This window comes from Acomys minous, assembly GCF_964271855.1.
Source record: "Acomys minous genome assembly, chromosome: 12".
NCBI lineage: Eukaryota > Metazoa > Chordata > Mammalia > Rodentia > Muridae > Acomys > Acomys minous.
In genome coordinates this window covers 106,916,020-107,191,019 of record NC_140493.1, presented here as the reverse complement: position 1 = coordinate 107,191,019, position 275,000 = coordinate 106,916,020, and the positions used below count along the sequence as shown (strand labels likewise).

At 52.3% G+C, this 275,000-nt stretch overlaps 14 protein-coding genes across 36 annotated transcripts in view; 7 read left to right on the top strand and 7 right to left on the bottom strand.

Moving 5' to 3' along the window:
- Window positions 1-566: 566 nt before the first annotated feature.
- On the bottom strand, window positions 567-7,668 carry MRPL58 (mitochondrial ribosomal protein L58). Of its 3 annotated transcripts, none has more exons than XM_084750581.1 (6): window positions 7,519-7,666; window positions 4,363-4,399; window positions 1,950-2,009; window positions 1,328-1,410; window positions 1,071-1,240; window positions 567-845 (listed from the first exon to the last, which is right to left on the bottom strand). In XM_084750581.1, exons 1-6 carry the CDS (start codon window positions 7,615-7,617, stop codon window positions 761-763), a joined length of 534 nt encoding a protein of 177 aa, XP_084606707.1. In that variant the 5' UTR covers window positions 7,618-7,666; the 3' UTR covers window positions 567-760. The 3 variants fall into 3 exon arrangements, with proteins under 3 accessions (XP_084606707.1, XP_084606705.1, XP_084606706.1); XM_084750579.1 differs by having other exon boundaries at window positions 7,432-7,665; XM_084750580.1 differs by having other exon boundaries at window positions 773-905; window positions 7,432-7,668.
- Window positions 7,669-14,877: 7,209 nt separating this feature from the next.
- Window positions 14,878-30,188, bottom strand: CDR2L (cerebellar degeneration related protein 2 like). Of its 2 annotated transcripts, none has more exons than XM_084751653.1 (5): window positions 29,683-30,188; window positions 22,177-22,289; window positions 21,763-21,911; window positions 18,853-19,017; window positions 14,878-17,949 (listed from the first exon to the last, which is right to left on the bottom strand). In XM_084751653.1, the coding sequence occupies exons 1-5, from the start codon at window positions 29,759-29,761 to the stop codon at window positions 17,055-17,057; spliced, it is 1,401 nt and encodes a 466-aa protein (XP_084607779.1). In that variant the 5' UTR covers window positions 29,762-30,188; the 3' UTR covers window positions 14,878-17,054. The 2 variants fall into 2 exon arrangements, with proteins under 2 accessions (XP_084607779.1, XP_084607780.1); XM_084751654.1 differs by having other exon boundaries at window positions 14,878-17,946.
- A 15,368-nt stretch (window positions 30,189-45,556) lies between these two features.
- Window positions 45,557-67,675, top strand: HID1 (HID1 domain containing). Of its 2 annotated transcripts, none has more exons than XM_084750578.1 (19): window positions 45,557-45,763; window positions 52,398-52,547; window positions 54,385-54,555; window positions 55,112-55,225; window positions 55,825-55,931; window positions 56,132-56,248; window positions 58,040-58,262; window positions 58,442-58,498; window positions 59,412-59,552; window positions 59,744-59,834; window positions 60,238-60,389; window positions 60,498-60,576; window positions 62,488-62,652; window positions 64,586-64,813; window positions 65,101-65,207; window positions 65,665-65,745; window positions 66,225-66,316; window positions 66,434-66,592; window positions 66,845-67,675. In XM_084750578.1, exons 1-19 carry the CDS (start codon window positions 45,698-45,700, stop codon window positions 66,906-66,908), a joined length of 2,364 nt encoding a protein of 787 aa, XP_084606704.1. In that variant the 5' UTR covers window positions 45,557-45,697; the 3' UTR covers window positions 66,909-67,675. The 2 variants fall into 2 exon arrangements, with proteins under 2 accessions (XP_084606704.1, XP_084606703.1); XM_084750577.1 differs by having other exon boundaries at window positions 55,109-55,225.
- A 778-nt stretch (window positions 67,676-68,453) lies between these two features.
- Window positions 68,454-80,694, bottom strand: OTOP3 (otopetrin 3). Its single transcript, XM_084750806.1, has 7 exons — window positions 80,304-80,694; window positions 75,280-75,693; window positions 75,045-75,181; window positions 74,221-74,279; window positions 73,848-73,966; window positions 70,149-70,966; window positions 68,454-69,105 (listed from the first exon to the last, which is right to left on the bottom strand). Exons 1-7 carry the CDS (start codon window positions 80,329-80,331, stop codon window positions 68,935-68,937), a joined length of 1,746 nt encoding a protein of 581 aa, XP_084606932.1. The 5' UTR covers window positions 80,332-80,694; the 3' UTR covers window positions 68,454-68,934.
- A 2,227-nt stretch (window positions 80,695-82,921) lies between these two features.
- Window positions 82,922-107,489, bottom strand: OTOP2 (otopetrin 2). 7 transcript variants are annotated; one of them, XM_084750808.1, is made up of 9 exons: window positions 107,195-107,489; window positions 93,052-93,503; window positions 92,566-92,742; window positions 91,934-92,279; window positions 90,907-91,043; window positions 89,247-89,305; window positions 88,701-88,834; window positions 85,579-86,456; window positions 82,922-83,418 (listed from the first exon to the last, which is right to left on the bottom strand). In XM_084750808.1, the coding sequence occupies exons 4-9, from the start codon at window positions 92,244-92,246 to the stop codon at window positions 83,248-83,250; spliced, it is 1,692 nt and encodes a 563-aa protein (XP_084606934.1). In that variant the 5' UTR covers window positions 92,247-92,279; window positions 92,566-92,742; window positions 93,052-93,503; window positions 107,195-107,489; the 3' UTR covers window positions 82,922-83,247. The 7 variants fall into 7 exon arrangements, with proteins under 7 accessions (XP_084606934.1, XP_084606933.1, XP_084606939.1 ...); XM_084750807.1 differs by lacking the exon at window positions 107,195-107,489 and adding an exon at window positions 93,732-93,869; XM_084750813.1 differs by lacking the exon at window positions 107,195-107,489 and adding an exon at window positions 93,732-93,869 and having other exon boundaries at window positions 85,579-86,453.
- USH1G (USH1 protein network component sans) lies at window positions 93,800-99,339 on the top strand (the record flags this gene model as incomplete). 3 transcript variants are annotated; one of them, XM_084750814.1, is made up of 3 exons in its annotated part: window positions 93,800-93,969; window positions 96,304-97,521; window positions 98,541-99,339. In XM_084750814.1, 3 exons carry the CDS (start codon window positions 93,800-93,802, stop codon window positions 98,542-98,544), a joined length of 1,392 nt encoding a protein of 463 aa, XP_084606940.1. The 3 variants fall into 3 exon arrangements, with proteins under 3 accessions (XP_084606940.1, XP_084606941.1, XP_084606942.1); XM_084750816.1 differs by lacking the exon at window positions 93,800-93,969 and adding an exon at window positions 95,363-95,493; XM_084750815.1 differs by lacking the exon at window positions 98,541-99,339 and having other exon boundaries at window positions 96,304-97,525.
- Window positions 107,490-109,048: 1,559 nt separating the features above from the next.
- Window positions 109,049-122,870, top strand: FADS6 (fatty acid desaturase 6). Its single transcript, XM_084750091.1, has 6 exons — window positions 109,049-110,821; window positions 111,354-111,520; window positions 119,132-119,312; window positions 120,101-120,288; window positions 121,409-121,588; window positions 121,911-122,870. Exons 1-6 carry the CDS (start codon window positions 110,659-110,661, stop codon window positions 122,058-122,060), a joined length of 1,029 nt encoding a protein of 342 aa, XP_084606217.1. The 5' UTR covers window positions 109,049-110,658; the 3' UTR covers window positions 122,061-122,870.
- Window positions 122,871-130,063: 7,193 nt separating this feature from the next.
- FDXR (ferredoxin reductase) lies at window positions 130,064-138,966 on the top strand. 2 transcript variants are annotated; one of them, XM_084749574.1, is made up of 12 exons: window positions 130,065-130,291; window positions 130,937-131,040; window positions 134,903-134,998; window positions 135,206-135,328; window positions 135,457-135,570; window positions 135,856-135,957; window positions 136,622-136,729; window positions 136,910-136,994; window positions 137,115-137,314; window positions 137,394-137,565; window positions 138,338-138,508; window positions 138,626-138,966. In XM_084749574.1, exons 1-12 carry the CDS (start codon window positions 130,219-130,221, stop codon window positions 138,754-138,756), a joined length of 1,479 nt encoding a protein of 492 aa, XP_084605700.1. In that variant the 5' UTR covers window positions 130,065-130,218; the 3' UTR covers window positions 138,757-138,966. The 2 variants fall into 2 exon arrangements, with proteins under 2 accessions (XP_084605701.1, XP_084605700.1); XM_084749575.1 differs by lacking the exon at window positions 135,457-135,570 and having other exon boundaries at window positions 130,064-130,291.
- Window positions 138,967-139,766: 800 nt separating this feature from the next.
- On the top strand, window positions 139,767-157,884 carry GRIN2C (glutamate ionotropic receptor NMDA type subunit 2C). 3 transcript variants are annotated; one of them, XM_084749403.1, is made up of 13 exons: window positions 139,767-140,024; window positions 146,115-146,528; window positions 148,499-149,097; window positions 149,396-149,510; window positions 150,556-150,767; window positions 150,951-151,116; window positions 151,342-151,495; window positions 152,650-152,775; window positions 152,906-153,135; window positions 153,450-153,610; window positions 153,987-154,234; window positions 155,630-155,862; window positions 156,343-157,884. In XM_084749403.1, exons 2-13 carry the CDS (start codon window positions 146,130-146,132, stop codon window positions 157,474-157,476), a joined length of 3,777 nt encoding a protein of 1,258 aa, XP_084605529.1. In that variant the 5' UTR covers window positions 139,767-140,024; window positions 146,115-146,129; the 3' UTR covers window positions 157,477-157,884. The 3 variants fall into 3 exon arrangements, with proteins under 3 accessions (XP_084605529.1, XP_084605530.1, XP_084605528.1); XM_084749404.1 differs by having other exon boundaries at window positions 154,047-154,234; window positions 156,343-157,880; XM_084749402.1 differs by lacking the exon at window positions 139,767-140,024 and adding an exon at window positions 141,802-142,537.
- A 2,007-nt stretch (window positions 157,885-159,891) lies between these two features.
- Window positions 159,892-219,845, bottom strand: TMEM104 (transmembrane protein 104). 2 transcript variants are annotated; one of them, XM_084751651.1, is made up of 10 exons: window positions 219,719-219,845; window positions 219,015-219,127; window positions 211,585-211,706; window positions 207,649-207,730; window positions 207,148-207,244; window positions 206,325-206,405; window positions 203,334-203,433; window positions 202,846-202,954; window positions 179,223-179,316; window positions 159,892-163,407 (listed from the first exon to the last, which is right to left on the bottom strand). In XM_084751651.1, the coding sequence occupies exons 2-10, from the start codon at window positions 219,057-219,059 to the stop codon at window positions 162,647-162,649; spliced, it is 1,491 nt and encodes a 496-aa protein (XP_084607777.1). In that variant the 5' UTR covers window positions 219,060-219,127; window positions 219,719-219,845; the 3' UTR covers window positions 159,892-162,646. The 2 variants fall into 2 exon arrangements, with proteins under 2 accessions (XP_084607777.1, XP_084607778.1); XM_084751652.1 differs by having other exon boundaries at window positions 202,846-202,951.
- Window positions 219,846-219,906: 61 nt separating this feature from the next.
- Window positions 219,907-224,460, top strand: NAT9 (N-acetyltransferase 9). 2 transcript variants are annotated; one of them, XM_084750575.1, is made up of 7 exons: window positions 219,907-220,037; window positions 220,542-220,627; window positions 222,122-222,231; window positions 222,689-222,832; window positions 223,626-223,685; window positions 223,840-223,934; window positions 224,017-224,460. In XM_084750575.1, exons 1-7 carry the CDS (start codon window positions 219,963-219,965, stop codon window positions 224,254-224,256), a joined length of 810 nt encoding a protein of 269 aa, XP_084606701.1. In that variant the 5' UTR covers window positions 219,907-219,962; the 3' UTR covers window positions 224,257-224,460. The 2 variants fall into 2 exon arrangements, with proteins under 2 accessions (XP_084606701.1, XP_084606702.1); XM_084750576.1 differs by having other exon boundaries at window positions 219,989-220,127.
- Window positions 224,461-226,067: 1,607 nt separating this feature from the next.
- On the bottom strand, window positions 226,068-243,480 carry NHERF1 (NHERF family PDZ scaffold protein 1). The gene is made up of 6 exons (XM_084750574.1): window positions 242,842-243,480; window positions 230,753-230,914; window positions 229,786-229,939; window positions 228,156-228,196; window positions 227,151-227,240; window positions 226,068-226,939 (listed from the first exon to the last, which is right to left on the bottom strand). The coding sequence occupies exons 1-6, from the start codon at window positions 243,271-243,273 to the stop codon at window positions 226,748-226,750; spliced, it is 1,071 nt and encodes a 356-aa protein (XP_084606700.1). The 5' UTR covers window positions 243,274-243,480; the 3' UTR covers window positions 226,068-226,747.
- A 1,064-nt stretch (window positions 243,481-244,544) lies between these two features.
- Window positions 244,545-275,000, bottom strand: part of RAB37 (RAB37, member RAS oncogene family) — a 63,345-nt gene continuing 32,889 nt past the window's right edge. The window contains exons 2-10 of one of the 5 annotated variants that reach the window (XM_084750236.1): window positions 261,178-261,288; window positions 249,973-250,083; window positions 248,996-249,037; window positions 248,397-248,463; window positions 248,260-248,312; window positions 247,050-247,115; window positions 246,437-246,493; window positions 246,283-246,359; window positions 244,545-246,162 (exon numbers count right to left, since the gene is read on the bottom strand). In XM_084750236.1, coding sequence (XP_084606362.1) covers window positions 246,057-246,162; window positions 246,283-246,359; window positions 246,437-246,493; window positions 247,050-247,115; window positions 248,260-248,312; window positions 248,397-248,463; window positions 248,996-249,037; window positions 249,973-250,083; window positions 261,178-261,288 — 690 coding nt within the window. In that variant the 3' untranslated portion in view covers window positions 244,545-246,056. Of the gene's footprint in view, window positions 246,163-246,282; window positions 246,360-246,436; window positions 246,494-247,049; window positions 247,116-248,259; window positions 248,313-248,396; window positions 248,464-248,995; window positions 249,038-249,972; window positions 250,084-252,818; window positions 252,971-261,177; window positions 261,289-275,000 lie in introns of those variants that run through there. The other 4 variants (XM_084750237.1, XM_084750239.1, XM_084750238.1 and 1 more) reach the window with 4 other exon arrangements.
- CD300LF (CD300 molecule like family member f) overlaps window positions 250,097-275,000 on the top strand; it is a 38,172-nt gene continuing 13,268 nt past the window's right edge. For both annotated transcript variants that reach the window (XM_084750235.1, XM_084750234.1), the window contains exons 1-2: window positions 250,097-251,928; window positions 271,788-271,942. In XM_084750235.1, the coding sequence (XP_084606361.1) occupies window positions 271,900-271,942 (43 nt within the window). In that variant the 5' untranslated portion in view covers window positions 250,097-251,928; window positions 271,788-271,899. The remainder of the gene's footprint in view (window positions 251,929-271,787; window positions 271,943-275,000) is intronic.

Sequence of the window (275,000 nt, the reverse complement as noted above, 5' to 3'; positions counted from 1 at the left end):
GACTGTCCTCTGACTATCAGACATGTACTGTTCTTCAGGCACGCCTCTCCCGATAATTAATACAATCAGGGCCAGTTAGATGGCTCCTAAAGTAAAGCTCTTCACCCTTGAGCCTGAGACTTGAGTTCCATCCGTACGGTGGAAGTGAGGTGACTGCAACCTGCTGTCTAAGCTCTGCATGTGCCTGGGGCACAAATGCGCACCCACAGCATAGGTAAGGAGCCCCTAAGCTTCTGGGCCTAGGGCTGGACCTCGATGGACTTTGAGGCGCTTCCATGTCCTACCTCCCAGGAACATCTCTCAAAAGCCTCGTGTACAATCTGTCGTTTGCTATTCCTGCTTCCCTGTTACCTCCTGCCACGCAGCTTCCTTCCTGCCCACTTAGTGCTGTTTGTCTTTTTGAGGGTCCAGCTCAAATGCCTGGTCACCTATCTCTGCCCTCCTCGCTGTGGGCTCCTTGTAGATTGACCCATAATCCTCTGCTGCTCTATGTGCGTAACTGTGAGGTGGATTTAGGCTGAAAGGTAGGAATCCTGTTGCAAAGCTTTAACTGAAAAGCCAGGCTCTTATTATTAGAAGTTTATTGCAGCCAGTAATACATGAGGTGGACACCAGAGAGGACAGCCCTGGGTGACCCATAGCCTTCCCTCCAAGGGAACGTTCTGGCAAGGCTCCAATTAATCAAGAAAGGTCTCCTGGTGTGGCAGCTCTCTGCAGAGCTGCACGGACACCCTGGTCGTTGGCAGCAGTTGTGGTGCCCTTAGTCCACGGTCACCCTCCTGCTCGTCTTTATGGAAGAGTTTATTCTTTTCTGTCGTAGTCTTTCCCGATTCATGTTCTCTACCCTGAAAACAAGGACAGCAATGAGGCGCAGATGTGCACTCGGTGCTCTTCAAAGCTGGAAGCTGAGGGGGAGCAGAGCAGCCAGTCAGCGGGAGCCAGACGCGCACTGGGGCCTGGGTCAGCACCTTGCTCCTCTCAGCAGCTTCCCCACTGGCCCTTGCTGGAAGCTTCTGGACTCCCAGCCCTCTCACTCAAAAACCCTCTTGCTGCCAAGGCTGTTTCTGTACCTGAGTCTCTGAAGCTGAGCATCCTCTTTGGATGGCTCCTTGGGCACCTGGCTGGCTGCGGCAATCATGTCTCGAATTTTCTGTAGGCATTCTGCCAGATTCCGGAACTGGTAGCGGCTGCTCTCCGAGGTAAGAACCAGTTCTCCTGCCTTGTTGATCTTATTTTTATGCTACCAAGGAGAAAAATGAGGAACACCACAAGCCCCACAGGCTTATCCCCACCCCAGGGGTCCACAGGGACTGAAAGCGGTGGGTACCATGAGCGCAATCTTCTGGCGCACAGGCTCGGCGATCCAGTCTGCGCTGGCCAAGTGGAATCTGACTTCAGCCTTGGAATTCACTGTGGATGGAGGAAGGAGCAGCGACAGGTGCTGAGACTCAGGAAGCCACAGTGCCCAGGTGGTCAGGGACAGTCCTGAAGCCAACGGCAGCCAACCCCCTAACCAGGAACGTCCTAGCCTATGCTGAGTCTGGCCATGCAACAGCCTGCAGGGCTAAGGAGGCTCTCTGGTTTACAACTAGACTTCTGGTGTCCAAATTTCCAGGGTCTCTCATAACAGTTTTCCTGGACTCTGAAAAGAGCAAGGAGGGTTGGGTTTCATGAGAGCAAAGGAAACCTGTTCTCTGTGGATCCAAGCAGGCTGCCCACTCATGCTGTTTCTTTGTTTATCCTCAAAAGCGAACCCTAGTCCTAGCAACCCACAGCTGAGAAGCAGACAATCAGCCACATTCAGGAGAATAGAAAGGATTATTATAAGCTGGAGGTGTGTGAGCTGAGCAGAAAAACCCCTTTATTCCACAGGAATGTGGCTGCAGAGCTGCAGAGCTCCCTCTCACACCCCCCAGCTGAGACTTAAGGGAGCACCACGGAGCCTGTACCTTTGTTAACGTTCTGCCCCCCAGGACCACTGCTCCGACAGTAGGATATGCTCAACCGATCTGTGAAGTGAAGAGCACACACAAGGATTCCCCCTTAGCCGAACACAGAGGCTGCTCATGTAGTCAACGTGACTATCACACATACACACTTGTTACTCTCCTCCTGCACGCACGCATGCACGCACATACCATACAGATCAGTAAAGCTGGACACCATTCACAGACGTCAAAGCTAAAATCAGGACAACTGACTGTCCCAAGGCCTCCCAGAGTGGAGGAAGAAAATCATGACCTAAGTTTAGCACATTCTACCACACCCTTCTGCTCTGGGTTTCTTGTTGTTTTCAAGTGAAGGTTCTTTCAGAGGCGTAAGCTAAGGGACAGGCTTAGCTTCACACAATTCAAAGTGTGGTGGATATGGACTCCTGATGGGCCAGAAGTTGTCCCATCAGGAGGGCAAGACAAGGCGGGTGGGAGGGCAAACTCCTTGTAGTGCTAGCACTTGGGAGCCTGAGGCCTCCAGCTTACACTACACAGTGAGTCAGACAGGGAGTAGAGAGTACTGTTTCTGGCTGTGTGTTCTCCGGGCCCAGTGCATGGTCGGGGTTGAAATTATTGGCTGGATGGATGAGAACTTGACCTTCAGTTGGGGAGCTCTCACCCTGAAAGGCAGTGTGGCCACTAGCTATATATGATCCTGGCAAAGGCCCACGGCTTCTCCAACAAAGCCTTGTCTGTTTGTGTTTTCGAGACAGGGTTTCTCTGTGTAGCCCTAGCTGTCCTCGAACTCACAGAGTGCTGGGACTAAAGTTGTACACCACCAACGTCCACCTCATTAAAAAAAAAAACTTTTTTGAGGCCGGGCGTGGTGGCGCACGCCTTTAATCCCAGCACTTGGGAGGCAGAGGCAGGTGGATCGCTGTGAGTTCGAGGCCAGCCTGGTCTACAAAGTGAGTCCAGGACAGCAAGGCTACACAGAGAGACTCTGTCTCGAAAAACCAAAACAAACAAACAAACAAAAAAAACAAAAAAACTTTTTTTAATTTAAAAAAAAATGTATTTAGCTTATGTGCATTGGTGTGAGGCGGTCAGGTCCCCTGGAACTGGAGTTACAGCTGTGAGCTGCCATGTGGGTGCTGAGAACTGATCCTGGGTCTTTTGGGAGAGCAATGTCCTTAACCACTGAGCCATCTCTCCAGCCCTCTATCTCTTTTATTTTTAAACTGGAAGATGAGGTTCCTCCTCCTCCCATTTCTTTTCTATAATTTTGAGATGGTCTGGGCTCTATCATGAATTCCAAGCTAGCCTGGGTTACATAGTGAGGACGTGTCTCAAAAGCAAAACAAAACAAAAAACCTAGGGTGTTGGGGATCAATGCTTCTTTCTAGGCTACACGAGGTCCTATGTCTGGCAGGTACAGAATTTATTGTTTGTCCTGAGATAGGGTCTCTTACAGCTTAAGCTGTTCTTGAACTGCTATGGAGCCAAAGCTGTCCTTGAACCCCTAATTCTCCTGCCATCATCATATAATTATTTTTTTTTTTAATTTTAATTTTCATTTTTCAAGACAGGGTTTCTCTGTGTAGCCTTGGATGACCTGTACTAGCTCTGTGGACCAGGTTGGCCTCGAACTCACAGCAATCTGCCTGCCTCTGCCTCCCGAGTGCTGGGATTAAAGGCGTGTGCCATCATGCCCAGCTCCCGGTTTCCTTTTCTTCTCATTTTTTCTTTTTAGGTAGGATCTCAAACCAAAGTGAAGTTGGCATGGAACTCACCATACAGCATGGCCTCAAACTTATGGCTCTCCCCCTGGCCCAGTCTCCTGGTTGTGGGGGTTGTCGACATGTGCCAACCACACGCACCCAAGCATGTCTCTCCTTTTGTTCCCTGCAGCAGTCACTCTATCAAAGTTCTGCCATGCGTTTAGATTTCACTGCTCAGCCATCCTCAGCCTTATATATAGGTTTTGTAGGCTTATTTGGATACATATATAGATATTGACAGGAACATGGAAATACAGATATAGATTTGGGTGTATGTGAAACACACAGCGTGGCTTGTCCACTCTCCTGCACCTTCCTTCTTCCTACATCACTCAGTCACTGTATCATGAAGGCGGCTCCAGTCACAAGCACAGCAAGAACTCCTCACACGTGTGCACGTGAGTGGCTGCATGTCGTTATTCACTGTTGTAAGCTATGCTGCAAAGACTCTCCTTTCACACCCACTGTGGGCCTCTACTGTCTTTCACTGGTCTGGAGAGATCTAGAAGGAACACGTGAGAGATCTGGCAAATGGCTTTGTGTGTGTGGTGCTTGGGACTGACCCTGGGGCCTAGCTCATGCGAGGCAAGTATACTACTTCTGAGTTAGACCCCTAGCCCGAAATGTCTGATTTTCAATAGAGTACTTACCGAGAGGGATGTCACTGCCGACTTCTTTTGCATCCTCCTGTAACATGATATACACAGTGTCAAAGAGAGAAGTCACCTGCCAGGTTCCACCTAACTGGCCCAAGACAGCAAAAATTAGTAATAATAATAGTAATAGCAATATACAGCTACAAGTCAAATGTTATATATTTGGGCTGAAGGGAAGGCTCAGTAGGTAAAAGCACTTCCTAAAAGCTGAGCCCGACAGCCTCAGTTCACCTGTGGGTTCCTTGGGACCCACATGAAAGAAGGGTAAACCAACTCCTGTGTTGTCTCCTGTCCCGCACGTGTACACACACACACACACACACACACACACACACACACACACAGTTAATGAAATAAACACTTTAAAAAAGTTATGCATTTGCAGGGAGGTGGTGGCGCATGCATTTGGGAGGCAGAGGCAGGTGGATATTTGTGAGTTCAAGGCCAGCCTGGTATACAGAGTGAGTTCCAGGCCAGCCAAGGCTATGCAGAGAAACCCTGCCTGAAAAATTCTAAAAAAAAAAAAAAAAAAAAAAAAGTTATGCATTACTCTTTTCAGGCTTCTAGCTATCAGACCACACGCCACTCAGGCCTTACCTCTGAAGATGGAACTCCCGCCTCCAGCTGTCCCTGCCCTGACTTAAGCTATTTCTGGGTGCTATTAGCGGCCTGGTTCATGGGGAAACGGATGGGGTGGGTGACACAAGCCAAAAAACCATACACGAGGAACACTAAATGCCCTCTGGCAACCTGGTACGACAACCCTGGTGGCCACCCTGCTCCTTCTGGTGCCCACAGGAAGCTGGTGCCCGAGGCAGTCTGCCTTGAACAGTTGCTGGTCCACCTGCCTGGAGGCCTCGTGCCAGACTGAGCTACTCCTACCAAACCTTGTCCTCACCCAAGCTCTTCATCCAGCAGCAATGCCCTCTAGTCTTACATCCTCAGGACCACAAAGTCCAGCCGATACCGACCCCAGGGGTTGGTCTGGCCTCCAAGCCCAAAGTGTCCTCATCTGCACGCCCTTCGATGCCTCCTTCATCTTCTCTCTTTCTGAAGACTACACGCCTCTTTGCTAAGACACCCTCCTCAGGTTTTCCTCTTGCCTCTTTATGCCTCTTCCTAAGAGGCTTTTCCCAGTGTTCTGTGATGGCAAAATTCTGATGTGCCACTGAAATCCTCCTCCTCCCTGAAACATTTCATCCTTCTAAGCTGATGAAAATGCCGTCTATGTTGGTGACTCCCAACTCTTAGGCTCAGGTAAACCACTCTGCTCAAACAGTCCCACATACCCAGCTTGCTCTCACTTTTCTTATCCAATCTAGTAGTGAATCCTGTAGGCTTTCCTCAAAATATGCGCAGGATCTGACATATGCAGGACTCCTAACCCGCCTTCTAGCTCTTGCCATTCTCCAGGCTGCCTTCTGTAACACTCAACCCTGTAAAACTACGTTGTATCATCCCATTCCTGGCTTCTACCCACAACTGTCCTCTTTAGCTTCCCTTTATCAGACAGGCCTGCTTAGGCCCACTCGCCTCGCACGTTACTACCCTGAGGTGGTTGGACCTGCTGTCCACTCTGCTTAGGACCCTCGCCTCCCCAGTATTCTCATGTTTGCCTTGTCTATGACAAGGTCACATATAACCGAGGCTGGCCCTGAACTTCTGAGGTTCCTGACTCTGCTGCAAGTGCTGGGAATACAGATATAGCGCACAGTGCCCCACCTCTTCCAGGCTTTCCCAGACCACTTTACTTAAAACTGCAACTCTCAGCTGGGTTTGGTGGTTGTATGCCTGTGATCTCTGCTCTCTAGAGGCAGGAAGATAACTGCAAAGTGGAGATCACCTTAGAGCTTTTTTCCCCCTTACACAGAGTTTCTCTGTGTAGCCTTGACTGTCCTGGACTTGCTTTGTAGACCAGGCTGGCCTCGAACTCACAGAGATGCACCTGCCTCTGCCTCCCGAGTGCTGGAATTGCAGGTGTGCGCCACCGTGCCCAGCTCAGTCAGGGCATTTATTTATTTATTTATTTTTGGTTTTTTGAGACAGGGTATCTCTGTGTAACCTTGACTGTCCTGGACTCACTTTTGTAGACCTCCGCCTGCCTCTGCCTCCCAAGGGCTGGGATTAAAGGCGTGCGCCACCACCGCCCGGCTCAGTCAGGGTTTTTAAAGAGCCTTTCTCACAACGAACACATAGGCCAGTCTAGTGACAAATGCCAGTAATCTTTACAAGTGGGAGATGAAGGTGGAAGGAGCAGCTCAAAGCCACCCTTTGCTATTTAGCAAGTTCGAGGCTAGCCTAAGTTATGTGAGCTCCTTTGTCAAAACAAACAAACCTGCAACTGTATCTTTGGCTTCACCTCTTCCTTCTGGGTCTTATTTTTTCTAATGGGTCAAATTCAGTGTTATTGTCATTTTTTTGTCTGTTGCCCTCCAGGATACAATAAACTCCACAGTCATAGGATTTATTTTACTACTACTCTCTGCCTCAAATTAGCACTGTGCTCACAGCATGCTCTCAAGAGAGATCCGCTGACTGTAGTGTGGGTGAACGAATGAAAATACTTGATGCTCTTTCAATTCTACAGGTGCAGCTAAATAGGTTCCCTTTCTCCTGCTCTGGCCCGAGGCTGCGTGTCTTCCCAGGGCAGGCTAAACACGGATGCTGAAGGAACAAACAAGCCTCGTCTCGGGCTTCCTGACGTTTCTAGGGCAAAAGACCGAGTAACGTTCCAACTTGCGGACCTCTGCTGTTATTGCGCACTTTGATGGTCCACAATGCAGATTTTCCCATAGACCGTGGGCCTGAGGACCGGGAAGCAAATGTGGGAAAGCTGGTGATCTTCAAACACGCGGATGTGCCGGGTTGTCTCCCAGGACCTGTACTACTCCAGCCGTGAGGGCTGCTATCACACCCTACAGTCCCGCCCCCTCCCCGCGCCCCGGTTGCTAGGACGACAAGTTTTCTCCCGAGGCAACCCAAAGGTTGTACGCCTCCCGGCTTCCTCGCATCACTTAGCAGCGAGAAGAACCGCCCTTTCCGTTCCCGCCTTCCTCGGCTCACCGGGACCTTCCAGGCCGTATCCACGCCCTTGGACTCGGGGTACAGCTTATCCAGGCTGTAGATGCTCTGGAATTCGGTGCCGTCTACCTGTCTGTACAGAGCCCGGCGAGCACAGCGCGCGGGCGGCGGGAGCAACAAGGTTCCAGCTCGGCTCAGGCCCCAGCGTAGGCCCCAGGCGGCCGCCATGTTCACTTCTCAGGACCGCTTCCGGTGTGCACTCTCCCCTACGGTCCGCAGGCTGGCGTATGCTCGCGACTTGAGTTCCGCCTGGTTTCTCGAGCTCCTGTCAGGCCACCTTGGTGATGATTGTGGTGGTGGGCACCCAGCTGGCATCCGCAGACAGAGACCACCTACGGGAGATTCTTCTTAAAAAGACTTATGTATCTGGCTGGCTGGGTGGTGCTCACCTGCAGTCCCAGCACTGCGCTCGAGGCTAAAGCTAAGCCTAACCAAGTTACATAGTCAGCCCGCGTCATAAAAATAATAAATACGTAAAGGAACTAAAAAAGACTGGATCCCACATCCCCAGAAACACTTTTCTCTTTCTGAGTCCATTCTCCTCACTGGGACCCCTCAACAATCTAACCAAACACAGCAAGAAGATTTTACCTGCTTAGCTTGGATTATCTCTGCCCTCTCCTAACTCTGAGTGTGTGAGCCACGTTCCTAGCCTCTTTTAGATAGATGAGTGGATAGACAGACAGACAAATAGATAATCAGCCAATCTTTGTGTATGTGGTTTTGAGCTTAAGGCTTGCTTTTGTGATATTTATTTATTTAGGCAGGGTCTCAATTATGTAGCCTGCCTTTCTCTCTAGCGCATCGGCTTACCCACCCAGGTCTGGCTTTTGTTTGTGTTTTGAGACAGAAATTTCCTATGCAACCCAGGCTGCCCTTGAATGCCTGATCCACCTGCCTCCACCTCCCAAATGCTCAGATTAGTAATGTAATTACTAATTAGATTACAACCCTGCAAGGACCCAGCCTTGTGTTCTAATGTAATTGCCTGTCTCCTAGCTAGAATTTAAGCTCCCTGCTGTATCCCAAATATACAGTGTGTAGCACAGCACAGGCACACCACACATGTGGACCAAGTAAATCCATTGGCAGTTCACTTTTTTCTTGTTTGTTTGTTTGTTTTCTGCTGAAGACAGGGTTTCTCTGTGTAGCCCTGGCTGTCCTGGAACTTGCTCTGTAGACCAGGCTGGCCTCAAACTCACAGAGATCTTTCTAAGTCTGTCTTCTTAGTGCTGGGGTCAAGGGCATGTACCACCACAATTCTTTTTTAAAAGTTGAGTTTCAATCAAGTTGAATTGTAGGAGTTCAGGTTTTGGGTTTTGTTTTTTTGTTTTTGTTTTTGTTTTTGTTTCCCCACAAACCAGGCTATAAGCCACCCCCACCTGTGTGAGAATGATAATGGGATGACTTTGCTTATATCCAGCCAGGGGCGGGAGGCAGATCACTGGAAGGAAATGGTTCTAAACCCAGGCCCTTTTTCCTCCCTCAAGCTTTACAGAGCAGCATAGGAGGTTCCTTCTAGCCACTTAAGAGAAGCTGCAGAAGGCGGCACAGAATTCAGATGGCTGCAGGCTAAGCAGGGCCATTTCATAGTGATGTTAAGGTGAGAAATCCAGAACATGGGGAAGTCCTAATGCTAAGGCTCCAAGTGAAACGAGCAATGTTTGAAGGTGACTAATCCTTGGCATAGTTACTTAGTTGAGGGTTTTGTGTAGGTGAAAATAGACGTCAAGCCGGGCATGGTGGCGCAGGCCTTTAATCCCAGCACTCGGGAGGCAGAGGCAGGTGGATCTCTGAGGGTTAGAAGCCAGCTAAGGTTCCAGGACAGCCAAGGCTACACAGAGAAACCCTGTCTTGAAAAACCCAAAGAGAAAAAAAAAAGTAAAGAAAAAAAAAAGGTCAATAAATGTTAGTAATTGATAGTAATGCTTGTGGTTAACTTGTAATAAAGGGTTTGATTTTTTTTTTTTAGGAGAAAGTGTCATTACCTAGAAAAATATCCGCGAGGGCCCCCCCTCCTCCCCCGATAATTTAAATGTTCCCCAGGGACACTGGCTGATTGAAACAGGAGACTGTCATTGAAGCAAGCCTCTATTGTCTCAGCTTTACTTGGGAGATAAACCAGCCCCTCGGCACTCTGTAAACTGAAGGATTGGCAACTGACGCATTCCTTTGGGGCTCTGGGTTGGAAGAAGTCTCCTGGGTCCCTCCCTGTCTGACTTAGTCTCAGAACCTCTGAGGGAGCAGAGATGTTTCCATAGCGACTAGAATAAGCTACTCAGGGGAGCAACCTCAGACATCCACTTGGGTTACAGATTTTGAATAATACAATCAAAGTAGTTCCACAGCGTCTTTGCTCCGAGGTGCGGCTCCCACCTGCGCCTGACCCACAGTCTCTGGAAAAGGAAGCGGCACATTTTCCATAGCTCCAAATAAACACAGCCTGTTTAGGCCATCTGGTGGCCTGGATTCTGGAAGGGATGGGAGCAGAGCTGAGAATGAGACAAGTTGCCCTAGGGTGGGGAGAAGAGCAGCTGGCACCTTCTCACTGGCTGCTGCCAGGGACCATTCAGTAAGGGGGGCAGGGAGGGCGGTGCTGGGAGGAGAAGCAGGCCAGAGAGGTGACAGCTGTTCCCCTGGATCGGCGAGTACTAAGTGGGGTGTGGTGGAGCATGCTTGTAAGGGGAGGCTGAGGCAGGAGGACGACTGTGAGTTTCATGCCAGGCTAGGTTGCATACGAAGGCCTCGTGTTAGACAGTAACAATAGAAAGGCTGGCACTGAAGGTGGAAAACACTTTTCCTCTTCCCCTCATTGGTCCTCCAAAGGTTGGATGGGCTGAGATGGTATTTCAGGAAGGGACCATTCACTCAAAATAAAGAAAGAAGAAAGGATTAAGAAGCAACAAGCCTGAGCCAGGCATGGTGGCGCACGCCTTTAATCCCAGCACCTGGGAGGCAGAGGCAGGCGGATCGCTGTGAGTTCAAAGCCAGCCTGGTTTACAAAGAGAGTCCAGGGCAGCCAAGGCTACACAGAGAAACCTTATCTGCGGCGGGGTGGGGGGAGGGGATGGGGGTGGGAGTGGGGTGGGATGGGGGCGGGGCAGGGCAGTGAGAAAAGAATCACTAAGGAGGAAGTTGTAGACACAGCCCTGCTCTACAGCTTGTGAGTTGACACATGGCTACCATATGAGGAGATCCACAGGATTTCCCTTCTGAGTTCCCTAAGTCAGATGATCCCTTAAAACTCCCCATATTGTGGCCATAGGGAATGCTCAGTGAGGTACTGGCAGCAGCATTGGGGTTCAGTTAAAATGCTAATATACGTGCGGTGGTGGCGCACGCCTTTAATCCCAGCACTTGGGAGGCAGAGGCAGGCAGATCGCTGTGAGTTCAAGGCCAGCCTGGTCTACAAAGTGAGTCCAGGACAGCCAAGGATACACAGAGAGACCCTCAGAAAACAAGACAAAACAAAAACAAAAACAAAAACAAAAACAAAAAACCCCAAAAATGCTAATATGCTGTGTGTGCATGTTGCTGTGATGGACCATGGGAGCTTGCACATGTTAGTGAAACACTCTGCCATCATCTTCAACCCCCAGCCTGAGATGGAATAGTTGTGGGTGACCTTGAATGACTCACTTAACCTCTAAGCCTCAGAACCCTCTTCCACAAATGAGAGCTTTTGTATTTCTCTCACGAAGTTCCTGGTGGTGGTGGGGAGATATTAAACCGACTGGAACCACTCACCACAGAGCCAGCAAGTCAACACACACAGAAGCCAGGCACTGCTCAGAGAGATGCTGTGCACGTAGGCCCCTTGAAGAAGATGATAGATTTTCTCTGCAGCCCTAGGGTAGGAAATCCACTCTGACAAGCTCGCTAGACTCTTTTTCCTCTCCGGAGGGATGAGCAACGCAGCACGTGCTCTGTGGCTTGTGTCCTGCTTGGTCTCCTGGAAACAGCCTCCCTCCACCCCACCCCACCCCGTGTGTGTGTGTGTGTGTGTGTGTGTGTGTGTGTGTATGTGTGTGTGTGTATGTGTGTGTATATGTGTATGTGTGTGTGTGTGTGTGTGTGTGTGTGTGTGTATGTGTATGTGTGTGTGTGTGTATGTGTGTGTGTATGTGTGTGTGTGTGTGTGTGTGTATGTATGTGTGTGTGTGTATGTGTGTGTGTGTATGTGTGTGTGTATGTGTGTGTGTGTATGTGTGTGTGTATGTGTGTGTGTGTGTGTGTGTGTGTGTGTGTATGTGTGTGTGTATGTGTGTGTGTATGTGTGTGTGTGTATGTGTGTGTGTGTATGTGTGTGTGTATGTGTGTGTGTGTATGTGTGTGTATATGTGTATGTGTGTGTGTGTGTATGTGTGTGTGTGTGTGTGTGTTCCTTTCTCTGCCTTTCTCATGCTTGCTTTACATGATACCACCAGGCTGTTAGTTGTTGTAACCAGCAGCTCTGTGCTCTGCACCCTGCACCAGAGTCCCATGGAGGCCAGGTGGAGCCTTGCTGATGACAGGCCTCCCAGATGACAAGCTCACAGTGGTGTGCACTGTCCTCTCCACACCGTTGGGAGGAGACAGGTCTCTGGAAACAGATGGGAGCTGTGAGAATTGTGCAGATGGAATGTAAGTTGAAGAAAACACCGGGAGAGAAATGACCCTCTTGCTTTTCCTATAACTGGCTTCTGGTCTCAATGGGCACCTTCCCAGGGTCTGGTCGGACTTCTCACTTCCTTCGTGGTCCTCAAGGTATCAGTCTCTTTCCCTCCGCCTATTGCTCACCCCACCTTGATGTCGCAAGCCAGGAAAACCTTTTCAAAATCAATCCAGCATCAGAAAGATGGCTCAGCAAGGAAAGGCGCTTTCCGCTAAAGCCAGGGGACCTCAGCTTGGTTCCTGGAACCCACGTGGTGGAAAGACAGAACCAACTCCTGAAGGTTACCCTATGGCCTCCACACTCAAGCCATGGTATGCGGGACTCCTCACGCACTAAGAATAAAAAAATAGCAGGTGGGGCTGGAGAGCTGGCATAGCAGTTAGGAGCATTGGCTGCTCTTCCGGAAGAGCTGGGCTCCACTCCCAGCATCTACTTGGGGGCTTAAAACTGTCCATAACTCCAGCCCCCATGGATCTGATGCATTCTTCTGGCCTTCTCGGGCACTAAGCTTCCACACGGTGCACAGACATATGTAAAGAAACAGTTCCCATATATGTTTAAAAAAAAAAAGAGGCCCCAGGACCTTGTCTCCATCATAGGACCAAAGGAAGGAAGAACCCACCCCTTGTCCCAGCCTCCTGAGCTAAAGACAAAAGAAAGGGCTTTGAACTCTTAGAATTTCATGCGGAATGGCCACCACAGCCCAGTCATCCTGGGAAGAGGGTCCTCTGGTGAAACCAGCTTGATCCCTGACCATCATCAGCTTTCCTGGCTAAGGAGTCAGCCATGAAAGACTGAGGTATGTTGATAGTCATTATGGAAGCCGGGGCTAAGTGCCAAGCTGAACAGAACTTGGAAGAAACTGTGTGTGGTTGATGTAATCAAGGTTACATCCTCTGCCTGGATGGAGACAGGGCACATGTTTAACTGGCTCATCACCATGCCTTGGATGCTACCAGCAAAACTGGGATGATCCAAACTGAGTCCTGCTGGCTAGTTCTAAATTCATATTATTTTCACCATTAAAAAAAAATCCTAAGTAAAGCTGGGCGTGGTGGCGCATGCCTTTAATCTCAGAACTTGGGAGGCAGAGGCAGGCGGATCACTGTGAGTTTGAGGACAGCCTGGTCTACAAAATGAGTCCAGGACAGCCAAAGTTACACAGAGAAACCCTGTCACGAAAACCAAACCAAGCCAATGTATATAGGTGAAAAATACAGGTGAAATAAACAGGTTTGATGTTGAAAAAAAAATAATGAAAAAGAAAGGCAGAGCCAAGTGTGGTACAGTGCATCTACAATCTCTGCACTCTGGAGGCCTAGGAATTCCAACTTCAAGGCTAGCCTGGGGTAAATACCAGGTTCCTGTACACTTAGTTACAAAAGCGCCTAAAGTGGTCATGGGCGCCTCCCGTCCAGTAGATGATGCTGCCACCCAAGACTGGGAAGAGTAATGAGACTTTAGGAAATGTCAGGGCCAGGGATGAGGGTGGAGACCAAGGGTTCCAGGCCCCTGACGACCTCAGAAAGGTTTGGCTACCCTAGATGCAGTAAGAAGTGAAGGCCTGGTGTGGCAGGGCATGTGCCTGTAAGCCACACACACATGTGGGGGCCAGAGGACAGCTTTGTGGAGTGGGGTCTCTCCTTCCAACTTTACATGGATTCTTGGGGATCAAACTCATGTTGTCAGAGCTGTGGCAAGTGCCCTACCTGTTGAGCCATCTTACAGCAGGCCCCTATGACTAAGTTTTGAAAACTTATCTCCTCATATATTGTATCTAAGATCTACACATATTAAGATTAAAAAAAGGGGGCAGAGCAGACTGGTGCATGCCTTTTATCTCAGCACTTGGCAGGCAGAGGCAGGCGACTCTCTGAGTTCCAGAAAGGGTACCCTGTTTGTTTAAATGTGTATTACTTTTTGCCTACACACACACACACACACACATATATGCTATCTGTGTGCTTGGTGCCTGCAGAAGCCAGAAGGCTTTAAGAAAAAAAGATAAGCTGGGCATGGTGACACACACCTTCAATACCAGCACGTGGGAGGCAGAGGCAGGCAGACTGCTGTGAGTTCGAGGCCAGCCTGGTCTACAAAGCGAGTCTAGGAGACCCAAGGGTACACAGAGAAACCCTGTGTCAAAGAACTAAAAATAAATAAATAAATGCAAAGGAAAAAAAAAAAGATAAGTGGGAAAGGCTGGGGCCGTGGCCCAGTGACCACATTTAACACACAGGAAGCTCTGGGTTCAGGCCCTAGCACCAAATAAACCGCATGTAGTGGCCAACGCCTGTAATCCCAGCACTTGGGAAGACAGAAGAACCAGCAGTCCCCACACACTGCTGGTGATGAATGCCCTGTGTGAGCCTGGGCCACCTTTCTGACCCCAGTTAGATCACCCTGCTTTTATTTTTAGCTGCTTTGGGGGATCTTCCCAAGCCAGAGTGTACATGCCAGGGCAATATAAACTTTTGTGTTTTGCTTGACAACATGCTTGGCACAGCCGGCTCTGTACACAGCTCTCTCCAAGAGCTGATCCTGGGCTGTCTTAAGCATGAGAAAGTAATCAAGAAAAAGCTGAGACTTCAGGGGGGCAGAGTGACCTCAAAGAAAAACAGAGAGCTAAGGGGTACAGAGCTCAGACACACCCTCACCCACAGTGGTGCAAGACAGGAGGCAAGCCCGTGAGACACAAGGACGAAACTGTGGCCCCAGGGCCACCCCTGCTTTTAGAATACTGGTGCATTTTTTTCTTTTATTAAAGACGAGAATAAAGCATTTGTAAATATATTTCTCTCATGTATACTTCGAAGGTGATGCTGGTCAGCCGCTACAGAACCGGGGAAGTGATCGGGCCTGAGTTCCTTCTCTATCCCCAGGTGACAGAGAGACACAGAGGGCCTGGAGGTGACCAGCCCCAAAGGACAAAAGGGTCCAAGTTGCATGAACTGAAGGATCCAGCTGCCAGCTGACATCACAGTGCCACCCGGAGCAACGTAGCCTCTCCAGGGATGTCAGACATGCTCGGTAAGAAAGCCTCTTCACCCATTAGAAAGAGGTAAGGCATGACGGTTCCTACTGGGCTCCTGGCACTGAGGCCAGAGTCACCCCCTCCCACTAGATTGTATGGCTCCTTTGATTTCTAAGGTCTTGGGAAGGGTGGCAGAAGGAACCAGAAGCCCCAAAAAACTGCTGTGGGCGAGCTGGGGACCTGGGCATCTCTCAGATGAAGCTTGACTTTCTGAAGTCTTAGGCTTAAAATATTGAACCCTTGACCCAGGTCTCGGACTGCCCCCTAAAGGTGGGCGGTGAAAAGCAGGTGTTCTGTAGGAAGGTGGGACGGGAGGGATTTCTTCAATTTCAGAATACTCAACTTGGGGGCTGGGCAGTGGTGGCAGCACACGCCTTTATTCAGGAGGCAGAGGCAGGTGGATCTCTGTGAGCCTGGTCTACAAAGCTGTCTAGGGCAGCCAGGGCTGTTACACAGAGACCCCCATCTCGAGAAAAACTAAAAAAAGAATACTTAACATGAGGGCTGGGCAGTGTGGTGGTGCACGCTTTTAATCCTAGCACTTGGGAGGCAGAGGCAAGTGGATCTCTATGAATTCAAGGCCAGCCTGGCCTACAGAGTGAGTTCTGAGACTGCCAGGGCTACACAGAGAAACTCTGCCTAAAAAAAAACCACCAAACCAAACCAACAGAAAAAACAAAACAAAAAAACAAAAACCAACAGGTGCGGTGGTACAGGCCTATAATACCAGCACTCAGGGAAGCAGAGGCAGGCGGATCTCTGTGGGTTCAAGGCCAGCCTGGTCTACAAAGGGAATCCAGAGCAGCCAAGGCTACACAGAGAAACCCTGTCTCTAAAAAAAGTAAAAAGAAAGGAAAGAAAGAAAATGAAAACAAACAACAAAACAAAACTGAACACGGAATAAGGATCCTACAGTCCCTGGTGAGGGTAGGGATGGACACCAGGACCTGGGTTGGTGACACTCACGTGGGACATTCTGAAGGCTGCAGATGTGAACTGTAGCAGGGCTGGCCTGAGGAAGTGAGGAGTGGATGAGACGTCATGGTCCCTGAGATGGGGCAGGTACAGAGAAAGGAAGGGACGCAGAGGTGGCACAGGCTTGGGGCCCTCCCCACCATCTGAGCCCCTGCAAAGCTTCATGCCCACAAGGTGTTTCCAGGAACGGGAACTTGAGGAGGTTGGCCCTGAGAGGAAAGGGACGCTACCCCATGCATGGCTGTGGAGGGGTCCCCTCTTCCTCTATTCGGATTGGCTACAGATCTGTGGTGAGCTGAGGGTATTCGCCAGGGCTGGAGCGGGTACACTCCTGACTAAAGCTTCCTGTTCTGCAAGATGGGAGCTAGCTGTGCCCTGCTCGGAACTCTGGGAGAGCTGCAGCTGGCGCTAAGGGAAGGACAGTCATAGCTGGCAAGAAGCAGTGGATGGTCTTCGAGACCCCAGACACCAGCAACAGCTGGCTCTGAGATTCCCTTTCAAGTGTTTCCAGTTGTGGCAAGGTTCAAGGAGACCTTGCATTGCAAATCTCTCAGAAAAACAACTTTGGAAGGGTTAAAAAAAAAATCGCCAGTTAAGCCAGAAAGGCTTGCAGAAGACTGGCGACAATCTGAGAGTGAGGCCTGGGGTTCAGAAACAGAGGGTTGAGGAGGCTGAAGAGCCCCCCAGGGACAGTAGTTGGGTGGAGAAGTGGGGGGTGGGTGTTTGGCTTTTAAACTAAGCTGTGCCTTCAAGCTGAAGCGAAGTGGCCAAGGGAGGCAGGACAGGTGAGCCGAGCCACCAGCAGGAAATATGCTGTGTCTGCAGATCAGAAAGGCCTCCCTGCTTAAGGGCTTTCTCACTTGCCAAGAGGCTGCCATCAAGGCATGAGGGGCCCCTCTGGCCAGGAGGAAGAGGGAGGCTGCAGGCCTAGCTAGAGAGGGGTCACTTGCTGCTGTGTGTCTTGACTTTGGTGGCGTTGATGTCGGCCTTGGTCTTCTGGATCCTGGCGAAGATCTCTTTGAAGAGTGCTTTGTACTCCGGCTGGCTCTGCTCCAGCCGCTTATCCACCGCCTCCACGTGCTGGCTTAGGCTTTTCTCACCAGCCTTGCCCTCTCCCTGGCCATCCTCGCCTCCCAGCAGGTCCCTCCATGAGCTGTCCCGGGAGATGGGCCGGGAGGTCTGCACGCCCGCGTGCCGCACCCCGGCACCATGCTGCCGGCACTTGCTCAGCAGCTCCTCGTATTTCTCCAGCAGCGCGTGGTACTGCTCATCCACCTCCCTCAGGATAGACATACCGCGCCTGCGCACACTGTTGGCATGCAAGGTGAGGTTGCCAGCATGTCGGCTGGCTGGGTCCTTGGCCACTATGGCATTGAGTGCTGTGTCACTGCAGCTCTTGCGCACGGCGTGGCTCGGGGAGGCTGCCGGTGAGGAGATACCATCCTGGGCATTGGAGTCGGCTCCATTGCCTGGTTGGGGGTCGTCAGCCTCGGGGGCCTGAGTGAGAGGTGCCAGCAAAGCCTCTGCCAGGTGCTCATCCCGGGCCAGCAGGTAGGTCTTTGCCTGCTTCATCTGCTGCAGCTCCAGCAGCTCGGCCTCCAGCTCCTGCACACGCAGGCGGCAGCCTTCCATCTCACACAGCTGTCTCTCCAGCTCCGTGTACTCCTGGAGCACCACGGTGTACTCGCGCTCCGCCCGCTCCTTGCGCTGTCGCTCCTGGCTCACCTGGGAACGCAGCACCCCCACCAAGGTCTGCAGCCGTTCGTTTTCCTGCTCCAGGGGCCGAGGGCCCAGCTCCAGTGAGGAACTGTGTAGGCGGAAGCCATCCTCACACCTGCTTGGGGGGGGGGGGCAAGCAGAGTTAGTTGGTCATGGCCAAGGCCCCGGATGGAAGTGTCACACACGGGGCTCTAACCCTTCCTTCTCCACCCTTCTAACGTTCTCTCCTGGCTGTGTGTCTGAGGCCCATGACCTGTCGAGGCTCACCCAGGATTCTTCAGCACTGGGAGGGACAGGGAAGGTCCAAGGCAGGCACAAAGGGAGATCTCCAGGTGTGTCCTGCGCTAATTGGTGCTGGCCAGACACTCTCCATACTTTCTAGGGCGTGGTGATCTCCCTTCCTTTAGACCCTGAGGCTTAGAGATGACAGTGACCCTATTCTGTTGCAGCCTGGACCTAGTTTCCAATCACACTCCTGATTTTCCAACTTATTAAAACAAAACAAAACAAAAAAAAACAGGGTCTTTTTTTGGGGGGGGGTCAGGGGGAAGGTTCGAGACAGGGTTTCTTTGTGTTATCTTGGCTGTCCAGGGCTCACTTTGTAGACCAGGCTAGCCTCGAACTCACAGCGATCGGCCTGCCTCTGCCTCCAGAGTGCTGGGATTAAAGGCATGTGCCAAGGCTACACAGAGAAACCCTGTCTCGAAAACAAACAAACGTAAGATTTAATGGGAATCAAACAGTACAGTACTCAGCTCTTCCTAGGTTAGAAGCCCGACTGTGCTGAGTGCTAACTACACGACCTTGGATGAGCCATGTAACTGCCAAGCTTAGGCCTTTCTCATCTGACTAGTGGGCAAAAACGGCTGTGATGGCTTATTTTAGCACAGTAACACCTAGGGCATCCCAATGGCTTGGACCAGACACAGGCCTCCTTCCCGGCTGCTGTGCACTGTGCACCTTTATCCTTCAGTCAGAGCTCTTGGGATTGACTCTAAACCACACCAGGGCCTTTGCCTACCGAGCACTCGTACACAGCTCCTTCAGACAGGGAAAGGTGTGAATAGTTCGCCTGCGTTCCCGCTTCTCCCGGCAAACCCGAAGCTGCTCCAGGCCTCGCAGTTGCTCCACCTGGGCCTGTAGCTCCTCGACTTGAGACTGCAGGCGCTCAATGGTCTCTGTCAGCCTGGAATAGGATGACAGGATGGGGACATGCATGAGGGATATATATATTTTTTTTCTTTTTCTTTTTCTTTTTTTTTTTTTTTTTTTGGGTAAATATTGTTAGGGCTGGAGAGCTGTGTCTCAGCCATTAGAATCTAGGCTCATAATCAAAATGTTAAAATTGGTGTGTGTGTGTGCAGGTGCCTTGGGTCCCCTGGAACTGGATGATTTCAAGCCACTTGCTGTGGCGCTGTGGGTGCTGGGAACTAAACTCTGGTCCAAGAGCAGTAAGCACTCTTTTTTTTTTTTTTTTGAGGTGAGGTCGGGGCGAGACTTAGAGTTAGGGTTTCTCTGTGTAGCCTTGGCTGTCCTGGACTTGCTGTATAGACCAGGCTGGTCTCGAACTCACAGAGATTTGTCTGTCTCTGCCTCTAGAGTGCTAAGAGTATAGGCATGCACCACCTCGCCTGGTGCAATCTTAACTTCTTTCTTTTTCTTTTCTTTCTTTTTTTCTTTTTGTTTTTTCGAGACAGGGTTTCTCTGTGGAGCCTTGGCTGTCCTGGACTCACTTTGTAGACCAGGCTGGCCTTGAACTCACAGAGACCCGCCTGCCTCTGCCTCCCAAGTGCTGGGATTAAAGATGTGCGCCACCTTTCCTGGCACACTTTACTTCTTAGCCATCTCTCAAGTCCTGCCTTGGGGAAGTCTTCAGGAGACTGGGACAGCCTCCTTTTGGCAGCCCAGGATCCTTGGGCATGGAGTTAGGTGGAGAACATGGTGTTAAGGACAAACAATCTTCAGCATGCTGTCTGGTGTTAAAGTCAGAGAAGGCTGCCATACCCGAGGACCTGCCCATTGCCTGTGTGCCCCAGTCTGAGCCAGGCATTCCTCCTCCTCAGCCACGTCTGATCCTTCTGTATCTGTGTACACGTGTGTGTGTGTGTGTGTGTGTCTACCGACGGAGGCCAAAAGATGACCTTGGGCATCACGCCTCAACAAGCTTGTGTTCTTGAGATAGGCTTCCACTAGAACCCAGGGACTGCTGATTCAGCTAGGGTGGGGTCCACCCGTCACCCCCTCCTTGGTTTGGAATTAACACACGCACGCTATTGCGCCCTGCATTTTACATAGAGCCTTGAACTCAGGCTCTCAAGCCCATGCAGCAAGCATTTTAGCAAACAGGCCATTTACCCAACCCAACCCCAGGTTCTTGCACACCCCTCTGTCACTACCACTGTGCACTGCAGTGACTCTGGGGTCGGTCTGGGGCTACGCATTCTAATTCTAAATACTGACCCCCCCCCAAGATCTGGTGGCTATCCAGCACGTTCTCATGTGCGCCAGGTGTTGTTTGTAAACCTTGCCCCCCAATTTCAAGTCGATTGGTTAATAATAGTAGCTGACAGCCTATATAGCTGGGCTAAATGGAAGTAGGCGGAGCTTAGGTTCCTGGGCTTGGGGTCAGAAGGGGACCATGAGGAGAGAGAAGAAGAGAGCAGCAGCAGGAGGAGAGGAAGCCAGAGAGGAGGAGGTGGCCATGGGGCAGTAAGGACCATGAGCATGTGGCCGTGAGGCTGGCCTGAAGGAACGGAAGCAGCCCAGGCAGGAACAGTTATGGCAAGAGTGTGTGTGTGTGTGTGTGTGTGTGTGTGTGTGTGTGTGTGTGTGTGTGTGTATGTGTGTGTAGCTGGGAAATAGCAAAATAGCTTAGAGGATTGATATCTGCTCAGTTACGGTGCCTAAAAGCCTTTGTAATTCTAAAAGGTCTCTGTCTCAATTATTTGGGAACTAGCTGGGGTAGAGAAGCCCTCTAGCGTCTAGGGTCAACTCACAACACAGAGACACATTTACATGCCTGCCTTCCTTCCCATCTGGGAGGTCCCAGAGGGCAGGTCATGGTCACTGAGTCTCTAGTACCTCAAACTAAGCCTGGTGCGCAATCATAGGTGGGAGGTTGTTTCCTGGAATATGGGTGACTTTTCATCCATCGGTTGTGGGGGGCAGGAGAGATAGCTCAGTGGGTAAGACACTGGTTGCTCTAGCAGAGGACCTGGGTTTGTTTTCCAGCGTCCCCATGGTGGCTCAAACCGTCCCCATGGTGGCTCAAACCATCTGTAACTCTAGCTCCAGAAGTTCCCACGCCCTCTCCTGGCCTCAGAGGGCACGGCACCCACATGCTACACAGACATACATGCAGGCTAAACACCCACACACATAGAATAAAAGTAAATCTTAGAAAGAAAAGGTCAGGTGGTGATGACGGCGGTGGTGCACGCCTTTAATCCTGGCACTTTGGGTGGCAGAGGCAGGCAGATCTCTGTGAGTTCGAGGCCAGCCTGGTCTACAGAGTGAGTTCCAGGATAGCCAAGACTACACAGAGAAACCCTGTTTTGAAAAAAAACCCAGAAGACGGGCTGGAGAGATGGCTCAGAGGTTAAGAGCACCGGCTGCTCTTCCAAAGGTCCTGAGTTCAATTCCCAGCAACTGCATGGTGGCTCATAACCATCTGTAATGAGATCTGGTGTCATCTTCTGGCCTGCAGGTGTACATGCAGGCAGAACACTGTATACATAATAATAAATAAATCTTTAAAAAAAAAAGAAAAGAAAGAAAAGGAAAGGGAAGAAAGGAAGGAGGGGGGGTGGACACACGGCTGACAGGGATGGCCTCGCTCCAGTCCCAGGCTCTTTAGAAGGGTGTGGGTCTCCCGACTAGTCCACATGCCCGTGTGTACCGCCCTGGGCCTCCTCACCATCCCGGCCCTCACCCGTGGATCTTTTGCTGGGCAGTCTTACTCTCCAGCACTAGCCTCTGGTTGGTCAGCTCCAGGTCTCTGGCCGTCAGGTCCAGCTGCTCGTACACTTTGGCATGCTGCTCGTTCACGAGGCGCAGCGTGTCCAGCTGCTTGGTCAAGTACTAGGGGAGGAGGAGGTAAGGGTGGAACAAACCTTTACAATGACGGGGCAGGAACCCTCCTACCACTCCTAGGATGTCTGCGTTCTACTGAGCAGGGGGTGAAGACCACGCTGCAGTGGGCTGCCTGCGATTGGTGGGCAGGTAGGCGGTGAACCGTGAGGGAGAGGCTGGGGATGCCTTTTGCGAGTGGTACAAAGGCACACACAAGCCTCGGCGGAAGGTCCTGAGAGGTGGGAGGAGCAGTGCAGAGCCTGAGGCGCCTCACCTCGATCTCCTGCACCTGCTCCTCGTTGGTGGCGTACATCTGCTGCAGGGACCCCTCCAGCTCCTTGTTCCGCTCCAGCAGGGTCTTGCCGAGCTCCGCAGCCAGGTGCAAGTCTGCAGGCAGCGGCAGAGCAAAGGACACAGTGAGGAAGGCATCACGCCTCAGCATTCATCAGTGATGGGCTCTTAGTGACTGCAGCCTCGCCCTGACACAGGCCACTTAGAAGCCACAGCCTGGCAAGAGATGGAAGCCAGGGTTGAGCCTGCGCACTGGCGTCCTTTCCATTTGAAATGCCTTTCCCTACAAGCTCCAGGCTTACTCCCTTCTCTTCCTTCAAGTCTCTGGTTTGGTTTGGCTTGGTTTGGTCAGGATCTTACTGTGGAGCCCAGGCTAGCCTGGAACTCACCATCCTTCTGCCTCAGCTTCCTGAGAGCTGGGACTGTAGACTTGTGCTGCCAACCAGCTTGGTATTTCTTTATGCTTGGTATCTAAAAAATCCCAAACATATAGGGCAGAAAGGTAAAAAGCCAAACGATAGAAAAATCGAGCTGGGCCGGGCATGGTGGCACACACCTTTAATCCTAGCACTCGGGAGGCAGAGGCAGGAGGATCACTGTGAGTTTGAGGCCAGCCTGGTCTACAAAGGGAGTCCAGGACAGCCAAGGCTACACAGAGAGACCCTGTCTTGAAAAAACAAACAAACAAAAAAACAAAAATTGAGCTGGGCGTGTCGGTGCATGCCTTTAATCCCAGCAGTTGGTGGCAAAGGCGGGTAGACTGCCTCTGTGAGACTGAAGTCAGGCAGGGCTACACAATGAAACTCTATCTCAAAAAAAAAAAAAAAAAAAAAAAAAAAGGAAAAAAACAATAATAACAAGGATGTGGCGAGGTGGCTCAGCAGGCAAGAGCTCTTTGGTGCTCTTGCAGAGAGCCTGAGTTTGATTCCCAGCAGTCTGTAACTCTGGTTTCAGGCACTCAGACATCCTCCTCTAGCTTTCATGAGGAACCTGTGCAAACATGACACCCACACACACATGCACATGCACATGCACGAACACATGACACACACACATGCACACGCACACACATATACATACATATATATCACACAAAATGCAACACAAACACACTGTGCAAACAGCTGTATTTTGTCTGTGCCTGCTTTTCTCCTACAACAATATGTCACAGTAGCTATGCACACTATTGGTGGATGCAGAAAATGCTATTGTATACAGGCTTTGAACACCTTTGTGTTGATAATCCTTATTGTTGGGTGTTTAGAGTGTTTTTGAGCATTTTTTTTTTCTATTAAAAGTGAAACTATGGACCAAGGGGGTTTGCAAATCTGTAACCCTAGAACTCAGGAAACTGAGGCAGGAGAACCAGGAGTTTAAGGTCAGCCTAGGCTACATGAGATTTTGTCTCAAAAGAAAAACAAAAACAGACGGGCGTGGTGGCACACGCCTTTAATCCCAGCACTCGGGAGGCAGAGGCAGGTGGATTGCTATCGAGGCCAGCTTGGTCTACAAATCGAGTCCAGGACAGCCAAGGCTGCACAGAGAAACCCTGTCTCAAAAAACCAAAAAAAGAAAAGAAAACAAAAACAAAAACAAAAAAACCATCCACCCAAACAAACAAATCTAACCAACCAAACAACAACAAAAAAACCCCCAACCAACCCCAAACCAAACCAAAGCCAGGCAGAGGAGAGAAGCTCAGGGGGCAGAGTGCTTGGTCGCATGCGCAAAGCCCTGGACTCAGCGTCCAGCTCTGCATACATTGTGTGGAACTGGACACGTGCAGTCCAGCACTGAGGATCAGGAGTTCAAGGTCATCCTTTGATGTACACGGTTGCTCCAAGGTCAGTCTGAATTACCCGGGACCTTGATAAAAACAACAACAACGAAAGACAAACAAACAAAACTGTGTGACTAGGCCATGGGCCCAAGATCCCAGCTACTCAGGAGGCCAAGGCAAGAGGACCACAAGTTCAAGGCCAGCTCAGGCAGCTCAGAGGCACTGTCCCAAAATGAAAAGTTAAAAGGTGGGTAAGGTTTGGGCATGGTAGCTCATATCTGTAATCTCAGCACTTGGGAGGCAGAGACAGGGGGGTTGATTGCATCAACTTCCATGCCAGTCAGGATTACAGGGGGAGGAGACCCTGTATTAAACACCACTGTGCTGGTCAAGAGCTCTTGCTGCCCTTGCAGAGGACCTGAGTCCAGTTCCCAGAACCGGCTCAGCAGCTCACGACTGTTGGTGACCCTGGTCCCAGGGGATCCATCGCTCTCTTCTTGCTCCTCTGGGGACTAGGCACTCAGATGGCACATACACATACATACATGTGGGCAGAGCACTTATACAGAAAATTTGCTAAAAGCCACTAACAGTGAAAGAAGGCTGGGGACGTAGCTCAGTGACAGAAGCAGCTGTGAGATTGCCTAGGGTGTGTGGGGATCTGGGCTCAGTGTCTAGTACTGAAGAATGCAAGCCAAACTAGGATTAACTTCATTGTATTAAAACCCTTTTGCAAGCCAGGCAGTGGTGGCGGGCGCACCCTTCAATCCCAGTACCTATCCCAGCACTTGGGAGGCAGAGGCAGGCGGGTCTCTGAGTTCGAGGCCAGCCTGGTCTACAGAGAGAGTTCTAGGACAGCCAAGGAAAACTAAAACCAAACCAGAATAACCGTCCCCCCCAAAAAAATGTTACTGCAAGTCACCACCTTTTGTAAGAACACCTTCCCAGAAGAGAGTTAGTGGGGCAATCACTGGCCTATGTGATCTGCTCGGCCCAAGCAGGAAAGCTCTGATTGATTTCTCCTATTTAATACCACGAGCCCATTTGTTACACTAGCCTTCATTCTAGGCCGGTGGTGGAAATCTGGACCAAGATTTGTAAAAGCGACTCTTCTGGGGCCAATAAGACGTGGCGCTATTTTTACACACAATGATAGTTCTGCTTTCCCTTGAAGACAGATGAGATTTCTGCCCCGTTTCCCCCAACCCCCAGAACATTTTAGATATGCTGTTGTTTCGGCTACACCCTTTACTGTGCAGCAGACAGGCCCAGGAAAGGCCTTCCTCTTGGAGCCTTATGGAGCAGGGATCCTGCACAGGTAGAGGGCAGAGCATCCTCTGTTCTTTCAGCTAAGCTGAGGACAGGCCTGGGGTTTCCTTGTGAGAACCAGAGCAGCCCCATCAGCCACTGGACCTAGGCAACAGGCTAGTCTTATCAGGAACAAGCCTAAAATTGCTCCCAAGGTTGAGGGTAAAGTTTTCCTCTTTTCTTTCTTTTTGTTTTTGTTTTGTTTTGTTTTGTTTGTTTTTGTTTCGAGACAGGGTTTTCTCTGTGCAGCCTTGGCTGTCCCGGACTTGCTTTGTAGACCAGGCTGGCCTTGAACTCCCAGAGACCCGCTTGCCTCTGCCCCCTGAGTGCTGGGATTACGCCTGGCTCTTCTTTCTTTCTTAAAGACAGAGTATCTTGTGGCTTAGGCTGGCCTCAAACTCAAAACGTGGCTGAGGGTAACCTTGAACTCTCATCCTTCTGCCTGTACCTCCTAAGTAGGGATGTGCCGCAGCATCTGGTTTTCTGCAGTGTTGGGGAATCAAACCCAGGGCTTCCTGCATGCTAGGCAGGCATTTGAGGTAAGGTCTCACGTAGTCCAGGTTTTCCTTGACATGTAGCCAAGGACGGCTTTAAACTCCTGATCACATCACCTGTATCTCCCAAGCTCAGAGGTGAGGTTCCGAAATAGCCAGAACGGGGCCCTCTAGAGCTAAATTAATCAGAGAGGAAGGCTTTGTGTCCCGAGTGGACCACAGCAGCTCCCCTCCAGCTAGACTGCAACGACACAGCCCGGAACAAAAACAGTTCTCCTGAAGGAAACAAAACTAAATCAGATACAAACTCCATAGCCTGGGGCAAGTAGCCTGCCTAACGAAGATGCCAAAAGGCCCAGGCACCTGATACAAGCCTATATTCAACAAATATCAATTTGTTGTGATACGTCATGTGCTTGGGATGACAGGGGTCAGGGTAGGGCTGGGGTGGTTGGCCCTAAGGAGACCCCACGGTCTTCCTAGCGTATAACAGGATGGCAAGGTTCAGCTCATCCCTTCCTAAATGTTCAGGCCGTGGAACTGTTAGGTGGTCTAGGGAGCGGCCGTTGCTATAGCAGACACCTGGGTGGCCAACGACAAGGCCCTGCAGCTTACCCAGAATTCAAAGCCAGAAGAATGAGGAAAGGCCAAGGCAATTTCAATGCCACGCGCCTCCCTTCCAGGCAAGCCGGGAGCTGGGATCCTAGTGGTGGTGGTGGTGGTGGTGGGGTAGGCCACACTATGAACAGAGAGACACTGAAGGTCGCCTTGTAAAAGCAGAGAATGTGACTTGGCCGCCTGGTGATCCAGGGACGGCGAAGGAGACAGGAAGGAAGCGGCTGGGGTGGAGCTGGTGGGGGGAATGGCAGGGAAACTGGATCACAGTGCAAGCTAAGCTGGTCAGAGCCGCCTGGAGGGGCCGTGGGAGGAGTCTAGAAGCTGTAGAGCAGGGGGCTGAGAGGAACCGAGTACCAGAGGGGGCGGCTGGCTTGCGGAAGTATAGTGGCAGTTCTGGACTCGGGGAAAGGGTGGCCTGGATGCTGAGGCACTGGAAGCTGGCAGGCATGGAAAGACAAGCAGCCTCTTAAGGTCGGGCTAACAGGCAGCTCTGAACCAAATCAAGGAAGGCACTGAGTCTGGGCTGCCACCTCCCCTGCCTGGCCCTAGGGGCTCTCTGTGGCTTCCTTCAGGAGATGTTACTGGTTATGTATAAGGCAATGCCCTGGGGGAAAACCAAAAGAAAGCCTGGAACCCATCGCAGAACAGACTCTTGACAGAGAGGCAGGAAAGGGACGAGGGACAGGCCAAGTCGGACAAAGGGCGATTGAGGTAGAAGGCTACAGCTGGTGGATCTGGGGGGGGGGAGGGGGTCTTACCACACAGGACACAAGAGTCGGGAACTCAGAAAGGCCTCTGGGGGTAACGAGGGTGGAGGGAGGACATCCCTATCGTCTGAGCACTCCCTGGGGGAGGAGGGGGGATGACTCAAGGTCAGGCTGGGCAGGAAGGGAGGTCAGGTCTCAAAATCTGTGACTCAGCAGTGCCATGTCCCTCAGCCTGGACAGAGGTGGCCACAGGTAGAGGAGGGAGAAGGCAAAGAAAGAGCCAATGCCTAATCATTAATTCATGACTTTTTCTATTTTTACGGGTGCTCATGGCGGCGGGTGGAAGGAACGTAGCAAAATCCAAGACCCTACCTGTCCTGCCCACCTTCCTCCTACCTCTGGGACAGAGCCACACCAAAGCCAGTCTCTATGGGACTTAAGTTGGGGCTTGGTCCGGGGTAAGGGAAAATAGGCGGGAAGGATACGGCATGTGTGGAGCATGCCAAGGCAACCACAGAGGAGACGGGACGAAAAGAATTTGGGGACCCAAGTACAGAGAAGAGGAACACACACACGGGACCTCTGACACGACTGTCTTTTAGCAGACACTCTACCCCATCACCCAGCTCTCCTGGCCTGGCCTGCAGAGCCAAGAGGCTAGGACTTCCTTTGTCCCCTGCTTCCCCTGTCCTTCACTCAGTCCGAGCCTTGGTACAAACACCCCCTCTGTCCGCATGCCTTTTACTTCCTTCCTCTGTTCTCCAGCTCAGAGCTCTTTGCTGAGGGGGCCATACCATCACTCTGACCTCCCACTTCCGCCTCCTCTGCTGGAATTCAGGATCTGGAGGGCAGAGACTCCAGCCCTAGACTCAGCACAGCCCCTGGCAGGAAGGACCACTTTCTTCATAGAGTGTCTCACTACTGAGTATCCCCCTGAGTTCCTGGGCTCTCTCTACGACTGGAGCTGTAGGCCAGACCCAGCAGGACCCAAGACGTGTGGGGGTGGGGTGTATGGAGCTCTTCAGTCCCTCACCAGAAGCCACACATCTCCCACCCCACTCGCCGGCTTCTTCCTCTCACATCTGGGCTGGGCATGGTGCCAGGCCTTCATTAGGGGTGCGGGAACTAAATGAGACTGCCATGGTATTAGCATCCTCCTCCCCTGGAGGCGATCTTCCCCAGAACTCAGCTTTATCATCTTTTCTTATGAGCTAGCCTCTCCCAGGAAGCCATCCCATAATCACTTAGAACTGACAAGTGTCCTCCTGCTCCCGTCCACCCCACCCCCCCATCCTCCCACCCCGCTCTTGGGTACCCAGGATGATGTCTGGCACTCAAATGGAGCCAATAGGTGTTTATGGAATGTAAAAGTTTAGTAGCCAGGACAGAGGAGAGGTACCACAAGCACATGGGGGCAGCTCACTGCACAGCAATCACCGTCAAGCCCAGCACCCTGCCTGCTACATAGGTATCCCAAGGTTCTGGCTCGGGCTGACAGTACAGGGGCAGCCCCTTCATCTGCAGGTAGGTGAAGCTCCGCGGTGTGGGGAAGTGGGTCAGGAGACAAAGGATCCAGGATCCAAGCAAATGCTTCCCAGCCTGGCAAAACCGGGGCTCTGGGCCTCCTCCTCCTCCACAGCACACACTGTGTTTTAATACCTCAGGGCTTTCGGGTGACTGTGGGAAGGTCCTTTCTCCCTAGATGTTTCCTCACCCTCAGGGTATCAGCCAAACAAGCACCTTGGCAGAGAAGAGGATGAGACCAACCCTACTACTTCTGTAGGCCTTGGCCTTGACCCTCTCAGGCCTCCTCGCTCTCGTCAAGATGGCTCCACCTCTCCTCTCAGTGATGTCACTTTAGCCACCTCATCACCAGCTTCTAAACCCCCTTTCAGTCATTCTCTGGGCCCTCAGATGAAAAGCACGGAAGTGGCTCCCTCTTTCCCCGGGGCTTTCATTTGGCAGAAAGTCAGATTTCTAAAGGATCCCTCCACATCCTGAGCCACTTGAGTAGAAGCCCAGTCAGTGCATGGAAAGGACCAGGGGACACCTCGCTCAGGGAGGCATACAGGAGACTTTTGGCTTCTTCGCCTGCATGCTCCCCTGCACCACCTCCTCTCTGGGAAGAGGGAAGGGAGTTGGGGAAACTTCTGGAAGTCTTAGAGCTCAGGAATTCTAGCTGGGACAAGTGCTGCTTACTGATCTGGAGAGATGACTTATCTCAACATACAGTGCGCTCTTAGCAAAAGTACCAGGAATCCCCAAGATTTTATTGCACCTAGTACCAGGGCCCCCTAACAATACCTTACCAGGGACACCCGAGTAGTTGCTGCTACTAAGATGAGGAGGGCGATGGATGCCCTGTCAACTAGACACTTTTGCATCTCCCTCTGCCGCGTCCGAATCTTCCAGGGCAGCGCCCCTCTTGGTCCACGTCCCCTTTCTCAAGACACATCATGCCCTCTCTGCTGGGCGCACCAGGGTCCAGCCCAGCCCTTTTCTAGGTGATACCGCCCAACAATGGAGTAGCGGCCAGGGGGTCTCAGGGCACACACGGTGCTTTCCCTCCCAGAAGCGCTCACCCTGCTCCAGGTCCTGATGGTCGTACCAGGACTCCTCCTCCTCTGCGGAGTAGTCCTCCATCCCCGCGGCTCTCCGCATGGCCCCGCGGGTGGCGGTGGGCGGGCGCTGCGGCAGCTCAGGGCCTGGGCTCGCAGCCCGGGACAATGCGGCGGAGGCGGCCCGGGCTTCCAACGTCGCGGGCTCGGGCTGCAGAGCCCCTGCGCCCGCCGCGCGCGCTCGCCATCCGCTACCGGCCGTGAGCCCAGAGGGGCCTCTCGCTCCCGCGCGCCCCGGGTTCCGCCGAGCTAGGGACGCCCGGTGGCGGCGGCACAAAGGGCGGAGGGGTGGGGACTGCAAAGCGGGACAACGGCTGGGGTGACCCGGGATCGCCTGCAGGGCTGGGGCGTCAGGAGAGTGCGGGTGCTGCGGCGGGTACCCCCTGCCCGTATCCGGCCCGCACACCGCCCGGCCCGCGCCACGACACCCGGAGCCGCCGCTGCATCTCCGCCCGGCCCGCTTGCTGCTTCCCAGGCCGCCAGCTCTGCGGGGTGGGGCCTGCCGCCGGAAGCCAATCATAAGACGTATGCAAATAAGGGGGCGGATCCAAGGGCCAGGCCCTTCCTGGTGTCCTGGTCCCGGAATTGCTGGACCAACCCTCTGTCCTGCTTTTCCTCCACGTCCGACTTTTGTTTACGTCCATCTGGAATTATTTTGCTCGTTTGTTGTCTGTCCTTCTGGCTTTCCTGAGAGCAAGGGTCTATCTGTTGTCCACAGTGGTCCTCATCGTGCTGACCCGTTGATATAGTCTATGAGCGTTCTTTAAAATGGTATTAATTTACAAATATCTTTAAGAACCTGGAATGCGGGTTTGGCTGCTGGAGGAGGGTTAAGAGTTCGTGCTAAGGATTTGTGTTCTGTTCCTTACACCCACGTCAAGCGGTTCACAACAGCCTGTAACCCTAGCTTGAGGGACAATCTGACACCTCTGATCTTTGCATCTTCCTTCAATCATAAACTCTCCACATATACAACACAGACACACATGATCAGGAGAGTGCAGGCACAATGGCTTTCTCCTCTAAAAACAGGACTTGGGAAACTGAAGCAGGATTGTCTTGCATTCCAGGCCAGACGACTGAAGGGCAGTGTGGGAGTCTTCCTGTAAATTAAATTAAGCAAAGCTAAACATTACCTTAAAGGGGCTGAGGAGGTGGCTCAGTACATTTAAAGTGCTTACCAAGTTAAAAAAAAAAAGCTAGCTCTTGTAATTGCAGCTCTGGAGACTGGGGAGTCACCCTACTTGGTTAGTTTCAGGCCAGTCAAAGGCCCTGTTTCAAAAACAAGGTGGACAGTTCCTGAGAAACAACACTTGGGGGTTGTCCTTTGTCCTCTGCACACACATGAACACACACACACACACACACACACACACACACACACACACACACAAAAGATACCTTTAAAAACCTGAGTCTCGGGCTGCAGGTGGCTCAATGGTGTAGAGTGCTTGTTCTTGCGGAGGACCTGGAAAGCCATTCCTAGGATCCATACTGTGGTTCAGAAACATCTGTAACTCTGGTTCCAGGAGATCCAGTCTCCTTTTCTGCCCTCCTTGGGTACCAGGCATGCACATGATGTAGATACATACATACAGGCAGACATGCATACACATACACATAGAATAAATATTTATTCTACATCTGTTATTCTACAAATGTTATTCAACAAAACTTGAAATATTACAAATTTTTAAAAAGAGCCTGAATGGCCGGGCGTGGTGGCGCACGCCTTTAATCCCAGCACTCGGGAGGCAGAGGCAGGCGGATTGCTGTGAGTTCCAGGCCAGCCTAGTCTACAAAGCGAGTCCAGGACAGCCAGGGCTGTTACACAGAGAAACCCTGTCTCGAAAAACCAAAGGGGGAAAAAAAGAGCCTGAATGTTTGAAAACATGCTGGAAGTAATGGTATTTGATGACACGTTACTTGTATTCTGGCCTTTCTCTTTAAGGTTCCATTTCGTATTGCTTGAGACCCAAATCTTATATCCAGTTACATGGTTTAATCCATTCAAACATTTTTTTCCTTAAAGCAGTTTTCACATTGAAGCATTTATGCAACTTGTTTTTCCTGAGACCCACTGGCACCATGGGCTGGTGACCAAGCCTTTGTCACAAGTGTCTTTGTGACACCTAGGTGTGTGCTTACTGACAGAAAGCCAACTAACGTGCACTGCTCAGCAGAATGGCTGTAACATTTTTTGTTTTAAATTTAAAAGACAGGGGCTGGAGAGATGGCTCAGATGTTAAGAGCACTGTCTGTCCTGAGTTCAATTCCCAGCAACCACATGGTGGCTCACAGCCATCTATAGTGAGATCTGGTGTCCTCTTCTGGCATGCAGACACACATGTGGGTCAGAATACTGTAAACATAATAAGTTTAAAAGACAGAGAGTAAATGGCATTGTTAATATTGACCATCTGGTGCTGGGCACTGTGGCACACACCTTTAATCCCAGCACTGGGGAGGCAGAGGTGGGCAGATTTCTGTGAGTTCAAGGCCAGCCTGGTCTACAAGTCCAGGACGGCAGTGCTGTTACACAGAGAAGTCCTGTCTCAAAAAACGAACAATCAAACCAACAAAAAGAATACTGACCATCTATAATGTTCTCTACCCCTGGAGGGAATGACACTGGGGCAAACCACCTTGAAAACCGCTTGATGGGGTTGGCAAGATGGCTCAGTAAGAGAAAGGTGCTTGCTGCCAAGCCTGGTGACCTGACCTAACAGCTGCTGTTTTGTTGTTTTGTCTTTGTTGGTTGTGCTTGTTGTTTGAGATGGGCTCTCTGTGTAAACCTGTCTGTGGTAGAACGTGCTGAGTAAACCAGGCTGGCCTTGAACTTACAGAGATCCTCTTGTATCTGCCTCCGAAGTTCTGGGGTTAAAGGTGTGTGTTACCGGGCTGGAGAGTTGGCTCAGTGGTTAAGAGCACTGTCCTGGGTTCAATTCCCAGCACCCACATGGCAGCTCACAACTGTCTGTAACTCCAAGATCTGACACCCTCACACCAATGCACATGAATGAAAATTAAATAAAAATATTAAAAAAGAAAAAGCTGTGTGTTACCACACCCAGCCTGATGACCTGAATTCTTTCCCTGGGACGTACATAGTGGAAGGGAAGAACTAATTATTGCAAATTGTCCTCTGACCCCCATACAAGTCCTATGACACACACCCACACAAACACACATACAAAAACAAACAATTAGGGGCTGGAAACCTGGCTCAACAGTTAGGTAAGCACACACTGCTCTGGCAGAAGACGTGAGTTCAGTTCCCAGCACCAATGGGACAGCTTATAACAACCCATAACTCCAGCTCCAGAGGATCTGACGCCCTCTTCTGGCCTGTGTGAACACTTGTCCTCAGCTGCACCCTCCCATCACAAAACACATAATTAATATCAAATATTAATAAAAAGTACAATGTGGTATATTTATCTAATAAAGTGTACATATAATATAGTACAAATTAAACTCTGGGTAAAAGATGCCAGACACAAAAACCTAAATATCTGTATCCATTCTCTCTGTAATAAACTGTCTCAAATAAACTGGTTTGAACACATATATTGTTTTGTTTTGTTTTTCGGTTTTTCAAGACAGAGTTTCTCTGTGTCACCCTGGCTGTCCTGGACTGGCTTTGTAGACCAGACTGGCCTCCAACTCACTGAGATCTGCCTGCCTCTGCCTCCCAAGTGCTGGGATTAAAGCTGTACACTCCCACGCTCAGCTGAATGCATATAATTGTGGTTTGTAAGTTTCATGGGGATTGTGATGCCTCAAGATGTTGGCAGAACTATGCCCCTTAATTTGTTTCCTTACTTTTTCTAGTTCCTAAAGGCCACCCACACTCCTAAGCTTGTGGCTCCTTCCTCAAAGACAGGAACAAAGGGGCTATGTTTTTGTCACATTGTATTGCTCCAACCTCTTCTGCCATCAGTGTCCTATTTGGAACTTTGCTTTTAAAAACCAAAAAATTGTTTTATTAATATTATTTTGTGTGCACATGATGTGTATGTTTGGGCATGTGTGCTATGGTGCATCTGTGGAGCTCTGAAGACAGCTTTGTAGAATTGGTTCTCACCTTCCATCTTTATGTGTCTTCTAGAAATTGAACTCAGGTCTCCAGATTTGTTTGTTTGTTTGTTTTTTGAGACAGGGTTTCTCTGTGTAGCCTTGGCTGTCCTGGACTCACTTTGTAGACCAGGCTGTCTTCGAACTCACAGTGATCCACCTGCCTGCTGGGATTTAAAGCATGTACCACCACCATGCCTGGCCATTTTTTGTTGTTGTTTTTGGGTTTTTTTTGTTTGTTTGTTTTAGGTATCCAGATTTGTGACACAACCTCCTTTACAGGCCAATCCACCTTGCTGGCCCTTGTTTAAACCTTTGTAATGGCATTTGGCTCACCTTCCAATCCAGTAACCTTCCTGTCTTGAGGTCTTTCACTTAATTACATCAGCAAAATCTCTTCTGCTGTGCAAGGCAAAACACTCAAAGAATCTGGGGGTTGCACTGTCAACATCTTTGTGGGCCATGGTTTTGCCTGTCACAATACTGTATTAGTCTAGTTATCCAACGTTCAAAACTGAGGCTGGAGAGACGACCCAGTGGTTAAGAGCGCTGGCTGCTCTTCAAGAAGACCCACATTTGATCCTTAGCACATACAAAATGTCTCTATAACTGCAGTCCCAGAGATTCCTACATTCTTCTGGCCTCTGCAGGCACTGCTCATGGCGCACAGACATAGGTGCAGTCAAAACACCCATGCACATAAAATAAAAGTTGAAGATAAAAACAGAATAGGATATGGTAGCCCATATCTGAAATTGCCGTACTCATGAGGTTGAGGCACGTGGACTGCCAGAAATTTGAGGCCAGCATGGTCTATGTAGTGAGTTGAAGGCAAGCCAGGGCGGCATGGCAAGACCCTGGAAGCAAACTTTGAGGTCATTCTGAGTGATAGACATGAAAGAAAGAAAGAAAGAAAGAAAGAAAGAAAGATAGAAAAGAAGAAGAAGAAGAAGAAGAAGAAGAAGAAGAAGAAGAAGAAGAAAAATGACAGAAAAAAAATCCAACTTCTGCTCTAGTTCTGCTCTAGTGTAGCTATAAACTATAGTGTGTTAAGAAGGAGGTATGGTGTGTTGAGAGTTTGGGAGATCCAGACTCCAGGGGTGCCTCCCCCAGAAGGTCATGTCTAAGCAGATACTTCAAGGATAAAGTGGCAGCTCTGCGACACTCCTCAGGAGACTGCTCCAGGGGTAGGAGACAGCAAGGTCGAACGCTCCTAGGACGGAAGAGCTTGGCTTGCAGTAGGATCCGTGGGAAACGCATCAGGGCTGGAGTGGAGCGAGCAGAGGGGTGAGTCGCAACTGTCGAAACCAACCCCCAAACGAGCCACCAAGAGTCCTTTTACTTTTCACTTGTGAAATATCAGCTTGATAATTTGGAAACACGGGATTGTAGAGAGGCAAGACAAGCGTGGGGACGTTTGCCATTGCCTAGGGTGGTGGTAACTGTGCCGGGTGAGGCTGTGGGGAGGGAGGTAGAGAGAGACAATGATGGTGGGGGTGATGCAGAACTGATTGGACAGGCACGGGCACTGACTGTCGCATCAGAGCGACGCTCACACAGCTCACACACTAGCGTTGGTAGTAACCGGGCAGTGGTGATGTCGCTCAGAGGTGAGTCTGAGGGACACACGGATTGAGGGATGGAACTCTAAAGGGATCTGGTCAGGTCCCCAAACCCACTGAGTGTTCACAGATTCAGTCTGCCCCCACCCATCATGCCTTCTTCTTGCAGCTCTGGGGGAAAGTACTCGTGAGCCACAGCTGCCCCTGGGAGCTCTGGAGGACCCCAGAGGCAAGCAAGTACTGAGGATCAGGTCTGAGGATGGCTGCCTCAGTTTCCCCAGCCGGGGCAATAAGGATGCTATAGGGCATTCCCCCTTACTAGCGAAAAGAAAAAAAAAAAAGAGAGAGAGATGTTTTATTTTATTTATTTTTCCTCTTCCTCCAGATTTATTTTATTTATGTATATTACTGGGAACGGGGGTCCACAGAGGCCAGAAGTGGGTATCAGATGCTCTGGAGCTGGAATTAAAAGCAGTTGGGAGCTGCCTGACATGGGTGCACGGGATCAAATTCCAGACCTCTAAAAGAGAGGCAAACGGGCTGGAGAGATGGCTCAGAGGTTAAGCGCACCATCTGTTCTTTCAAAGGTCCTGAGTTCAATTCCCAGCAACCACGTCATGGCTCACAACCATCTATAATGAGATCTGGTGCCTTCTTCTGGTGTGCAGGCACACATGCAGGCAGAATACTGTATAAATAATAAATATATAAAAGTATTAAAAAAAAAGAGGGGGGTCAAACACTTAGCATTGAGCCCTATCTCCAGCCCCTTGCTCAGGCACTTGAAGGCAGACCCCAGACTCCATCCCTTGGCACTAAGGCTGCTTCCCAGTGGTGACTTAAATGTCCTTGGTGCTTGAGAGCCACCTGGCCTCTCCCATGTTGACCAAACCCTCAGCATGGCTCGCAGAGACATGTTGTGTGTCAGTCTATGGAGACGTGGTGCATGCGGGGTGGGTCGTGCAGGTATCTATTTTTTGTTTTTTACCCCCCTCCCCAAACATGCTGGTAAAAGAAAGTTGTAATCTCAATGTACATCCCAGGTGGCTGGCATGAGGGTAAGGCATGGGATGGGACACGATGATGTGCGACAGGGGACAGACATACAAATCAGTTTCCTGACCTTTGGATTATAAAACCCATGCCTGGGGGCATCAAAGGGCAGAACCCATGGTCAGAGCCTTTGGTAGACTCTGTGCCTTCCCAAATCTTGGGCAATAGAATTTCTTAGGGGTCGGTGCTGACTCCTAATAGCAAGATGTACTTCTCTGTCTCCAGTCTGGATGCCCGGAAACCTGAAGACGCAAGCTCAGATCCCGAAGATGCTGTGAGACCAGGTAGGTCCTGGGGATGCGATTCCAGATTCCGACTGCGGAATGGGCCACCAAGCCCAACCGAGTCTGACCTTGGAGCCGGTAAGAGTGGAACCCCCTGGCTGTCAGCCCAGCTACCACTGGGGTGAGGCTTTGAAAGCCTATCTGACAGCTTGGAGTCACACAGTCGCCGCTGCCCAGCCCTTAGCCTCTGTCCTCCACCTCCGCATCCAGTACAGCACAGCACAGCTGGCCGGAAATGACGGCTCTCACGCTGGCAGCGCTGACGTTGGCGGTCCTGCCGCTTCCCAGCCTCCTTGGGAAAAGGATGAGGGCGTGTCACTGGAATCTCCGGGCCTCCTATGTCAGCAGACACGCTGTATCTTGGACTGAAGTGAAAGAGGGCGACACTAGGGATCTTTCTTTTGGGTCCTCACCTCTCTTGCAGGCGGGGCTCCCTCTGTGTTCCCATTCCCTGTCATTCTGATATAAGGGACAAATGCCACCCAAGGATCTCTATCTGTCCTTTCTACCAGTATGAGGTCAGTGCCTGGCAGTGTAAAGAACTCAGTACATCTGAATGGGTGAGGTCATCTGGTGTCCTTCCTCCCTCCCCCATACTCCATCTGAGTTTGTCCTAGACAACTGAAAGGAGAATTTTAGATTCCCACAGTCTTTCTGGGAGGGTGGGTGGGAGGGTGGGGGTGTAGGGGGGTAGGGGGACGGGGGTGGGGGCCTGCGCTTCCACGGGTCTGCCTCAGATCCTTACAGCGCAAACCCTCCGGGCTTCTCATGGATGGAGTGACTTTTAGGGTGCTAGTGCAGATAGTCTCCATCCTTACTTAGAGGTTAATGGAGGACTTAAAGACTTAATATGAAGCCAAGTGTTCAGAACCACGGCAGAGTCATGGGACAGTTGGAGCTATGTATTTGATATGAGCATCTTACACTTATATCCAGCGTCTGCATCAATCACCCACCTATATTTTGTTTTGTTTTGAGTGAGGGTCTCGTATATAGCCCTGGCTGACCTGACACTTTGCTGGGAGCAAACATGTGGGCCACCTTGCCTAGCACACTACTTATCTTCTTTGGAGACAGGTTCTTGTGTAGCCCAGACCTTCTTGATCCTTGAGCCTCTATTTCACAAGCGCTGAGATTACAGGCATTCGTCATTACGCCTGGTGTACGCTGGGGACTGAACCCTGAGGCTTTGTGAATGGGACACCACCAGCTGAGCTGTACCCCAGCCCTTTGCGTGTGTGGTTTTGTTGTTTTGTTGCCCAGGCTATCTTCCAACTCACTGTGTAGTTGTGGCTGACCTTGAATTCCTAATCCTTCATTCATTTACCTCCCAAGGGCTACAATGACAGGTTTGAGCCACTGTGCTCACTTAATTGATGTACTTTTAAAGCTGTTCCTGGCCTCTCTTCCCGCTCTCTCCACCCCCTTTCTGGTAGGACTCCCGAGGCATCTGGCTGGGGAAGCCTTCCCAGAATCCTTGCTTCCTGCGTCGGGGTGTGTGGAATACAGTGCCGGGCTTTAAGCTTCTAAGGGAGACCTGTGGAGAAGCCCTGGGGCACAGTGGCTCACTCTGGCTGTTCTGATGCCCGCTGTGTGTCTCAGGTCACGTGACGGCGTGTTGTGCCATTGCCTGAGATGCCTGTGAACTCCTCGAGGGCAGAGCCTCTGGTGGCACATGACAGGTACCCAGGCAGCACAAGCATTTTAAAAATAGTGGCAGAATCAAATTCCTTGGCTTTCTTCCCCCTTCCCCCCTGTGATCCCCTAACTCTACATTTTACAGTGCCCCTTATTGTTTCACCCCAGAGCACCCAAAAAAAAAAAAAACTCCAAAGAGGATGAGAGATGATTTTGAAATGACTGGTCAATATACACAATTCCCACGGCCTTAAGTGGAATGCAGATTACCCAAGAATTTGTAAAGTCAGGTGTGACCCTCCTCTACCTGGTTAAACACTCTGTGGGCTGAGAGCGGGAGATGCAGGGGGCGAGATGAATTATAGACAGATGTAGGGCTGGAAAGATGGCTCAGAGGTTAAGAGCACTGTCTGTTCTTCCAAAGGTCCTGAGTTCAATTCCCAGCAACCACATGGTGGCTCACAACCATCTATAATGAGATCTGGTGCCTTCTTCTGGCATACAGGCACACATTGGGGGCAGAATACTGTATAAATAATAAATAAATAATTTTTATAGACAGATGTAGAAAAGGAGAGACAGACACAAAACAAAAATGCAAAATATATTGAAAGTGCTGATGCATGCCTGTGTGCCTTAGAGTTAACACACTCTGCTCTTACAGAGGACCTGAGCTCTGTTTCCAGACCTGAGTTGGGTTTCTAGAGACCGTCAGTTCACAACAGCCTGTGGCTCCAGCTCCTAGGAATCCTACGCCCTCTTCTGGACTCTGCAGGCATTGTTGCTTGCCTATGCACACACCATCACGCAGGCGTACACATCTACACGGAGCTAAAACGAAAACAAACGCGGGTGTGGTGCGTGCTTTTAATTCCAGCACTTGGGAGACAGAAGCAGGTGGGTCTCTGTGAGTTTGAGGCCAGCCTGGTTGAGAGAGAGAGAGAGAGAGAGAGAGAGAGAGAGAGAGAGAGAGAGAGAGAGTGTTCCAGGACAGTCAGGGCTACATGGAGAGACTCTGTATTGAAAAATAAAACAGCAAATAAATAAATAAGTAAATCTTTATTTAAAAGATGTATGTATGTATGTATGTATGTATGTATGTATGTATGTATGTATGTATTTATTTATTTATTAATGTATACAGTGTTCTGCCTGGACGTACACTTCCAGGCCAGAAGAGGGCATCAGATTTCATTGTAGATGGTTGTGAGCCACCATGTGGTTGTTGGGAATTGAACTCAGGACCTTTGGAAGAGCAGCCAGTGCTCTTAACCTCTGAGCCATCTCGCTGGCCCCTAAATAAGTAAATCTTAGACAAAACAAAACAGCATTCAAAATGTATATTCTCAATCTATAACCAGGGACCAGAGTGCATATCTCTAAGTAACTGGGAGACTAAGGCAGGAGAACTAGGAGTTCAAGTCCAGCCATGTTTACACAGTGAGTTTGAGGTCAGCCCAGACTACAGGAGACCTGCTTCTTTTCTTTTCTTTTTTTTTTCAAGACAGGATCTCTCTGTGTTAACCTTGACTGTCCTGGACTCACTTTGTAGACCAGGCTGGCCTCGAACTCACAGCGATCCACCTACCTCTGCCTCCCGAGTGCTGGGATTAAAGGCATGTGCCGTGACCAACCGGTGAGACCGGTTTCAAAAACAGTAAACAAATAAAAATAGGGAACAAGGGTTGAGAGCTGCCTCAGTGGTTTAGAGTTCTGACTACTCTCCCAGAAGGCCCAGGTTTGAGTCTCAGTACTCACGTGGCTACAGTATCTACTGCCCTCCTCTGGCCCCCCCAGGCAGCAGCATGCAGACATACATATAGACAAAACACTCATATATGTAATTTTTTAAAAAGCAAAATAAAATAAAAATAGTGGATAATATGCTAGGGACTGAGATTGTAGTGGGGCCTTGACGAACAAGAAGAAAGTACGTTCTCTCTCTCTCTCTCTCTCTCTCTCTCTCTCTCTCTCTTTCTCTCTCTCTCTCTCTCTCTCTCTCTCTCTCTCTCTCTCTCTCTGTGTGTGTGTGTGTGTGTGTGTGTGTGTGTGTGTGTATTTAAAGACAGAGTCTCACTACATAGCCCTGGTTGGCCTCAATGTGCTATGTAGACAGGCTGACTCTGCATTCACAGAGATCCACCTACCTCTGACTTCCGAGTGATGGAATTAAAGGTGTTACACTGGCAACAACGTGGTACTTTTAAATGTGGCACCAGAGTTGGAGCATGGTGGCTAGCACGGTGGCGCACGCCTGTAATCCTAGCACTTGGAAGATGGAGACAGGAATTAGGAGTTCAAGGTCACCCCCAACTTGGATTTTGTTTTGTTTTGTTTTTCCTTCTTGGAAGACAGATGACTGGACTGGCTTCTGAATACATTGCCTGTGACTATTGGTCTATTGGTACAGTAATTTTATATGTTATTTTCCAAACTTAGTATTAATGGGCCTTGTAGCTTCCTCTAGCTCTTTGTGAACACCCTTTGATGGTTGTTGGGATGTCCCTTCGCAGCTCAGTGTCCTTTGCTGCAGGGGCCCAAGACACACAGCAAGGCCACATGTCAGTATATTTCAATAGATTATTTTATTTATGTGTGTCTGTGTGGGAGTGTACACTGAGTATGTAGGCTGGAAGAGGGTCTTGGATCTCCTGGAGCTGGAGTTACAGGTTGTGTGCGTGTGCTTAGAACACGGGTGCTCAGAACTGAACTCAGGCCCTCTGACGAACAGCAAGCACCCTTAGCCACCGAGCCAGCTCTCCAGCCCCATGTGTCAGTGTTTTGTTTTCGGCCCCAGCTGAGGCCAGTCTCTGGGCTTCTCTCAGCCCAGGGCTGGGTTATGTGAATGGCAAAGCTCCCAGGTGGTTCCATCCCCAGCTGTTCAGAGCTAACCCCTGCACCAGCCACTTCAGTCTTTCCAGCTGAGACCCAGGCATTCCGGAGCAGAGACTAGCCGGCTCAGCTGCAGCCCAGGTGAATCACTCACCCAGGGAATCAAGGAGACAGTAAACTGGCTATTGTTTTATGCCATTTGGTGGGGAAGTTATTTTGTGGAAATACATGATAAAACACCCATCTGATGACCAAATTCCAGGATTCCAATGCTTGCTTGCTTTTCTTCTTCTTCTTCTTCTTCTTCTTCTTCTTCTTCTTCTTCTTCTTCTTCTTCTTCTTCTTCTCTTCCTCCTCCTTCTCCTTCTCCTTCTCCTCCTTCTTCTTCTTCTTGATTTTATTTATTGTATATGAGTGCTCCATTTGTATGTACCCCTGTATGCCAGAAAAGGGCGTCAGATCACATTACATACTACATTACATATTGTTGTGAGCCACCCTGTGGTTCCTGGGAATTGAACTCAGGACCTCTGGAAGAGCAGCCAGTGCTCTTAACTGCGGAGCCACCTCTCCAGCCCCCAAATGCTTTCTTTACCTCTATCCCTCCTGCCACTACCTTGGTTTCAGTCCTTATAAGCTCACTTCCCCACTTACTATTCCCCGCATTCAGGCCACTTCGTCTCTCCCGCTTCAGTCAAAACAATTAGCTAAGACTTAACGTCATCCATTGACATAATTTCTCCACTTCAAAGGCTTTTTATTGGTCATGCAATAAAATTAAAGCTTTTCAGGTTGTATGTAGATCTCTATAGTCAGCTCCTGGAATTTCTCAAATGTTATCTCTGGTCACAGCCTACGTTTCCCCTCCAACCAGGTCTCTGGCTGTGAGGCTCTCTATGCTCCAAGACTTTTTTTTTCTTTCTTTTTTTTTTTTGTCCCTTGCTCTCCCTAACAGCTGGAAGCTGAAAATTTTCCACTTGTCTGTGTAGATTTCCTTCCGTCTCTTTCACTCTGTTCCATATCCGGATGGCTGAGCTTTCCTGGGCCCTACAGGTGGCTTTTCTCATCCTTCTGCTTTTTTTCGTGGGTTCACCTGGTTGTCAGGAAGTTGGAGGCAAAAGAGTGAAGTGGAGTGTCCATTCTCTCTCTTTCCTTCAGGGAGAATACAGGGTCTGTGGTAATTCTCCTGCGCTGTGCTTCCTGTCTCTAGGGGCTGGCAGCTAGTCTTTTCCTTGCTCCTTATGGGTCTCAGTAACCCATCCTGACCCCAGCATGCTTCCCTGTGCATAGCCTCTTGAGGACCCTTTGACTTCTCTGTCTTCTATCTGTTTGCAGCTGATCTTACTAATAATCTCAGTCACCCTCCAAGCTTCATCCTAGACTCCCGTACCATGTCACCTTTTCTGAAACCTGTTTCTCCGAGGCCATGAACAGACACCCACTTTCAGTGTCCTAGTTCTCAATGCCTTGCTTTCTTGGCAGTAGAAACATGCATAGCTCAGGCCCTAGCCCCCTTCAGTGGTACCCGACACTCACTAGGCTCTAAGTCAGTGGTTGCTGGAGGGATGGAGGTTGAGAACGGACTCCAGCCAGGGCCGCAGGAGCCACAGAACACTGAGTCTTTTATTCTGACCACAAAACAAGGACACACCATTGCTTTCTCACAGCCAAGGACCTTCAAGAAGATTGTCACATTGATAAGAAAAGAATAATTTCTGTAAGTGTCCAAAAGTGCTGTTTTATTCACCGATGGTATGTTTACATACAGATTGTTCCCTTACAATGTTTACTGTAAGCTTTTTTTTTTTACATGTCTACAGTAGTAGAGAGATTAGTGTGTTGAGTTAATTTCTTTGCTGCAACACCTTTTAATTTTCTTTTATTTTTGCAGGGCTGGGGATGGAACCCAGGAGCTCCTGCATGCTCAGCAGGCGGTCTGCTAACTAAGCTACCGCCCATGTTCCTTGTTCTTCATTTTTTAAAGTCTAGTTTATTGAGGTGCAGTTTACATGCCGCAAAGCTCACTCTCCTGAGGCACAGAGCTATGAGAACGATCAAACAAAAAACGTTTCATTGCCCCACAAAGTTCCCTCGTTATCTTTCTTAGTCCGCCCATCCCACCTCTAGCTCACGGCAACTGCTGGTTTGTTTTCTTCTCCCACGGCCCCACCGTTCCCAGAATGCCTATAAATGATAACATGGCATATTATAGCCAGGAAGGGTAGCACACATTGTAATCCCAACACTTAGGAAGTGGAAGCAGGAGGATCAGAAGTTCAAGCCCAGTTTCAGGTACATCAGGAGCTCCAGGCCAGCCTGAGCTACATGAGACTCTCTCTCCAAATAAGCAAACAGAGAAACAAAAATAACTTGCCTTCAGTTAACCGGTTAATGGCTGATCCCACTAACCAATTAAGCCCCAGAGGCAGACAAGTTTCCTATTATCTTAGGGCCAGCTGGAAAGTTGGGGGTTTGGTAGCTTGATTGGGAGTCTCTGGAGAAGTTCACAGGCCAGTGGCATTGGTGCTGAGTGCTCTGCTCCACAGAACATCTTGTCGAAGATGCCCATGTGTTGTTGTTGTTTGTTTGTTTGTTTGAGACACAGTCTCACTATGCAGCCCTGACTGGCCTGGAACCAACTATGTAGAATAGGTTGGTTTTAGACTCAAAGAGATCCACCTGCCTCTGCCTCTCATGTGCTAGTATTAAAGGCCTATCCTACTATCCCTGGCTAGGTGGTGTGGGTTTTCTTTTAACCTAATAAAGAAACCATTTGTTATCTCAGAGTGGTAAGAAAAGGCCCGGGGTATGCCCAGGATCTTGTCCAGGGCAGGGACAACATACCTTTGGAGAAGAGCTAGAGTTACCGAACGCTGTGGTCTGTTCTGGGAAATAGTGACATCGTGCCCCCCACCTACCTCTGCACCTGCTCCAGCTGCCTCGATGGAGAATGCGCCTTATTTTCCAACTCCGGGATTCCCCGTTTAACCGAAAGCCACCTTGTTTTGAAGTATCCAAGATTCCCAGAATCTTTTAGACACAGTAAGATGATGGTGTGGGGGAAAAATATCACCCCCTCTTCCATGCCCCTGGCTGTCTTGACTTGCTATGTGGATCAAGCACCACTTTTTTTCTTTGTTTCTTTGTTTCTTTGTTTCTTTCTTTTTTTAATCTGGACTTGATTTGATGTTTGCCAGTGTCACCCTTAGACTCACTATTTACCAAGGACGACTGACAGGGGCGTCTGTTCCGCCTGCCTTCACTTCCTGGATTCTGACGTTCCAGATGTATGCCAGCTATTTCTGTTATGTAGTCAGCTATTATTCTAATTAGAGTGCTTGCCTAGCGCACAAGAAGCCCCTGGGTTCAGCCTGCAGCACTCATAATACAAGGATGGCTGTGTTAACCCTAACCCTGGCACTTGGGAGACGGATTAAAAGTTCATAATCTTATATTTTTGGTTGTGAGCCTAGCCTTTTTCTTTCTTTCTTTCTTTTTTCTTTTCTTTTCTTTTTCTTTCTTTCTTTTTTTTTTGAGACAAGGTTTCTCTGTGTAGCCTTGGCTGTCCTGTCCTCACTTTGTAGACCAGGCTGGCCTCGAACTCACAGTGATCCACTTGCCTCTGCCTCCCGAGTGCTGGGATTAAAGGCGTGAGCGACTACACCCAGCGTGAGTCTAGCCTTTAACAGAAAAATTTTTTTTTTCAAAAGTTCATAACAGGGAGTTTGAGGCCAGGCTAAGATAAACTCCTCGGAAAACAAAGTGTACTGGCTTATAACTTGGGTAACTCCTCTCTTCTCCTAAAAGCAGGTTCTGTGATGTGTATACCAGCTCCTTGGTGCTTCAAAGAGTTCTCACAGAAGCCAGGGGACCAGACAAGGGTCTAAGACCTGAGAGAATCTTTCACTGCCAGCCAGGTGCTGAGCTGCCTTCCTTGAATAGGGACACTGTGTCAGCTCCTCCTTTCACAGCAGCAAGGGCTAACCCTGTTATTATGGTTGGGTTGGACACATGATTTTAACAGGTCATAAAGAGAAAAATAAAAAATAAAAAAGAAAGAAAGAAAGAAAAGAAAAAAGAAAAGAAAAAGCTCAGCTAATAACAATAGGGAAACGTGAGAGTCAGGTAGAGATGGCTGGAGGAGAAACTGTGGGGACCCTGCAGGAATGAAGAACGAAGGTGGAGGCAGAGATTGATGTGCCAGCAGAGTTTCAGACTTAGGGACTGAGTGGCAGGAGGGGAAGATGGAGCGAGGACAGCCAAAGGAAGGACCAGAAGTTGGCTTCCACGGAGAACTCTGGGTCTCTTTTCTGGAGGCCTGAACGGCAGGTGCAGAGGCGGGACCTCGTGGGGGCGGGCTTAAGGGCGGGGCCACAAGGGGGCGGGGCCGACGCTGGCGGCGGGCGGGGTTCGCAGCTCCGCTTCTCCGAGCGGAGCCGCCGCGGCGGAGCTGGAGCTACTGGAGCTGGAGCCAGAGCCGGAGCCCGCGGCAGAGTCGGAACCCGGGGCCCGGCCGGAGCGGGCTCCATCGACATGGGGTCCGCAGACTCCAAGCTCAACTTCCGGAAGGCGGTCATCCAGCTGACCACCAAGACTCAGGTGTGCCCAGGGGCCCCAGTCTCTCCATCCACCTGCCAGGCTGGGGGGCAGGGCAGGGCCGGGGGCTGGATGGACTTGGCTCAGCCGAGGATGGGGTGACCGGCTAGTCCAGAGGGCATTGCTGGGACCAGCACCGGAAAGGTACCTTTCCTCTATACCTCAGGGCTCCATCCCTACCTCTGGGAGCCCACCCTAAGCCTACTCTCCCCTGGGAACACTCTCCCGGGCACTGCTGCTGCCACCTTAGGCTGACGTGTGCCTACTCCCGGAGCCTGCGGCGACAACGCTATTCTCCCCTTGTCCCGCCCCCCAGTGCCCACAGCCTCGCATAGCCAGCCTCTTCCTGCTCCCACCTACCCATCCATCGTCCCACTCTCCTCCCGGCCCCTCAGTGCTCACGGGTCCCGGACGCACAGCCCCGGCTGACTCAACGCAAACAAAGCCGGGCTGGCGCCTGCCTAGGTTAGAAAAAACAGCTGGTGTGCGGTGGCAGCGGCGGCCTCTGTGGGCCTTGGTTGATGCCTAAGGGCAGGGAAGGCCCAGGTCTTCTTGGGAGCTCCGCAGAGTAGCAGGCGGCGGCAGCCGGGTAAGAGAACCTGTCCTCAGGCCTAGGGAACCCAGCCTTCCAGCTAAAGATGCTCCAGGGGATTCTCCAGGCCCGGTGGAGCTGATTGGCTGTGCTTTCTGGTACCTGGAATCCCCCGTTCGGGGATGGGGAGATTATCTTTGGTCTGTTGAAGAGGGAGACATGAGTAAAGTCCAGCCCTGCCGATGCTCCCACATTTCCCCCTGAGTCCACAAGTGTCATGGAAGACTCCGATATCTGGCAAAAACCTCTTGACCCAGCAAGGTTCCTTCACTCAATTCTTATTGCTGGACCCAGGCTACTGTGGCCATGGAGGTGCCCAGCCATGCCTCGCCAGGGCCCTGACTGTCAAAGGGCTCTGGACCTGCTGCCATCTGGATCCCCACCCCCCTCCTCCCCTCCGCTTGGCCAGTCTGAGTGGGATCAGGAGAGCCGTCTTCCTACAGGCAGCCAGTCACAGACTCAGAGGGCAGGCCTCTACTCCTACGCTCTGCTACCCACCTTGGAAAGGTCAGAAGCCAAGAACAGAAAACCCAGGGCCTCTAGAGAGCCCGTTGCCAGCTGAGAGGCACTTGACGAAAACCAGAACTGCTTCTCTTTGCTCCCCATGGCTTGTTCCAGAACCTTAGAGATGAGACTCTAGGCCTATGGGTAGCAGAAGAGGGTGGTGTGTGGTATCTACATGTGAACACACAGGGAGGGAGGGGAGGAGTCTCCCATGTTTACCTGCCTGGGGAGGAGCTGCCTTGGCTGGAAGAGGGCGTGCTAGCACAGCAGCTCCCTTGGGAGCAGGATGAACCCAACTAGATCTAGAAATGTGGACAGTGAACTGCTTAGGCACCCTCCCAGAACGCGGCATCCGTCTGTCTGTCCCTGGCTGACATGGTCTGTTCTCCTCAGCTGAAGGCAGTCAGTTGCTTGGACTAGGGCCTAGAGTAGGCTGGAGACCCAGTCTGGGCTACCTCCCTCTTCCCTTCCTTCTCCCCCTCTTCCTCGCCCTCCCCCCCTTCTTTCTGTCATCTTCCTCCTCCTCTTTCTCCTTTTCTCCTCCTCCTTTCCCATCTGTCTCCTCCTTCTGTGTGTGTGTGTGTGTGTGTGTGTGTGTGTGTGTGTGTGTGTGTACACGGGCACTATGGTATGTGTGGGGGTCATAGAATAACTTGTAGGAGTCAGTTCTGTCTTGCCATGTGTGTCCTAGGGATGGAGGAACTTCCGTCATCAGGCTTGGCAGCAAGTGTAAAGTGCATTTACCAGGCATTTTTATCAAGTGCCTTTACTGCTGAGCCATCTCACCAGCCCGTGGGCCTTCTTGTAAGCATAGGACTCTCTCACAGGTGGGAGGGGCCCAAAGCCTTGGACTCTTTGTAGTCATCAGCTTTGGGCAGCTGGGTCTCAAGAACCCAGTCTGAGATGGTCTTCTTGGGTCTTAGCACTCAAGGTCCCTAAGGCTCTGCAGGCATGTCTACCGCAGGACGACCCCACTTCTAGGCCCTCAGAGGCTGTGCTTTGCGCAGTAGACAAGTGGACCCTTTCCTGTAGCCTGGGCCTGAGCTCCTGTAGGTCAGCCTTCTCTGCCTTCCTGCCCTGCATCCTGTTTTCTTCCTGCCATGTTGGCCCTCCCTGGGCAGGGCTTAACCCTAACCCTGAGGCCAGCAACACTGGCCTCATGTCTTGACTCTTTCCTCACTTGGCTGGGGGCTCCAGAGTGGGGAATTACAGGGTCAGAGACTCTCTCCCCCCAGATCCTGCCTATCTGAGGATGCTCTGCTGCAGGCCAGGGTCAGACCTGATAGATGTGTGCTCACATGCATGCACGTGTGTGTGTGTGTGTGTGTGTGTGTGTGTGTGTGTGTGTGTGTGTGTGTATAGAGTACTTTGATCATGTGTCAGGATATATCAAAGTTATTGGGCTAGACCACTGCTGGTTTTGCCCCTTGCCTTCCCCACCTCCAGTCCCCCCCATCACCCACCCCCCACCCCCACCTCAGAAGGAGACTGTAAGAAACCACAGCTGGGTGCTGGAGAGGTGGCTTAGTGGTTAGGAGGGGGCTCCCTCTTCTTTCAGAGTTTTCAGAGAACAGAGTTTGGTTTGCAGCGCCCACATTTGGTGGCTCACAGCCGCCTATGACTCCAGCTCTGGGAGATCCAACACCCTTCTTCTGGCCTCTGCGGGCACTGTCGTGCATGTGAACACACAGAGAGAAACACACATACACACAGATAAAAAATAAAATAAATGTTTTTAAACTCCAGCTGGTCCCTTGCCAATATAACCGCTTAAGGCACTGTAGGATCAGGGGAGGAAGTGAGCGAACGCAGAGAGACTAGCAACCCTGTGGATGTGTGTTCAGTATCCATTAGGAGAGAGACTCGGGGGAGTGTGAAGATGTGAATGTTTGATTTCCACAGCCAGGTACGGTGTAATCCCAGGGCTTGGGAGATCGAGACTGCAGGGTTATGGTTGTAAGGCCAGCCTGGTCTACACAGAGAATTCCAGGCTAGCCCTGGCTACATGAAAAAAAAAAGGCGGGAGTGGGCGGAAAGATATGCACTTGTTTCTGATTTGGATTTCAGTCCCTAGGTGATGCTTGCCTGATGAACTAGGTCAGAGATCAGGTCCATTTGTGCTCAGCGTGGGGGTAGGGGTGGGGAGAGGGGGCCTTCTGTCCCTTTAAGGGGTGGTGACTACCTGGGAGGTGGGCCAAGTATTAGAGGTGGCAGATTTCCAAAGGTATTAACAATGAGGGGAGCTCCACAGGCCTTTCCTCTGAGATGTCTTTTCCCACCCCACTCTGGCTCCAGGCCACTAGGAATGGGGTCTCCTGCTGCTGCCCAACCACTCACCCCCAGTGAGTATCAGATAGCTGGTGAGACTGAGGTCCAGCAAACCCCAGCTCCAGGGCCTCTCCTTTGGTCTTTGTTTACCTCCGGCTAACTTGCTCTACCAGTTCTGGGACTGAGGGTGCAGCCACAAGTTACCCTGGGGCTCCCCAGAGTGGACTGTGGCCGGGGGTGGGGGTGGGGTTGGGGGACACTTTGGTGAAGCATGTGGCTCAAACCTTGGGTTTCTTGGCTGTCCCCTGGCACTCAGCCTTGTCAGGATTCGTGACAGCTTCAGCACCTGTCATCAGCCTTAACTGCAAGAGCAGGGACAGTGCTGGGCTGCTGGCATCTGGACCTGAGTTCAAGAATGCGATGCATAGAGGTTGGGGCTGGAGGGTCCCAGGTGGGGGCATGCCTATACACAGCAATGAAACGCCGTAACCAGGGCAAGTTGGGGAGGAAAGAGTTTAATCTGTTTACACTTCCACACCATAGTCCATCACTGAGGGAAGGTAAGGCAGGAACTCATGCAGGGCAGGAACCTGGAGGCAGGAGCTGATGCAGAGGCCATGGAGGGGTGCTGCTTACCAGCTTGCTCCCATGGCTTGCTCAACCTGTTTTCTTATGGAACCCAGGACTCCCACAATGGGCTGGGCCCTCCCCCATCAATCACTAAGCAAGAAAATGCCCTAAAGGTTTGCCAGCAACGTGCTTTTTGTTGCTGTTGTTTTGTTTTGTTTGTTTTGTTTTTTCCCAAAACAGGTTTCTCTATTTATCATGGCTGTCCTGGACTCTCTCTGTAGACCAGGCTGGCCTTGAACTCACATCCATCCACATGCCTCTGCCTCTGGAGTGTTGGGATTAAAGGTGTGCGCCACCACGCCCGGCTCAGCAACCTGATCTTATGGAGGCCCCTTTTTCCCCCTTTCATTTCCTTTCCTTCTGAGAAAGGGTTTCTCTGTGTAGCCCTGGCTGTCCTGGAACTCGCTATGTAGACCAGGTTGGCCTCAAACTCAGAGATCCACCTGCCTCTGCCTCCCAAGTGCTGGGATTAAAGGCGTGCGCCACTAGTGCCTGGCTGGAGGCAATTTCTTTCCTCCTCTTCCTTCTGCTCCTCTTTTAATTTTTTGAGACAGGCTTTCTCTGCGTAGCCCTGGCTGTCCTGGAATCACTCTGTAGAGCAGGCTGGGCTCGAACTCACAGAGATCCGCCTGCTTCTGCCTCTTGAGTACTGGGATTAAAGGTGTGTGCCACCTCGCTAGGAGGAAATTTCTTAATTGAGGTTCCCTCCTCTCAGATGACCCCAGCTTGCATCAAATTGACATAAAACGATCCAGCACAGAGGGAATTCTAGAAATGAAATTCATCAAAAAAACAAAAAAACAAAAAAAACCAAAAAACAACAGGTGCCTTGGTCATTTGCCTGTGTGATTGTCTATGATTCAAAGCCATAGATTATGTATATTAAAATTTCATTTTTGTTTAAGTGTATCTCTTTGTGTATCTGCCACAAGTGTTCAGAGGCCAGAAGAGGGCGTCAGATCCCCGGAGCTGGAGTTATAGGGAACCAAACTTGAATTCACTGAAAGCAGCACATACTTAACCTCCGAGCTGTCTCTCCAGCCCCCATGAGCATAAGTATTTGTTTTAAGGCTTGTCACAATAGGACTTCTGGGACTTTATTACCTTTGTTTGTTTTGATGTAAACTCTCACTATGTAGCCCCGGCTCTCCTGGAGCTCACTATGTAGACCAGGCTGTCCTCGAACTCACAGAGATCCGCCTGTGTCTGCTTTCCAAGTGCTGGAATTAAAGGTGTGCGCCACTACACCCAGCCTGTTAAAATTAAACAGACAAACAACACCTTTGTGTGCACGTGCTTCTGTGTATACGAGGAAGGTTTTCTCTGGTTCAAAGTCACATGTGTGGCGCTCAAAGGACAACTCATAGGAGTTGTTTCACCCTTCCTTTAAGTAGATCCTGAGTTCAGTACTCAGGTCATCAGGCTTGGCGACAAGCCCCGTTATCAGTTGAGCCATGCCTCAAGCCCAAGACCTGCTGGACTTTGTAATTATTGTTGAAATGAAAAGAGTATACTGGGAAATGGGCACAGCCTGAGCAAAACGGAATTTGCTGCGGTCGTGTCTAGGGGTGGTAAATATAGGTGTGTGTGTGTGTGTGTGTGTGTGTGTGTGTGTGTGTGTGTGTGTGTGTGGTGTTTTGAGACTTGTGTATTGAATCCTAGGCTGTCCTTGAATTCACTCACTACATAGTTGCGGATGACCTTGCACTTGAGATCTTCCGAAGGGCTGGGATTGCAGGCCCTTACCACCACCAACCCTAATGTATGCAGCGCTGGAAATCCCCTTTAGGGCTTTGTGTTTAAGTTCTTTGTGTTGAGCTGATGTTTAGACTTGATCCAGCAGGCAGTGGGGAGCCCCAGAAGGGCTGCTGTAACTTGGACCTTTTGCTTTGGTGCATGGGGGGGGGGGTGTGCGTCTATGAATAGCGCTAAAGGCGGCAGGTAGGATTTGGAGGCTGGGGTTCCCAGAAAGTGACTGGACCTACAGCCTGGACCAGCACTGGGGGCTGAGAGGAGCATGTGGGCGGGGGGGGGGGGCACGGCGTTGTCAGTGGGTTTGGCACTTGGTGGATGGCGGAGAAAGGATTGAGAAGGAGACAACAGCGTTGGTGCCTCTGACTGGAGTGCTTGTGTCCTTCCGTGAAAGCCTTGGTCTAGGTCCTAGACACTTGACCTACTGGTGTAGCCTTGGGATGTGGCCCAGAGAGGATATCAGCTTCTCTTTCAGAGGCGGGTGGGGAGTTAGCCAGGGATACACAAATCCCCGGGGACTCACACCTTTAATTCCAGCACTCGGGAGACAGAGGCAGGCAGATCTTGGGGAGTTTGAGGCCAGCCTGGTCTATATAGTGAGTTCTAGGACAGCCAGGACTATGTAGAGAGACCCTCAACAAAACAAAACAACAACTTGTTGTCCTTGCAGAGGACACCCTTGCTTTAGTACTAGCTGCCCCTTGACCATGCGCACATCTCTAGCTGCTGACCCCATCTCGTGGCAGCTCATCCAGACCGGCAACCTCTTCGATGCTGCCTGAGATGGAGGGCGTGGCTACGGAGGGCGTGGCTATGGCCTCCCTGCCGGGGTTCCTCTGTGACTCTCTTGGGAAGGATTGCATAACTCTTGGACACTGGATTCCCCCGTAGCCCGTGGAAGCCACTGATGATGCCTTTTGGGACCAGTTCTGGGCAGACACAGCTACCTCTGTGCAGGATGTCTTTGCCCTGGTGCCAGCAGCAGAGATCCGAGCTGTGCGAGAGGAGTCACCCTCTAACCTGGCCACCCTGTGCTACAAGGTAAGTGTTGCCTGGCCCCTCACTGCTGCTCCCACCCTCCCCGGGTGGCCGAATGGCAGTTGTCTGCAGAGGACAGGGCACTCATTTGCAACACCCCATCGGCAGGTGCTGGAGGGAGGGTCTGTCTCTTTGCCTGAGGTTCTCCTTAGTGGAGTGAGGGGAAGTAGTCAAGGCAGCTGCCAGGTAGGAGAGCTTTTTCCTGTCTTATTCAGCACTGTCCACACACAAGCTCACTTTGCTTTCCCTGTGAGGTGCTGCTCTTAATTTCCCTACAAATGAGCTCTTAAAAAAAAAAAATTAAGCCAGGTGCGGTGGTGCATGCTTATAATCTCAGCACTCAGGGAGGCAGAGACAGGTGGATCTTGAGTTCAAGGCCAGGCTGGCCTACAAAGCTCCAGGACAGCCGAGGTTGCACAAAAAAACCCCTGTCTTAATTTAATTTATTATTAATATTATTATTGTTGTTATTGTTATTGTTATTATTATTATTATTATTATTATTATTATTATTATTATTATTATTACTACTTTGAGACAGGGTTTCTCTGTGTAGCCTTGGCTGTCCTGGACTTGCTTTATAGACCAGGCTGGCCTCGAACTCACAGAGATCCACCTGCCTCTGCCTCCTGAGTGCTGGGATTAAAGGCGTGCGCCACCACTCCCGGCTTTATTTTATTTGTATGAGTGTTTTTCCTGCATGTATGTGTATGTTCCATGTGCATGCCTGATGCCTGTGGAGATCAAAAGAAGTCCCTGGATGCCTCGAAGTGGAGTAATGGATGGTTGTGAGCCACCGTGTAGGTGCTGGGAACTGAATCCTGAGCCTCTGCAAGGCTAATACATTAAAAAAAAAATTGTTGCTGTTGTTCCTTTTGTTTTGTTGAGAGTCTTTCTACATAGCCCTGGCCATCTTAGAACTCACCACAGAGACCATGCCACCCTTGAACTCATAGAGATCCACCTGCCTGAGTGCTGGAATTAAAGGTGTGGACAACCATGTCCCGTTAAACAACGCATATTCTTTTTTTTTTTCTTTTTTTTCTTTTTTCGAGACAGGGTCTCTCTGTGTTAGCCTTGGCTGTCCTGGACTCACTTTGTAGACCAGGCTGGCCTCGAACTCACAGCGATCCGCCCGCCTCTGCCTCCCGAAACACATATTCTTAACGCAGAGACATCTCTCCAGCCCGGCTCTTTATTTATTTGGTGGTGGTGGCGCACGCCTTTAATCCCAGCACTCGGGAGGCAGAAGCAGGTGGATCGCTGTGAGTTCGAGGCCAGCATAGTCTACAAAGTGAGTCCAGGTCAGCCAAGGCTACACAGAGAAACCCTGTCTCGAAAAACTAAAAAAAAAAAAAAAAAAGAAAAAGGATATTTTTTCTTTTTCTTTCTTTTCTTTTTTCTTTTTGGTTTTTTGAGACAGGGTTTCTCTGTGTAGTCTTGGATGTCCTGGAACTAGCTCTGTGAACCAGACTGGCCTTGAACTCATAGAGATCCACTTGCCTCTGCCTCCCTGAGTGCTGGGATTAAAGGTGTGCGCCACCACTGCCGGCTGTAAAAAGGATATTTTTAAGATAGGGTTAAACAAAGGATTAGGAGAAAAAGAGGCTCTCAGAAGAAAGTAAGATGTACCCAGGTGTGGGTACACATTCCTTAAGGGAGGGGTACCACAGATGAGGAGGTTTTGGCCATCCAGTGGACTAGACTCTGCTCTCCTGATGCTCTGGGCTGTTTTTCCCCCACATGTCAACCCCCCTGAGCTAGCTGGCCCCTGAAGCCTGGGTGGCCTGAACCCAAAGGGCCACTTCACAGGCCCCTTCCTTGCTGTCTGTCCCCACAGGCTGTGGAGAAGCTAGTGCAAGGGGCAGAGAGTGGCTGCCACTCGGAGAAGGAGAGACAGGTGGTCCTGAACTGCAGCCGGCTCCTCACCCGAGTGCTACCTTACATCTTTGAGGACCCCGACTGGAGAGGCTTCTTTTGGTCCACTGTGCCCGGGGCAGGGCGTGGAGCGGTCTGTGGGCCTGGCCAGGGGGGTGGGAGGACCCTTGGTAGGGCCACCTGCTATGTAGGAACTGTGGGGGATGGGGACCAGGGGTAGGGTGCCAGTACCACCTTTTCAGGCCCTCAGCTTCACTCCCAAGGGGCCCCTGCCTCCTACAGCCTGGAGCAGGGGCGCAAGGATAGGGCCCAGCAACTATGCCTTTAGAAGGTCCAGGGGGACCATATTATCTTCTGGACCCCCATCTGCTCTGGGCTTATTTAGGCAAGTGCCAAGGCTTGAGGCTTCCTGATTCCCTAGAGGCCTGAGACCCTTGAGCTTGGTACCCGGCACCCCTGGTGAGGGGACTTTTCCTCACTACTCCCGGGTTTTTGTCTCTGCCCTGCCCTCTTCTGGCTAAGGGAGGTTAGCAGGAATTCATTTTCTCTTTCCTATCCCTCCTCTTCCTCTCTGTCCTTGTCTACACCAGCCTACCGAGACCCACCCACTCCCTGTCCTTTACACTCCCAAGCCCTTGGGGCCACCTGTCCTTGGCCAGCCTCCACTGAGCAGCCTGCATCTTTAGCAGGGTGAGGAAGAGGATGAGAACGCTCGACCCTTGGCTGAGTCCTTGCTCCTGGCCATTGCTGACTTGCTCTTCTGCCCAGACTTCACTGTGCAGAACCACCGGAGGAGCAATGTGGTGAGGACACCCCCAGGCCGGGCTCTGACCCTATTAGTTAAGGGTCCCCAGGGTGCAGGCTGCAGGAGCAGGGATGGCTCTGAGAGCAGGTCTCTTAGGTACACATGTCCTGGGTGGGGTAGGGGCTCTACTTTTGGAGAGGAGCCAGCCAGTATCCAGCCTGTCCCTGTCTCCCAGGCAGCCATGAACAAGCACCTTGTTGTCTTCTCTGCCTGAGGTAGGAGGGGCACAGGACTACAACCAGAAAGCCGCCTTTTCACTCAGGGACTCCTTGAAGAATCCTTTCTCCCTTCAGTTTCCCACACCCCATCGCCCCAACCTTCCCTCCCCCCTCTCCCTGCCTGAGACTGGAACCAGCAGGCGAAATAATCAATCTAAGACCGAAGAAAAATGACTTTAAAAGAAATCTAACAGCCGTTGTTGTTTCTGTCCTTGTACCTTAGGACTTAGGGCATGGGGGAGGGGGCCAGTGACTTTAGGAGAATGTTGGGGTATGCTACTGTAACCAGGGACAGAGGGCAGCTTGGGTAGTCAGGGCCTCACACTGCTGTTTGTTTTGTGACACCGCCCCCCCCCCCAAACCCACCCCCTGTTCCCAGGACTCAGCAGAAGATGTCCATTCCCTGGACAGCTGTGAATACATCTGGGAGGCTGGCGTGGGCTTTGCTCACTCCCCGCAGCCCAACTACATCCATGACATGAACCGGTGAGCTGGACCAGGCTGGCCTTTGCATAGCTCAGAGACCCAGAGGGTCTTCCAAGAAGACCCAGCCCGCTTACCATGCAACCTCGGCCTCACAGGGAGGAACAGGCCTCACTTTTTTCCATGGGCAGTGGGCCGGTTTGGCGGCACCTCCTAGAGGGAGACTGGGGTCCTAACGTAAGCCTTTCCCGTCCTTCCTGCAGAATGGAGCTACTGAAGCTGCTGTTGACATGCTTCTCAGAGGCCATGTACCTGCCCCCATCTTCAGACAGTGGCAGCACCAACCCTTGGGTTCAGTTCTTTTGTTCCACAGAGAACAGGTGAGAGTTTTGTTCTAGACTTCCGGTGCTAGCCCTGTTGGCTTTACTTGAGATGTACTGCCCCCTAGTGGCATGATACTATACCTTAGTCACACCTTTAAGCCATCAAGGCTTCAAACTTCCTGGGGGCCCCTGAGGGGCCCAGGTCCAGGTCTTCATCAGTAGAAATGTAACGTGAGGGGCTTGATGTCAGCTTTGTGTGTAGAGCTCTTGCCTAGTACGCATGGAGTCCTGGATGAACTGGGTGTGGTGGCGCACAACTGTAAGCCCAGCACTCTGGAGGCGGAAGAATCAAGAAGCTCAGGGTCATCCTTGGCTCCTAGTGAGTTCTAGGGTAGACTTGGGGTTCATAAGACCCTGTCTCAAAACCAAAAAGAAGGCTGGGTGTGGTGGTACACACCTTTAATCCCAGCACTTGGGAGGCAGAGGCAGAGGCAGAGGCAGAGGCAGAGGCAGAGGCAGAGGCAGGGGAAATCTCTGTGAGTCTACAAAGTGAGTCCAGGACAGAGAAACCCTGTCTTGGGGGGTGGGGGGAAGCAAAAAGAAAGAAAATTTATATATTTTATTTAGCAGTATGTTAAGAAAAAAAGGTGAGTATTACATTGTTTTTTGTTTTGGTTTTTTTTGAGACAGGCTTTCTCTGTGTAGCCTTGGCTATCCTGGATTTGCTTTGTAGACCAAGCTGGCCTCGAACTCACAGCGATCTGCCTGCTTCTGCCTCCCGAATGCTGGGATTAAAGGCGTGCGCCCCCACGCCTGGCTGAGCATTACGTTTATAATGAGTATACAGAACTATCCAGATCATTTGCATTTCCTTCTTTCACCCTTCTTTCCCGAGAGCCAGCGTGTAGCTTATACTCCAGCTTGTTTTCAACTGGACCAACCACTCAATAGTACCCAGTAGCCAGCCACATGTGGCTGTGATTGCCCTTTGGGACAGTGGGTGGAGAAGAGGGTTTGAGGAGCACCCTGATAGATAGAGGAGTCTGCACCATGTTGGGTGGCTGCTCAAGGAATATGGGGGGACTTATGAGTACGTGTGGGGCGTCACACGGTCATCAGTGCACACCCAGTTGTGCAGCTGTGCAGCCGACACCGGTGTGAGCATTCTAACCTTCCTGGCTCTGGAATCTGACCCCTGCACGGCGCAGGGGCTTCCTTCCTCTGGACTTTGCTGCTGTCCCTGCTGGACTTCTTTGTATTAAAAGAGAAGGGCTCCCAAGGGACCCCTCCACACCGGCCACAATCAGAGCCTGGCCAGAGTTTCTTGTCATTATTGCGTCAGGCAGCCTGCCACCTTCTTGTCGCTCACCTAACCTCTCAGATCTCAGTCCCCTCACGTGTAAGATGAGGAGCTTGGGCTTTGACTTCTTCTAGCCCTGATTCAAGTCATCCTGTGGCCTGGGAGCTGGGGGGTGGGGGGTGGGGGTGGGGGTGGAGGATGGAGAGGGTAAGGGTAGGGGTGGGGGGAGATGGAGGTGGGCTCGGCTCCCCAAGGGGAAGCCACCTTGCGCTGCCCACTCTTCTAACCTTTTGTCTGAAGCCCCCAATGGAGGGTGTGCGCCCCCAAGAACTGAAAGGGATGTGAGTACGTTCTCCACAGGGAGTCTCTGACCTGTGAAACAGAGCCCTCTGTTCTTGGTTCAGCTTGGCCTTGGTCAGAGCCAGTCACAGGCATGGAGAAGGGAGAGCCTTTTCTACTCAGGAAGGGACAAGCCTGATAGCTCAGCGGGCCCCTCCCCTGGGGCTGGAGGGAGCAGCTCGGCAGCCTTGCTCTGCTGTCCCCTGCAGACATGCACTGCCCCTCTTCACGTCGCTCCTCAACACCGTGTGTGCCTATGACCCTGTGGGCTACGGGATCCCCTACAACCACCTGCTCTTCTCGGACTACCGGGAGCCCCTGGTGGAGGAGGCTGCTCAGGTGCTCATTGTCACCTTGGACCATGACAATGCCACCAGCACCAGCCCCACTGTGGACGGCACCACCACGGGCACTGCCATGGATGATGCTGACGTAAGGACCGGAGGGAGAGAGGGCTGTGGGCAGAAGAGGCCCTGGGCAAGAGGCACACCACGGGAGATGCCTCGTGGTGTGCGTGGGGCTGTCCAACTTCGGAGAGCTCACTGCTGCTACCCGGGCAGACCAGAGTGAGGGACCTGCTCACCCTAGCTTCCCCCCTGCCCCCTTGGCAGCCTCCAGGGCCTGAGAACCTGTTTGTGAATTACCTGTCCCGCATTCATCGTGAGGAGGTGAGTTGGGCGTGGCTGGGAGGCTTCTAATTGCCCATCTTCCATAATGGCTGTGGCTTTGGGGAGCTAGAGGACTCCTGCATGCACCCCTGCAAAAAGGAGCGTAGCCACCTCAAGCAAAATAAGGATGGCGCTACTCGCGAGGGTTTGATACATTGAAAGGACTGATGGAGTTGGCAGAGCACCTGCCTAGCGAGCGCAAAGCGCTCATTCATCTCCAGCATTAAACAACCAGGACACGGTGGTATCTGACTGTAAAGCCAGCATCCGTGGAGTGGAGGCAGGCGGGTTAGAAGTTTAGAGTCGCTCTTGGTTAGTGTGGACTACAGGAGACCCCATCCTTAAAAGTAAATAAGTAAAAGCAAGCAGGAAAGAAAACAAAGGATTCATAGCCTCAGCTACAACCAAGAGGGGCTTCCTGAAGGAGGGGTGTGTGTTGCTGTGATGTTGGGGTTCAAAGGTGGGAGGATGCGGGGGGAACTGCAACCTTAACATCCAGGCAGACTCAAGTTGGGGGGTGTTTGGCTCCTGGGATGCACAGCGAGGGACTGAGCGTGCCCCCACCCCATGAAAATCCAAGTCACACACAGCCCGGCTTGCGGTGTGTGCTCAGTAAGTGACAGCTCTGTGAGACCGTGGAGTACTTCTCCTGTGTAGGGGTGAGGCAGAAGGACAGCACCTGTCAACATGGAGTCTAGGTCGTCAGGGAGCCTACATCACGGGTCCATCTGGGGGTTGCAGGAGCTGGGGATCCTCTGACCCGCTGGAGGTGGGGCAGTAATATCCAAACCTAGGCTCCCACACCCAGGGTCTGGGATTGACAAGGCTATTGGGAGAATGGGGAGGCATTTATAGGGGGGTACCCAGAGCTGGGGGGAGCTGGATTGGCAGGGCCCCTGCTCTGCCCTCCCAGGACTTCCAGTTCATCCTCAAGGGAGTAGCTCGGCTGCTGTCCAATCCCCTGCTCCAGACCTACCTTCCCAACTCCACAAAGAAAATCCAGTTCCACCAAGAGTTGCTCGTTCTCTTCTGGAAACTCTGTGACTTCAACAAGGTGAGTGGGCTCCTGCCCTGCCTGCGGGTAACAGACGCGAGGGGACATAGCGGATGGCTTGGTGGGGTCCACAGAGTCCAAGGACTGGGATAGCATCTGGGATTCCTCAGCCTAGGAGGGAGAAGGTGCGGGGGGCGGCAGAGCTGGTCCTGTCTCTAACCTAGCCCTCCTGTCCCCTCTCTCATTTCCAGAAATTCCTCTTCTTTGTGCTGAAGAGCAGCGACGTGCTGGATATCCTGGTTCCTGTCCTCTATTTTCTCAATGACGCCCGGGCAGATCAGTGTATGACAGTGGTGGGCCTGTGATGCTGCCAGATTTGGGGTCTTGAATTTGGGTGGGGTACAGCCAGGCGGTCGGTCCTGCCTCTCAGGACCTGCTTCAAGCCTGGTGCCCTAACCTCCCACATCGGGTTCTCTTGAGCCCCTAACCTCCCATGTGGGGTTTCTTGAGCCCCTAACCTATTAATATGGGGCTCCCTTGGACCCCCTAACCTCTCATGTGGGGTTCTCTTGAGCCCCTTACATCTCACAGGGATCCCTTGAACCCCCTAACCTCCCATGTGGGGTTCCCTTGAGCCCCTAACCTCTCACACGGGCTTCCCTTGGGCTCCTGAAGATGGGTTCTCACTCTCAGTTTTCTGCACCCCTCCCTGCTCCGTGTGATGCCTCCTGTGTTTGTACCCCAGCTCGTGTGGGCCTGATGCACATCGGGGTGTTCATCCTGCTGCTTCTGAGTGGGGAGAGGAACTTTGGGGTACGGCTGAACAAGCCCTACTCAGTGCGTGTGCCCATGGACATCCCTGTCTTCACAGGCACACATGCAGATTTGCTCATTGTGGTAAGGGGGTGTGCATGTTCAGCTCTGGGGGTTTGCGGTGACAACCTCTTCTTGGCTGAGTCTGGAAGAGGTGGGTAACTCACGCCACCCTTTTTCCTCCCTGGACAGGTATTCCACAAAATCATCACGAGTGGTCACCAGCGGCTGCAACCCCTCTTTGACTGCCTGCTCACCATTGTGGTCAACGGTAGGGGCCCAGAGCCTAACTTACCCATGATCACCAGCAGGTGGTGCCAGGCCACAGGCCTGGCTACCATTCCAAACCATATATAGCTTCATAGCCCAGAATAGCAAGCCACATGGTACCGCTAAGTTTCTAGTGCTGTGTAAGGGGCAACAGGAACAGGCGATAAAAGCTTCAGAGTGCCCATGAAATGGCTCAGCAGGGAAGGGCTCTTGCCGTAGAAGTCTAGTGAAAATGTGGAAGGAGAGAACCATGACTTTCACACACATCATGCACACTCATGCGCGTGCACACACCCCCCACACCCACACCCACCATGCACACAATAATAAATACAAGGTTTTTTTGTTTTTTTGTTTTTTGAGACAGGGTCTCTCTGTGTAGCCTTGGCTGTCCTGGACTCGCTTTGTGGACCAGGCTGGCCTCAAACCCACAGAGATTCGCTGCCTCTGCCTTCCTGAGTGCTGGGATTAAAAGTGTGCGCCACCACAGTCTGGCTTATAACTACAACTTCTAAAAAGCTTCAGACTACACTTTATCTGTTTTTGTTTTTTGTTTGTTTGTTTTTGTTGTTGTTGGATTTTTTGAGACAGGGTTTCTCTCTGTAGCCTTGGCTGCCCTGGACTTGCTTTGTAGACCAGGCTGGCCTCGAAGTCATAGAGATCCACCAGCCTCTACCTCCCCAAGTGCTGGGATTACAGGCGTGTGCAATTTGCCCAGCTAGGATATGCTTTATCTAATCCACCTAATTCAAAATACTGCCTCCTAGATATGAAGAAACTATGAAAATCATTGAGATAGCCTACATTCTGTTGTTTAAAAAATTTTTTTTAAAGATTTACTTATTTATTATGTATACAAATCTCATTATAGATGGTTGTGAGCCACCATGTGGTTGCTGGGAATTGAACTCAGGACCTTTAGGAAGAGCAGTCAGTGCTCTTAACCTCTGAGCCATCTCTCCAGCCCTGAGATGGCCTACATTCTGTTTTATATCCAGTCTTCAAAGTCTTGTGTGTGTCTGTCCCATGTAGGACATCTCAACTAAGATTGGCTGTGTTGTAGACATTTAATGGCCACATGTGGATGCTGGGTAGTAAAGGTTTGGGCTGTTGGAGTCACGGTGGGTGTGCGGATGCCAACAGTATCCTCAAGGGCTGCAGGATGCTCTCTGGGAAGGAGGCAGGAGGACTGTCTGGAGCAGAGTGACTTTTGTGCATGTCTTTTGGCCAGTCACGTCGCTGACACGTCTAGTTTACAGTCCTGAGCACAAGATAGTCCCTGTGCCCACCTTCTGGGGCAAAAGGCAGGTGACAGGGACACTCAGGGGGTCTAGCTGTGGCTTCCTCTCTGCCTCCGACTTGCAAAGCTCTTTGCCGAGGAGGAATACACATCTGACAACAGCAGCTTGTCACTCGTGAAAGATGTCCTGTACCGAGTTAGCAGCCCTGCCCTGTCATTTTATTGCTGGGGACCTTGGGCTCAGTTTATAAGCCTCTCTAAATCCCGATTTCTGTATCTACACCCTTCACCCTGTTCTTCCTTTCTCTGGATTGGGGAGATGCCTGGGAGAGATGAGCTGAGTGAGCCTTTAAGGTTGCAGGGCTGTCGGGACACTGGAGCCTCATAGTCTCTGGGGGGGACTTTGTGGGGAGGGAATCAGTTGAGGGAGTGGGGGGAAGGAGATCAGTTGAGGGGGTGGGGGAGGGGATCTGTTGATGGGGTGGGGGGAGGGGATCCATTGAGGGGCTGGGGGAGGGGATCCATTGAGGGGGTGGGGGAGGGGATCAGTTGAGAGGGTGGGGGAGGGGATCAGTTGAGAGGGTGGGGGAAGGGATCAGTTGAGGTGAGCTGTTCTGCACTGGCCTGGAATTTGTAGGGACGGCCCCTAGCAAGCTGGCTCCTCCCTTGCAGTGTCACCCTACCTCAAGAGCCTGTCCATGGTGACTGCCAACAAGCTGCTGCACCTGCTCGAAGCCTTCTCGACCACCTGGTTCCTCTTCTCAGCGTCCCAGAACCACCACCTGGTCTTCTTCCTTCTGGAAGTCTTCAACAACATTATCCAGTACCAGTTTGACGGTGAGGCACTGGCCTGAGCCCCAGCCCGGGAATCTTGCCCTTATTGAGTACCTGCAGTGTACCTGGGTGTAGGGAGATGCAGTGTGTGTGTGTGGGAGGTGTGTTTCACTCCTCCAGGAGCTCACAGCAAGGGGGCTTTAGGCCAACAGGCGACAGGCGGAGCCACTAGTCAGAAGAGCTGGGAAGCTCAGAGTGGAAAGAGCCTGTGGGTTGTCACAAGAGGCACCTTACCAATATCACAGGTGCAAACCCAGACCTCACCCCCTTTGCTCTGTGACCAGGAGCATGTCAGTCTCTGAGCCCTGGTCCCTCATCTGTAAGACGCTCATAACGAGGCTGCTATAATTCCCTCTCACGGGGTAGACATCTTTAATCCCAGCACCAGGGAGGCAGAGACAGGAAGATCTCTGAGTTAGAGGCCAGCCTGGTCTAGAGTGTAAATTCCAGGACAACCAGGGCTACATAGAGAAATGCTGTCTCAAACAACAACCACCATAAAAACAAAACAAGACAAAACAACAACAACAACAACAACAACAAAACCTCTCTTAGTGCATATTGGGAAGGTTACTCACAGAAAAAGCACCTGCATAACATCTATCAGCAATTATTGTTAATATTTCCAAAATAAGTAAAATTAAGATGTATATGAGTAACAATAAGGTGAGCAAAACAGTGTTGCAAGGGAAGGGACATGTGTGCAAAGGCCCTGAGGTGGATGTTATGCTAAAGGCAGTGTGATGTGAGCCAGGATAGAGAGGTAGATGGGGGTACTGAGGGCTCTCCAAGGCTGTGCATCTTGCCCTGACAGCTGTGTGAACCTGGAGGTAGGTGCTGGAGGACAGGTGCGTACAGCAGTGTCCTCCTGGTCTTCTCTGTGGCTCACTAAGAGGGGTACATACTTAATGTTCGGTTGGTGTAGAAAGTATAGGGCTCAGGCTGCCCCACCATGCCAGATGACACCCCAGTAGTGCTCAGCTGCAAGGGCATTTCAAGACACCATAAGGGTACTGAGGAGCTCAGGCCTGAGCTGTTTCCCCACCTGGGCATCCCCATAACCTAACAACTGGGCATCCTCATAACCTAACACCTGGGTATCCCCATAACCTAACACCTGGGCATCCCCATAACCTAACACCTAGGCATCCCTATAACCTAACACCTGGGCATCCCCATAACCTAACACCTAGGCATCCCTATAACCTAACACATGGGCATCCCCATAGCCTAACACCTGGGCATCCCCATAACCTAACACCTGGGCATCCTCATAACCTAACACCTGGGCATCCCTATAACCTAACACATGGGCATCCCCACTATCTAACACATGGGCATCCCCATAGCCTAACACCTGGGCATGCCCATAACCTAACACCTGGGCATCCCCATAACCTAACACCTGGGCATCCCCATAGCCTAACACCTGGGCATCCCCATAGCCTAACACCTGGGCATCCCCATAACCTAACACCTGGGCATCCCTATAACCTAACACCTGGGCATCCCCATAGCCTAACACCTGGGCATCCCCACAGCCTAACACATGAGCATCCCCATAACCTAACACCTGGGCATCCACACTACCTAATTTCTTGGCATCTTTATAGCTTAATATCTGGGCATCTTTATGACCTAACATCTGGGCATCCTCATTACCCAGTGTCTAGGCATCTCCTTAATCTAACACCTGGGCATCCCTACTACCTAATTTCTTGGCATCTTCATAACCCAACATCTGGGCATCCCCATTGCGCAATGTCTAGGCATTCCCCCAGCCTAACCAGCCACCATGGCAACTGATACCCATACAGCTGGTCCTGCTCTGCCCCCTCTCTGGGCACCCTGTCCAGTTCTTGTCCCTGGGGAAGAAGCCTTCCTGTCTCACAAACCGCAAAGCGGCTCTCTGAGGATAGACACGTTCCTCCCACAGGCAATTCCAACCTAGTCTACGCCATCATCCGTAAGCGTGGAGTCTTCCACCAGCTGGCCAACCTGCCCACTGACCCACCCTCCATCCATAAGGCACTTCAGCGGCGGCGGAGGACGCCGGAGCCCCTGTCCCGAGCCGGTTCCCAGGAGGGCGCTTCCATGGAGGGTTCCCGCCCTGCTGCCCCCGCAGAACCAGGCACTCTTAAGACCAGCCTGGCAGCCACCCCAGGTCTGGACGCATCAGGCTGGGATGCTGAGGGGCTCGGTTGGGGATGGCACTGCTAGGGAGTGGCTTTGTTCCTGTCTAGAGATCTGAGGAAAAGGAATTCAGCAGCATGTGGGGGGGGGGTGCAAGCATTAGGTGTGGGGGTTGTGGGGAGGGACAAGGACAGGCCTCAGAGCTGAAAGTGGCTCTAGGAGGGAAGGACAGACACACTGCCTCTGCCCTGAATCGGGGGCACACAGGCTCTTGGGTCAGAAGGGGCACTATGTCCCTCCCTCCTGTGTCCCACCCAGGCATCGACAAGCTGACAGAGAAATCGCAGGTATCAGAAGATGGTACCTTGCGATCCCTAGAGCCCGAATCCCAGCAAAGCTCAGCGGAAGGCAGCCCATCTGAGGGGGTAGGTATTGGGCACATCTGGGGGTGGTGTTGAATGTCACTTCATTGGAGGGGTGGGCAAGGCTAGGACACTCCGAGGTTGTTGTATTAGAACAAGGCAATCAGCTCTGGTGTTGCTGAACCAGGGGGAGGGGGCCATTTACAGACCTTGCTCCCTTGTTTACTGGTCACAGCAAAGCCTTGTGACCTTCGGGTTCCTCATCCATTAGCCTTATCTGAGTCTGGCCTTTACCCTGCCTTCTCTGTCAGCCCCCAGCCCTAAACCTGTCACTGGGCTGGGCTGGGCTGGGCTGGGCTTTGGGCCCAGGGCAAAGGGTATAGGTCTGGGCTCACCCTCTGGTTTAGTAAATCTCCCCCATAGGCCTGCAGTGGGGCCCTGAGGAGACACGGTGGTGCCCTATGGCTACACGCGGTACCATTCCTTCCCTGGTCACTTTTCATTCCTTTCTGGGAACCAGGAGCCCAACCAAACGTGGAGAGAGCAGCGGCGGTTGTCCAATGCATCAGCCAGTGGCCAGTGGAGCCCAACATCAGATTGGGTGAGGGACACACTGGGGGAGGAGCTGGAAGCTGGGGTTTGGGCAGATGGTACTCCGTCCCAGGAAAGACTAGGCAAAGGAGACCAGACTGAGGAGAGATAGTCTTTCCAGTTGCGTGACCTTGCTTCCTGTCAGACCTTTTCAGCAGTTGCCCACATGGCCCATTCCTCTGTCAATCACCCTCACTGAGTTCCTCCCCAAATCGCCTCCACTCCCTGTGCATTTCCTGTGGGCCCCGCTGATTGCTCTGGATGGCCATAATAAACGCCCTTATGATTGTGCCATCCAGCCATCCCGGGGATTAGAGGGGACAGTCTTCCGGAAGGCACGGGGCACGGCAGCTGTCCCCTTCATAGGCCCTGCTTGGTGCAGGCCACACTTGGTGCAGTGTCACGTGCACATTTCCTGTCCTGGGGAGCCTGTGGCTCTGGGTCAAGGTCAAGCCTGTCCCATAGCTCTGGGTGTGGCGGCTTTCACAGATCTTGTCGTGGAAGACAAAGCTGCCGCTGCAGACCATCATGCGCCTGCTGCAGGTGCTGGTTCCCCAGGTAGAGAAGATCTGCATTGACAAGTGAGTCCAGATGCTGGGCAGGCAGGCGGCCTTGTGGAGGGCTGAGCCCAGGCGGCGTGGGGTGGGTGTGATGGGGAGGACACGTGAGCATGCTGGAGGCCCCGCCTCTTTGTCCAGGGGCCTGACGGATGAGTCTGAGATCCTGAGGTTCCTGCAGCATGGGACCCTAGTGGGGCTTCTGCCCGTACCCCATCCCATCCTTATCCGCAAGTACCAGGCGAACTCGGGCACGGCCATGTGGTTCCGCACCTACATGTGGGGCGTCATCTATTTGAGGTGAGCCCTGCGAGGAGTAGGGAAGTTGCATCCTGGGGTGGGACCGCCCGCCCACCAGGGACTTAGCTCTGGTGTGGCTCCCTCCACAGTGGGGCTGACGTCCGATCGATCCGGTGGAGGGTCGATAGGCGTCACGCAGCGTGGATGCGTCAGGATGGGCGTGGCCTTGTAGCTACCTACCTAGCTCTTTCATGGGGAGGGGGTTCTACAAAGTACCCCCTTCTAGAAGGTGATAGCCCGCTCCCCATGTAGGAACGTGGACCCACCCATCTGGTACGACACTGACGTGAAGCTGTTTGAGATCCAGCGGGTGTGAGAACGGAGACCTGTGGGACTAGGACAGGGAGGGCTGGTCCTAGTCCCCAGGGCTCCCCCAACCCACAGTTCTGAGCTTTAAAGGTCCGTTATCAGGGTGTGGGGCAAGTAGGTTGGTCCTGGATGGCGGGTCCTGGATGGCAGGTCCCAGGAGCCCATTGTGGCTGGAGACAATAGGGAGTGGGGGAAAAAAGTGCCCCCTCTGCCCTCTAGGCTGTTCTCCTGGGAGCCTCTTGCCTCCAGAGATACAAGTCCCACCACAGCCCCTTCTCCTTTAAGCCCTGGCCTTGTGCTGCCTGCCCCCAGAAGCTGCCAGGTCACTGTGCCCTAATAGGTTTCTCCAAAAAGGAGCCATGTGCTGCCCCGTGGGGTACCTGGTCATGGTCAAGGAAGTCCTGGCCACCTCACCTGAGACTACTGTGGCCAGGCCCTCTCCCTGCCAGGGCCCTAGGGGAAAGAGTGGCTGAGCTGCTGGCTGAGGAGGCTGGGGTCTGGCAGCTTATAAAGCCAGACTGGAGAGTGTGCCTTTAGGGGCTTGGAGTGGGGTTTTGAGGGTCCCCTGTTGCTGACCTCGGGCCAGTAGTTGTTGCTTGGCTGGTGGAGCCTGAAGGATGTCAGTGTCTCTGCATTACCCACTGCCTGGGTAGTGGGGGTGCCACACTCTACTAGCCCCAGCTCTGGCCTCCGGGTCTCCCTTGCCCCACCTGTGTCAGTACAATCTTTGCTCTGTACAATCGGCCACTTCACACAATAAAATGTCCCTCTCTGTGCTGTGCCTCTGTGCCTGGAGCTGGGGGAGGTGTCTGGCTAGGGCACTTATCCTCAGGGTAGCTGGGGACTCTACACCCCAGAATCTATCCCCTGAGGGCCTTTGCCCCCTTAACTGAGCCCTTATCTATCATTTGGGGCGGGCAGAGGGGGGACTGTGAAAGTGCATCTGGGCTCTTGTCACCCAGGGTTTAACTGTGGCTACCAGAGAAAAGCCCACACAGGAGAAGCCAAAGGCCTGACTAAGCTCTTTGGATGGTCTCAGGTAGCCACACAGAGTGCTGAGGCGGCTTAGGTCATCATCTCTGGGCTTGACAGTGGAGCATCATGGGAGCAGGGGGATTCCAGGAAAGGGCAGAGCCGTGGCTGCAGGACCAGGGCCACACTCTTGGGGCCTCGCCCTGGACATATTTGTTCTGGGCTCAGAGAGATGGATGGAGTGCTGGTGTGGCCGGCTTGCTCACCTTCCTGCCCCACCCAGTGGCTCAGAGGACCAGACAGGCCTGGGGACTGGGTAGGAAGAGGCCATAGTGACCACCCATAGTGAACCAGTTGCAAAAATGTCCCGAGGCTCCATTTCAAGAGACAAAGGGTGGAGGTCAGGGCTGTGCAAGCCCAGACCCATCTCTTCCTGCTTGCCCATGGATCAGACAGGGAGGATGTGGTGTAGACCACTCCTGGCTGAGGAACGGGACTGTCCTGCTTGCGAGCACCATCTTTCCTACCACACCTGCAGTGGCAGTTCTGTCCCCAGGAACAAATGCCACAAAGGCCGAAATGGAATCGATCAAACAAACAGGGTTTATGGAAGCAGGAAAGAGCTGTTGGGCCCTGCCTGGCAGCTAATTGATGAGCTCATTAGGAGATGGGGGCGGGGCAGGGGTGCCTGCCAAGCAAGTGCTAGGTTCTGAGCTCCCAGTAGGAATTCTGAGCCTCCTGGATGCCCCTCCCACCGGAGAAATCAGCCTCTTCCAGCCCCCAGACTTCCATGACTTCATACTGACCCTCACAGACAGTAGCTTTTGCCCCCGGGGTGCATCCTCAACTGTGTGGACTACTGTGAAGAGGCAGGCTTGTGCTCAGGCTCTTTTTCCAAGCTCTGCCCTTTGAGCTGGTCCAGGCATAGCCTCTCCTCTCGGTCAGGTTGATGAGATGCCAATTTGGGATTCCCCAGGCAGGTTTCTGCACCTCTTGATGTGTCTGCCCAGATACCCCAAGCTTCCTTTTCTGCCTTGGCACTTTCGGGGTTCCTTCAGCACTCAGGCCCCCAGGTAGACCTCCACCAGTCCCCCAACAGAGTGCATGCGGTAGAAGACCCCCAGAGGCAGGCCGAAGTTGACAATGGTGAACCAGGTCCTGTAGCCATAGAAGTCCTTTTCCAGCCCATTCTCAAACTCGGGGTGTATGCCGAACGCGGGCATCATCCACAGCTGGGGAGAGAGGAGGCTGCTGGGTGAGGGAAGGGCTTGCCCAGACCCAGTGCTTGCTGCAGCGCTGTCCCCACATTATCATCCTGGGACTTTCAGAGCAAGGTCTACCTGCCCTGGGTCTTTCTCACCCCATGACACAGAGGGCCCTGGCTACCTCGGCTTACCCAAGGCCAGCCTGAGCCCCAAGAGGGCTGCTTCTATGCATGGCTACTGGTAGGACCTCCCAGCCAGCAATCTATGCTGCCAAGCTCAACTGTTTGTGCCCTAAGCCCCGAGCTCAGGCTGTTTCTGCTACTTACAGCCACCTGCGTCCCATTTTCCAAAGCCCAGATCAGCCTTATCCACCTCCCAGAAACCTGCCTTGGCTCTTGGGACCCACACTTCCGTTTCTGAACTCCTGACACAGTTTAAAGTCAATTTATCATTTCTTCTCTGCATGGACCAGCTGTTGTTCCACATCTGCAGTTTTCAGTGCTTTTTAGAGGCCAGTGCTTTTTAGACAACCCCGGAGTTGTCCCCTCCCTGCCGCTTACAAGCTATGAGAGCTGGGACTGATCAGACAACATAAGCCTAAGTTTGTATGAGGGGGACGCATAGTAACATTGCCTGTCCTTTGGAGGGACCATGATGATTAAAGGCGATGTGGAGATAGTGCACTGGCCTTTGAGTCTGTGACTTAGCAGCCACTAGAACCTGCGGGATCAATGCCAACCTTATCCAACACAAGTAGTTCTGGGCTGCTCTTTTGGCCAAATTCAACGGATGATGAGTTCGGTGGTCATTTTCTGATGGATCCCATGGCATCTCCCCCATCTAGATCTTACACTTGTCGAAGTCAGAATCTCACACATTTAAAGTGCATTTTGCTAGGTGCTGAGCGCGTTAATTTGTGCCAGGCAGCTTGCAGGGAGCTGCTGGAGACACCCCTGGCTCTCAAAGCAACATCAGGCTCATTGGGAAAGGGACGAGTGACTTTCTGAGTGAGGGGCTCTGGGTCCACACACCACACCCACGCCCCGCGAGTTTTCTGCCCAGCCACTCACCGTGATATTGCAGAGGATGAGGAAGAGCGAGATCTCCTTGAGCATCCTTCGTTTCCAGTTGAGGTGACTGTAGGAGTGGATGTAGGCCCTTGAGGCTCTCCGTAGGTCCTGGCCCAGCTCCCGCAGGGAGCCTCTGCGGGGCAGCTCAGCATCCTGTTTCTCCGTCACACCGGAGAGCACCACGGGCTCCCAGAGGGGGCGGCGGTGCAGGCCCTCGATGATGAAGAGATTCTGGGTGATGTGCTGCAGGATAAGCAGCAGTGAATAGGCCAGGATGAGCTGGTTGAGCAGCTCGTGTGGCTGTGTGGCCACGATGGCCACGATGGAGAAGTAGGCGATGCCCATCTGGCCCAGCGCGGCGCCCATCAGCAGCACCACATCCAGGCTGCGCGTGGGGTTCTTGAGCGTGTCTAGTTCTCGTTCCTCCAGCCCATGGATGGCTGTGCCTGCCAGGCACGCCAGGCTCATGGCGGGCAGGGCGGCCACGTAGAACGCATAGTAGAGGGTGAAGTACTGGCGGGCTATGTCGGGGCCACTCGCCTCGATCTGGAAGAGCACAAAGACGCACACGCCAGCCACCAGTGCCAAAAGGCCCAGCAGGGGCCCGAAGATGGCCCCGTGTAGGCGGAAGGGTGGTTTGTTGGGATGGGCACCTGAGTGGGCTGCCAGGCGGCGGCCCACGTTCTTCCACATGACGAACAGCACGGCGCAGCAGATGAGGCAGTACTCGGTGCTGAAGGGATAGAGCATCAGGTAGCCTTTCCGGAAGACCTCGCACACCGTGGCATTGAGGCACATGCAAGTGTTGGTCCCGTTACCTGAGAGGGGGACAGGGCGGGGAAGGGCAGCTTTTCAGGCAGGTCCTGTACTGAAGAAAACCTAGTGGCACCGATCTCACCCACCTCCTGGAGCGTGCTGGATTTGGATGGGACCCAGCCAGATGTGCATTTTACAGATGTGGAAACATCTGAGGCTGGAGTACAGAAGATTGGAAATCACGAAAGGATTTCTGTTTTCACGAAGGGATTCAAGGCTTTGGGTGCCAGACTTTCGTAAAGCACCTCAGACATGCTGTTGCTGATGCCAAGCTTTGCCTCCACGTGCTGCTTGGCTGGCAGAGCAAACCCATCATTTGCAATATGAAATCGGGCTGCCACACCCGAATGCAGCACCTACTGGGCTAATTAGAAGTCAGCCCCTCTGGGTGAGTGGAGTGCATGGTGTCACACACTGGGGCACATGGGTGCTGGAGGGATTGAGCTAAATCCAAGTCAAACTCTGGGCTATGCATCCAGTACTAGGAAAAGCAGGGGACAGGGAAGGAGCCAAATGCCACCTGTGGGAAGCAAATGAAAACCCTCAAGGTTGTTAATTAGAAAATAAAAGAACCTTAACGGGGCTGGAGAGATGGCTCAGTGGTTAAGAGCACGGACTGCTCTTCAAAAGGATGGGGCTTCAATTCCCAGCACCCACATGGCAGTTCATAACTGTCTGTAGCTTCAAAATCTAACACCCTCACACCAACATACATGCAGGCAAAACATCAATGCACATTAAAAAAAAAAAAAAAAAAGAACCTTAACGGGAAGCTGGAGAAATGCTTAGTGGGCTGCTGCTGCAGGAGACCCAGCTTCAGTTCCCAGCACTCACACCAGATGCTCGCAAACACCTGTAACTCCAATAACCAACGGATCCGATGCTCTCCTGCCTCTGCAGACACCCACCACACGCATGTGCACAGATTCTTCTCATACACACATAGCCACACACAAAACCTTATCACTAAGAATAAAATAAATTACCACAAAAAAAAAAAGAAAGAAAAAGAAAAAAAATTAGACTCTTTACCAAAATGCCAAGCATGGTGACACACACTTACAATCCCAGGGCTTGCAAGACAAGCATAGAAGGATTGCAAAGCCAGGCTAGGCTGCATAGCTAAACTCTGTCTCAGAAAGCCAAGGGTTAGGAATGTGGCTCTGAGGTAGAGCACTTGCCTAACATATGGCCCTGAGTTTGAACCCCTATACTGCCAAAACAACAAACTTGGAATCGCACCTGACGTGTGTAATACCAACACTTGGGAAACTGAGGCAGAAGATCAGGAATTGGGGATCAGCCTTGGCTACATAAAACCCTGTCTCAAAAACCGTAATCAACTATATTGTATATGTGGGCTGTGTGTGTGTGCATGTGTGTGCACACAGGTTTGATGTTGATTCGTCTTCTTTAATTGCTTCTCCACCTCATGTTTTGAGGCAGGGTCTCTCATTGAACCTGGAGTTGACTGTTTTAGCTAAACTGACTGTCCATTGAGCCCTAGGAATTACACAATAATAATTAATTGAAGCTGTGGGTGTGGCTCGGTGGTAGAGTGCTTCCCTAGCATGGATGAGGCTTTGTCCCAACCCCTGGCCACAGACATGACACACACACACACACACACACACACACATCTATGATGTCATTTGACCAATGTTCCTCCTTTGCACTTTTTTTTTTGTGTGTGTGTGTGCAAAGTACAAACAGAATGTGAAAGACGGCCTCAACATACAGACATGCCATGATTCATGTGCTGGGTGTGTCGATGCCTGGGAGCTGGTGCATGCAGGTCATGATGCCACCTGTGGGTGGGGCAGGCACATAGGTGTGGCTGAATCCCACAGACTGCAAGCTCCTCATATGGGTTTATGGGATGTTGCTTCAAAAGGTGGACTATACAGGTTCAGGATTGGCCAGATGGGATAATCTAGGGAGTTTTCTACCCACAAGTCTCCTCTTCCTCCTGGCATGTTTAGATATTAAGATTGCATTAGGACAGCATTCCTTTCAGCCCCAAAGGCTTTTTAGTCTCTTACAGGTAAAATACAAATATCATGGGTTGGAGCATGCCTGAAGGACTTGTCAGTGACCAACTCAAGTAGAATTAGTGGCTGGCTTGTTGACAGCACCATGGCTGCAGGGATTGGAACATGAAGGGAACCATTGATGCATGAAGTGTGTGTGTGTGTGTGTGTGTGTGTGTGTGTGTGTGTGTGTGTGTGTATACATGCAAGTAGACACCAGAAGACACCCAAGAGGGTGTTATTCTTTAGGAAGTATCTCTTCTTCTCCTCCTCCTCTTCCTTCTTCTTCCTCCCTCCTCCTCTTGACAGTCTTTTATCAGTCTAGCATTGTCAATTAGGCTGGCTGGCTAGTGGGTCCTAGAAATTGACTGATCAGGCCATCCTTGATCTATCTATCTATGTATGTATCTATCTATTGAGACAGGGTTTCTCTGTGTAGCCTTGGCTGTCCTGGATGTTTTTTAAGGACAAGAGCTCACTGTGTAGCTCTAGTTGACTTGGAACTCACTATGTAGATGAGGCTACCCTTGAACACACAGAGATCTACCTGCCTCTGCCTCCTGAGTACTGGGATTAAAGGTATGTGCCACTGTGTCTGGCTATGCCTAGCTTTTTAAAATGTGGGATCCTAGGAACCAAGTTCAGGTTTCTGCTTGTGTGGTAATCACTTTATAGACAGAGCCATCTCCACAGCCCACACTTTTCTGTTTAACAATGACCAGGCCTTGAGTGTGCTCCCAACTTTATAACTATATATGCTTCCATAGTGTGTGTGTGTGTGTGTGTGTGTGTGTGTGTGTGTGTATGTGTGTGTGTACAAATGTGATGGGGGAAGTTCTGGTCCCCTTTGTACCTGCGAATTTTTCCATGAGGGCATCCAGCTCAGCCTCGATCTCACGGTGCATGGAGTCGTTGGTCACAGCCAAAACCCACAGCAGCAGGTTTGTGGCCAGAGTCAGCATGAGGCCACACCTGGAGGAAGGGCCACGCTCTGCTCATACTCTGAATAGCTCCCAGGGCCCCATCTTCGCCACCCACTGCCCTTGGGGTGACCACTCAGTCTCAGAGGTAGACAGAAGGTAGTGGTAAGATCCCAGGAGCCCTTAGGAGTCACTTGGGCTGCACCTTACACTATCCCACAGCTCCAGGCCCCTCCTGTCTGGGGAAACTGGGTGAGGTGTGGAAACAAAGAGGCCCAGGAGACTCCTCCCAGAGAGACATCTTACCTGGTGAAGTTGGTCTGCACCTGGACACAGTCCTTACAATGTCTCCAGAGCACCCAAGTCTGAAAGAGACAGGGCCTTGAGCCCAGGGGCTAGTGGTGTGCTGGTACATAGGGGAAACATCACAGCTCTGTGTTTTTTGTTTGTTTGTTTGTTTGGTTGGTTGGTTTTTTGAGACAGGGTGTCTCTGTGTAGCCTTGACTGTCCTAGACTTGCTTTGTAGACCAGGCTGGCCTTGAATTCACAGCGATCCACCTGCCTCTGCCTTCCAAGTGCTGGGATTAAAAGCATGTGTCACGACCACCCAGTGTGTGTGTGTGTGTGTGTGTGTGTGTGTGTGTGTGTGTGTATGTGTGTGTGTGTGTTTCAGTGGAAGACCCCATAAGGAGGCCTTGGTTGGAATCTTGGCTCTGCCATTTCCTTTTACTGTGTGGCCAGTGGTAAACAACTCTATGCTGTAGTTCCCTCAGCTATGAAAAGGGACTCGATTGCTACTTCTTGAGGAGGGGGAGATACCTAGTCAGAGGAGACTAAGGGTGATGTAAATAGAGCACAACAGAGAGTCATGGAGAAGCAGGGATATCTGGGAGCTGGGCTTAAGTATGCACAGGCACATACAGGCAAATGGGTTTCTAGATGTCTACATCTGAGAGACAGGTATGTGTGCAGAGGAGCATGTGTGTGGGTGTGGATACACAGAGGTGGGCTGTGACTGACGTGTGTCTACACCCTGGGGCCTGGAGACATTGCCTATGTGGCTGGTTTTAGTATAGGTTGGGTGGTACGTGTGTCCCCGGAGGTATGGGGGGGCGTGAGAGAATGATCACCTGGACACTCATAAAGACAATCTCAATGACTGGGAAGATGAGCTCCACTTCTGACTTGCAGTGAATGTGGCTCACGTCATAGCCCATGCGGAATACGTTCAGGAAGATGGTACAGCTGCCGAAGAGCACCAGGGAGCCTGGCCGGGAGAGCAGGGGCAGGCGGGGCTAGACACCAGCCCTTGGATACCTTCTCCTTCCCCCAGCCCTCTCCACCCACGCAGCACCGAGCACTCACCCCTAACCCAGATGGGGCCCGCGTGAGGGTCACGGTACAGCACTGCGTGGGGCTTCCGTGTGGTACCCACAGCATAGTAGAGGAGCCACAACAGTGAGAGGACCTTCAGCGCGGCCAGCAGGATCCACACGTCCCCCAGAGTGACAGCCACATTGTTGAAGATCATGCTACAGATGAAGGCCCCACCCAGAAATACCACGTTGAGGGCCAGGAGCCCCGAGAAGAGCTGCCCCGCCTTCTGGGCCTGTCGGTCTCTCCGCAACAGCAGCGAGAAATGCCGTGCGAGCCAGGACTTCTGCGCTGGGGGGCCTGGGCGTCCTGTGTGCTTGGTCTCCATGCCTGCTTGGTCATAGGTAGATGATGCTTCAGTGGTCTCTGATGCTGCGGAAGGTATGGGTGCAGCCTCAGCAGGGGCTGGAGAGGGAGAGAGATTAAATAGATTTGTCTGGCAAAGGGCCCTGGGTTGGAGCTCAGCCCAGATCCTAGCAACTGTGTGATGGAAACATACTATGGAGCCTCTCTAGTTGGGACACTGGAGCTGCCCCAAATACCTGATGGAACCTAAGGTTGAGACAGACCAAGAGCCATACAGAGGCCCTGCTTGCTGCTCAAGGGCACAGAGGATTGTTTTGAATACATGGAGGGGCCATTTCTCCTTCCCCAATCATGACTGGGCCACCTCACTTCTCAACTTAATGCCATGTCCTAAAGTGGGAGTGAGATGATTTTTTTTTGTCCAGGCAGTGAGGGTCTCTCTGTCTCTGTCTCTCTCTGTCTCTGTCTCCCTCCCCCTCCCCTCCCCTCCCCTCCCCCCCCCTCTCTCTCTCCTGTCACTGGATATTTTTCAGAGCTGGAGCATCCATCAGCTAAAGTCAGTGTGGACCTGGCAACTTATGGAGGAACTCTGTGTGTGACATCAGGAGCACACGGGGCTGTCTCCCTGATAGTGACCGTCCAGTGTTGTCTTGGGTAGGATCCTGAGGTTGAGTCTGGGCTTGGTGGGAAAGAATACTACTCTGGGGGTGTGGTCTGGAATAATACCCTATTAAGGTTACACTGGAGTATCTATCTATAGATGCTGACAAGGTCTAGATGACACCCACTGGGTTCACAATAGAGTTTCTTCCGGAGGAGGGATGAAGGGACCGGAAGAGGGAGAGTTCTTTCTAGCTTCAGCGTTCTTCTTAAATAATAATTAAAAACAATTAGTAAAAATAAAATTCATCTTAAAACTCATTAAAGGGTCAGGCGTGGTGGCGCACGCCTTTAATCCCTGCGCTCGGGAGGCAGAGGCAGGCGGATTTCTGTGAGTTCGAGGCCAGCCTGGTCTACAAAGCAAGTCCAGGAGAGCCAAGGCTACACAGAGAGACCCTGTCTCGAAAAACAAACCAAAAAAACAAACAAAAACTCATTAAAGGTTTGGAAGAAAACCTGTGATTGATTTGCAGTGCCTGCCATGTGTATAGGCTGGCCGAGGATCAGCATGAGTGCTGTGCACTTGACTTGAGCTGCACCAACTTCTGTTTCCCCCACTCTACTCCTGCCTGTCCTGTGAACGCACTGAATAACAAGAGGCCACGGCCTTGACTCTCCTTTTTTCCTGAATGTCTCTCACCATCATCTGCAGCTTTCTCTCAGGCCAGCCACTTGCTCGAGCCTAGCCTTTGGGCCACCCAATAGTTGCAGTGCTGTCCCTTTGGGCCACCTTGGGCACTGCACCTCCCCAGTGGGACTGAGTTGCAGGAAAGAACGCATGGCTCTACCGCTTCTGCATGCGTCCAAGAGCTGCTCCCCCCAGAGCCCCTGCCACCAGGCATTCTTGCTTCAGGGCTGTCAGTGCATACTGACCCACCTCCTGCTTTTTTTTTTTTTAATATTCATTTATTTATTATTATATATACAGTGTTCTGCCTGCATGTACACCTGTAGACCAGAAGAGGGCATCAGATCACGTAACAGATGGTTGTGAGCCACCCTGTGGTTGCTGGGAATTGAACTCAGGACCTTTGGAAGGGCAGGTGGCCACTCTTAACCACCATGTCTCCAGCCCCTCCCCCCCCACCTCCTGCTTTGTAATGCTCACAATCCTGGGGAGTTTCTGGGTTCACAGCTCCTAGGCGTGAGCTGAGCCCCATCTTTGCATCCCACCAGACCCCAAGGCTGTCCATCCCAGCTCCCACACCGCCCGCCCGCCCGCCTTCCTCCTTTCATTCCATTCTTTCCCTCTCCCTCCTGGTTTCTCTTTTTAGCTTCCTTTATAGACTAGCTCTGTAGCCCAAGCTGGCCTTGAACTCTCAATTCCCTGCCTCTGCCCTCCCATGTGCAGGGATTATACACACCTGCGCCGCAGTGCCTCCCTGGCTTCTTAGATTGACCTCTGCCTTCCTCTGGAACCTATCTGCTCTCTCTTGGACTGGCTTTCCTGCTCACGGTGCCTGCGCCCCTACTGACAACCCTGCAAAGACAGCCAGTTGCCCTCAGTATAGAGTCTGAGACTTATGGGACTTTTCTGAGCGGAACAAGGCAATGTGTGCTAATGAGGGCCCCATCCACACAGAATTCAGGGAACAGTGGCTGCTGCCACCTTCACCTACCTCCCCAGCACTGCCTCAGGCCCCAGCGCTCTCCCCATGGGCTGCCGTGCCCTGCTATAGTTCCCAGAATGCCTCTATTCGGCTCGCCTCCCTGTCTTTGCACATGGCCCCATCCTTTCTCTATGGCTCCCACCCCCCTTGCTCTTCGGTGACTCTAGCTGGTTCTTGAGGACTCACCCAGGCTAAGCGAGGAGGGTCCTTTCATGCCACTCCCAGCATCCCTTGCTCATTTGCATTGCCCAGCATCTTCATCAATGAAGCTTTGCTCTCTCTGTCTGTCCCCCAAGATTAGTGGTTCTCAATATTCCTAATGCTGTGACCCTTTAATACAGTTCCTCATGTTGTGGTGATCCCCACCCCCAGCCATAAAATTATTTTCGTTGCTACTTTATAACTGTGATTGTGCTACTGTATGAACTGTAATGTAAATATCTGTGTTTCCTGATGATGATCTTAGGCGACTCCTGTAAAAGGGTCAGTCAACCCCCAAAGGAGCAATGACTCAGAGGTTGACAGTCACTGCTCAAGACCCCACTAGGAGACCCTTACCACACCAGCCTTACCACCGTCTCTCTGGGACCCTATCCCCCCCACACACACCCCCTGAGCAGTACTGAGAATTGATACCTTCCTCTCTTCTCTGTTGGACAGTGAAGAACTAAACTTGAGGCCCTTTTCAAGATTTTATAAACAGCTCTCTCTTGTTTGCTGGTCCATGTTGTCATCCTTGGGCCAATTCTACCTCCTCCCTGTCCAGCCCCTGGCCACAGCCCAGGCTGCTCCTCTCCATTCAAGGCCAGACAGAAGACTTCGTGTTTCCTGGGTGGTTTCTCGGCTCCCTCTTCCGCTCCCACCAACGACCCTCACCCAGTCTCTTCAGAAGGAAGCTTTCCTTCCACCCAAGTAGACATGTGGCTACTTTGCTGGGCCACTCCTCTGCTGAATGTGCACTATTATGGGCTGGTCCTCTCAAGATCTGGCACTACTCCTGGGCAGAGATGAGGTCCTGTCTAAAGCCTCCCAGCTCAGCGTGTACCCTGGACTCTGGCTGTTGGGAGTGGGGGAGTTTCAGCACCTGAGTTTCGGGCAGAGACCCTGCCCATTAACCCTATCCATCCTGGTACAGCCGAAGAGGTATTTCAGATGGTTATCTTTCACTTCCCTCCCCCTGGTTGAGCAAGGTAAGGCTCCCAGGACACCTCCCTGCTCCTTTTCTGACAGCCCTGGTGGCTCCACCTCATCTTATCCACAGCCTGCTGATCAAGAGCCCAGATGGCATTTAGCATCTCTGTGATCTTGGCCAAGCTACTTAGTTTCTATAGTCAGTGTCCTCATCCATCGGTGAAATGAATGCACAACTTTGGGATAGTGATGCCTGGTGCTCAACAAGTCCCACTAGCTCACGCTCCATCCAGCTGGTGTCGTTCCCCCCCCCCCCCCCCCCCGCCCCCCTCGTCTCCCGGAAGGAGCCCTGTATGTGACACACTGGCGCAGTACCACTGAGCTCCACCTCCAGCCTAACAAGTTACTGAATGAATAAATGAAGGAATGGATACATGATTACTACCTCAGGAGTTTTGTCAGAACTTAGAGATTTGTCGCATGAAAATACACGAAGAACCATGTCTGGTAGATGTTTGTGAATTTCCCCACAGATCAAGATCCCAGAGGGGACTGAAGGGTTGGAGTTTTTACTCAGGCTGCAGGCCGTGGGAGGGAGGCGGAGTGTGTGGAGATTCTGGAAAAGAAAGTTCCAGGTCCTCTCCCTTGGGAAGGTTCACACTCTGATGGCTTTCCTGTTCTCACGTTCGTGGTTCAGTGCTCCACCATTCAATGTAGGCAAGGTGTTAGGGTGGGCATCAAGGGGGCCAGAAAAAGCTACGTGCTAGAACTCCACCGCACTTGGCACGCCTCTCTGCATGACGCCAGCCCCAGGGAAGTCCTAGACACCAAACTGGTTTATGGGTTGCATTCAGAGGCGGGCGACGAAAGAAGAGGGACCGTCTGAACCACAGGGCGGGCAGTGCAGGGCCAGCTCCAAGGGAGGCTGAGGAGCGCGAACAGGGAAGCTTCGGGATTTTGTTCCGAGCAGGAGGAGGGAGAGACCTAGGCAGCCCTAACGTTATATTCTTTTAACTAACCACACATCCAGGTTTCTGGCTTTTTTCAGGCCTGGGCGCCCTATTTGGGCTGTAAGGACCCTTGAACCCGGGGTGAGGGATGAGGTGGAGAGGAGGATGGGGCGCAGAGCCAGAGTTGGGGGGTGCACGATTCAGAGGAAACAACCTCGGGTCGCCCCACTCATTTTGCCCTCCCCAATCCTTGCAGTCCCAGGCTCACGAACCCCACTTTGGAGCAGTGAGTGTGAGGACGAGTTTCTGAAGAAGATTCAGTCAGCTGTCCCCATGCGCTGGAGCACGGGAGCCCTACCTGAGGTCTGCGAAGCCATCGAAGCCATCGTCGCGGTCCCTACCCGCCTGGGTTGCAGCGCGGATCCTCTGGCCAGGTGAGGCCCCAAGCTCCCTGGGACAGATGCCTCGACGCCCTTTCCTCCCCCCCCCACCCCGCCCCCCCGAGAGACTGCGCAGCCGCCGCTCGGGCTCCAAGGCTCATCGATTTTTCTGTTGACTTTGGGAATCTCATTAATCCCTCGTTAATTATTCCACCGGGACTCGGGCACAGGCCGGGCAGCCAATGGCGAGGTGGATGGGCGAGAGGGCGTGGCGGGAGGCGGGGCGGACGAAGGCTGCAGGGTCTGGGTGGGGGCAGCCCCCAAGGTGGAATGGGGTGCTTTGTCCTCAGGCACGCCCACTGAGCTGCAAATGGGTCCCTCTCCTCTCTAGGTCCAGGTCACCTGTTTTCCACACCCTCCCTACCTGACCTAACACCAAAGTGGCCTTTCAGTATTATCTCTGTGCCTTAAAACATCACAACTGAAGAGAGCCAAGGTGAGAGATGAGATTAGGAGGCAGAGGAGAAGGTAGTACTTAGTCCCTTCTCTGGTCCTCCCTTTCTTGTGCCCCTTCCCTTTCTGCCTCACATCCCCACCACGCCTAGCCTTTACAGCCTCAAAGACCTATGGACTTCAAGCTCATGACAGAAGCAAGACACTTTCTTTCGATGTCCCCTGTTTTCTAAGTGTTACTATTTTCACCCCCAAATGTCATTACTCCCACCACAGCCCTCAGCCTAATACAGGCCTGGTTCTCCCTCTCTTCTGGCTGTGAGGCCTTCGTTCTAATCTTTGACTCTTACAAAAAAGGAAGGGGGTGGGGTGGGGAAGGCCTGGCTGGTGCTGATGAGAGGACTCAGTGGGTAAAGGCACTTGCCACCAAGCCTGATGGCCTGGTTCCATCCCTGGTACCTATAAAGTGAAGGGAGAGAATTGATTCTGCAAATTGTCTTCTGACCTCCACTGGTACACCACAACAGGTGAGAGAGAGAGAGAGAGAGAGAGAGAGAGAGAGAGAGAGAGAGAGAGAGGACGGCTGGACTCCCTAAGACCAATGCTGACCCTCTAGCTTTGGCTGTGCCTCCCGCCTGCCTCCATTTCTGTGCGCAGCTGTGGCAGAGCAGAGAGGGGGGATTTCCAGGGGGTCCTCAAGGACCTCAAGCTGAGGAAGTAAAGGGGGGCCCCTGGGCGTGAGGATTCCCCCAGCCTGCTACCAGGTTCCTAGCTGTACTCCTGCTTCTGACACTCCTGAGGTGATTTGAAGGAATAAGTCTACCGCTCAGGGTTAATGGGTTCAGATGGGCAGGAAAACCTCCCATAGTTCCACAGCACAGGAGGTTAACAGTGGCTGGCAACCATTGCCTGTTTCACAACAGCAAACAGAGGGGACTTTGAATGCTCCCAACACACTACTATAGTCTCCGTCTGAGGCACCCAATATGCCAGTGCTCAGATCTGAAACGCCACACTTACAATTGCTATCTATCAATTAAGCAGAACATATGAGCAGCAGCAACAAAAACCTCTGCTGCTCAAAAAAAAGAAAAAAAAAAAAAAAAAAAAGAAAGAAAGAAAGAAAGAAAAGAAAAGAAAAGAAAAAAAATAGAGAAAAAAAGTTTGAGGGCTCGGAGATAGCTCAGTCAGCAAAGTGTCACAAAACAAAGACCTGACTTGGCTCTCCAGCAGCACATAAAAGCTTGGGCGTAGTGTGGCACACTTATAATACAAGGCTGGAAGGAACAGGATGATCTCCAGAGCTTGGTGGCTAGGCTGATTTGGTGAGCTTCCCGTGAGAAACCCTTGTGGGGTTAAACGATGGGGCCTGGAGAGATGGCTCAGCAGTTAAGAACACTGGATGCCCTTCTAGAAGACCCACGTGGCGGCCGACAACTGTTTGTAGCTCCAGTTCCACAGGATCTGATGGCACATAAGTGGCAATACCAATGGTGGCTCACGGGTTAAAGCATTTGTGCAGATCCACAGAACTCACGGAAATGGTAAACGCCCTGTGGCTGTGGCAGCTTGTTTGCCATCCCAGTCTTAGAAAGTGGAGACTTAGAATCCCCAGAGTCAGCCAAATGAAGTGAGCTTTGAATTTGATTGAGGAACCCTTCCTTAAGGAATAAGATGAAAGTGGAAAGGTGAGTGATTCCTGACATCAGCCTCAGGCCTCCACATACCCTCACACACATGTACGCACACACACATACACACACTCGCACCTGCACACACGTGTGCACGCATATACATGAACACATGCACATGACCACACAATGGAGGACCGTGTGGAGAACTCCTGAGGTTGACCTCTGGCTCTCCACACACCTGCACATACGTGCAAGTGTTGTTAGCAGAAAGGTTCTGGCTTCTTTATAACTGCGAGCATCAGTTTCCTTTTTTGAAAAGCATGGGTACCAGATGAACTCAGTTCTCCCTAACTTCCCCTGCACCGTAAGAAAAGATGCTCACACTCCCCGGGCACTCCACTGTTTACTCCTGTCACTGTCACCCACTGTTTAGACAGTCTGCAGCTTGGACTCAGCTCAGCTCAACTATTGAAAAGGTAGGTGTCAGCTGGGACAAGAAGAGGGACAAATGGATGCCTTGCAGGTTTATTGGTTTCCAGGTCCAGACAGTGCACAGGCCACATGCCTGGGGTTAAAGAGAGGACCAGACACTGTATTTCCAGACCCTGTCTAGTCCCGGGGGAACGCTGCGGCAGCCGTCTCCCCGGCCTCGGTCTCCCTAGGCTCCAGGGTCATGCAAGAGGAGTAAATGGGCATGTCTTGGGTTTGACTTAAAAACGGCATCCTGGAAAAATAAACTTTAGTGAAAATTCTAGTCTGAGGCAGGCAGGAGTGAGTGTCTGCCTGATTCACTTCCAGGTGCTGGGCTTCCTCTGCCCTGTCTCTGCACGGAGCTTCAGGACAGTACGTAGACCTCCAGCAGACTGGAGACAGCATGCATTCGGTAGAAGATGCCGAAAGGCAGGCAGATGTTGACGATGGCTGCCCAGAGGGAGTAACCGTAAAAGTCCACCTCCACGGTATTGCTGAAGTGCGGGCGGGCTCCGAAGGCAGGCATGATCCACAGCTGGGGGGGGAGGTGGGGGGGGGGGAGGGAGGGGAGAGGTGTGCATCAGGAGCCTGCTTGTGACTTCTGTGGGCTTTGCTGGCCATGAAAGTATGGGGCCCCAACTTTCTAGTTTGGTGGCCATCAGGGACTGGAGTCTCACCCAGGGCTGACCTCCAGCATGTGGCGCTGAGGAAGTGTGTATAAAGGCACTGGCCCACACCCAAGCTGGCATCCACCTGCAGTCACTCCTCCTACCCTCTTATCCTGGCCTCCCCGTGAGGTGGGAGTTTCATTAGGTGACATGAGGATTTGATGCTAACAGCTGAAGCAGGGGCTGGCTTGAGGGCTGGTGGCAGAACGGAACCAGTCAAGCCTATGGGCTGCCCCGGCTTCAAGCCTCCCCAAGCTTTGCTTCTTTGTTTCATGTCTACTCCCTGTCCCTTTCAATGTGCGGAAGAAGTCCAAGGCTAGACTCCTACCTCACCTCCAGCTAAGAACTCAGACCTTATGGGTGTGGGATATGGGACAGAGGACCAGGTAAGTGTTCAAGGCCAGCCTAACCCCTGTCAGTCAACTCACCCCGTTCTCAGGGGACATCACATCCTCTCCGGAGAAGGATGCCAAGAGTGATTCTGCATAAGATGCTTGGAGCAAGAACTGCCTTTGGGAGGGTAGCTCCCAACAGCAAGGCCAGACTAAACTAACATGGGGCAAGGGCAGAGAAGCCCATACACCAAAGTGGGCCCCAGGCACAATGCGCTTCTGAGCCTCACTGCTTCTACTGGTGAAGCCACAGTTTGATGGTCGACTTTTTTTTTTCTTTAAAGTAAAATTGACTATTGGAAGTGTGCATGGGGGTCATATTCCCAGCCTTGGGCTATGCCTGCATTAAGAGTGTTTCTATATTAGGGATCTTCTGAGGTAGGATTTAGTCAAAACGGCTGGTTTTCTGTTGAGTCAGATTTCATTAGAGGCATTTTTTTTCTTTTTTGCTTGTGGTGCAGTTATCAGTTGGTGTAGGTGGGGGATTGGTTAAAGAACTCGCCCTGGAAACGATATTCTAGGGAGCTAGCACACAAGGATGTTCAAGTCCCTTACATAAAATGATACGTAAAATAAATTTTTGTTCATTTGCTTGTTTTTCGAGACAGGGTTTCTCTGTGTAACCTTGGCTGCCCTGGACTCGCTTTGTAGACCAAGTTGGCCCCGAACTCACAGTGATCCACCTGCCTCTGCCTCCTGAGTGCTGGGATTAAAGGCAACCACCATGCCCAGCCTGCATAAAATAATTTACACAATCCTCTAGTATACCTCAAATTACTGTGTTCAGAATATGTAAATAGTTGGTACTTTGTTTTGTTTAGGGCAGAATGACAAGAAAAAAACCCCATGTGTTCAATATGATTGGATTTTTTTCCCCTAATATTTTCCACCTGAGGGTTGGCTAAATCCTGGGGTATTGGACCTGCCGTTCCCACAGAAGCATGGTTCTGTCTTAGGTATTTCTGTGTTGCAGAGCATTGTCTACACTGGGGCATGGCTATGTTGGGCGTAGCTTTGCTGGGAATCTCTTTGGGGGGAACCCTCTTATGAGGGCTTCTGCATTGGGGTGCTTCCTTCCCGAGAACATACACGTACTGGATGAAGCCTCTCATTCTTTATACTTGGCTTTGCCAAGTCACCTGGGAGGGGGGCAGCTGTTGCGCGCACACACCCTTCTTCCAAGCCAGCCAGCCCTCCATCGCATCCTGCCAACAGACTGCTCACACTTACGCTGATCTCTGCAACTTCCTGAGGCTGCTCCAATTATTCTGAGAAGCAAGCAGGTCACAAGCTCCGGGGAGCAGTCACACCTCCCACCTGGGGAGGAGGGCCCTCACCCTCCACATCAGCTCTCAAATTCCCTCTCACTCTCACCCAGCCCCCATGTCAGCCTTCCCCGGGACCCCCTCCACCAGCTGCCTGCATGCCAGAGGGCTGGGACTCCATTCTCTCTGTGTGCCCCAAAATGCTGTTTGCCTAGAGACTGCAGTTGTCCCCTCTCTGAATCTGCTTCTATATAAGATCCTAGAATGAACCTGAGGCAAGGCAGAGAAGGTTAAGTGATCATCAAGTCTCCCCCGACCTAGGGGCACGCCCCCCCACTCACCCCGCCCCCCCCATCCCTCGACTACTCACGATGACGTTGCAGAGCAGGAGAAAAAGAGAGATGTCTTTTAGGCACCGACGTCGCCAGTGGCACCTGGGGGCTGAGATGATAGTCACTGGTTCCTGAGGACTTTCTGGGTTGGGGCTGACCAGCCTTGGGGTGGGTGGGCAGGAGGGCAAGGTATGGATGGCATCCAGGTTGGCGAAGGTGATACCCTGGCAGGGCTCCTTGGGGGTCGTTTCACGAGGCTCAGCCCCAGGGGGTCCCCGATGGAGGCTCTCAATAATGAACACATTCTGGAAGGTGTGCTGGGCAATCATGAGCAGAGCGTGGGACAGGTTGAGTGCCCCCATCAGGTCCCTGGGGGAGCCCACCACCACAGCCACGATGGAGTAGTAGGAGACCGCATACTGGCCCAGGGCGGCGCCCATCAGCAGGGCCACATCCAGGGTCCGCGTTGGGTTCTTATGGTGGTCCATGGCCCGACGGTCAAAACGATAGATGACCGAGCCGCTCAGGCTGACCAAAGTCATGAGCCCCAGACAGACGATATTAAAGCTGTAGTAGGTGACCAAGGCCTGCTGGGTGTGGCCTCTGTCTCCGCTCACCTGGACCTCGTAGAGGATGAAGACAGCCAGCCCTACAACAAAGAGCAGCAGGCCCACGACTGGGCCAGCAAAAAAGGTCTCCCGGAAGAGGCTGACCCTCGACGGCGGATGGCCGTGGCCGTGGGTCGCGGCGAGCAGCCTGCCCACGTTCTTCCACATGACGTACAGCATGGTGGAAGCAAAGAGGCTGTACTCGATGTTGAAAGGGTACAGGTAGAAGTAGCCTTGCTGGAAGATCTGGCAGATGGCTGTGCTGCAGGGGCACGGGTCTCCTCCAGCTGCGCCCCCTGCCCGCTCTGCTGTGGAGAGATGGACACAGGGCTGGGCTCTAGCCTCTCCCCTTCTGCCCTGTGACAAGCGAGGCCAGGAGTTCTCTTTGCCAGTTACCACTGCAGCCCAAAGGACGTCACCGTGCCTAGCAGCCCCACTCGTTCCATAATTATTCACTGTGCCAGACACGACAAGACAGACCGGTGCTGGAAATAACAACTAAAATAATACAAATCTGGGGCTAGCCGGGTGTGGTGGCGCCCACGCCTTTAATCCCAGCACTCAGGAGGTAGAGGCAGGCGGATCTCTGTGAGTTCGAGGCCAGCCTGGTCTACGAAGCGAGTCCAAGACAGCCAAGGCTACACAGGGAAACCTTGTCTTGAAAACCAAAACAACAAAACAACAACAACAACAACAAAACAAAAACCAACCAAACAAAAGTCTGGGGCTTGGAGAAGCCTCAGTTTGTAGACAGCTTATCTCATGCAGGCACAAGTGTGACTTTTACAGTGTCCGTGTAAGAAGCTCGGAACAGTGACACGGTGGTATATGTCTGTAATCCCAGTGCTGGGGAAGCCGAGGCAGGGGATCCCCTGGGGCTTGCTGGCCAGCCAGTGCAACTGAAGCTGTGAGGTCCCGGGTTAGTGAGATAACTTGTCTCGGAAAGTAAGGTGGAGGGCTGGCCTGATGGCTTGGCAGGTAAAGGTGTTTGCCACCAAGCCTGATGACCTAAGTGCAACCCCAGGGGCCCATGGTGGAAGGAGAGACCCAACTCCTGAGCTCTGGTGTACACACACACACACACACACACACACACACACACACACACACAGAGAGAGAGAGACAGAGACAGAGAGACAGAGAGAGAGAGAGAGAGACAGAGAATGAGAGAGAGACAGAGAATCCATAAATATATAAATAGCCATAAAGGATAAAAGAAAAGAAGGAACTGAGGAATCACTTCCCATTGACCTTTGGCTCTCGTGCACACACACACACACACACACACACACACACACACACACACACATGCACACGCGCACACACACGCACACAACCAGGAACACATACATATTCACACTACACAAATTAAAAAGGACACCACAACTATAAACCCACCAACCCCCATTCCTCCCTTTGTTCCCTGGGATAGGCAGAAGGAAGCACTCCCCCCCCCCCCCCCCGGGGCCAGCTCTCCCAGCTCTCCCCACAGCTGAATGCCCAGAGCTCCAGCTATTGTGTCCAGGCCCCCATCACGATGGATGCCTATCATTTCAGTTTGTGCCACAGCGAGGAGAATTCAGAACGTGCTGCCTAGGACACCTGGGCCTCCGCAAATGGCTCTTTTGCCCCCAGTACTACCAAAGCTGGATCTATGGATGAAGAAGCCGAGGCCCAGGGAGGTCTGAGAGTTGAGATGGGCGAGCCCAGGAGAAATGCCCAACTCCCAGCTTTCAGCCTCTCCTACTCTAGTTCTGTTAAGGTGACCGCATGCCTGGGGCTGTGTTGCCCACCCTCAGGATTCCCCGATGACACCAGGCAGCCCCTTTATCAGTCCTTCTGTGCTGGGGTCTCCTTGCAGGCTAGGGCCTTGCTTCCAGTCTCTGAAGCCTCCCTTGTGACAGTAGGGGTTCCGAGAACGTGCGGTGTCTTACTTATCTAGCTTGGTTCCGGACAGAGGAGAAGTCCGGAGAACTAGAACCTGTGGGCTGGGAAGGAAGGACCTTCTTTCTTAGGATAGCTCACTGGCTAAAAGCAAAGGTACGTTTGAACACGTCAATTTTAGGCTCCGTGACCTTGGGCAACCGCTTAACCTCTCTGCGTCTATAAAATGGAAACATTGCTAGGATTCACCTCCAACGGGAAGTTGTTAAGTAAAATGTTTGAGGCACGGGGCATTCATATGTCCAAGTGAGGTCATCGTGATAGCCCCACACTGGGGTGTTTCTTGTCTTCTTTCCCAGCTGGAAAGGTTAAACCACTCTGTCTCCCTTCTGCTTCCTCGACCTCATCACCTTTTCCTCAGGAAGCCTAGGCTCCTTCACAATTAAATGGAGACTTGGACAGTATGGCCAAGACTGGACCCTCAAGGATGAGGAAACACGCTGTCTTGTTCCTTGTTGCCTCACCCCACACTCCTGAGGGAGTGCCTGGAGGGGGAGGAGCCCCTGCCCCACCTTTTACCTTTACCACCATGGTTGACTGGCTGTGAACATGCAAAGCGCCCGTCCAGTGCCTGGCAGCCAAACGGCCAGTGCTAACAGGGAACTTACGGGCAGGGGCGAGGCGGGTGTGGCTGGTGTTGCCGTGAGAACCACCGTAGGAGTGGGCCTGGTGCACGGACTCATCCACTACGGCTGCCATCCAGATGGCTAGGTTGGTGGCGAGGGTGAACATGAGCCCACATCTGTTTCAGAGTGATGGACGAGGAGAAGAAAAGACTCGTGAGTCTTGGACTCATTATGGGTCCCTGGCAAAGCAAGGCAGGGTCAGGATCCCTCCCGAGAAAGGAGATTTTGAAGAGAGAGGACAGATGGACCCATACGAACTGGGGGTGGGGAGTTGCACTTGGAAGCAAGACTCCACGTTCATCCCTAGTGGGATGGCAGCTAGGAGAGAGCCAGTGGGCATCCCGAGGCTCAGGCCCCACTAGGGGGAAAGGGCACAATCCATGCAGTGGAAAGTAAGAGGGCAAAGAGGAAGGGGTAGCTAAAACCCCACCCAGGACTGAAAGAGAAGAGCCACACCCAGGATGCCAAGCCTTATCACTCATTGCCAGGTGAGCCCTTGGCCCACAGACACTGAGCTGTGGTTCTCACCGGGTCAGGTCCAGGTGGGTGTGGATGCAGTCTTTAGCGGAGACCCAGAGAAAGTAAGTCTGCAATGGGGAGAGTGGGGCAGGCTCAGTACCGTGTATGTGGACTACTCTCTAGGGCCCAGAGCCCAGCCATACCCACTATGACATTTTCTCTACCCCAGGAACCTTTATACTAACTGATCAGGTTTATTTTATTTTTCCAAAGGAGAATGAATAATTTCTCTTTCTACACTATATTGCAGCTTTGGGTTTTTTTGTTTGTTTTGTTTTGTTTTTTTTAAATAGTGGCTCTCTCTCTCTGTTCCTTAAAGTTTGAGGAAATGTCACCTGTCAGACAGTTTCATCTTGATGAAGTTGGGGGGGAGGGCACTGGGGTGATAGAGGTGACAAATGGAGTCTTGGCTACCAAGTGATGTACTTTGGGGAGCAAGGTCAGCCTCAGAGACTAGCTCTTGTTCAAGTTTTCAAGGTAAAAATGGCCTTTGAGGATTTTTGTTGTTGAGACAGGGTTTCTCTAGGCAGTCCCGGTGGACATGGGACTCCATCTGTAGGCTAGGCTGGCCCCAAGCTCGCAGGTAGGTACCTGCCTGCCTCAAGCTCCCTAAGGGCTTGCCTCAAGCTCATGATGTAATGACAAATGACCTTGAACTCCTGATGGTTCTGTTGACATCTCTGGACTCTTTCTCCCCATCCTTGTTATCTTCTTTGTGGACCAGATCCTGCTCTCATCTGACCAACCCTGAATCTCCTCCATGGGACTTACTTACCGATGCGGGGGCGTCTGTGTTTTCATTTTTCCTGAGCATTCTTCAAACTTACAAAATGTAAAGGGCTAAAGTTACATTAGGTGCCACAGGCACATGTGGGCATCTGGGTGGCAGGGGCTTCAAGGCATCCCTGTGGATGTCTTGCTTACATTACAAAGTGAGCTTCTCTTCCGGTCCTATGCAAGAGCAGTCCTGCCTCAGCTTAGTTAGCTCTTTCAAAATGGTCTTTATGCAACACATTAAAACAAAAAACCTGAGAGCTAGGTGTGGTTCACTCCTGAAATATCCCATACTTGGGAAGTGAAATCAGGAGTCCAAGGCCTGTCTGGCTGCTTGAAGTGAGTCACAAAAGGAAAAAGAAAAGAAAAGAAATTGATTTGAACTTGTCTGAAAAATTGTAAGTTACGCGATGCCCCACCCTCCTGAACAAATATCAAACATAGAGCTATGGCTGAGATCAAACAAGCCACAGACATAGTCACGGCCAACCGTAGGCAGAGACCGATGCCCTCCATGGACACCCAAGGTTCTATCAGACAGGGCCAGCTGTCACAACTTGCACCTCTCGGGTGTTAATTACTGGCACCACTTAGGTTGAAATAAAATCGCAGCACCCCTAAGTAGAAGCTCACATTTAGACACCTCTTCATGAGTCAGTGTTTCCTTGTTGATGGCCTCATATGATTTCTCCCACAGTCCAATTCCACTTACTGAATTGCTCAGGGTGGAAGTAGCGGGGGGTGGGGGGTGGGGGTGGGGTGGGTGGGGGGGTGAGGGGGTGGGGGGTGGCAAGGGAGCAGAGTTAAGTGTGGAGCTCAGATCTCCTGCCCTATTGCCAAGCACCAGGCTTTTCCCCCACCCGCCCCCACACATGGGGACCTTCCTTTTACCCACCTGGACAATGACAAACACAGCTTGGATGATGGGGTGCAGGATCTTGATGGCCGACTGGCACTCAAAGAAACTGGAATAGTAGCCAGTCTTGAAGACATCCATGACAAGGGTGCAAATCCCAAACAGCACCAGCCCACCTGGGAACCAGGGCCAGCAGGGGGGTGGTGTATCAGAGAGGCAGGAGACAGGACTTGTAGGGTCCGAGGGTGGGGTGGGGGTGGGGCGGGGTGTAGCTTCTGAAGGTGAGGGGCCTGCTGGGTGGGAATGGGTGGGTAACTGGATGGAAGAACAGATTGAGGAGAGAGGCTGGGGACGGTGAGTGGATGGATGGATGAATACCGGAGTGGGGCCACCGTGTGTCTGAAAGATGGATGGACGGGGTGGCCTGAGGGTTGAGTGCACAGACGGGCAGGTGGATGCATGAGTCGGGAGGTTGGGAGAATGAGTGAGTAGGTTAATGGACAAATGGACGGACTGAGAAATTACTGGGTGGGTGGGTGGATGAGGGCGTGAGCAGGTGGGTGGATGAATGAATGAATGAATGAATGAATGCAGCGGGTGAGGACAGATAAATGGGGGGGTGAATAGGTGAATGGGCAGACTGAAGGGCTGAACGATGAACGGATGGGTGGAAGATGAGTGCATGATTGACTAGAGAGAGGGATGGGCATCCATCCAACGTGTCCCCTCCACTACACAGGTAAGGGCAGGTCCTCTAGGCAGACCTTGGTAGCTGCTATCGTCTTCTGCTTTTTTGCTCACAGTCAAAACCCTCTCCGACCACCTCTCTTCCGTCTTTACACAAGGCAAAGAAACTCGTCCCCCCCCCCTTTATCCTCTAGGGCCCCTTTCTCTCACCCCACCCCCTCACTGCATCCCACCGCACTGAGCTCTCCGGATACCTTCTCCCCAGGGAACTTCACACCTGTCTACCCAAAGTCACACCTGGCAGGCAGGTCCTCCATAAGCCCCAGACTGCAGCTCCCCACCATGCCCACCCCACTTTTGTCCCCATCTCCCAGGGCACCTCGGAGCCAGATGGGGCCAGCATGCGAATCTCGGTAGGGCACCGCGTCTGGACAGCGCGCGGTGCGGAGGAGGTAGAAGACGATCCACAGAGCGGCCAGCAGCATCATGGTGGTGAGCAGAGCGAACACGTCGGTGTCATACACAGCCACCTTGTTGAAGGCACCGCCGCTGATGAGCGTGCAAGCGAGCAGCAGCACGTTGACAGCCAACAGCACCGACAGCAGGCGGCCGCCCTTTTTCCACACCTCGCGGGGGCTGGCCCGAGGACCCGGCAGGCTCTCCTTGGGGTGCGGGACCAGTTCCTCCGACATGGTGGGGGCGACTGGAGGAGGTTGAAGGGATCACTGCGAGGCCGGGTCGCGGGGGCGGGGAGGGGGAAAGGATAGGATTCCAAGTCAACCTAGGGGGCTCTCCTTTCCTCCCTCGTGACCCCTGTATTCGGGAACCCCAGAATGTGGGAACTAAGGGTGCTGGACCAAGCACTCTGGGAAGAAAGGAAAAACTGAAGGCTGCACCTCTCCCACCTGGACCAGAAATATTGTAGAGAAAGAAAAAGCAGTACCCCTGGGCCGGATCCCTTACAAGGTCCCACTCCCCAAATCTGACAGTCCTCTGGCCAGGAGCACGCACCTGGCTGCACTGGGAGCCAACACCAAGATGGGGGTCAAGGGGCAGCGAGCGTCTCCTCTCTCCCACGCCGGGCTGGACCGGTGCTTTATACCGGAGAGGGCAGAGTGATTTACAGCCACAAGAGCTCGGCTCCATAAACCTCTCAGTCCCACTCACATGATCCATCTTTTCTCCGAGCTGAATTTAGGGAAGTCAGATAAGGTGAGATTTATATTTACCTGTTAAGATCCCCTCACCCTGTCGCGCTAGCGCGGCCAGGGTTCCGGCGCGGCCTCATCCTCAAGTACCCAGAGGGTCCTCCGCTCCTAGCACCCACCACAACCTAGTGCTCAGAGATCACACTCACTCAAAGCCTGCAGAGCTGACCTTCACCCCCAGTGCACGCCCGCACCCCCCCCCCCAAGTGCATCGCAGCCCAGGAGCCATCTAAATTTTGGATCTTGCTTGCTGCCCCGACATCGGGACAACAGTTCCCCCTTTCCCCACCTGCCCTCAGAGTGATCCAAGTTCGGTCTTCCTGTATCCCTACTACTGCTGCCCAGAGAAGCTTGTTGGATGCTGCAAAGTTTGATTTCCACGTGGTGCCCGTAGCAGGCCTATAGTCGTCTAGCGCCCCCTGCTGGAGAACTGTTGTCCAACCCCATGCGAGTAGGCTAGCTCTGCAGGGACAGCTGCACCGTGCTCTTGCGGTGGGTCCTCTTCCATCTCTAGGTCCGCTGTCCTCTGGATCACAACTGCCTCTTTATTCCACCTTCAGACACCATTCTCCAACCCTTGTCCTGTTCCTTTTGACGTGTGAAGAAATCAGGGAGTCCAGTGTCCGGAGCTCTGTCCAGGACATTACTACATGTCCCTATCCTGGACCTCAAGGGCCACAACGCCGGAGTGGACGCTTTTGGCGCGAGAGAGGTGGACTACACTTGAGTCACTCCTGTGTGCTGAAAAGCATGGCGTTTAGGACCCAGGGGAAGCTCCTGGGCGGCACCCTGGTCAGTGATAGATTCCCTCCCCCCCTTCCCCGGGTGTGCAGCTCAGATGTCCCGGTAGTCTGTAGTCGGTCTATAGTTGTGGCTCTGGCGCTCCGCATCCACCATCTGCGGCAGCAGGGGCTGGCGGCCCAGGCCCCTGCCCAGCCTTTTCCCTCAACCCCATGTCTCAGTCCTAACCTGGCTGCCCTCCTCGTCAGGGGACATTTTTTCGGTGTCCCTAGCCCGCTCAGCCCGACTTGGACACCATGGCCATGAATGACCAGTATCACCGGGCCGCCAGGGATGGCTACTTGGAGCTCCTCAAGGAGGCCACCCGGAAGGAGCTGAATGCCCCCGACGAGGATGGCATGACTCCCACCCTCTGGGCCGCCTACCATGGCAACCTGGAGTCGCTGCGCCTCATTGTGAGCCGGGGGTGAGTATGCACTCTGCCCAGCCAGCAGGGGACCAGGAACCCTGGGTCCCCAAACCTCACATGGCATCAGTTACCCTCTCCCCTGGCCTGCCCTCTCCCCCTATGGGCAGCCCCTAAGGTGGGGCTGTGCAGCCTGCCATACTTTGAGAGGCACACGTGGAGGGGACATCAGCTGAGCTTGTGACACTTGTGGGCTGGATGTAGGGCTTGGAGGAGAGGCGCTGCGATGAGGGGGCTGTCCGTGATTGAGGGCTGGGGGCTGAAGAGTGATTTAAAAAAAAAGACATTTCTGTGTTTTGGGGTTACCTGGAAGCAAGAGTGAATGGTGGGCAGGAATCGGGCTGAGAAGTCTCCAAGGGGCCAGGAAGTGGGGGAGGGGGAGGCGGAGGCAGGAAGGAGAGACCTTTGCCTCAACCTAGGAGCCAAAGGCTGTCTTCACAACACCAGTGGCTCCCACAGGCTGGGTGTCACACTGACCTGTGCCTTCCCACCATTCCACTCTTAGGATTTATGGGCACTGTCCACACTACCAAATGTCACTGGCTCAGCCTGTGATTAACTCTCTGTGCCCCTCCCCCACTGCAGAACCCAGTAATGTGCAGAAAGGGTGGCTACCCTCCCCCTCACCCCCATCCCCCCTCTGGAGTTGTCTTGGGAGGGAGGGTGAACACAAGAGGCCAGGGGTTTGGAGGAGGAGTCAAGCCATGGAGGATCCAGGGTCACTAAAGTGGCCTGGGGGAGGGGTGCTAATCACATAACTGGAAATAACCTACCCATCAACAGTTTGGTAGGGCTGGCCATCGGCCCTGGTGGGGCCTGGACAGGAAAAGGATGCTCCAAGAGGGTTTCATGTGAATGTCTCAGGCTGAGTCGGGGGTAGAGGGTGGGGGTGGGGTGCCAAGAGCAGGAGCAGGGACTGAGTTGACCCTGGTTTTTGGTGTGCCTGAAGACGTGGGGGGAAACATTTTCCTCTCCCTCTGTGTGACTACTCCTTGGGTCTAACAGCAGGCGGGAACAGTGTGGGGTTAGACAGCTGAGGCATTTAGAGGCCTAGACTCTCTAGGAGCACGTACTGTACCACTATGCCCTCCCTCCACGCCCCATCCATCAGAGAGACTCATGGGAGTATCATGCTGGGAGAGAGGGCTCATCAAGTTCTACAGAGCAAGGATTTGTGCGCCGTGAGGGACGCTCTGCTGCTGAGCCATCCTTCCCCACAGTATCCTACAGGACTTGGCAATCAGTGGGGGAAGCTGAGCAGGGGTGTGCTTCAGGAGGTGTGAGACAAGGGAGTGATTCTTCCCCTAGACCTGAGCTGGCTTTGTGGCCTCATTAGTGTCGGGCAGCCCCCCACCCCACCCCCTCTAGACCCCGAGAGAGAAGAAAGATTTCAAGAGAAGCCAGCAGGAGCTAGGCTTATGGACTGGAGTCAGACGTGGAAGGCACTGAAGAGGCCCTGCTGGACGGGGCAAAGCTACCCCGGCTTCATAAGGCAACCTGAACAAGGGACAACAGCCCGCCCAGGTCGCCGCCTTCTTCCTCTCCAGTTCTGGCTGTCCCCACAGTCCCCTCCTGGCCCAGGCCAAGACCCGACACCTGCTCTAACACTGGCGTTGCCAGGCCTGGCCCCGCTCCCTGTAGACATGGCGGTGCTCACTGCATGCCACGAGGCACCCTCTCACACTCTCCCAGGCAGACCCCACCCTCTAGTCCTTTTACACAGTCACCTTGAGACATGTGGCTTCACAAACCACCTCACCTGCCCAGAGACCCAGACTCAGGCCTGGCCCACCGCCTCTCTGGGCCAGCTCACCGCGGGGCCCATGAATAATTCACCCCTTTCTCTCAGCGCATCTATTATTTATCCCCCTGAGATTCCCAGCCCTTCGTTCTCTAGGGGAAGGTCCGCCCCACCCCGCCCCCTAGGTCGCCCCGCCCCTTTGTGGGTTGGGCCATCCCATCCGTCCTCCCGCCCCACCCCTTTCTGTGCTTAGTCCTGATGCGCCCTTAAGCTCAGGATCGCTGGTCTCCTGGAAGTCTGGGTCTCAGCCCCCACGGGTTTCTATTTAGGGCAGTGGTTTTCAACATTCCTAATGCTGCGACCCTTTAATACAGTTTTCTTCATGTGGTGGTGACTCCCAACCACATTATTTCGTTTCTACTTCATAACTAATTTTGCTACCATTATGGCTCGTAAATATCTGAGGTATAGAACAGTTGATATATGACCCTGAAAGGGTTGGGACCCACAAGTTGAGAACCTCTGCCATCAGAGCCCACGGTCTGGCTTGCTAAAAGCACTCACCCTTTCCTCTCCACATGCTGTCCCTACAGGGGCGACCCGGATAAGTGCGACATCTGGGGAAACACACCCTTGCATCTGGCTGCTTCCAATGGCCACCTGCACTGCCTGTCCTTCCTTGTGTCCTTCGGGGCCAACATCTGGTGCCTGGATAATGACTACCACACGCCGCTGGATATGGCTGCTATGAAGGGCCACATGGAGTGTGTGCGCTATCTGGATTCCATCGCGGCCAAGCAGAGCAGCCTCAACCCTAAGCTGGTGGGCAAGCTGAAGGACAAGGCCTTCCGCGAGGCGGAGCGGCGCATCCGCGAGTGCGCCAAGATGCAGCGCAAGCATCACGAGCGAATGGAGCGGCGCTACCGGCGCGAGCTGGCCGAGCGCTCCGACACGCTTAGCTTCTCCAGCCTCACGTCCAGCACCCTGAGCCGCCGGCTGCAGCACCTGACGCTGGGCAGCCAGCTGCCCTACTCGCAGGCCACGCTGCACGGCACGGCCAAGGGCAAGGCCAAGATCCAGAAGAAGCTGGAGAGGCGCAAGCAAGGGGGCGAGGGCACCTTCAAGGTCTCTGAGGACGGACGCAAAAGCGTCAGATCGCTCTCCGGCCTGCAGCTGGGTAGCGATGTGATGTTTGTGCGCCAGGGCACCTATGCCAACCCCAAGGAGTGGGGCCGTGCCCCACTCAGGGACATGTTCCTCTCGGACGAGGACAGCGTCTCCCGTGCCACGCTGGCTGCCGAGCCTGCCCACTCGGAGGTCAGCACCGACTCAGGCCACGACTCCTTGTTTACCCGTCCCGGCCTGGGTACCATGGTGTTTCGAAGGAACTATTTGAGCAGCGGGCTGCACGGGCTGGGCCGAGAGGACGGGGGCTTGGACGGGGCAGGCACGCCAAGAGGTCGGCTGCAGAGTTCCCCTAGCCTGGACGACGACAGCCTGGGCAGTGCCAACAGCTTGCAGGACCGCAGTTGCGGCGAGGAGTTGCCCTGGGATGAGCTGGACTTGGGCTTGGATGAGGACCTGGAGCCTGAGACCACCCCCTTGGAGACCTTCCTGGCTTCACTGCATATGGAGGACTTTGCCTCCCTCCTGCGGCAGGAGAAGATTGACTTGGAGGCCCTGATGCTGTGCTCTGATCTCGACCTCCGCAGTATCAGCGTGCCCCTGGGGCCTCGGAAGAAGATCATGGGGGCCGTGAGGAGGCGCAGGCAGGCGCTGGAGCGACCCCCGGCCCTAGAGGACACAGAGCTGTGAGTGCCAGGTGGAGGAGGGGCGGGGGTGCTCTTCAGGAGTAGGAGGGTGCTTAACACCATATTGCATAAAAATCCAAGCTGTAACCAACTACAGGAGACCCCATTGTATTTACCACCAGCTTAGGGGAAAAATACTCTGACAGTTTAATAATTGGAGACTTTCTTATCACAGTTGACATTCAGTGCTGGGGTAACCCAAATGAGGGGAAATGAGCATTTATTATAGATGGGATACATTTCTAGTAATCATGGCTAGGATCTTAGAAGCCTTTTAGACAGGGTCTGTTTTGTAGCCCAAGCTGGCCTTGAACTTGTGTAGTTGAGAATGACCTTGAATTTCTGACCCTCTTACCCGCACCTTCCAAGTGCTGGGGTCTGAACCCAGGGCTTAGTACATGCTGGGCAAACAGTCTCTACCCACTGACCTACACCACCAGCCTCAAAGCTGGGGTGTTTTCGAGCCCCGCCACTCTCCAGGTCCTCAAACAAGTGCTTTTGTTGAGGCCTGAGCTCCGATGCCAGCGTGCCACAGGTGAGTAAATGGAGGCTCAGGGAGCAGACTAGTTCACTCCATGCTTTACCACAGCTCCTCCGTGCCAAGGCACCCTGGGAAGGAGGGCATGGCAGCAGCATGCATCTCAGTTGGCCACACCCTCAAGGCAGATGTGTCTTACCCACCACCCCTAAGCCCTGCTCCCAACAGGCCCAACAGCAGCCTTTGAGGCACAACTCCTCCTGTCTGCTATAGCATCCCACAAGCCCACTGCCCTTCTGTTTGGCATCTAGATGGCCTTTACCCCAAATGCTTAGGGCAGGGATGGCTGTGGGAAGGCAGTATGACTCCCGATTCCATGAATTGGGGAGTCAGTGACCCCCTCCCCATTCCTGACCACCAGCCTGTGGGAAAGGGGTGTGGTGGTGGTGGCTAAGTCATCAGAGTGGCTGGTCTTGGAAGGAAATGAGGTCTTTGAAGGTTGTCTTCTGAGCTCGGGTTCTGTCTGTCTCTTTCTCCACAGATGAAAGAGCTCCTCTCCTCAGACCAAATGAGTTGCAAGTTGCCACAACCCATAGTGGGGCCAAGAGGGCCTCGCAGTTGCCATCCCTGCAGCCCTTCTCGGGAGCAAGGGTCACATGGGTCATTCCCCTCAAAACCCTGTTCCACACTCTGAAGCAAGAGGCATAGCCTGGAGGCGCCCAGAGGGACTACCGCATTCCAGAGCACCCCTTCTGAGGGATGTTGGAGCGCCCCCCATGCACCCCCGCCCTGAAAAGCCCTGAATCACAAGAGGACTGGTGGAAGGTCAGCCCCAGAAAGAGATCATGGACTGATTGGCCCTGGAAGACTCGATGACATCACGGCTGAGTTAGAAATAGAGCAGGGGGGCATTTGACCTGTTGCAGGTACATCACCTGCCCCACCCATCCTCTCCAGCCTTCTTCTATGTGGGGGCGGATCCCTGGGTTTTTTTTACCCCCCTCAGGCTGGAAACTTGTTGCTTCCTACTGTCTGTAATAGAAGAGTTGGGGTACCCCTTTCCTCCTACACCCAAGAAGGAAGTTCCCCAGGCAAACTCTTCAGCCAAACGCCCATCTGTCACTCCCCAACAAATCCGCCTTACACAGAAGGCCAGTCCTCTCTCTTTCGAGCACTCGCCACGGCCACAGCTGGAAAGCCAGGTTTGTGTGGGGGGGCTCATTCTGGGGGTCCATACTGTCTCCTTTAGCTTTACTCGACTCCATTGTGCAGCCTGGTCTCCCCGGGGTCTCCAGGGGTCCAAGGGGCCTAAGCGAGGTATCGTGCCCTGCCCCCCACCCCATCCCCGGGGCCTCCAGGGGTCCAAGGGGCCTAAGTGAGGTATCGTGCCCTGCCCCCCACCCCACCCCCATCCCAGGCCTGGAGGTCACAGCTGGTGACAGAATGGCATTGGCTAACTGCCTCAGAGTCTCCCAGACTTAGACAGGCAGGGGCTGGACACAATCCGTGGCTGGCCCAGTGTGGGAAAGTTCTGTAAGGAAGAAGATCCCAGAGGCTGTAAAGAATCTGAGGTCCTGATTGTGCCCAGGCTCCCACCCCCACCCCCACCCTCCCACCCCCTGCTCTTGCTCTCTCTCCCCCCCTCCTCTTTCTGGTCAGAGGATTCCCTCAATGTCTGGAGGGGCCTGGGGTGCTCTTGATTCTTCATGGATCGTGGAGAAGTGAGAACTCACTGTGTGTCCAGCCCTGTGCTGCTGGTATGGAGGTGAAAAAGCAGAGCAAAGCCCAGAGGTCCCCGAGAGTGTGTCCTCCCCGAGAGTGTGTCCTCCCCGAGAGTGTGTCCTCCCCGAGAGTGTGTCCTCCCCGAGAGTGTGTCCTCCCCGAGAGTGTGTCCTCACCGAGAGTGTGTCCTCCCCGAGAGTGTGTCCTCCCCGAGAGTGTGTCCTCCCCGAGAGTGTGTCCTCACGGCTCTTCTACCACACTGAGGCTATGGACGTGGTTAACACCCCCAGCAGCCACTCACATACAGGTTCCCCTCCATCCTCCCATGCGTGTGCTCCTCCTCCTGTCAGCAGTGGACCCCCATCGCAGACCCTAGCTTGGAAAGGAGGGAGCAACACCCAGCCTCTAGCTCCTCCTTGAGCTCCCTTGACTGGGCAGAGGGAAGCACCTCCAAAGACCTCCGTGTTCTGTCTGGAGGCATGCTCTCCATGCACACTCACTTCTGAGTGAGGAGGAGGAGGAGGTGGCTCCTTTCTCACCTTCACCCTGAGTCTACCCCCAGCCTTCTTGTTTTCTGGGCCCGAGCCTGGGGCCACCTCCAAGTGCCGACTCGACTCGTCTTTCTCAGAGCCCCAGGGACTGCTGTCTCTCACCTCTTCTGACTGTTTACTGCTTCAGCCCCTCCCGGTTCTCCCTGCACTGGGGTGGGCCAGATGCTGTGATCCCCACTACTGTACCCCAAACCCTTCTCTCAGGCTAATTATATTTTTTGTACACTGTTGTCATGTCTGCCCTCTGTTCTGTAGGCACTGGGGTGGAAGGTGGGCATATGTGGGGTCTAGTCATTGGAGGGTTCCTTGAGCCCCCTGCCCCTGCATATGTCTGCAGGGCTCAGTCCAGCATCCTGGGACATTGCCTTCCTATGCTCTGGTTCCAAAGCCTGTAGCAGCTGAGGCCAGGATGGCATTGTCTCTTCCCACCAGGCCCACCTGGGTTCTTTTGGAAGTCAGCAAGAAGCCATTTTCCTGAGGTTCCTGCCTGTCACCCAGGATCTGAACTTTCTCATCCCTGGAGAGTCTCCAGTCGGGGAAGGGAGGGCCTCAACTTCCTTAACTATCCCAGTTAAGTGTTTTTAGAGTGCCAGATTTGGTACTCTCTTCTCCCAAGGATGTCTTTCCAAGTAGACAGGCAGTAGGCTCTGCTTTCTCAGCCAAGTTTGGGGTCATCTTGATCCATTCCTAATGGATGTACCCGGCCCAGCACCAGTTAGAAAGGTAGGTAGGAAGCCGAGCGTGGTGGCGCATACCTTTAATCCCAGCACTAAGGAGGCAGAGGCAGATGGATCACTGTGAGTTCGAGGCCAACCTGGTGTACAAAGTGAGTGCAGGACAGCCAAGGCTACACAGAGAAACCCTGTCTCAAAAAACAAAACAAACAAACAAAAAAAGGAGGTAGGATGTAGGTGCTGTGTGGGTTGCTTAGCAACCATCCCATGGTTCTAGGCTACCTGTCTCCACGTTATAGATGAGAAAAGAGAGGCCCTCAGAGGCCGCACAGTCCTCACACCCAGGCCACCAACGGAACGAAGATGCCATTCTACCAGCCCGGGTGACACAATGTGTGCAGTTGTTACCATGGCTGGTGATCTTAGTTATTGCAGCTACCTCTGGAAAGGCATACTGGGTCTTGTCCAGGGGAGGACACAGAGGGTGAGAAAGAATCTCAAAGACAAGACAGAGTGGGTTGGGGTGCCGATGTCCAGGCACAGTCTAACTGGAGGCGATGGTAACGTGGGTCTCCAGGGGCCAATGTGGCTCAAGGATGGGATCCCGGGGCGGCAGTAGCAGGCGAAGGGAACTTAAACACAGGTAAAGGGAATCCTTGCCCCATAGAGAATATGTGCTTATCAAATCTGGGGGACCGTGAGATGTCTTAGTAGGTAGAGGTGCTTGCTGCTGAGCCTGGTGGCCTGAGTTTGGTCCCCAGGATCCATGTGGTGGAAGGAAAGAAGTCGCTGCCATTAAGTTATTCTCTGACATCCACATGTGCACCATAGGACACGCTAGTACACACATATACACACCCATGTGCACACACACATACACTAAATAAATAAGTGAATCCAAATAGAATCTGCTTGTGATAGATAAAACTTGCATAATCCAACATTATCCCTCTTGGACTAGAAGAGTGTGCCACGTTCTCTCGCTTTTCTGTGTTTTACAAAGGGCCGGGGGAACTTCTTGCTCCGTTGTGCATACGGCCTTGTGTTGAAAAACAAGGAAAGTCTACAAGTTTAGGAAAAGGAATAATTCCTAGCGGTGGCTCACAACCATCTGCAACTCTAGTTCCAGGGGATACAACATCCCCTTCTGACCTCTGCAGGCACTGCAGACATGGGGCACACAGACACACACAGAGGCAAAACACTCACGCAAACAAAATATAAAGCATTGGCTTGGATGGCTGTAAAGTTAGCATGTTACAATGGAGGTGGGGTGTGGGGTGAATTGGGGTCAGAAGAGTTCCCTAGTATGTGGTTAACTCTTTCATTACACAGAGACCCAGAGGGGAGGAGCTGGTCAAATGCCACCAAACAGCCACAGGGCAAGAGCTCAACTCCTGACGTCACCCACCTCTAGGCTAGTGACCACAGAAACGGCGATCTCCCTGTGTCCATGGTGCGTGCTTGAATCAAGTGCTTTTAAAGAAACTGGAGTGAGGAGACATCTGGGCTCAGGGGATAGTCAGGTCTGTACAGAAAAACTGACCTGCCTCCTCTACCTCTGCTACTGTCTGGGTTTGTGTCCTTATGCATATATAGACTGGGCGTTATAATCATAGTGGTCACCCACAGGTTATTAGGGTGCATGTTAATGCTTAATCCTGTGTACACCTGATGTTTAGTACTCCTCAGTTAATAGTGATCACAGTTATTGCTAGTCTAGAATGGCCCGGGGGGAACCACTCATATTTGTGACGTGCACAGCTACCCAGTAGGTGGGTCCTAGACAATTCCAGGGAACAGCCTTCCCTTCAGGCTTGCTTCTGAGAGCATGGCTCACCCTTACTCTCAACGCCGCCCTGGCTCCCAGCAGAGGGAACACTAGTGGCGTCTTTGCCACACTAGTAAAGGTGCTGACAACACAGCTCAGGGAACAGAGATTCAAAGATAGGCCTGCCCATCCAGTGGGAGACCCCAGGGAGGGCCAAAGGTGTTCTTGGGGTGTCCAATGAGCTAAGCATGTTTTCTGGAGGAGTTTCCCCTCATTATGCCAGGATCTGAACTTTAAGCTTTATCGTAAGAATCCTCTCAGAGGTACACACACACACACACACACACACACACACACACACACACACACACTTACTTTTTCTGAGACAGAATCTCTCTATGTAGTGCTGGCTGTCCTGGAACTTGCTATATAGACCAGGCTGGCCTTGAACTCATAGAGATTCACCAGCCTCTGCCCACTAAGTGCTGGTATTTTAGGTATGACCACCACACCTGGTTGTGGTCATGTTTTTAATTATTTGTTGAAATTTATAAGGTGGGGACTGGAGAGACGGCTCAGTGGTTAAGAGCACTGCCTGCTCTTCCAAAGGACCCGGGTTCAATTCCCAGCACCCACATGTTAGCTCACAACTGTCTTTGACTCCAAGATATGACACCCTCACACCAGCACACATAAATTAAATAAAGTACTAAAACAAACAAACAAAAAAACTTTGTGTAAAAAAAAAAAGAAATTTATAAGGTGTCCAGAATGTATGTTAAGTACTGTATGCCTATTTAACCCTAACAATAAAACCCCAAACGTTGGGTTGGAGAGATAGCTCAGTGGTTAAGAGCTCTTCCAGAGGACTCAGGTTTGGTACCCAGCACCCACATGACTGCTCACGACTCTTTGTAATTTGAGGTCCAGAGCATCCCATGTCCTCTTTTGGACTGTATGGGCACTGCACACATGTAGCACACACACACAAACATGGAGGCAAACATTTGTTCATATAAAATATAAACAAAACCTTGACCCTTGTTTATGGAGCGAGTAACCACATTGTCACTATCATCAGTTAGAGGTGGGAAGGCGGAGGCTTCGAGCTGTGAGATTTCCTAGATTCTGGAATGTGCAGTCTGAGCACAGGACCTGCACATCCATGAGGGATGCCTTAGGCATGCTTGAGATACCAGGCAGGTGCCAGGCTCAGCAACAGATGGGGTGAAGGATGGATAGGAGGCCAGATGGGGTGTGGGGCTGCAGGCAGGATGCTCGGGGAAGGCATGTGGGAAGACAAATGCATCTCAAGCCTGGTGAGATGAGGGAGGAGGCTGGGGGGGAGAATTTTCTCCCAACATGGGAGCTTACCTCTCTCCTTTCTGTCATCTTTCTCTTTGTCCCATTTTATTCTAGAATAGCGTGCTGCTTGGCTTTCTCTTCCCTCCCGATTCCCAAATATCTGTCTGTCTCTGTCTCTCTGTTTCTGTCTGTCTCTGTGTCTGTGTGTCTGTGTGTCTGTGTGTCTGTGTGTCTGTCTGTCTGTCTGTCTGTCTGTCCGTCTGTGTCTGTGTCTGTCTCTGTCTGTCTGTCTCTGTCTCTGTTTCTCTCTGTGTCTCTGTCTGTCTGTCTGTCTGTCTCTCTCTCTCTGTCTCTCTCTCTCCCTCTCACTCTGAGAAAGTCTTACTGCATTGCTCAGGCTAGCCTGTGGCCTCAGACTCATCATGTAACCCAGGCTAGCCTTGAACCCATCTCCATGCCCCAGATCTGATGCTAAGTAGCCATGACCTGGTCCAGTCACATAAGTCTACAAAATGGATCTCAAGCTGTCTTTCCAGTGTGAGGCTTCTTGACACAAGTATGCCCATAGAACCCATCCTGGCTTCCCAGACTAGTGAGATTCACGCCTATAGGTGACCCAGCTGTATTAGTAGAGACACTCACTCTGTCTATTGCTACAGAACACATGGAAGGGCTGTTGCCATTTCCATTTTTTTTTTTTCATATGAGAAAATTGAAGAGCAGAGATGTTTGTCAAAGGTGCTAAGGTTGGTGTTAGAACTCCAACCTAGGCAGACAAGACTCACAAAACATATGCCCTCACCTTTCTCTGGGTGGCTGGTTTGCTGGGTGGGAGGTTCCCAGGTCTTGGGAAGTGGTGGACAGTGGGGAAAGAAGCCAGTATAGTGATGCACTCCTATAATCCTAGCACTTAGAAGGCCAAAGCAGGATGGTTGAGAGTTCAAGGCCAGCCTGTGCTATGTAAAGAGACCCTGTTTAAAATAAAATAGGTCCTGTGGGATGGCTCCGTGGGTGACACACTTGCCACACACACCTAGCTGGGTCCCTGAAGCAGGCTCTATAAAGCTGTCTGGTCTGGGCACATGCTCCACCTGTCGGGGCAGAGGTGCTGGGATGGTGAGATTTGAACCCCTAACTCTGAGTCTTTGCCTGGCAGTCCCAGCCTCCCTTCACCACACTCCCTAGAAGCTCTCATCACCGCTCTGTACACTTTCTTGTCCACCCATTCACTTGGCCTTGACTCAAGCCAGGAGCAGGGGCTCAACTGGCCAGACCTTGGGAGATACGGTGGGGCTTGTGCTGCCTGCCACCCTCCACTAGCACAGCTGCTGTGCAGGCAGCCCCTGGAGGGAACACAGGAAGCCCTGGAGGGTGTGTGAGGGATGGAGTGAGGGTGCTGTCAGAATTCTCTGCAGAGATGACATTGGCTTCGAGCTCCCCTGGAAGGCTGCATTTATTTGTGCGCTGAGTAAGCGAGTGTCTATGGGTTTGCTCATTTGTCTCTTCCTCAGCATCTCCAGATTCCTAGGAAGTGTGTGTGTGTAATGTGTGTATGTATGAGTGAATGCATGTGTGTATGTGTGAGGTGTGTGTATGTGTGTATATGTGTGGTGTGTGTGTGTAGTGTGTGTGTATGTGTGGGATGTGTATGTGTGTGTATGTGTGGGATGTGTGTGTACATGTGGTGTGTATGTATGTGTAGTATGTGTGTGTATATATGGTGTGTGTATGTATGTGTGGTGTATGTGCATAGTGTGAGTGTATATGTGTGTATGTGCGGTGTGTGTACATAGTGAGTGTATATGTGCGGTGTGTGTGTGTGTCGTGTGTGTAGTGTGAGTGTATGTGTATGTATGTGGTGTGTGTGTAGTATGTGTATGTATGTGTGAGTACATGTGTGTATGTGTGTGTGGTGTGTGTGTGTGTGTGTGTGTGTGTGTGTGTGTGTGTGTGTGAACCTCAGTCCGTGGGAGGGTGTGGGCAGTGTAGAGGGCTGAGAAGGCCAGTGTTCTAGAAGGTGGTGGTAGCATGGGGACCCATCATTTTTGGCAGGCACACACGGGTCTCCCTGTGTTAGAGTATCTGGTCAGAAGGCTAACCTGCCCCTCATTAGGAAGGTGGGTCCTCTTTTCCAAGCTCCCGTGTTCCTATCTATGAATGGAGGTAACTGTCCCCTCCAATTACAACCAGTTGTGAGGTTAACAAAGAGTGGCTTAGCTCAGTCCTCAACCCTCTCCAGGTGAAGGACCAGCCTTGAGGCATGGAGGACGGGAGTCTAGGCATCCCTGAGCCGATGGCAGTGGGAGCTGGCACACTGTGTGGTTTCTCAAATCCCCCCACCTGGTCTGTGTGGAATATTCTTATTACAGACCAGAACTGGGGCGGGGGAGGGAATCACTCTCCTGAGGGTCTAGCTTTTGCTGTGCACACATGCACACCTGTACACATGCACACACAGAGAAACACAGCCAAGGAGAGGGCTGGAGGAGTACACATGTGTCTCCTTGCTATGAAACAGTCATCTGTTATTAGTATTCGTATCAATGCACACTGGGTTTAATTAACAATTTCAACAATCCAACAACACAGTGCTGTTACAATCGCAAAAGAACAACAAGCATCATTGGATGAAATCTACTCAAGCACAAGCCCAGGGTGCTCACCATGGCCCCAGCACTCCTCCTCTCCAGGAACCCAGCTTTATCCCTTCCACCTTAACTTTCTGAGTGAGGCTCAGAGAAGTTATATCATTTACCTAAGGCCACACAGCAAGTCCAAACCCGCTCTAGAAACTCTTTTCTTAGGGTTTTCCTCCACATAATTCCCAGCCCTCATTCCCTTTCTAGCCCAGCTACTGTACCCATCAGGTCCAACACACACTGGTTCAGCTCATCCGTATCTCATGGGAGACAGTGGCACTGGCCTGATGTGAAAGGAGAGAACCAGTGGTCCCCGGAAGACCTCACCAACAGGGAGCCTATGACACCAGCAGTTTCAGCTTTAGTTCTGAAGGGTCTAATTTGTCATGTAACTTTGAGGGTCATCCTGGGCTACAGATCGGTTCTCTGCAAGGTGGGAGGGGCCTTGGAGGTCTCCTAGGAGACCTTGGAGCATCAGCAAACGGCCTTCTTCTCTTTCTTCCTCCTCCCTGGATCCCCGAACCATCACTCACCGGTCTTTGTCCCCTACAGAATATCGGCAACCGGGAAGGCTGGCTGGAAGTGGAGGAGGCTGCTCAAGCTGGGGGGGGGGGGGCGCAGTGAGGCGAAGCTGGTACTGAGATGCTGCAGGTATAGTCCTGTCCTGCTGGAGCTGGAGGAATTTGGGGTGTTAGTCCCACTCCTCGGCTGGCTGTGATCTGAGCCATGAACCCCATCACTTCTTTCCTGACTTGCACGGGGCCCCGCCCTGGTGAATAATGATGCTAGTTGCCTGAGGAGCTGAGCCTCACTGGGTCTTTGATGAGTTGAGGGGAGGTGAGGTAGAAATGGGTGGGGACAAGGAAGGGCCAAAGACTCGGGCAAGTAGGCCTGGACCTTGGAAATGGTTAAGTTGCTAGCAATAAGTGTCACCCCAAAGCCCTCCAGGGCTCTGTGTCCAATGACTCTCAGAAGCCCCCCTTTGGACTCTGGGCCAGGGCGGGACTCTGGCTCACCCCACCCTGGCTACAGCAATAATTAACCCCATGAACTCAGCACATAAAGATTCAAATCACAGGGGAGGAATTGCCGATGCCTCAGGAGGGGAAACTCCAGAGGCCCTAGGAGGGCATCCCTGTATTTCTAGCTTCACCCTGCCTCGCTGTCTCTGCCTGGCTGGCACCTCTATCCCATTCAGGGCGTGTGGGAAGGCCTATTTGACCCTGCCTTAGACAACATCTTTTCCATCATCTGAGTGGTGTTGTTGTTTTTCCACAGTGTTTTTCTGTGTAGCATTGGCCGTCCTGGAACTCGCTCTGTAGACCAGGCTGGCCTCGAATTCAGAGATCCGCCTGCCTCTGCCTGTATATCTTCCTCCCTAAAATGTCTAATCTAGGTGGATGATAGAGAGGGAGAAGGGCAACACCCTTTCTCTGTCTAAGAACTGGACTTGGAGTTCAGCCATTCAGAAACTGGGGTTTGGCACAGATCGGTACTCACGAGAGGGTGCCATTTCCCTAGGGTCACATGGGAATACACAAAACCTGTTAAGTGTGTAGAAGTCGAGGGAGCAGTTCAAGGAGGACACTGGCCTGCTAAAGAGATCTGGATCCTGCCCCTTCAGAAAGAATTGCAGATCCCAGGGCTTGGGAGAGCAGAGCCGAAGGACTGTGCACTTGAGATCAGCCTGGGCTGCGCATTTGGTAGAGAGAAACCCGAACTGCGCAGCCGAACCGTGGCTTCAACCGTGACACTGGAAGAGCATAGGTGAATCCTCGAAGGGAAGCTCCAGGAGAGGATTTAAAGTCACAGCTCTCTTTCCCTCACAGGTGCCCTCCTGCCCAAGGGTCTCCTGGGAAAATACTGCTGTCTCCAGCATACCAGACCCAGTCAGTTGTTGCTGCTGTTTGTTTGTTTGTTTGAGATAGGGTTTCTCTGTGTATCCTTGAGTGTCCTGGAACTCACTCTGTAGATCAGGCTGGCCTTGAGCTCCTGCCTCTGCTGGGATCAAAGGCATGTGCGTGTGCCCAGTCAATTAAAAAAAAAAAAGATTTATTTACTATTTATACAGTATTTTGCCTGCATGCCAGAAGAGGGCACCACATCTCATATATAGTTATGAGCCACCATGTGGTTGCTGAAATTGACCTCAGGACCTTTGGAAGAGCAGCCAGTGTTCTTAACCTCTGAGCTATCTCTTCAACCCGCCCCCCCCCCCCCAGTCAGTTAAAAAAAAAAAAGATTTTGATATAGAATTGGAGTGCATACCATGAAGGTGAAAAGAGGGCAGAGAGGGCAGTCAGAGGCTTATCTTCAAAGGACCACAATGTTATGGGTTCAAGAACAGCCACACACTGACCAATGGAACACCAGACTCAGACTGAAGTTTATTTGAACGCTGAGCAAAAACTGACTGGTCAGGGACAGAATCTGGGCTCAAGAGCCAGACTACGACCCTGGTCTGTTTCTAAGGTAGGCTTTTTATAATAAAAAACAGTAACGAGGTAACAACCAAATAGCCAGGTGGAAGCAAGGGGGAGGAGGGCAGCATTACATCATTTTCATTAGCTAAACACAAGAAGAATCGATTTTGTTCTGAGCACAATGAATCCAGGTGGCTAGACAAAGCATTTAAAGCTGATTGGCTGGGATTTAGGGTAGGAGAGCTCTTGGGGGCTTTCCAGCTCTCTGGGAGTATGAAACAGCAGGATATTGTGGTCTTAACTCTAATAGAACAACATTTATCTTTAACCCAAGCCGAACGTGCATTTATCATCTATTGTTTTATTCCAAGCAGCAGGCATCGAACCTTCCTGGTTCCAGGCACATCCGTTCTGGGAACTTGAACTGAATTTCACCATATAATAAAAGTGGAGACTCACGAGTAAAATGGCTTCTGATAAGCTAAGAGCGATAGCTGGTGTTTCAGAGGAGCCACAATTGTGCTAGGAACTAAGCAGGTCTCAGTGGAGGGGATATAGAGTTTAAGCAGGCTACAACACTACCTCAGGCACGCGGGGGGCAGCGGGATCAACACAATGTGAGGGAGAGAAAAGTTCTCAAGTCTCAGGCTTGGCTGCCCCATCCAGTGGACACTATGCCCACCCACCTCCTCTAGTGGCGACCTCTCAACACATTTTCTCCGTAGCTAGCTATCCCATCTCCTGAATCGTTACCTGGCTTGCAAAGGTCACTTCTGCTAAACCCACACTCAGAGTGGACCCCCTCCCCCTTCCCCAGGTCATGCGCTCCCTATCCGCAAAGTGAGTCCCTGGGTTTTCTGCTTCAGCAATCCAGAAATAGCTACGTTCTAGGTAACCGAATATGAAAATGCACGTTCGTGAGGAAGGTCCTGAGGTAGTCACAGATGGCTCAGGTAGCATAGGGGCTTGCTGCCAAGCCTAATGACCTGGGTTGGGGGTGCCAGGACCCACACAGTGCAGCAAGACGAGACTCCCACAAGGTGTCTTCTGAACTCCACATGGACACTGTACACATCTATACGTTTAAATTAATAATTCAATGAAATAAAAAATTTTAAAGAGAAATACTCGGGTTTGGGGGGCTAAGGACGCAGAACAAGGCGTCCAAGGTGGAGACTAAGAGGAGATGGAGAGGAAGTGGGGAGACAGCTAAGGCCTTCGTGGGTCTTCTTCTTTCCCCTAGCCGGTTCCCTCTCCCCCAGGTCGGTTCTTGTCTCAGGGTCACCTCTCCACCCAGTGCATTGGCCTGGCTCCTCCCTCCTCAGGTTGCTTTGGTGCAGCGGGCTGGCAGGGAGGCTGCATCTAGGCTCCGCCTAGGTCACGGGGTTAAGGCTTCGGCTGCGAGCGATTCGTACCTCTCGCGGTGACCTCGCCACCTCGGGGTAGCCCAGCCTGGCGCGTGGCTCCGCTCCCCGCCCCCCTCCCCCCGCGAGTGTACTCTACTGGTCAGCGGCGCACACACCCACTCCTCCAAGTTCTCCTGGCTTGTCACCAGCCCCGTGTCCAGGGAACCGATGGAGCCCGCTCACAGCGCGCCCCTGGGGGACAGCGCTGCTGAGGTGCTGCTGAGCGAGCTGGAGCGGCAGGTGCAGGATGTGGTGCGGACGAGCTCGTGGTGGGAGCGCCATGGTGTGGACTGCGCTGTTCTTGCTCTCAGCCTTCTCGCCTTGCCAGCGGGTGAGAGAGGAGCACCAGCTGAGGGTGGGGGTGGCGGGCGCGCGGTTGAAAGTGGTGCAGGCTGGAAGGGGAACCTCGGGATTCCAGGATTCTGGATTCCACCTCTACATCCAAAGTCTAGCTGGGGATGCCCACCCTATGTCCCGCTGGAGGTGGGAGAGAGTCCGCTGCGTGAAAGTGGTGGAGGGAAAAGTTGCGCAAGGAGTCCTGGATGGATGGGGAAAGGGATGGTGACGTGCGGGGAAGGGAAGACCGTGTTCTACAGGGCACAATGTGACTTTCAGCCGCATCTCTGCTAGGGCTGGGGCTCAGGACGCTGACCTGGCAGAATGAGACAGCAGAATATCCTTGGATTTTGCGCCCCAAATCCTTACAGAGAGAGCCAACCCACCCTTCTGGAAGAACCTTTCCAGCACAGGCCCAGGGCTGGCCCTCTTTGGCTTGGGATCTGGGGAAGTGTGTGTACCTGGGTCTGGGCCCATATTTTCAAAAGCGAATGGAAGATCCTGATTCCTGGCTGTCCTCTTTGCAGGGTTTCTGTGCCTCCGCTTCCATAATATCCTGGCCTTTGCCACCGGCATCACAATCTTGGGTGTGTGCCATTACACACTCACAGTCAAGGGCAGCCACCTGGCCTCCCACAGTGCTCTCACAGAATCCAAACGATGGAGCAAGATCTTGATGATTTTCTTTACGGAGGTGAGCTTGGCAGAGGTGGGGTATCTCTGTGTGTCTATCCGCAAGTGCAGGCAGGTGCTGCAGTGGGCAGGTCGATCCAAGTGTGCAGCGTGCAGTACAGTTTGTGTGTATGTGTTGGTGTAGTCCTCCAAGCCTTGGTGGACTTGGTGTTAGTGAGTGGGCACCCCACATGGCAATGGCTTATCTTGGCTTATCTTGTGATAACCTTCATTGGTTGGGCAACAGAAACCTTTTTCACAACATAGTTCCTGTCCCTTTATCTTCTTACCTCTCTGTAGCACTAGGCCAAAGGTGGACAGACTTTCTTCTTCCTTCCAGGATGCCTTGCTCCGGGGTTGTGTTGGCTCATAGAAGCAATCGGAGCTGTGATCAGGGCAGAGGTAGTTTTGTTAGTCACACTCTCCAGGTAACGTAGTGAGGGGAAGGGGGGCATCTCCATTTTCCAACTTTAGGGAATAACTCTGGCTTCTCTCTAGGACTGGTTCCCATGTGTGGGGCACTGCGCCCCTAGCTGGCTTGTATGGGGCGACATCTCTGTAGCCTTTCCAAAGCCTTGATTAGAGTCCCAGGCCCAATAGTTGCCCTGACCTTAAGCAAGGTGGTTAATTCTATATCTGGGGTTAGTTTCTTCACGGAATCCAGAATCTGCAAGTGTGAAACACTGCCTCCTCATTAACCCTGTGAGGGCATTGGAGGATGAGCCAGTGCAGACTTTCCAGAGGCTTTCCATGAACCATGGCCTTGCTTAGTGCTTTCTACCTGGTGGGGACACAGTGGCAGCTGCATGGGCTGCTTCTGAGGATGCTTGTTTTGTTGTTGTTTGGTGCTTTGTTACCTGAGAGGCTGCAGAGCCTAGCAGGTGCTGGTATTGGGTTACCTGGTGCAAAGGACAGACTCTCGTACCCTGCAAACCTCAGAGGGTGCACAGGACCCTTCCTGGATGCCTGGATCTCACTTGTAACCTTGGTCCCTCCTCCCTTTCATCCTCCTCTTGTCACCTACACCCCTGGAGACAATGTCGCACAGGACGTCTGGTCTTAGGCCCTGGGTTCCTTAGTGGGTCCCACAGAGTCTGCGGCTGCAGGCATCAGTTGGGTCCCTCTGGTTTTCTTTGGTAATCCAGCATTTGATAGTATCATCTTGGGACCTGCTGGCTCTGAGCTGGTGTGGGACCAGGCTCTCTCTCATGCAGTGGCTCTGGAGAGCTGGAATAGACAGGCTAGAATAGGTCTACCACTCTAGGCTGTATTCACGTACCCCTAGCCACACACACCACACGAGTTTTCTCTGAAGACCCCTTTCTGGCCTACCTGAAGAAAATTCCCACCCTGCCTTACCTAGAAAGCAGTCTCTATCCTGGTTACATCACCCGGGCTGCTGGGCATAGCCTTGGATATGCCAGGGAAGGATGCCATGCTAGGATGGCTACCAGAAGGCTAGGGGCAAGGTAGAATGAGTAAGCCACATTGTTTATGTCCTGAGTTTGAGAAGGATTAACCTCTGAAAGGCTTGTAGTGTCACAGGCAAGGATGCTCCCATGTGTGGGCGGGAGCCAGCCATGCCAGTCACAAAGCTCTTTATTATAAAATATCTCTTCTTTAAATCCTCCTTGTAGACTCAGCTGTGTGTGTGTGTGTGTGTGTGTGTGTGTGTGTGTGTGTGTGTAGTCACAGCTGGTCCACTAGGAATGCCACACAGCTTGCTGTGCCCTTTCTAGAGGGATGTCACACAAGGGAATGCCTGTCACCATCCACAGGCCCCTGTGGTACCAACCACAGACTGTGCCAAGCCTAGTCATGATCCTCGTCTGCTCCCCATTGGCTGAGTTCAGTGCGGCCCCATGAAGGCTGTGCCCTCTGGCCCTTCCCTCATGTCCTCCCACTTGAACCCATCCAGGACTCTTGTTTGAATAAAAGTGGCCATGATAGATATTTTTTTTTCTTGGTGTCAGGGATTGAACGCAGGCCTTTGTGCATGACAAGTGCCTGCTCCATCTTTGAGCTGTACCCTAGCCCTCGACCCTTAACTATAGTCTCTCTCCTTTTACATTTCTATTTAGAGGACCAGTGCTGATATTCAGTACAAAATACAGTGCTATATACAAACTTTCAAGTCTTTTTTTTTTAAAACAAGATATGAGAATCTACATTTTTAAAGATTTATTTATTTATTATACAATGTTATGTCTGCATGTATACCAGAGAGGATACCAGATCTCATAGATAATTGTGAGCCACCATGTGGTTGCTGGGAATCGAACTCAGGACCTTTGGAAGAGCAGTCAGTACTCCTAACCTCTGAGCCATCTCTCCAGTCCCAAACTTTCAAGTCTTATAATAATTACAGATCCACAGAACATCTCAATGTAGAACAAAGAAGTGTAGTGCACTGGACCAGTTGTTCTTGTTTCCTCTAAGTAATGATATTTATGTGTCATTTGATATCAAAACCAAGGAAGCTGAAGCTCGCACGTGTATGTGTGTGTGTGTGTGTGTGTGTGTGTGTGTGTGTGTGTGTGTGTGTGTTTAGTTCTTTGCCTTTCTATCACCTGTGTAGAGTCTCAAGATGCACAGCCCCTGCAACAAGCGACATGAGCAGGCTGTGGGGATGAGAGTTTTCCCATGATCTCCAGAATTCCATAAAACAGCCTGCCTGTAGGTCCCACTTCAGAAAGCAGAGACGATGTGATCCCCAGAGCAAGCTAGCTATCAAGACTAACTGTATTGGCAAGCTCTGTGCTGGACTGAGAGATGCTGCCTCGAAGAATAAGGTGGAAGAGCGATTGAGGATGTTTCCTCAGGGTTTCCATATGCACACTTACCCATGTGCACATACATATGCATGCACAACACACACACGTGCACACACATGTGCACACAATGGGTGAGGGTGGGGGTAGTGACCTAGTCTTCACTATCAGTGGTGCAGAGGCAGAGAAACCCTGGAGAATTTTAGAAGAGTAGCTACTGAGGTGTGTAGAAGCTACCAGACTCTCACAGGGGCCCACGTGAAGAGGGCCAGGGAGGCCGTGTGCCAGGCAGAGGGAGGGGCACTTTGCCTTGTAGCCAAATATACTTAGTTTAAAGAGTCAATCTATTCTGTGACTAGGTGACGGTTTGCCACGAGGCAGAGCTTAAAAAGTCCAGGGGGCAGGGCCAGAAAGTGGTGGCGCACACCTTTAATCCCAGTGCTCGCTTGAGAGGTAGAGGCAGGCAGATGTCTGTGAGTTCGAGGCCAGCCTGGTCTACAGATTGAATTCCAGGACAGCCAGGGCTACATAGTGAGATTTTGCTTCAAAAACAGTCTGGGGTAAGTTTTCCTCAAGTCAGGGTCAGGGTCAGGGCCGTATTAGTCTCTTTCATGTTCTTCTCCAGTGACTCCCTCATTGTTTTATTTTCTACTGTTAAGCAGGAACTGGAGCTGTGTCTTGGTTGGTAGAATATTTGCTTAACATGCACAAAAACCCAGTCTGAACATCAGAGCTGCACAAAACCAGGCCTGGTGGTGTACACCTGTCACCCCAGCACTGAGGACGGGCCTGGTGGTGTACACCTGTCACCCCAGCACTGAGGACGGGCCTGGTGGTGTACACCTGTCACCCCAGCACCGAGGATGGGCCTGGTGGTGTACACCTGTCACCCCAGCACCGAGGAAGACTGGGAGGTCAAGGTTATTCTCAGTGATACAGGGAATTTGAGACCAGCTCTGGACTAGAGACCTTGTTTTAAAAGAAAAACAAACGAACAAACACAAAACTACCCAGCAGGATTAAAAAGCAAGCGTAAACGGGGTGGCGGCGGCGCATGCCTTTAATCCCGGCACTCAAGAGGCAGAGGCAGGCAGAGCTCTGAGGTGGAGGCCAGCCTGGCCTGCAGGATGAGTTTCACTGAGAAACGTGGTCTTAAAAACTCGACTCAAATCAAAACAAAAAAGCAGCTATACGATTACATCACAACCTAAATTGGATTGAAACTAGGTCACCCTACCAGTTTGATTTGTGGTAGGTGAAGCAAGAAGCTGGCTGGAGGTTGTTGGTAGAAGCCAGGAGGAAGTTGGGGGCGATAATGAAAGGGCCAGGCTCGGATGCAGGGACGGGGTGGGGGGTGGGGGGCTGGACAGCGAAGGACAGTGTTGGCTGGGTGCCATCTAGTGCAAGCGGGGAGGAGTGGAGGCTGAGAAGAGTCAAAGGCAAAATCTCCAGGTGGGAGCCAAAGCCATAGTGGGGGCCACGCTGGAAAGGGCCAGGAGCGGGCGCAGCAGTACAGGCAGGATGAGAAAGAAGGGTTCTGGAGCAGTCAGTGGCGGCACAAGCCTTTAATCTCAGCACTCTGGGAGGCAGGTCGATCTCTGAGTGTGAGACCTGGTTTACAGAGTGAGTCCCAGGAGGACCAGGGCTACATAGCGTCCCTGGTCTCGAAAAACCAGAAAGAAGAAGAAGGAAGCCGAGCATGGTGGCGCATGCCTTTAATCCCAGCACTAATTGGGAGGCAGAGGCAGGCGGATCTCTGTGAGTTCGAGGCCAGCCTGGTCTACAAAGTGAGTCTAGGACAGCCAAGGCCACACAGAGAAATCCTGTCTCAACAAACAAACAAAAAAAAAAAAAAAAAAAAAAGAAAGAAAGAAAGAAAAGGAGACGGTCATTGTCCCTCAGGCAGGGAGGCTGCAGACTATGTATGCCCAGCTCCCTCTCTTGCCCAAGAACCCTCTGGCTGGTATCCAGGGAACAGGCAGTTGCTTGCCAGCTCTGAGTGGTGGGGCCTCAGCAGTAGATTTATCAGTCAAAACAATCAGATAAGTTTGAGTTTCAAATAAGGCACCAGTGTTTCCTTTTTAAATAAATACACCCTAACTATGACATGCGTGTCACTGCAGTCTGGGGTTTCACATGCTGTCCTAGTCAGGGAAGTGCAAGGGCCTGAGTGTGAGTCCTCAGGTGCGAGGTGTGAACAGAGGTGTGGCTTACCCACCCTTAGAATAAGAGAGGGACATTGGTGAGGGCCACAGAAGGGAGCCCTTTGAGTTTTAGCCTGGCAGCAGTGAGCTTGCTTGGGCCAGAATGAACCATGGGATGGGGTCCTGTATCTTTCAGACATGCCCCTGGGATTCCCACAGGCCAAGCATGGAACCCCTTTGTCCCCACCCCCTCCCCCCACCACCCCAGGACACCCTCGGGTGCTGCAGGATGCTTAAGTGAAGAAACAACTGCACGAGGACATAAATGAATGAGAGTTCTTAAATGAAGAACTGTCAAGAGGAAGCCCCACCCCCCCATACCACCCTCAAAACATTGGGGGGAGTGGAGGATGTTCAGGGTATGAGTGCTGTAGAGATAGAGAGCTTTTGGGGTCTTCCCGAAGGCGCCCACCTCGGAGGTTGGTGAGTGGTTTTCAAGAAGCCACGCCAACCTCGAGGCTTCTGGAACTTTCTCTGGATCTGGATGAGGAGAGAATCCCTTGGGTAAGACTTGTAAAAGATCCTTTACATCTGGGGGCGGTGGTGTTTATCTGTAATCCCAGCACTCACAAGGCCAAGGCAGAAAGACAGACAGAGTTCCAGGCCAGCCTGGGCTGCATGTTCAGATCCTGCCTTAAACAATGACAACAAAAAAGGCAGCTGGGGGTGGAAAAGAATCTATTTTTACAAGTAATGCAGCAGCATGTGCTTATTTCCGTTGTTTTTTAGGCAAATAAGTAAAGGACATATAAAACATACTACAATTCACCTTCCTCTTTTTCCCCCAAACCGTCCCCCCTTCCCTCTCTGTCTGTCTGTCTGTCTGTCTGTCTCTTTCTCTCTCTCTCTCTCTCTCTCTCTCTCTCTCTCTCTCTCTCTCTCTCTGAGAGAACATCTAAATGGGACTGAGGAGGCTGGATGGGGTTAAGACTCTTGGTGCTCTCGCCTTGTTCAGTTCCCGGCACCCATGTTGGGCAGCTTACAACTGTCTTATAACTTCAGGGGATCTGGTGGCCCATTCTGGCCTCAGATGGGCCCTTGGGCATATGTGCCTACTCACACACAGACACACACATACACACAAACGAAAAAGGGGGCACCTAGAAACCTAGTTATGAAATAGCCTTAGATCGGCTCTTATTCATAAGGCAAGTCACATCACACAAGCCACACCTGAGGGCCTGGGCTTGTGCCTGGGACTTTGTTGAGAAGCCTCCAGGAATCTGTGGGTACCTATCTCTAGATACACAGTTCCGGTCAGGCTCCAGGCTCTTATAAGGGAAAACATTTCATTGGGGCTGGCTTACGGTTTCAGAGGTCTAGTGCATTATCATCAAGGCGGGAAGCATAGCAGCGTGCAGGCAGACATGGTGCCGGAGAAGGAGCTGAGAGGTCTACAACTTGATCCGCAGGCAGCAAGGAGGAGACTGCGTCTACATTGGGTGTAGCTTGAGCATATATAAACCTCGAAGCCCACCTACACAGTGACGCACTTCCTCCAACAAGAGCTTACCTACTCCAAAAAGGCCACACCTCCAACAGGAAGAGAGGGAGCTGGCACCGCAGAGATGGCTCAGAGAGTAAAAGCATCCACACACAGTCCTAGTGATCTGAGTTTGGTCCCTGGAACCTGCATAAAGAACTGAGTCCACGAAGTTTTCCTCTGACCTCCACGCATGCATGCATCACAGCATTTGTTTGCCCACACACATAACACAAACACACACTAATTAACAAAACAAGTAAAAGGAATTAGCTTCTTCCATTATATGGGACAACCCTGGGGTATAAAACATACCCTGGTGAGCCAGTGGGCAAGGCAGGCCTGACTCTGAGACCTGGTGCTCAGGGCACACCCCTGCAGTCTATCCAGCTGTAAGGTAGGTATTAGGAAGCTTCCCCTTCTCCCTGAAACAAGAAAGCATCTTCACCAGCATCCGCAAAATCTTCTGGCCTGGACAAAACACTTGGAGCCTCACATCTGCATGTTCATCTGCATACATTTGCATAAGAAACAACCTAGCCCTTCTTTTACATTCTGAGTGAGTCCGAGCCAGTGAGAGCCAGTGAGCGGGGCTGTGTTTCTGTGATTGGCGTTGGAGAATCTCACTGTGGACTCAAGTCAAAAAGAGTCACTCGGGGGAGATATTGGCTCAGCGCATACTAGTACCCAACGTCCCTCCAGCCTGTATGGTGGGCTCTTTAAAAAATGACCCCCATGCACCTTCAAATCAGATTCTGGAAACCTTTCCCTGCTGCTCTGAGCTCAGGCTGCCCAGTAGTGTCACGAAGGTACAGCCTTTTCCCAGGCACACACACAAAATTGTGGTGGATTTCAGCTTTACCTGCACCGACAGTGTCTCGGGTTTGAGGAGTTTCCTGGCTGGTGGCTAGTGGAGAGTGGCAATCCGGGGATCCAACCTCCTTGACCCTAAATGCTCTGCAGAGCCACACCGAGTAGACGGCAGTGTGTTGCCACTCTGGGGGTCGCACATGCTTGAGAGATGATGGACAGGGTTGGTTGGCTGTGGATGCAGAGGGAGGCAGGCTCAGGAGTGATAGGGTTTGGGGAGAGGGGACGTGTTCTTGAGGCTCCTTGGGTTCTGCTTTGTTCAATTGTGTCCAAGGGACCCAGTGCCCTCTCGGCTTCCTCTCTAGGTATGCACTGCCTTTCCCGCAGAGTTTGCTAAGCTCAACCACGTCAATATGCACCATGGCTACACCAACGTGGTGGGGCTGGGAGACTCGAGCACATGGAAGGCGCCTTTCTTCAACCGCTACGTCTACATGTTCCTTGGACCATTTTCCATCCCCATCTTAACCCCACTGGTAGCTCTTGGTGAGTACTGGATTAGACCTGTCCCGGCCCTCTTTCCTTCCTTCCTGTGGACCCTGCTTTGTGAAGATAGCTGGGAGTCAAGATGGCCAACATCAGCCAAATGGTGTGGAAAGGACCCCAGACCTGGTCCAGGGCTGGTCTTCACTTACTGGCTGGTGACTGTGGGCGGGTACTTCGCCTGCCTGCCTCAGGCTCTTCACTTGTTCAAGGATAGTGTGAAATCATAAGGAGACCACGGGTGTAAGAGAGTTTTTGTAGGGGCCTGGAGAGATGCCTTAGAGGTTAAGAGGGCTTCCTGCTATCCCAGAGGCCCACACTTCAATTCCTGGCATCCAGGATGGGCAGCTCGCAATCCTCGGAAACTTTCAGCTTCAGGGGAATCAAACAATATCCCAGGCTTCCATGGGCAGCAGCTCTTACACACACACACACACACACACACACACACACACACACACACACACACACCATAATTATAACAAAATCTTAAGAGTGTGAGGGGGACCACTTTGTAGATGCCCCACACAAACCACACTGCAGGCTACAGTCATTGCTATCACCGGACAGTGCCCAGGAGTAGGAGAATGGGGCTATGGAGGAGCAGACCTTGCCTTGGCCAGGCTGCTTCGGACTTACACTTCCTTATCCATTCAGAAGACAGACCTCCTTTTCCTATTGTCTGGGTTCACTGAAGACATCCAGAGCGTCCCTCTACCTTAACACGCCTGGGTACCAGGGAGCCTGCTCATGATGGGTCCACCTTACCGTACTTCTTGCCCCTCTGACAGCGCATTTGAGGAAGGAAGAGCTGAGGAGAGCCCTGCGGACACTGGCCTTCATTTCCCTGGGCCTTTATTCTCAGTATTGGATGTTCCTGAACGTGTCAGGCTTCAAGAGCCCCAGTTCAGCGCTGGCCTGCATGCTGCTCGCCAGATCCCTGCTCGCCCACCCCTTTCTCTATGTCAACATCTTCCAGGTAAGTCCCCTTGTTCTGGATCCAGGCAGGGAAAAGGAGCATTTATAGGGATCCGACAGGAGGCTAGACCCAAGGCTTCGGGAGAGAGAGAGAGGTCACCAAAGGAGCCTTCCCCCAATTTCTGCTCCTCCCCTGTCCCTGTGGGTCATCACAGGAAGTCTGGGTTTCATTGAGGCCTTTGGTTTGTCCCGGAGAGACTCTCCCTGTTTTCTTCTCCAGTTTATTTATTTATTTATTTTAAAGGTGTATTTATTTATCATATATACACACAGTGTTTTGCCTGCATGTACACCAGAAGAGGGCACCAGATCTAATTATAGATGGTTGTGAGCCACCATGTGGTTGCTGGGAATTGAACTCAGGACCTTCGGAGGAGAGCAGCCAGTGCTCTCAACCTCTGAGCCATCCCTCCAGCTCCTCTTCTCCAGTTTAAACCCTACTCATTCATTCAAGGTGAAGTTTGGGCTCCCCCTTCTGCTGTTTCGTTCAACTAGTCCATACAAGTGCCTTCTTGGCTAGGTACCACGCTGGGCCTAGGGTACTTGGAGGTGAGCAAGTACTCCAGCCAAATGAAGACAAGTAGATGGGACACAATGGGGGATGAACAAATTAGCTGCAGATGTGTTGAGCGCTGGGAGTTGCTGAGAGAGATCTAACCGGGGTCTTTACCCATCGGGAAGCAGGGAGGTCTCCCTATAGAAATGGGGCCAGATTTGAATGCTGAACTCCGGGTTGTTCTCAAAGACCCTCGGTCTCCTGCCCTGCTCTTGGCTTGCCTCACAGCATTGGCCGGGCCCTCACTTTGCTCTACTTGAGTTTTGACACATAAGTTTAAAAAAAAATAATGCCACCAGTGTGAGGCATATGGGGTCACAAGAGCAAGCAGGCAAAGTCACGGACATAAAAGTCATGGGCTCTCAAAAAAAAAAAAAAATGCATAGACAAAGCTCTTCATTGTCCAAATGGAGAGAAGCCCAGATGTGAGACTCAGCTCACTTGTAGTCTGAGTCAGCACTGGAGCTGGGCTAGACCCCTGTTTTGCACACCCATAGGGTTCCACAGGCCCCCATATGCTTGGTGCCTAAGCCCCTGCAGGGTGTGAGCCTTATGTCTATCACAGCACATCGGATTGCCCATGTTCTCCCCGGACAAGAAGCCCAGGCGGATTCACATGATGACCCTGGGGGTGCTGAACCTGCCACGGCAGCCAGTGCTGGACTGGGCATTCGGCCACTCACTCATCAGCTGCCATGTGGAGCATCACCTCTTCCCTCGGCTCTCTGACCACATGTGTCTGAAGGTAGCCAAAGGCTGGGCAGAGGGGTGGGAGGATGGGCCCGTGTGAGGGTGGACAGTGGTAGCCTCCGGGTACATGTGAACCTTGAGTCCCCTCATTGGCCTCTTCAAAGGTCACCTAGGAAGGCCGGCCTGGAGTATAAGTGACAAAGGGTTTTAGGTCAGAGTCACACGGGCTTCCTAGTAGCAGTGTGACTGGGCAAGTTCACTGAGCCTCACTTTCCCACACAGGTAATGGCTAGGGCTGGACAGAGGAGAGCTCCTGGGGCGGGCAGGCGGGCCAGCGACTCAGAGGGCTCTCCTGTGTGTCTCTCTCTGTCTCTCAGGTGAAGCCCTTGGTATCAAAGTTTCTTCATGACAAGAAGTTGCCCTATAATGAGGACTCCTACCTGGCTCGATTCCAGCTGTTCCTCAATCGCTATGAGGAGTTAATGGTGCATGCTCCGCCCATCACTGAGCTGGTGGGGCTGCAGTGAAGGCTGGGTGCCCTCCCTAGCCCAGTCCTGGCCCTCCTGCACTGCTGGTCTTGTGGGGGGCGGGATGGGATGGAATATAGAGGTTTCAGGCAGACTGGGAAGCAGAACAGATTGGGGGGCCTCCTGCTGTTTGCTTTTCTGGGGTTTGAGTGGGGGTGGGGTACTGGAAGAAGGGACAAAAACTTCCCTTCCTAGGTGGCTCAGGCTGTGCACCCCAAGCCACCTACGCCTCAGCTGATTCCATCTCAGGACCCCCCCCCCACTCTGCTGCATCTGAGCCAGGGTAGGGATAAGGGGGCTTGTGACAAGTGAAGTGGGATCCTATGTCCAGGCGGAGGCGGGTACAGAGAGAAGGGCCAGCCTTCTGGTGCCTAGGAGCCATACACTTCCTAAGCTGCTGCTTCCTTCTGTACTTTCTGAGGGCCTAGGGCCCCTTCCTACGGCCAACAGGGTGAAGTCATCGTCATCGTCATCATCATCATCATCATCATCACCATCATCATCATCATCATCACCATCATCATCAGACACCCCTAGTTCTTCCACTGAAGGACGCTGTGCTATACTGGGCTCATCACTCACCATAGGGTCAGTGAGATAAAAGTGAATGTATTTCCAGGAAAGCAAACACAGGCACAAAATTGGAGAAAGCTTCGCACGTGGCCTTGGCTAGCTCTAGTCAACACTGCTTTGTCCCTTGCTTAGAAGGATCCAGCCTGGGTGGTGGCTGAGGCTGGAGGAGGAGAACTGGAACCAGGCTGGCAGGGCAGAGAGGGATGAGCAAAGGCGGTGTGTGTGTGTGTGTGTGTGTGTGTGTGTGTGTGTGTGTGTGAATAGGAGAGTTGAAGATCAAGGCGAGGCTGGGCTGGGGAGGGGGGAGGATGGCAAGCTGGGTGGGAATCTAATGTCAAACCTAGGAAGAAGCTGAGCTGGGAGACCATACTGTGATCCAGCCAAACAGGCAACTGAGAGAGGCTGAGGATGGAGCCAGGGGACGGAGCGGAGGGTCATGGAAGGTGGAGACTGAAGGTGCACCACCTGCACCCGCACCGGGCCAGGGCCGATAGTTCATAACCTCGCTTCTCACCTCAGCCCTACTGACATTTTATTTGGCTGACTTTTGGCAAGCTGGGCAGAGCACTGACTATACGTCGGAAGCCCAAGTCATGCCTGTGTCTCCTGATGTAGTCAACTGTCTCCAGACTGTCCTTGACTGACAACATACGAGCCATTTTATGGTGTGCTTTCTCAGTTAAGTCGTTGCAAGGAAGAGTGTACTGCCCCGATGACGGGCCGCTAAATGCTAGCAAGAGGGAACCCATGGGTGGGCAGGCACCTGGGAAGACCAGCCTTTTAGAACCCATTTCTGGTGCCTGATGTGGCTTAGGCAGATGCAGCTGTCACTGCACTGGCAATCCTTTTCCTGCTATCTTCTCTTGGCCCTCCCTTAACAGAAACCACATCTTCCAGGGCCCTTGCTCCCAGCTATGGCTGTTGGCAGCCTGTCCTTTGGGCTCCTCCTGGACAGGGCCTGATCTGGCAGTGGCTTCTAGCTGCCGTTGGCCCCTAGGTGGCTGCCTGCCTCCTTATCTCTGCCCAGAGTTCCTCTTCGCTCATCCCTTTTTGAGTGTGTGCCTTCTGTGCCCTGCTGGGAGGCTTGCTCACAGCAGTTTTGGATACAAGCCACCCTCTTGGAATGGGGTGGGCTTGGCAGTTGCCACCACCTGCTGTCTTGCTATCTGTTATTGCTGCTCATTTGAAATGCATTAGCAGTTAAGAAGGGGCCCTAAGGTCTGAGAGTGTGATTCATCAAACTGCAAATTCTTCCCTTGAAAAATGCAATGTCAGTAAAGGGTCCTGGCAGCATACTGTAAGCTAATGATTAAAACTATCCAAATGTATGACCAGTGACTCACTGTTATTGATCTGAGCCTGAATGGGCTTCATTCCAGGGCAGCAGCTAGAGGCCCCGGTATCAGGCCCCGGCATCAGACCTGACTGTACATACCACGGCACACCAGGAGCGAGTTAGTTTTCTCTGAGATGTAATTATCTGTTAGACTCAGGGTGTGGGCAAGAGGATTAGGGGTGCACAAAGAACTTCTGGGGCTTTGCAGCATCCTCTGGTCCAATGTGGAGCAGCAAAAGGGAATGAAGACACCGATGACCACAATTATAGCCAATGCTTGCTTACCGCAAATACAGATTTCTTTTTCTTTTCTTTTTTCTTTTTTTTTTTTTTGAGACAGGGACTCACTCTATAGCCCTGGCTTGTTTGGAACTCACTTGGTGGGTGGCTGGCCTTGAACTCACAGAGATCCACTTGCTTCTACCTTAGTGGTCCTCAACCTTCCTACCGCTGAGACCCTTTAATACAGTTTCTCAGGCTGTGGTCCCCAACCATAAAATTATTTTCATTGCTACTTCATAACTGTGATTTTGCTACTGTTATGAACCCTCATACGAATATCTTGTCTGTGTATATCTGATATGTGACCCTGGGAAAGGGTCATTTGACCCCCCCCCAAAGGGTCCTGACCCACTGTGAGAATCACTGTTCTTCTACCTCCGCAGTGCTGGGATTAAAGGTTTCCCACTAGGCCAGGCTAGCTGGGGTTTTTTTTTTTTAAATCTGTCATCTAATTTTAATCTTTAGAAGTTAGAATTTTTTTTCCCTCATGCTATAAATGGAGAAAAGAAGAAACTGAGATTAACCCTGTGCAATTCAGACTGGGGATCTGAAATCAGTGACTCCAGAGTCCACGCTGTCGGCCCTCAGAGATGTTGCCTCTCAGTGGGAAGACCTGTAGAGATTTTGGGTGTTTGAGCCGGAATTTAGCTCTCATCCTTCTATGCTACAGGATAATTGGTGAATTTATCATTAAGATTTTTTTTTCTCAGATAGGGTTTCTTTCCATAGCTCTGGCTGTCCTGGAACTTGCTCGGTTGACCTTGCTGGCCTTGAACTGAGTGATCCACCTGTCTCTGCCTCCCGAGTGCTGGCACTAGAGGCATGAACCCCCACCTCCCAGCTAAGATAAATTCATTAGGGACTGAGGTTGAGGCTCAGGTGGTAGAGTGCTTGCCTAGCATGCACCAGACGCTGCAGTCAGCTGCCATCATTGTATAGATACATGGCAGTAATTCCCAGTACTCAGGGGGTAGAGGGATGAGTTCAAGGTTATCCTTAGCTACATAGCAAGTCAGGGCTAGCTTGGGCTACATAAGACCTTGTCTAAAATAACAAACAAACAAAAAACGAGAAAGACAAATTCCTTATGAACACCCATGGGATGCTGGGCACTGTGTAACGCTCTGGGAAGGAATGAGTGAATGAGACTGGCCGTGCACATCACCGCCTTCATGAAACCGGCGTACCAGCGCGTGGTGTGGTACATGTAAATATGTTTTTGTTTTGACCCCAAGTGTGGGATGTGAAAAAGAGGGTGTGTGGTGTTTTCCTGCTGGAAACAGATGTGAAAGAAAAGATGATATTTGTCCACTAGGAGAGAAACCGCATCTTGTGGGAACATGGCCTTTTTGTTTTGTTTTGTTTTTTTGTTTTTTGTTTTGTTTTTCGAGGCAGTGTTTCTCTGTGTAGCCTTGGCTGTTCTGGACTCGCTTTGTAGACCAGGCTGGCCTCGAACTCACAGTGATCCACCTGCCTCTGTCTCCCGAGCGCTGGGATGGGGACATGGTCGTTGCCACCTGATAAACAGCCTAGTACAGAATCTGAGAGGAGACATGTACTGAGCCCCAAAACAAGAGAAGGGGCTTTTTTTTTTGAGACAGGGTTTCTCTGTATAACAGCTCTGGCTGTCCTGGAACTCCCTCTGTAGTCCAGGCTGGCCTCGAACTCACAGAGATCCACTTGCCTCTGCCTCTCAAGTGCTGGGATTTTTTTTTTTACTTGTCTTGGCATCCTTCCCTACTCTTTGGCTGTTCATCGCTCCCCTTCGAGATGCTCCTAGAGAGAACTTCTAGGTTCTGGCTGCTGCTCTGGGTTCCGGTGGCTGTGGTTGTAGTCACCTTTGCTGAATTCCTGGCTTGCTGCTTAACGGCTCTGCTGGAATCCTGCTGACTACACTACTGGAATTGCTCCAAGGAACTGAGTCTAAAAAGGTCTCTTCTCCTGTTCCCATTAACCTCTTTTCTCTGCTATCTAGGGTAGGTGGGTTGGAAGGGAGGTATAAGCATTAAAAAAAAAAACCTCAAATAAAGTGGCTTTGACAAAGTTCAAAGTCTACAGCAGGGTGTCAAATAAACTTTGTGAAACAGTCCAGCTAAGTATTTTGGGTGTTGTGAACAGCATGGTCTCTGTTACAATGACTAAACTGTGTCTAAAATAGCCACATGAACATACCCCAAGCCTCAGGGACCATGTGGAACGGGGAGCAGAAAGACTAAGCACCAGAGGTTGGGGAAGATCGGGGCAAAACAGTGTCTTCTGGACTTGGCAGGACCGCTGTGTGGATGAATTCAAGGCAGCCTGGGGTTGCTGACACAAGATCAAGCCAGTGAAAATCATAGCATACAAGGGCATCTTGTTAGGGTTTCTATTGCTGTGACCACGGAAACTCTTATAAGGTAAAACATTTAGTTGGGGCTGGTTTAGATTTAGTCCATTATCTCCATGGTGGAAGCACCGTGGAGTGCAGGCAGATGTGGTGCTGGAGAGGGGCTGAGAGTTCTTCATCTGGATGCTCAGGCAGCAAGAAGAGTGATGCTGGGCCTGACTTGAGCACCTGAAACCTCAGCCTCCAGGGGCTCACTGCCCTCAACAAGGCTACGCCTCCTAACAGGCTATGCTGGCCACAGTCATTTAAACCATCCCAAGGGGAGAAGGGCGTACAACTGAGGGTCTAGTGACAGTTGATGTCTTCTGGGGGAGGGTGAGTCAGTTTTCTTTAAGGGTGTGGCCTCTGATAGGTCTGTCCTGCCATGAGTGTATGGGCAACACAAACTGGATTCAGCGGGTATTTAAAAAAAAAAAAAGAAGAAGAAAGAGGACATGAACTTGCAGTTGTGGAGTGAATCTAGGAGAGACTTGGGGAGAAATAGGAAGTGAATATGATCACAGTACATTGTATAAAATTCTCAAAATTCAATATAAATATATATATTTTTAAAAATGGACATTTTAGTGTCCCAATAAAACTTACTTATGAACAAGTAATTCTCATGCCACAGAATTTTAACTAGGTTACCATTTAAGATGGTTCAGTGGTTAAGAGCACTTGCTGCATTGGCGGCGGATCAGAGTTCAATTCCCAGCACCCCTGTCAGATGGCTCACAATTGCCTGTAACTCCTGCTGAGGTGGTTCCGAAGCCTTCTGACCTCTAAAGTGCTAGCACTTATGAACACGCACACACACACACACACACACACACACACATACACACACACACACACACACACACACACCAGGCACTCACCTGGGAGGCAGAGGCATGTGGATCTCTATGAGGTGGAGGGCAGCCTGGTTACAGAATGAGTTCCTGGACAGCCAAGGCTACATCGAGAGACCCTGTCTCAAAATACAAAACAAAACACTATATATGGTAATTAGTTATTGCTGGAGAGATGTACTCAGTTAAGAGTACGCACTGTTCTTCCAAAGGTCCTGAGTTCAATTCCCACGTGGCAGCTCACACTTGTCTGATGCTATCTTCTGGTGTGCAGATAGGCAGGCAAAGTACCCATAATTTTGTGGGTCACCAATTGGTCTGTGGGCAGCACTTGGCTTGCTTTCTAGTCTCGAGGGACAGGCTCAAAACACAACGACAACTTGAAAATAATACTTACCTCTAAATAAGAAAGGGGGAAATGAGGCGTAGTGGCACACACCTTTAATCTCAGCACTTGGGAGGCAGAGGCAGACAGATCTCTGTGAGTTCGAGGCCAGCCTGGTCTACAAAGAGAGTTCCAGGATAGCCAAGGCTATACAGGGAAACAATGTCTGGAAAGTAGAGCAGAGGACTCCTGGGATACTTTCTGGTCTGGTTCTCATTCTGGGTGTCCGTCACATTAATATACCTTATGGTTTCACAACCAACCAAGCTATGATTATAATGTATGCACTTTTCTGTATGTAAAACTTCGATTAAAAAGAATCTTTTTGCTGCTGTTGTTATTGTTTTTGTTTTTTCAAGACAGGGTTTCTCTTTGTAGCCCAGCTCTCCCGACTCTCTGTACATCAGGCTGAACTTGAACTCAAGAGATCTGCCTGCCTCTGCCTCTTGTGCTGGGATTAAAGGTGTGCACCACCACAGCCTGGCTAAAAAATAATCTTAAAATAGTGTAAAAAGTATGATATATAAAAAGGGGGAGGCTTCCGTTCTAGATTATTTTTTTCTTTTTAAAAAATATTTATTTAATTTTAATTTGTATACATTGGTGTAGGGGTGTCAGATCTTGGAGTTACAGGCAGTTGTGAGTTGCCATGTGCGTGTTGGGAATCGAACCCAGGTCCTTTGGAAGAGCAGACAGTGCTCTTAACCACTGATCCATCTCTCCAGCTCTCTCCGCCCCCCCCCCCCGCCATTCTAGATTATTAAACTCCTACACAAGGCTCCAACAAATCAGCCTAAAAGTCAAAATGAAGTCACTTACTAGGAAGCTCACCGAGGTGACACCCAGCCTTTTATCTGGCCAAGAAATCCAGATTAGAGTCAGGCCAGTCAGCCAATTTCAGTTGGTAATGATGACGTTTCCACTGCCACTTACCTTTCACAAAAGAAATGACATGTTGTTTTGTGAGACCTGGTATCAGTCTGCAGCGGAGGCCGGCTTTGTTGCTGAGTTACGTAATGGAAAATTGAGCCGGGGGGCAAGGGCTGCAGTTAAAAGGTAGAGCAATTGCATAAGTGCCTGGGTTCAATCTTCCACAAAAATAAATAAGAGTCAGACGCTGTGGAGATGACAGGATAGGTTAGTCTTCCAAGAAGGAGAAAGACCCTTAGGCAAGCCTAATGTTTGTCTGGCCAAAGATGACACTAGATCCTGTCCTTGTTGTAATGATATTATTAGTGTTGCGACTGAACCCAGGGTCTTGTGTACATTAAGCCAACACCCAGCCACCCTCAGCTCCTGTCCTTGTGTGGCAACTATTTGAGGGTAAAGCTGCTTGCCCCAGGCCTTACATGAGTCTGCCCCCCCTCCACCCCCCGGGAACTCACGTAGTGGAGAGAACCAACTCCTACAAGCTGTCCTCTGACTACCGCACACCACGTAAACACTGTGGCACGTGTACACTGGCCCCCATAAACAATAGGTAAATGTAATAAAAGTCTAAAAATAGATATTGCTTATACGTTTTTGCATCAATTTTCTTTTTAAAGATACAATTATAATATGCATGATTTACCTAGATTATTAAGTTTTTGGGTGCCCCTTTAAATCTGGGTGCCCCTAAGGTACCGCTGTCTCACCCTGATGCGTGTATTGCAGAACGGGGATTGTAGGTCCGGCTCTGTTCTCAGTGCCACAGAGGAACCTCTTCGCGTGTTTTCTCCTCTACAGTGGGAAGAAAGTGACCAGAAATAAGCTCTTCAGAGTTTAATACTTTTCCTGCTTTGACACACACAGCATTGTTTGGGGCCACAGCAGTTCAGCACCCGGACTTAAAAAAAACAGGCGTCCAGGACCGGTGGTGACAGAAACTTAGGAGGTCTGGGCTCCTGATTGGATGACACAAAAATCACTCAGGCAGAAAGACACCCTATCAAAAGGCACCGGAGCTTCTCGTCATCAGCGGGCGACTTGAAGTAGTAAAGTAAGCTCCTTTCTAATTGGCTCCTCATTCCAAGAGCAACTGAAACAGGATAGAGGATTCGTGTTTCCTCAAATCTAGACTTCCGGCATCTGGAGGGATGAGGAAGACCGTAGAGAAATTTGTAAAGTTTTTGAGGGTGGGACGTTCTGGGGCGGGGCTTAGGAATCTTCGGGGGGCGTGGCTCTCTTTGGGGGCGTGGTTATTTTGGAGATCAAGGTAGAGTCTCAAAAGTTGAGCTTTCTTAGAACGCTGGAGGCGAGGTTTGGGGCGGGGATCAGTGATGGGCGGGCCCAGAGGAGTGTCCCCGGTGGACTGCAGGACCAGAGCTCAGCACTAAGGAGTAACTGCACGCAGTTCCGCCTGCTGGTTGCTGTTCTCAGCCATGGGTCCGCGCTGCTGGCGCTGGTGGTCCGCGTGGCCTCGGGTCCGGCCTCCTCCCTCCAGGAGCACTCCGAGTAGGAGCAGGGCTCTTGGGGATGCACCAGGGTGACGGGAGGCCTGTGATCAAGAGCAGGGGTCTTGAGATCAAGAGCAGGCAGGGCTGAGGCAGGGCTGGAGAGAGGCGAAGCTGAAGGTGTCTGATCTTGCTGGAGAAATGGGAGTGATGCATAGAGGGGAAGGTCTGTGCAATGAGATGTAAGGCGTCCTGGGTTAGACACGGGTCAGTAAAGGCTAAAAGCATAGACCATGAGGTCCGCATGTGTGATGGATGCGGGGTGAATGGAGGTAACAGGGAAATCTGAGGTGAGGATATGAACAGTAGAGTTGTGTGGGAAAAGAAGGAATAGAAAAAAGCAAGATAGAAACGTGATGGGGCTACACAGGGAACCCCACACGAAAAATGAAGCGCTGTGCAGGACAGCTTCGGGGGGCTAATGGGGTCCGGCACAGGCTATCCCTATCAGCATAGCATGGTCATCGGTGAGGTATGGGGTCCTGGATAAAGACAGCCTCTGGCGTTCAGATGAAACGGTGAAGCTTTAAGGAACAGAAAAAGGGAGGATGCAGGCGAAGGCGAAGGGCAAGCTGCAGTTGGACGGAATTGGTTTGGGGTGGTAGGAGAGCGTTGACTTGACCTTGCTGTCCCCTCCTGTGCCTAGCCCCAGGCTTCTGCCATCAGTTCTGCACACAGGAGAGGACCCCTCAGATCTGTGTGGTTGGCAGTGGCCCAGCTGGCTTCTACACGGCCCAACACCTGCTGAAGGTAAGCCGTGGCTCCTTCCGTCTTCCTTTCTCATCATTCACCACAGGTCTGGGTAGGCTCCAGGCCTTCGGCTTGCCTGATAAGGAAGGGGGGCTTCCAGCTCATCTAAGCTGTGTCCTTTCTACCCGATTCCACACCTAGGTCTGAGGCTCCCACCTACGCTCTCAGCTGTGAGAGAAATGTGTTTGTCCCATGGCTGGTGGCTGATGACAGGTGGGCAGCTGTGTCTGCTTCTCTAAGTAGTGAATTCTTTTTTCATTCTTTGTTTTTGTTTTTTTTCCAAGACAGGGTTTCTCTGTGTAGCCTTGGCTGCCCTGGACTCACTGAGTGCTGGGATTAAAGGTGTATGCCACCACCACCCCCCGGCTTTTTTTTTTCTTCTTCTTTTTTTTTTTCATTCTTATGGGATGGCCTTAGCCTCCTCTCATCCTCTTTTACATTTCTTCATCTCCAACCTTGTACATCTCAAGGCTATCGTGTCCTCAGCTTTGCTGCCTTCCCCATAGCCCCAGCCCTCCCCAGGCCCAGTCTCTCCTTTAAAGGCCAAGGTCTCAAAGCTTTCAGTATTAGTCTTGCCAGGCAGGCCTCAAGGCTACCAGATATACAAGGCTATCTCAGACATGAAGGCAAAAGAGGAAGGGGGGAGGGGCTGGAGAGAAGGCGCCACGGTTAGGAGTGGGAGTTGGGTACCCAGCACCCACACCGTGGTTCACAACTCAGCTCCGAGGGATCCGACATCCTCTTCCGGCCTCTGCTTGCACCTTCATTCATACACATGCACACATATATACACATAAATAAACATAATAAAATATTTAAAAAGAATAAGGGATACCAAGATTGACTGAGATGAGGCAGCGTCTGAACTTTAGAGGGACTTGTGTTATCTCCTGGACAGGAGAAAGGGCGGTTAGAGTGACAGCACAGACAGATGTCTGAAAAGTAGAGTGACTCGCTGGCCTGGCTTACCTGGGGCTGATACTAGAAAGGTCTGTCTCATGGAGACCACTGCTGAGAAGTGACTCATTCATGACCCCACAGCTACTTACAATGATGCACACAGGTCAGCGTGATCAGGCTCTGTTGTCCGGAAAATGTACATGTGAGGTGCACTGAAGACCCTGTGTGGGCTTGGCCCGGATGTGAGGAGTCCACCAGGAATGCGAGGCCACTGCTGAAGGACAGCCTGGCCTCTGGGATGGAGACTCAAGGGTCTTCAGGATTGGGGTGGCAAGGGGGGGGTAGGTGGGTGGTGTCGGGGAGGCTTTCTTTGTAAGGGGCACTGACTGTGTTAGCTGAGGGGGAGAAAATAGGCCGAGAAAGTGGGGAGTTCTTGGAGTCTTCTCAGTAGGCCAGATTCTTGACCTGCAGGCACATGGGTGTGGTTTCTTGTATTTGTGGACCTGACATTCTAGCTTGAGGTGGCCGCCTTTCAAGGTTGTCTTAGAGCTTAAACTAGGATTGACCCCTGAGCCAGTCTAGAGGGAGAGGTGTCCAAACTGCATTTTGTGGAGGGTGTGAAGATTAGCAGGAGTGCCTCGGGCATGAGGAAGAGCCCTTTGGCATCATCCCCCAGCCTACTTCAGGGGGTTATCGAGTATCTGAGGGGCGAAGAGGTGAGAGCTAGGGCTGAGGAGGCTACTGGGGCCCAGACCACAGGGAGCCTAGAACCACTGTAGAATTGAGTGGCTTTCTTTGAGCAGTCTCCATCTCCCGTGCTGGGGAAGTCTTGTTTAAATGAACATTTCTAGGCCCAGCTCAGATTTACTCAGACTCTGTGGGACCCTCAGAATCAGCAATTTTAAGGAAAGGCCCTGGGAGATTCTGGTCTCCACAGCTATGGGAACCTGGATTCACTGAAGCATCTGAAACACATGGTGGAGGGGGATGTCTCAGTGGTGAAAAGTGCAGACTCCTCCTGAAGACCGGAGTTTGGTTCCCAGCACCCACGGCAGGTGGCTCACAACCACCTGCAACTCCAGGGGCTCTGAACCCATCTTCTGGCCTCTTCAGGCACCTGTACTTACATGCATATGCTCCACACACACACACATACACATAATTTAAAAAACATATTTAAGAAAGGAAAAACAAGGAGCCGTCTTTTGGATCCTTTTGGGGATTGAACACAGGATCTTGTGAGCGGTAGATAGGGGTTCTACCAATTAGCTGCACCCTCGGCCCAGTTTTCATTTGGAATGCTCTCCTGATGGGTAGCCTTCAGCAGGGCTGTTTGCCCAGAGGGCAGGGAGTTGAGGGGAAGGATATGGAACTAATAGGACAAGGTGAAAGGGGGCGCCAAGTGCTGTGGTTGAACTCCAGGGGCCGAGATGGCGGGGGACACAGAAGGAGAGGGCAGAAGGGAGGGGACAAAGGATGGGCTGAGATGTGTGGATTAAGACTTCTCAGATCCTGAGGTCTCAGGATGGGAAAAGAGATAGAGTGGGGGGGGGGGGAGATAGAGAGGCCACATCAGACCTGCAGGAATCTGAAGTCACAGGATGGAGTAGGTAAGACCTCCCTAGGGTGTCCTGAGTGTGTGTCCAGGAGGAACAGAGAACCCCAGACCAGAAGTCCTTCAGAGACTGCCCTTTTTAGGAAAAGGGACAGAGAAACAACCGTTGGCAGGAGAGAGAGAGAGAAGGTTTCTTGGACGATGGGTCTGTGTGTGAGATCAGGCCTGCTGTGGAGGTGGGCTGGGCGAGAGTCTTCTGTGGAAGGAAGATGGAGACGGTGAGGCCAGGTTGTGTTAGGGGTGACAAGCAGGGCTGAGCAGTGGCCGGGAGAGAGGATGGGGGAGGGTTTTGAACAAGAAACAATGCGGCCCAGCAGCAGTTGTAAGGATCCTGAGTGAGGCCATGGTGTCCTCACACTGGGGGAGCCGCAGGCTGAATGCCTGGGCCTGACTCACTCAGCCTTGAGTGTGACCCTGGGGGACGGGACAGTCCCTGGGACAAAGCAGTTAGTGGTGGAGCTGGGCCTGGCTCTGTGGCCGTTGGCTTCATGGCCCGAGCTCTTGGTGGGTTCAGTTTCCACGGCGTTTGAGAGGGGTGACTTGGGAGGCCACTTGTGGGCTGGCCAAGGACAAAACAGGCAGATGGTCTGGACTCAGAGCAGGCAGTGGAAGAGAGAGAAGCAGGGTTTGGACGAAGGCCAGGGGGAGTGGCAGGAACTCATCTGCCATGGTGGAACAGGTCAACAGGTCACAGGCCTTACCGTCACAACTCTCTTCCCCGATTCTCTCACCGTCCTAGCCTCCCCATGCCTCGCAGTCCACAGACAAGGCGACTGTGGCCTAGCCTTGTCCTAGGACTTTACCAGGCTCACTCTGTTGGTGGCAGCAGAGCCAGGCGGGGCTCATTTGGCCAATTGCAATCTCAAATCCTCCCTGCACCCTGCAGAGTGCTCTGTGAGGACAGGTGTCATACCTCGGGCAGCTGAACTAGCCAGACTCTTTCTAAAGCTGGGAGTGGGTCCACTGCCACTGTCTGTCTCCACATGCCCCAGCTGTGGCCCCACCCCTGCCCCAGTGGTACCATCCTGGAGCCTGAGCGGTAAGGCAGGTTCTCAGATCCCATGGCCAGCATTTCTAGAAGGCGAAGCTCTACATCTGACCTGGGGAGGAGTTCCTGATACCTCCAGTTCCTCACTTTCTCTGTCAGAAGTCCTTGAGATCTGACCTCAGCTTGTCTGGCTGCGCCTGTTCCTCCAGAGCCCTTAACCTGAGTGGAAGGAGAGCTGGGGCCTTCTTTCTGCTCCTGGGTGGCCGGGGCCAGCTTCCTTAGCCATTCAGGTTTCCTTGCTCTGTCTGGGGGATGGGAGGCCTCCCCGTTGAGCCCAGCAGCTGTGCTTCTCCCCACAGCACCACACCCGGGCCCACGTGGACATCTATGAGAAGCAGCTTGTGCCCTTCGGCCTGGTGCGCTTTGGTGTGGCACCCGATCATCCCGAAGTAAAGGTGGGTGTCTGTCTCTTGGTGAGCAGGGTGGTGCTGGAGGTGGTAAAGACGAGGGTACAGAGGCTCCCTGACATGATAGAGTGACCCATGGCTCTCTGTGTGATGGGACCCTAGCTCCATCCTGGGGGGTCATGGGGTGACAGTGGTGCTGGCACGCTCCCAGGAGCTGCGCTGTCTTCTGATGTCCCTTCTCCTGCTGCCTGGCAGAATGTCATCAACACGTTTACACAGACAGCCCGCTCAGACCGCTGTGCCTTCTGGGGCAATGTGGTAGTGGGCAGGGACGTGTCGGTTTCGGAGCTTCAGGAAGCCTACCATGCCGTGGTGCTGGTGAGTGCCGAGTGGTGGGGTGTGAGAGGAGGGGTTGCAAGGTGGTGGGTGGAAAGGGCTGCTGGGAGGCAGGAGGAGGCTGGTGCTGAGGCCTTGGGCCCCGGGTGGGGGCTGCGTCTTTTCCTTAGAGTTACGGAGCAGAGGACCACCAAACCTTGGAGATTCCTGGTGAGGAGCTGCCTGGGGTGGTCTCAGCCCGAGCCTTTGTGGGCTGGTACAATGGGCTCCCCGAGAATCAGGAGGTGAGTTTGGGGGGGTACCTTTGATGCTTCTGGCTGGAGTCAGGACATCCCTGAGGTGTTAAGAGTTTGAGGCCTCAGGCAGTGAGGAGCAAGCTGAGGAGATGTGAGACATCAATCACTAAGTCAGGGCAGCCGTGGAGAGCTTCTGCAGGGCTGCGGGAGAGGTGGCTGGGGTAGAGTGGACTGCCTAGGGCAGCCTGAGGGCATAGCCGACATGGCCTAAGGTGTCTGGAGCCTGACTGGAGCTGGGCGTAGGGACACCCTTTCAAGACCTTTCTCCTCCAGCTGGCACCAGACCTGAGCTGTGACACCGCCGTGATTCTGGGACAGGGGAACGTGGCTCTGGATGTGGCCCGGATCCTGCTGACCCCACCTGAGCACCTAGAGGTGAGGGGCCAGTCAGAGGCTGGAGGGGTGGGAGTAGGAGCACATTGAGCAAAGAATGCCCCTGCCTGTGGGGTTCAGGTCTCACCCCTCCAAACAGCCCGGTGCCTGTTTCCTGCATGAGTGCAGGCAGATACCTTCACACTCCTGCGTGCCACAGCATTTGCACATAGTCTCCCTGTTTGGAACATCCGGACTGACCTGCTAGCTAAGAATTGACATCCTCCCTTTTCATTCTTGGCTCAACTAGTTATTCTGCCAAGAGGTTTTCCAGGCTGTCCTGTGTAGGTGTTTCTTCTGTCAGTAAATGCTTACTGGGTGAAGAATTAGCGGGAATCCAGTTACCTAGGAGCCATTTGCAGTGCTGGCGTCAATGCTCTATGTAGCCACCAGGGGGAGCAGCGGGATAGTTTTTGGGCCATTGGCTTTCTCTGGATCAGAGTGGGAACTAGACCCGACTGGCCTGGCCAAGTCCCCTTCCCCAAGTCAAGCCCTCCCTTCACCTTTTTTTTTTTTTTTTTTTTTTTGAGTCAAGATCTCACTATGTAGCCTTGGCTAGCCTGGAACTCACTGTGTGGATCAGGCTGGCCTCTAACTCACAGAGATACGCATGCCTCAGTCTCATGTTCCACTGCCTGGCCCTAAGAGCCTCCTCCTTTCGTGCCAGAAAACAGACATCACAGAGGCGGCTTTGGGGGTCCTGAGGCAGAGTCAGGTGAAGACTGTGTGGATAGTGGGCCGGCGTGGACCCCTGCAAGTGGCCTTCACCATTAAGGTACTGGGTCCAGAAGGGGAGGAGCCAGGGTCCCAAGTAGAAGTTTCCACTTGGTATGTGTCGGGACTGCCACAGAGCCCTTGGGCGTAGCCGCTTCCCTGGGTGGAACAGGGGAGTGGTCTTTTCCATACGGCGGTTCTGGACCTGACCTCCTCCCTTACTCCCATCCTCACCTTCAAGGAGCTCCGAGAGATGATTCAGTTGCCAGGAACCCGGCCCATTTTGGATCGTTCGGATTTCTTGGGCCTCCAGGACAAAATTAAGGGTGAGGGGCCAAGTCCAGCCCGCCCCCCCAGCTCACAGGAAGGGGATGTCCTAGGTTAAGTAAGGCTTGGGGGAGGGTGACCAGCAGGAACAGCCCTGAAACGTTCCATGTTCCTGATAGATGTCCCCCGTCCAAGGAGGCGGCTGACAGAACTGCTGCTTCGGACAGCCACAGAGAAGCCAGGGGTGGAAGAGGCTGCCCGCCAGGCAACGGCCTCCCGAGCCTGGGGCCTTCGCTTTTTCCGAAGCCCCCAGCAGGTGCTTCCCACACCAGATGGGCGACGGGTAGCAGGCATCCGCCTGGCACTTACCAGATTGGAAGTGAGTTCATGTTACCCAAACTTTCCCTGTTTAGGTCTCCCACATCCCAACCTGGTGTTACCCACATTCTCCCCAATAGGGTGTTGGTGAGTCCACTCGGGCAGTGCCCACAGGAGATGTGGAGGACCTCCCTTGTGGGCTGGTGCTGAGCAGCGTTGGATATAAGAGCCGCCCCATTGACCCCAGTGTGCCCTTTGACCCCAAGCTTGGAGTCATTCCCAACGTAGAGGGCCGGGTTGTCAATGTACCAGGTGAGAGGGCAGGAGAAGGCCGGGCACCTACTTATGATGGGAGGCGGGAAGACTGGTGTCCCAAGACCACTCATTCTGCAGGGATGTAGTCTGAGACACAGCTCATGGGATAGGCCCAGTTCTAGAACATAGCCCTCCCTCCTCCTGCCCGCTAGGCAAGCTCTCAGGCAAGCTGGGACGCCATTCAATAAAAGTTTACCGAGGCCTGCCCTGGGCCAGTGCTGACACTGGCGGGAGAGAGCCTCTGTCCTTGGGGAGCGTCAGTCTGCCTAGCCTTGTGCTCATCTTGTTTATTCATTCAGTAAATATTACGAAGGGCCTGCTGAGCTGTGGTGAGCAAGTCTCAGCTACGCGGAAGCTGAGGAAAGGAGGATGCCATGATAAGACAAGTGAAGTCTATCCTGGGCCCCCCATAATGGCGCACACCTTTTTGTTTGTTTGTTTGGTTTGGTTTTTGAGACAAGGTTCCACTGTGCAGCCCTGGCTTTCTTGGACTCACTTTGTAGACCAGGCTGGCCTCGAACTCTCAGCGATCCATCTGCCTCTGCCTCCCGAGGGCTGGGATTAAAGGTGTGCACCACACACACAAACTATCATGGTGAAACAGCAGCCATAGTGGACCTGGTCTCTGGGGTCAACTGGGAGACATGGAGGAATGTTTATGCACGAGTGTGTGTGTGTGTGTGTGTGTGTGTGTGTGTGTGTGTGTGTGTATTGGGACACAAACTTGCCAGTCAGTGTTCAGCTACCCTCTCTCTGTTGCTCCCCTCAGGCCTCTACTGCAGTGGCTGGGTGAAGAGGGGACCCACAGGTGTCATCACCACGACCATGACTGACAGCTTCCTCACCAGCCAGGTGCTGCTGCAGGACCTGAAGGCGGGGCTGCTGCCCTCTGACCCCAGACCTGGCTATTCAGCCATTCAAGCTCTGCTCAGCAAAAGAGGTCTGAGCCTAAGGCTGAGGTCTGGGGGTGGGGAGGGCTGAGGGCGGCTTGTCTTTGTCTTTGGGACGTTTACCCTGTGAGAGGAGGGGCCTTAGCTCAGCTTCCTATCTGCCTTAGGGGTCCGGCCAGTTTCCTTCTCAGACTGGGAGAAGCTGGATGCTGAGGAGGTCTCTCGAGGCCAGGGCACTGGGAAACCAAGGGAGAAGCTGGTGGATCCACGAGAGATGCTGCAGCTGCTGGGCCACTGACCCTGGGCCCCAGCCTCCACTGGGAAGAGAAGAGCCGCGCAGGAGGAGGGGCCTGGGCTGTCTGGGCTGTGCTGACTGTTCTGGAGGCTGAGCTGTGGCCCTTCCAGAGCCTTCTGAGCTCTCCCAGTGTGGGGTTGAGCTGGAAATACCGGTCCTGCTTCCTTCCTTATGGATTTCGGAACTCGATGGAAATAAAACTGCTGTACCTAAGAGCCTTGGTTAACGGGCTACTCACTTTCTGGCCCCAGTTTGCTTATGGCTGCCAGACAGAACCCAGGAAACAGAGCCTCTTGGGGATGAGGCTTGGGGGGCTGGGGACAGGATGGGGGTGGGGGTGGGGCTTGGCAGTCAGACCTGGCATGCACCCACCCTCCCTTTCCTGTCTGCTCAGCTGCTGTGGTCTCTCCATCTTCAGTTTACACTTCAGTCACCTATGTTGAGTCCCTTATCTGTCTGCCCTGCCGGCCTCACTGCCTGGCGCCCCCAGGACAGAGAAACAGTGACAAAAGAAGAGAAAAAAGGCCCCGTGAGGGCACCACCGGGCAGAGCTTGCCCCAGTCTGCCCTGCGTCTCTCCTGGTTGCTGGCAGGCTTGGCCTGGCCCGCCAATCTCCACGCTCTGTACCTTTCCATTTTCAAGCTTCCAGACAAATCTACGCGCCTTTTCAAAAAACTACTTCAGCCTACGGCAGTCTACGGCCTCTTATGGCAGCAAGATGCTGGGTTTACTTTATAACTGAAGGAGCCTCGAAATTAACTGGCCCAAGGTCACACAGCTAGGGAGTTAAGGGCTCAAACCCAGGGCTCCTGGCAAGCTGGTGTTTTTCTCTGAGGCTTCCCTTGCCTCTGAGAGTCGGGTCAGGGGACAGGGTCCCTGAGCAGGAGAGAGGACAGGGGGCCAACTAGGAGCACAGGCTGGAAGGGAGGGGCCTGGAGGGGCCAGAAGGGCGCCGGTGGCCGGCTGGGGCGGGCTGGGCGGGGCGGAGGCGACCGGTGGCGGGCGAGCTCCATCACTTTCGGCTGGTGAGCCCCAAGAACCGGAGGTGCGCTTTTGCGCAGCCCGGGACACATCCCGGCCGCGGGGCGCGGGCCGGGCGCGGGGGCGGGCGGCATCCAGGCCGCGCCACCCGCACTAGTCCCGCCGCGCCCGGCTCCGGTGCCCGCCGAGCTCGCAGCCAGCGTGCCAGCTCGAGGGGGCTGGCTCCGGGACGAGCATCGCGCGGGAGGCAGTCGCGTGTTCTGGGCGTGTGTGCAGCGCCCCTTCCCTGGGTGAGTGGCGGCCGGGGGTCTGGCGGGGAGTGGGGGTCGCCAACTTCGTGGGCAACTTACGGGGCTCCAGTGTCGCACGGGCAAGGACGGTAGAGACAGATGCGGGGCACTCGAGACAGTCCGGCCAGCTCGAGACAGGGGCCTGGAGGGACCGCGACCCTCGGGAGGCGAACCGGACTTTTGGACCCCGGCGCAGAGGAGGCAAGGAGAGGCAGGCTGGGGTGACAGACTGTCCGCGGGCGCGCGGGGAAGGACGCGGGCGTAGGGCTCAAGGCGTTTTGTCCCTAGGGTGGCTGAGCCTCCTTCCCTTTGCCTGGCGCGGTGGCCCGGCCAGACTAGGCATAGTCCCCGGACGCGGGAGTCTGGATTCCCCGGTCCAACTGTTGCAGGTAGAAGCCGGCTGCTGGGGCAAGGAACCCGGCAGGGGCTAAGACCTAGGGCCGAGGCTGGGTTCTACCAGCGCTCTGGGAGCTGAAAAGCACACAGAGCTCAGAGAGCACAAAGGGGTCTGTGGCAACTGGCGAGCTGGTCCCTGCTGGGCACCTGCTGCACGCATCTGCCTTTCACCGACTCCCTCTTTGGGGTGAGTCCCCCAGGCCCTCCGCTTCCCACCTCTTCCCTTCCCTTTCCTGGTAGCTCCTAACACTCCATCCCCTGACCTCCAAAAATCAGTGGGTTTCTGGGGTGACAGGATTTCTCCAAATGCTGAACCCCATGTCCTGGGTCCCCCCGGGCTCCGAGGGCTCCCAAAGGAGAGTGGGCCGAAAAGGCCACTGGAGAGCCTGCGCCCCGGGTGCCCTGGGCCCTGGAAGCACCGGTTGGCAGCTGTGGTCTCCTGGGGCTTCAACCAGGTTCCCCGACGGCTGAGAGGAGAAGCCCAGAGTCTCCGGCTGCGGAAGGCTTTTTGTGCTTGGCCTAGGCAGGCAGGGGGAGGACTGCCAAAGGTGAAGGCACCTAGCGTGCTGCAAATCTCCCAAGGGCTCATTTGGCGACCCTTCAAAGGACCTGCTGGGCGAGAGGCAGAAATTCCCGCTGGGTCGGATGCTGACCCCATTTGCTCACTCTGTTTTCCAGCCCTCCCTTCCCAATGGGACATCTGGTAAAGCACCCTCCGTCTTCAGTTGGTGGCCCAGTCCTGGCCCCATCAGCAACCCCACCCCCACCCCCAGCCACAAGAAAAATTGAGAAGGAAAAAAAACCCAAAACCCGTATTTGGAGAACATGCCATCCCACTGGCTTTTTGGAGCAGGTCCAGCGCCTGACTCTGAGCTAGTTTCTAAAGTTGTTGGGAATAAAAAATATGAAAGGGGGAAGGTCGGCCGGAAACTGGACGCCTGAGGGTTCACTCTGGAGGATCACCTGCGCTGGGTCCTGACCCATAGGCTCGCCTGCCAGGCTAACTCCCTCATCCCTTGCCCTAGGGCTTGAGATACAGACCTAACTTGGGGCAGTTGGCTGGGGGCTAGGGTTGGGGGAAGAATTCAGGGGCGCACTGGCCCGGCTAGGGGCTCAGAGTGCGTGGTGCTCAATTTGGCCGCCAGGAGGCGTGGCGCGGGTCCCGGCGCCCGGAGTCACCGCCACTGCCTCCGCTGCATCGCGAGTGTCCTTGAGCGGCAAGTGACGATGGCTCTTCGGTGCTCGCGCCCCCTCCTCCCCCAGGGGCAGCCAGATGCCACGTTCCCTATGAATTATTTATCGCCGGCCTAAAAATACCCCGAACTTCACAGCCCCAGAGTAAGATTCTGGCAAGGGGAGGGGGCGGGGCGCCCCCGGGGGCTGAGAGGGATCAGCTGGGAGGGGGCAGTTAGTATTGGAAGAGGCAGGACTCGGTGTCCCCACAGGTGTGGACAACATAGAGGGGCTCTCTTTCCAGGCGACTGGGGCGTTAGCGAGCAATGAAGGAAAGAGATAACGGTAGAGAAGGGTCATCACAGTGAGTGAGGGTCTCTCACTGGCAGGAATCATCAGCTGAGGTGGATGATACTAGCTTTTGGGACCAGAGCTTCTGGGACTTGGGAGTGTGTGGGGGGGTGTCATTCATTAGTGTCCTGGGTCAGATGAGTGTGTGTATGTGTGTATACACGGCCTTTTCAAGGAGCCTGCATGTGACTGGGGGGTTGGTGGAAGCAGAGAGAAGGTCCCTGAACATGTGGAGTTGGTGGAATCCTTCAAGGAGTGCAGAGTGTCCTAAAGGACTGGGCACTGACAATCTCTCCCCTGTACTTGGGATAAGGTGTTCAGCAAACACTAATTGAAAGACCCTTTGGGTGAAAGTGTCATCAGAGATGCAAAAGGATTCAATAATGGTGGGGACCTGAGGGGGGAGAAACCCTGTCTTTTTCCTGGGGGTCCAGAGTTGATGAATCAAGATTAGGGGCAGAAGCCTGTGGAAGAGAAACTTTGGGTGCGGAAAGACAAGAGCATTTTGTTAGGAGGCGATTTCTCTGAGCTGAGGAGCAGCAGGAAGCAAGGCCAGTAGATGAAGAAGACCTCGTACCACTAGCCTAGCAGGGGTGAGTATCCAGGGAGGAGAGGAGATTGGGTTTGGCTTAGCTTGTTGGACATTGGTAGTTCATTTGTGGGCACTAGAGAGGTGCCATCCTGCTTGACACTTGTCACAGGGACCAGGCGAAGGCTCTAGCCGCTAGGAGGGCAGGAAGCAGATGGGGAGGAGAGGTTGGGGGCCAGGGACACAGAATAGGATGTATGAGCTTGTGAGGCGGTGTCCTGCCACACTGCTTTGTGAGCTCAGGGACCTGCTGGCTTTCAACCCCTCCAATCTGCCTCAGGTTTCCCCTCCTCCCTACCCTTAACCCAGGAGGATATTTTCACAGTGGAGGAAAGCAGCAAGGAACAGCCTGCCTTCAGGGTTGGGAGACAACCTGAGCCTTCCCCCGACTCACATTGTCTGAAGAAAATAAAACAGGAGGCACGTGTGTGCTTTTAAATTTTCTGGTACCAACATTAAGAAAAGAGAAAAGATACAGGTGTGATGGGCACATATCTTTAATCTCAGCACTAGGAACACAGGCAGGCAGATCTTTGTGAGTCTGATCTGCGTGGTGAATTCTAAGCCAGTAGGGGCTATACAATGAAACTCTGCCTCAAAATAGATAAACCAATAAAATGAAAAGAAGAAACGGATGAAATTTTAATAGTATAGTATAGATTGTTTATTTAACTGGGTTCTCTCTGTAGCCCTGCCCGCCCTGGAACTCACTCTGTAGACCAGGCTGGCCTCAAACTCAGAGATCCACCTGCCTCTGCCTCTTGAGGACTGGAAATTAAAGGAGTTCACCACCATGCCTGGCTTAATATTATAGTTTAATTCAATATATCCAAACTATTATCTAACAGGTAGTGAATATAAAAATGTTAGTGGAAAGAGCTGACAAGCTGGCTCAATGGACAATGAGTTTCCCATATAACATGAGGGCCGGAGTCTGGATCCCACAGCTCATGTAAATGCTGGATGGGCACTGTAGCTTGCCTGTAATTCCAGTGCACTGGATTCAAAGGACAGACTACTTCAGTGAATAAGGTGGGGAGTAAGCCACGAAGACTTCTCATGCCTCAGGCCCTCCCATGCACATGCACACCTGTACACATCTGAGTACACCACAAACATGCATGTGCACATGTGTGCATGTGCACACACATACATGCACACACACACAAACATGCATACACACATGCACATACACACACCAAATTTTAAAAAAGAACAGTATTGAGGTAGTTTGCACACTGCTTTACACACTTTTCACACCATCTCCAATATCCAGCATGCCTTTGTACTGACAGCATACCTCACTTTACAGAGAAGCATTTCAGGCTCCGTGTGCTTGGGACGACTGCATTGGTCAGCACAGGTGAAGAGAGCCCATGACAGACAGACAGACAGAGGTCGGGGGAGCTTGTGGCTCCCCACTGGGGGGGGGGGGAAACCTAAAGGAACAGGCCTTCAAAGGAGCAGTGAGCATGACAGTGCCCTTTGAGGAAATGATAGAGTCCACGTCACATGGTGGTGTGGTGCGACTTGGGATCTCATTTCAGACTCAATTATGCCTCCGAGCTGCCATTCATAGACACGGGGAGCGCTCACAAGTTCTAGTGACTCTTTAGAACTCCTTCCTTGCCACCAAGGCTCTCTTCTTAGCCTGGACTGCTACCACCTGGCCTGTTAAGTAGCTTAAAGCCTTGCCTTGTTAAGTTTCATCTCACTTGTCAAGGATAAAAACCGTCGGCTGTTGCCAGCTCCTTATACCTTTGTGAACAAGTGCTAGATCCTTGGCTAGGAGAAGGCATGCTGCAAGGGGCGTGGTGATGCCACTGTCAGATGGAAAAGGACGTTGAGTTTAGAGGAGGGAGGTGGGAGGAACTCATAGCAGTCGCTGGAGCTGCAGCTCCGACTAGGAGTTCCGGGGGACCACGTCTCCCCCCCCCCCCCCCCCCCCGTGTTACCATCTTCCCATCAGGCAACTCAATCCCAGAAGGCGATCTGCACACATGTGTACCGAGTAGCTGGAAAGTTTTCTTTTGTGGTCTCCTTCAGAGCTGTCTTTCCAGGCAAGGAGAAGAGGTTTCCTGCACAGTCCCTGGGGACCCCTGCATTTCTTTGCCCCGTTTCCTTAGAGGGAAGTGGAGACGCTGGAGGGATGCCTCTGTGGGGTGTCACAAAGAAATTAGACTCGGAGCAAAAGGGAGAGACGTAGTGGCCTGAAGAACAGAGGAAAGAAAGGTCTAGAAGGAGCCAGGACTGCCCCGTGAGCCCCCCAAGCCCCAGCCATGGAGGATGCCAGGTGCCCGGGTTGGGCTGCTTGAGTTTAATCTGCATTTCTGTAGCACGGTGTGCAAACCTCCTGGTAGGCCCGCTCCTTTGACTCTCCCTGGTTAGTTCTGTTAGAAGTGGGAGGGGAACTGGACAGAGTGGCTGTGAGCTACATCTGCAGGCACCCAGGAGTCGGATTTCTCCCACTTGGTCTCCGTCCAGAATGGATCTGTGCAGCAGACACACTCGGGCCCTTAGGTTAGGTGTGAAAAAGATTCTGTACACAGCAGTGGTATGTGTAATATAGTGGGCATAAGTCAGATACCTCAGGGCTTCGGGTGTCCTGAACCCAAACGAGTCGGCCTTGGCCACCCTGCTTTAGAGGGCTGTCCTAAATGAGCCCCACGAGGGAAAGGTGCAATGACATCAAAGCTCTAGAGGAGAGTTTCTGTCAGACAGAGCCACACAGCAGAGGGCCAGCGCCTGTCCATGGTACGCAGGACAGGCTGAGCAGTAGTATTTGTTCTGGAGTGGGCTGGGTCATAGGAGCGCTAAAAGGACTCGACCTCTCTTCATGCGGCAGAGGGGCTGTTGCCTACAGGGCACACTGCTCATGGCAGTGAATAAATGGATCTCCTGTTCTGGAAGTTTGGAAAGGCTAAGGGACTTCTCAAAGATTGCACAGCCGAGGCTGCAGAGATGGCTTGGGGGTTACAGAGGACCCAAGTTTCAACCCGAGCACCCAAGTCGGGCTGCTCACAAGTACCTGTAGCAACACAGCTCCAGGAAACCTGATCCCCTCCTTCCGGACTTCACAGCTACTCACACACGTGTGCACAGACCCACACAGGAACACACATCTTCACACGGTTTTGAAATCTTTTTTGTTTGTTTGTTTGTTTTTTTTTAAAGATCACACAGGTAGTAAGTGGCACACCTGATTTGAACTCAACTCTGTCCACCTCTGCTCGGTGCTCTTGAACAACACACTAACATTTCAGTGTCTTTGTCAGGGTAGAGCCCAGAGAACTGTGTTTGAGCACTATGGCCTTTCTACCTACCTATAACAAGGGTGATAAACTTTGTTCTAGCTTCTTCTGTTCTCCCCAGTTCTTGCCTCTCTGAGGTACCCTAGGGATGCTCAGCTAACCTGCCTCTTTCTCTGTATCTGTCTGTCTGTCTGTCTGTCTGTCTGTCTGTCTGTGTCTGCCTCTCCTGTGGAGGGAGGGTCTCTCTTCTCTGTCCTCTGTGTGTTCTCTGGTCCTGACCTCCTGTTTATCCATCGATCTTTCTCTCTGCTTGTCCTGGTTTCTCTATAGGACCGTCCAGTGGACATGGGTGGGGCCCTGGGGCCGGCCCTGCTGCTCACTTCACTCCTTGGTGCCTGGGCAGGGCTGAGCACAGGGCAGGAAGAACAGGCAGTGACAGTGGCAGTGGTGTTTGGCAGCTCTGGGCCAGTGCAGGCCCAGGGACGGACTCGGCTCACCTCCCAGAACTTCCTGGACCTGCCTCTGGAGATCCAGCCACTCACAGTTGGGGTCAACAATACCAACCCCAGCAGCATCCTCACTCATATCTGTGGGCTTCTGGGCGCTGCCCGTGTCCACGGCATCGTCTTTGAGGACAACGTGGACACCGAGGCCGTGGCCCAGCTACTGGACTTCGTCTCCTCCCAGACGCACGTGCCCATCCTGAGCATCAGTGGAGGCTCTGCTGTGGTCCTCACCCCCAAGGTGCCTGTCTAAATCCCCACCCCTTCCTCCCTGAGCCCAGAGCTAGGCTAAAGCTGGGGTCCAGGGCTGAGTTTGGATTAGGGAGCAATGGAGGTCTTTGGAAGCTGGGACTGGGTGGGGCTGAAGATGTGAAGAGGGACGGCAGGGAGACTGTGGGAAGGGTGCCCTAAATTGCTGCTGTCACATTTGTGCCTGGATGAGGTGGGCAGATGGCCTTCCAGCAGTGGTGGCCAGGCTACCTCCTCTGCTTCTCCAGCTGTCATTGGGCAGGCCTCAGACCCTTGGGATAATCAGCGTTCATCTGCAAGGGACGACATTACAGGGCCAGGTCACTGCTCCAGGCAAGGCGAAGACAGACACACTTGGTCTCTTGGGGAGAAAGTGTCCAACACAGATTCACATATAATCCCAAGTGACAGAGGCGTTTTGAAGGAAAGACAGATGCCCCCAGGGAAGGAGCCTCACAGGGTCTGTTTGGATAGGGTGTTCGCCAGATATGACTTCTTAATAAATGATGTCTGTGCCGGGCGGTGGTGGCGCAGGCCTTTAATCCCAGCACTCGGGAGGCAGAGGCAGGCAGATGGCTGTGAGTTCGAGACCAGCCTGGTCTACAAAGTGAGTCCAGGACAGCCAAGGCTACACAGAGAAACCCTGTCTCAAAAAACCAAAAAACAAACAAACAAAATGATGTCTGCTTTGAGACCCGAAGCTAAGGGGGAATTGGGAGGGGTGTGGGGATGTGCTCGGAGCTTTGGATGACAGAGAGAAGGCTGGAGAAGGAGGCGGGACACACCACTCGGGAAGCCTTTAGCTATCTTCTAAGTAAGGGAGTCAAGGAAGGAGGTGAGGGAGAACAGTGGCTTGATTTGCTTCTATTTCACTGCTACGTCATCACAGAGACTTTTGAGCATTTATGGACGGAGTGTAAAGGCTCGCTACCTACCTTCTGTCCCCCTTGGCCGGGGTCTCCTCCCCGGGCTCCTTCCTGCCCAGCTCTTCCTCTGCTGTGGTGAACTGGAAGCAAAAGTCCAGACAGCTTATTATCCTACCCATAAATATTTCAGTGTGTATCTCCAGCAGACGAAAGCTTAAAAAAAAAAAAAAACTTCATACATTATCATGTCTAAAATAAATAACAAAGATCCTTCGGCCTCCTCAAATATCCAGCCAGGGTCCACATTTCCCCACCACCTCATAAATGTCACCCATGTTTATTTTTAAGTCTGTTTGCTTGGATCAGCTCACACACGGTGGCTGGTGGCTATGGCTTCCAAGTCTCCACTTTTGCGCTTTCTCTCTTTGAGATAGGGTGTCAATCTATAGCCTGGGCTACAGTCTGGCACTTGCTGTGTAGGCTAGGTTGGTCCTGAATTTGTGACGTCCCTCCTGCTTCTGTCTCCCATGTGCCGTGCTGCTCAGGGAAGCCGGCAGTGCTTGTGAGCTTTGGGGTGGTAGAGGTGGTGTGAAAGGGGGACTTTCCCACTCCGGGGCTTTGGGCAGGATGGTGCTTTCCTGTTATCTCTGGGCTGGGCCTCAGCTCCCAGGACTTTGGCTCTCATGCTGCTTACAGAGAGCGCTGAGGCTCAAGCTGTTAATTCCAGGCCTCAGATTCTGTTGGTCTCAAATCCGAGGGCTCAGGGGAAAACCAGAAGAACTTGTTCATAGGCAGATTCCAGGGGTCACCCCGAAATTCTAATGGATGCCGTAGGTGTTGGGGTGCTTTCTAATCAGTTCACTGATGGTGCTGATGTTTCTGGTCCGTAGTGCAGCAGGGTCAGGTTGGGGGCCAGAATTTTAATTCGTAAAATTCCCCAGGTGACTCCAATTGGCCCCAGTTCAGGGATACTCGGGACACTGAGGCACTTCCTACTCGGTTTCCGGGACAGGGAAAGGTGGGGTCAGAGGCACGGGGACGAAGCTTGTTGACCGGCTGCTCACTCAGGCCCCGCTTCACTCCGCCCCGCCCTCAGGAGCCAGGCTCCGCCTTCCTGCAGCTGGGCGTGTCCCTGGAGCAGCAGCTGCAGGTGCTGTTCAAGGTGCTGGAAGAATACGACTGGAGCGCGTTCGCCGTCATCACCAGTCTGCACCCGGGCCACGCGCTCTTCCTCGAGGGTGTGCGCGCCGTCGCCGACGCCAGCTACCTGAGCTGGCGGCTGTTGGACGTGCTCACGCTGGAGCTGGGCCCCGGCGGGCCGCGAGCGCGCACTCAGCGCCTGCTCCGTCAGGTCGACGCGCCCGTGCTGGTGGCCTACTGCTCCCGCGAGGAGGCCGAGGTGCTCTTCGCCGAGGCTGCCCAGGCCGGCCTGGTGGGACCCGGCCACGTGTGGCTGGTGCCTAACCTGGCCCTGGGAAGCACCGACGCGCCCCCGGCAGCCTTCCCGGTGGGCCTCATCAGTGTGGTCACCGAGAGTTGGCGCCTTAGCCTACGCCAGAAGGTCCGTGACGGTGTGGCCATTCTGGCCCTGGGTGCCCACAGCTACCAACGCCAGTACGGCACCTTGCCAGCCCCGTCTGGGGACTGCCGAAGTCACCCCGGACCTGTCAGCCCTGCCAGGGAGGCCTTCTACAGGTGAACACCTACCCAGTCATGTGGGCCGCCTCACGGGACTCGAATGGCAGTGAGCTTGGGCCCCGGTCTCATCTCTCTGTACGTCCCACTAGCATACACTTGGGGTCAAGTTCCTTTAGATCTCTGGCCCTTAGAATCCTTATCTAATGAAATAGCGGGTTTTAGGGTCCATGAGGTCAACACAAGGAGACTGTTAAAGTAAGCATACAAATGCCCTATGATGGTGGTGTGATGTGTCCTAGACAGCACATCCTGGGGTCGTGGGACACCCTGGCATCTCTCCACCTCATCTCCCCAGGCACCTACTGAATGTCACCTGGGAGGGCCGAGACTTCTCCTTCAGCCCTGGTGGGTACCTGGTCCAGCCCACCATGGTTGTGATAGCCCTCAACCGGCACCGCCTCTGGGAGATGGTGAGAAGTGGGTGAGCCCAGGGGCCCTCTGTTTCCTCTTATTTTCCCACAGCTGAGCAGAGTCCCTCTGTTTATCTCTCAGCTGAAACATCCTTTACTGGGAAACCGTTGAGGCCTCCTCAATGGTTTAGTCCCCACGTCCCATGTCACGGCGTCTCCCCACTCCACCCCTACTTTCCTTGCATGACTGAACTTAAGCATATCTGTTACATAGTCCTGGCCCTAGAGGAGTGACCCATGTCTGTGCTGGCCAGATGGGCGTGTAATTAAGTAGAATAAGGAGAGATCCATGCTTAAGTAGAGATGTATGCAAAACGGCATGGATGCAGGGGTGGTTAGTCATGCCTGTAATCCTAGTACTCAAGGGGCAGAGGCAGGAGGATTGCTTCGAACCCAAGCCCAGCTTGATCTATTTGATCTACACAGTAAGTTGCAGGCCAGCAGGGCTATGTGTGAGAACCTGCTTTGCCCCCTAATAAAAAGAAAACAAAACTATCAACCCAAAACAGCAAGTGAGCCGAGAGAGAGGAAGACAAGAATTTGTTCTGTTTTCAAAAGAAACTAGGGAAGGCGTTACGAAAGATGGGGTGAAGGGCCCAGTGAGAGTCCAGTAGGAAAGGGTGCTAACCTGGTGTAGACAAAAGGCTGTTATTAAATGATGTGGTGGATGGTTTGGGGGCAGGGTTAAAAATGGGGAGATGTTGGTGGAACACCTTGTGCTGAGGTCATGGGGAAGTGAGCCTGGCAAGACAGTCTCAGCTTTAGGAAGATGTTTTGGGCCAGTAACAATGTGATGACAACCTTGGAGATCACATTGCCCAGGGCCTAGAGGAGGATGTGGTGAGCCTGCCCTTGTGTCCCTGTTCAGCCCTTGGCCTGTTTTTCTGTCTTGCAAATGCCTTTGCCGAAAGCCTCCCTAATCTGTCTGCCTTGGATATCTGTAGGGTTCTTGGCCTTGGCAGATGGTCCCCAGAAGCCCTGTTTAGTGAGTAGCGGGTCGGTAGCGGTACTGCAGGTTCTGGCTGAGGTTGGTTGTCCTCTGCAGGTGGGGCGCTGGGATCACGGGGTCCTGTACATGAAGTATCCAGTATGGCCTCGCTACAGCACTTCTCTGCAGCCTGTGGTAGACAGCCGGCACTTGACGGTGGCCACACTGGAAGAACGGCCCTTTGTCATCGTGGAGAGCCCTGACCCTGGCACAGGTGGCTGTGTACCCAACACGGTGCCCTGCCGTAGACAGAGCAACCACACCTTCAGGTCTGGTGTGAGCTGGGTGCTTCCATGGGAGAGTCAGCTACCGTGTGTGTCTCATGCTTGGGTGGGGCCGGGGATCATGTGGCAGGCTGGGTGGTGTGTGTGTGTGTGTGTGTGTGTGTGTGTGTGTGTGTGCAGCTGGGGTTGAGCCTCATGACGGGCTCTGACTCGTGGTGGTGGCTGCAGCAGCGGGGACGTGACCCCCTACACCAAGCTCTGTTGTAAGGGCTTCTGCATCGACATCCTCAAAAAGCTGGCCAAGGTGGTCAAGTTCTCCTACGACCTGTACCTGGTGACCAACGGCAAGCATGGCAAAAGGGTGCGCGGTGTGTGGAACGGCATGATCGGAGAGGTAGGTCCAGCGCAGGTTCAGCTGGGGGCCACCCTGCTCGCTGCCAGATTTCATTCTTCCCTCAGCCATGTGGGCTGTCAGCTCTGCAGTGATGAGGGAGGTCCTGGGACCTCAACTCTGAGGACCCGGTGGTGGGTGTAGGATGCACTTCCTGGATGAGGACTAGGGGAGGGGGGATGCTGGAGTCCTTGGGGGGACCCCTTTGGTGCCCTTTTGACCCCCTAGGTATACTACAAGCGGGCGGACATGGCCATCGGCTCCCTCACCATCAATGAGGAGCGCTCTGAGGTTATAGACTTCTCTGTGCCTTTTGTGGAGACCGGCATCAGTGTGATGGTGGCTAGAAGCAACGGAACTGTCTCCCCCTCAGCTTTTCTGGGTGAGGTTTGGGTGCTCAGTGCCTGAGCACAGTGGTCCGGGGGTGGGTGCCGGGGAGGGGGTGGGGTATGAACGGAGAGGTGAAGTTTCCAAGTGGACCCTCAAAGCCAAGCATGTTATCCTTGGGAATCTTGGGAGGGGTGGGGTGGGGGGTGAGTGAAGAGGAAGTGGAGGGAGTGATGCTAATGTTAGTGGGTTGTGAGTGAGGTCAGGGGAGAAGAGTTTGACAGGCCAATGGAGCCTCTGGGAAGGATGGCAGGCTGGCCATAGGCTGCGCTTCGGGTTGGGCCCTGGACCAAGGATGAAGCATGTGGGGAGCACTTGAGTGATGCTAATGGTTTTCTTACTCCATTAGGAACCCTGTAATTCGTGGGGTCGGCCCTATTGTGCCCGGCCCCCCAGCCAGGTACAGGGCTGCAGCACAAACTGTGTTTCCTCCCTTTCTGGGAGGTATGGGAGGTCAGGTGGGGCTTGCTGCATGAAGTGGCTCAGAGAGCTGTGCGGACAGGTGGGATGCTGGGGAGGGGCTGAGAGCTGGCTAAGCCAGTGTGAGACCCCAACTCTGCCCCTTTTTGCTGGGTTGCTCTAAGAAAGCCAAGAGTGTTCGCACACACCTTTGAACCCAACATTTTGGAGGCAAAGGCAGGAGGATCTGTGTGAGTTCAAGGACAGCTTGGTCTACACAGTGATAAGTGTGTTCCAGGCCAGCCACGAACACACACACACACACACACACACACACACACACTTTAAGAATGGAGTGATGTGAGCCAGGTGCCGTGGCACACACCTGTAATCCCAGCATTCTAGGAGGCAAGGGCAGGTGGATCTGTGTGAATTTGAGGCCAGCCTGGTCTACAAAACAAGTCCAGGATAGCCAAGATTTCATAGAGAAACCCTGTCTCGAAAAACAAAAACAAAAAAGAGTGGAGTGACATGTTATCTCACAGCCGAAGAAAGGAGGAAGTGTTGGACGCTGTACACTGTCCTCCCTTAGGCTCTTTGTGGGTTTGGCTGCTCTGAGGACCAGGGGCCTTTAGCCCCACCTACAGGGCTACCAGGCCCCTCCTTTGCACATGTATCCAGCTGTTGCTGCTCAGGACTGTTGGAATGGGGTGGGGCCGAGGTCTCTGAGCCACTTGCCTTGGTCCCCAGAACCCTACAGCCCTGCCGTGTGGGTGATGATGTTTGTTATGTGCCTCACGGTGGTCGCCATCACTGTCTTCATGTTCGAGTACTTCAGCCCTGTCAGCTACAACCAGAACCTCACCAAGGGCAAGAGTAAGCTGCTACATGGGCCTGGGTGGAGGGGCAGCGTGGAATGGCCGGTGAGGAGGTTTCCACCAGGCCCTGAGCCCTTCCTCTCATTGTGGGCCAGGAAAGCCCCAACACGCAACCTCTCACTCCCCAGAATCTGGTGGACCATCCTTTACCATTGGCAAGTCCGTGTGGTTGCTGTGGGCACTGGTCTTCAACAACTCTGTTCCCATCGAGAACCCCCGGGGTACCACTAGCAAGATCATGGTCCTGGTGTGGGCTTTCTTCGCTGTCATCTTCCTTGCCAGCTACACGGCCAATCTGGCAGCCTTCATGATCCAGGAGCAATACATCGACACTGTGTCGGGCCTTAGTGACAAGAAGGTTCCTGGGCCACAGCCAGGTGGAGGGTGGGGATAGACCTCAGAGGGGCAGACGCAGGACAAACAGAGTCTGAGGGCTTTGAACTAAGGCTGGAGTGGGAATAATCTGGGGGCTTGGGAGGAAAGATCCGGGTCCACAGGCTGAGTGGCCTTGGCTAAGTCTCCACCTGTTGCAGGCTTCTGAATTTGCATTTGTAAAAGCCAGGAGAGGCCTGGGCTGTGTCTAAGGCTGTGCAAGTCAGACTTGGGGCTGGGGCTCTGGTACCCGGGGAAGCCAGGTGAAGAGGGTGGGAGTGTCTTGCTCTCTGCCTATAGTTTCAGAGGCCTCAAGATCAATACCCACCCTTCCGTTTTGGCACGGTGCCCAACGGCAGCACAGAGAGGAACATCCGTAGCAACTATCGTGACATGCACAGCCACATGGTCAAGTTCAACCAGCGCTCGGTGGAGGATGCTCTCACAAGCCTGAAGATGGGGTGGGTCCTCAGCCCTGCACCCTCCTCTGCCTCTGGCTCCATGTCTCCCCAGGAGGCACCCTTTAGGCATCCCTTTCTTAGAGACCTAAGGTGGAGACAGTGGAGTTGGCTTGTCTTGTGGGACTCCTGGGGAGGGACGACAAGGTCTTAAGGCAGAGTGGAGCTGAAAGTGAAAATGAATATTTACCCTATGACCCAGAAATGCAAGTGAAACGTTGAGGCAACGATTATAAAGTTTGCATGATCTTAAGGGCAAAAGGGGATGAGCAGATGGACTGACTGTATATTCTGAGGCAGAGAGTCCCCTAGCCTCTCTGAGGAATGAGGAAGGGGTCCTTTGAAAGGGCTGATGGTGGCTGCAGGCTCCTGTATTCAGACCCTTGTCCAGGCCCTGGTTTGATGCTTCCCTGGCCCTGAGGGTTCAGCCTGTCTCTAGGAAGCTGGATGCCTTTATCTACGATGCTGCCGTCCTCAACTACATGGCGGGCAAGGACGAAGGCTGTAAGCTGGTCACCATTGGGTCTGGCAAGGTCTTTGCCACCACTGGCTATGGCATTGCCATGCAGAAAGACTCCCACTGGAAGCGAGCCATAGACCTGGCACTCCTGCAGTTCCTGGGGGATGGTGAGTACCACCACTTAGGAAGGGCCCAGGGTGGACCAAAGAGCCTGAGGTTGTCAGCATCTCCACCATCATGTCTGTGTGCACAGAGCTTCCACAGGGAAAGGCCTCTGGGGCTGAGGTTGGAGCAGCTGGGGTACAAGTATGAGGAAAAACTGATGAGATCTCAGAAGGGGTAACTTGAGCTGGGGGTTCCCCCAAAGGGTAAGGAAGGCAAGAAAACACTCAAGTTGCCTGACAGGGGGCTCTGAGTGGCTGAGCACCTCCCTCAAGAACCTTCTCCTGCTCTTCCCTAGATGAGGGCCAAACACAGGCCTACTCCCAAGCTGGAGGCAGGTTAGCTTTGGCTGCAGGCCTTGTTGATTGGACTGGCCAGCCCAGCCCGTGCTAAACCCAGGGAAAGCTCTCAGTCTGCAGGAGTTCCAGCCTTAGCGATAAATTGTTGTCTGAGCCGAGTAGACACCTGTAATGCTGGCACGCTTGGGACCGAGATGCAGGGATCATGAGTTTGAAGTCTGGACTGCAAATCAAGAGCTTGTCTCAAAATAAAACAAAACACTCCTATGCCTCGGGGCGGCAGAGACAGCTCAGTAGCTAAGGCTGTGTGCAAGGAGCCTGAGTCTGGTCCCTAACCCCCACATCAGGTAGCTCACGACTGACTGATTCCAGCTGCGGGGGGACTGGATACCTCTGGCCTTAACTGGCACCTGTACTCAACAAGATACCCACGCACATACATATGTATAATACATACAGTTAAAAATAAAAATAATCCCCCATAACCTCAAACCCAAGACACTGTCAATACCATACATTCCCCGTAATAATGAGAGCAAACAAGAGTGCTTGCGCCTTCCCAGGGGACCAGCTGGTGCTTGGCATGTCAGCGGTCCAGAGCATAAGATGAGGAGTGAATGAGTGAGTGACTACTAAGATTTAACTCACTGGCAAGCCTTGACTGCCACTCGTGGTTGTGTTAGCCTGTAATCCCAGCATTTGGGAGGTGGAGGCAGGAAGCTCATCCTCGTCTACTGTCAAGTTCAAGGCCAGCCTGAGCTACCTGGGACCCTGTCTCAAAACAAACAAAGTAACAACCAACCCAAGACCTTACTGGGCCTATGGGCATGGGCAGGTAAAGGATGTAAGGCTGACATAAATTCTGCAGCTTTTTACCTTACTGGGCATATGGGCATGGGCAGATAAAGGATGTAAGGCTGACATAAATTCTGCAGCTTTTTCTATGTGCTTATTGGCTGCCCCCCTCCTGCCTCTGCTGGACAACCCCCCCCCCCAACTAGGAAAAAAGGATGTAAAATGGTCCTCTAGCTAGGCTTTGGGGGAGTGTTGGTCGGTTTGTTGAAGGCGGCCTTCCCGAGTCTTGTATGTTCTCTCCACCAGGGGAGACTCAGAAGCTGGAGACTGTGTGGCTCTCGGGGATCTGCCAGAATGAGAAAAATGAGGTGATGAGCAGCAAGCTGGACATCGACAACATGGCAGGTGTCTTCTACATGCTGCTGGTGGCCATGGGGCTGGCCTTGCTGGTCTTTGCCTGGGAGCACCTGGTCTACTGGAAACTTCGCCACTCAGTGCCCAACTCGTCCCAGCTGGACTTCCTGCTGGCTTTCAGCAGGGTGGGTGCCTGCCTCTTCCTATACAGGTCTTGGCATCAGGCACAGCAACATAGCTGGCTGTGGACCCGTTTACCGACTTGGGAAGGGGTGTGGTTTGCCAGTTTTTGGTTCCCCCCCCCCCCCCCCGCCCTAGAGACAGGGTTTCTCTGTCCTGGCTGTCCTGAAACTCGCTCTGTAGACCAGGATGGGCTCAAACTCACAGAGATCCGCCTGCCTCTGTCTCCTGAGTGCTGGGATGAAATGTGTACTGCGCCTTCACCGCACAGTTGGCTTTGAATTCCCCCGCCATTGCTAGGCCATGTCCTTAGAATGAGTAAACCAGATACCTCATTCATCTGCAGAACAGCAGGTTGCCTGACATACAGGGAGCACACAGTTGGATCTTTTAAAGGTTGCTGCTTGGAACAAGGCCTGGGACAGTGGTGGCTGGTCCCTGAGAAGGCGACTCAGCTCACAGCCTGTCTCCCTTTTATTGACTAGGGCATTTACAGCTGCTTCAACGGAGTACAGACCCTCCCCAGCCCTGCACGGCCGCCCAGCCCGGACCTTACAGCCGGCTCAGCCCAGGCCAATGTGCTGAAAATGCTGCAGGCTGCTCGAGACATGGTAAGCACCGCAGATGTGAGCAGCTCCTTAGACCGCGCCACTCGCACCATCGAGAACTGGGGCAGCAACCGCCGCGCACTTGCTCCCACCTGCTCGGGCCCGCGGTCATCCACCCCGGGTCCTCCGGGACTACCGAGTCCGAGCTGCTGGGGGCCTCCTGGTGGGAGCCGCACCCCAGTAGTGCGCAGGGCCCCTCAGCCCCCGAGTCGCCCCACGACGTGCGGGCCGCCTCTGCCCAATGTGCCCCGAGCATCCTGCAGGCATACTTGGGATGCACGGTGGCCGGTGAGAGTCGGGCCGCCGGGGAAGCACCTCTCAGCCTCCGAGAGGCGTGCTCTCCCGGAGCGCCCCCTGTTGCACGCACACTGCCACTACAGCTCCTTCCCTCGAGCGGAAAGGTCCGGGCGCCCCTTCCTCCAGCTCTTCCCGGAGCCCCCGGAGCCTGACGACCTGCCGCTGCTCGGGCCGGAGCAGCTGGCTCGGCGGGAGGCTCTGCTGCGCGCGGCCTGGGCCCGGGGTCCGCGCCCTCGCCATGCTTCCCTGCCCACCTCGGTGGCAGAAGCCTTTACTCGATCCAACCCGCTGCCTACCAGGTGCACCGGTCACGCCTGTGCCTGTCCATGCCCCCAAAGCCGGCCATCCTGTAGGCACTTGGTTCAGGCACAGTCGATGCGGCTGCCGTTCTACCGGGAGGCCTGTGTGGAGGGCATACCAACAGGGGTAGCCACCTGGCAGCCCAGACAGCAAGTCTGTCTGCACACTCACACCCACCTGCCATTCTGTTGGGGGACTGTCTGCCGTCACCCTCTACCCTCTGCCAGCCACAGTCCCTGGCTCATTGGAGCCTGTGAGCCTTCATCACACAGAGGCAGGACCCTGGGGCTAGGCACGGGCTACAGGGACAATGGGATGCTGGAAGAGGTCGTCGGCAGGGAAGCCTGCGGAACACAAGGTTTTTCAAGGTCCTGTACCTGGAGGCGGATCTCCAGCCTGGAATCAGAAGTGTGAGGTACTGGCTGCACTGGTTCCTGCTGGACTGGATTCTGAGGCTGGCCTTGGCCAGGTTTTGGGGGCAGGCAAGCTTGGGCCCCTCTGGACCCCAGTGAAGATGATGTCTTCCATGACCAGCTTATGACCTTAGCAGGTTTAGGTCCTGGATTTTGGACTGGGATCTTGTTCATCACATTGTCTTGAAGTCACAGAGAGTAAAAAAAAAAAAATGGGTCCCTGTCCTGGTGTCAGCCAGTTCCTAGCTGTGGTTGCTGTGGCCTTGGGTTGGGGACACAGAAATTGGAAATAAAGGTTAGGATGGGAGCATTCTTGCTCTAATAGGTTGGGATTTGTTTTAATAGGAGCACTGGAACATTAAAGCAACGTTTTACAACTCACTTGGTCCTGGCTGCCTCATTCTGCATCCTGGAGGGTGCAAGGTACAGCCTCAGGCACATTCTGGGTGGGGGACATTTGAGTGGAACACATGGACAGCTCTGTCTGGGGAAGCCTTAGGTCCAAGGGTGTCTAAGAGAAAGGTGGGAATAGGTGAGGCTGGGGGAGGGGCTCTGGGCTGTAGAAGTCCATTGGTACTCGGGGCCAGTTCCAGGTATTCTGTGACAAATGAGCTCAGTACGGAGGCTCTGAGAATGAGGAATTGAGTTTATCATTCAGTCTTCTTGAAAAGGGAGGCTCTTGCTGGGGACAGTGGCTGTCTCAACAGGCTAGGAGATGCCACCGGGAGCCTGACAGTGTCACAGTGGTAAAGGCTGCAGAAGGTCTGTTTGGGGACCGGACCCATGGTCTCTGGAAGCTAGGCACAGGTGCCATCCTGGGTCAGGCATGGTTCAGTCTTACTGTGCCAAAACTCTGCAGTTGAGACAATTCACCATCTGCCCAGCTCCCTATTACCCCTCTGGGGTTCTCAGCTGACTTTCACTGTCATGTATCATTGGCTCTGGGGACCTTGGTAAAGATGGCCTTTGCAGTCTTCCAAAATTTCCCATTGGCAATTACATCTATTCTCCAACAATGACTTTGTGAAGCAAGCAAGTATCGGTCATTGGCCCAAACAGGGCAAGCATAGGGATCCAGTCAGACTCTCATGTACTGCTAAGAATGTAAAGTTAGGGTCCTGCTGTCCTGGACAGGCTAGGTGAGGGGGAGCCTGGCAGATACTTCTCCCAGGTGACGGAGAGGGAGGCAAAGTTGGGGGGAGGAGAGTGCTAGATACAGTGACCCCCCTGGAGCCAACTCAGTGTCGTCTACTACGGTCTCGGTCTCGCTTACGTTGACTCTCACATCTCCAACGACCATGCTGCTTGGGTAGGAACCACAAGAACTGAGCCCTTTTAGTTTTGGGAAAAACTGCAAGGTCAGACACATTGCTGTCTATGGCCAGAGTCTGGTCATTCTAGGAACGGGTGGCCCATATATCACGGACATGCTTATAGGCTGCCTGACAGCCGGCTAGTCACAAGATGGAGCCAGGCAACAGCAACAGGTGGAGGTCCCGAGTCTAGGTGAGCACTGACGACAGGACAGTGCCCTCCGGAAGGGACACAGCAGTGACAGGGTTAACTGACAGCCCCAGGAGTCAGGGTTTGTGCGAGAGAAGGTTGCAGCCAGCCGGTGAAACTGGGAAGAGGTGGGAGGTCTAGGCTGCTCCGCTTGTTGCCCAAGATCATTAATAACCAAGAACTGTAAAGATAATTAAGAGTCAAATGTGGAACTGAGCCCTGCTGTCGGCTCCCTGGCTCAGGTGCCAGCAGCCTGGCTCTTTTCTAGGAATGTATGAAGGGGCAAGAGATGCAAGCGCAGATGCCTTAGCTGCCTGATCATGGTGCCTGGTTTTTTGTTTTTTTGGGGGGGGGAGGGTGAGGTCACAGAAGGGAAAGCATCTAACAGGCCCTAACAACCCCACCCCCGATGCTGTTTTTCCCCCTTTTGATGCGACATGGGAAAAACAAGGCCCTGCCACTTGTCTCACAGTGGGACATGCTTCCAGTCTGACCCAGTTCCCTCCTGTGGCTGCCCTAGCTGCTTCCCTCATCTGTCTTTAGTCAAAAGCTCATATGCACATCGCCATTTCCCAGGGAGCCAGTGCTCACAAAGGGGGTGGGGGTAACACAGTACCTCTCGCCATGAGCCTCCCTCCCTCCAGCTTTACTTACCTTGCTCTTTGCAAGGGGAGGGCAGCCCTCAAGTTTCCTAGAAGACTAGGGCTCTACAGCCAGTCCTTCTCCCAAAGCCTCCTAGATTCGGATGACTCCAGGCCCATAGCCTGGTTCTGGGGTGCAGCAGGCAGCAGCCACAGGATTACCACCTCATTAGGAGGTGATGAAGTTACGTAATATCTGGGAGTCTCAAGAAGTCTTGTCAGTCCTGGGTTACCAGGACAGTCATGGCTGGCAGATGACATAGGCGACAACCATAGGCAATAGCAGCTTTATTAAGGACTTTGGTGCTGGGATAAGCTCAGTCCTTGAATTTCCATGACCTATATCTGGAGGTTTACAGATGCTTACGGCTCAGAGGCCACGGGGTATGACAGTTTGGTCCTCACAATGTGGAGGGGCATGCAGAAGGCTGACAGGGCTTGTCTGCCTGGCAACTTCTCAGCGGCCCCTAGCAATAGTCAGTCTTGCTTGGTCCTTTACCCCTTAGGCAGACATCGGCTTTCTCTGCCCCTGGGTCCGGAACCACCAATTCCTTCAGCTAGAGTCCCATGAAGCAGGCACTGCCTGTTGCTGAGGTTGCTCTTGGCTCCATGCGGTGAGGACAGCTGTGTGGCCTTGGGCCTGGCATGGTGCCCACTGCCACTTTCTACCACTCCGCAGTGCCTCACAGCTTGTCACCTGCCATCTGCGCCAGCTACCAGCATCAGGTGAGGCACAGCCAGATCTCTTGGCACTGTGCTCCGGTGCTTGGCTGGGCCTGGTGCTCTATGGAGAAGACTCACTCCCACCTTGACCTGGCCTGCCCTTGGGGCTGGTCCAGAGCAATGCAGATAGACGGCAGTGACAATTGCTGAGTTTCAGACCTCCTCCAATAGAGACTGAGGTCTGGGGCCAGGCTGGGTGGCTTGTCTGCTGCCCTCCTGACCACTAACTTCAGGGCCTCTTTGCAGGCCAATACCGTGACCTAGCCTATCACCTTACCCCGGTGATAGATTTTTAATGTGCTTGATGCCTGTGGGGGAACCAACTACACCCACAAACACTAACCCTCTGAGTCCTCCTGGCTACCAGCGACAGAGGCTGGAGTGAGGAGGAAGGTGACCTCATGTGACTCCTAGCAGGCCAGACAACAGGTGGAGAGCAAAGAGCAAAGAAAGCAGACAGCAGCAGTAGAGAGGACTTCCCCTGGGACCAGTGATGTGGTCACCAGGTCCCTCCTCCCTCCTGGGCTGGGGCTTCCCTAACTTAACTTGGGGGTGGAGGGGAATGCAGCAGCCACTTAGCCGCTCTGTGCAGCTCCAGATTGCCACATAAATCAACTTGGGCTTTATGATGCTAATAAATTTTCCACCAAAATTTGGTTTGGAGCCTGGGGGTGGGGTGAGGTGTGTGTTGCAGTAAGATGATTTAATCGGCTTTGTCCTTAAGCAAGAGGGAGAAGGGTAAGTACAGATGTTTTAATTGAGTTCTCAGCAAACAGACTGAGCCTGGGGGAGGGGGCAGCGCTTCCCTATGCTTGAACCTGCTGCTGTATTGCTTTCCTCACTTGTCCCTCCCTGGGCATGGTCTAAGATGCTGCACCGGCGACCACTGTAGGGATGTCTGTTTTTCAGGAGGATGCACAATGATGGTGCTTAAGAACTACAGATGTGTGACAGCGGTGAGAAAGCTGTGGGCAGGCCCGCTGCGACCTAGACATTCTTAGAGGCAGGGGTGCTGGGGCCAGAGGTGGCAGGTGCTGCCAGTGGGACCTACCTTCTCTGCACAGGTTCTGCACAGGCCTCTGGATCCTGGGACATCCAACAACATAGCAGAGTTCAAGCTTTAAATATGGCAAGATGCAGAAGGGAAGAGGGCGCTGGCGCAAGTTCCCTCACTAGGGTGGAGCAAGGCACTGAAATCAAGAAGGAGGGGTAGGAGTCTGAGACCCTCCACCCCAGAGGCAGTTCTGTCCAGGGCAGGTGGGACCAGGCCCAGGACTGGGGCAAGTCAGGATCGGGAGGGATTCCTGGCGCCCAAAGCAGAAGGCACATCGAAAACGCAATTCATTAATCACTCACTGTTCCAAGGCCTTGGGCCTAGTGGGTGCATGCCTGACTGAATGGGAGGCAGCGGGGAGCCTGGCTCCTTCCACAGGAATGGTGGCAGGCACTCCCTGTAACCCCATGGAAGCCACGGATCTGGAGATTGTGGCCACTGAGCACCCAGGACCAGGCTCCTAAGGGCACCGCCTTAGTGTTGCAATGCAGTATGGGAGCAAGCTAGGCTGCATACTACCAGCCTGACCTTTTGCAGAGGTCTCCCTGCTGTATCCCAGGGCAGGCAGCTGCTATGGGTGTGGGTGGGGTGATGAGGGCAGCTTCTCAAGTGGTACCCTGCACTTCAGGAGGCCCCTGGGCTCCAAAGGAGAAGCCAGGGGATAGAGGGTCCCTTTCAGGGACCTAAGCAAAGGGCTTTCAACCCTGTGGAGGGATGCTGTATCTGCCTGCTGCAACAGAGCTGGCACCCACAGCAAAAGCTCTCATGGCTCTTGTCGAGAGACCCTGGTGCCAATTAGCACTTCCTGTCCTTGTCACTAGAGCTGGCCAGGCCTCCCATAAGAAAAAAACTTAGCAACCATCAGGACTGGCAGGAAAGTGGGTCCTACCCATCTCAAGCAGGCCAGGTTAGGAAAGCCAGCGCCTGGGATTTGCCTTTGAAGAGGCAGCAGCTGCTAGTGGACGGTCAAGGATGCAGGACAGGGCACGGGGTCTAGTATAAATAGCAGCAGTGCTGGCACTGTCTCCTCCACGGCACAGAGGAGGGAGCCAGCCTCCGGTGGCAGGAGTGGAGGAACGCGTGTAACAACCATGTTCCCAGGCAGGAGGGCTGTCCTGCAGGGTGAAGTCCAGGGTGGGGCCAAGAACCCCAGCCTCGCGTGCTCCTATAGACCTGGGTGGCAGCAAATCTCGCGCAGGGAGGCTGGAGCCGGGCTGTCCCAGCCTCCTGTTGTCACGCACATCCTGCTATCAGAGCTGGGTCTCACTGAGGACAATGTTGGCTGTGACAAAGAAGAAACAGAAGAAAGCCCATAGCAGCACAAAGGCCACCCAGAAGGTGTGGCGGAATGGAGACCTATGCTTGTTGACAGTTCCGTAGCCGAAAGCCAGCTGGGTGTCCTTGCGGCAGAGGTATACCAGGAAGGCAGGGATGACATACTGAATGCCAGTGCCTGCGTAGGCTCCAGTGATGCCCACCAGGGACTCCAGGTCATGGGTGCAGAAGGCCACCAGAATGGGGGGCACCAGGGTGATGGTGGGGAACACCACACGGTCTACCACCCATGGGTACATGCCACCCTCACGGTGAAAGAGTGTTTTCCAGTTGTTGCGCAGGGTCACCGCGATGATGGGGAAGTTGGTGCTGATGGTAAACACAGGGAAGAGGCCCAGAAAGAATCGGACGGCTGCAAGGCCCACGACGTCACACCTCGCAAAATTGAGGGTGTACATGTCCATCAGGCTGTCACCACGGAAGCAGAAGATGGCCGTGAAAGAGAGAAGTCCATAGAAGGCCAGGATCAATGCGTAGTCCAGGAACACCAGGCGTGTGATGTGGCGCTTGGAGGAGACGGGGGTGATGAGGGATGGCAGGGAGTGTTGGCACATGAAGGAGTAGACACAGACCCCAAACAAGTTCCGGATCCCCGAGAAGTTGGCTAGGGGTGGGTGCCCCTCTCCTTGCTTGTTCCCGATGCGCACCAGGGCCAGCACGATCATGACGGCAAACGCTGCAAGACAGGGAGGAGACCAGTGAGGATGAGCTGCCTCGCCTGCTCTGCCGGCCCTGTGCAAGGTCAGCCCAGCAGAAGGAACCATGAAAATCTCCCAAAGCCATGCAGGGTACCCACATTCTCTTCTCCCTCTTCTGGATCCAGAGAAAGGAGATGCTGGGGTGACAGGTGCCAGCTTCCCCTTATCCTTCAAGCTCTCTCAGGGGCTCCGTCAGCTTCCCGTCAGAGCCAGAGGTGGGGGTATGGGTGGGATGTGGGGAGCTGAGGGCTGAAAGGCACGGCACATTGGGAAGGAGGCATTTCTTAGGCACAAGCCCCCTGCTACACGTGGGTAAGAGGGCAGGAGTGCTGGAGTGGGCAGGATGACCAGGGTCTGCAGCAGGTGGGGCATGGTAAGGGGTCACTCTGGGGAAGAAAGGGCACCAGAGAGCAATGCTGGCCCTAAGGCTGGCAGCAAATGGCATGTGGCTCCGCTCTCTGGGCTTGGTGACATAGTTAGAGGATGGGAAATTTGCTGTAGAAGGGCATCTGTGACCTTATCTGTTGAGGGCAATCAGGCTCTGCAGAGACAGCTGGCTGTGCCTCCTCTCAGGCCCTCCATCTGTGGGCTGGCTCACTAGGCCTGCTTCTAGAACCTGAAGCTCATATACTACAGCAAAGCAATAGACAAGGGTTCCTGCCTACTGACATGGCATTTCTAGCTCTCTCCGGCTTCTGATATCTTCCTCTGACATCACCCAGCATGACGATGGGTCGTAACTACTCAACACACACACAGACCCCTTAGTCTTTGCTGTCTCTATTCCAAACAGGTCTGAGACTCCTTGTAGTCTGAGACAAACCCAGAGGGCACATGGCACTTCTTTCTGAGTGGTGGGAAGAAGAGCCTGGCATGTCCTGTCTGCAGTCCCCATTAGATAATCAGGGCTCTTCTTCCTCAACTTGAGGCTGGGGGACGTTGGTACACCCCTTGGTTCTTGGGAGAGGCTGTTCTGCTGGGACACACAAGAAACCAGGCTAATCTCTTTTCCTATGAGGGCACCTGGGAGTGGGCTGGAGTCATCTATTACTTTTAATGAGAGTTGCCTGACATGGCAGGGGGAAAGGATGGGAGGGGGAGCTGAACAGCCAATAAAGATGATGATTTGTTTTAGCTCTCACAGAGGCTCAATTCTACCACTCCTCCTGCTCCAGGGCATCACAAATCTTTCCAGCCCAGGCCAGTCAAGGGGAAGGCACCCACTATTTCCTTTCTGAGCCTCAGCCCCAGACACCAGGAGTCTGGCTCATCCCAGACGTGTGGGAAGCAGGAGGTGTACTGGGGTGCGATGTGAGGGAACCCTCCAGTGGGCTGGAAGTGGTGCTGTATGTGCTGGTGAGGGCCCCAGAGCCTCGGAACAGCAGAGATGCTGCACGGTGGCTTGGGTGCCTGGTAACCAACTATTCAAGAGGTGGGAGTGAGCAGCTGTGCCACCGCAGGAAGACACTGGGTGAGAGCCAAGGGAGTAGGCATTGCAAGGCCACATTTAAATCGTGTTTTGCCACCACTGTTTGGGATGCCACCTGTGACCTGGCCCTGCTCCAGGCCTTGGGCACAGCCAGCAAGAATCTGGAAAGAGGCCAGTGGAGAAATTCTGCAGCTGTCTGTTGCTTAACCTTGGCCTTGGGTCGTGTGAGAAGGCAAGACGGCAGCAAGAGTCTGGCAGTAAAGATGCCAGCATTTCATAGCTGGGTTTGGCATCAGGTGCTAGCTGGCTACTCCTTCCCTGTTCTCTGAGACAGAATTAGGAGCTGTGACTAGGTGCTGGCCTGCCTGTTCAGGGTGGCTGCCTGGACAGCTCTGGCTGGGTCCCATTCCTCCAGGACTTACCTGTGACACGGCCTTCCAGCACCTGCATCCTTTGGTCAGGCTTTTCTAGAGCTTTCAGGATGGCCCATCCCTAACTAGTCTTATCTGTTGATGCAATTCCAGAGACTAGTGACCCAGCTGGGTCCAATGGTGCAGGCCTAGAATCCCAGCTCCTCAGGAAGCTGAGTTAGGAGGATGGTAAGCTCATAGCCTGGGCTACACAGTGAATTCAAGGCCAGCCTGGGGAAATATGTGAGGCTCTATCTCAAGATGAAAGTGGCTAGAGAAGTGGTTCGGCAGTGGTTGAGAACACTTGCTACTCTTCCAGAGGATCTGAGTTCAGGTCTCAGCACACATCTCACAATCGCCTGGAACACCAGTTGGGCACACATATGTGGCATATACTTACATAGACATATCCATGTAGATTTTTTTTTCTTGACAGGGTTTCTCTGTGTAGCCTTGGCTGTCCTGGACTCACTTTGTAGACCAGGCTGGCCTCGAACTCACAGCGATCCGCCTGCCTCTGCCTCCCGAGTGCTGGGATTAAAGGCGTGCGCCACCACCGCCTGGCCCCCATGTAAAATTTTTTAAAAAATGAAAGCAAAGAGGACTGCAGTTGGAGCTAATAGCAGACTGCTTGCCTAGTACGCACAAGGACCTACCTAGGTTTAATCTCCACTAAAACAAACTCCCCACCCCCGTTCCCGCTTTCTAAAACTAAGTTTGTCCTGGACTTTGTGGAACAGCAGCTTCACCTGAAGGGGACAGGCTCATCTGTGTTCCCTTTCTCCCTCCCTCCCCTTAGCCACACCCGGCCCCATCTGTCAAATGTGCCCCAGCTGTAGGGACAGCATACAAAGGCCACTGGACCAGGTTAGTCCATATCTAAGCAGAGATGACATGATTCTTGAGGGCCTACTGTGCACTGGGCCCAGGGAACACAAAAGGAGACGTATCTTCACACCCGAGGGAGGAAGGCAGTTCTAACACATGTGCCCAAGGAACACTGGCCAGCCACAGGTGGGGACACTCGTTGAGGCAGAGGAAGTGCACAGAGGTCTGATGGAGAGCCCCAGGCAAGTCCAACAGAAGAGGCCCACTGGCTCCCCACCACTACCTTGAGCATACTCAGATGGCACTGTCCCCTGGGAACAGAAAGGGGAAGGGAAGAGTGTTGGTCTGGCTTCCAAACAGTTACCTCCAAAAGAAACATTTATGTCCCTAACTGGACAGACACTGAGAAGAGAAGAAAGCAGGGGTCGGGGAGCTTGGGGGCTCTGACCTTCAGGGGTCCCAAGACCAAGTTACAAGCTTTAAACCTCACTCTCCTGGGGGCTGGAGAGATGGCTCAGAGGTTAAGAGCACTGACTGCTCTTCCTAAAGGTCATGAGTTCAATTCTCAGCAACCACATGGTGGCTCACAGCCATCTCTTCTGGCCTGTAGGCAGAATGCTGTATACATAAAAAAAAAAAAAAAAACAACTCACTCTCCTGACACCAGACTCCTTTGTCCCTGGCACCTCCTGCTTTCCCCAGGTGCCAGAGGAGCGGCAGAGTTCACCAGCTATCTCCTAGATTGATCGCCCCGTCCCTGGGGAGGCGGCTGCTCCAAAAACTCATTAGGTCTGCTAATAAATCAAGGTGAAATAAGATGACAGGCTGTGAGCGACTGACAGCGCAGAAGGCGCATAGGGGACTGCCGTGCCACCCTGGCTTATGCTAGCTGCTCACCTCCAGCTGCAGGGGAGGCGCAGGTGGACATGGAGGTGAGATGTCGAGTGGTCCCCAGACATCCAGGATGTCCCCATTGGAGATGCAGGGGTCTGCCCTTGAGCAGAGCCTGCAGTTCCCAGGTGGCCCTGTCTCTGCCCTAGCCTAGGCTAAGCTCTGAGAAGCCAAATATGCATACACCTGCTTTCCACACCGGAAGTCACACTCCAAGGGGTGTGGAGAAGCATCGAGGAGCCACAGAGGAGTCAGAAAGCTGGTGAGAGCTTGACATCAGGTCACATGGGGACAGTGGGCCTGGGAAGATCATCTGTACAATAATAGAGTGGGTAGGGGGTGGAAGAGACTTTTTTCATTTATAGAAGAAACAACTGTGCTGGCTTTGTATAACACGAGGCTTGGCCTGGACCACTCACTCATTCACCCACCAGACTCAGAGTATCTGCTGAGAGCTGGCACTATTCTGGTCACTCAGGGCTCAGTGCACAAGACAGACACAGGCTCTGTCGGCACGGAGTTCAGAAGCAGGAGAACCAACAGGCGAGAGGTATCAAAGACAGTCACCACAAAAGGAACTGGCTAGTGGTCACCTTAGCAGCAGGACGATGACGACATCCCTTTGGTGAGAATGGTCCAAGTTCAAGGGTGGAAGCCTACCTAGCAGAGGAGAGGGGAAGCAGGTCCCAGATGCTGGAGGGCATATAAGGACCTTGCAGCTGCTCTGTTCCAGGGTCGGTGGCTGCCACACCTGTCTCGGTTTAGGAGAGAAAGACAAGGAAGGCTCACTGCAAGGCAACGATGGGGAGCCGGCCTCCCCTCCAGTTTCCAGGCTCCCTGACTCTGCCTGAAGCCATGAGCCATTTCCAGGCTGACTTCTGACAGCTGATCTAAGTTTTACAAGCTGGCCTTGCCATATTGATTCACCTTGAGGGGCAGCTTGCTCCTCAGCATCTAACTCCCAGGGAAGGAGGGAGGGAGACAGGTGTGGTGCGGAAGGCAAGTCATTATCTGAGGAGCAGAGACAAAAACAGGCGCTGCGTCTCATCTCAAACAACACGGGAACCGAGCCGCCCCACAGCACCAGCGGCACCTGGGTGGCTTTCTTCCCTTTCTGCTGGCAAGAGGCAGATAAAGCCTTCTGGGCGCTGTCTGACCCAATGCTGTCTGTCTGACCTCAGAACATCTTCTTGGCAGAGAGAAAGGGCAAGCCATACCCTCCTGGATAAGTGCCAAGGACAGAGGCATGCTGATTCCTAAGAGCCTCAGAATAAACTAACAGCACCCCTCCTAAATCCTATCTTGCAGAGCAGGCCCTGCCTTCCCAGGACTCGCCCCAGGGCAGGGAAGGTGAGCAGGGATTAACTGGCCAGGTGAAGGCTGATGGAGTTAGACATGTTGGGGCCCAGGGCAGGGTAAGCAGGAGTCCAACAGTAGGGTTCCCATAGCAGATGTCTTAGGGCAATTGAGAGAACACAGGAAACGGTTTTGCTTTTTTCCTAAGCACACACTCAGTTCCTCACTCCTGGCAGAAACCAGAGTTGTCAGAGAGCATCTCCATTCCTCACACCCTGGAAACGCAGCCTGGGGCAGCCACCTAAGAGCCAGCTCGCACTGGAGGTGTGGAGGGGAGAGCTCCTTCTGCGCTCCCTCTGTGCAGCAAGTGACCTGGCTGACATCCATGTTCTCTGGGTCTCGGCGAGGAGCATCCTGTGGCTCAGTGTGGTGTGAAGGAGGGGAGGACCTTGCCTTCCTTGCAGGATCCTGGCATCTTGTGGGGCTGCCATGAGTTGGACCACCTACCTACCTTAGCCACCACTGATGCTGGGGCACATGGACCACTGCTGTCCTACCTCCTTCCCTAGGGGCACTATGGTGGTGAATGCGGGGCATGGAGTCCGTCTTAGTGGCTTTATGTTTTTCCTCTTCCCTGTGACCTGCTCTGACCTGGCATGGGGTACTTCTGAGTACGCTGAATGCTGCCCAGGTCGCTCCTAGAAGGTGGCAGCAAAACCACAGAGCTTAGGCCAGCAAGTTGGCTGGGTGGGTAAAGGAGCTTGTAGGCAAGCCTGACAGCTCGAGTTCAATCCTTGGGACTCATATGCTGAAGAACTGACTCCTGCAAGGGGTTCGCTGACCTCTAAATGTATGCCATGGCACACACACATGCACGCAACCACACAGAAATCATAGAGCCCAGGTTATCCTCCAGATTATACGTAGCTAAGGATACTCTTGAGCTCCTTACTTTCCTGCCTCCACCTCACAAGTGCTGAGATTACGTGTGTGTACCACCATGCCCAATGCTATTATTTTTTTCATACTTAGTATAGCTGAAAGATACTTTGATATGCTTAATACGTATTTTAAAGTGAGCATACTCTTAAAGATTTATTTTTACTTTTATTCATGACTATACCACATATGTGTGGGTGGATGGGGAGGCCATCGAAGCCTCCAGAGCTGGGGTTACAGGCAGTTTTGAGCTGTCTAGCATAGATGCTAGGAACTGAACTCAGGTCTTCTGGAAGAGCAGGAAGCGTTCGGAACCAGTTAGCTGTCTCTCCAGGCCCAAACGCGAGTATACTCCTATGGGGCAGGGGGCGTTCACTGTTCTTTGTGGGTACCTGCAATGTACTGACTTATTGGGGATTTGAGATTCCTGCCTCCTGCCCAGACCTCAACCTTAAGGTTTAAGCATGACAAGAAGTGAGTAACCAAACTCTGCGCCTCTGTTGGCTCTCCTGATGGGGAACTGATAGGTCTGGGCTGGAGGTGTGACACTGTCTCTAGAAGGTGAAAGGAAGGCCGAGACAAAGCATTTACCTGGCATGTGTGAGGCCCAAGCTCAATCCCTTGTATCTTGAATGACACGGTCCCCTGGGCCGTGACAGCTAGGGTGTCCTACTCTGCAGAAAGGAGGTGCTGGCTTGGCCTTGGGGGCTAAAGAAATAGTACGGGACCCAAGCCACCACAGAAGAGGGTTGACGCATGTGAAACTGGAGCACAGCCCTGCCCCCAGCCTGTGTCCTACAGCAGGACCTCAAAGGACAAGAAATAGAGCTGTGGTGGATAAGGAAGGCGTATGTCCATTTAGGCCGGACCATACGCTACAGTCCCGCCTTAGCCCCCAAGTGCCCAAGAGGTACACAGATACATGAAACTATGACTCTCACAGCTGAGGATGGACCCAACAAATACCACCCCCGTATGTCAAGCCCTAGACCCTCCCCACCAACAGACATTTTCCTTTGTGCTTCCCGGAGATGGAACATGTTTTCTAAGTCTCGTTTGTGGCTCTGGCTCCAGCATAGCACATACAAGGAAGCAGCCATCCATCGAGGTTGCTGTCAGGAGGACAGCGCTCCCTTCTCCAAGCAGAGAATCAACGTGCCAGAGCTAACGATAATGAATGGCCAGTGCGCACGCATCAGTGGCAGGAGCTGGGGCTGGTGGAGGACTTCAATACAGCTTTGTCCTTTACCGCCACACTGCCCTCCCAGGACACAGCACCATGGGTCCCGGCTGAAGCTGGGTCATAGGGGGGCGGGGTAGGAGAATGACAAGGTAACAGGGCTGAGAAGCAAGATGCGGCCTAGTCCTAAAACAGGTGCCCGTGATTGGTGCTTGTTCTTTAACCAATAGGATTAACTGCCTGCAAAAGGGGGGAGGGCACATTCAGACACAGGAAGAGAGCTTGAAGGGTGGGGGGCTGCATCTTACAGAGGGCTGAGGGACAGAGTCTGGTTTTTAAAAAAAAAAAATCAGGAAAAGTCTGGGCTGAACCTGAGTGCTGTTCATCTTCAGCAGCTTGCTATCCTGCCTTTAAAAACAGACACGCTAGAAGGCTGGCCGCACGGGCCAGCAGGCAAGTGCAAGTATGACAACCGTTTGATTCCTCAGAACCCATGTAAAGGTGGAAAGAGAGAAAGGACCTCAACAGGTCCCCATGACACATGCCCTGCCTCCCCTTCTCTCTCTCCTCCCATGCCCCAGACAGACAGACAGACCCTCACATGATAATAATAAAATTAAATGGAGGTACTGGGGGGTTAGTGCTAAGCAGAAGAAAGTGGCCAGCATAACAGCGACTGGCACGGGCAGGGACTGACTCAGCGCAGTCACTAAGAAAGCCGTCCCCTTATCATTGCCATCGCAAGGCCTTACTTTCATTGCTGAGGTGTGGCTCCCAACACAGCGTGTGGCATACGGCTTTTCCATGTGCTCAAAGGAGGAGACTGGGATCACTCTGGCGACTCCACCTTCCAGTCTGTCTGGGAGCTGCAGGAGCTTGCCCTGAACACCCGGCACTGGTACCAGCTAATCTGAGGGGCTCTGGAGGTCAGGGGAGTGGGATGGGGGATTCAGGTGCAGACAGCTCAGACCTGCTCTGCAAAGATCCTTGGTGCCTCTTCTTGCCTTATCTAGGGTAGTTAAAGCCATACAAGGTAAGTGGCCTCCACTGTGTGTGTGTGTGTGTGTGTGTGTGTGTGTGTGTGTGTGTGTGTGTCTGTCTGTCTGTCTGTCTGTCTCTCTGTCTGTCTGTCTGTCCTCTCTTCACAGATTCTTCGATGCCTGAGTTGGTCTATCCTTCCTGCTGTCACTCATCTACCTGAGCAGGGACCAGAGGTCTCCAGTGTGTTCCCTGGGAGAACAAGAGAAGCTTGAAGATGTCTGATGTACTTTGGGGTTCTGGGTGAGACTTCCTGAGACTACATGGTCTGCCTCTGCTGTCCTTGCCTGTAACAACTCACTCCTAATGCCTTTTCTGCCGAAAGAAGGGGATGTAACCTAGCCTGGCTCCTGGTGCTAGGCGGCTCCCTGTGCCTTCCCGAAGAACCAGTCCCATCCACTTTCAGGACTAATTCTACCCCGTGGCTACAGGCTTCTCCTGGACGGGCTTGGAGCTGAGTTCTCCCTCTCTGCCTGAGGTAGAAGACACAGGGCAGGCACTCAGTCTCCAGAGCAGCCAAGTTCCTAGTCTGAAAGCAGGAGTTCTGGCCTTGTCATCCTTCACTTCCCCCCCTCGGCGCACACAGGTGGCGCCTGGGAGACAGAGTCTCCATTTTTCATTCCTGAGTTGTCAGGGCAGCTTGGTTAGTGACCGTGGGGACGGCAGAGTCAGGAGCCTGGCTGTGGGCCAGCTAATCTCCTTCTTGGAGATTGAAACATAAAACTTCAGGCCCAGCAGCCGTCACCACTGAAGGCTGCTTGGGCCTTCCCTCCAGAGTGGTCAGCTGGTGCAGAGGGACTCAGAGACGAGGGAAAGTAAGAGACACCAGGCCCAGGGGGGTTCAAGTCCCCTGGCCTAAAGAAACATCAGCTTAGGAGCGGTGGGGCTGCTGTGGCTCTGTAGGTGGTGGCTGTAAAGGCTAACCCTGGGCATGGACTGTGCTTATGACCACCGTGACATCAGGTCCTTCTTTCTGCCGACCACAGGTGCCTTCCGTTGCCTTGGAGTGTCCAGGTAGCTGTCCCACCAACCTTTGGGTGGATCAGCAGTTCTGGTCCGGTGGGTAGATCTGCATGTAGCCGAGATGCACGCAGATCAGAACTGTCAACAAGTGGACCAGCTGGGACAGGAGGCTGGACAAGAATGGCTGCCTTCTCTTCGTACCTAGCACAACATTCTGGTTGATCTTGACTGAGGCTGGCCGAGGGTGCAATTGCCAGCTGGCTCTTCTCTAGGAAAGGGTCACAACATGTCTGCTTCACCCCAATGGCCTGTCCACAGAAACCCCAAGTTCCTCTCTACACACTGATCTCTGCGTGTGCAGAGAATGTCTAGAAAACTCAAGAGTGCAGTGAAGATCACCCAGGGCTTGTTTGGGTCCCCTCTACTTGTGGAGTAGCCACAGAGAGCCCTGGAGAGTGGCCACTGGGCAGGGCAGTGTTAGCTAGCACATGGAGGCTGGCTGCATGCAGATGGGGACAAGGCTTTTCCTGGACTCCTGGGTAGCAGCAGCAGATGGCAGACGGCCCAGGCTTACAAGCCCCCTAACTGCTGGCTGTGAAAGATCAGAGCAACCTCACTAGGAGACTCTCTACTGGGGGCCACCCCAGCCCTGGGGACAGGTGGAAACCGGAAAGCCCTCCTGTGAGACAGGCGAAGGTCTCTTTTTGGGGACCTGTGGCCTTGTTTGCCATCACTACCTAGTTGCACCCCGGCTGCTGGCTTGGCAAACAAATCTGGGGCACTTGTAGGGGGTGGGGTGGGAGAGCAGGACTGAACAACTTCCCCAGGCGGAACAGCGCTGGCTCTTCTGTGGATGCCTGGCGAGGATGGTGTCTGACCCACTTTGAGGGGAGCGAGGAGCTGGAGAGGGGAGGAAGCCCTATGGGTCCATGACAGCCCAGAGGAGGGCGGTGGTGCTCCACAGCGGCCTTTATTAGAAAGAATTGCGTTTTTAATAACACCAATGGGGTGCTCTGAGCTGAGCCAGCTGTCGGCAGAGCCTAGGTGGGAGGCATCTGTGCACGCACCGGCATGAGTGGGTGGGTAATGGGATTGAAGTAATAATGCTGTCGTGGCCCCTTCTACCCCCAAGAACTCCCATAGGGCAGCCAGCTGGATATTCAGGGAGGGAGACACCAACAGGTATACTTGCTTAGGGCTCAGGACTGAAGGCTTGGCTGCTGGACCCATGGGGATGAGGGATGGTGCCTTGGCTGACTCACGTGTCCCTGCTGCTCACAGAGGACTACAGACAACTCCCTAACCTCAACAATATGATGAGTCTGCTCATCTCTCTCAGGTGGGGGTGGGGGTGGAGGCTGGGTGCAGGGACCACAGCTGGGGCGGGGGTTGGGAGGGGCAGGGAAAGAGACTACTTTGCTGGTACTAGGCATCATAGCTCATTTTTTTGGACCATGGCTGAAGTAATGTCCCTGACCTCACAGCCAGTCCCAAGGGAGCTTTATTCTACGGCTACTCTCAGGATGTGGCAGCTGATTGTAATGGCAATGAGGGCGATGCTCCTGCCTGAGTGCTGAGCAGGTGCCAGGCATGGGTCTAATAAGTACCTTCAAGCGGGTCTCACTGTATTTTCACAGCCCTCCGCAAGGCAATCTTCCTCGCCACAGCACACAAGAGGGGCCCAGAGGACGGAAGCTTGGTCTGTGCATGGTGGGAGAGGATGCCATCGGGCCACTTAGGGAGCAAAGCCAGCAGGTGCAATGACACCCAGCAGGTGCGTCACCCTGCTGAGGTACTGTGCTCACACAGCTGAGGCACCGGGCTGCACTGGAAGGCCCTAGGCCGGCAGGGAGCTCAGTGCTGGCCTGGAGGGTCATCTCCATTACTGCAGACAGCAGAGCTTCTCCTTGTGACTCCAGAGGTGTTGACTGTCCAAGTGCCCTCAGGCTCAAGTGGTGGCTCAGCAGTTATGAGCACCTATTGCTCTGTACAGAGGACCCAGGCTTGATTCCCTGCATCCACATGGCCGCTAACAACTGTCTGTAACTCCAGTTCCACAGGATCCGATGCCTTTTCTGACCCTCTGGCACCGGGCATTTGTGTGGTACACATACACACACACGCAGACAAAGCATTCATATACATAAAAAAAAAATCCAGTCTGTCATGAGAACTGAATCCACGTTGGCATTTGTCACCTATATTCTGACATTTCCCCTGGACAACCAGCTATTTGCAAAGGGCATCTAAGTCTTCACACCCCACTGTGGGACCACAAGGGCAGAGGGAAGCCGGAGCTCCTAGGCACCGCTCTGGGGGCCTGCAAATGACCCCGGCTCCATTTCAACAGATGGCAGAACAAATTCCTAATTAAGCGCGAGAAACTTTCCAGCTCGGCACATTTATTCACGATTTTCCGGTCCCTTGGGTGTCCGTTCTTCCCTGCTTGGCTTCTGGAACCTGAGCCAGCTTACTGCTTCCCCAAGCTCCCTGCTCAGCTCTTGAGAAGGAACAGCCCTCATCTGGGGAGAGGGGAGAGAGGAGAGAGGGAGGGTGTGTGTGTTGGCAAGGGGTGGGAAGGAGGGTGGGAAGGAGGGAGGGGTGGAGGGAGGGGAGGAAGGTCTTGTGGGGGCCCGTGCCACACAGCTGCTTCTCAGAGGCAGAATGACAACTTGGCAGAGGCTCCAGAGGGCTTCAGAGATCACTGCCCAAAGGGAGTTCTAGAAGAACTGCCTGGGGGTGAGCTTGGCTCAGAGGAGAGACACCCTTACTGTGGCCCAGGCTGAGGTAACTTCCATGAAAAGGGCTGCCTGTCTGGTGTAGCTCTGGGGACTTCTGGGGGATTCTGCTGCTTGGTCCTCCTCAGAGCAAGGCCTGGAGTCAGGTGGAGGAGAGTGCCTGCTTCTAGCTGAGGAGAACGCCCGCCCTGGCAGTTCCTCTGCCCAGCTGGGAGCTTAACCACACTCACTGTGGCTTACATTACTTAACTGCAATTTTCCTTTTCCTGGGCGGCTCTGCCACTGGCAGGCCCAGCTTTTTAAGTCCAAAGGTCTGAGTCTCTCATGGTGAAAAATGACTGCCTTGTGCTGTCACCCACAGCAGTGCGCCTGGGAGCCTCCTGACATTTGATTATCTCTCCGCTCTAAGGGAGAGAGAGGCACCCGATGGCAAAGACAATGTGTCAAGACAGCGGCACTGCTACCGAGAGGCGCACTAGCTGGTCCTTGCTCAGGCTCCCACTGCTGCCACAGACCCCCATGGCCACTGTCTCCTGCTCAGGAGCTGCTTGGAGGCCCAGGAGTCCTAAGGTAGAGTTGGGGCTCTTCTGCCCCGTAAGAGGCAAGATGGTAGTTCCACAGAGGAACAGTGCCTCTGAGCCAGGCACTTGGCTTATGTACCCAGTGCTGGCCTTGAACTAACTTACTTTCTTTCTTTCTTTCTTTCTTTCTTTCTTTCTTTCTTTCTTTCTTTCCTTTCTGTTTGTTTTATTGGAGACATGGTTTTTTCTGTCAGCCCTGGCTGTCCTAGAACTCACTCTGTAGACAAAGCTGGCCTCAAACTCAAGAGATCCGTCTGCCTCTGCCTCTGCCTCCCAAGTGTTGGGATTAAAGGTGTGTGTCAGCACTGACAGGTCTTACTTTTTTTCTTTAAGATTTATTTTTGGAGTTTTGGTTGTGACTAAAGCCCTTTTTCCAGCCCTGTTTTTATTGTTTTAAATTGTGTGTGTGTGTGTGTATGTCTGTCTGTCTGCATGTGTGTAAGTGCACATACACGCAGGTGTCAGTGGGGCAGATGCATCAGATCCCTCTGCAGCTGGAGTTACAGGTGGTTTAAACCACCCATGGGTGCTGGGAACGTGTGCATGCACTTGCTCCTGTGAATGTTAGTGGCAAGTGTGTGAGGTCAGAGGACAACTCTGCATGTCAGTGTTCGCCTTCTGCCTTGCTGTAAGACAGTCTCTCTCGTTCCTGCTGCATACACCCTGAGCCTCTGTCTCCCGCCCCCACCTTCCCAGAAGAACTGGGATCCCAGCCCCCTGCGATACTATGTCCAGCTTTCATGTGGGCTCTGGGGAGCCAAACCCAGGTTATCAGGCTTGTATGGGAAGTGGTTTTTACCTATTGAGCCATCTCCCTAACACACCCAGGTGTCTGGCCTGATTCAGGGGGAGGGTAGAATGGAAAGGAAGCAAAGACAGGTCGGTGGGGGGCTTCTAGGATCTGGGGCTTGCGGGCATCAGGAGCTCTGCTGGGATTCTGACCCCATTCTAGGATTCGCAAGGAATGTTTACTACTGTTAGCCTCTTCCTTTCCCTTTCACAAGCTCCTTCCCTCTACTTCCTTTCACCCTTTTTGAGACAAGGTCTCGTGTAGCTCAAGCTGGTTTTTCTATATATTTGAGGCTGGCCTTGAACTCCTGATCCTCCTGCCTCCCTCTCCTAAGCGCCTGTGGTATATGCCACTACACTGGGCCCAAGCTTCCCTCTTTAGATGGATAATTTGTTCATAAATGTAAGTTAACTTTCATTGTCAGGACTGTTGTCTTCTTCCGAGCTGATACAGGGGTGCTGGCCCCCACTCACTTCTGCTCATCCCTCAGTGTCATCCCAGCAAGGACAGAAATGAGAAAGGGTGCTACTTCAGGCCACAGAACCCCTTCCCAGGCCAAGGCCAGGCAACCGGTCGGGAGATAGGTAGGTGGGGGACAGAACACTCTTCTCCAAACCCTGCCGACAGCAGCAACTACAGCAGCAACCACTGCCACACGCTGCCCCAGTCTCTCTAGCAACCTATGACCCCAGTCTGCCTGGCAACCTACAATGTCATTACCTGCTTGTCTCTAGGAGTGGCCCTACCCAGGATTATAAAAGGACAAATCCACCTTATCTCTTTCTCCTGTTTCTCTCTTCCTCTCTTACATGTTGCTATCTCTCTTCCTCCCTCTCTCTCGGGGCTGCCCCCTCCCTCTCCCCCCATGCTCATATAATAAACTTCTCCATAACGTATCTTTTGTGTGGCGCATAGTGCATATTTTATGATGCTAAAACACAGCAGAAGCAACAACAGCAACATCATCAACAACAACAGCAACAGTGTGTGAGCCCTCTCACACACATCACAAGCCAAGATATAAGAGATGGGGGGCAGATCTAGCCAATGGTCAGAACATTCTCCATAGTTGGGTCGAGAGTGGGATATGACTTTCTCACGTACTCTGGTGTCTTACATTTGACCATGTCCCCTGGAGGGGGAGACCTGGTGGCACTCAGAAGAAGGACAGCAGGTTACCAAGAAGAGACTTGATGCCCTATGAGCATATACAGGGGGAGGATATCCTCCTCAGTCACAGTCATAGGGGAGGGGAATAAGGGGAAAATGGGAGGGAGGGAAGAATGGGAGGATACAAGGGATGGGATAACCATTGAGATGTAACAAGAATAAATTAAAAAAAAAAAAGATATATAGTGAGTATAGTGAGATCATCTAAAAAAAAAAAGAGAGAGAGAGATGGGGGAATAGATTGCATTCTGACCCCTGCCAACCTTGACTTCTAGGCTCCAAGCCTTCTGGAACTCCTGAATTAGAGAGGTATTGGGGGGCTGCCTCCACCCCTACCCCCACCCTCGTGCTACAGAACCTGCTCTAGCTGGAGCAGGCCAGGTTGCTTAGGAGGTTGATCTGCCTTCCTCCTGTGGAAACCAGGACTCCTGTTGTTCCTCTACTGCGTTGTGGGAGACAGAGGCTGGGAGAACTTCCTAGAACTAGCGGACATCCTTAGTGTGAACGGCACTTAGCAGAGTCATCATCCTGCTGGGGTACGGCATGCAATCAACAGCAGCCCTGGTCCTGATGAGGGTTAAGGGGCCTCAGGAGGGCAGCCAGGAAGAAGCCCAACCTAAATTTCTCTGGAGACTCTGGGCCATGGGGCCAGGGGACCTGAACAAGTTCCATGTAGCCAAGGCTGGCCTGGAATTAACCTACTTTGTAGCTGAAGGCGACCTTGAACTTGAACTAGCTGAGTGCTAGACTACAGGTGTGGTGCTGGGGCCCAATCTGGGCTTCATGCATACTGGACAAGCACCCCACTAAATTACACTTCCAACCCATCCCTCTTTAGCTTTTATAGTGAGAAAAGTCAGATGCACCACAGATAGCCAGAGGAGAGGCAACAGTAGCCCCACGGCTGACTGATGTCAATCCTGCTGCACAGCGGCTGGCTCCTTCCCTGAGGTGGCCAGGATGGTATGGCAGAACTGATCAGATACCCAGTTTAAGGGGGAAGATCCTCAACATCAACCTGAGGACAGGGTACTGTCGCCTGGGGTATCTGCCAGTCGGAAGCCACTATAGACAGCGTGGGTATCTTCACACTGCAGTAGTCCAAGACTTAAAGGCTGAGGCTAGCTGCTACCATGACCCACGGGGGTTTGTGGATGAACCTTACATCACACCCCGGAGAAGGCGGGAAGGTGTTCCTGCCCCCTCCATGGGGCACAGCCCAACCCAGCATGGTTATGTGAAGGAGGCTGGACCAGAATCAGCAGTTCAGGTCCTAGCCCAGTTCCATCCAGTCAAGGTGACCTGAAAAAAGGCACTCACATTTTCTGGTACTAAATTTCCCCAGCAGTAAAAGGCCAACAGAGCACCTGCCTCCTTCTCGCCCTCTGGAAAGGTCAGAGGACCAGGAAGGCTGACTGAAACAAGCCACTACCACATCCCAGCTGGGAGTTTGCTTGGCTTCTCTGCAGAGGTGGGGGGTAGGGGTGGGGGTGGAGGGGTGGGGAGAAAGGTAGATAACTGGGAGATTTCTTAGACTCACCTATCCATCTCATGAGGGAGGTCAAGATCTGCAGGTACTTTGTCTTCTGTACGTCGAAGAAGGTGAAAGGACCAAGGAGGAGGGTGAAGACAGCCTGGGGATGAAACAACAATGAGGCGGTGTGCAGAGGTGAACACACAAAGCAGGCTGTGAGGGCGCTGAGGCTGTGAGGGCACTGAGGCTGCGCACGTAGCTAAGGCCTGGGAGTAGCACAGGCGAACACTAGGACTTGCTGACAGAGCCTCCCCAGCCTCCTCAGCATCACTAAAGGTGAACAGCAAGGACAGGGGCAGGATGGGAGAAGCCAGAGCCTCACTTCTCTGCTACTCCTACTTCCTGTTTGGATGTCACTGCCACTTCTAGGCAGGGCCAAGGCTAAATCCTGGGGCCTCCATCCAATCCATTCTGCTGACTTCAGCAGGCACCGACGCGGGAGTCTCAGGCCCAGCGGTGTGCTGCGCGAGTGTGGCTCAGGGATGAAATACCAGTGAGGTGACCCAGAACAAATACCAGACAGGCCCTTACTATCACAGGGAAAGGAGGACAGAGGGGACAGGGGACAGGAGGGCTCTGATAGGCAGAGGCAGCTGAGAGGATAAAGACGTCATCTTTCAACAAGGAGGGGAAGCCAGAGGACAAGAGCCAGGGTGGCTGGGGCCACTTAGGGAAGTGTCCTGGATTAACAGCAAAGGAGTCATCTAGATGATCTGGGAGTGGGGCTGGGGAGTGGCTCAGTTGGTAGAGTGCTTGCCCTGGGTTCAATCCCCAGCTCTGTAGAAACCAAGTGCAGTGGCACACGCTCTTTATCCCAGGCCTGTTGTCCCAGCACTCCGGTGGTGGAGGCAGGAGGATTGGGAGGTCAAGGTCATCCTCATCTACACAGAAGAGCCCAGGGGGTGGGAGGTAAGCTGCTAGAGCGCCCACCATGGTGGGGCACACTTTGTTTTATTTTCTTTGGAGAACAAGGGAAAATGTGTAACTTAAAAAGGGGGGGGGGGGCTGGAGAGATGTCTCAGAGGTTAAGAGCACTGGCTGCTCTTCCAAAGATCCCAAGTTTAATTCTCATCAATCACATGGTGGTTCATGACCATCTGTAATGAAACGTGGTTCCTTCTTGTGAAGGTAGGCATACATGCAGGCATACATGCAGGCAGAATACTGTATAAATAAATCTTTAAAAAAAATTAGTCTGGCATGGTGGCACACATCTGTAATCTCAGCACTTGGAGAGGCAGAGGCAGGTGGATCTCTATGAATTCAAGGCAAGCTTGGTCTACAAATTTAGTCCAGGACAGCCAAGGCTACACAGAAATCCTGTCTTGAAAAACCAAACCAAAACAACAAAATTTGAACCCTGCCTTAGACTGCTGGCCTGTGGGGTATGTGACCCCTTTCCAAAGAGCAATCAGGAAGATATGGCGGTATCTCAGAGGGGGAGGGGCAGGGCTCTCCATGCCAAATTGGCTGCGCAGGAAGCAGAGGGAGTCAAAGCTGCTCCTCGAGTTAAGATGGTACCATTTCCAATCTGCCACTCGGAAGCAGGCGAAACATCAGCCCTTATTAACATTTACACTGTGCCATTTCATCACGTTGATGCTAATGACACTCACCAGAGATGCAGCATACGGTGTTGTGCGGAGCCTGAGGAACTTGGGGAGAGGGATCTGGGGGTGGGGGTGGGGAGCTGAGCTCTGGCCCTAAGAGCGGGGTGACTCCATTACAGCTGCCAAGTAGGGGGGAGATGACAGACAGTTCCTGTGACAAGCAGGGGGGAGCTCCTCAGAGGAGGGGGGAAGCCTACTCCACCCCCCTCCACAAGGAGGGCAGGAAGTGGGGGAAGCTGTGACCTCTTATCCAAGTCCATTATCACTGTGAGAATGAGTGACAGGAGGACTCCAGAGCCGCCTAAGAAAGGCTCTAATTAGCAGGGGTGGGTGAAGGCGCCCTGGCAGTCACTCGGGCTGGGAGATTTCTGGAGAGGTCTTTCTGCTGGGGGCCTCAAAACCAGCCTTGCTTCTCTTCAGTAAAAGGGCGGGGGGGGGGGGTGGTTAGGGAATCTTTGTTTAGGCCTGGGTGACAGCAGAAGGAAGAGGAAGGGACTCTCTGGAGAGGCAAAGGCAGGTGTCTGTGGGTCAGGCAGGAAAGCTGGACTATTGTAAAGCACGCACACCAGCCACCGCCCGTGGCCGAGCCTGTCCGGATGCAGCACCAGCAGTAAGTCATTTAGGAAAATTACCACTTCAGGGAACTTTCCATTGATGAGTTTCTCTTTTGAAGCAGAGAGAAGGGGCTGACAGGGTGAAGCATAAACACAAACTGTGCCCAAATGACTTTGGTCTGCTGGAACTGGGCTTTTGGTTTGCCTGAAGGGTTGGACAATTCGGCTCTGACCTGTGATGCCTCCAGTTGTTCTAGAAGCCAGACATCTAGGGGTGGCTTATGTGAAAGGTCAGATGTCATAGAGAGCATGACTCCTGCTTTTTAGAATGTTCTATTGCATAAAAACAGGGTGGTGGTAGTGGAGCCATTCTGAAGGGCAGCTAAGCATCCCGCTGCTGCAAAGGCCCAGGGTCACCCTGCAGGGGCCCTTGCACAGAGGCCTCATCCATCTCCCTCACCCTCAGTGCACACTTGTAAAGACACGGGATGCCCCACTTTGTGAAACCATATGGGTGGACTCCTAGGTGCAGTGGGTCCTGGGGGCAGAGTGAGTGACAGAGTCAGGATGAGGGCCCATCTGCTTAGAGTTCCATATTTAGTTTAGTCACCAGGGAAGCGACCTGGTAAGGGACCTGGTGCTACAGTGCTCTCACAGGACTGAGCTTTTCATCCATATCCAGGGACACAGGCCAGGAAGTTCAGGGCCCTGAGTCACAGGCAGCACACAGAGAATGCCAAACAGCGGGAGGGAGCCCAGATGTGGCAGCAGGACCTGGAGCCAGGGCTAATGAGTGAACAGGTGTCTTTTGCAAATTAGCTCAAGCCCCAGCTAATCAAGCATGGGAGGGGGCATCCACAGTGACAGAGTGGAAGTGGGAGGAGAGAGGTGTCCTGGGGTCTAGCAGGGCCCAGCACCGAGTGGCTACCAGCCAGAGGGAGGCATGCTATCTTTCCTTGTACAGAAAGACATGAAGAGAGAGGGAGAAAGCCAAGAGACAGCCTATCCTCTTGGGTCTTCCAGTCTAGCCTATATGACATTATAAATTAGTCGGCTCCTGAGCAAATTTTCCAACCCCCAAATGCCATTGATCAGTTCCAACTCAGTCTCCGCTCAAGGACTCCTGTCGCCCCTCTCATTATAGAAAGCAGGGACACTGGCCATAGCAGCCAAGTGTGTTTCCTTAAAAAAAGAAAGAAAAAGAACCAGCAGTGCTTTGATTTCTAATGAAATCATCAAGCTGGTTTCTGGGAATAAAGTCCGAGACAGACTAGGAGGGGGCAAACGGGGCCACTCAAATCTCTCTTTCTGGGTCACTGAGTTTTGCTACGTACCAAAGGCTCCACAGCAGCCGTGCTGGAGCCTTGATAGACACGAGGCAGCTCCTGTTCCCAAGGCACTGCGGGCAGCACGCAGCTACTGCTTTTTTAGAATGTTCTGGAGTCAACTGTTTATCAGTGCTGTCTGCCTCTCTGTGTCCCCCAAGCAGATGACATCCATCCCAGCTGCTCAGGTGCCAAGCGTCCAGCTACCTCCAACCTCTCTCAGCCTCAAGCACTAGGTATTTGTGGTTGCCATAGCAAGTCCACCCAACAAACAGCTCCAAGCCACAGAGTCTCTCAAAGGCCAGGGGTCTGATATAGAGCTCAGCAAGGCTCCCAAAGGTGCCACAGAGCACCCCCGGCAAAAGAAGCCACACCCAGTGCACCAATCAAGCACAGGGCTGCCAGAAAGCTGAATTTCTCCCACTTGTGTTAGAAATGACCCTCAATGACATAGTGGAGAAGAGAGAGCTCCTGGCAACAGGCTAGAGACTAGAAGACCCTGGGGAAGGCACTGGCAGCCTTACACGGTTGGGCAAGGCTGTGTGGGCTCCCCACCCCCCATCTCAGCTAACACGGAGTTTTATTGAGGCCAGGAAGTGCTGAGGCCTCAGCTTCTAACTCGGTGGTTCTCAACCTTTTTAACGCTGAGACCCTTTACTACAGTTCCTCATGTTGTGGTGACACCCAAGCATAAAATTATTTTCATTCTGCTTCATAACTGTAATTTTGCTATGGTTAAAAATTGTAATATAAATTTCTCAGTGGTCTATGTGACCCTTGCAAAAGAGTCTTTTGACCTTCAAAGGGGTCATGACCCACAGGTTGAGAAGTGTCATCCTAACTGGAGCCTCCATTCCAGAGTAGGGAAAACAATACTGTGCTATTGACAAGTGGTCTTTAAATCAAGGACACTGCTAAGGCTGAGCCATGTTCACCTTGGGCCTGATCCCACCACTCTCGGCATGCACTGAAGCAAGGCTCCAGGCTCACTCAGTCCTGTCTTGTGTCAGGCATGCTGGCTGCTGTTTAGAGGGGAGCCCATGAGTGACAGTGCACATGAGGGCACCAGGTAAAGCACTGTGATGCCGACTTTCCCTGGCCCCAAAGTTTCCTGGCCAGAGAAACAAAACAGAAACATACATTTGGTGTAAATCACAAATTGCCTCTCCCATAAGAGGTTCCAAAGTCTCAGGTCCCACAGCCAGACAGGAATCGATCACAGCCTCAACCTCCTTGTCCCCCTTTTCATCACTCCACTTCTATCCAAGTCACCCTGTGATGACGTCACCACCCAAGGCCACAGGCCCCTTCACATCTGCAAAGCGCTCACATGTGCGGCTTCCTCACAGCCTCCCTCACTGGCAAGGACATCAGAGCAGGCAGAGTGACTGAGGAGACAGGGACTGGAGCGGTTCAGGGTCAGAGGAAGAAAGTTGCAGAAAAATACAGACACCTCTGGACACAGCAGTGTTCTCGGCTAACCCAGCTGACCGCATCCATCACAGGAGGCATCTCCCTGTGCCCTCTCCTGTCCCCCACCACGCTCATTTCCATCACTGGCCTTTGCCCTCTGGACCCTCCTGATGACGGAGAGTCTCCCTTCTCTGGCCCTGCCTTCAAAACTCATTCAAATGCCAGTCTCCTCTGCAGTTACCACCGGCTTCTCTAGGGCTCGTGACTGAATCACCAGTGCACGGGTGGCACCACATGACTTCTGTCCTGCAGGGAACAGAGCTCCTGCTGCATCCCAGCAGGAGAGTCAGCATGCTGAAGGCAAGGGCCATATCTCTGCTTGTCCCAACATCCAGAGAAGACTGTGCACACGCGACACCCGTGAGCATGAAGGGGCGCTGTTGACTATGCTGCACTTGGGGAAATGCTTGAGAGGAAGGCGTCACACTGTGTGGTGGAAGAGGCAGCCCTAGCTTTGCTGCCTTGCTTTGTATCCCCCACTGCCCTTCCTGCCACAGCCAGGCAGCTATGCAGGAGCACACCTGCTCTGTTGACAGGCAATCACCACATTGCGGGGGAAATCTCTTTCCAAAAGCAATCTGGAGGGCTGGGAGGTGTGGCTCAATGGTAGAGTGTTTGCCTGGCACATGCAAGGTCCTCTGTCCCATCCCAGAACTGAGGGAGAGGGTAGGCTATGAAGGAGAGGAGCCCCCCCAACAACAATGCCAACACCCCGCCAAAAGAGCCTTCTGAACTATAACCAAACAGTGACTCTGCAATGGTCTCCAGAAAAGGTCACATCTCAGAAGAACCCTAAAAACTAAAGGTCTGCAAAGGGGTTGGCCTTTCTGAAGCCCCTACTTGGTAGGATTGCCAGTAACAAGGCCAGCCATCAGCTCTCCCTGAACAGAAAGCGCCCCTAAAGCACGCGTCTCATTTTTCCCTTACGAGAGGAGGGGGCGGCCCGCAGCTTCTGATTAGAATTTCAACTCTGGCAATAAGATAATGGGAAACACTCAAGGAGGCAGAAGCCGGCTGCTGTCAATCCAGCTGGGGCGGAAGCTCCAGGATGGTGTGCTCGCGTGGCAGCCTTCACTCCCACAGAAGGCTTGACACTGGCAGAGGGCGTGCTAGACGCTGCTGGCCACCTCCTTACCAAGTGGGTGAGGTTTCCCAAGTGCCTGTTTATTTACATGGCCCTAGAGGAGTTCTCTCCCTGACCCCCCCTTGTCTCCCTGACACCCCCCCCCGCCCCCCGTGTGTGTGTGTGTGTGTGTGTGTGTGTGTGTGTGTGTGTGTGTGTGTGTGTGTGTTTTATGGTACCTGCAGAATAGTGGGATGGGGCTTTCAAGCATCTGGCACTTTCCATTTTACTTGTCGGTTCCTGGGGCCACAGCACAAAAGGTCAATAGGTGATGCTCCCTGCCTTCTTGCTCCAGGCTGGTGGTAACTTGGCTTTCCTGGTTAACTCAGCCTTAGACACCACAGTGCTGCATTGTGAGTGTCACAGGCGTAAGAGCATCTGAGGCCGGGAGGAGGGGTTAAGTGGCAATGGCCATGTGCCAAACGAGCAGCTGAGCTGTCTGTATTGATCCTGGAGGGTATCTCGGATGAGAAAGGGAGGGGCTCAGGCTTGCGGGGCTGCTCCTGTTGAGTGCCAGGGGTTAAAAGCTAATTGGGGTTAATGGCATCTTGGCATGAACCCATCTCTAGCTGAACTTGCAACACGTCCTTGAAGCGTAGTGAGGAAATGCTCAAGGATTCTATTTTTATTTCTCAAGTGGCTGTGAACATTTGGGCTTGGGAGGTTTTATTTACCTAACTAAATCACAACTTCTACAACAGGCAGGTGAGCTCTGAGGGGCACTGAGTTCAGATCACAGGGATGGGGCAGAGACTGGGTCCAGATGTCCTTCTTAAGCCAGCTTTGTAGAGTCATTCCACTTCTCAAAGTACATCACATATAGTGCATTTTCTTAATTAGTGGCTGATGGGGGAGGGCCAGTCCATTATGGATGAGGCCATCCCTGCGCTGGTGGTCCTCGGCCCTATAAGAACGCAGGCTAAGCAAGCCACGAGGAGCGAGCCAGTAAGCAGCAGCCCTCCACAGCATCTGCATCAGCTCCTGCCTCCAGGTTCCTGCCCTGCATGACTTCCTGCCTTGGCTTCCCTCAGTGATGGACTGTTACCTGGAAGTGTAAGCAGAATAAACCCTTTCCTCCCCAAATTGCCTTGGCCGTGGTGTTTCATCACAACAGTAGCAACCCTAACTAGGACAGAAGCTGGTACCAGGATAGTGGGGTACTGCTGTGACAGGCCCCGCAGTACTGTGTTGGGAGGACTATGGAAGGACTTTGACACTTCTGGCAAGAAAAAAGACATTGAGTGTTCAAAGCTTGGTGAGCGATTATATAGGAGCTTGGGAGATAAGAATGCTGAGAAAAAAAGCTGACAAAGGAGGCGTGGCTTGTGAAGTTTCAGAAGGATGCCAAGACTCTACTGAGTCATTTGTGTGAAGAGTCTGTGGTGTCTGGTCAGCTGGGGTTGAAGAATCAGCTGAGATTAAGAAGAGAGCAGCATCATTAAGGTAGCGTCTTCTGGGAAGTGTCTCCTCAGGGTCAGCACAGATGCTGTGGTCCAGAGGTGGCCAAGGCTACACTTTGTGCTGCCAACTTGACTTGGTAGTGTAAGTCACCTAGGTGGTGCTGGGTTTGCAGGAATGAAGGGGTCATGGAGAGCAGCTTGAGGTATGAGTTGAAAGGCTTTGGATTTTAAAGAAACTGAATTTGGGGGTTGGAGAGAGGGCTCACTGGTTAAGAGCACTGGCTGCTCTTCCAGAGATCCTGAGTTCAATTCCCAGCAACCACATGGTGGCTCACAATCATCTACAATGTGATCTGATGCCTTCTTCTGGCCTGCAGGCAGACCATGCAGATAGAAGACTCATATACACAAAATAAATTTTAAAAAGAAAGTGAATTTTTAAGTGTTTAAAAATTTAAAGACCGTGGGACTTTTAAATTTTGGAATGTTTATATTATGATGTTAATATTAATCTTGGGAAAGAATAAGAAAGGAAAGATTATGGCTTAACAATGATGTGCTTGTGTGTCAAGTTGACAAGGAGTCAATTGTGCTGGCCTGTTTTATGTCAACTTGACACAAGCAGGGGTTAGCTGAAAAGACGGAACCTCAACTAAGAAAATGCCTCCGTAGGATTCAGCTGTAAGGCCTTTTCTTAGTGATTGGTAGCGAGGGCTCAGCCAATTACGTGGTCACCTGCGCTGGTGATCCTGCATTCGAGGCCAGCCTGGTCTACAAAGTGAGTCTAGGACAGCCAAGGCTACACAGAAAAACCCTGTCTCAAACAAACAAACAAACAAACAAACAAAAAACCAAAGAAAGAAAGAAAGAAAGAAAGAAAGAAAGAAAGAAAGAAAGAAAGAAAGAAACATCCTGGTATGGGACGATGGTACTGCCAAGACCCAGAAAGTTCTGTCACCACTATTCATCTTCATGTATCTTTGAAATGGGGTCTTACTACATCCCTCCTGGAAGGCAAACAATCCTCCTGCTTCGGCCCCTTGAGCAGCCAGGACAATCAGTACACACACTACCCCTTGCCATGCGTTACTTTGTTTTATTTGTATTGCCCATGCAAGTTTAGTCATGGCCCCAATACTAATGAAGTCCAAGCACCTCTGATCGTACAGGAGAGGACCAACCACCCTGCAGGAGATGACTCAGTGGAGAAACAGGCTGCACTGGAAACCATGTCACCAATACATGTGCACCAAGCCCAGTGACCTGCTGTCATGCTGCATTCCCCACAGTTGTAGGACAAGACCCACTATGGCTGCGCAGAGAAGGGCTTTTTCATACCAAACTGCCCTGCGACAGACAATGAACTGTGACCCTGATAAGGATCAGCCTAGTGGTGGGCTGAGCTAGAGGATGGAAGAAGAAAGCACCCGTGCCAGGACAGGGTCCAGCACTAACCCAGCCACAGCGGAGATGCCGCAAGTTCTTCCTCACTGATCCTTTAGTTTCCATGGTACAGGAGAAATGAAGATGGAGGAGGTTGAGACATCTCTTTTAGTGCACTGACCCCCCACCCCCACCCCATAGCAGTGGCTGGTGTCTGTCCAACACCTGGCAGGACACACTGCTTGACAGAGTAGAGTGACGTCTCAGTGTCTGGTTCTACCCTACCCTCTCCTAGCCAGCACCAAGAAGGGCATGAAGGATGGACTGAGGACTGGAGGACGCAGGTGATGATGGAAGACAACAGGTGACAGCTGATGCCAGGCCACTCCAAACAAGCACAAGGAGCCAACGCCACAAATCTCGCTTTTATCTTGTCACACCTTTCGGTAGGAAACCTCCTCTGTTGCTGCACTACCCGGCCCATTCCAGGCTGCAGAGTGGAGAGGCAAAATGTTTGTAGCCTGCCGGAAGATGATGGAACCTAAGAAGGTAAAAATTCCAGGAGGAGGAGGCAACCACTGAACTGCAGGATTGGGGAGAGGGGGCAGGATCCCACTAATCTACCCAGCAGTAGTCTAACAACCAGGAGGGTCAGGAGGGTCCTGTGGTCTCAGCTGGGCAACCAGGGCACAGAAGGGTGCCAGCGTCCTTGGCAACCTGCCAGAACTGCCTGGACAGATTCAGAATGGCCATATGCAGATGCCAGGGCCCTCTCCAACCTTGGGAGCCTGAGAGGATGGCTCTAAAGGAAGCCTGGAGAGGACAACTGCTTTGTCTTAGGAGCTATTGGTCCTGAGTGTAAGCAGCACTAACTCCCGTGAGCCTGCTCTCCCTCCCCACAGGATGCCAATCCAGTCTGCTGTGGCTTGGAAGGGATGTCCTGCATGGAGCTGGAGAGGCCACGCGGTCAGGGAAGCTGAGGTCTGCTGGAGTCTTTCAGACCAGCTCTGAGAAGGGAGGAAGAAGGCAGTGGAAGTTCAAGGCTATAAGGCACTGAGTGCCTGAAGATTCCGGTAGAGCCTAGGGCACACCACTGCCTCCTTGAAGACCTGGCCCTGCCCTAGGGAAACCACCAGAAGCAACTAGGAAGCAGTTCTTGGGGTCACTTTTGAATGTCTCACACACAGCCCAGGTCCCTTTATCAAACTTTCTGCCCCCTTCTTGCAATTTGTTTTATTATTTTTAACTGTGTGTGTCTGTGTGTGAGTATGTGCATACATATGCAAATGCCCATGGAGGCCAGAGGCATCACAGTCCCCCTGAATCTGGAGTTATAGGTAGCTGAGCCACCTGATAAGAGTGCTGGGAACTGAACTTAGATCCTCTGCCAAGAGCAGTATGGGCTCTTAACTGCTAAATTACTTCTCCAGCCCTCTGCTTACTATTAAAAATAACTTATTTGGGCCCGGAGCGATGTCTCAGTGATTAAAATCACTGGCTGCTCTTCCAGAGGTTCTGAGTTCAATGCCCAGCACTCACATTGTGGCTCACAACCATCTATATGATCTGATGGCCTCTACCTGCATGCAGGTGTACATGCAGATAGAGCATCTGTATACACACATAAACATAAATAAATCTAAAAAAATTATTTACTTATTTGTCTACTATGGTTGGGCATGTGTACCATGTCACAGGTGTAGAGGTCAGAGGATAAAATGATGGAACTGGTTTTCTCTTTTCACCTTTTTGTAGGTTCTGGGGACCAAGCTAAGGTAGCAAGCTTGTGTAGCAAGTGCCTGGGCCTGCAGAGCTATTCCACCCTGGCCCTAGACAACTGTAAATAAATGGGAGGAGGCGTCTGTACAGTCTACTTTCTGAGTCATCTTCCTGACCACCTCACTTGTGGCGGGTCTTTATTGGTGCTCTGGGCCGCAAATCAACAAACACTTTCTCCTCTGTCCTCTGCATGAGGGAAAAAGGGGGGAAGAGGACAAAAGTCATGCTGAACAACCTGGGAGGGCACTGGGGGGCTCCTGCAACATCAACCTGCTGGTCTGGAAAGTCCACCGCCATCTCCCCCGCCAAAAGGAGCCCATGTCTTCCCAGAACAGAAGCCGCAGCCCCTGGCAGCTGACTCCACTGTCACATCACCAGCACCTCTGGCCCAGCATTTAAAGCCAGGACAAGGCCCAATACTTGCTATGGGCAATGTCCCCAGTGGGTGGGAAGCCTGAATATGGAAGGCGGCACTGGGGCTGCATTTTGAGGGGTGCTGTTGGCAGCTACAGAGGGTGCCTCCCTGCTTTCTGAGGCCCCTGTGGGGCGGCCGCCTGTCACTCTAGAGAGGCTTGGCCTTGGGGGTGGGGAGAAAGGGCTTTGAGAGTTGGCAGGTGAACCAGCACTTTGGAGAGTCTCCCAGGTAGGACCTCTTTCTAATCCTGGCTACTGTTTCCACTTCAGAAAACAGGTGTTGAGAGGGATTAAAAGCTTTGTCCAAAATCTCAATTACTTAGCTGTAGCTGGGATTAGAGCCCAGGTCACCTGTATCCAAAGCCTGTTTCCTGCTTAGAACACTCAACCACCTCCCAAACTGCCTAGACAAAGGGCCACTTCTCCCCTGTCCCCTCCATCCCCTCCTCAGACCTGGCTCCCTTATGGGAGGAGGGCTGGGCAGGTGGGAATGGCCTTAGCCTGGCACAGCCATTGTTTCTCTGGCCCTGTCATTTGGGGACATGCCTGCATGCCTGTGTGGTCTTTCTCAGCTGACAGGCCAGATGGCACCCAGTGGTGGGCAGAGTTCCAAGAATCTGATGCCAGAGCTACAACCTTTGTGGTTTGGGGGAAAAGATAAATATTGTGGAAAACCCACACAGTCATTCACTTAATGACTATGAGCCATCAGGGTTTATAATGGATGGCTGTCTCCTCACAAGCGAGACAGAGTGAGGTGGGATCCAGCGACACCAGGCCCAGGTGACCAGATGGAAGCGAGAAGGCTCTGAGAGGTTACGTGTGGAGCTGTGGTAGGATAGCATGTGTGCCTGCGTGCCCGTGTGTACACAAACTGGGCATGCATATGCAGGCTCAATGAGCAGTGGCAGCGCAGGACCAAGGCCTCTGCCTGGTGGACCAGAGCTGACTGCGGAGGCAGCTGTGCCCTGATAACTCACTCCCTTGTTGGCAGGTCAGGTGCAGAGAGGAGTGGTGAGCTGGGGCCTGCAATGCCCAAGGCTTTTAACTGCTCCCTCAGAGATGCTCTGGCCCTGGCTGAGGAAGAGTCTGCCTGACAGTGAGGACTGGAAGATGCTGTCCCTTGCAGTATAGGAGGAGTTGGGCGAGTTGGGCTAGGGCAGTGGCTACTCAGAGGTGGCTGGCCCTAAGGGTCCAGCAGGATAGAAGTTCATGTATGAGGCTGGGGATGGAAGCCAAGGCACAGCAAGGTCTCAGAGCACAAAGCTTCCAGGTTCCCAGAATCCTTGAAAGATGCTGATAGGAGGGCAGACAGTGATGGAAGGGGTTCTAAGGGACGGGCAGAGTATGCCAAGTGGAAGTGCTGCCAAGGGGTTTCAAGCAAAGAAATAACAATCAGATGCACACACCTAGTTTATATTCAGGACCTTGGGATGGGGCTCCACTCTGTTTTAATGAGGCTTGCTTTTTTTTCAATTTTTAAAATAAATCGATTGATTGATTGATTGAGACAGTATCTCTCTGTGTGGCCCTGGCTGTCCTGGAACTTGCTATGCAGACAAGGCTGTCCTAGAACTCACAGAGATCCTCCTGCCTCTTCCTCCTGGATGCTGGGATTAAAGGTGTGTGCCACTGTGCCCAGCTCTCTAAACTGCTTTTTGACTATGTGTTTTTATCATAAGAATAGAACTAAAACTAGGGTTTGATGAAGGGTAACGGGTTTGAAAGCTCTAGAGGAGAGCAGGGTGCCTCTTCAGGGCAAAACTGACAGGCATAAAACTCAAAACTTCTTGAGCACTACAGATTTGGGTTACTGTCCCTCTTTGTTTGTTTTTTTTCAAGACAGGGTTTCTCTGTGTAGCCTTGGCTATCCTGGACTTGTTTTGTAGATCAGGCTGGTTTTGAACTCACAGAGATCTGCCTGCCTCTGCCTCCCCAAGTGCTGGGATTACAGGCTTGTACCGCTGTACCTAGCTTACTGTCCCTCATTTTAATTACTAAGCCCCCAGCTCAGATTTGTTAATTTTGGATGTCAAGGAGAGGCAAATAGCAGTGCCATATTGCAATTACGTGAGAAAGCTGACCTCAAGCACCGTGGGCTGGGGAACCAGCAGGAGCTCTGCTGAAGGTCACCTTAGTTCTCACAGGTTCTAAGAACCACAGACTCCTAAGGAAAGGCAGGCTGTGCCAGGAGTGAGGAGGGCATGGAGACCATCTGGGGCCATTGATCCAGCCCCTAGCTCCCTTGGTAAAAGCCCACGTACTCCAGCTACCTGATTCTGTCAGGATGAACCTGCTCAGGTACAACTGGTGGTGGGCAATCCAGGTATGTGGCTGTTCGTGTCTCCTGGCCAGCTGGAATGCCAGTGCTCTTGGGCTGGGCTCTGGCCCTTCATCTGTCCTGCTCCAGGAACAGCGAGAGGCAGGTCCATCGTCTGCAGTTGCCTTGCTGTCAGGTGTCAGGTGACCACCTGAGGGGCTGACAGTATCCTCCCTCCCTGGTTAGACTCTCTTCTGGAGCTAGAGAGAGCGAGGAAAAGGGAGAGTGAAGGTAGGTGGCCAGGGTGTAGGAGCCCTGTGTGTGGGAACACACAGGCCAGGCCGGCTTCACCTCTTTTTCCCTGCTGATGTCTGACCTCCAAATAGACCAGCAACCGAGTAACCTGGAGGCAGGGAAGGAGGGAGACAGCACACCGAGCTGCCTGCTGCCTGCGCTGTTCAACTGGGTGTAAGAGTATCATGCTAGCAACCCCAACTTCCTCCCCAGCTGCTGGTCGGTGGGAGGTGCCCTCCTTGGGGAGCTGGCAAGCTGTGAGGTCTGCAGCCCCCAAGCAGCAAGTCTGAAGGAAGCTGGGCACCATCTGGTAGAACATGGAAGGCACCTGTTGATCTCAGGTAATACAGCAGCCTTCTGTGTCTGAGACAGCCTGTGCAGTCAGATCCTGCTCCTTGTGGGTGTGGGAGCACCATTAGTGACATTTCAGGGTGTCACTAGTGAACCCCAGGCTGGGTACCTGTGGCTAGTCTCGCCAACCTCCTTTCCCTGGAGGCCTCTGACTACCCTTCCATGACAGTACTTGGCGAGTAGGTCCACAAAGAAGACCAGAATGGCCAGTGTGCTGACAAAGTTACTAATGTGAAATGCAAATTACTGGGCTTCCCTCATGAATCCTAGGCATCTGCTAGGTTAGGCTAACAACCAGACTTAGGGCCTTCTATAAGCTAGGCAAGGGCTCTGCTTCTAGCCTGGAGTTCTCAGCCCATACCAGTTAAAAAGAAAATGTGTGTGAGTGTGTTATGTGTGCGTGCGCACGCATGTGCGCAAACACACTTGCACACAGGCCATAGCATGAATGTGGAGGTCAGTGGACAACTCTGTGGAGTCAGTTCTCTCCTTCCACCTTTATGTGAAGTCTGGGGGCTAAACTCAGGGCGCCAGACTTTATCTACTGAGCCACACCCCCAGCCCATATTTTTGATAAAGGGCACCTTGGTCAGTAGTCTAGGAACCAGACATTGACAACCACCATCAAGGCCCTCCTCCCTGATCTGGGGAAGGGCCAGCAGGGAAGTCTTCTTAGAGTGTTTACCTACTGTTGGGGTTGGGGGAACACAGCCTCTCTGCAACAGTGTATGTGTATGGGGACCACTACATGGCTTTCACAAGGCGTCAGAACCTCTGAGCCCTGGTCCCGTCCCGGCTTCTCGGAACCCTTTTTTTTTAAAAAAATCCATGCCTGAGTAAGCTATTGCCACAGGCTGAAGGGAACAGCCTGGGTGGCTTGTGACCCTACCTTCTAGATTCACACTCCCACAGGGCCTGCTTAGCAATGCCTAGGTGGCACTTCCCTCTGTGCGGAAGGCTTATTAAGATGTACCTCCATCTTCTCAGCTTATCCACAAGACTTCCTGAGCGCTTGCTCATTAATCACACGGCATCATTAATATGCACCTAATTGTTTAGCTCTGCATCGCGTCCTTCACACTTGTGCCCCACACAGCTTTCTGCTGCCTATAAAGCCCCTAGGGTTCTATGGCTCCTTCTGCCTCGGCAGGACCTGGGTACACTGGAGAACACACACACGGATTGCTTTGGAGCCAGTGTGCAGGGCCAGTGCTGGGACACAGCTACATGGAGGAGCATGCTTATTACTTTAGAGTGCTTCATTTCATTAAGCAATTACTGCTGCCCCCAGGGCCACTGTGCTGGAGAGCTTTATGTCAACTCCACACAAGCTAGAGTCATCTGAGAGGAGAGAACCCCAATTGAAAAACTGCTTCTGAAAGATTGGGCTATAGGCAAGCCTACAGGGCATCTTCTTACTTAGTGATTGATGTGTCAGGACCCGCCCACTGAGGGTGGAGCCATCCCTGGGCTGGTGGTCCTGGGTTCTATAAGAAAGCAGGCCAGTAAGCAGCACCCCTCCATGGTCTCTGCACCAGCTCCTGCCTCCAGGTTCCTGCCCAGCTTGAGTTCCTGCCTTGGCTTCCCTGGGTGGATTCTGACTCAGGATATGTAAATCAAGTAAACCCTTTCCTCTCCAAGCTGCCCTTGGCAATGGCAGTGTGCATCACATCGATAGTAACCCTGACTAGGGCAGCCACGATTTAGCAGGGTTCTGCTCACAACATGCATCCTGTAACAGAATGATACTGCTTAGAGGCCAGTCCAGCCTGCCCAAAGCCAGCAGAGTCACCAGGTGTCACAGCCTGATCATATCAGCACTTGGGAGGTGAGGGCAAGAAGATCATGGATTCAAAGGTAACCTGGGCTACATAGTGAATTGAAAGCCAGCCTGGACTACATAGCAAGACACTTTCAAACAACTAACCAGGCTGGAGAGATGGCTCATTGGCTAGGAGTGTCTTTTCCTCTTGTAGAGGATCAGAGTTAGGTTCCCAACACCCACACTGGGTGGCTCACAACTGCCTATGACTCCAGCTCCAAGGTGTCCAGCGCCCTCTTCTGGAGTCCACAATCACCTGTACTTACATGCGCACATACTCCCCACCCCAAACCTATACACCTACACAAGAAAACCACCTCAAACCTAAACCAACCAACCACAGTAGGAAGTCATCTTTAGCATTGTGCCAGCCATGGGAGTTCTGGAAGCAGAGGGCACACAGAGCGGGGAGTGGTTTTACGTGTACCCAGAGGCAAAGATCAGCCTGGTAGCTGGGGAAATACGGTGTACCAAGGTTTAACTCCATGCCTCTGCTGCTCACAAACAAACTGGGCTCAAGTGTCCAGCCTGGGGCCTGACTGATCCACGGATGCACAGAAACAGTCCCAAATAAGCACAGTGCAGAAGGTCCTCGGCAGGGATGAACGCGCCCCATCGAGACCTACTTGGAAGCTCCCCAAGCAAACTGGCGAGTGTGTGAGTGTAGGCGTGGGTATACACCACAGCTCTGGGATGCTTTCCTAGCTCGGGGGTCTGTGTGGGGCTGTCCTTGGGACTACCCTTTGGTGGGCTGCTTATGGTGACCACCCAGATCTGGCATCTGCCTGCTTCTCCAGATACCCGAGCAGGGCTTTGAATTTCTGTCCCCATATACACAGATGCCCAGTGCCTCTCTTTACACAAGAGATGGGGCCTAAAAGTTCCATTTTCAAAAGCTCAGTTTTCAAAAGACAACATTTTGGCTACATGGGGGGACTGTGGCCTATCCTCCTGTGAGGTAAGGAACAACAAAGTTACTCCAGTTTATTTTGCACATTTGCATTTTCATGTAACTGGAGTAAGTTGGGGGTGGGGGGCAAGACAGCAGTACGCATGTCTCTACACTCACGCATCCCTGAACTAAGGAATAAGGAGAAGAAAGGGCCAGAGCTAGGTCAGCCCAGCCGCTATCTCCCCAGGTGCCCCACAATGACCTGGCTCACTTTGGGGACATGCTGTCTGTAAAGCTGTACTAGTTTCTAGACAAAGGAGCCAGATTTGGGACACATGAGACATCCTACCAGGGCCAGGATGAGCAGGGGGTCTGAATGGCCCCTTTTACCCCGAGGACCCTGATTAGCACTCATGAGGGGCTGTGAGGAAGCAGGTGAGGCAGAAGACTTGCCGGTTGCCTCAGGATCCTGAGTCCCTGAACTGGGCTCATTGCTGAGGTGGCAGGAGGATCATACACTGTCCTCCAAGCTGACGCATCAGGTACTGGCCATGGCAGCAGCAGGACACGGGGCATGATGGATGGTGGGCTTAATACCAGCTGACAGAACCCATGTCCCCGAGAGTGCCATTAAAAATAAAAACAACAACCTTCCCACTGAGCAGGAGGAGGGAGCTGAGCCCAACACCCAGAGGGCCCAGTGGGGGAGGGGGAGAGGGAAGCTGTCATAGTGTGGCTCAGGGAGGTGACACCCGGGTGTCCTCAGGAAGGAGAGGGTGGGTCTGCAGCAACATTGGACAGTGGATTAGTAGGAACACAGAGGTCAGAGAGACCACAGTGGAGTGACGGTGGCACAGCAGGGTCCATGGTGTCCCTGGATAGGGGATGACAAACTAAGACGGTGCTGGAGCAAGTGATAGGTGGTCTGAATGTCGTTTAGAGAGGGGGTGGGGAAAGAGGGCGCGCGCGCGCGCACACACACACACACACACACACACAGAGATACACACACACACACAGACACACACACACACACATACAGATAACACATGGAGACACACACAGAGACACAGACACAGACACACACACATAGATACACATGGACATACACACAAATACAGATAACACACACAGACACACAGAAAGACACAGACACAGACACACGCAGACACAGACAGACAGATACAGACAGACACACACACACACACACACACAAACACACACTCGGGGTGGCCCCTGTATGAGATGCAAAGCTAGCTCTCTGGGAAAGAAAACTATAGGCCCTTTATATAACTTCTGATTCTTTCTTGTTCTTCTTGCTGTAGGTAGTTTATTGTATATATGTGTAATAATATAAGTGTATATGTAAAAAAATAAAAAAATTGTCACACAAACCACTTGAGCACAAATCTAAAAGAAAGAAAGAAAGAAAGAAAACGTCAGGCCTGCTTCTGTGTTACTGATTTCACTGTAAAGGAAAGAGACAAGCTAATCCTTCCACGTAGTCATTCGAACCTGAGCTTGGTTCCTGCCAGATGCTGGGATTTGCTCGCTCTGCTCACTAGACCCCGGGAGTGCGTAAAAAATCCACCCTCGCTGGAGCCTCTGACTTAGGGTGAAAGCAGAGGGTTTGGCACGTGTGGGGATCAACTGGGTCTGGGGGATACCTCAGAGTTTATGGCCACACCTTCAGAGCTACAGGACTGGATCCTGGCGTGACGACTGCTCTATTCACACACCTGTGGGGCCGCCTAGGGCCAGTGACCGCATCCTCTTAGGAGGGAGTGAAGTGATGACCAACAAAACGAACCTAAGTACGCAGGGCCTCCAGAATTAGAGGTATGGTGGTGGAAAAGGGGGGAGGAGATGGGCATCTTTCATTGTGCCCATGATGTCCCTAAATCTGTAAGCACCCCCTCCCCACCTCAGGCACTGGGAATCACTCCAAAATGATGCTGGCTGAGTCCTCTTGTGGGATGGGACAGGGTGAAAGGGACCTCTCACCAGGTTGCCTGATTTTCTGGGCCCTCAGTTTCTAGGAGGGACCAAGGCTTTGGGATCTTCCACAATGGGCTAGTCAGAGCTACTACCAAGCCATCCCAAGCAAGAACCCCTTTCCTCCTGTCTCATGGGGTCCCATTTCCATCCAGGGTCTGTACTGCACACAACGGGGCGGTGGGGGGCAGCGTCTACCCGTTTTCTCCTGGAGTCATTGGCACAGAACAAGGCGGCCAGAGCGTGCGCCTGCCTGGAGGTGCAGCACGGAGGATGGGGCCTGCCTTTGTTCATGTTCCTTTCTCCCTGGTCCTGAAGGCCTCTAGGCCACCTCCTGCCCCAGAATGGGCGAGGATGAATATTCAAGTGATGGTAGCGGTGACCCACTTATTAGCAGATGCTAGACAGCCCCAGGGCACAACGGCTGATGCTGAAAGTACAAAGCAATCCAGGCAGTGGAAGGGAATGTCCTTGGGAAAAGACGCTCACTTCCATCCTTACTTGAGGTACTAGGAAGAGTCCACTTTGCTCCCTGGGAATGAGTGGCAATGAGAGAGAACGCTACGAAATCCACAGGAGGGTCAGGCCAGCGCAGCCCAGGCCCTGGCAGAGGTCAAGCTCTGGGAATGGCACGCTGGTATCTCCCAAGCTGTGCAGCATAGCCAGCACACAGAGCACTCTTTCTGAATCTGTAAGCGGCTCTGAGGACAGCCTAGTGAGCCACGCTGTCTGCTTCAGTGTGGGGACTCTGCGGAAGTCATTCTCTGGGATGACAGCGTGCCCTTGACGGTGTGACTGGGAGGCATAAGCCAGATACACAGAAGCCACTGCTAACAAGCCATGCCTAAGTCAGGTGTGGTGGAACACTCCTGTAATCCCAGCACTCGGGAGGTGGAGGCAGGAGGATAAGAACAGATTTGGTTATGTGGTGAGTTCAAGGACAGCCTACACTACAAGAGCCCCTAGTTACAAAACAAAACAATACCCAAAAATCTACAAGGAGCTCGCCTCGACAAGCCAAGGTGAGCTGACCAAGGCACAGCGGAGCTTTCAGAGCTTGCCTGAGAGGTCTCCACACCCTCATGAAGAGGACACTCTGTCCTTGCCTGTCTGTGCCTTCAATACTATAGGAAGAAACATCTGGGTGGGAAAGAGAAGCTAACTGCTGCTTTAAATGTCAAAAACAAAGGTCAGTGTTACAGCACAGGAGTGAAAAGAAGGGCAGGAGTGGGCAGGCGGGGCTCTTGAAGAGGCTCAGGAGAGCCCCCTAATGTAACCTGGTAGGGTGACTGGCAAGCAGGAGGCATCTAGAGGGGTATGGGGAGATGCCTACTCCCCAACCCCCATCCACAGGGGTGAGGGTGGGGTATTTGCTGGTTGTGACCTGTGCCCCAAAGGAGGGTCTGGTAACTCCTCCTGAGAGCAAACTGGGGTCACCTTGTCCCATCCCAAGCCAGCCAGTAAAGGCCTCCTGTTCAACGTGGCCAGTTTGTGGTTGGCTTTCCAGCAGAATAAGCTCCCTTCTGCCATCTGTGCTCGGGCTCTGTGCTGGTGCCTGTTGGTCTGACCGTGACCGGCAGCATCTGCCCACCTGTAAGTGGCGGATGTGGCCAGCTTTCAGCTCTCAGGGACTCCCCACTGACCTGTGAGGACCTCTGGGAGGAGGGATGAAAGCAGATGGAGGTCTAGGACAAGAGGCAGAATGGCAGGCTGAAGGCGCTGCTGGAGCAGGGGACTGCAGACAACTACCGCAGCAGGCATGGGGTAGAACTCAAGTCACATTCAATCAATCCCATTGCTTCATGGGGACCTGGCTCCGTGGTACTGTGGTATAGAATCAAAATGTCACATTTTTCTTTTCTCAAGTGTGTACGGTGTATGCAGGTGAGGGTGCGCCCACCTGTATGTGAGCATGTGAAAGCCAGTGACATGCTCCTGTATCAGGCCCATAGAGGCAGACCCTCCACCTCATTTTTTGAGGCAGGGTCTCTTACTGAACTTGGAGTTCACCATTTTGACTAGACTGGCTGGCCATGGGCCCCTGGGAGCCTTTGGCTGCCCACCCTCCATCTCTGGCCCTGTACTGGGGTTAGGTATGCATGCTTCTGAGCCTGGCTCCTACATGGGCACCAGGCATCTGAACTTGGGTCCTCACTTTGCCCACTGAGCCCTCTTTTCAACCCCAGCACTCAACCCTCCTAGTCCCTGCCACATTATGACTCCGTTCTCTCCCAAAGCCCGGGCTACGACATACTCCAGTGCAGAGGCAAGCCTGCAGGTTTTTAGAGTCAGGCTACCTGACACTTTCCCATCTCATCTTTCGATGGAGAAGGGGAAGGGGGCTGAGGGCACATCCTGTGAACTCTCATGGGAAGTCACCATGGCCACTGGGAAGGGAGGAGGAATTTTCTGTCAGCTAAGGGAAGGGGCTTTGGGAGTCAGCTGGTAGCTGCCACTGGGGAAGCTCCCTTCCTGAGGCGACCGTGATGGTATCCACAGGCCAGCCTCAGAGGTAGTTACTTTCCCACCTGTTCTCCTTCTCAGCGGCCTTCCTAAGCTGGTTTCCAGAGGACTCTGAAAATTAAGCCACAGTATAAAAGCCTGTTTCTTTCTCCCAGAGAACATACGGTTCCAGAATAGCAATGAAGGCACGGTTTTCCTAAGTCCTTTTTAAAGACGCAGGCTGGGGACGGCATCCTTTACCTGAGGTGATTTATGCATGGGGTGGGAGGGTGTTTTCAGTCCACTCCCGCTGGCTTGCTGCCCTGCAACCATTTGGGGTAGACCCCGAGGAGCAGCAAAACCAGACCAGCTGGTGGAGAGAGGCACACTAGAGCCTGGGGACGGGATGGCCCACCTGAACTTGAATGACAAAGAGGCCAGGTGGAGGATGCTGGCCATACTTCTGAGATCCCAGGGGCTACCTGCTGGGCTCTAGTTCCCTTTAGTTGGGAAGGAAAGATGCCCTGGTGGTCTGCCAGGAGACCCAGGCCTGAGGAAAGCTGTCAGCATCTTTGCTATCTTTTTTCTAGCTCCTTGGGGAGGGGGGTGTATAGAGACAGACACAAGCCCTACCTGGGATCAGGAGGCTGCACTGCTTTACTGGACCACAGACCCTGGGAGATGCATGCAAAGCTGCACAGCAACTTTCCAAGATGAAGCCTGGACTGTCAGCCCTCTGAAGTGGGTCAAAGAATGCAGGTGAAGTGAAGGTTCTGGGGTGACTGGGGCGCAGGCACTGATAGTGCCTGTTACCCAGAGAGTAGGCTCCTCATCTTCCCCTTCCGACACTGAAGGCGTGGCCTCTCAGGCCTGGAGTGCTTGCAGGACAATTAGCTCCCTGAGTTACAAGTGCAATATCTGGGAGATGAAGGCAGTAATTAATGCCTGTCTGCCTTCCTGAGGGGTTCCTTCTGTTCCGTTGGAGTTGTTGAGACTCGGGGAAGGAGGCTTCTATCATGAAGACGGTTTATAGAAAAGACTGAAGGGACAATTTAACACAGCAATAACAATGCTTTTAAATAATTCACGGAGCAAATGGCAGCAGCCGAGACCCACCACCTCCACCCCACCCCGTATCAGCTCAGGATCCACTGCACTGCGGGTGGGGAGTACACCAGGCAGAGTCTAAAGAGTGTGTGGCCTCCCCGGCTAAGGACCCACCAGAGTAGCTCAGCTGCTGTCCCTCCCCCCGGAACACCCAGCCGTCTTTCTTCCTCTTTCTCCTGCTCACTACACTTTAAGAGGAACTGGTTCTGAGGGGCCTTAATGAATACTTATGGCACTTTTCTTAATCATGAAATGCTAAGAGGCTAACAAAGCCTTGGCTAGACCTCTACTGCCTTGCCCCCTGGCTGCCTGGTGGGCTCCTGTGCCCACTCCCAAGGCTGTAGAGGTAGACTTGGGCACCAGCAATTTAACTTGCTACCAAAAACCTGTCAGAATTTCGATGGGAGGGTCAAGGATGAACTTCTTCTTATTTTTTTCCTCAGGGAAGAACTTTTACAAACACATGAAGTCCTAGGCAGGGCTGTATGCCCCAGACGGGAAACAGACCCTGAGCGACAGCTATAGAAACAGACAAGACCTCGCCTGACCCCAAGCCTGCGGGGTCCTTTGGGAGCCTACTTGGCCAGAAAGATAAAACCCATTCAGTAATCCTTGGGGTTAATAAGTTCAGACCCCCACAACACAGTCGACAGGGTCCATGGAGCCCTGAGCCAGGATGGGGATAACCCAAGTCAAGAGGCTACTGGCAGAAAGACCTGCGCTCCCCTCACCCCTTCACATCAGCAAAGCAGCCACGGCCCGGACTGAGTGGCACGCAGCACACCTGACCATGTGCCAGGGCTGGGGCAGAAGCTGAAGACAGGCATCTCTGAGCTGCCTCTGAAGCAGGCAGAGACAAATGGCCTCTGGTGCTGCGTCGTCCTATTATCTGAGTCCTGTCTGGTGTATTAGTCAGCTCCACCCCCACCCCACCACAGCAAGAAGCAATCAAGAGTGAGGCAGGCGATTCATCTTCTTCCCTCATCCATGGGAAGACAGGAAGAAGGCTGGGCTGAGCCCAACCTGCCTGTGGAGGCTGTCTGTGGTCAGGGTCAGCTGCAAGACGGACCAGGCTTGTCTACCCTGTCACAAGACGTAGCACCTATTTGTGCACCCAGCTGGCCTGGAGTAAGGCCGAGACATGGACAGTCTCTGGAACACAAGACCTTTGCAGAGTGCCCCTCAGACTGTGAAAGCTCCCAGCAACCCACCAGCCTGCACCCGGAGTCCATTCCAAGCCGCCCCTGACCCTGAGGCTCAGACCTCACTCCTGAGGCAGAATGTGGGTGGCAGTGTGCAGGACTCATCTCTGGAGAAAGGGCTGAGACAGAAAAGAAAGGTGGCTCAAACACTTTCCGCCACTCACGCTGGCCTGGTGTGACCCAGGTGGGCTGAGGAGACTCACCAGATAGATTCGGTAGGCATCCACCCGGCGCAGGGGCCCCCAGCATAGATCAGTGTCGTTGTATTTGACGTCTGCATCCACGCCGCAGGAGTCATTTCCAGAGATGCTGCTGAAGAGAGCAATGGCAAACTTGGGCTCAGCATGGGCCCCTGATTGGCCAGTTAGAGACCACGGGGCTGCAGCTCTCACTTTTCATAAATGATCTCTTAGGACAAGCCCCACTTGTTCATGCAGTCTGTCTCAGAGGTCTGGGAATCCAAGCTGCCTTCTCCACGGAACAGGGCAGGACACAGCACAGTATAGAATGTGCCTCGTGAAGACAGAGGGCACAGCTGGCCCTACGGTGGAGAAGGACCTCACATGTGACGTTCCTTAGGCTGTGGGTTTGGTTAGGGCTGCGCTTCTGTGGACGGCCCTCTGCCCTGCTGGTGGAGCAGGCCTGTGGGTCTGCAAGCAAGGTGGGGACAGAAGATGAGGGGGCTACTCACCAGGTCACCTGCATGAGGGAGAAGGGCACAGCAGCAGCGTAGATGGCGAGGTCTCCATACAGGTAAATAATGATGCAGAAATAGAACAAGTTGACTCCCACTGAAAGCAACAAAGCCACAGGTCAGGGAGCCAGAGGCGCGTGTGCATTCTTTTTTGACGACCAAGTCTTTCTTTTACCGCTTCCTCTGCCCTCAGTTCTTCAGGGCCGTTTGCCTTCTACAAAAAGTGGGGGTGGGGGGGAATGACCCCAAATTCCTGTTTCTTATTCTGGCTGGCTAAACTGTGAGGCTGGCAGGAGATGCATCAGCTTGGGACTATGGCCTAAGACTCGGGGAGGCCTGGGGATCAGAGAGAGGAATTTAATCTACACTGGCAGGGCCAGAGAGATAGATGGCTCAGTGGGCAAGAGCACTTGTGTCCATGCCTGGTCATCTGAGTTTGGTCCCGGAAGTCTACGTGGTGGGAAGAGAATCAGTCTCAGCAGATTGTCCTGTGCCCCATGCCTCGGCCTTGGCACACCCGTGCCTCCCCCCCAAACAAAATAAAGAAATGAATGTTTAAAAGATCCAGGCAGATGCCCCAGAGAAGCTTAGGCGCTGGTAGCCAGGGCTGACACCTAAGGGCCATGGCCCCAGAAAACCAGCTTCAAACTTGCATTTAGACTAAGTGCTCAAGTTTCTGATGTCACCAGTCTTAGGCTGCTGGCTTCTCTGAGAACAGAAAGAAAAATGAAGTGACAGTTCCCTTCTAATCCTAGTGGCTCACAACAGCCTACAGGTCCCCAGGGGAAAGCCTGGGACATGTTAGTCCTGGGCTATGTGAGGTCAGCTCTGCTCTTCAGAATCCTGAGAAAAATGGCCAGGAAAACACAATTTTAAAAAAGAACCCATGAGGGCACGGCGTGTGCTTTTTAAACATGATAGGTGTCATACCCTTCCCTGACGTGTCAGAATTGACCTTGATGTGGCTTGAAGCTCCTGGAGCTGTCTTGTCATCCATGACCCCAGGCTCTAGGTACGGCCCACTCCAGCCGCCTTTCCTCTGACACCAATGCTCTCAGTGAGGAAGCACTACCGCCTCCCCAGCCCCTTTCTGTCCTCCTCCAGCAGTTACTGTGTTGGCTGTTTATGAACTGCCGTCAGCCCTCCTTGATCAATAAAATTTCATTACTAGTCACAATGTAGGCGGATCAATGAACTTCCTGAGAGGACCTTAATGTCGGGCTTGGCATTTCTAATTACAAGAAATGAGTGTGGAACCCTGGGGAGCCTTCTGTGGAGGGTGCAGCTCCAACAAAGGTGACAGGAACAACCTGGTGGGTAAATTACTGAACAGAACAGAGCAGGGGAGGGGCCCAGAGCCAGCCCTCACAGAGGACATGTGTCAACGCCTGAGGAGTTTTGATAGCCATAGCCAAGAGGCAATTCTGGAACTGGAGGCCAGAAATGCTATCTCACTGTCCTACAATGCTCAGGACAGGCTGCCATGACAAAGGGTTATAACCCAGTGTCACCAGTGCCAAGCTTGAGAAGTCCTGGAAAAGCTCCTAGGTAGCTGGGGCTGCTCCCGGCCCATGTGCTACACAAATGTGCAAGTTGAGAGGAGATGAGGGCAAACAAGACAGAACAAACCACTAGTGCACAGAAACCTTCAAGAAATCAGGAGCCTGGGGCATGAGTTCGGATCTCCAGCACCCCATGAGAAAGCCAGACTTGCTCCTGTAATCCTGGCACCGGGGACAGGAGGCAGGAGGGTTGCTAAGACCTTTGGCCAGGCAGCCTGGCTGAATCAGTGTGCTCCAGGTTCAGTGGGAGACTCTGTCTCAAAATATAAAGAGGAAAGAGGGGGAGGGGGGCACCTGATGTCGGCCTCTGGCCTCTATACGTGGCCATATACAAATAACAAGAAAAATCAGGCAGGCTACGGAGCATGTCGATGAATAAAGTGGTTTGGAATGCATGTGTTCTCCCAGTGAGGTGCCCTTGTTTTACAACCTTGGATTTGGAGGAGACCTCTGAGCGGCTGCCAGGAGGGGAGGGGACGCTCATGTGCTCTCCTTTAGTGGATGGTGAATGAAACGGAACAAAGAAAAGGCACAAAAGTGGGCTTTGATGAACTGTGGAAATCTTCTCTAGGCAGGCCCAGAAAGGAGCGTAGAGCCAGCTGCAGTCAGCCTGTGCACATAATCACCTTTCCTGGACCAATCAACCTGCACCTTTGATGACAAACAGTGGGCCTGGTGTTTAGTCCAAGTCAAGATGATTCCCTTTTCTGCAATGCTCCCCTCTCTCCACAGGTACACTCAGGACCAGAAAGAATGACAGAGATGCCAACCTGTCAAATGGGGAGGCTTTGACAAAAGGACATAAAATCTTCTACGACAGCTTAGAGAGAAGGCCTTACGGAGGCTGTGCTCCACGCCCAAGGAAGTAAGGACAGGACAGGTTAGGCACTAAATATTAAACTCTTAAAACAGCTCATTTTCCAAAAAATAAGATTTACCACAGAGGCAGAAATGGCTACCACTGGCAGATACCAGAGTCAGGTGGACACCTGCAGGTTGTAGCAAATGCCAGCCAGGAACAAGCAGAGCCCGGAAGGCACGTGTCGCCTCAGCTCTCAGGGGCTTGACTGTCACTGGGCAATACCGGTGTGGGCTCCTAGTGCCCTCTGCTGGCTGACAGAGGGCAGGTGTGTGAGGCCCATTCTATCACTGTTGGCTTCTTTTGCTGGAAACCGACTAGGTGGATGGGGACTAGGTGGATGGAGAAGCCATACTCTTTTACTCTTCGGGCTAGTGCACAGCAGGGAGCCCCAGGAAGGAGATGGAGATGGAGAGCAGGTCAGGCCTCAGAGCAAGACGGTCCCCCTGGTGCTCTGCTCCTGCCCACCCGCCCTGCCCTTCAACATGGAACCCCTTACAAAGGGCAGGACTTCAGCAAAGGTCCAATGCGCCTCTGCCCCACACACCACCCCAGGATGACTGTTACCTTTGTTGAAGAACATGGAAGCCATCTGTCCCATTTCCACCCGGTCTGTGATTTCAAAAAGGTTGGCTGATGAGCGTCTCTCTGTGGGGCCGGAAAAGAGAGGGTGAGGGTTGTTCACCAGAAGAGCCCTGAGGGGGGGCTGCTTGAATTCTGGGAATTCTCTAGAACAAGTATATCACCACGCTCCTCCAACCCTTCAAACCTTTTCCCCCCTCACTTCCGGGTCCTCATGCACGCCAAATGGGCACTTTCCCACTGAGATGCACTTCCCCAGCACCTTTACTCTTTCCTAAGATTTCTTGCTTCAAGCATTTGAAGTCTTTTTGTTTATTTATTTGTGTGTGCGAGGCTGGGGATGAAGCCCAGAGCCCAGGGCACACTAGGGAAGTGTACTGCCAGCAAGCTGCACCCCAGCCAGAGGTCTAAGGAGAACCCAGGGATGTTCCTTATGGGGACTGCAGGTGCCCCAACTCTGGCCAGCACAGGGATGGGGCAGTGAGCTGAGGAGGGGATGTGTCTTGGGTGGGGGTGGGAGGGTGAGAGGGTGAAGCCAGAGAAGCCCCGTGGATGCAGGAGATCTCTGATTACTTCAGTCATAGGAGAAGGGTGGGAAACTGAGGCACAGAGCTCAGGCAATGTGCCAAGCTACACATGGGAGGTAGAGCCAGCAGAGGCCAGGCCTGCGCTCTGGATCCTGAGACTGAGACCTGTGCTGTACTCCAGGCCATCTGAACTGACTGAGATGCCTGCAAGGAAAGTCCCTAGGAGCCTGTCTCCACAGAAAGGGGGAGGGGTGGAGCCCGCCCAGCAGCCCAAGACTTACGCACAGACAGGATGGGCCGCTTTTCTGCCCGCTCATAGTTGTCTTGGGTGAGGATGTCACTGTCTGAGGCCGTGGACGAATCTTCATCGTCCTCTTCCTGGGGGAGAGTAAGATGGACAAGGCAGAGGAAGAGGAGGAAAAGTCAAGAGAGCGCCGAGTGCACAGTGCTGAGAAACCCCAGTTAACAGTGGCCCTCCCTTGCTCATTTTCTCTGGAAGTGTCCATTGGAGGCTCTGTGTGTCCTGTAACATCAGAAGGTGGAGACAGCAGAGTTCCTGGGACACAGGATCAGAATGACTGAGTGAGCTCCAGGCGGCTGTGTTGGGGACCAAGGTCGCAATGCTAAGACAGCAACCATTGTGTGTGTCCCCTGGACTTTATGTGGCTACTTAGCTGCAGGCCTGGAACTTGGGCCAGTGGCGCTGAGGAGAGGCCTGCCGAGGCTGCCCTGGACGCGCAACTGAACACAGGTACCACTGAGGGCGAGGGTAGTGCACACACCTTGTGGGTCTCTATCCTCTTCCAGCGGAGGTAGGCGTTGGCTGCAGCCATGGCCTCCATCACAAAGGTGGTTGTCACAAAGCTGAGGGGGAAGCCACATGTTAATGGCACGAAGAAGGTTGCAGGAAGTACAATCTGACCCGACCAGCAAGCCCACAGCATTTTCTCCTGAAAACTGTTCCCTACAGACATTCCAAGATTGTACTCCCTGGCTAAAACCCATGGTTTTTGGGCCAGCAAGATGGCTCAGTGGGTAAAGGTGCTGGTTGCCAAGACTGATGATCTGAGTTGACCACTGGGACCCACATGATGGAAAGAAAGAACCAGTCCTACAGGAACGTGCATGCACACACACACTAAGTAAACGTAAAAAATAAACAAATAAATAAAGTGTCCTTGTGCACACTAGTGCACTACTGTCTTGCCTGATGTCACCACTGTCACCACTGACATCAGAGTCCATCTCCAATGCACAGGAGAAAGGGTATGAAACAAGCTGGCTAGTTTTAAGTCAACTCGACAAAACTTAAGAGTTAACTGACAGGAGAGTACGTCAATTGAGAAAATCCCTCCATGAGATCCAGCCTATAGGACATTTCCTTAATTAGTGATTGATTGGGAAGGACTTAGCCCAGTGAGGGTGGGGCCATCCCTGGGCTGGTGGTCCTGGGTTCCATAAGAAAGCATCGGGTTGAGCAAGTCACGGGGAGCAAGCCAGTAAACAGCCTGCCTGCAACAAGCTGCCTCTGCATCAGCCCCTGCCTCCAGGCTCCTGCTCTGATTGAGCTCCCGTCCTGACACCACATCCCTGGTGGACAGTGATGTGAAGACTGAGCCAAGTGGACCCTTTCCTCCCCAGGTTTCTCTGATCGTGATGCTTCATCACAGCAGTAGTAACCCAAGACAGAGGGTGACTGACAAGCTGGGGTGGAGACGGCATGCAAGTAGTCATGCAGCCCTGCTACCCAGGAAGGGCCTGCCTGCTGGGGCGCATACTAAATGGTGCTCCGAGGTGGCAAGCTGACTCATGACTTCTGGAAGGACAGCAGGACAACTTTTTCACTTCTTACCAGAATGTAGACCAATGGCCAGCTTGCAACTATACATTAAAGTGAGAGCCGTGGGGATGGATGACTGAAATGTGACTTGACTCTGGGGTCCAAACCCATTTCCTGTGACAGCACTTTCATCTAAGTAACTTGGCTCTTTTTTTTTTTTTTTTTTTTTTTTGGTTTTTCAAGATAGGGTTTCTCTGTGTTTCCTTGACTATCCTGGCTTTGTAGACCAGGCTGGCCTTGAACTCACAGAGATCTGCCTGCCTCTGCCTCCCAAGTGCTGGGATTAAAGGCGTGCGCCACCACCACCAGGCAACTTGGCTCATTTTAAAATAAGCTGTTTCTCTAAAGGGGCGCTGGAAGTGGTACCAGACACTTCCCCACAGCCTATAAGGAGGGCAGCTAGAATGCTCTATGCTCCGATGCACAGGAGACACAAGGTGCTGCTGCCTGTGGCTGCTGTAACCCTGGACACAAATCTACTGGTTTTTGAGGACAGCATAGCTCTGTCCCCATGCCCTCCAGTACAGCCAGCAGCCAGCAGTAAATGCTCAGCCCTACAATCAGGCGGGAAAGGACCTGCTGGTGGCTCACAGTGAAACCACATCCCTCCCCTGGAGGGTGAGGGGTGGGAGCTGTGGCTCCAAGCCTGAGGAAGCCCTCAGAAAGGTTTCTCATTATCTTGCCTAACTGGCCCTTCTAAGGACTCTGCCTTTCTTATTGGGAGCGAAACTGAAATCAATCTTAATTATGGCATAAGAAAGCTTCTTACTGTTGCACAAAACCAACTCATTGATCACATTCAAATATAAATGGGCTTAGCAGAAGGGGCATGGCAGCCCCTACCTGGGGCCTCCGATAATCACTTCCTGTTCAGATGGCTGCCTGTGCTCAGGAGCCTTTAAAGGGGACACGGTGACATAAGGACAAGGACCTTGCGAACTCTTGGTCGAGAGCTCTTGGTAACAAGAGCGTGAAGTATGTAATAAGCCAAAAGTAGTCAAGGAGACTTCAAGGTCCTCAAAGTAAGTGCACAACCCCGCCCCCCCCCCTCAAACTTTGGGTGTGATCCTCTCCCATGAGCCTCTTCTGGGTCTGTTTCCTTCAACTCTTTGTTTCATTCTTTCTAGGGTGCCCTTCTCCTCAAGCCTTTGATGCGGTACAGCCCCTCCCCACAGCCCAGGTCCTAATTAAAGCTGCAGTCTCCGCCTTCCCAGGCCCCTTTGGGCTATCTTTTCCTTTTCTTATCACCTTGAAACTTGCTCTACACTATGAACGGACTTCCCTAATCTTTAACCACTCAAGACGTGGTCAAGTCCACAAGGACAGATAGCTCTTCACTTTAGTCAGTGAAAAGTCCCAAACACTGAGGATGGTGTAGGACAAGTGCTGTCTCCCAAGGGAGGCACCCCTTGGAGGAGTCTCCAAGTGTCCCTCTCACTTTTTTGGGGGGCGGGGGAGGTGGGCTAATCTACTATATAGCCGAGGACGATCTTCCACTCCTGTTCCTCCTGCAGCTGCCCCAAGCACTGGGATTACAGGTGTGCACCACCCCGCCTGGCTTCCTTCTGCTTTTAAATTTTATTTATTTTAATTTTTATATATTTTTTCCTACATGTATACATGTGCATCATTAAAAACTGCCTTGCTCATGGAGGTTAGGCCATTAGATCCCCTGAACTGGAGGTACAGGTGGTTGCCAGGCACCATGTGGGAGCTGGGAACTAAGCCTGGCTCCTCAGCAAGAGGAACAAGTGCTCCGAACTGCTGAGCCAAGTCTCCAGCCCCACCCTTCCATCTCTTTAACACGGGTTCCTTCCTGGTGGAGGGGGCTGGCTCGCCTTGTTAGAAATACTTTCACAGACTGGGCCAGTGCGATGGGACTTCAGAGTGACACAGGAGTCCCCAAGAGGAGGCTCTGAGGCACTAGCTGCTGACCCCTCTAACATCTGCTCAAACGAGCAAGTGTTCCTGAAGGCCTGGGTGAGTGTGGCAGACACCAGGCCGGTCCTTAAGAAACTGACTGCCGGGCTGGAGAGATGGCTCAGTGGTTAAGAGCACTGACTGCTCTTGCAGAGGTCCTGAGTTCGATTCCCAGCACCACATAGTGGCTCACAACCACCTATAATGTGATCGGATGCATACTGTATACATATTAATAAAAAAAAAAGAAAGAAACTGACTGCCATAGCTGGGCTATAGCTGGGTGTGGTGGTGCACACATTTAATCTCAGTACTTGGGAGGCAGAGGCAGGCGAATCACTGTGAGTTCCAGGCTAGCCTGGTCTACAAACTGAGTCCAAGACAGCCAAGGATACACAGAAAAACACTGTCTTGAAAAACCAACAAAACAAAACAAAAAGAAAAAAAAAAGAAAATGACTGCCTCATATGTGTGTGTGCATGCATATATACATGCATGTGTGTGTACATGTGCACATGTACTTGTGATGAATTACTTTAAGCAAAGTCTAAGGTGCAAACTGATTCCCTAGCCTGTCTTCATTTCTGCTAGAGTCCTCTTCAGTGGCTAGGTGCTATCTTCTCAGAGAGAAAGGACTGATGGTTAAAGGGAAAATTCAGAGCTGGGAGGTGACCTCCTGAGAGACACCCCAAGGCCGTGTCTGGTGTCCTGGCTTAACTGCTTAGGACTGTGAAACTGTTCTGTTAGCGAAAGTCCCTGGTGACCTTTGGATCCATTTTCCTTGCTCTGGGCCATCTAGCTTAGGACTCACTTACCTACATATATGGAAACAGCCATCTTCCTACCCCTCAAGAGTTCTGTTAATTAAGTGCCATTCAGCAGCCTCCCTGGGTGGACTTCCTCCATCTCTGTCACCAGCCCCAGAGTGGCAGCCTCCCCCTCCCCCCTCGGCTCTTACCTCATGAAGCCCAGGAAGACCAGCAGGATGAGGCTGACGAGCCACCCGGCAGTGGCAAAGGCCTTGGGCATGGTGAGTGCGCCTGTGCCCACGATGAGGTTGAACATGTACACCAGGCCAACCTGGAAACAGGAACAACAGTCAGCCAGGGGATGAACCCACAGCTGTGGAGGCCTTCCTAGGTCTTCACCAGGGAACCTGGGGAGGGACTGCACCTGAGTCCCAAGGAGCTGGGATCTGTAGGCAAGTGTTGGGAAGCCAAGTGTTTCCATGGACACGTGGAGAGGATGGCAGCCCCATGACTGTCATTCTTGTCAATTTCAGTCTGTCTCTGGCTATCCAAAGCGTGTCACAGTCAGCTGTGCTCTACTCAACCTGGCTGGGGCTTCCTGAAGCCAGAGTCCCACAGGTAGGACACTGGCACAAGGCTGAACAAGAAAACCTAAAGATGGCTGGTCCCTTGACTTCCTCCTCTTCCGCACCAACTCTTGCCACTGTCCACTGGGCAGTGACATCCACATACTTGGCTACATCTTTCTTGATATACCAACTTCAGGATTGAGGCTTTTTGTTTTATTTTGTTTTGTTTTATTTGAGACAAAGCCTTATTACATAGTCCTGTCTGGCCTAGTAGCCCAGGCTGGCCTTAAACTCATGGCAATTTTTCTGTCTCAGCCTTCCAAGTCCCAGGACTACAGTCATGCATCACTGTTACCAAGTTCAGGATTTAAAACAACAGTAAGACCTGGAACAGGGCTAGAGAGATGGCTCAGCGGGTAACGGTGCCTGCTGCCAAGCCTAACAACCCCAAGGTCAATCCCAGGACCCACTGATCTGACAATACTACATAAATACATAAAAATGTAAAGACCTAATTCACATGCTATAAAGTTGAACTCAGAGGACAGCAGCAGACCCTGCTCAGGTTATCCTGGGCATGACAGCACAGCCCTGGCCTTCTGAATTGTAATCAGGTGTTTTACAAGTGGCTGTGTCTATAGCAAACACTTTTTATTACCTTGGCTGTGGTTAATTCCATCACTGGCACTTGGAGGCCAGTGTGTACCTGGCTAAAACAAATCAGCTAGTTCAGTTCTGCTCATTCTCTCCTTCAGCCATCGCTGGGCCTCCAGTGGGCCCTGTCCTGTGCTCGGAGATGAGGATTCAATGGCACCAGACAGATTACAGCCCTTCACCGGATAAAGCCATGGGCGGGCCACAGAGGGGAGAGACAGTAAGGGCAGGGACAGCGATTACAGTGTGAGACAATGGAATGAAGAGAAGACCCGTGGCTTTGTTGCAAGAGATAATGTAAAGTACTTTAAAGAAGCGGTGCTCAGCTGGCTCTGGTGGCCCAGGTTTATAATCTTGGAGTCTAAGGGAAGAGGGATATGGATCTGGCCAACCTAGGTTTCACAGTGAGATACTGGGGGCGGGGGGGGGGGGGGAAGGAAAGGAAAGGAAAACTATGAAGTGATGAGATGGCTCAGCAGGTAAAAGTGCTTATGGGAAAGCCCGACACTCTGACCCCCTAGCGCTGCGAGAGAACCAACTCCCAAAGTTGTCTTCTGACCTTCACACATGGGCTGTATCATGAGCACACCCCCCACTCTGTGTGCCGACCCCCTTCACAAGGAAATAAAGTCAAAGGGACCTCCTGGTGCAAAGGCGTATAGTGAGAGAGGTGGGAGTGTTGTAGCGCCTCAAATTGGGCTCAAGGGGACACTGAGACAGATGGCTGGCGGTAAGGACTTTATTAAGAGGTAGTAATGCTATGGTAGACAAACAGATAAACACGAGCCTGGTGAGGGCTCTGAAGGAACCAGGTCCCTCAAGGCATAAGTGGGAGGTGTCTCATAGCTTTTAGGATGAGGAGGGTTTCAGGGTGCCTGTAGCCAGGCTCTCTGACTGCTGTGCTGCAGGGAAAGGCGTGGGAATGTGTGGCCACCTTCTCGTCTGTTAGCTAGGGCCTCACAATGTCCGAGTCTGTTTTAGGGGGAAGGCCACTGCAGGAACTGTGGTCTGAGGCAGAGCTGGGTCCTAACATCCTATTTTTACAGCTATCTGTAGGGTTTTCTGGCAGCCACAGAGCAGCTGAGGTCAACAACCCAAACCCACGGACGACACAGGCCTTTGTGGAAGAGATGGGTATCTCATGGTTTGGAGGGTGTTAAGCAGGTGTGACGGGCCGAGACGCCTCCATCTTGCATTGCTGCTGAAGCCCTTTCCAGGCTTATCTAGAATCTGATAGTCTTGATGGAGAATTCCATGGGAAACTACACAACTCTATTCTAGGAACCAAAGGTCAGGATGTCCTAACCAACTTATCTGAGCCGGTGTTAAGTCTTTTTCTGAGGAGGCTCCTCCAGATAACCTCTTATCTCAGCGTCTAGTGTTTGCTAAAACTGGTTGCTTCAAACTGCTTACTCTGTGAAGACTCCTAACCGCGCCCTCCCACCCACCCCAATTGATGAGCAAGATGTCTGGACGAGGTCTCTGACCTTCAACATCCCATGTTCTAGAGACTTGGTGCCACATCTGGGTCCCCATCATGTGTTCTCCCCCCCCCCCACACTAACACTTGGGTATGGTCCCAGCCAGCTCGAGTAAAGACTTGCAACTGGCTCCACACGGGATCTGGGCGGTCATCTACAGTGAACTCCCCGTGTACACTAACAACAGACGCAGCTGCCGCGCACACTGCTTCTCGAGTCCCAGCAGCTTTATTCGCCACCAAACACTTTTAAAAGAAACACCAAGCAGGGGTAAGATCTTCACAGTCTGGGTGAGGCTTCTCATGGCAGAAGTAAGGAAAAGGCAAAGGGCTTTGAGAAAGTGACACTATTTAGACAGTTTATGGGAGAATTAAGTGATATAAAAAAGCATTTGTAGAACCCGGGTGTGGTGATGCACGCCTTTAATCTCAGCACTCGGCAGGCGGATTGTTGTGAGTTTGAGGCCAGGCTGATCTACAAAGGACAGCCAAGGTTAGACAGAGAAATCCTGTCTTGAGAACAAGCAAGCAAACAAACAAACCAGTAAACATCTGTAGGGCTGGAGAGATGGGTCAGTGGCTAAGAGCACGAGCTGTTCTTCCAGAGGGCATGGGTTCTGTTCTCAACACCATGTGGTAACTTACAAGCATCTGTAAATTTCAATTCCAGAGGATCTGACACCTTCCTCTGCCTTTTGTAGGAACTACAATCATATGATACACATATATACACTCAGGGAAAACACTGTAAAATTTTTTAATTAAAAAATAAAGTAAACTAGGAAATAGACAGAAGTTGTTTGTCCTGCTTTGTTGCTATTTTTAGGTCCAGAGTAACTGCTGTGTGTCCACTGGGAGCTCAGAGCCCTGCTGTGCAAGGCAAGATTTCCTTGCCATCTGTGGGCCTCAGCAGTCTGGGCACATATTAAATCCTCTTTACTTTCAGGAAAGGCACTCAGTGAACCCTGGTCATGAGGAGCAGCTAAAGGAAGCCAGTCTCAACTTAGCCACAGGCCAGGTTAAAAGGAGCTATGCAAAGGGAAAAAGAGGTCACATGACAGTGGGGGAGGAGGGCAACTTCCTTGAAAGGGTGGCAGAAAGTGGAGGAATAAGCCGGGCGTGGTGGCGCACGCCTTTAATCCCAGCACTCGGGAGGCAGAGGCAGGCAGATCACTGTGAGTTCAAGGCCAGCCTGGTCTACAAAGCGAGTCCAGGACAGCCAAGGCTACACAGAGAAACCCTGTCTCAAAAAACCAAAAAAAAAAAAAAAAAAAAAAAAAGAAAGTAGAGGAATAAGACCCTGCTGTGTTCTCCATAGATAAACATACACATATGGGCTCACCTGACTCCTCTGTGCTGAACTAGGGATTTGCAGTGCCAGCAGCTCCATGCTCTAGAGAGCTTAGTGCAGGGTTCTGCCTGCCTCCCCTTTAACTGGGTGTGGTGATACAGTCCTTTAATCCCAGCACTCACGAAGCAGAGGCAGGTGGATCTCTGTGAGTTTGAGGCCAACCTGGTCTACATAGTGAGACATAGTAACTGTCTCAAAACGATAAATACTCAAACAAGCCTGGGATAGGAGCACGCACTTGTTATCCCAGGGCTAGGGAGGTGGACATGGGAGGACCCTTGCTGTCCAACTGGCCTAACTGAACTGGCAAACTGGTTAAGAGTGTTTACTGCTCTTGCAGAGGACCACCCAGCCAGGCAGCTCACAAGCATGTATAATTCACTGTGGGGGGTCTAATGCCCTCTTCTTGCCTACAAGGGCATCTTGCCCAACTCCACCACCACACATACACATAACAGAGCCTTAAATAATAAGACTAAACCTAAAGAGACAGGGAAAAGAGGAGGGAGAGGAAGAAGGGGAGGGGAAGAGGGAAGAAAGAAGTGTCTGCAGGGGTGGGGTGGGGTGGGGGTATTACGCCACTGGAGAGATAGCTCAGTGGTTAAGAGCACTTGCTGTTCTTGAAAAGGACCTGGGTTCAGTTCCCAGCATCTACACAACAGCTCACAACCACCTGGAACACTAACACACACAAAATAAAATAAATAAATAAATAAATAAATAAATAAAAATCTTTAAAAGATGATGACTCCTCCGCTGGGCGTGGCAGCGCATGCCTGCAATTCAAGAGGCTGACGCAGATCAGGAGTTTGAGGACAACCTGGACTACACAGCAAGACCCTGGCTCAAAAAACAAAAACGGGGCTAGAGAAATGGCTCAGTGGTTAAGGCCACTGGTTGAGCTTTCTGAGGACCAGGGTTCAATTCTCAGCTCCCCACACGGCAGCTCGCAACCATCTGTAACTCCGGTGCTAGGGGATCTGATGTCCTCTTCTGGCCTCTGTGGGCACCAGGCACGTGGTACACAGGCATACATGCAAACACATAAAACTTAAAAACGATAGAGACCCAGCCAACCCACCCCCTCCCAACACACCAGACTAATTCTTCTAGGATGGTGGATTAAGGAACCCTAAGGTAATTCAGAAGAGGCAGCAGAAGGGGAAAGGAGTAAAAGAGCCCAAGGCCGGGGATGAGTGTAAGGAAACAGTGTCTTCCGGGTGAACTCACAGTGGTCGTGACAGCGTGCACAAGACCGGCGTGCACAAGACTGGTACAAGCTCGAGCCAGACCCAGTGCCAGTATGGAGGGGGAAGGAGGGTGTGACACCAAGTGACTACTGGCAACTGAGAGCTGCTGAGGGAGGGGAAGTCAGTAGCCCCCAGTAACTGACACATGCTCCAGTAGGGCGCCACAGGGCCCAGGATGTGTTGGCAGCACAAACTGAACTTGATGGCTTCTTTTGTTTTGCTTTTGTCTTAAAAAAGGACACAAAGTTGAGTGGGTAGGGAAGTGAGGTGGATCTGGGAGGACTTGGAGGAGGAGGTCAATGTTCAAAACAGTGTACAAAATTCTCAAAAAAACCAAAAACCCTTAGGAGCTAGAGAGATGGCTCAGCGATAAAGACCACTTATTGATTTTGCAGAGGACCTTGGTTCAGTTCACAGCACTCAGATGGTGGTTTAAAACCAGATCTAGCTCCAGTTCTAGGGGATCTGACGCCCTCTTCTGGCCTCTGTTGGCATTGCATGCAAATAATCTCTATCTCTATCTATCTATCTATCTATCTATCTATCTATCTATCTATCTATCTATATACTCATACACATAAAAAAATAAATCTTTAAAAGAAAAACAAATACCCATAGGAAGAAGGTGGCTTCTTTCCTCATGACCCTGACCACCACCTCCTGGTTAACATGACTCAATCACCCCCAGCACCCATCTTTCCCCCACATCTTTCTCTTCACTACTAAGATAAAGAAACGCACCACTTGTTCATGGCAACTGCAAAGCAGAGACCCTGGGTAAAATAAAGCACATACAAAATGGAAGGGGAGGGGCCAGGGAGATGGCTCAGTGGTTAAGAGCATTAGCTGCTCTTCCTGAGGACCCAGGTTCAATTCCCAGCAACTCACAACTGTCTGCAACTCAAGTTCCGGGGGGATCCTACACCCTCACACAGATATGCAGACAAAACATCAATGCACATAGATAAAAATAAATTATTTTCTTGTAAATTAAAGAGGGAGATAAGGGGTAGGGAGAGTGCGGATGCTGTGGCATGCAGGCCTAACTGCCCAGGCCTGTGTGGACACACGGTGGCAGGTGTCAAGTGACTACTTGAACAAGTGGAGGCACAAGAAATGGGGACATAAACTACTTTCCTTCTAAAACTCAGTCATAGCAGTGACTCATTTCCTCATCTCTAAGTTTGCAGCTATTGTAAGAAAAAGCAGGAACTGCGGCAATTTGTAAGTGATAGTGCAGACATCTTACTGCTGACGGGGGAGACAAGGAACTATCACATGACCTCACAAAGAGGATGCCTCTCCATTCCATCCCAGAGTTCAAGAGAGGCTTTCCCTGGTAAGCTGCAGAGGTGAAGGGGAGCCTTTGTGGCTGCTTGTGAACGACAGGGCTGCTGTCGACACCGGGAAAAGTTTAAAAAGGAGACTCCATGGGGAAGAGCCGCTTCCCGTGGTGAGAGCTGGTAGCAATGTGAGTCAGTCCTGACTGTGCACACGATTCCCTCCAGCTACGGATCCAGTTAAGGCCCCTGTGATGCAAGAACCACAGCCGACTGGGCGCTACACAGAGAAGATAAACTGAGTGTGTGGGGGAGGGAGGGGCCTCGGAGTACAGGCAGAGAGAAAGCAGTCGCGCTAATTGCCGTAATTGCTGACTCTAGAAAACTGCAGTTGGAGGTCTCTGCAGTTCAGCGCCTCTTTCAACATCCCAAACCATAAAGTTGTGCAACTTAAAATTCAGTGAAGATGAAGGAGGGTACAGACTGCTGAGGTGAACAAAACTCCAAGGCAACAGCTGCCAGTGACTGACTGCCCGTCTGACGGCAGAGTTGTCTGCAATCTGTGGCAGCCCTGAGATAGATGCTACGGGGGACCAGCAAGCGGGTTGTTTGGCTTGATAATCTCTGATAGGCATCATAAAAGGGAAGTGGAACTGGAGAGACAGCTCAGCAGTTAGGAGCACCTGCTACTTCTGCAGAGGACCTGAGTTCAATTCCCAGCACCCACATTGCAACTCCAGCTCCGGGGGCATCTGGTGCCCTCTTCTGGATTTTGGCAGGCATGCGCATATCCACACACAGACACACAATCAAAAATTAAAACTTCAAAAAAAAAAACCCAATAAATTAACAAAAGTGGAATGAGTCTGATATTTATAGTCCAAGCCAAGACAGCTGGATGCTGACTGCAGCTATGTGAGGTTTCAGTCTCGGTTTCCCCAGGGTCTACTTAACCCAGGGCAACAACATGAGTACAGTTCACACGCAGCAGGGGCATTCTCTAGAAACCAGGAGCACGGTGGCGAGCAGAACGCTTTCACAGAGGAAAAACTCACATAAGGAGAATAGAGCTCCCCGGTCTCGGTGATTTCACCTGCCATCTCTACAGAGTGAGAAAGATCTGGCGGAAGGCGTTACTTCTGTGCAAGGCCGGTGGCTGTGGCGGCTCCTAAGACAAAAGAGTAGAGTTAATTTTTCTAATGACAGAGATGGGAATGGGGGGAAGGCTTGCAACTTGTCCCTTTCACCTGTACTCCTTTTGTCTCGGACACTTCGGCCTCACTATCTGTCACGAGGCAGCTGTGGTGGGACGTAGCTGCTTGGACAATGCCTTCTAACTTTACTTCCTTGTGCCTGGGTGCTGCTAACACTCAAGTAACTGAGGGGCCTCCGAGGCCACTAAGTCTCGCTCACCATCACAGCCCCCTTTACCCTAAGGTGCTTGTGTCCGGTGCATTTAAGGATGTGTGAGCTCACGACTACACTTGACAGCCCATGCAGCTGTCTGCCTCTCTGCCCACAGCAGCGAGCCAGGTTTTCCTAGGTTGTCCCTCCATGCTGACTCCTTGCCCCAAAGCCTCTTCTTTTAAGTGGGGCCCCCTGCTCCCTCACCTGCGTTCTACCTTGCCTTCCCCACCCTGAAGCCGCCCTCTCTTCTCAAGAGCCCATCTCCGAGACTCTCCCTCCCCTTCCCTCCTGGTGAGACTCCAAAATTTCCATCTATCTTCACCCCCATTCTACCCTCCTGTCCGTCCCAGACCTGCAGCACAGTTAGCTCCCGGCCACAGCGGCCACCGCCTCCAGCTCCGCTGCTGCCACCCGGCACCAGCTGTTCCCGCACCGGCGGCCGCTGCGCGCATGCGCATGCTTCCGGCCCTACCTTCCAGGCGAGTGCTTGGAGAGGGACACAGTGCGTTGATTGGTCGCCTCGTGGGGGCGGGGCCGGGATTGGCCCCGGCGGCTGCCGTCTGCGTGGCGGAAGCGGGCGGTGCGCACCCACGCGCATGCGGAAAGCCTGGCTCTCTGGGAGCGGCGCTGACGCCTGTTGTTGGGGACGCCTTCCTCGGCGGGGGATGGGTGTGAGTTTGGCGGTTTGCAGACCACGGCGGTTAGAGGGTCGAGGAACCGCCTTCGTGCCACGCAAAAGGGCTGAGGCCTGAGGACTTCAAGTGGGGCCTGGGGACGGGAAAAGGGGAGGGCCAGAGTAGGGTGGCGTGGACGCTGGAGGGAAGGGCTGAAAACAGGTTTAAAGGAGGGTTAACCGGTCCTTTTGGGTAGACTCCCCGGACTGGGGCACGTCGCATATGAATCCTGGTTATTTGGCGCTCGGATTTGATAGATGCAAGTTCTTGGGGGTGGAACCCGCAGCCAAAACTTGAGATGAGAGCCGAGATTTGTTGACCACTTTCGGTTCTTTCTTACAAGAGTTTAAGAATCTCTGTTTTTTCTAGTACTCCTGAGGGAAAGGCAGGACGCTCCCATGTCAACACAGGCCTGCCTCTACAGGGAGAGCTTGAATTCCTCCTGCCCTATGTGGGAAGAGACTTGAAGCTCAGAAATCTTGAACTGCCCCCTATTTCTAGGCAGCTACAATGAAGCTGAATCAGAACACGGTTCTGCTGGGCAAGAAGGTGGTCCTGGTACCCTACACCTCCGAGCATGTGCCCAGGTAACTGTTCACCTGACTGGTTGTAGCTTTGAAGGGCTATTGGAAACAGGGCGAGGCCTTCCTCAGTCCTAATCTAGGAGCCCATTTTGTTTTAAGAAGCATTTCTTGTGTGGTGCTGCACAACACTTTGGAGGCAGAGGCTGGTGGGCCGCCGTGAGATTGATGCCAGGTCTACATAGTAAGTTCCAGGACAGTCAGGGCTACGTAGTGAGACTGTATCTCAAAGGGGGAGAAAAAAACTCACATGCAGGAAGAATAAAGCTGAAGTGGGGAACCTATTTCCCATTTTTTTTCCCTTTTCATCCCTCCACTTTCTTTTTAGCTTTTCAATTAGGAATTACATCATATAACTCTATGTAGCAAAGAACAAAGAAATTCCTTCCCTCGTTCTAGCTTATTGATGGCATTCCTGGAATCAGTAAATAGGATGCTCTTATTCTGGAGCAGGTGTTGAATGTTGCCTTATTTTGATGCCTACAGTTTAAAGGCCAGAGTGAGTTACAGGGACTCTGTGGGGTTAATTGGTAAACATCTGGTAGCTTGAGAAACTGGCTATGTAGGGGACTGGGGCATCCTCTACCAATTGTTTTACTTGTGGGCGGTCCCCGACACCCTGCCTTGTAAAGGTCTGCCCAACTCTGTTGGCTGAGGTCTGTAGAGGATTTAATCCAGTCACATGGCTGCTCTGGCAAGGGATCACATCCAAAGACCTTCTAGGTCTGTGTGACCCAGCTGAATGCCGACACGACACAGGAGACAGATCAAGGAGACGTAGGTCCAGGTGTGGTGGTTCAGAACTTTATTCCCAGCACTCAGGAGACATGGGCGTGAGTTCATTGGCTCAGTGAGTTGAGAGGCAGTGCAGTGGAGCTGAGTTTGTGGCAGTGCAGTTTGTGGAATTCAGAGGCAGTTTTTGCCAGGACAGTTTTATAGAACAACCTAGACGCAGGTGAAGACAGAAGGAGCCAGAGAATGAGGAGCCAGAAGATTAGAGCAGATTGCTGGAGTTAGCTTGAGACCAAGCAGAACAGTTCTGTCTGAAACCAAGAGAGAAGCCAGATTGAACCAGTCAGCTTGGAGACAGAGTCTCACTGTGTATGCAACCCTGGCTGGCCTGGAACTATGTAGCCTAGGCTAGCCCCACACAGAAATACCCAGCCTCCCCAGTGCTGGGATAAAGGCATGTGCCACCACACCCAGTGTCAGATTCTTGTTTGTTTGTTCATTTGTTTGCACCTCATACCTCATAGCTACTTGGAATTGTGGTGTTGAGAGGCGGGAAGGGAATTCTCCACAGCCAAAGCTTGAACACTCATCCTATTCTTTGTCCACTTGCTTTGAGGAAAGGATCTCCTGTAACTCAGGCTGGCCTCAAACTCCAGATCCCAGGTGCTGAGCATCCAGGCCTGTCCCTCCACACCCAGCGAGAACCCGTGTTGTTGAATTAGTACCACTCATCTAAGACAAGTCTCCCCCCCACCCCACCCCCTGCAGGTACCATGAGTGGATGAAGTCGGAGGAACTGCGGCATCTCACAGCCTCAGAGCCACTGACCCTAGAGCAGGAATATGCGATGCAGTGCAGCTGGCGTGAAGATGAAGACAGTGAGGAGACCCCTCCCCTGCCCCCAGACAGCCTCCACTCTTCCTCCCTGTCTCCCACTAGACCATGGTCAAAACTTTGGAGGTTGCTTATACTTGGACCACTGGTCCCTGCAGCTGACATTACATCCTCTTGCCTGAGCAGACACCCCCTTGGAGGGATTTAGAGAGAATAAAGCAAGCTGATTTCCAGTTGTTAATTTAGGCTCTGCTCTCATGTCCCTTGCCGTAGCCTAGTATAGGTCCTACCATCTGAATTCCTTGTTCCTTTTTATACAGATGCCTCTTGGAGAAGGCTGTTTCCATTTGAGATCAGACGTGACCTTGCACTCTGTACTAGGCTCTGGGCTCCTTTTCTCTTGCAGGGAACAATGCAGTTCTCTGGCTTGGGTGGGAACACCAGCCTTGCCTCTTTCCTTTGAAGACTCTGAGCGCTAACCTTGTTGCCTCCGCCCTCAAGAGTGTACCTTCATTGTGCTGGATGCAGAGAAGTGGCAGGCCCAGCCCCGCCCCCCTGAAGAGAGCTGCATGGTGGGAGATGTGAACCTCTTCCTCACAGATCTAGAGGACCCCACCTTGGGAGAGATCGAGGTCATGATTGCAGGTGTGTCCCTCCCAGCCAGAACCTCAGAGAGCTTAGCAGCTTCCCAGGGGTACCTCAGTTGGTTACCCTGGTTGTCAGCCAGCTCTTGACTATGGCAGAGCTGGCTGTCTCCTGTCCAATACTCGGTATGGCGACTAACCCCTGGGCTCATTTTCTGCCATATGTCTTCATATGAAGTTAACCTTTGATTCTCTCTCTCGCTCTCTGTCTGCTGTCTGTCTCGGGGCGGTGGGGGTGTGTATGTGTGTATGTGTTTGGTATGTAGGCCAGAGAACATTCTTGGCTTTTGTTCCTTACATGCCATCAACCTTTTTCTATGTAGGTTTTTGTTTGTTTGAGACAGGGCTTCTCACCAGCCTGGAGGCTAAGCTAGCTGCCTGTGCCTACCCAATACTGGGTTTCAAAATGCATGCCACCACACCTGGCTTTTTTATATGGATTCTGGGCATGAAACTCTGGTCCTCCTTGCAGGCATTTTACTATTGAGCCATCGCCTCACCCTTCAAAACTCTCTCTGTTCCTTGCTTAGGAGGGATCCTCCAAAAAGCAGCCATCCAGGAGATGCCTGCATGCTGTGGAGGAGCCCTTTCTGCCTCTGCATCCCTGGTCCTTGGCTTCTGCCAAGAGCGCAGATGGCTGGGAGCCTCGTGTGTCCTTTCCCTTCTCTGTGCCTTTCTTTTTCCTGGGCAGAATGCTAACAGTAGAGTTTGGTAGATCGGTGAGCTGGTGCTTGTCAGGTATGCACACTGGAGCCTGGCGTCTGGTACCAGCCACAGTGTGCTTTTTCTCCTAGAGCCCAGCTGCAGAGGTCAGGGCCTTGGCTCCGAGGCTTCTCTCCTGATGATGGCTTATGGTAAGACAAACATAATTGACCGCATGGGTAGGGCTCAGCTGAGCCTTCTTCAGGGAGGAAGAGGCAGATGACAGGTCCCTGTACTGCAGACTGGGACAGAGGGCTGGAAGAGTGGGGGTTTTACTCTTTGCCCCTCTCTCTTATAACTCTGGAGGAGTGACAAAGCTAGGTCTGACCAAGTTTGAGGCCAAAATCGGGCAAGAAAATGAACCCAGCATCCGGATGTTCCAGAAACTTCACTTTAAGCAGGTAAGGGCATTGGTAGGGAGCCCTAGGTAAGTAGAGCAGTTGATGTTAGAACTGGAAGCTGTAACTCCTCTGGCTCCTACAGGTGGCTGTGAGCAACGTCTTCCAGGAGGTGACACTCAGGCTGGCAGTGAGTGAGCCAGAGCGGCAGTGGATTCTGGAGCGGACAAGCCACATGGAAGAGCAACCCTATAGAGGTGGGATGGCCGAGCCTGTGACAGCTACCCAGTGTGAGCAGGAGAGTTGGAACCACCCACTCCCAAGGCCAGACAGCTGCAAGGGAGATAGATGTACAGTACCTCCAGTCTGCGCCAGGCCCTCGTGAGCCTGAGCCTGCCTTGGCCTCCCCTGGCTGCCAGTGGCCAAGAAGACTCCTTCCTACTCCCAACCATAAGCTGACCCTAACTGTGCTCAAATGGATGGCCGTAGTCCATCGAAGTCAAGGTGGAGGTGGGAACCAGAAGCCGGAAGGGTGTGGAGAACCAGCCTTTCCCTAGGGTCCTGGCTGAGTAAAACATTTGTTTAGGCAGCTTCCCTTGTTCCTTCATCCGTTCTCCTCATGGAGAAGGCTGAGACAGGGTGCTCAATCCTGTTGTCAGTGGACCAGAGTGACCAAGTGGGCTTGAACCTGGAAACACAGGCAACCTAGTGAAGGAGTGGGCTGGTCCCTCAGCCTAGTGTCCTTGGTCCTATTCTGCTCTTAGAGCCAGACAGGTCCGAGGGAAGAATGACTTCTGCATACAGCTCCTTGTATCTGGAGAGCATCCCTGTCAGAGAAACCTGGAGCCTGGAGCACGTGAGAGAACCAAAGGCCACCCTCAGCCCCTCCTGCGACATCACTAGGCATATAGTTCCGTGCCTCTCGGCAGCTGCACTGAACTTGGCCACTAGGGAGCAGCAGAGGCACGGGTTCTAGATGGCCAGGCTGCTAGCAATGCAGGAGGGGGTCTTGCAGGAGGGTGCCCCCCATACCCTGTCGTTATCCAAAAGGCCAGGCATGTTTTCAGAACAGCTCTGACAGGAGGTTAGAAGTGCATTTGTGAGAGAGAGTGATGGCTCCCAGTCCCGGGGGAAACTGCTCTCCAGAACGCATGAATCTGGAATGAAGCTTGTTTGGACTCTGCTCCAGACCTTAGCCAGGAGTTCTGGTCCAGTTTAGAGCCAAAGGTCCCCCAGAGCTTCTCCACCCAGCAGGTGAGGTAGGGAGGGGCTCCTGCAAGCCCTGTGAGGCAATCCTGAGGCCAGTTACACCAGCCTGGGGTCAAAGGGTAGAAGCATGGGTGGCCGAGGGAGGCCAGGCCCAGCTGAGCAGGCAGCACGTGATAGGTACTGCCATAAGGGCTCTGATGGTCTCCTTAGGGCTGGTGGGATCTAGCCCTTAATGCTGAGATGGCCAGATAGTGACTGACCCTTCTCCCAACCCAGAGGGCCCCAGGGCTTCTCAACCAGATCTACTGTTTTGACTTGTTCCTTTCAGACCAGCAACCTGGTTGAGTGGCCTGTCTATAGAATAGGCAGATGGGAACTCGTTTGGGGCCACACCCACTTCCTTTTTTGAATACCTGTCCTAGAACCCTCTGGCCCTGCAGCCCGGGCACTCATGGGCCTCCTGGCAGAGGCAGTGTATACCCCGCTGCAAAGTCCCTTCCATCCCACCACCACCCAGTGTGTCCTGGGGCTAAGTGGGCTTCTCCTGTGCTGGATCTCTATCTGCCTTCCAAGCAGGCCATTGGGAGGTGTGTGCGTGTGTGTCAGGCTCAGACTGCTGAGAATCTGTACTCCTTGGTCGGGGGTGGGGGAAGTCAAGTCCTCACATCCCGAACCCAGCTCTGTAATGAGTCACTTGTAGTACTTCTGGCATGAGGAGTCCTCCCAGAGCCCTCACCTCAGCTTCCTCTTCCCACATCCGGTGCCCTAGGGTGCACTGACAGGGAGCTAAGGGCCCTGTGGACCCCAGAGTAGCTGTAAAGCCACTCAAGCTTGGGGTTGTGGGAGCCCTACGTAGTCCCCCAGGGGTGAGCATCCTTCCTCTCAACCAAAGGCCAGCTACCTGGGAACCCCACTCATTACCCACTCCCTATCCACTCTGGACGGTACAGGCGGGAAGGCAAAGCTCCAAAAGAAGACACAGGTTCAGGCAGTTTGAAGGAACCAGTGAATTTCTGAAGTCATTTCCTTACAGTGGGCGCACCTGGCTCAGCACAGGTAGAGCATCCGGGCTTCTCCTCAAGCTGCCCAGGTCTCTCAGGGTGAGGGTGGAAATAAAAATTTAAGGATGAAGCCATTACCACGCCCTAGGGTCAACAACCGTGAGAATCACAGGAATCATGGAAATAAGAATCCCTCTAAATAAATTCTCAATGCTACACTCTTAAAAAAAAAAAAAAGAGGAGGAGGAAGAAGAAATCAAATGAACTAAAGATGCCAAGCATAGCTCTGAGGGCCTTGGGCACCTTGTCCATGATAAGCAATGGATGCTATGGTCAGTCCTGAACTTGGTCATCGCACATAGTTGAGGGAGGACTTCTTGTCTGGTCCAAAAGTCCTTGCCTGGTGCAGGTCCCAGTGATGTCCTAGGCAGACTGGTGAGGGGGGGGCTTGGTGGGAAGAAGCTCGCAGGGAGGCAGGACAGGAACATCCTCCTTCCCTAAGGTGAGGGAAGGGCAGAATTCCTAGGGGAAATAGATTTGTCAGCAAGTGGGGCGGATGCTGATTTGAATGTTGATTGGTGGGCACCTGGGAAGGGGGAGGGGCCCTAGGGTGGTAGGTGGGTGGCTCCACCCTTCCAGCACTAGCCAGCTGGAGGCAGCCGCTGCTCAGAGGTTGCTGAAGAGTTCGTTTTTCTTGCTCCAGTCCATCTGCGGGGCCCGCTTGCTACTGCGCTTCTGGTGGGCCCTCTCCTTAGCCACAGCCAAGGAGATGTTGAAGTCCAAGATGGGGTCGGAGGAGGAGGAGGTAGATGACGGCTCTGTGGAATCCTGTCTCTTGGGGCTGTCTTGAGAATTTAGCTGTAACGAGGAGGAAGGAGTCAGTGTCCACCCCTCAGGGCTCCCTGTTCCTTGGCCTCAGAGAGGTGGATCCCTTGGGGCCATGGCCAGGGTAGCCAGGTCACAAGAACAAACTGCACCTTAGCATGTGACCTCAAAGGCAGGCTAGTGTGCCAGGAACCAGAGTGGCCCGGAAATGGCTCAGTCACCAACCCCCACAGGGCCAGCCTACCTCCTCACTGGTATCACTGGAGGCAGATCTTGCCAGGGCTGGCCTGGGGCTCTCTGAAGCTGGCTCTACCAGAGCTTCACGGCTGCTCTCCTAGCACAGAGAGGAAAAGTTATGGGTTGGCAGGGGATGGGGAGGGAAACTTCCTGATGACCTCATTAGAGAAAGGTCCTCACTCAGGCCTTAGCCATCATCCAAATTCCAGATTTACATTGCTGCATTCCTAGAAGGATTGGGGCAGCCTGGCTCCATCCATCACCTAGGCGGGGGCAGGGACCTGCTGAACTCTCATCCTCCCCAACACTTTTGAGCACTGACTCACTTTTTGCATCAGTGACCCAGGAGGGGCTTCTTGCAGCACAGACCCAGCAGGTCCCTCCCTCTTAACCTTTTGCAGCCCTCTCCAGGCCTTAACTCCAAAGTAACCAACCAGGGTCTTTAAGGACTAAGATGAGTAGAGCACTCTAGAACCATGGATGGGGTGGCAGAAGGCAGGGTCGTGGCCTGACTCTTGCTTCCACTAGGTCCCTGTGGAGGAAGCGTCAAGCAGATCTTGCCAACTCCCGCTCTGTGGTCTGATTTTGAGACAGCCCATGCCTGGGTAGAGGTTTTGGCTGGGGCGTGAGCCTGGCACCCAGCCTCTTCCTGGGTCCTTCCACAGCCTCGGCTGGCTCCCAGCCTCACCCCCTTCCCTTCTGCCCGAGGAGGAGGGGCTGGAAGTAGCAGGACCAGCAGGCAGACACTAAGGTTCTGTTCTTAGGGGAAGAATGGCCTCTTCTGTATGGTGGGAGTTGGAGTCGAGTGGGAGGGGGGGTAGTGGTGAGGGGCCCCAGGCAGGCCTCTCCCCGGTGACAGCCTTACCCCCTGACCAGGGCTGGGGCACTCTGGCAGTCCTGTAGTTTGGAAGGATCTGGAGCTGGGCCCTGATATGGTAGCCTGAGCCAGCCTCCCATCCATGCCACCACTTGCACTGTCTCCACAGAGAGGCGGGTAGGACCCCTTCCTTACCTTCTGTATCTCTCCATTGGTGAAGGGCTCAGGCAAGGGGCCTAGAAGAGGGAGAGGGCAAAGGTCAGTCCAGAAACTTTGCAGGAGGCCAGAGCTATGGCTCGGGCAGCTCACCAGACTTCATTCCGGAGGTCAGTGGCTACAACCAGGGCATGTACATTTGACATTTTGATGACCCAGTACACAGAAAGACTTTTGACAGTTTCAGAAAACAAGACCCTACTACTGTGCAATACTTTGTTATTTTCAACTAAAATTTATTTTTAAAATGCCTCATTTGGCAAACTGGGGGAACTTTGGGGTGGGGGTGGGTGTCAGGAAAGATCACACTTGAGGAGTGCTACTTGATGCTGATTGACAATCTGTGATGAACAAGACGGCTCCCCATAATGGAGCAGTACCCTGTGCAGTGCTGCGGACCAGACACACAGCCCCACATGGACTAAACAAATGCCCTCAGAATGTCAAAGGAGAGTTAACACAGGATGGAATTCTAGGGTAGCCAAGTCAAAGGCAGGTCCCCCCAGAGAGATGGCTCAGTGGGTAGGTACCTGCCACCAAGCCTGATGACCCAGAAGGCAGATGGGGAGAGCTGAGTCATCTAACCCGCCCTCGGGCCTCCACATACACCCCAGGGCTGGGCCTTGGCTTTCACACATCCCAGGGGTTGATGCTGTGACAGCAGATTTGGGGCCACACCTCAGATTATATAGCTGGCACCTGCTGCCTTGGAGAGAAAACAGTGCCAACTATCTGCCACCTGGAAATCAGGGGACAAGAAGAAGGTTCAAGGACAGTGTCCTGGGTGGAGTCAGGAGGCCAGTGGAAGAGAAAGGCAGGCCTGGGGTCACTTCCCACATGGCCTGTGAAGGGAAGCAAGGATGGGTGGAGTGCTTCTGTAGACTTAGGTTATGGTACCTCTTGCTGGGTTGGGCCACTGTACCTACCCCTCCTCTTGGGGATCTGAGTTATGTGGACCCTGACCTACTACTACAGTTGCCATCCTCAGGGAGGCCCCACCCACAGCAAAGTCCAGATTGGTTTCACTTTCCGCACAGGTCTCCCCAGGGACAAAGTCTAGCCTCAGGAGTAGGGGGTGCTCGGCCCCCTCCTGCCTGGTGTAGGGGCCCTACTCACTTTGGCTTGACTTAGACAGGGGGAGGTGCCAGGCTTGGCAGGATGAGGAGGGGGAGGGGGAGGGCAGGGGCCCAGGGACTGAAGGGGACCCACTGCTCTCTAGAGCCAGCAAGCCTGAGTTTCCAAGGCAACTTGACAGAAAGGGGGAGGGAAGCACTGGGCCTCTGTCACTGGACTCTGATCTACCCAGGGAGGCTGGAGGCTGCCCCAGAGTTAACTCTTTCTTCTCAGAGGAATCACATGAGAACTCAGTGTTAGGGAGAGGCTTGGACCACGCCTTCGTACTGACTGAACCCCCTAACCTCTCCTTCATGCCATTTAATCCCTGTCACCTGCCACCTTCAGACACTCATGGGCCCATCCCTGCTTCCGCTCTCTACCAACCTGTGAAGGGGAAAGGAGAGCAATCTAAGAAGCTACCCACCTCCATCTCTGGCCAGGCCTTAGGCACTGGCCACATCCCTCGCTTGGGGGCACCCAACTGTGTGCTCACCATCCAGGTGGTCCTGCGATGGGATCACTTTGCACTTTTTGAAGAACTCATCTGTTTCCTTGTCTACCACCAGCAGCTTGGCCTCATCCCCTCCAGCCTTGATGGCAGACACCACGTCCCCATGTTGTTTGCCCTCCATGCAGACACCATTGACCTGTGAGGCAGGACAGAGATGAGGGTGTGGAGGGTTACCCACACAGGTCTCCGTGCTGGGGAGGGCAGGTGGAGGAAGTCCCACTTGGGAATGCTGCATTCCCTCATTTGCTTAGTTGAGAACCCAGCCAGGGCTTCTCTGACAGCCAGCTGGGAATCGAGACACATGGGAAGAGCCAAAGAAAATACCCAGAGGAGACTACACAAACACAGCTGCTAGCAAGGAGAGGCCTGGGAGCCTGGGCTGGGCTCTCCTCCGACCTCCCTCTCCAGGCCTTGGTTTTCTCACGTGTAAAGTGAGAAGTCTTGGAAGAGCTGATCTGTGGCTCTAAGGTTCTCAGACTGTGATTCTGGGACCAGCCCAAGCATTTAGTTCACGTTTCCTCTCTCGTGAGCACAGCAGCAGTACAGAGTGTCTCAAAGCTGAACTCAGAAGAGGGTTTAATATCTCCTCGTGCCTGGTGCGGAGTTCTCAGGCATCAAGAAGGCCAACTGGGTGGCCTCTGGCAGGTATCTGCCTGGATTTTGGCAGGTATCTGCCTGGATTTTGGCAGGCAAATCATGGGTGTAGAGTGTATAGTTAGTAAATCAGACCCCAAGAGATGGGAAAATAAGTCAGTCAGCCTGTCCGTGTGCTCACCTACCACTTAGCCCCCTCCTTCCTTTCCTCCTATTGGCCTGTGCAGCTGCTGACCGCCCAGCATCCCCGGGCTGGCCATTTCCCATGGGTTAATAAAAAAGGCTGCCCCCAGAGCACCAAAGATTAGGAAGGAAGAGCCTGGAAGAGTATGGTGAACACTATAAAGGGTATCACCTCCACAATGCGGTCCTGGGCTCGGAGTCCAGAGGCCTCTGCCGGTGAGTCTGGGTCTACTGCTCGGATGAACTGGCCTGGCTTAGACTTGTCACTGTGCAGGTTGAAGCCATAGCCATTGGGGCCCTTCTTCATGGTGCAGAGCCGAGGCCGGAGCTCGCGCTGTGGGGATGTAGGAAGCACCCATGTCACTCCACAACGTCCCAACCCTGCCGTCTCTGCCTTCTCCTACCTCCCTCTGCCCAACTCTACCTCCCCACCTAGAAGGATCTGGAATAATCCAATGTGATCAGAGCCCATAGAACACTGCAAGAGAATCTGACCCAGGGTTCAGAAGACATGAAAGGACACTTGACCCTGAAACAACGGAGCGTCTCTGGATAAGCCACTGTCCCTGCCTGAGGCTGGTCGCCCTCGTCGCCACTGTACCACGCATGTGTTGTTTTGGTCTTATCCTTTCCACCCAAGGCTCCCGAGTGGGGACCTGGCCCACGTATCTGTTCTCCGCTGTGAAGGCAAGGATAGCTGTTTACTGAAAGCTGGGCAGCCTGTTTACAGTAAAGCCTTTCATCTCTAGTGGGCTCTCTTCTTTGACCCCAGCGAACCTAATGGCCCGGCTGAATGGGAGCCGGAGACCATGAACCCCAGGAGGTGTCAGGATGAAGGGCCCTGGGGTGGATAGAATCACCCTCATGTGCTCCATAGCCAGCCCAGGATAGAAGGAGCAACAGGACAGGAGTGGGAAGGTGGGGTATTACTCACTAATCCCATGAAAGGCAGGGCAGGGCCAGTGTCGTCAGAGACAGTGGCCTGGAAGGCAGGGCCTGTTACTTTGAACTTTAACATTTTATTTTGTGTGCGGAAAAAGAGCGTGCATCCACCACGTCCACATGTGAGGGCCAGAGGACAACTGTGAACGTTGGTTCTCTCCTTTCACTATGGGAGGTCAGGTTGTGAGACTTGCTGGTGACTGCCTTGACCTGCTGAGCCGTCATCTCACCAGCCTCCCAAAGGACACACACAGGCGTCTTCTGTGCTCCCTGACACTCAGCTGGGAACAACTGCCAACATCTTTAATTCTCGTTTGGTAGCTCCGCTCTGAAGCCGTATCATTGATGCTCACATGACATACCGTACAGATGGACAGAATATGGACTGGAGCCCGCAGAAGCTGGAGCCCGAGCACCACCCTAATCCTAACTCCAAGCCTGGGGCAGGTGGTCAGCCACTGGCTGGTTGGCCAATCCTGAGTTGCCACCTACCCTATGGGGCAACAAGACTTGCTTGTGACTTGGGGCGATCATTTCTGTTTCTGAGCCTCAGGGTCTTCCTTTACAGATGCTTATTGCTACCCACCTCCTATGGTTGCCCTGGAGGCCCCATGACATAATGACATGGTATAAGGCAACACTTGGGAACTCCCAAGGGCCCCTGCACTGGCCTGGATGATGCCATTGTTCTTACTAAGTCCCTGTACATACGGGGCCTTTGCCATTGTTCCTGTAACTGTGAGATACTGGGGAAGGGAGGGAGGGTGGTGCGCCAGGCTGCTCTGAAACCCAAATCCTCAGCTGGAGGTACAAAAGGCAAGGGAGGGGTGGGAAAGAGTGAAGGGAGGGCCTGAGGGCCTCCAGCCCCACCTTACCAGGATTGCGGTCCCATCCCTTCACTCTGGGTGGGGGCGGAAGAGACTGCTCATCCAGTAAAAGTTCCTGCTGCCAAGCCCAACCTGTGTGTTTGATCCTCGGGACTAAAATGCTGGAAGGGGAGAAGTGACACCCCCCTCCCCACAGGTTGTCCTCTGACTATGACACTGTCACCCTACACAACAGACATGTATATATACACACATAGTAAAATTTAAAGATGTCAAAAGAATGCCTGAGAAGGCACTGTACCTGTTTTGGAGCATTGGTGGCGGGGAGGACTGTGGAGGGTACAGAGAAGATGACACTTGGGATTTTCACCAGTGGCTACTTACCCCTCACCTCAAACAGCAAAGACAACCAAATTGGCAGCAAAAAAGAAGATGCCCCCAGGAGGCTCTCCTTCGCTCAGCCTACCTAGCCCCTCACCCTGCTGGGACCCAGGCCCTCCTGTAGACTCCTAACACCATGTCATTCCGGGAACTAGGATTCAATTCTTTCTAGCTAATAATCCCTGCTCAGAGCTGCCAGCCGGGGCCCTCCCCTAGGCTGCCTAGGTGAGCCGGAACAGGTCTGACCAGTTGTTGCCACCAGGACAGGCTCAGCTTTCTACCTCAGCCACACACCTCCTGTGGCCCTCAGCTTGTGGAATCTCAGTTTGCCTCTGGTGCCTCCCCACCCTCCCTAGGGTTCCCTTACCCTAGACTTCCCCGCAATAGCCAGCCTGAAGCTGGTTCACTGTGTTTGAGACAGGAAAGTTAAAGCCCACCTCAGCTTCACTGGGGACCAGCCCGCCTTACTCCCACACATTGGGCTGTGTCCTTTACCATTGCCAGAGCCAGGCAGCCCATTTGGAGCAAAGCTAGTGAAGGGCAGATGGTGGGGGCTCTCCTCACACTGACCAGGTGTCTGGGAGCTAACAAAAGCACAGGCTTCCTTCCGGGAGCTCCACACCTCATGCAGTCAGAGCCACAGCCTGAGTGGAAGGATAAAAGCTGGCCTAGGTGACGGGCTGTGAGCATGCCTGGGCTGGCACTGTGGCTAAAACCAGGCTGAGGGTTCAGGGGAGGTGGCTCCCTAGTGGGCAGGGCTGGGCTAGGTGCCCTTGTGATGCCCACCTTCTGGTTTCAAGTCTGTGCTTCGGGTTTTCCCTACTGCACCTCAGTATCAGTATCCATTATCATCAGAAGTCAAAGGTCCGCCTTACATCCTTGTGGTGACATGAGGACCAGGAAGACTTGGAGGATCCTGCCTAAAGGGATAAGGCATCCTCTGTTGCTCTCTGGGTGACTCTGTGGTTGATTCAGGCTCTGTGGGTGGTGGGATAGGGTGACTAGTGTTACCCAGAAAGCTCCTCCACCCTCTGTGTGCAGCACTCACAGACCCTTTCCAAAGTCTCTAAAGCAGCAGTTCTCAAGCCGTGGGTCGCGACCTCCTGGGGGGTTGTTGAACGACCCTTTCCCAGGGGTCACATGTCAGATGTCCTGCACATCAAATATTTACATTATGATTCCTAACAGTAGCAAAGTTACAGTTATGAAGTAACAACAAAAGCAATTTTATAGTTTGGGGGTCACCACGAGGAACTGCATTACAGGGTGGCAGCATTAGGAGGGTTGAGAACCCTCTAGACCTCTAAAGAGTCTCTTCCTTCACAAGCAAGGGAGGGGGAAGTGTCTTAAACTTTCAGAGAAAACTAGCCTGTCCCCTTCTTCCTGTCCCCAGAAGCTGTCACTGTAGCTGCTGAGTCAGCCCATCCCGACTTGGGTGGAGCTTAGAGAAGTCCCCTGGAGGCAGGCCCCTGGTTCCCAGGCTAAGTAGAGGTGGGGGAGGGGGCAAGCTAGCAGAGCTTGGGAGTCTGTCTCTGGGAAAACTCCAGACTATCCTGGACTTGGTGTGTGTGTCCCTGCTACCCCAAGTAACCTTGGGACTTGTGCCAAGGTGCCCTTGTGATGCCCACCTTCCGGTTTCAAGTCTGTGCTTTGGGTTTTCCCTACTGCACCTCAGTATCCACATCATCAGAAGTCAAAGGTCCGCCTCACATCCTTGTGGCGACATGAGGACCAGGAAGACTTGGAGGATCCTGCCTAAAGGGATAAGGCATCCTCTGTTGCTCTCTGGGTGACCCTGTGGTTGATTCAGGGGCATGTGGCATAGAGGAGGGGGTGGGGGTACACCTTCATGGAAACATGGGCCCAGAGGCTGCCTGCGTAAAGGCTTCATAGGAACTTCCAAGCTGGAAATAAAAATCAGGACTGGTTCAGGAGAGGCCCAGGCAATGGTGGCAGAGGGTGGTGTCCATAGGCTGGAATGGGTCAGGGCTGCACTGACTGGAGCCATCATCTTTCAGCTTCCCAGAGAGGACCAGGAGCACTGCCACCAAACCCTCCTTTCTTCAGTTCTTGGGCTGCCCCTTTGCTGTCTGACCCAGGCTCCTGATTCCACCCTAAGTAGCTGAGCCATCACCTCCACCCACGCTTTTGCAGGCCAGGGAGGGGATGGGGGCACGGAATTCAATAGGCAGCATCCACAGCCACCTGGAAAGCTGTGGGGAAAGTCGATACCCTAATCCTAGTGCTGTCTCTTGGGAGCAGGCCCAAAGCTGCTCCCTGCTCCCCATTAAGGGAGGGCTACTAGATGGCTGGGGGACCAAAGCCCCTTTGGGCCCAATAGAAACAGCCGGATACTTTCTACCATTTCCCAAAGGCCAGCCAGCTCCAAGCCCCAGGAGAGACAAGCAGTGAGGGTGGAAAGACCACCAGGTGACCCGGAAACACTTTCTAAGACTTTTCTTCCCCAGCCCAGCCCAGCCCAGCCCATGGCTCTTATTCATAGAAATATGCCTGGCCCCCACTGTCCCACACGGGAGAAGTAGCCCCAGACAGAGATGAGGGACTGAGGGAGGCAGAAGGAGGAGCCCTGGGGGAAGGGGCTGGGGACATCTCTGCTTTGTTGTGGGAAACAGCTGGCGGTTTTCCCTTGGAACACAGGCTTGATTCTGCCTTGCAATGGCTGCATGGGTCACTATCCTTCAGGCAGGCTGGGGAGTGACCTCAGGCTCGGAACAGTTTAGCCTCACCTCATGGTCCCTGTAGGACCCTTCCTCTTTCATCTCTTCAGGCCAAGTAATGTTTGCAAACAAGGATGCTATTCCGGGTCCTTGATATTGTGGCTTCCTGGGACAAGAAACTGGTCCCAATTGCTAGTTTGCTAGTGTGTGTGTGTGTGTGTGTGTGTGTGTGTGTGTGTGTGTGTGTGTGTGTGTTCATGCTCGCCTGTGTGCATGCATATGGTGGTGCTCCTTGTAGGAGCTAGGTAGCAGGAGGAACCATGAGAGCTAAGGTGGGTGCTACTTTAGAGCCAGGGATACTCCTGGGACAGAGGCCCTGAGCCAGGTCCTCACTGTGACTACTTGCCCAGTGTTTCCTCTCAGTGCGGTCAAGTAGAGCTGGGCTGAGTTCTCTCCCAGGCTGCAGAGGCCTGAGACAGAGCAGACTGGTACCTGGGCCGCTGCCTAGCTGGACTCCATCCAAGGCTGCCCGCCAGGTGCCTTCCTGCCTCCCCCTCAGGCAGTGTGCTGCCGTTACCAACCCCCAATCTTCCTCCAAGAAGCTGCTGATTATTGGGCTGTCCCACGAGACTAAGCGAGGACAAGGACATTCAAGGAGCTCATTGTGAAACTGGGGCTCATTTTTGAAGTAACAAACAGGAACTATGGTTTACTGAATGTCCAGAACTATGCCGGGATACACACATACATACATACACACATACATACACACACATACATACACATACACACACATATGATTTTATATATATATATACATACATATACCTCCCATTTGTAACTCTGTAAAGGAGCTATGCTCACATTTCAGAGAGGAAAGCCAGGTTCAAAGAGTAAGTTGTTCAACTACACACAGTTGATAAGAGGAAAAGCCAAGATTTAAGGAGTACAAATATACCAGACACGGGGAATCTCAAAAAGAACCAGGCACAGTGGCAACAGCAGGCAGATCTGTGGGTGGGAGGCCAGCCTGGCCTAACATCGTGAGTTCCAGCACCACCAAAAAGTAAATAAACAAGTCAACAAAAGGAGTTAGTTAGTTGCAATGTAATCAAAATACAAAATATTATCATGCCAACATGTGGATTTGTTTAAAGATTTGAAAATAGTTGCCAGGTGTGGTGGTACATGCCTTTAATCCGAGCATTTGGAAGGCAGAGGTAGGTGGATCTCTGAGTTCAAGGCCAGCCTGGTCTAAAGTTTACTTCTTTTTATTTGTGCAGACTGGACAGTCCTACTCTAAAAATCTAAGGTGCAAATTGCTCCTATCATCTGATTCCACCCCCCACCCCCACTCCCGAGGCAGGGTCTCCAGTAACCCAGTCTGGCCTGGCCTCAACTTCACTGAAGATCAAAGACCCTTTCTACCTGTACTTCTGAGAAGACTAGGGAGTACAGGAGAGCGCCACCAGTTTCTGTGTGGTACTGTGGCCAGATCTCAGCCCATCAAACCTGCTGGACAGCACTCTACCGACAGAACTGTGCCCCGAGTCCCCAAATCTGAAAAATCTGGCATGATACCACAAATGGAAAATTCCATAGTAGGAAACTTTGGTCCCTAAACCAAATGCAAATGCCCTCAGGCTGTGTGTAGAAAGTGCATGAGGCACAGGTGAATTGCTCGAGTAGACTCGGATCTTGCCCCTATAGCTCAGGGTTGTGTACGTCTTCCAAAGTTGGCAAGCATCCAATATTCAGACCGCTTCTAGTCCCAAGAATGTTAGATAAGGGGTACACCTAGCATCAAATGCCATGTCCAGCATACTTCTGCTTGGACACCTCATGTGGCCAATGGCTGAACATCCAGATATCCCACTTTCCGCCGCTATGTTGTCCGAGAGCCCCAAACATGCCCTACCCTGTGTAGTTGCTATGGGCATTGGGCCCCTGACCTGACAAGCAAAGGGAGAGGCCACCTTCATCTGTGATCGAGTGAGATTTGAATCTGGCCAGTGTTCTCAGCCTGTCACCTTTGAAGCCATCTGACCTCAGGGAATCTCTAGCACTTGTCCTTCCTTAGGATACAGGGACTGAAACATCGTCAAGGCTGGGATATGAAGAAGAGAAAGCTATTCTTCCTGAGGACGGAAAGGCTCATCCAACAATCAAGGCCAGCCTCTGGCGGGGAGTGGTGTGTGTGTGTGTGGGGGGGTGGGGTATGTGTGTGTGTGTGTGTGTATGTGTGTGTTGGGGGGTGGTTATGAGCTGCAGGAGAACTAGCAAGGGAAAGTAGGGTTAGGAAGGGTGGGTAGGGGTTAAGACTTTGTTCCCCAGGCTCCACCCCACCCATGCAGGGATATCCCACTTTTCTGGGTCCATCAGGAGCCTAACCACCTCCACACCTATGGGAAGATGGCTCAAGTAGTCCGAATTGCCAGTCTTGTATATCTGACAAATTACCACTGTGCATGGAGAAGCCTGCGCCTAGGCTACTGTGATGGTCCTGATGTGGTCCGGACTGACCTGGAGAGCACGAGCCAACTGTGTAGCCAAGGAGAGGTACACACACACACACACACACACACAATGGAGTCATGCCTGGCAAACAAAGAGGCCTTGCTTGCTAGGTGAGAACCGTCTTAATAGCTATCTCCGTGCCTGTAAGAGAGTGGCCTGGAGTGATGGTGATCACATGCATCGAGTAAATTTCCTTTCCAAACAGGGCCACTCTTCCTTAGAAGGGCAGGCTAGGACCCAAGGATCAGCATCTGCAGTTCAATTCTCCCCAGAGAAGAGACCATAGCTCCAACAGACTTGACCACTGCTCCTTGCCCGTCTAACTCCCCAGCATTCCCCTAGTTTCCCAGAGGCTCCAGGGACAGGGAATCCCTTCCCCATCGGTCTGAGGTTTCCTGAGAAGGAAACCCCTTTATGTCCCTAGGACAGTCATTGCAGACAGACTAACTTCCCAATGGCCTGAGGCTAATAGGGAGTTTAACCCATAGAGAAAATGACCCCAAATGTGCCATGACTTGTCTATTTCTTTTTCTTTTTGAGACAGCGTCTCATTGTGTGGCCCTGGCTGGCCCAGAACTTGCTGTGTAGACCAGGCTGGCCCCAAACTCATAGACATCCACCTGCCTTTGCTGGGACTAAAGGCATCGACCACCACACAGGGCCTTGACCTGTCATTTCAAAGTCAAACATCCAGAAGCTTCCTCCCAAAGTCTGCCCTTCTGAAGCTCCATCTTGGCCAAAGTAAACCAGCCAGGTGTCCGAGGAGGAGGTAGGTTGCCTGTCCGTGGTCGTGTCCACCCCCCTGCCATGCCTCTTGGGGTAGTAGCTACACTATCTTTGACTCCAGGATCAGGGTCAAAGCTTGGAGGAGCCAGCGTGAACCTGGGTGATCTTCCTAACAACTGTGCAGGTTGGGAACTGGGACCCTATTTCACTGAGAGGAGGCAAAGGTTTGCAGAGACTAAGGAACTACCTGGGATTTAGAACCCGGAAGCGGCTGAGCGGAGACTCTCCACACTACTGCGCCTGACCCCAAAGCCTAGACTTTTGGCCTCCCTGTCCAAAGGGAAGCTGCTCGTAGGCAAAGAGTGGGTTGACTCTATCTGGGATTCCATCTCTGGGAGGACTGGATGCACAAACAAGCCCAGGTGTGCTGGCCTGGTGAACTGGGATAAAGGTCCCTTAAAGGTGCGAGGCGTTCACTCATTAATTCAGAAACATTTATTGAACACCTTCCTACAGTAGGTACAGAGCAGGGTTGGTGACAGCAATAGGAGAAGCCCAAGGCTGTGCCCTCAAGGCTTCCCGTGCAGTTGAGGTGGAGGTTGTGAACACACGACCTACAGCCCTGTGTGTGTGCAGAGCCACAGGGACACACGGCTTGCTTGAGGGGACTCAGGACTTTGGTGTGGCTGGGAATGAGCAGGGCGGTGAGGAGAGAGTGAATCGCCAAATTTACGGAGGACGACTGTTATTACTAAATACTGATGCAAAATCCCATGCTGTAGCCCAGTCTAGCCTGGAACTGGAAGTCCTCTTGCCTTTGCCTCCCATGTGCTGGGTTTTATAGGCCTGAGCCACCACACCCTGCTCATCACATAAACATTAAACAACAGTGATCTTTGAGCGCTTCTGGGAGTTGGGCTTGGCCACAGCTGCACCTGCGCAGGTAGGGGAGGATTCATCGCTGTGAACTATTTATTACTTCAAATGCCAACAATCAACATTTACTGAGCACTCACTTGGTGCCAGGTATGGAGCGACTTACACACATCCTTATGTAACCCTAATAACCTCGTGAGGTCACTGCCATCACCCCCAATTTACACAGGAGGAAACAGAGGCTTAGGGAGATGAAGAAACTGGCCTCCAGGCAGTCCAGCTAATGCAGCTGAGCTGGCTCAGGAGGTCTGCCCAGGCCCCACTTTGGGCCAAAGCTCAAGGATTTAGGCCTTGTCCCTTGTCTGGTTGGGAACAGTGGAAGACAACAGGGGAGCAGAAGGGCTGGTGGGATGGCTCAGATGGTAAAGCTCTTACTGTACAATCATGAGGCCCTGAGTTCAATCCCCAGGCAACCCCAATCCCCCACGCCCCCCCCCCCAAAAAAACCCAGCAGTGGAGGTTTAGGTTTGTAATCCTAGCACTAGGGAAGTAGAGACAGAAGGATCTTTGGGGCTCACTGGCCAGGCAGCTTAGTCAGATTTGTAAATTCCAGCCTGGTGTACCTTTAATCCCAGCACTCAAAGAGGCAGATGCAGGCAGATCTGTGAGTTCGAGGCCAGCCTGGTCTACAAACTGAGTCCAGGACAGCCAGGGCTACACAGAGAAACCTTATCTTGAAAAACCAAAACCAAACAAACCAAAAATAAATAAATAAATAAATAAATAAATAAATAATTGTTTAAAAAAGAGAAAGAAAGAAAGAAAAAGAAACTTCCTTTTGCCCTTTGGACCTCAGCAGGCTAGCAGGACTGTTACATTGTTCCAGGCTCCTTTCCTGACCTGGCCTGTTTGCTCTTGGCCCACCAAGACACCACTCAGCCGGTCTCTGCAACAGCATCTTCCTGCTCACACCTTTGTCACATGAGAACTGAAGAGATTAAGGGAGCAGCTCCCACTCTGCAAACAAATCCAGGCTAAAGCTAACCGCCAAATCTCAGCTGGGTGCTTTAGGTAGAGGGATGGGATGCCTCTCAGTGTTTAGTGGCCTATTTGGCAATATTGGATGGGCGCGACAGAGTGTCCTCTGCAAGCTCCCCAACACCAGGAGATGGGAACTCTATACTGGAGGAGCTTAGCAGAATAAAGCTGAAGGGACTGGGACAACAATGTCCTTAGCCACCTGGCAGGGCACAAGCACTCCCCACGCTTCTGATAACTGCTGAGAAAACAGACCATGTTAACAGCCCCCTGACCCTGTTTTAGAGTTGGGAAAAGTCAAAGTCAGAAAATGACTGACAATGCCCATGATACATCCCCAGGATGGTTCTACTTTTCGTCTGGTGTCCCACTACCACCTGGGGACCCTGATTCTGTGTTCTCTTGGAGGACAGATCTCCAAGCAGGAAGCCCCAGCCCAATGCCTTTTTAGATACCAGGAAATGTGATATGGAGCCTTCCACAACAGCCTCAAGCAGCCCTCCAGCACCCAGCACCCAGCACCCAGCACCCAGCAGGACAACCAAAAGGGCAAGGGGAGGAGCTGAGTATGACTGCAACTTGGTGTGTACCTGGAGTGTGAGAGGAAGCTGCTAGCGCTCTGTTCTGGTGCCAAAGTCCGAAGGGGGGGGGGGGGAATAGGAGGAGGTGGGGGGAGGGGAGGAGGTGGGGGTGAAGGTAATGGTGAATCCATGGACTCGGCACGAAGTTCAAATTGGGTTTGTGCCTAGGAGCAGAGGTCGCCTGTTCCAACTTGCAGCCAGGGGCTCTGCTACTGCTTGCCAATTCCAATTTGGCACCGGCAGGAAGTGGGAGCTTGGTGGCCCTGGCATTCCCAGCACCAAACTCTGGCAGGACAGGGCTTCTTGTGACCTCACTTCCACCAAACCAGTTGGTACTCTCAGGCTCCGCCTCTAAATCTTAAGGCTGAACAGGGCCCTTTCCCGGTTGAGGAAGGGATCTTCCTGGCTCCGTGGACACCGCTGCCACATGTGGATCAGGTAGAGAGCTAGTGCACACCAAAGGGATCCTGCTCCTATAGTCTGAACCTGGCCTCCCTCTCTCTCTTCCTTGCTCTCCAGGGACCTGGAGGCTCAGCACAACAGCTCCTGTGGTGCCAGCTGCCCCCTCTAGCAGCTGATCCAAACTAGGATTGTTTTAGGGGAAATACCAAACACCGGCAAAAACCAACCAGCCGGCTCACTATCGGGACACTGGAGCTAACCGCCATATCTCAGCTGGGTGCTTTAGGTAGAGTGACAATACTAGGGCGAGACCACCTGCCAGACGGTGGGCGCTGCAGGACGCCGCCTGGCCTTATGCCTGCTCCCTCCCCCAACCATCTTTCTCCTGTTCCAAGATCCTCCCACCAGGCTCCCAGATACCAGCTAGCGAGAGCTTACTCCTCACATTCCAGAGGACCATAAATCCTCCCGGGTGGCAGAGCCACCCCCCTCCCCAGACGCCTCCGCGCCTCCTCCCTGCACCCCACCCCCACCCGTCGCTCGGAGACGTTGGGACTTCCTCTCTTTCTTAGAAGTCACTTTAGACTTGAGGAGGATGAAGTCCAATCGGTGTGAGTTAATGATGCACAAACTAGGGACCCAGGAGGTGCGGGTAGGACTGGGACCCTTTGTTATTCAGTCTTCACGCCACTTTCAGCCACAGGGACTGGAGAGAGAGCGCGAGAGCGAGAGACAGAGACAGAGAGGGAGACACACACAGACAGAGCGCTCCTAGCTTAGCTGTAGGCAAGGGAAGTCCAGGAAAGAGTCCGAATTGTGGGGCCGGAATCCAAGGAATGGGAGCCGAGAAGGAGACTGAGCTGTTTTTTGTTTTTTGGGGGCGTGGGGGTGTTTTCGAGACAGGGTTTCTCTGTGATGCCTTGACTGTCCTGGACTCACTTTGTAGACCAGGCTGGCCTCGAACTCACAGTGATCCGCCTGCCTCTGTCTCCCAAATGCTGGGATTAAAGGCGTGCGCCACCACCGGGGGACTGAGTTCTTTTGCGCCGCCTCTTCAAAGTTAAAGGAGACAGGAGGTGCGGTAAAGGCGCTCCGCTCCCCAGCCAGCCGGAACAGGGTGATGGGGTTGCGGATAGCAGCCCGAAACTTGTCTTAGACACTGCGAAGGCTCCGCGATCAGAGGGCGGAAGCCGTTTCCTTCACGCTCCTCGCGTTTCAGAAAGTGCTGGACGTACTCGGGCGCCCAAGTCTCTCCGCAATCCTAGCCACATACTCAGCCCAGCCTGCACTTACCCGCTCCAGGTGGCTCTTTTCGGCCTCATTCTGGTCCCCAGTCTCCTGCGTGTCGGCGGCGGCCAGAGGCTCGGCTTGTTGGGACTTTTCCTGAGCGCGCAGCAGCTCCTCCCGGACCGGGACACCCAGCTTCTTGAGATGCTCGTCGGTCTCAGGGTCGACCACCAGCAGGCGCACGGCGTTGAGCGCCGCGCGGATGCGACTCACTACCTGCTGATGCGTCTCCTTCTCCACATTCTCGCCGTTCACCTCCACCAATCGGTCCCCGGCCAGCAGCCCCGACTTCTCCGCCGGCGAGCCGGGCTCCACCAACCGGATAAACTGGCCCACCTTGCCCTTTTCCCCGTGCAGGTGGAAACCATAGCCGTTCGGACCCTTCTCCAGGCAGCAAAGCCGGGGCAGGGACTCCCCGGCCGCCGCGTCCGCGCTCATCTTGCCCTGCGAACGCTCAGCGCGGGTCCCGTCGGAGGCCGGGAACGCAAGACCTTTCTCCCAGCGCCGCGGAGCTCAATTTAAGAAGCTGAGCACCGCACCGGGCACAAGGAACAGGTGTCCTGGGAACCGCGGTTGCGAACGCACAGGAAAGGAGCCCGCCAATCCCCGCCCTGCGCGGCGTCTGCGCGTTCCAGAGCCCGCCCCAGCACCTAAACTCGGGGGCGGGACCGTGCCGTGGGTGTGGATCACCGTGAACCAACCAGAAATCAAAAACAGGGGCCCTTGCGCCGGGGTGAACGTATCTAGCCAATCAGGACGGCGAAGGTGTGGCCTGCGCTCGGCGCGGCTCCCCGCTGCGGGAGAAGAAAAGAGAGCCCAGGAAGTGGAAGTGTTTGTTACCAAGTGCCGAGTTGGGCAGATGGGGCGGGGCCCGGGACGGGGCCGGGTTCCAGGTACTGAGCCCAGGGGCCCCCGCGGGCTCCGCTCTGGTTTCCACGCCAAGGAGGGGGATTTAGAAGAGCCAGTCTCGAAGTAGAGGATCCTCAACGCTTTAACCGCCTTTAGCCAAAGCCTGTTGTACAGCTTGGCTTCAGGAGGCCGTGGGCGGGGTTGGGGTGGAAGGGGGGGGGGGCGACAGTTGCCTGGGAAACCATCCCATACCCTCCCCACTCACTCCTCCCCCTCTCCTGGGCCAGTTTACGAACCGGACGGATGTCTTCTGTAACATAGTAACACTGTAACAGGGTAACTGTAACAGAGTAACTCCTCCGGAGTAGGGTTGTTTAACAAAGTTTCTACTTGTGGAGTCACCGCACTATCCCAGGACTTGGCATATAGAGCGAGGTTTGGGCTCTGATCCCTTCTAGGAATGTGAGGGCAGGGCAAAGGCTGAGGCTCCTTGAAGCCCACTTGGAAGACAAGCTGCCTGAGGACAGATTTTTTTTTTTTAAAGGTTTGGTTTTGGCAGCAGTCTTTGGCTAGGGGGGGTTGGGGTCAGTCTCAGGACTCACTTCAGAGGGAATGAAGGACTGGCTTTTTTCAAGAGAAAGAAAAATGACCTAGATAGTTGATAAGCATCCCACCTCCCTCTTGTCAGGGGAGATGCTGGCCACAGAAGCTGGGAAGGGTAATCAATTAGGGGTGAGGTGAACTGATGGGACACCGAAGGATGATGGAATGACTTGAGTCTCCCACCTCCCAAACTCTGCAGAAGGATGAGCCTTAGCCTTCTTCCTCTGGGAATGAACAGGAAAAAACCAGTCATGGTATACTTTCCAAAATACTGCAATTTAATTCTGAAAAAACACAAATGCCAGAGGCCCAGAGCTATGTGACTAGAGCTCCTGTAGTCTGCTCAGAGCCCCAGAAGAGAACAGGCAAGCCCAGGCTCCTCCCTGATCTGCCTGTGAGAGGTTAGGGAGAGAGCGCTTCCTTATCAACCCAAGTTTAGAGTGCTGACTCTGCTCAGAGAGCAAGATTTCTGCCTTTAAAGAAAATGTAGTAACCTCAGAAATATGCACTGCATACTTTTTTTATGCCTTGGTCTCTGCCCAGCCTACAGAGATGCAGTAAAGGTGCCTGTATGTCACGGGTCTGCACACCTCTAGTGCCCTAAGGATGAGGTCTTGGGCCTATAGGACTTTCTTGCTACCCCTCTCCTTACCCCAGGCTTGCCCACACTACCTTGTCTCGTACATATTACATTGTCTTATCCAGAAATGGACAACTTCCCACCCTTTCACCTGACTTAGTAGCAGAGGAGGAAATAAAACACTTCTGGCCCTGGTATTAAAGGAAAGAGCAGGGAGGAGGACAGAGCTGGGGCTTAATTGGTGGTGGGGAGGGGGGGGGGGAGATGGACTGAGGGGTTGTTCAGTTCTGCCTCCCACCTATTCTAGGAGCCAGCAGCAAGTCCTTTATCTGGCTCTGACTTCTGCCTTAAATAGCTGTGGTGCTGTATACCCTGCCACAGGATTGGGAAGGAGGGGACTTGTTTTTTTGTTTTTTGTTTTTTTCTGGCTCTGACCTCTGGTGTCTAGGAACCCCAGGCAGAAAGCTGATGAGAGGGACTCCGTGGGATGCTCGGGCATCCCCTGTGATGTGAGGTCCAGAGAATAGGAGGTAATGTCTTCAGGTGCCCCCACTGTGCTTGTGTGCGAGAGAGAAATGGGCACGCTCCCAGGAGGAAAGGTAGGCAAGCCAGAGGTAGCTAAGCAGACCCACCCTAGTAACGTCGTCTTACACACATCCCCGCTTCCAGTCTCCGTATTTATCTTTCCTGAGGCTTTGGGCTAGCTCCCAGCACTAAGGTCCTTCTTATTGGGAAGGGCTATCTCTCGGGGAGCTGGAGGAAGAGAAGGCTGAGGTCTCCTTAGCCTCCTTAGTGAGGATGGTGATGAGATCACAACCAGCTGCCACATCCTAGCAGTGCGGCATCCCCTGGCACCATGCCGAATACAGTAATACCCTGGCTAGGAGGGACACCCAGCCTTTTAGAACTTAGCCCCAGAAAGCAAAGGACCACCAAGTCCTACTTATTTTGGTTTTGGGGGCACGCTGGTACCTTTTTTTTTTTTTTTGGTATTAGTTTATATATATTAAGATAAAATATGAATATTTTATCCTTCCCATGACACAGGGAAGCTAAAGATCCTAGGGTGAGAGCTATCTCCCTGGCAGGGGCTGCCCACTGAGCCCCGATCTTTCTCCTAGTTGGCATGGCAGTTGGAATAACCGCATCCCCAAGAGTCTCTCTGGGCTTCCTCTTCGTCCCCTGGGACTCACGCAAAGGAGCAGCAGCTGGGGCGCTTCTTCTGGGACTCCACGTAGTCTCGGATCTGGAAGCTGGGTTCCTCAGGCTGTCTTCCTGCACGGTATTTTAGCTCCCTGGAATAGGAAGTCACGGGCGGGGCTGGGAGTGTAGAGCCCCCCCCCCAACCCTGGCTTTCCAGATTGTCCCCCACCCCCACCCCACCTCAGGCTCCCCCTTCCTTGTTCAGTTCTCACTTGGCAACTGCCAGGAAGGCCAGCTCCACGTTCATGCCATTCTTGGCGCTGGTCTCCATGAAGGGAACGCCATACTCCTGCCCAGGGAGGATGTTCTCAGAGCCTGCTTCTGGCCTCTCTCACCATTCCCCCAACCCTATGGACAGTCACTTACCCTGGCCAGTGTCTCTCCATCCTCTGAACGGATCACCCTTTCACTGCTTACATCCGCCTGTCAAGCCCATGTGGGTCAATCAACTCCTGGGAAGGAAGCCTTGACCCCCAGGAAGCCCATCTTTTGCTCCAGGAGCAAGCACTGCCTGCCCTCTTCTGGTGGCCTGAGGGACTGCAGGCAAGTGTGGTTGGCCGGGGGCCAGAGTTTCTGTGTTGTTCAGGCTGTGTGCCGGATGCTGGTCCCTGAGCACTTGGGGAGGTGTGTAACTCTAGCAAAGGGTGCGGTGACCAGCTTTACCAGGTGACAGGAGCTGAGTTAAACCCTTTGTACTTAACCCTTGACCTTGGCCCTGTCCATAATGATCTGGTGATGGCTGGCAGCTGAGTCACCTGGCATCTCTCTGACAGCAGTTGAGGCAGATGGTGGAAGGGGTTACTGCTAAAGCTTTGGGGTGGGAGAGGCAGAAGCCACAAGACATGTCTAACTCCCACACTGGAGACCTCAGAGTCCTCGGCTGGAAGGATTTATGTGGCTATGGGGCTGGGTGGGGCCAGTGCTGAGACAGTGGGAGAGAGGGGCCGGAGTACACCTACTGTACCACAGAACCACTCACCTTGTTGCCTAGCAGCATGATCACCACATCTCTCTGGGCATACTCATGAATCTCTGTGAGCCAGGCCTGTGGGAGAGGGGAAGCCAAGCCGGGCTGAGGCCAAGGACCAGGGTGCTCTTCTCCTAGAGTTCTCTGTTGGGATTTTAAAGCTACAAAAGGGCTCAGTAATCAAAAGCAACGTGATTGGCCATGTGTGGGGGGACAGGGTTATACTCCCTGCACAGGTGAACAGAACTGGGGGCCAGCCTGAGCTACATATCTAGACTCTGCCTCAAAACCAAAACAACCCAACAACAACAAATAGGAACTGGAGGTGGAGATGACTAAGCTTGGTTGGCGATATAATACAGGAGATATCTGCCTTGACTATACAAGGCTCTGGGCTTCATTTTTCTTTATTGCCTGTGATCGATTAGTGATGTCTGCCATGAGTATAGGATTGGAGGCGGCAATGCTATACATTAGCCATCCTTTTATACCTATCTGTCTTATCCTCTTGGTTTGCTTGTCAATCCTCAAGGTCTAGAAGCAAGCAAAACCATAACAATGTTGTGCACAGAGTCATGCTTGTCTTTCTTGGTCGTTGCCTCCCTAATGGTTTGGTTGTGAGGACACAGCCACTCACTCTGTCTTTTTGAGTTGCAACTTGGCCTGAATGCATGTGGAGTTTTCGGCTTGGGCTTTCCCCTGGGTCCCTGTGTTGTTCAGGCTGTGTGCCGGATGCTGGTCCCTGAGTGGAGCTGGGACTGTACTGAAAACTTGGATATAAAACACACTCATGGCCTGGAGGTAGTGGCGCACGCCTTTAATCCTTACACTTAGGAGGCAGAGGCAGGCGGATCACTGTGAGTTCAAGGCCAGCCTGGTCTACAAAGCAAATCTAGGACAGTCAAGGCTACACAGAGAAACCCTGTCTTGAAAAACCAGAAAAACAAAACAAAACAAAACAAAACAAAACAAAACCACACTCATGAATCACAGTCAGGGCTATACAGGCCACACAGGGCACATCGGCCTGCTTAGTTTTTCTATGCACATATGGCAACAAAATGCCTAGTCACCGCTGAGGGTTTTTCAAAAGTGACAGGTTCTATGGTCTACTTGTTTATACAGAATTGAAGCAATTTTGCCTGCGGAGGCCCTGTTCTGGCTGCTCATGACAGACAGGGTTCTTGGGGTGGGGAAAGGACCTTGGGAGGAGAGGACCTACCCTGATGTTGTCAAAAGATGATTTGTTGGTGATGTCATACAACAGGAGCAAGGCTGGAGAGAGAAGGACAGTAGGAGATCAGGGCATCAGCAGAGGTGCTGTGGAGGGGGGAGGGGACGGAGGACAAGGGGACTTACCCTGAGCATCTCGGTAATAAGCATGGGTCACACTGCGGAAGCGCTCCTGTCCTGCAGTGTCCCAGATCTAGGAAGAGAAAGAGAGAGAGAGAGAGAGAGAGAGAGAGAGAGAGAGAGAGAGAGAGAGAGAGATGGGTGGGAAGGAGGCAGGGCTAAGCTAGCTGCTGACTGGAGGCCTCATGCTGTGGTGTGAGCTGTCAGTGAGATGGGGGAGGGGTGTGTTTCCTTCTGTGGGTTCTCACAAGCCTCTGAGCATCTGATGACCTCTTAAATGGTGATTCTGGAGCCTTAAACCCATTTACTGCTATTTCCTCTTCTCCAACCCAGGTGGGTTTGGGGGGCTGCTTAGAGCAGTAGAGACTCAGAAAACTGGAGGGGGAGGGGCAACAAGTGAGGGTAAGCCTAGCTGAAGTCGCCTTTCATAGGAAGAGAAAGGATGCCTGTGAACTGCTTTTTCTGCAGATATCAAACAAGCAAAAGCAGTTTCCTCTCATGGGCCCCACAGGAAGTTACCCCAGGCTGAGGGCTGGGCTGTAGGCCTGTGGTTCAGGTTGAGAAGCAAGTGCCAACCCCTCCCCCACCCCAGCCTCTGCTCTTACCTGAAGCTTCACCCTGGCACCATCCACGGTCACCACCTTGTTCTGAAAGAGAAAAGGGCAGATAGTGGGGTAGGGGGAGAGGAGGGAAGGGGAAGAGAGGCGCAGGCTGGCTCCCAGCTCTGCCAGCATCCTCTCCTGGTCTCTCTCCAGGCCCACCTACAGGCAGCGTGGTAAAGCCTAAGACATCTTCAGTCAGTAGAGCAGTGGGGACCTGCTCCAAAGTTCTTCCATGCAGTGTTCTCATAACGCAGCCAGGCAAGGGAAACCTTCAATGCCGCCTAGTGCTCTGTTAGACTCAGCAGGCAGCAGGGAGGGCGTGGGAGGCTCTGCCTCTTTCCCACTTCAGTCTCTGTCTCCCAGAGTTCAACTTTAGAGATAAGGCACCCATCAGCATCCCAGAATCTTCAGAGGCTTGACCTGAAAACCATCTTTCCTCAGCTACCCCTAATTCTCTCATGTGGCCTCAGCACTCTGTTCACTGGGAGAGACACAGAGTTTCTGCAAGCCCACCTGCTGGGTTAGACTCTTCCCTTCCAGGGTCCTTTGGTATGCAGTACCCAGTGGTCCCACTTTGCATACTGATAAAGACAGAGATCTTAGAGACCTTGGAGGGGGGTGGGAGGCATCCCCAAGAACTGCTGTCTCTGAACCCAGCCCTTTACTTCTTGAAGACTGACCTTGACAGAGGGGCCGAGCTCAGATGGCCATGGGCAAGGGGCTTTCAGAACTCAAGACCATAAAGCGAGACAACCTTGTTTGGGGACACTCTCCGAGAGCAGGTGGGCAAGAAGCCAACTCCACCCAGACTCCTTTGATCTGGCCATCTTTATGGTTTTGGTGGGAGTGCCTCTGGGGCCTCCCAGGCCATGAGCCCTAGGTGCCCTCAGGAGTCAAAGCAGACAAGTGTCGGGGAACCCTTCCTGAGCCTGAGCTGCAGCCCAGCTCACTGCAGGAGGAGCCTGCAGCCACCACCTCACCCTGAAGTCTATGCCGACGGTGGCTATGAAGGTTCCGGACAAGAAGGCCCCATCTTTGAATTGGATCAGGAAACAGGTTTTGCCGACACCCGAGTCTCCCAGAAGCATCACCTAGGAGATGGGGGGCACAGGCAGTTAATGGCAACTGGGGAAGGGGAGGGGTCTTCTGGGATTCCAGAGAAGGATGTCTTGGAGAAAGGGTCAGAGAAGGTGAGAAGGCTGAAGGATGCCAGCAGGACAGGGGAACACGCGCCTCCAGTGAACCTGCCCCTGCTATCACCCGGGCTCTAGTCTCCATTCCTTGCCTCAGTCTCCCAGGCTCTCCCTCTGAGCTTCTTGTACTAGCCAAAGTCCTTGAAGCTGACCTGAGCCCTCCAAAGTGCTTGGAGGTCCCCAGAGAACTTCACATCCTGTTGGCCTATCCTTTCCATGTACGTTTGTCCATTGCTGAACAATGCAGAGAGATCACTGCTGGTCTGAGTGTGCACTCAGGTATACACAGATGGGTGGGGCTCCCACACAGGGAAAAGGACCTACCAAGACTTGGTGGGTGGGTGGGGTCATGGTGGTGCATGCCCTTCGCCTCAGTATTTGGGAGGCAGAGGTGGGCAGATCTCTGAGATCTAGGCCAGTGAGTGGCTGGTGAGTTCAAGGGCTAGCCAAGGCTAAATAATGAGACCCTGTGCTTGGAAAAAAAAAAAAAAGACTTGATGGGCAGGACACTGTCTTTAAATTACTATTGGTTGAGTTTCCTTTTGGGTCAGATATTTATTTGGAAGTGTCTAATGAGGGCTTATGTTCATAATAGGCTTGTAGGAATTAGGGAAGCTTGGAATTTATTCTGAGATGGGGGAGATGGTTAGTTTGAAGTTTTTTGTTTGTTTGTTTGTTTTTTTGTTTGTTTTTTTAGCAGAAACCTCCCAAGAGGGACAAATGGCTGCAAATTGGCATCTTTGGGTCACTGTGGGGAACACATAGGTATGGTGGAAGTCAACCATGGTATGTAGAGTCAACACAGAATGTTCCAACTGCCTGGTTAGACTGTTAATAAGGTTGGAATTATTTGGGGTGCACTGAATTTGATGGTGGAGCCAAAAAAGCTTTTCTTCCATAGATGATGGGGTCTCAGGACTGATTAGTTGACTTTAGTGAAGAGCTGTAGGAGTGGGTCTGATCAGAAGGGATGTGAGGCTGAGGCCCTCTACTATAAAAACCCTACTGTGTGCTGTGGGGAAATTTTCTTATTTATTTATTTTGCGATTTGCTTGCCATAATAGGAGAAAAATGGGGAGTGGGGGAGTGGGGCTCATTCCTTTGAGTCTGTCAGTGTCTAGGGCCAACAAGGTTGATATGAACCACTCAGGGCTCAGAGAAGTGACATGGCCTGGGTACTGCCTGCCTGAGACCCTAGGCCTCTTAAGGTGCTCTAAGGAGCTTTTCCACCATGTACCTTTCACACAGCTGTGGACTCAGGACTGGGCCAAGACTTGGCAGGCTGGGGTCAGCTATTTTGCATATACTGCCAGTCAGGCACTCTGATGGCTCTGGGGCTCCAGCCCCAGAGGGGAGGGAGGGGGCCAAATACTGGTATTTGTGTACTTTACAGATCACAGCTGCCTTGAGTAAACAACGCAGCCAGTCACCCAGCCTGTCAAGTCCACCAAACACAAACAGCTGCTCAGCCTTACCACCTCCTAGGTAAACAGCTCAGCTGGCCGTAGGGCAAAGAGGTCAGGAGATCCCCATCAGCCTTGGGGGCTGGCAATCAGCAGCCTCCCCTCCCCTGAGGACTTAGAGCCCTATTTCCTGCCACAAGCCCACACAGGACGCCTATCTCAACGGCTCTGGGTTGGTAGGCTGGCAGACTGGCTTCCCCTGAAACCCTGGGGTGGAGACCTGAGGCTCCTAGTGAGAGTGAAACCTGGTGTTGGAGGAGGAACCAAGACACTGAAAGAGGCAGGTATCCTTCAAAACCGGGCATCAGCTCTTCCTGGAGGTGCCCTCGATTATTTCTCCCTAATCCTGTAGAGAAAGAGTGCAAGTTGCTGGGTGGCTCAGCATCTCCTTTTAGAGTCCTGTGTACTTGCTTATGCCAAGGACACGGACAATAGAGGTGACACACTAGTACCCATGCTTCTGCCCCTCCCTTTTTTTTTTTTTTTTGCACAGGGCATTCCTGCAGAAGGTATAGACCCCAGAGGGTGCCTTAACAGTCATCAGGGGAGGGAGGGTGGGTTGGCCACTGTCACTAATTGCCATGCTCTTTCTTAGCTTCTGAAAATTCCCAAGCGGACTTATAGGCTGGCTACACACAGCTTGGGGGTGGGGTGTCGCTAAGCTTAAGGTTTGGGAGAAGCGGTGAGACTCTGTCTGGAGGGACTGGGGGGAGGAAAAGGGTGGGATTTGCTTGGTGGGGACCTAAAGCATTCAAAATGGGTGACAAGTGTCACTTTTTGAGGCTTAGCTCAAAAAAGGGCATTAACCTTGAGATGCCTCTGCTGGCAGGGATGCCTTGTCTGTGTCTTTAGGGGAATCCCCATCTCCTAGCACCTCCAAAATGTGGCAGAAGAGAAGTGGGTTGTTGTCCGGAAGGTGAGGAGTCTAAGTCTGATCTGCCTTATCCCACGCCCTGAGGTCAGGCTATATCCCTAGAGACTGAGATGGGCCCAGAGGTTATGCCCCAGACCCCAGACCCAGCTGACTGGGGAACGACTGAGTCCAATCTAGATAGTCCCAGAGAGGGGCGTAGACAGGGACGGACAGGGTCCTATGGGAAAAGACATTGGGAGAGATGTCCCTCAGTGCCGGCCTGGGGGTCCCCAGCACTGGGCGCAGCGCCCACCCACCTTGCCCGTGAGATCGTAGTTCGGACTGCAGGGCGGGGAGCCTCGTTCAGGAGCCTCACCATCCCCAGCGGTAGCAGCTCCAGGCGTGCCAGTCATGTCCCCAGACAGTCAGAGGTGAGCTAGGCTGGCTGCAGGCGAGGGAGAGAGCGGAACCGCCCTGCCCCAGGCCCCGCCCACTCTTCCCTCCCCACCCACCAACCGGCTCGGACCCTAATAGGCTCCTCCCTCCGTCCCGCCATCCACTCGACGACGCCTGCTAGAACATAGGAGACTCGCGGAGTGCACGGCCGAGGGACTGGCAGCACCACCACCCGCCTCCCGAGAGACATTAGCCTAGTTTAGTGCTCTTACAGCACAGTATGAATCCTGATACAGGACCAGTCCGCTAAGGTCGCAGAGGTGGGGTTAGGTTGCCATCGAGGCAGCTGACCCAGGAGATCTGGCTAGCAGTGGAAGGAGTGGTGCGGCTGTGCAGCATGGCCAGCAGGGGGCGCCCGAGCCCCAGCCAGCTGAAAGTCCCGAATTTACCTGCAAGCAGGAGGCTAGGGGAATGCTCCTGAGCAGTGTTTGACAATGGGCGGCAATCTGAGGATAGCACCCAAACAGCTCTGTTTTTATTGATAGACCTCAGCTTGAGCTCATCCGAGTCTATGTTTGTTCACTGACACTCACTTTGGAGCGCACTGACTGCCATCTGGAGAGCTCCTGGGTGGTGCTAACACTTTGAGCCCTTGGCAATGTATTCTCTCTCGTTTCTCCCTGATTTGCTGCTTTAAGCTCCTACTGTCTCACCATGGAAATTCGGGCTTTTGAAGCCCATCTTTCCGAGGGGGCAAAGTAAGGCCAGCTTTAGTCAGGTGAGGCTCAGGCCTGGCCACCAAGTGGGTACCACACGAAATTCATGAAGTCATGGGTCGTTTTGAGGAGTTTCCAGTACAGCCCAGGAACCCCGTAGCTCCTGATGGCAGGGGATGTGGACAACTGGGGTTGCATGGCTTGTGGGCCAATCTTTTAATTATCCCTATCCCAACGTTGTATAAAAGGGAGCAGGATGGAGGGCACTGGGTGTGGGGTGTACTAAGGGAATCCTCCCCGAAGCTTTTTAGGTGAGGGCAGTGAGGCAAGCAAGGGCAGGGCCGGCTTTTGGGTCACTACAGACTTGGGGCACTAGCTATGTACATCAATGGAAACTATTTCATGACAGCTGATTGGAAAGTCCAGAGCACAGATGGAGGCGACCTTGTCGAGGTAGGCATTGGAGAGGGAAAGTAGCTTGCCCCTTGATCACCTTCACTGAAAACTAACGTTATGGGTTACATTGTGCCCCCACCCCAAGAGATATGCTGGAGCCCCAGGCACTGGTAACTCAGGAATCTGACCTTCCTTGGCAACAGGATCATTACAGATGTAAGTTAGAATCAGGCCATACCAGAATAGGAGTCCCGGGCTGGGTAACATTGGCCATCCACTTGGCAGGTCCAAGAACTATCTGGGAGGTGAGCTTGTGGGCGTGACTGTGACCTGTCTTGATTAGGAAGACCTACTCTAGAGGAGGGAGGAGGGCAGCATAAGAGAGGAAGCAGCTGAGCTCAGACACCCATCACACTCTCAGCAGCTTGTTAGTGGCTGCAAGGTGACCAGCTGCCTCAGGCTCCTGCTGCTGGGACTTCCCCAACATGATGGACATGACACAACCCCCAAACTTCCTTCCTTCCTTCCTTTCTTCTTAAAAGATTTTTTTACTTATTAAATATACAGTGCTCGCCGGGCGTGGTGGCGCACGCCTTTAATCCCAGCACTCGGGAGGCAGAGGCAGGCAGATCGCTGTGAGTTCGAGGCCAGCCTTGCCTACAAAGCGAGTCCAGGACAGCCAAGGCTACACAGAGAAACCCTGTCTCAAAAAAAAAAACCCCCAAAAAAAAAATATATATATATATACACATACATACGGTGCTCTGCCTGCATGTATACCTGCAGGCCAGAAGAGGGCATTAGATCACATTCTAGATGATTGCGAGCCACCATGTGGTTGCTGGGATTTGAACTCAGGACCTCTGGAAGAGCAGCCAGTGCTCTTCACCTCTGAGCCATCTCTCCCAGCCCTCAAACTTCCTTTCTTAACGAGTTGTTTGTGTCAGAGTATTTTATCATGGCAACAGGAGGAGCAGTAACTGCGACAAGCCCCTAGTCCAATGTGACTGTGATGTGAGAAAGGACTTAAGGCGAATGGGGAGAAGACAGCCTTGTGTGGACCAAGGCAGGGACAGGAATATTTGATGGCTCCAAGGAGCACGAGTGATGCCTGGAGCTAATGGAAGCTGGGAGAATTCTACAGTGATACTGCCGACACCTTCGTTTGGGACTTTGGTTTGTGTTGTTGGTTCCATATTATTTTGGGAGGAGGTAGATGCTTCAAGAGGTTGGGGCTTCGCTGGAGGAAGTAAGTCACAGGAAATAGGGTGGGTTTGACTTGGAGCAGACCAGGCACCTCCAGAGACAACAGAGAGAAAAGCATTTTTTTTTTGTTTGTTTGTTTTTGTTTTTCCGAGACAGGGTTTCTCTGTGCAGTCTTGGCTGTAGGCTCAATTTTCTTAACAAATATATTTTATTACACACTTATTAACTGAGCGTACATCACTTATAACCCAACTAACCAAAACAATAGGAGAAGAGGATTAAAGACTACAATAACAAACCATAAGGATATCAGTTCCAAGGAACAATTCTCCTGGCGTAATCAGCAGGATTTCTTCTGCTGGAACCTGGAGTAACCAGACCCCAGAACCTCAGCAGGAGCACTGAGCCCCGAAGCTTTCCCTCTGGCGGTTCTCTCTAGGAGCGTCTTGAAGTGGAGCGATGAACAGCCAAAACTATCCCAAGTCTCCAGAGTCCCCGCCTCTTGTTTTTGGCTCATATTCATACCTCCTCTCAGAATTTGTTCAAGAATGTTTTCCAGCTGGTTAATAACCAACCTCCCCCACATAGTGGTTCAACTTCTAAGGGGATAAACATCACCTGCTCTCTCACAAGTCTTTTTCTCATCCCCAACTTGTGATCTAAACAAAACACAGTTTCTCTCTCCTTCTACTTGGCTGTCCTAGACTTAATTTGTAGACCAGGCTGGCCTTGAACTCACCACAGCAATCCGACTGCCTCTGCCTCCTGATTAAAGGCGTGCACCACCATTCCCAGCTGATAAAAAGCATTCTTACAGAGATCTGGGAGAGTGCAGTCCTCTTTCTGGGTGATGCTTGTTAGTACCTCTGGGCTATGTTCCCTGAGTCTGCAGCAGGAGGCAGTGCAGTGTGAATACATCATGCATCGACCGACCCCTGGGATACTGCAGTCTCTTGGGTGTGTTCAAGGGCAGTCTTGAGTGAGCCAGAAGCAAGAGTGGTGCTGTGTGGCAGAGGGGCTCACCAAAGGGCAGGGGATCCCTCTATGTGGCCTTCAGGAGAGGGGGTGATGAGAACACAACACCCAGGCTTCCTGCTCTGTGTACATGCCCTGGCAGCCTGATTCTCTCCTGTGGCTGCTCACACCTCGTGTCATACCACAGTCACACACTCTGACACTGACATGCCTCATATGCTCTCCTCACATCACCCCTTAACATACAAGCGTCATACTACAAACAAACACATACTATGTACCGCATAGTATGTAACATCATAACACACATTTCTTGCCATAGCACAAGCATACGGTGTCTTACACGACTCCTAGACACATACCTTACTTCACTCCAAACAGATGCATATCTGTCACCACATGGAAACTTCAGAGAGAATTTTTCACTAGGCTACAAACACATAAAACAGATCAGTGCCCATAGGCCCTCAAACTGACCCCATATCTCTCACATCCTTACTTGATGCCCAAACCACCTTCAAATATAAAACACTATAAATTACCCAGCCTCTCTCATGTCCCCCCACCAGATGTGAAGTGCGCATACACACCACATCACTCTCCAATCAGAAGCCCCTGCCCTACTGGGCTAAGGTCACAGCCCACACACCCACACAACTTTTATAAAAAATATTTTTCAAGATTTATTTATTTATTATGTATACAGTGCTTGCCTGCATGATAGAAAAAGGCATTAGATCACGTTATACATGGTTATGAGCCACCATGTGGTTGCTGGGAATTGAACTCAGGACCTCTGGATGAGCAATCAGTGCTCTTCACCTCTGAGCCATCTCTCCAGCCCCACACACAACTTTTTTTTTTCTCTAAAGACAAGATTTCTCTGTGTAACCTTGGTTGTCCTGGAGTAGCTTTGTAGAAAGCCTGGCCTCAGACTCACAGAGATCTACCTGCCTCTGCCTCCCACTGCTGGCATTAAAGGCGTGCACCACCACTGCCCGGCTCACACAGCCTTCTTCTTCTTCTTCTTTTTTTTTCGAGACAAGGTCTCTCTGTGTTAGCCTTGGCTGTCCTGGACTCACTTTGTAGACCAGGCTGGCCTTGAACTCACAGCAATCCACCTGCCTCTGCCTCCAGAGTGCTGGGATTACAGGCATGTGCCACCACGCCCGCCTCACACAGCCTTCTTGACACAGGATGGACCAGTGACACTGGTGCTTCTACTGCCTCTTTAGAGGAACACTGGGTTCCTCCCAGACATGCAGGTGGGCTGAAGAGAGCCCCGAGGCTGTGAACCACATAGCCCAGTATCTGCAGGGCCCAGATGTGGAGGGGAGCCTAGGGTAGAGGCTGGAGCAACAAGATCAACACTCAGGTTTGGCAAACTGTGGTGCATAGATCACCCAGTTCATGGCTCCCAGTTCATGTCAAAATACAGGCTCTGTGTCCCTATTCTGATCCTGCCCAAGCAGCCTCTGCAGTTAAAAAAAAAAAGATTTATTTATTTATTTATTTATTTATTTATTTATTTATTTATTTTGTATACAGTACTTTGCCTGCATGTGTACCTGCAGGCCAGGAGAGGGCGCCACATCTCATTATAGATGTCTATGACCCACCATGTGGTTGCTGAGAACTGAACTCAGGACCTCTGAAAAAGCAGCCAGTGCTCTTAACCTCTGAGTCATCCCTCTAGCCCCAAACTATGTAGCCCAGGCTGGCCTCAAATTCATGATCTTCCTGCCTCTGCCTCCTTCAGCAAATCCTACTGGTGTGTACTGCTACAAATGGCACCTCTGCAGGCTTTTACACACACCAAATGGGTGTTAAGAGCCATGGTCTCTTGTGCTACCTGGAGCTGAAGATGAGGAGTTTAAAATTTAACAGGAAATAGTGCGATGATGGGAGATGGACACGGGGAAGGCTTTTGGAGGTAAATTTTGCATCACTGTTTAGGTGAAACTGCAGAGTCTTGGGAAAATAAAGACAAGTTGTAACAAGGACAACCTGACTTGCAATGGGACAGGGGTCGGTTGGAAAGGTGAATGTGTTTTGATTTGATTTTTAAAATGGTTTTTTGAGACAGGGTCTCTCTGTGTATCCTTGACTGTCTTGGACTCGCTTTGTAGACCAGTCTGGCCTCAAACTCACAGTGATCTGCCTGCCTCTGTCTCCTGAGTGCTGAAATGTCCTTGTATAAATTTCTTTTTAGAAAATACTCGGTCCCTAGCCAGTGGCATTATTTTGGGAGATGGAAGAATTTTTAGGAGGTAAGACCTATCTGGAGAGAGTAGGCCACAGGTTTATACTTTAAAAGCTATATTTGATCTCTCTCTCCCTGCTTCCTACCTGCCATGTGACCCCAGAGTCAACAGAGCCAAGGGACCACAACAGAAGGTCTGAAATTGTGAGTCAAAATAAACCTTTGCTCAAGTTGTTTATGGCAGCTTTTTAAAGCTAAAGTGATGAAAGGTCTAATGCATAAAGTTGGTACCAGGAGTGGGGATGCTGCTGTGACTAACCTAACTGTGAGAGTCTTTGTCTTTGGAACCGATTTGCAGGAAGGATTTGCAAGTTTGGAGATGTGGGCTAGCAAAGGCGCTAGAGTGCTATAAACTGACCTCAGTAGGTGATTGTGGTGAGAGCTTGGAAGACCAAAATTATGATTTAAAAAAATGTGGGGACAATAAAGATGTGTTCCAGAGGAATCAATACCTTCTTCTGGTCTTCATGGGCCCTAGGCACAGAGACACACATGCAGGGACCATCCATACACATAAAGAAAAATAATAAAAATTAAAGTATCTCACTGAGTGACAGGTCAATAAGCAAGGATTTTACAGCCTGTATCTCTAGGGACCAGTGTTTGAAGAACACCCAATATCCTTTAGCATCCTTGTTCAGAGGGATGGGGGCGGGGAGAGCTGCTGTGCAAAGATCCAGATGTTTTGGGTAGGGGGATGGACCAGGAGCAAGTGGAGGGTTCTTGGCACTCAACAGAGCAGTAGTAAAAGGAATGAGTATGCTCACAGTCAGGCTATGGCTGGACCCCATCACGTTTCCTCTATATGGTTCCTAGCCACATGTGGTTAGCCTGCCCGCTGTTGTGGGGATCTCCCTGGATTTGGGTCCCAGTTGTGGAACGTGGTTGTGCTTGTTTGTGGTTCAAGGTCCTGCTCTTGACCTTGTCCCAGTGTCCCCAGGCGCAAGTTTCACTCGAGCTGCCAACTGTCTGGATGCTGGCCTGGCCTAAGCACAGCGGAGGATATAGAAGGCTGTCCCCAAGGTTAGCAGGAGACTTCTCTCACCCTGCCTGGGTTGCTTGGCTTTCTCCGTCTGACTAAATTCACTCTTCTTGCTCATAGACTTGCCTTAGTTTTCTTGCCAAACTAGTAGACAAGTTCAGAGAAGATACCCTGTGAGTGTGTGTATCAGAATTTTCGGACCTGGGATTGCCTACTCTGCTCCCAAAGTCAGGTGCAAGGGTAAGTGAAAAGGTGTGGGTGTGTCTGGGAGGCAGAGTGACATTGGCTGGAGTAGGCTCACATCTCATCTCCAGACAAGCTGACCCAAAGCCTTGGGGACTGTCCAAAAAGCCTTGGCCATCTGAGACTCGGCTCTGCCTTTTTCTGCCTTCTTCCTAGAGAAGGCCAGGGCTCAACTCGTGCTAGTTTTGGGAGCACATGGGTGCTGGTGTTTTGAGACAGGTTCTAGCTCAAGCGGCTCATAAGCTGGCCAGCTGGCCCTTCCCACTTACCTCCTGGGCAGTCACCTGTAGCTGTGTCCAGGCAGGACCCTTGTCTTCCTCCTTCTGACCTCTTGGGAAAGCCCATTTTTGGCTTTCCTTCTCTCTTTTTTCACCAGTGTAAATGTTATGTCCCTGCCTCAAATGTGACCTCACAGGCCCTGTGCTTTGGTTTGTCTAGAGGTTTTCTTTCTTCTTTTTTTTCCTTCTTTCTTTCTTTTAAAATATTTATTTATGGGGCTAGAGAGATGGCTCAGTGGTTAAGAGCATTGTCTTCTCTTCTGAAGGACCTGGGTTTGATTCCCAGCATCCTCATGGCAACTTGCAATTGTCTGTAACTCCAGTTCCAAGGGATCTGATACCCTTATACCGACGCACAAAGTAAAATTAAATAAATTAAAGTAAATTTATATAAAAAGATATATTTATTTATTAAGTATATAGTATTTTGCCTGTATGCCCAGAAGAGAGCACCAAATCTCATTATAAATGGTGTGAGCCACCGTGTGGTTGCTGGGGATTGAACTTAGGACCTCTTAACCTCTGAGCCACCTCTCCAGCCTTAACTGGGGGTTTTCAAACTCCCACACTGTCCAAGAAGGGATACCTGCTCTCCCAGTCTCTGAAATGCTATGACTCTGGAGACCCAGCAGCATCAGAAAGGGGGAAGCCTATGGAAGTTTATTCCAAGAATTCAAGGGAATCAGAGAGTATGTGCAGCTTTGGGAAGGTCAGGGAGGTGAGAGTGTATGGCAAAGCAGGGCTGCTAGTCTGTGGAGAACTGTGGGGGAAGGAGCCTGACTCTACTTCCCATCTATTCACCCCCTCTCCCGCATTCACCTCTCCTCCACATCCCCAGTGCTGTGTCCTAGGAGAGAGCAAGAGCTAAAAGCCAGACTTCAGTTCTTGCTTGCTGCCTCTCAACCCATGTGGCCGTGCTGTTTGCACATTGTATTGTCATTTTTTTAGCCCTTCCAGATTCTTTGCTGCTGTGGGGTTAACCTGAGGGTTTACATCCACATACCCCTGTGTTGTTGGTCTTTTATCTCAAAGTGGAATGGCGCCTCCACACCACCCAAGACCAAAGCCCCTTCCAGTCCTCATCAACTGGCCTGCATCTCTGGAGATGGTCTGTTTACTCAGATTCTTTTACCTGTCTCATATGAGCACCGGCCTATTTCCGGCTGGACCCTGACGTACATTACTGGGACTCCAGAGCTGGCAGGGGCTTTGAGTACTTACTGTGAAGCCGATGCCCACGGTGGCTGAGAATGAGCCGGGGATGAACTTTCCCTGGTCGAACTGAACCAGTAAAGATGTCTTCCCAACGCCACTGTCACCAACCAGGATGGTCTGAAAAGCAGCCACAGGGACAGGGTGAGGACTCCAGGTGGGTTAGTTGTGACTGCAGGAGGTGGTGTGTGCGTGAACACACATGCACACATTCATATACCTCCTCGCTCTCTCACTCCTACACACATATAGAGTACCCAAACACAGACAACACATATAAATATTAAAAATTCTGGCATACATTTCTATACAGTGCACAGAGATATACAGCCTGTCAGCCAAAACACAGAGATATACATATATAATACACAAATACATATATAGATATATGTATACCAATATGAAAGTATACATATAGGGCTTATGAGGTGGCTCAGCAGGTAAAGGGGACTGCCACCAAGCCTAACAACAACCTGGGTTCAATTCCTAGTACCTACTGGGTAAAAGGAGAGACTCTAGCAAGATGTCTTTTGACCTCCACACCTACACTGTGGCATGTGCCACACCCCTGGCAACACACACACACACACACACACACACACACACACACACACACACTCCTGATTTGTATTGAAGGGTACAAAAGAAAACAATCCCAAACCAAGTTCATAGTACCTAGATAACCTCAGATTCCCACCCATCCCAGCTTATCTGATGGGGGGCCCTCCTGCTGTGCTCTGACATCCACACTTGCTGTGTTTGCACTGGGGCCACATGACCCATGGATAATCCTTAGGCAAAGGCAGAGAGCATGGTGGGGACACTGTCTGCCTGTTCTTGTGGGGACACTGGACTCCTCTAACAGCTGATGTCAGTTGGAGGACCGCTGCCCCTGGGATTCTGACCAATGTCAGACACGTCCCCTGGCCTCCCAGCATCTACCTCATTTCTCATATAGGCATTTATTTCCCTCGATAAAATCCTGACCCATTTCATTTTGGTGTCTGCTCCTCGGAAGGCCAGATAACAGGATGCACCTCCCGTGTGCGCTAGTCCAAAAAGACCCAGGTGTGGAAAGCAAGATCAGGATGCCTGTGGCAAGTCTTGGGAATATTTCCCAGCTGACCCTGGAACAAACCCATGGAGAGGGCAGCATCCCAGAGAGAGGAGGGTTTTAGGAAACGGGACAAAGGTCGCACTCCACTGGGATGTCAGCGCTGAGAGGAAACAGGGTGAGAACCAGCCGGGAAACTTGGGCAAATATTCCAAAGGGAGTCAATCGTAAGCCGTGGGATAGAACCGCCCATGAACTATGAGGCCACGTCCAGGGGCTCTCAGTGCAGGATGGACGAGAAGACAAAAAAGCCTTGATTTCCAGCTGGGCAGTAGACTCTTTCTAAAGGGGATTACTGGAGGGTTCTGGAAGGCCCAAGAGAGGCAAACTTCATCTGCATTCACAAAGACACAGGAGCAGAGAGACTGCTAAGGCCTCTTGGGGTCAGGCCGTGTGCCCTGCCACTTTTCTGCTTGACTGGCATGGAAGGGAATCCACATCAGCGTAGGTTGAGCTTGGCACAGTCTGTGTGATGTTGCTTTTGGATGTCTCCTGACTGTGGCTCTTCAGCTTCTAAATTCAACTGGGCTTTCATTTCCTCCTGGGTTAAAGGGCATCATTCATGCATTATAAATAGTGGCTTTGCTAATTTGCATCTCACACTGAACTTCCTAGAGAGAATGGTCTAGAAGAGCCTGCAGGCCCTGCTTCACTTCCTAGAGGACATGGCAGACTCAATCATTTCTTCTTGTGCCCCTTTTCCTCTACGGGGTGAGGAAGCCAGCAGTCTTGTCGTGGGATCTTTGTCGACTTAACAGGGACTGGAGACTCAGGCTTGGGCGGGGCCTACTCTCGCTCGGTCTTTTGTTGTTATTGTCTGTTTGTTTGCTTTGTTTTTTGAGACAGGGTTTCTCTGTGTTAGCCTTGCCTGTCCTGGACTCGCCTTGTAGACCAGCCTGGCCTCGAACTCACAGCGATCCGCCTGCCTCTGCCTCCCGAGTGCTGGGATTAAATGCGTGCGCCACCACACCTGGCATCTCACTTGGTCTTTCTTTCTTTCTTTCTTTTTTTAAAGATTTGTTTATTTTATTTATTGCATATGACTGCTTTATCTGCAGAAAAGGGCACCAGATCTCATTATAGATGGTTGTGAGCTACCATGTGGTTGCTGGGAATTGAACTCAGGACCTCAGGAAGAGCAGGCAGCGCTCTTAACCACTGAGCCATCTCTCCAGCCCCCTCACTTGGTCTTTTTAACAGCAGGAATCTACTAATGGGCGTGGAGAGGTGGCTCAGTAATTAAGAGCACTTAGTACTCTGGCAGAGGATCCAAGTCTGGTTCCCAGCACCCACAAGGCGGCTGACAACTACCATAACTCTAGTTTCAGGGGATCTGATGCCCTTTTCTGATCTCTATGGACACCAGGCACACACATGGTGCACATATGTTCATGCACAGAAAATAAAATAATCTTTCTAAAAAGAATATATTAACAATTGTGCTGAGAGACTTTAATTTTTTTAAAAGTGTCTCCTTATGTAGTTATGCCCTAGAACTCATTATGTGGACCAAGTTGGCCTCAAGCGTTTAGGGGTTCTTTGGGCTCTACCTCCCGAGTGCTGGGGTGACAGACATGTGCTGATCCTGCCCGGTTGTCAAGAATTTTTTTCTTTTTAATTTGGGCAATCAGAGGGCTCTGAGCTGGTCAACAACAGGCATTGTTGATTACTTTCCCTCAAAGCCAGAACCTTCCTTAGACCTGTTCATAGTTTAGATAGAAAGTTATTACAACAGGTTGATGGTGACACATGCTTTTAATCCCAACAGAGGAGGCAGGGGGCAGGAGGCAGGAGGATCTCTGTGAGTTCAAGGCCAGCCTGGTCTACAAAGTGAGTCCAGGACAGCTAAGGCTACACGGAGAAACCCTGTCTTGATTAAAGGCGTGCGCCACCACACCCGGCTCCTTCTGCCTTGTTGTTTGTTCTCTGGGATTGAACTCAGGGAGTTGGGCTTGGCAGCAGGCACCTGTACCAGCTGAGCCATCATCTCTCTAGCCCCTATTGTCCAGATCTCTTACTGTGTTTTCTTCCTTCCAAAGTGCTTCTGAAATTTTGATTGATTAATTAAGAACTAAGTTGATGAAGCTGAGCCAGCAAGATGGCTCCGTGGGTAAAGTGCTTGTCTTGCGAACTTGAGAAACCAAGTTTGATCCCTGGGAACCATGAAAAGGTGGAAGGAGAACTGACTTTGTTCTCTGATCTCCACATGTGTGCCTGCCCCCCCCTCTGTCTCTCTCTCTGTCTGTCTGTCTCTGTCTGTCTGTCTGTCTGTCTCTGTCTGTCTGTCTGTCTGTCTCTCTCTCTCTCTGTCTCTGTCTGTCTGTCTCTGTCTGTCTGTCTCTGTCTGTCTGTCTCTGTCTGTCTGTCTGTCTGTCTGTCTGTCTGTCTCTTACACACACACACACACACACACACACACACACACCGTGCTCATACACCATAATACTAATAAATAGTAAAAAGTTAATAAATCCTGCTTCTGGCCCAATCTTCTGCATTAACTGCCTGCATTTCCTCCTCTCTTCCTTCTGTCTCACATGGCTCAGGTGGCTTTGGATTCCTGATCCTCCTGCCTCTGCCTTCCAGGTGCTAGAGGTGAAGTTGTGCACCACCATGGGCTGGGTCGCTTTTCTTAAGTCATTTGATTAATGTCTGCTTTTGTCTCGCGCCCATTTACAAATGGGATATGAGGTAGTTTATAGCAGACCCACGTGTGCTAAAGGGTGGTTAAAGATAGTGTCTGAGAAAGGGCCAGGGCCAGAGGAAAGGAGGGGGAAGGGAGGGAAGGAAGGAGGAAATGAAAGAGAGGGAGGGAGGAAGGGAGGAAGAGAGAGGGGGGAGAGCACCAGGATCAGATAGCCATCAGTACATTACATTTGGTTTAACTCCTTGGGTGTCAAGACAAAATGGGAACCAGACAGGCTTCTGTGGCATTTGTATGATAAAGTCTATTTGACCAACAACCATTATCTCCAGACATATGACAGTAAGAGTCATCTCAGCGACAAAATGAGCAGCAGCCTTTTTGCAAGAGATGCAAAGCTCTTTTTATAGCTCCTGTGGGTCACACTCTTGCTAAAGCAGGAGCCCCATAGTAAATCCCAGAGCAACGGTGGCCTCCCTGTGCTCTGGGCCAACATTGAATGCTGCTTTCCTGGACTCCATCGCTTAGTGTTAATATTTAGAAACTAGGCGAATGGGTGGCCCTCTTGGCTCCTAAAATGGCTTTGAATGATCTCCTTAACCAGAAAAGAAATTCAGATGCCATCAGGGCCAATTTATCTGGAGCAGGGCTGTGGTTCAGCGGTAGAGCGCTTGCCTAGCAGGACTGTGGCTCAGTGGTAGAGCAGGGCTGAGCCTCAGCAGTAGAGCGCTTGCCTAGCATGCAGGAAGCTCTTGGTTCAGTGCCCAGCACTGTCCAGCAGGAGAACGAGAAGTTCAAAGTCATCCTTGTCTACATAGTGAGGTCAAGGCCAGCTTGGGATACATAAGAATTTTTTTAAAAAAACAAACAGATACTCAAGAAAAACTCCCAAAACAAAGCCATCCATGCATCTAGCTAGATGTGGTGGTAAACTCCCATAACCTCAGCATTTGGGAGGCAGACACATGAAGTTCAGGAGTTGAAGGGCAGCCTATGCTCTATGAAACTCTGTCTCAACAAAACAGAACAAAAGCAAACCCAGAAACAAGCAAACAAATCCCAGGTGTCCTGGTGTTCTGAAGACATTTGAAACAAAGACGGCTGAGAGAAAAATATTATAAGACACGACAGATAAAGAGCTAACATCCTTCATAGCACAAACTGCTCCCAGAAAAAGAACACAATAGCATAGTGAGCAAAGTATGTGAACAGGCAGGTATGCACATGGTGTGTGTGTGTGTGTGTGTGTGTGTGTGTGTGTGTGTGTGTGTGTGTACAGCTGGACACTGGTTCCAGTTCTTCAGCCCTCTTTCACTTTCACTGTTGCCTCAGAGGAGCTTGATGTGGTTCACGTCTCCCTACGGCTGACTTGAAGTCTCACAACTTCGGCGGTCCTCAACTGTGCAGTTAAAAGACTTTAAAACCACAGCAGGTTTCCTTAAGGGGAAAGAAATTTTACTTCAAGACTATAGCATCTTGGCTTAGGTGTCTAATACCAGCCCTCAGAAGGCTGGGGCGGGAAGATTGCAAGGTAGAGGCCAGACTGGAGCTATGTAGTGAGTTGGAGATTAAACTGGGCTGCTCAGTGATCTTATCAAATGCACGCACGCACGCACGCACGCATGCACGCACATGTGCACACACACGTATACATGCACACATGCATACCAACACAAGCACATGCGTGTGTATACATGCACACATATCTGCATGCACACACATGCATGCACACACACATGCACACATGCCTGCAGCCTCAGCTCCCACTGGAGAATGTCCAGGCTTTGGTGGCTTTCACTATATTGTCACTATATTAGACTTTGGACTAACCAGTGACCACAATCATGTAAGCCAATTTCTTTTAACAAACTGCTATGTGAGTGTAAATCCTTACCGTCAACTTTAACTGGGACATGTGAGGGCTACTAAGACACACTCTGGGTGAGCCTGTGAGGGAATTTCCAGGAAGGATTAGCTGAGCTGGGCAGACATATACTGAATGTGAGTGGCGCCATGCCGTGGGTTAGAGCCCCAGATGGAATGGAAGGGAACTAGGAGGAAGCCAGGTGAGTTCTGGTATATTCCCCAGTCTCTGCTTCCTGGGTGGCCTCTGCTTCGCGTTCCCACCACTTGGTGTTCTTCCCGAGCACATGGACCCAATGGCCGTGGACCTAACTCTTCAAAGCCATGAGCTAAATAAAGTAAATTCCTTCTTCTCATGAGCCATTTAGGCATTTTGATCACAATGACAAAAAGCCAGCGAATACACGGTGTAGCTCTAGAGGAGCCCGGCAGACAACATAATGTTTACAACTTTGAGAACGGGTGACCCTGGCTTGCGTTTGGGGAGTGGGCATTCAGAGTGGTAGCCAGCCAACTTTAGGAGAGCAACTAACAATATCAAAGCTGCCGATGCAAATTCCTCCCCCCGCCCCCCCCCCCCCCGCCGATGCAAATTCTTCCCCCCCCCCATGCAAATTCTTTTGGCTCTTTTTACAGACACACACCAAGATGATAAGGAGGCTCCACAGTAACATTCATTAGAAGAAATAACTCATCAAGTAGGTCTTAGGGAAACCAACCCTAGACTATGAATAGTAGAGATGTGTGAATGAAAAACTGGGCCAGGGAGATGGGTCAGAGGGTAAAAGCGTTGCTGTGTTATGTGTTAGTTACTTTTCTGGGGCTCCGATAAAACACCACGACCAGAGGAGCTTATTAGAAGGAAGGGCTTATTTGACCTCGTGGACCCAGAGGGATAAGAGTCCGTCATGGCAGGACAGACGCATGGCTATGACCGATCCTTGGGTGCTACATAGAGCATCTTCGGGGCCAGGCGTTGTTTCCACCACACATCAGAGTTCACAAACCCTTAGAGTGCTAAGGCCGGCCATCAGCACTTCCTTTCCTGGTGACAGTGTTTCACAGGACAGCTTTCCCCATGACAGACAGTAACATGTGGGGTGATGTGAGCTTCACATCAGTGTGCCTGTCTGGTTTCTAGGACAGACCATGCATCTCTGTAGAAAGAGATTAGATGGACGAAATATTAACCTTAATATTAAGCATGATTTCTCGTGGTGAAATTAGGGGGCAATCAATTTCCTCCTTTCTGCTGTCTTTGTTTTCTAAAATAAATAAGTGTGCTACTTTAGTAATGTGGATAAATGTACTACTTTGAAGTATTTATTTTTATTTGTTTATTTTGTTTATTTTTTAATTTTTTAAATTTTTTTTGTTTTTTTTGTTTTTTTGTTTTTCAAGACAGGGTTTCTCTGTGTAGCCTTGACTGTCCTGGACTCACTTTGTAGACCAGGCTGGCCTCGAACTCACAGCGATCCGCCTGCCTCTGCCTCCCGAGTGCTGGGATTAAAGGCGTGCGCCACCAAGCCCGGCCCCCGGTTTTTCTTTTTTTTAATTAACTTATTTTTATTTTGTGTGCATTGGTGTTTTGCCTACATGTATGTCTGTGTAAGGTTGTCAGATCTTGGAGTTACAGACAATTGTGAGCTGCCATATGAGTGCTGGGAATTGAACCCGGGTCCTTTGGAAGAGCAGTCAGTGCTCTTAACCGCTGAGCCATCTCTCCAGCCCCTTTTATTTGGTTTTTCAAGACAGGGTTTCTCTGTGTAACCCTGGCTATCCTGGAACTCATTCTGTAGACCAGGCTGGCCTTGAACTCAGAGATCTAGATCCACCTGCCTCTGCCTCCCAAGTGTTGTGATTAAAGGTGTGCGCTACCTCCACCTGGCTTTATTTTATTTTTAATTACATCATATCTATGTCTGCTTATGGGCATGTGCATATGGAAGCCAGAAGAGGCCATTAAATTCCGTGGAATTGGAATTACAGGTGGTTGTTCGCCACCAGACGTGGTTATTGGGACTCGAATTCAGGCCTTTCCAAGAGCAGTCTGTGCTCTTAACCTTGTGTCACCCAGACAAACGTACTGTTTTTAAAAGAACGGCACAGTTCCATGGATGGCTGTGATCTGAACAGTGTGGAGGAGACAGTGAGGCGGGACCTGAGGGAACGAAGGCGGGAGGAGCCATGGGTAAGTGCTGTGAGAGAACCAGATAGAAGAGTGCACCAGAGCCTGGGACAGCTCCAGCTGGAAGGCAGAAGGGCAAATCTCGCTTCCAGGGCCTCCTAGCTTTTCTCTACCATCACTATAATGCTGCAGAGAACTGTTCCAAAGTCAAGGGTACAATCTGACTCAGCACTTGGTCTGGGTGGCCATTCTGCCCTTAGCTGGGCTCCCTGGCATGTCTGGGGTCGGCTGGCTGGTGACCAGGGAAGCTCAGTTCTGCTGTTTGTCTCTGGTGCCCAGCCAGCAGGCCAACAGGCTTCTGGGAGAAGCAAGAAAGATAGCGGCCCTAAGTAGGTCTGGAGGCTGGCACACTCCTCTTCTGCTCTGTCACAGTAGGCAAAGCAGGTCACGAGTTTGACTTACGGTCAAAGGGAACAGACTCTCTTTTGAGACAAAGCTCTGAGGTAAAAGGATGTGAGTGCAAGGGAGGGGGTCACTGCAGATCTACTTCAGACCTGAAGTTAATGCAACCCTGTGGCCTTTTGAAGAAAAGGGTTTCCAAATTATGAATCCTGAATTTGGCGTGGGGTCTTGAAAGGAGCCCCATCCAGCTAGGGGTGTGAATTCAGCTTCAGTGACTATAGAACAAAGGTCTAGAAGCCCTACTAAGTGCAGCCAAGAAGAGGGGCAGGAGGTCAGGGAGCCAGAGTCATGATGGCAGGGTCAGGATTTAGAGAACAGGTTCAAGAACATGTGGCTGACGGTTGCTGCTCGTCACTGTGAGATTTCATTCTGTGGGGGTTTCTTCCTTTCTTTCTTTCTTTTTCAAGACAGGGTTTCTCTGTGTAGCCTTGGCTGTCCTAGACTCACTTTGTAGACCAGGCTGGCCTCGAACTCACAGCGATCCGCCAGCCTCTGTCTCCCGAGTGCTGAGATGAAAGGTGTGCACCACCACGCCTGGCCATTCTGTGGGTTTTCAGTTCTATCATGTCAGTTATTTTTTTAAGATTTATTATTATAGGGTGATTGCATGCACATAGCCTCGAACTCCTGATCCTCTGGTGTGCACAACCATGAATGGATTCAATGCCCTCTTTTACCAATGGGGACATACAGCCTGGGAGGTAACTGAGACATGTGGAAACCGATGACCAAGGCAGATCTGGGCCTCTAGTGGCTCTTGAGGACTCTGTACTCTTGACTACCCTGCCTCTATCAGAATCCACAGAGGCCGTTGTTTGAGGGGCAGTCTTGTTATCGCTCACAATAGCTTAGGTAAGTCTGTGTTCTTAATTCAAAGGGTGGCCCTTCATCAGAACCATAGAATCTGGCCATAGGCTCCTGATAGACAGACAGACATCTCTCTCTCTCTCTCTCTCTCTCTCTCTCTCTCTCTCTCTCTCTCTCTCTCTCTCCCTCTCTCCCTCTCTCTCTATGTCTTTCTCTCTCTCTCTCTCTCTCTCTCTCTCTCTCTCTCTCTCTCTGTCTCTGCACCCCTCCTCTCTCTGTGCTGTTTTGTTTTTTGCTACCTTTGCCCAAGAAAGGAAAAGTCATTCCTAGACCCGCTATGAGCATGTGTGCCCTCGGTTCTCAGGGCTCCCCCAGTCTATTGACCATGTCCCTGAAAGGCACTCCCCTTCCGCGTTGCAGAGGTCACCTGTCTCAGTACATCAGTGCAGTGCCCTGAGAAGAGACCTGTTTGATCAGCAGTGGTGAGCGAAGACTCCTGCTCCCTTCTTGGCCTTTCCTTTATGGTCTAGAAATATGTAACGTAAACGTCCACCTCTGGCCACATCCTGGAAAAGCTGTGGCTTTTCAGCAGCTGTTGTTTTCAATGTAAACAGCCCTCCCACACGCCTCCTCACTTTTGGTTAGCCTGGCCAGGCAGGTCTTGAGGGCGCTGTGAAGCCAGGGTGTGTACGGCACCTACCAAAAATGACCCCTCTCTAAGGGCTTGCTGGAAAAGTATGTGTGTAAAATGGAGTAGACATGATGTCAGAATGAAAAGTGGCCATCAAAGCTGCCCTTTCTTCCTTTCTTATTTGGTCAAACGGTTACTGTGGGGCTGCGGGGGGAGGGGGATGTGGGAGCGAGGGTTAGAGGTTATGAACAACAAGGTGGTTCCTTTGTGTGTCGGCGTAGCCCTGGGATATTCACTAAACTTCTGGGGGAATTTAGGTTAAGTCCGTATCTACTACCCAGTGGGCTGGGGCAGACCAACAGGCGTGTTCTCAAAGCAGAACCCTCTCTGACGTAGGTAGGTAGACCCCTGATCACATGTCCTAATTATCTGAGCCCCTCTCCTTGTAATTTTGTAATGGGTGGGGATGCTGAGGGTCAAGCTCAGGGTCTTGCTTACGTTAGGCGAGAGCTCTTCCACTGAGTAACACTATAGGTACCGCTATATAGCCCAGGCTAGCCTTAAACTTGCTATGCAGTTCAAGTTCTTGTCAAACCTCCAAGTCCCCTGCTTCTGCCTCTTACATTTCTGGGTTACAGTTGTCCCCACCACGCATGATGAGGCTGGGTTTCGACATCTCCTCAGCTTTCTCTGTCTCCCGATTCTAGACTGTTTTAGAATCTCTCTTCTGACATCCTTCAACCTATGGAGGCTCTGGCCTTCTGGGCTCCAGCAACTCTGGCTAGAGCTGAGGGGATCCAGCGTCACTGGGTACACATATACAGAGTTGGGGGTCCCCCCCCCAAGTTCTCTTTCCATAGAAGGCACTCTGGCTCCGGTAGTGTTTCTCAAAAACCCTTTTCACAAGTCTGACTTCTTGCATTACATCTCACTCACTGTGCCTCCTTCCTCTTTTGGTTTTAATCACTAGGAGGAAGTGCTGGAGTGAGAGTGAGGGAAATCAGAGGCCCAGGAGCCACAGGAGTGGAGCATGTAGCCTGTTTTCACTGGCAGGCTCCGCCAAGGCTAACGGGTGTGAGAAGATGCACCTGCCGCTGCTGGTCTCCTTTCTCCTCTGGATTTCAGGTGAGCATCCGGATTTGTGCTTTGGGCAAATACTTAGACAAACTGGAGAAGTGATTTTTTTCTAAGGAAACGGCACCCAGCAAGAAGGTGTCATCTGTTTACTACCCTGTTGTCGTGGTGCCTTTGTGGCAGAAATATTGAGCCCTTAAAACCCGGTCCCAGACACAATTCCAGACCATTGCGAGGCTGTGTGGTCTTTAAGACAGGCACACTGATGGGTCCCGCTGGTCTTTGAGAGACAGGGCCGCCCTGGATGCTCAGGAGAATGTACGGTGGAACTGGGCCGTCATCTTGTGAATGTGTTTCAGCAAGGGAAGGCTTTGGGGGAAGAACAAGTATGGGAGTAGGAAACCGAAGGGGGGGGGGGAAAGAAGATACCTACTGTTTAGAACAGATGGAGGAGGTGACTCTCGACAGCTGGCACAGAAGGAAATAACAGAAATGGCAGAGGGACTGAAAAGGTGAAGAGGAGGCAAGGGACAAGCCCCCCCCTCCGATAGAAGGCTGACAACACTTACTGCATTTTGAGATTGGGGGGTGGGCTTTCCCTATGTAGCCAAGGCTGACCCTCTAACTAATGATCCTCTTGCCTCAGGCTCTATGTCCAAAAATATTCACATTATGATTCCCAGCAGCCGCAGAAGTACAGCTATGAAGCCGCAACAAGAGTAATTTCACGGTTGGGGGGTCACCACAGCATGAGCAACTGTATTAAAGGGCCGCAGCGTTTACAAGGTTGAGAACCGTTGATGTAGTGCACTCTGAGTTAGACCACAGAAGGGGGGTTTTCTTTTACTGGGACTATAGGCATGTTCCACCACGCTTGAGTCGATGTAGCTATAAGTGGACGGATACAGTCTTGAGTTCAAAGGAAGAGAATTTACTTTTGAACACAATGACACAAGTTCTACGTGTGGTGAGGCACACCGTTAGTCTCTTTACTTGGAAGACAGAGGCAGGTGGGTCTCTGTGAGTTTAAGGACAGCCTAGACTACATAGCATGTTCTGGGCTAGTCGGGCGTGCACAGTGAGACAGACACTATCTCAAAATAAATCACACAAAATAATGGGTTTGTTGTGTCATTTTTTCATGTGTGTATTACATGTAGTCGGATGATTATCTCCCCCCCCACCCCCATTTCTACTGGTTCCCTCCCTCTTCCTAAATACCCTTTCTACTTTTGTGTCTATTTTGTTTTATTTTAATCTAGATTTTGTGCATGAGAGAAAACATGTGCTATTTGTCTTTCTTATTCTGGCTTATTTTCTTTGGCATGATAATCTCCCTTTAAATGTATTTTCCTGCGGATATAATTGTGTGTGTGTGTGTGTGTGTGTGTGTGTGTGTGTGTGTATATATATATATATATATATATATATATATATATATATATATATATATATCACAGCTTCTTTATCTAGTCATCTGTCAGTGGACTTTGACCCATGGCTTGATTATTGTGCCTAGCGCTGCAGTATAAATGGGTATACAGTTAACACTAGTGCAGAGGTTCTCAACCTATGGGTCATGACCCCTTTGGCAAACCCCTGTCTCCAAAAATAGATACATTTCAACTCATAGCAGTTGTAAAATTATGGAGTTTTTTATTTGTTGGGTGTCGTCATGACATGAGGAGCTGTATTAAAAGGCCACAGCATTAGGAAGGCTGAGAACCACCGCCTGAGAGCATGTTGAGTCCAACTGCAGAAGGGTTTTGTTTTGTATTCTGGTGCTTTCCACTGTGCCATTGGGCTTCATCTTTTGGCTTGAAATATTATCAGCAAAATGGCTCTCAATGTCATAGCCCTAGTACAGACATTTCCCAGGGCTCTAGAATCCTACACGTAACTGTGTACTCGGCTTTTGCGTTTGGACACTGACATTTCAAACATGGGGCTGAAGAGAAGGCTCAGCAATCTGAAAGGCTCACTTCCCAACCCCCCCCCCCCCCCCCGCCCAGAGGAGCCATGTTTGATTCCCAACACCCAGTGTTGGGTTTCTCACAACCACCCATACGCATCTCTGGTGCCTCCTTTGCACTCCATGGCAACCAGTGGTCATGCGCACATACCCATAAGCACATACTCACACACATATAACATAAACAAGAAAGAAACTAGGCATGGTCAGACCTTGATTTAAAAAAGAAGCAAGAAGGGAAGGAAGGAAGGAAGGAATTTTAACCATGGCTTGATCAAGTCTTCCTAGTTCCCCCTCTTCCCTGTGTCTCCCAGTCTTAGTGTTCGGCAACTCCATGTTTTCTTAGGGTGCAGGCCAAACCTGGCGGGGCATCCATCTCCAGTGACCTTCTCCCTGACTTTGGATTAAAATCCTGAGTCCTCCCAGAGGGCTTACCAGGTGCTCACCACCTGATTCCTTCCTGCATCGCACCCCTGGTCCTGTTATCTCTCTTGCTTCCTTGGCTGGTTCAGCTCCCCTCTCCACACGGCTTTGACCACACTAGGTTTGCTCGGCCTCAGGGCTTTCTGTCCCCTTTGCCCTGAGTGCCCTTTCCTGTGTGGTCCTGGGTTCCTCACATCCCCTGTGTCCTCATTTCTCACCGTGACCTTCACTGATGACCTTAATTAAAACTGATGCTCCTTCCGGGGTCTGGCCAACTCTACACAGGAGGCATAGACGAAAGGAATGGGAGGTTCTAGATCATTCTCACCTACAGAGGCCAAGGCACGAGCTATGTGAGACCCTTCTTCAAAAAGAAAACAAACACAAAAACAAGAAGCCCCTTGTGCTCCTTCCCCCCATTGTCTGTGCCTCACCCCTTCACCTTAGTAGAATGGAAGCTTCCAGAGGGCAGAGACTTTTGTCCCTGAAACCATAGCAGGTACTAATCAGACAACTAGCAAATAGTAGGTACATGAATAAGTGCATCCATTAGAGAGGATATGGTTGTTTTTTACATTGCTCTTCCCATCTTTCTACTATTCTAGAACTAAACAATTAAGATTATATTTTCTGGCCGGGCGGTGGTGGCGCACGCCTTTAATCCCAGCACTCGGGAGGCAGAGGCAGGCGGATCGCTGTGAGTTCGAGGCCAGC

Bases quoted from the DNA above. Each gene is read 5' to 3' on its own strand.
- MRPL58 (XM_084750579.1), bottom strand. From the start codon at position 7,617: ATGGCGGCCGCCTGGGGCCTACGCTGGGGCCTGAGCCGAGCTGGAACC. The intron at 4,400-7,431 runs GTGAGCCGAGGA...ATCATGTTACAG, and splicing joins ATACGGCCTGGAAGGTCCCG to GAGGATGCAAAAGAAGTCGG. The intron at 1,411-1,949 runs GTACAGGCTCCG...CTCCATCCACAG, and splicing joins GGGGCAGAACGTTAACAAAG to TGAATTCCAAGGCTGAAGTC.
- CDR2L (XM_084751653.1), bottom strand. From the start codon at position 29,761: ATGCGGAGAGCCGCGGGGATGGAGGACTACTCCGCAGAGGAGGAGGAG. The intron at 22,290-29,682 runs GTGAGCGCTTCT...CGCTGCCTGCAG, and splicing joins CCATCAGGACCTGGAGCAGG to ACTTGCACCTGGCTGCGGAG. The intron at 21,912-22,176 runs GTGAGGCGCCTC...CTCCTCCCCTAG, and splicing joins AGCAGGTGCAGGAGATCGAG to TACTTGACCAAGCAGCTGGA.
- HID1 (XM_084750577.1), top strand. From the start codon at position 45,698: ATGGGGTCCGCAGACTCCAAGCTCAACTTCCGGAAGGCGGTCATCCAG. The intron at 65,746-66,224 runs GTGAGGGACACA...CGGCTTTCACAG, and splicing joins GGAGCCCAACATCAGATTGG to ATCTTGTCGTGGAAGACAAA. The intron at 66,317-66,433 runs GTGAGTCCAGAT...CTCTTTGTCCAG, and splicing joins GAGAAGATCTGCATTGACAA to GGGCCTGACGGATGAGTCTG.
- OTOP3 (XM_084750806.1), bottom strand. From the start codon at position 80,331: ATGGCTTCGATGGCTTCGCAGACCTCAG. The intron at 73,967-74,220 runs GTAAGATGTCTC...CCCTTCCTCCAG, and splicing joins GTGCAGACCAACTTCACCAG to GTGTGGCCTCATGCTGACTC. The intron at 69,106-70,148 runs GTGAGTGGCTGG...CTCTCTCCCCAG, and splicing joins TCATCCTCTGCAATATCACG to CTGTGGATGATGCCCGCGTT.
- OTOP2 (XM_084750808.1), bottom strand. From the start codon at position 92,246: ATGTCGGAGGAACTGGTCCCGCACCCCAAGGAGAGCCTGCCGGGTCCT. The intron at 91,044-91,933 runs GTGCCCTGGGAG...CCTGGTTCCCAG, and splicing joins TGGCCCCATCTGGCTCCGAG to GTGGGCTGGTGCTGTTTGGG. The intron at 83,419-85,578 runs GTGAGTAGTCGA...CTCCCCCCCCAG, and splicing joins TCCTGCTCTGCAACGTCATC to CTGTGGATCATGCCTGCCTT.
- FADS6 (XM_084750091.1), top strand. From the start codon at position 110,659: ATGGAGCCCGCTCACAGCGCGCCCCTGGGGGACAGCGCTGCTGAGGTG. The intron at 111,521-119,131 runs GTGAGCTTGGCA...CTTCCTCTCTAG, and splicing joins TGATGATTTTCTTTACGGAG to GTATGCACTGCCTTTCCCGC. The intron at 119,313-120,100 runs GTGAGTACTGGA...CCCCTCTGACAG, and splicing joins AACCCCACTGGTAGCTCTTG to CGCATTTGAGGAAGGAAGAG.
- FDXR (XM_084749574.1), top strand. From the start codon at position 130,219: ATGGGTCCGCGCTGCTGGCGCTGGTGGTCCGCGTGGCCTCGGGTCCGG. The intron at 131,041-134,902 runs GTAAGCCGTGGC...TTCTCCCCACAG, and splicing joins CGGCCCAACACCTGCTGAAG to CACCACACCCGGGCCCACGT. The intron at 135,958-136,621 runs GTGAGGGGCCAG...CTTTCGTGCCAG, and splicing joins CCCCACCTGAGCACCTAGAG to AAAACAGACATCACAGAGGC.
- GRIN2C (XM_084749403.1), top strand. From the start codon at position 146,130: ATGGGTGGGGCCCTGGGGCCGGCCCTGCTGCTCACTTCACTCCTTGGT. The intron at 146,529-148,498 runs GTGCCTGTCTAA...CCCCGCCCTCAG, and splicing joins CTGTGGTCCTCACCCCCAAG to GAGCCAGGCTCCGCCTTCCT. The intron at 153,611-153,986 runs GTGGGTCCTCAG...TCCTGTATTCAG, and splicing joins CTCACAAGCCTGAAGATGGG to ACCCTTGTCCAGGCCCTGGT.
- TMEM104 (XM_084751651.1), bottom strand. From the start codon at position 219,059: ATGGCAGGTGAAATCACCGAGACCGGGGAGCTCTATTCTCCTTAT. The intron at 206,406-207,147 runs GTAAGTCTTGGG...CCGGCCCCACAG, and splicing joins GCGGCCCATCCTGTCTGTGC to AGAGACGCTCATCAGCCAAC. The intron at 203,434-206,324 runs GTAACAGTCATC...TGTTGCTTTCAG, and splicing joins TTCCATGTTCTTCAACAAAG to TGGGAGTCAACTTGTTCTAT.
- NAT9 (XM_084750575.1), top strand. From the start codon at position 219,963: ATGCGGAAAGCCTGGCTCTCTGGGAGCGGCGCTGACGCCTGTTGTTGG. The intron at 222,833-223,625 runs GTGTGTCCCTCC...TTTTTCTCCTAG, and splicing joins GATCGAGGTCATGATTGCAG to AGCCCAGCTGCAGAGGTCAG. The intron at 223,686-223,839 runs GTAAGACAAACA...ATAACTCTGGAG, and splicing joins TCTCCTGATGATGGCTTATG to GAGTGACAAAGCTAGGTCTG.
- NHERF1 (XM_084750574.1), bottom strand. From the start codon at position 243,273: ATGAGCGCGGACGCGGCGGCCGGGGAGTCCCTGCCCCGGCTTTGCTGC. The intron at 229,940-230,752 runs GTGATACCCTTT...CCTGCCTCACAG, and splicing joins CCCAGGACCGCATTGTGGAG to GTCAATGGTGTCTGCATGGA. The intron at 226,940-227,150 runs GTAGGCTGGCCC...TCCTCGTTACAG, and splicing joins CCAGTGATACCAGTGAGGAG to CTAAATTCTCAAGACAGCCC.